Source organism: Varanus komodoensis, unplaced genomic scaffold, assembly GCF_004798865.1.
Source record: "Varanus komodoensis strain SLA01 unplaced genomic scaffold, ASM479886v1 scaffold21, whole genome shotgun sequence".
Lineage (NCBI taxonomy): Eukaryota > Metazoa > Chordata > Lepidosauria > Squamata > Varanidae > Varanus > Varanus komodoensis.
In genome coordinates this window covers 13,932,751-14,221,108 of record NW_025335589.1, presented here as the reverse complement: position 1 = coordinate 14,221,108, position 288,358 = coordinate 13,932,751, and the positions used below count along the sequence as shown (strand labels likewise).

At 40.1% G+C, this 288,358-nt stretch overlaps 1 protein-coding gene and 1 long non-coding RNA gene across 2 annotated transcripts; both read right to left on the bottom strand.

Annotated features, from left to right (window-relative positions):
• Positions 1-69,812: 69,812 nt before the first annotated feature.
• Positions 69,813-192,962, bottom strand: TLL1 (tolloid like 1). Its single transcript, XM_044430797.1, has 21 exons — positions 192,812-192,962; positions 134,322-134,432; positions 127,603-127,683; positions 126,309-126,461; positions 124,432-124,549; positions 112,767-112,945; positions 108,135-108,240; positions 106,663-106,787; positions 100,324-100,439; positions 96,093-96,195; positions 93,670-93,786; positions 92,520-92,665; positions 90,554-90,749; positions 87,566-87,691; positions 85,679-85,839; positions 84,454-84,634; positions 76,577-76,702; positions 76,093-76,220; positions 72,855-73,068; positions 72,039-72,289; positions 69,813-69,947 (listed from the first exon to the last, which is right to left on the bottom strand). The coding sequence occupies exons 1-21, from the start codon at positions 192,960-192,962 to the stop codon at positions 69,813-69,815; spliced, it is 3,024 nt and encodes a 1,007-aa protein (XP_044286732.1).
• A 72,797-nt stretch (positions 192,963-265,759) lies between these two features.
• Positions 265,760-266,366, bottom strand: LOC123023710. The gene is made up of 2 exons (XR_006414776.1): positions 266,200-266,366; positions 265,760-266,030 (listed from the first exon to the last, which is right to left on the bottom strand). It is a non-coding gene; the product is annotated as an uncharacterized LOC123023710 (long non-coding RNA).
• Positions 266,367-288,358: the final 21,992 nt, after the last annotated feature.

Sequence of the window (288,358 nt, the reverse complement as noted above, 5' to 3'; positions counted from 1 at the left end):
CTGGAGTACCTGCTCCTCAGTTGTGGCCACTGCTCCAGTTTTAGTGTCGTCTGCGAATTTGATCAGCAGACTGTTCACCCCTTCTTCCATGTCATTAATGAAAAGATTAAACAGGATCGCCCCCAGGACAGAGCCCTGGGGGACCCCGCTTGTCACTGGCTGCCATCCCAATGATTCCCCACTAATGGTTACCTTCTGCTTTCGGTCAGTAAGTATGTACAGGTATGCGCTGGAGTATTGTGGAGCTCAGTAGTTTTTCACATTCCATTTCAAAGTTCATTCTTTCTTGTGTCTGATCTCACCCTACCTTTCTTTTTTCATGAAAAGGGTTACAATATCTGGAACTGTTTAGCTTAGGAAAAGGTTGAGGAAGGAGAGAAATGACAGAGGTCTGCATGATTCTGTATGGTGTAGAGAAAATGAATATGCAGACAATTTTCCCTTCTCCCAAAGTACTAGAACCAGGAATCATCTGATGAAGCTGAATGTTGGGAGATTCAGGAAAGATAAGGAAGTTGTTTTTTTCACACAGTGCATAACTGAACAATGAAATTAACCTCTGTGAAATGTAGTGATGGCCACCAATTTGGACAGCTTTAAAAGGGGTTTGGACAAATAGAGGAGAAGGCAGTCAATGGCTATTAGTCCTGATGCTGTGTGCTACTCTAGTCTCAGAGGCAAGATGCTTTCCGATACCAGTTACTACGGAATCTAGGCTAGAGGGGGCTGGTGTACTCATATCCTGCTTGTGGGATCCTGTGGGATCTGTTCACCTATTTGTGAATAGAAAGTCAAACTATGGAGCCTGGATCTGAACCACCAGGGCTCTTCTTATGCTCAGGTGCATATTTTGCATAAATCATATTGCAAGTTCCAAAAGGCAAGAATTTCAGAGTGTGGATTGTATTCTATATTCAGTTCCAGGAGGTACAATTGGCTACATTGCAGTCACAAGTAAACAGAGAATGAATATCTTTCCCACCCACAAGTGCCACCAGAGTTGATGCACATCACATTCATAGTACAGCCTCTGATTCTAAGCTGTTTCCCCTTGTTCAGGCTCTTTATCACTTTCAAATGCATGTACTAATGGCAGGCTGCAGCAGGCACCCCACCTTGAAATGTACCTCTGCAGCGGGCCTCCATATGTACAAACCTATGCATGTAGGAAGGGCTCCATTTGAGTGGGAATCCTGGAAAAGCAGGAAACCTGATTAAGTGATCTCCAGCCATCCCACAAATATCTACATGCCTGGTGGCAGAGCTTCACATGATTCAGGTATCCGTTTGTATGCAGAAATGCTTGTCGCAGATATGCCTTTGGATGACCATTTTATTTATTTATTATTTACAAAATCCTTTTTACCACTCCGTAGTCCAATTCGGAGATTTCAGAGTGGTGGACAAAGCAGACAAAAAACTGAAACAATGAAACTAAATAAAACTAAAATCAAAATTAATAAGAACATGGCTGCTTAGCTAAATAAGTCCTCCTAGTATTTTCAGGAAACACCAAAATGATCCTGTGCTTGCTCCTGCTTGACCTCCAGGGGCAGAGAGTTCCACAGAAAGGGGCCACCACAATAAAGGCGCTTCTCTCGTAGGCTCCGACTGGGCCATAGTTCCATGGGGAACCCCAGGAACCTGCCACCCGATGATCTCAGTGACAAGCAGGGGGCACTCTCTCAAGTATCCTGGTCCCAATTTGTTTAGGACTTTATACACTAGTACCAAAACTTAAACCTGCCTTGGTAGTCAATAGGCAACCAGTGCAGTTCTCTCAGTAGAGAAGTTGCATGCTGAAAAGGGGCAGCTTCCATACAAGTTGGTATGGGGGGAGTGTAACTAGCTAGGTAAGTGGGGCCATTCCTGATCACTTGTGCCTTGTATAGAGCAGTGAAAGGGAAGAAACTCCTTATGAAATTGTTACTGGGCTGAATATCCTCTGGTATCTGAGATCATAACAGATCACGTCCAAACTCCCCATGCCACATGTTTCTTCTATGCAAGCAACTCCCACCACCTTATGTTTTTAAAAAAATGGAAAGGGGGAAAGGCTCACATCTCATATATGGCAAGCAGCAGAATATTTGAAAAATAAGTAGGTAATATAGTAACAAAGTTCAGTATCAAAAGCTGAGCTTTCCATAGGCTGCTGTGCCTTTTTCTACTCTCTCTCTCTCTCTCTCTCTCTCTCTCTCTCTCTCTCTCTCTGTGTGTGTGTGTGTGTGTGTGTGTGTGTGTGGCAGAGAGAGAGAGAGAGAGAGAACTTGTTGTTGCATACCTGAAACAAAAATAAACAAACTGGAAAAGATAGAAAAGAGAGAGAGATGTTAGGAATACAACATTAGGAAAGACAAAAGAGATTTTCTTACAGGAGTAAAGATAGAGATATCTTGCTTAGAGAAAAGCAAGAAATGTTAGTGAAGATGGAGAAAGATAAAAAGAAAGCAGTACTAACTTGATATTATTAGGAGTATATCATTACAGATCCAGGCCACAACTGAAGAAAAGGTTGTGCTTACACAATAGCGCAATTCTGTATACATTCATGTCAGAGGTAAGTCCAGCAGAAGTCAGTGCAGCTCCCTCCCAGGTAAGTGGTGTCAGGATCTCAGGGATCCTGCAGACAACAGTTCTGGCAGTCTGACACAGGAGACTCAAAACCAGAAGCTCACTGGAAAAGCTTCGTGGCTACACATTTCAGAAAACATATGGCTGATGAATCTTCGCCTCAGGCAGTAGCATCCTTGCGAGACTGTATCTCTAACAACTGTAGCTTTATCAGTGATCCATAAACACTGGTTTCCCAGTTGTAACTTTTGCAACTCAGAACACAGGATGGGGTAAAATAATTCCTGGGGTCATAAGTCTCAGGCACTCAAAGACCAGGGTTCAAGGGAAGGACCTGAACTATTCTGTTCTCCCACACAGAGATCAGAACCAATTTTGCATAGTACATTGGAATCTCTGTGGGATGTGAATTTAGACTTAACAAATCCAAGAAATCCACACATTGATTAAAGTTTCTATATGCAGGGATCTTGATGCCTAAAGCCCCTAGCTTTGGAATAATTATGTTACATGGGTTCAGGAGAAAAAGGCCAAAATTCAGGATTGACTCTTGTCCAGCAATGCCTAGGAACATGTACTGCAAAATCCACATAAACCAAAGTCCCTGAAGAAGCATGGAAAGCATGGCAGGTCCTTCACACAGTCCAAAGAAGTCAAAAGTCCAAACAGTCGGGCCCAAGAACTGATAGGTCTAACAATAACAATGCAGGCTGAGAAGACTATTCTATTAATATTATTCTATACCACTTTTTGGGATGCAGGTGGCGCAGTGGTTTAAACTGCTGTGCTTGTTGATTGAAAGGTTGCTGGTTCAAATCTGCACAACGGGGTGAGTTCCTGTTGCTCTGTCCCAGCTCCTGCCAACTTTGCAGTTCAAAAGCATGCAAATGCAAGTAGATGAAAAGGTACCACTTTGGTGGGCAGGTAACAGCGTTCCGTGCACTTCGGTGTTTAGTCATGCCGGCCACATGACCACGGAGACTGTCTGCGGACAAATGCTGGCTCCCTCTGCTAGGAAACGGAGATGAGCACTGCCCCCTAGAGTCAGGCATGACTGAACTAAATGTCAAGGGGAAACCTTTACCTTTAACTTTTACCTTTATATCACTTTATAGCTTAAGTTCTTTGAACAGTTTAGAGTTCATAAAATACAATAAATACAGTATAAAATACAGACAATGAAATCACTACAGCATTCTACTCAGAAACTTAAAATAAAAGAACTTCAGTTACTAAGATAGGTTAGTATGACCGGACCTGTTAAGACAGCTGACAAGCATCATCATGTGTGATTTTGAGCTGCTAAATGTCTTGGTGTTGAAAGAATAGTAAAGTGAGACAAGGAAGGCCTCCATAGGGAGCTCATTTCATAACTGAGGGACTGCCACTGAAAAGGCCTTGTCCTTATTGTCATGAACTGAATTGCCTTCAGAGGTCACAGTTGGAGGAAAGCCTCAGATACTTAGCACAGTGCTCAGGTAGCCTACAGCTGAGAAAAGCATTCTGTCAAGTATTTCGATCTCCTTAACAGTGTTTCAAAGGTCGAGCAGCTTCTTTTCAAGCAGGGTGAGGCTACGGTGTCCCTCTCAACCAGTAACTTCCAGGAATTTTAGCCTAGCACAGGATCTCTTTTTCTACCTAAGATGCTTCCATCATACTCTCTGGGGTAAGGCTTCAACCTGAATGACTTCTCAGAGATGCTGCCTGTTCTCATGCCTACGAAGGCCAAAACTACAGCTGTGAAGGCCAAAATTGTAGTTGGGAAGACTGAACAAACTTCACTCACATCTGCCTTGACATTTCGTAGGGTTTTCAAGGCTTCATCCCCTCTCTGATCAAATGCTAACTAAAACGAACAGGCCCTGAGTTCAGGTATAAGACTGAAGTTAAATCCTGTTGATTTCAGCAGGGTTTAAGGCTACATAATTATGAAGTGGATTATGGCCACAAGACATGAGGCATTTTATTATTATTATTATTATTATTATTATTATTATTATTATTATTATTATAGCATTTCTATGCCGCCCCTTGCCGAAACCTCGGGGCGGCTTACAACATGATAAAATACATTGAAATACAATAGTACATAATAAATTACCATTAAATATAAAAATACAAAGAATACATTGATTTACAAAAATAAAATTAAAATTATCAGTATAAAATAAAAATATAGGAGGAGAAAGAGAAGGAAGAAGAAGTTGCCCTGGCCAGATCATATGTTTTAACAATTGAAATGATGTTTAAATAAAAAGGTCTTTACCTGGCGCCGAAAAACCAGTAACGACGGTGCCAGGCGGACCTCATTTATTGTACATGTATCAATGCTCATTCACAGCACTTCTGTAGCACTTTTTAAAAAGGGGAAATGCAGTATTATTTGTGAAAGCAAATGAAATATTATCTCCCAGCGTGTACAATTGCATTATTACACTGTACCACATCACCACCTACTGGTTATGAAGCAGAAAAGCAGGAAAGGAACTTTTTTGTGAAGAACTCAGATCTCAGTTACGTAAGTGAACGAAAAGTAGATACAATGGATTAGCCGCCTTGCGTAGAAAAACTCACACTCTACAAAAAACGTTAATGCAAGATAATCATATCTGCTAATAATTCTTTTCTTTGGGTTTAATTAATATTTATTTCAAAACTGTTTTATTTTTTGCAGTACCTTTATGGAGAGAGCACAGTACAAAATGAACTAAAAACATGCTCCATTCTAAAGCTTGAGGGGTTTGAATTGTGTCTGCTTGTGCAAAAAGAAAAAAAGAAACTGAATAAAATCCACAGAAAGATGCACTCTTGAAGGTAATGTACTTGAAAGGGGTGAGCAGGACAGAAAACAGAACTGTGTCACTTGCCGGGATATCAAAAGTAGCCAAGCCTCACAAATAAATGATTTCAAAAGCACTTCAGACCAACAAAGGGAAAACTAAAGTTCAGGGTGTTAATTGCTAAATGCCTGAAAACAGCTATTCAACCAAAGTTGTACTTTTAAAAAGGGAAAAAATGACAAGGACTACATGTCTCTTTAATAAATCCATTGGCAGCAAGTGAGGGGCAGGGGGCTTGCGACTGATTGTTTTTCTGGGAATAGGAAACTCATCCAGTGAGTTAAGCTGAGATTTCATGTTTGATGGATCCACAATTATTTTCCCTGACAGTTCACTTTTCAAATAGGAAGCTTTAATTAGATGCTTTCCATTTTTATTTACTCATTTTATGTAACAAAGGCAAGTGCATTTTAATTTGTGTCAGTGGAAATATTTAAAAGCAAACAGTAACAAAGCCATGTAGTTTTCCATGTGACACACTAAACCGTGGCAAATCAGCTTTTCCAACTACATGCTTCCAGATGCCCTGGGGTTTGACTGTACCAGCAGCCGGCAGGTCAGGCACTGTCAATCATGGACCTCCAGGCAATGTCAGCTTCCCTTACTGGTGGTTCCATGCTCAGCTATCTATTGGCTGCACCCTGCATGAAAAATCTATCTTGCTTTTCCAGAAAATGGAATTAAAGATCTGAAAAATAGGAACAGAGCAGGACAGAAATGAACAAATTCAGCAATTTTTAGCAAAACCAGACCAAAACAAAGAGAATAATGTTCCTGAGGAAAGCTTTGGTATCCAGTGGGGAGGAAAGTTTTCTTGATTCATTCTGTTTTCATTTCAGTAACCGAGAGGCTGTTCAACTAAACATAATTTTGTGTCTCTGAGAGTCCCTTTCATGTGCCAGGGATCATGTGCAGGATTGGGTGGAGATGGAGTTAGTCTTTGGAACTCACTCTGAGGTGGCTCATCACCCTGGCCCTACACCCATGTATTGAGCATGAGCAGCTGCAAGGAAAAGCTTACATGCACAGGCCATTGCATATTTTGGCTCTGTAGGAATCCAGAACTCAAGGAAGGCCTGAGTGTAGACAGCTATGCGCATAGGCTGAGGGGTAGGATCTCAGGTCCCATCTGGTCTCTCTGGAGTTCCAGTCTGGTATTCTGGGTTCCCCACATGTTTATGCCCTCTTTCCCTGGACTCATATCCTTTTCTCTGACTGTGAATAATTTGATGATTCCCTGGCATTTCTCCTCCAAAGACTTAGCTACTGGCACTAAGACCTTTGAGTATCTTTGGCATGTTGACCTTGCTCCTTCTTCCTTTAGCTGGGTTCCCTTTTGCCTTCATCCCCACACACCATTTGTATGCAGAGATTGTCTCTTAAATTAAATACTCCCTTAAGCTGAAAGATGCCCAGAACTCTGACAATAGGCTTTTCCCTCGAAAACATGTACCCAAAAGGGGACGTCAACCCCCTTCCTTGTAAAATGAAGATATTAAAATGTTCTTTCAAGCTTACAAAGTTAAAGATTGCTAAGTTAGAAAGAAGACTCTGCATTAATGGAAAAAATGACTCTGTCTGAGTTTTGTTAGACTTCTTCATTTTATTTCAACAGCTTGAAATATTCTGTATCTCCTCGTGTTAGTTTACTGTTGAATTGGGCATTATACAATGTTGGTTTTATGCCCTACAGTGAGCAATATTAGAACTTGCTGGTTGTGGAAAGTAAACTGAGATACCAAGGATGCAATTTTACACAAAGTTCTAAGGGAACTTAGGGACTGTTCTCACACGTAGAGTTACCATCTGACCACAAATTACACAACTGCCATAACTGTAGAATTGTGCAGTTTCTACCTTTGCATCGAGAAGGGGTTATGCACATATCTTGGTGTACAGGATTATAGCCTAGGCATCAACTGACAGCCATTATGCTCACATCATGTTTATCAATGAAAACAGAGCTTACATTTGCTAGATATTAGAAAGGGAGGTAGCAAAAAGAGCAGGCGGGTTTCATTGTCAGGAAGGAAGAGTAAGAGATCCTCTCTAATAAATAATTTCTCATAAAGACATGTCAAATTTCGTTAGTTAACAAAAGCACTGGGAACCCCACTGAGCACAGCTTTTCAAGATGACAGAGTAATGATGACATCTGCTTTCACATTATAGGAAGCACAAGCAACACAGAGCAGATTTACATTCTTCTACTGCCTGAGCAATAACTACACAAAAAAGAAAAAGTCCTGTGCTCACTGAGCTGAAAATTAATGTAAATTACCATGCAGATTAGTGGGGAGAATGCAAACGAGTTAGAAACAGTGAGGGATTGCTAGACTCATTTCCGAAGTTAATGTGGCTAGGCCGCAACCCTAAATCAATGCCTTTATTAACAGGTGCAGTATCATAGACTGGCTGGCACCAGGATGTTTTCCAGCTATTACTATTATGTTCTAAACATTATTCCTTGGAACTGGAATTATGTATATGTATATGATGCATATTAGGCCAGTGCCGAAAATTTCTCTCAGATTTTTTCACCCATTCTCATTCAGTTTCATAGAAAAGGCAGGTGACTTCCTTGCAAGTTGTTTAGGGCCTTTTATGTCAGTACTACCATCCTGAACTTGGCCTAATTGACAGGCAGGACAGTTCTTTAAAAAATGAATAGCATGCTTGTGGTAAGCTGCTCCCCTCAGCAACCAAGCTACTAGTCCTGCAGTGGCCTCCACTGATAAGGAGGGCCCTAGTTGCCCTAATCAAGTTTTGAGGTTACCAACCCATAGGTGCAATGGGGTCAGACTTTATCTGTCCAGAAACACCCATACCTGGCATACCAACTGAAGCTAGTAAACATCAGTTACACCCCAAACCAATTCCTCTGTTCCTTCAGAGGCAGTGCAGCCATATTCACAATGGGTAACTACCTAATTGTTTCTCTTGTACTTAACACTGTAAGCTATAATTGCAGTGCAGTGCAATGAGCTTTAAATTTGTGACTTGCTATCTCAGTTTCTAATGGTCAGATGCCACATTAACCATAACGGGAGGTTCGAGAGTGTGCAGTCCTCATATCAGAAAGATGTGGAGAGGGGGACTGTATGCGAAGCTCTCACTTATCTGCAATTTCAGGTTCCACATCTTACCATTAGGGTCATATTGCTGAGCAGCAGCATGATTAGGACAATGCAGCTAGAACACGATGTTGTTCTGCTAAAGCATATATTGCAGCTGATGCACTAAAGCTGAGAGCCTTGAAATCTGTTTTCAATAACAGGGGTAAGCCCTGGAATATGTGAAGTAATCATAAAGAAAATTGCATTTGAACACAGGCAGGATGCTGTCACCCTAAGAGCTGTCAGTTTACCAATCTTCCAATTTCCCCTGCAGCTTCTCCTTTCAGCATTATTACTGAACTTCAAGATTTCAGCTGACCAGCATCCATATGTGGGGCAGTCCAACCAAACGATCTCCTCTTGGACTGAATTATGTGGTTTTGTTATATTAACATCACTCACTTTTCATTTTTAACCCTAATTAAACAAAAACAAAAACCCTCTCTGTGTTGCTTGCCAAAGCTTACAGTCAGCTCATGCAGATGAGCTGGCTGTCTTCAGAAATCAGTAGCCTTGGTTTTCTTGCCACCTCTTTTCCAGCCCTTCATCCTGCCCAGGTGTTGTTGCTCAGTCTTAAGGCTAAAACTTAAGGCTGCAGACTTATATGCACTTTTTTTGGAGTAAGTTCAACCAGTCTCAGTGAGGTTTATTCCCATGTAGACCAACATAAGACAGCTGGTTGGCCCCTGTATGAACAGGATATTTGCTCTGATCAAGCTCTTCTTATTTTCTTCAAGCTGCCCATGTACTGTGCAACTGCTCAAGACTTAGATATAGGATGTCTAATGAGCTGTTTAGCACTTGAGACAGCTTAGCTCAAATCATTAGTCCTCTGTATGAGGAAAGACCTCAGAAGGATCTCAGATTCTCTGACAGGCTGCTTAATGCTGGGCATTACTTTCTATGCCAGAAGAAGTTTGACTGCCCTCACTTCTCCCACTTCATTCAAACCACTCCTTCCTGTTACATTCAGGGGAGATTTTTATAGTTGATCTTCCTTACCTGTCTTCCTGGCACAAATCTTTGTGCTTGCTTGCTGTTTCATTCCATGGAGGTCACTCTCTGTCTTCCAGCCTGTACCTGGCTTTGTAAAATAGACTTTAATTCCTGGAACTCTGTAACTATGAAATGCTAATTATCCCCAGCAGGGATCCCATGTCATTGCACCTAGTTTGTTCTTAGTGGGAAGCCAAGGTACCCAGTGAGGAAGGATCTTCTACCGCATCAGCTGGTTTCCTCCCATGTTGCCAATGATATTTTGTTTCCATGTTGTCACATTGTTCCTATATAGCCAACAGCATTTTCAACATCTCATTCACACTGGTAAAAGGTGTGACCAAGTAGCTTCCTCCTGTAATGTCCCTTCCTTTCTGTATTCAAAAGGTCAGCCATTAATTCCTTGCTTGCAACTCAAGATGAGTTTTTAAATATCAATGATTTTTAAAGTAAAGAACAATTACAATCTGCCAAAAACTATTCATTTCCTGGATGTTCACACATCACTGAAATTATATGAAGCCCTAAAAACGTAACACTATTTGAATGAAATAGCACCACTAAATTCTAGTCTTATTTTATGTAGGCACTTGCCACCATTATTACAGCTATAGTCTTATACAGCATTGCTGCCGGAAAACAATTTCATTTCATAGGTGCTCTTGACATGAACCCAGTGGTGGGTAGAAATGATGACAAAAGGGGCAGGGCCAAAATACCTAAAGGAGAGGCATGATATTAGCTCAAAAGTCTCACTACAAGTAATTTAGCCCTGTTTCAACTTGTAGGATTGGGGGTAAATTGCTTGAATTCAGGGAAAGGAAGAATTCCAAGAGTATGAACTGAGAGCCCCGGGGGTCTGCATTTGGCCCCTGAGACTGAGGTTCTACACTCCTGCTATACAAACTGACCAGAGAGAAATTTCTGTGTAACTTAGTGGGACTTCTTTCTGAATGGCAGGAGTAGATTGCTCTATAAACCTTGTCTAGTCAATTTGCCTCATGTTGTATGGATTCAACGTGAGTTGCAAGTCAGCCCTCTCTATTGAATATCTCAGGGATTTGGAATAAAAATACAAACCTAAAAGTACTTGAGTTTCAGCAACAGCAATTCTGATTGTTTCAAATGCAGAGGAGGTTGGGAGTGGTGCTACTTTTTTCAGTATAAACATTCATAGACATCCTAAGTCTATCAATAGCTATTTCCCATTATAGCAGCATTGGAGCTCCAGATGGAGAAATTGCATGCCGCCAAAACAATCACAGGGGAACAATAATCAATAGATTATCTTCATGCTCTGCTTTTGAGCATCCTCCAAGGTTCCATTTGGCCACTATTTGAAAGAGGCTTTTGGTCTAGATAGATGGCTCTTTTGATCTATCAGGCTTCCTTTTATGTGTTGATGACTGAAAAACATTTTCCCAATTACATAGCTTCACAGAGAAATATAATTGAAAAACATTGCAAAAGCTATGCAGAATAACTCCTATCCTCCACAAATAGAATCTTCTTGGAAACCTATTTAGTTTCTCTTTTTGAACATCGTTATCTCACGTTGTCAAGGCCAGAATTTCCTATCACTCCAGACGTGTAAAACTAACAACTTCAACATCCACAGCCAACATGATCATTGGTCATGATAGCAGCATGGCTGGCTAGTCTCTGGGAAGACTTGTCTAGGAGTTGAGGAGCATTATGTCTGGACTAGTGATACAGGAGAAATTGTTTTCAGTTTAGTTTTGATCAGGATTTAGCCAGTTTGCACCTTCTGGACTGTACAGAGACTCAGATACAATCTTCAGTTGAACTCTGTACATTTCTGAGCTTGCAGAGCAAAGAAATTGTGTTTGCCAACGTGCATCCACTTTAAAAACGCACCCTTTGCTTTTAAACCTGAAGTTTTCTTGTTAGGCATTATACCGGAAGATGTTAACAGACAGGAAATCTATTTGATGTTGCATCTAACTACAGCGGCGAGGATTGCATTTGCTCAATATTGGAAAAGTGAGGAGCTGCCCACCGATGGATTGATTGTAAGAAAGATCTTGGACTGTGCAGAAATGGATAGACTGACTTTATCATTGAAGGAGAAAGAGGATACGGATTTCTATTGAACTTGGGACTCTTTTTATAATTGGCTGGAGAAACGGGACTTGGCGTAAATTTAGCGATGTTTTTCAAACTATGATAAACTAACTGGAATTTGATATTAGAATGTTAAAAAATATGTAGTAGGAGGTTGACCCAGTGAATCCAATGTTAATGTTTGTGATGTTTGATTTTTTTTTTTTAGTGTTAGTTTAAAAATTTTAATAAAATATATATATTAAAAAAACCTTGAAAACAACAGAAATACACACATAACCAGAAAAGAACGTCTAGGTTTCCCTCCTAGAACCAGTGGTCTTGTCTCACAACACGTACCACAGCTTGGCATTCAGTGCGGGAATACCAAGGCATAGATTATCCATTGCTTTTTCCAAAATATGAACAATATGAAAGTAGTAATACTCAAATCAGAAAAAGCATGTGGCATATGAAGTACAAATGACCCCATGAGAGCCGCTTTCACTTCCAATATATGCACTGCATCCTATATGCCCTTTTCCTGCTATGAATTGCACAGAAAAGAAATGTGTATGGGATGGAATTGGGTGAATGTGTGTGGGCTGGGATCATGCATGTTGCCCCTACATCCCATGACTTCCACATAGCCATCAGCATTTTGAGCACACACCGTACGTCCATAAGATGTAAATGAAATATGGGATCCAACAAAAAGAAGAAAAGCCTATCATGAAGACACCCTTTGCACACACACAAACACTCCTTGCATTTATGTAGACAGAGCCAGCAAAGATGTGGGAGGTCAGAAGATACCAACTGTGGGTGCTACTGAAACCATTCACTGAATGTGAACTTTGCCTGTGTAAAGATATATAAAGTTTGAAGTAAGAATGAACCATTTGAAGATGCCATTGTAAATTTTTCCAATATAAGAATTCTCTCCACCATGTAGGAAACAATTGCATGATATCCCTTAAGGGTACTGCAGTTTTGGAAATATACTTCATCAAATATAAAATGTCCACACAGTGAAAGGCAGTACGCTAGCAGACAGAAATTTTCAGTAAGAACAAGTGTGGGGACTTGATCCTTCCTAAAGGTCAGCATGCAATGCACTCTGTATGCCTCGATCCATAACCCAGAAGGGTTCAGTTGCTTGAAATCAAATTATGGACATTATCAGAACAGTGCATTACCTATCTAGGGGTAATGAAGGAAAAAAAAGGAAATGATGCCATGCATTTCAATAGCAATTCATTCAATTGTCTAAGCAATTCAGACAGAACTTCTTGAACTTTCTGCTTTTCATCAAACTCTTCATGCAAAATGAGTCACAAGTTGTATTCTACATTTTGTCTCCCCCCCCCCCCACTTTCTCGTCTCTGTTTAAAGCTCTTTTAGAGCTCCTGGGATTTGACAGATGTGATCAAACTGCATTGTGATAGAATGTCGAGAAACCTAAAGTGACTCTGTATAAATGCCATTTGAGTGCACTGAATATCTGCATGTACAAAGGTCTCTTCATTGACCACAGTGTGCTCTACATGCAGCATATCATTGCTGTCCTTGTAGTTTAGCTCAGGAAGAAGCCCAAATGAGCTGGAAGTTCCAAATGTGCTGCAGAGCTGTCAAGCTCTGTGTACATTTTAGCATTACAAATATCAATGAATTCAGCAAGCATACTAAGTGCCATCTCAATACTCGGGCTATAAGGATCCTGGAATCTGTTCTTTCATATTCTGTCTCTGCTATAATTACATGATTCAGTAGCCTTTATAGTTTGTCTATTTTACAGTAAGGTGCAATCAATGGCCTGGCACAAACACTGAAATAAAGGGTCGCCATTTATTTTCCATATTAGGAACTTCATTCTCGTTGTTCCAGTAAGTGACTATACAAGTGTCAGAATTCAATAGCTTCATGATACTGTAGACAGAATAATGATGAGTTTTTCAAGAAGCGATTCTATGATATTTGCATGTCTATTCACTTGAACTATTGGATGATGAAGGGAAATGTACTCAGAGAAGTCATGTGTAATGAGGAAGTGGGTGGAAAAACAAGTGTGCATAAGAAAATGTATAGTTTATTGGTTAATTCACTGATATTGTAGTTATCCTGGGTTTTACTATGCATTCCTGTCAAGAACAGTGGGTAATATCTTAGGAAGACAATTTATGTCATACATTACCTCAACTCTACCATGACTAATCATGATTAATTTGCCTTTAAGTCAGGGAAATTATCATGGATTATCAATCATAATCTTATCATTTGGCAGATTTGTTCATAATTATGCCACAGACATGATAATCTTCATGGATGACTCACTGATGATCTGTGTAAGTTACACACCTGCCGAGCAATTGTACTTCCCACAGGGGCACAAAAAGGGGACAGATCAGAAAGAATCACACATCTTGCTTCTGCGACTGTGAAGGGCTGAAAGATTCAGGTTCTTATGGAGGTAACATTGATCATTCCCTCACACGTATGTATAGGAGGCTACCTGGCACAACACTGAATGTTGGAGTAGCAGATTTGGTCTAAAATAAATAGAGAGCAGAGAGTCAGCACAGTGGTCAGAATGCCAGGATTGGGCCAATCTGCACATTCTGCTGGAATGATAGTGCCCACCAGTCTTCTCTAACCCAGTGCCCTCCAGATGTTTTGGACTACAACTCCCAGCATTCCTATTAGCCAAATTAGGTGAGGCCCATAGGAGATTCTGTCCTTAACATCAGGAGGATAGGTTGCTCTCCACCCCTTTTGAATGTATAACTGACATTCTTTTTCAATACTTGTCTACATAAGAGCCCCCTTATCAACAGGAACAGGCACAAAGAAAGAGCCCTATTCTTAGCTACACATCTGCAGTCAGAGAGACTGAAAGCACCCATGGACCAAATCCATTTCAGTTTGATTCAGGTACACCTGAAGGGATTTTATCCTCCACACTCTTACACTTGTCAGGCAAGATAAGAGCAACTGATTGTCAGAAAGTGGCTGCCTTGCTCTTTGAGCAAAATAAGAAGGTGATACATTTTAATTGATGGGAAACTCCTCATAAGGGCACAGGCAATCTTTCAGCTCATGCAGCTTTCCTTCAGACAGGAATTCTAAGTGTCAAAAATTTGGCAGACTGCTTTTACAACCTGTAAAACATTTTAAGGGAAAAGAATTATCCAATCCAATCCAGACCCATTGAAATGAACAGGGAGTGCTTTATTGGACCAATTTAAGGAGCTTGGCCGTACTGACACTGCACTCAAGGTTCTGGCATGCAACTCATGTAGTATTTCAACTGAAAGCTGACACAGAAATGATCTGTCAGTTTTAATGATGTAGAACTGGCATATTATGTCCAGACCTATTATGGAAATGATTTCTTACTGAATTATATTCAGATTCATTCATTTCTTTGCTCTGGCAATAGAGCATTTTAGAAACAATCCAGGGCTATATAACTAGTATTCAGCTGTCGTGGCCAGCAGTGATGTAACTTTGGCTGAACGTGTTTAGGACAGAAACAGTAAAATTAGAATCGGTATAACCTTGATGTTTTGGGCTGCATCAAGATTACTTTTCTGCAGTCACTGCCAAGTGAGATTTTCAAAGCTCTGAACATTTGCTTGCTTGCTTTATTTTGCAGAAAAAATCTCCAATAGTGAATATCTATGCCAAGGGTACCTGCCTGTCCAGTTTAGCCCTTGAAAATTTCCCTGATGGCCACACCCACTTACCCTGCCCCCTGTCCTGGTTTTTTCTCTGGTTTCTTCTTCCATTCTAACAGGTCAAAATGCCTCTGCTGAGGCTCAGTTCTGGGCAGTAAAAAAAATTGCTTGTGGTCCGGCCCCTCCCCTTTTGCCTTTCACTCCACCCACACTAGGCCATCACCCCTGAGAACTTCTCAAAATTGAATTCTGCCCTCAGCCTGAAAGAGGATCAATAGAGCTGACCTGGGAGACATGCATGCAACCCTCTCTCCCCTCCAGTCAATGAAGAGATGAGGCAGGAGCAGGATGGTCCTTCTCCACATCCACATGAGCCAAGTGTGCTTGCTGACAATGTTCCTCCATAGCTTGAATTTGGTGTTACTCTGCATGTTTTACGCTAGACCTAAACAGTTGTGGGAGGGGCAAGCCAAAGGATACAATCCTTCTCTTCACGGAATAAGTGGTGGGGAAGGGGGCTCATGTGAATATCTCTAACCTTTCACCTACTTCTACAGGAGTATAGTCCACCTCACCTACGGCTACCTAAGCTGGACAATACAAAGAGCATGTGCTAAGAGTTGGATCTAGCCTGCAGCCATGGCAACTGAAGACCCCTTCTGCTTGAGTCTGCCCATCTAAAGCATGTGACCCAATTTCTGGAGAGCAAAGATTATTGGAGACTGAAGACAGGACATTCTGTGTAGTGATGCCCCAGTTGTAGAACTTGCTTCCATTAGAGGTTAGGTTGGGTCCTTTATAATTATTCTTTGGATGACTACTAAAAACTGTTAAGCTAAACCTTCAATGATTAAATCTCAGCTTTTGCCATATGTAGTTAAGGTGCCTTGTTTCATAGTTTTCTGCCCCTGTTGTTCTTTTTGTTTCTTTTATGATTTTATTGCAATCACCACAAACTTTCGTCAAGTAGAGGAGACATTCAAAGATACATTAAATGCACTAAAATAAAATGAAGTACAATATAAATGTTGTACTTGCGAAAGATGGAAAGAGAGGAAAGCCCTGTGGAGTTTGCAGGTGACAGATGCCAACCATACTGATGTTTTTCTGTCTGCAGTGGTAGCAGCTGCTGCATTCCCAGGCAGCCAGTCCATATCAAAGACAACAGATGGTTATGGGAATAGGGCCAGCAGATGTGCACGGGATGCAGTGGAAAACCAAAAGGGGATACCTAAAGGACTTTGCTGTGACAAAAGGGAGAGTCAAGGCAATAAAAAAAGCAGGTTTGCACCACCTTTTGGGGGTTGGCCACTTATGAATCACCAAACAAGAGGACAAAAGTGGATACCAATGTGCGTACCCTTAGCATATGCTAATTTCTATGTATAGATTCAATTCTAGAAATTATTGTTGGAATTTAAATATAAATGTCATGCATCATCTTTCAAAAGATGGTTGTGAAAGACTACATCCTGTTGACCTGGATGTCTTGTGGGGTTTGCCGTTCAGGTGTGTTGATGGGAAATTTCAAGGTTCAGCTCTTCTTCCTGGTGGCTCTTTATCTTTATGCCAGAATTGAACTGAACAACCCACTAAATAGAGGATGCTTTCAAAATAGATGTCAGTCCTCTGGCAGCACATCAGACAGAGAACTGTCTGCTGTAAGAGATTCCTGGCCATCCTTTCCTCTCTTCCCTGATAAGCTGAGACTTATCCTGCCAAGACTTTCTGTGAGAGAGCAAAGCAAGACAAGGTTGGAAAGTATCTGGGAGTATATGACTGGCCAACTGAAGGCCAATCTGTTTTAAATTGTTTTAATTGTTGGATTTTGTATATTTAAATTGTTTAAACCATTTTGAGGACATTATGCATATAAATGCTATCAATAAATAAATAAATTCCATGAATGAATGATGCCCCAAAGGTCCATCTCTGCATGGAGTCATATTCCACTTCAAGGTTTAGGTTCGTAACTTGAAGTTCCCCTTGATCCATCTTTAATCACTTAAGGCTCAGTTGGCATCAGTATCACAGGCTACCTTCCACCAGAAATTAGCAGTGGGCCAGCTATGCCCCCATCTGGATAAAGTTAGCTTGGTTTTAGTAACCTAAGCTCTGGTATTTTCTAAACCAGGTTATTGCACTGCAATCTACATAGGGCTGCTCTTGAAGACTGTTCAGAAGCTGCAGTTAGTGCAAGATGTGGTAGCCAGAGTAATAACCGAGGCCCATAGAGGACCACTTCTGTCCCATTTGTACTGGCTGCCTGTATACTTCCAAATCCAATTCAAGGTGCTGTTTTTAGCCCATAATGCATTGCAAGGCTTGGGACTGCAACACCTGATGGGGTGCCTCTCCCAACCACAATCTACCCAGTTCCTGCACTCAACAACTGGGGCCTTCATCTGAGTGCCAGCTCCGAGAGAACCTTGGAGAGCAGCAACAACAGGAAGCGGTTCTCCATGGTGGCCTGCCTGGTGACAAGGTTGGCCGGGTTAAGGCAGCCCATAGTACCAAGGACCTCAAAGTTTTACATGGATTTTCAAGGGCTTGAGAGGATTGCCTATCCTGGGTGTTTTTCAGGTCTCTGCTTCATTATTTGCTGTTAAAGACTTTTTAAAATTTTTGTACTTTGGAAAAATTGCATGGTATTCAATGGCATTATTTTTATGAATTGTTGTAAACCAACCAAAGAACGTCAGCTCTGGATGGTACAGAAATGCAATGCATTGCTTCGCAGTTGATAGCAATACCAAGAAACACCATGCACTTCCACCCCACTGCTGGAGTCTTGCTCTGCAGAAGCTGTGTCTTAATCATGATTTGAACCCTGAGGTACCCAGTGGGAGCAGAAAGGAAATCCTGCTTGTGCCAGGTGCTCCCATTCCAGCCAATTCACTCTGCCCACTTCACGCCCTGCACATCGTCATGCATGCTACTCTTAGAGGGCCTCCTAAGCCCAAGGAGTGACTTTGGGGGTAGCACATGGTGTAGAAATAAATGCAAATCCAGATCCAAACCTTGTTAATAAGGCAGCTGCAAAATTTTCCTCATAAACCTGAATATTTGATGGAGCTGAATAAAAAAATCTAAACAAAGGATATTTCTTTAAATAAGAAACATTCATAGAATGACAGAGTACAGAAGTAATTGAAGACAGACATTCAGTGTGACAAACTGATTTTTTTGTTTTTGCTGTTTGCTCCATGTTTTGTGTTTATCACTGTATATAAAAATGTCAGGCTAAAATATGTTTATGAATGGCTTGATCCCATAACCTTTCAAACAAAAGGAATGTAGAAACAAGTTCCAGCATTTGCTTCATTTGTTTATTCTTTGCAGGCACTTTCATATGCCCAAGCATACATTATTTCAGCAGACCAGCCACTGTGAAAATGCACTCTCCATTTTCTTTACAGATGTGCACATTTCTCTGAGGAACTGAACTCAGGGAAAACTAATCCTGAGTGTTTTCAGCAGCAGAAGCTGACAGGCTGTAGAGAGTGCTGACTGGCTGCTCTCACTGCCCCAATTCGCCCTTCCTCCTCGGACATGTTTCCTTTCAGGGGGTTTTTAAAAATAGGCATTTAAATGAACATATAGGCAGAACTGTAAAATTTAAAAATATCACACAATTTACCCAAAGCCCCACTGTATGGAACAAAAAGTTCCTCTTCATTTCATTGGGCATTGCTTAATTTCATGGGGCAACTGTATTGCAAAGGTGGGGAGCTCCTACTGAGGGAAAAACTGCAGTAAGGTGATAGGTGGCTTAGAGCATACACTTAAGTCAGGAAAATTCTACACCTGCATCTCCTGCAATGAATTTTAATTTTAATCATGACAATATAGAATTCTTTTACAAATATTGGTCAGGCATGGAATTATGTGGGCTTTTTTTTAAAAAAGCTCACTGGTTTTATTCTTGATTCTTTTTTTAGAAAGCTAATTCTATTATTATTTATTCTGTGTGCGCTCTCTCTCTCTCTCTCTTTCCATATATGTATTTCAACCTGATTTACAAAAATGCTTAAGGTTCCTCATCTTAATTCCCTAAAGTTTCCCTAAATCAACATGCAATTTTTAAAATGAATTATGTGTGTCCACAGATTTAGCAGTGTACACACATACATAACCCTCCAAAGCAACATAAATCCTGGGGACAGTATCAGCCCCATTAAGGGTCACCCATTCAGCTCATGAGATCCTGCCACAATTTATGAAGCCAGAGTCTTGGAGCAAAGGCTCTGACCTGCTAATGGCTGCTTGTACACTCCCCTAGGATAAGCATCTCCCAGCATCTCCTTCTCTATAAATTAGTAGAGCGGAGCTTCTTTTAAAAAACTCATGCAGACAAAAATGGGTTTTGTTTGTATTTCAGCATCAGTGCTTTGTGCAGCACACTGCCTATTATTGAGTCAACTCTCTGAATTCTAAAATGCGAATATAAATAATAACCTTTCTCCAGACATTTTTCATGGTATTTGGTTCACAAGTATTTAGTCAATAGGAGTGCATAGCAGTGAGGTTCTTCTAAGCGGCTAGCAGACAATTGGGATATTGGACTCAAGTAATAGCCAAAGATAGTTGCTTCAATCAGCCAGGTGCTGTATGCTCCTATTGCTACATTCAGGGTGCACCCTAAAGGCAGCACTACAAGCAGAATAGTAATATATAAGGTTTTCATGTAAAGGAAGGGTGCACGAGAGCCAATCTCTCCACACGCACATACCATGTCCTCGTATGTATTCACACAAAGACTCTTGTTCACTACAGCAAAATTTACAATGAATACAACCAATCAGTCCATGAGAACTTCTGAAAGGCAAAAGGAACATTATGAAGATCACAAGCGATCACCTAGAAGATCAATCTACTAATCAGTGCCAACTCAGCCCAGCCTGCGAAGGCTTCTTCTTGATTGGCAGTGGGAACAATGAGCACTGGCAGACTTTGACCAAGGCACACAAAGGGCAAGTTGCAGAGTGTGTATGCAATCCAGGTCATGCCCATGCCATGCCATGCCAAACACTTTATCCACTGAGCTGATCTGGGTACAGTCATGGAAAGCCCTTCAGCTCAGACATACTGGGAAGGCATTTGGTGGGCTCATGATGTGCCAGTCCCAGACTTCCGCTGAAGAGCTATGTTGCTGGCAGGATGCCTGCTGAGGAAGATCCTTACTTAACGTGCTAGAGCAGCAGGACATTTCATGCTGAGTGGCATTTAGAAACGGTAGTAGCAATGCTCTGATTTGGGATATATCTGGGCAGTTTCCTTGAAGCTACGGGGTCACTGCAGTGCAGCTGGGTAGACAGGAATGGGTAGACAGTGAAGGCATCTCCAGGCCACTGAACCTGACCCACAGTTTCACCATGCACAATAGCTGGTCCATGCTCATATTTTGCCCATCTCCAAAACACCCTGACAGCTTACGCCAATTTAGGGTGGCCAGGTGTTTTTATGTTACACAGGGCAGGCAGTCCTCTGTCAGAAGGGAAATCCAGACCAAGACAGATTGAAAGATAAAGAATATAAGCAAGGAGAGCAACAGAGACCATGAAGCTGCTTCTTGCACTTAGTGCCTAGTCTGCAGACAAGCCACCTGGTCACACCTTTCCTAGGACTGGGGAATACTGTGACCAGGTGACCAAGTGCCTGCCTGCTCAGTCTGATGACCAGGCACTGAAAGAAAGTATTGCATCCCTTTTAAATTTTCAGTGTGTGATTTTTCTCCAACCTTCTGTCCTCAGTTGTCCTCATTACCCTGGTCAATTCAGAATGTTTAGAGTCTAGATAAGAGTCTTGAGCTTATCATGCATAGTTTCTCAGTGGCTTGAATTTACATGTCTTAAGCAGACCTGGAGATGGGTTCAAGCTACTGAACTAAAGTGTCAATACAGGCAATTGGAAATATTGTAATCTCATTGTTACTGTGTGATTGACTGACATTTCTTTATCTGTTCTGTATGTGATGACCTCAGAATCTTATTGTAATCTCTACATTCTGTCATCAATTGCCCTGTACCTGTATGTGACTGGGAGTATATAGAAACTCTCTAGTTGTGTTGAAGCTTTGCAGCAGAGTTCATCTCTGCCTGCCCGGTAATGCAGCCTGCATTATCATGAGTGTACCGCGGGAACCTTGGGGTAAATACAATAAAGCCTCAGATGGTCTGGACGCGTGGTCTTTCCCACGAACCCGAGTTTTATTCCCTCTTCTCAAATTGAGATTCCGGGATTCTGACAGCCACAATGTCTAACTCTCTACTCTGTACATACCATAGTTATGTATTTGCAGAGCTTCATACTCTACTTCTTCTGCATCTGCCTCTGATGTATGAGCATGAATTAGAAACACAGCCCCATAATTGTCCACTCAGAAATGAGTTCCTCCAAGTTCATGGTGCTACTCCAAGGCAAGTGGAAGGTTGGAGCCTAAGTGTGCAATCCTGGCTATGCTGAGACAGAAAAAGGTCGTACAATTCCCAGGATGCCCCAGTCATCATAGCCGGCTGCAGAGATACTAGGACTTCCAGGATCTTTGTGTGTGTGTGTGTGTGTGTGTGTGTGTGTGTGTGTAAACATGCATAGGATTGTGTCTTTAGTCACTCAGGCCAGGATTACACAAATAGGCCTGTTCTCTCTACTCCCTTCTGGACTGATGTCTAAAACAATTATCCACCCTGCTATATCCAGTTCAGCCCCACTAATCTCAAGAATGTCCTTAAACAGGCACAGAATTGGCATCTTAAAATAAGTCCCTTTTTGTTAGAGGGGACCAGTCCAATGAACATTTTTAATATACTTTCTGTGTAAAATAGCTCAGTGCAGAGTGGATGAAAAACAAGAAAACCAAACACTTTAAAAGCAGGCAATATTATTTTCATATGTGAAACAAGAATAGCCAACAAATGCAAATGCACAGTGAAATAAAGATATTCCCCATACTCTGTCTCTTAGTAAAATTGCCCTGCAGAGTTTTGAGCTGAAGAATGAATCACAAATGGCTACAAGATGCATTGTTTATCTTAGGTTATGAGGAAAAAATGGAGACCTTATCTGTTGGTCATGCTGTGTTATTTGATCTCTGTAAGCACTATTCTTAATGAGATGAGGCTCAACTGCTCCATCCAGTCTCCATTTAAAAAATATGCTTTCAAGGAAAAGGGGATCATCTAACACAAAGATTTGCTGGTATAGAAGAGGGCAATTTATTATAGCAAATGATTTCTTGCTTCCCTCCCAGCATCCCATCATTAACATTGATGATTTGTTACTGCTCTCCAAGCATTCAGGCCTCATGGCAAAGTGATGACAACCTTGGGTATACTCTGTGGAGTCACCCTGGGTTTCTTTTTCTGAGCTGAAGTGGTGCAGCTAAAGGCCAAGCATTCCCTCATCTTTCAAATACTTATTGCATGGCCAACTTCCAGGAAGATGCTATTTTCTCTACTAAATACAACCAATAGAGAGAGGGTAGAGGTAAGAAATGTCATCACAATAACTATTTTCAAATGTTGTTGTGCAAAATGTATGTGGGGTGTGGATACTAGACAACTGAGGTTGCAACTGTGAGAAAGGGACCCCCCCAACTTTTATTAATTTATTATGTTGTTAATTTGTTTGTTTGTTTTCTGTGCTGCCCAATAGCCAAAGCTCTGGGCAGCTCACAGCAACATATTTAAAACAGTATAAAATAATTGAAAGATATTAAAACATCATAAAAACACCATATGAAGTTTAATATGCTTTTAATATGTTTCAGTTATATGTTGAATCCTTCGTATAACCAACATTCCTAGGGTAGATTACAAACAGCAGAAAGACTAAAATGCCATGCAAACACTTCAAAGTAAAATAAAATGCCACACAAATAGCTAATAAAAATAAAATACTAAACAAGTAAAGAGCACAGGAATAGATAAAAAAGCCACTACCTCAACTGGGGTGCCCAGAGTAGACTGAAGACACTGATATCCTGTGTTGGAAGAAGTCAATTTTGTGTGATCAGCCACACCTCTCAAAGAATATGACTTCATGGGAGTTACTCAGCTTTGCCCTCTTTGAAATGGATACATGACCTCCCATATATGCAGCGGCCTTTCTTCTGCCCAGTTCCTAATGCTATCAAGCCATCCAAAGCATACTCCTAATAAGCTGTCCAAAGCCCTAAAATGGAAAAATTCCAGCCATGGATTGTTCATTGGTAATTGTTCAAGTTGAGGTCCTACACCCCAGTATATGTCCTGTTGTTTGTTAGTGAATCACAGTTGCAAGATCCCAAACCACATACAGGATCTATGTGTTCAATTCTGGGCTGGAATATAGCACAGGAAAAGAGGCAGTCTGTTCCTCCTGGCAAAGAAGCACCGTTCTGCTTTGCTCTGTACCTGGAGATTGAAGGATGGATGAGATCAGGCAGCAAGTTCTCAAGGAGGGTGAAGGTATTTGAGGCAGGGCATCACAATATGGCCCTGAAGCAATTAAATAACCAATAGAGATCCTTGGTCCATCCTGCCTTCCATTGCAAAAACTGACTGGTAACACCTCTCATTGCTTCCTGCTCATCAACCACTTACAAAACCATAAGTCCTCTTTCTTCTCCCTTAACTACTTAATTTATTGAGAAGGCTTTCATGAAATACTGTGGCAAAAGTTTTTGGGGAGTCTGGATATAAAGACTACTGGATCAGCATATACTTCTCTCAAAGAATTCCGAAAGGATGGTGAAGAAGGAGTTTCCCTTTAAATATTTCAAGGGATTAATTTAAAAAATGAATTCAAGATGGTCCACCATCTCTTGATGGAATAAGAGACCACCAAAACACATACCTCTTTCCTCTTATCATGATATTTATTTATTTGGTTGTTTGGCCTTTTTTGTTTTTGGAAACAAGGAAATGGAAAAAGATAAGTGTCAGTAGCTGGTTGATTGAATTTTTCACATGTTCCTTTCAAACTCTTGAAAAACTCTTTGAAGTTGTTTGAGTGCCATTATGAAGCGTTTACAAAGCCCAACTCTTTTGGAGGGTTGGGCCATCGGGGTCAGCACCATTCTCTTTGCAGATGCCATATTGCTCTTCCTCAGCAATGGAGGCTGCATGGCTCAAAAAGACTTTTTAAAATGTTGGCCTTTGTTGAGTGTGCACCATTTGGTCACTATGTCTGGTAGCAATGTGAACTGAGCTGGCATGGGTGAGGAGGACACAGGGCACACGGATTAACTGCTAGATTGGAAGTGTCAGTTTTTGTGTATCAATGAAGGGAACGATCTGTAAATGTGATGTTTACAGATATGTGAAGAGAAAGAATGAGATATGTTAATGGGGAATTAGCACAGAGAAAGTCCTACAGATAAATCCTCAATATTTGTCCATCTCTGTTGTGGGCCATGTGCCTTGTGCATCTTTTTCATATACTCCCATTCTACATTATTGCTCTGTACATTCATCTTCTGCACATTATCTCTAGGCAAAATATTTATATGCCAGTGGTGTGAATGAAAGTCAATGAATTGATTAAAAAGTAGAAGAAGAATTAGAGCACGCCTTTAATTGTCTCTGGGGGTTAGGCAGCCTGTTTGATGTTTATTTAGCATCATGATCAATAGAATAGAAGTTCTGGGTATTAAGACTATTAAAATAATAAATACTAACAAAGATTGGGAGCTATAAACATAAAGAGTTTAGTTTCACACACTTGTATAATACTCATAAAATCTAATGCAGCTCCTTGTTATTGTTTCCTAATCCAGCAATGAGGGTGAGCCAGAAAGCTCTGCTCAAGTAATACAACAATGTGGTGAGTCTAAGCAGAGTCATAGAGCTGGAAGATTCTGGAAGATCATCTAACCCACATTAGTATTTTGAGGTGGGGCCATCTTGGCTGATGTTAGGGAGTATAGGAATATAGGAATAAAGAAAATGAAAACGTTTTGATAGGGCAGGAACAAGATGCATCCTCAGTCTATTTATTTTCACATACAGGATCTTACAGGGAATTAAGGTGATAATTTTCAAAAGGTGGTTTTTCTTCCTCTGTTGATCCTTCATTAAAGCTACCTCGTGCATTTCTGATAAAGCATTTCATGCAACTGATAAAATATTTTATAGAACTGATCCTCAAAATAAATCTCAGGCAAAACATCAGGGTGCTTACCTCTAACATTTAAAATGGCTTGGGAGCCAAATATCTGATGGAATGCATCTTCCCATACTAACCCACCCATGCATTAAGCATTTTTATTGTCAGAACTGGATACAAATAAAAATTACATGTAATCGCTGAAGTTGTAACATAAAATAATAGAGAAAGAGGAAAAGAGAAAAGTACTCTCACTCTCTCTCATATTGCCATATGCATGAATGTATTTCTGTTTGTTTTTACTTCTTAAAATAAGTTGTTGTTTTTTTAATGTCCAGGAATTTCAAATGTATTGCACTGTTTAGCTGGTAGACCCATTTTGTTTTTGTTTTTTTAACTGGGTCTCAAATTTATAGTTTGCAGTATGGGTGTATATATATCAGTATTTAGAACTCACCCTTCAGCCAAAAAGTTTTGCAAGACCAGTTTGCAAAAATAAATATTATGAAAATCCATGTTCCAATCTTCAGTTGTGTCTTCTACACAAGTTTACTCTCTAGGGGTTCCTTATCCTTCATGTACTGTGTTATTCAACCACAAAGTGATACTGCAGTATTGCTGTACTGTAGCAGAATTGCATTAACACACGAGATTTCATTATGATTTGCTTCACATTTGAAATTTAATAACGGACCTTCCTTGCTCTAAGAAAGCTGCAAAAATTGCTTGAAAACACAGGAGGGGGACAGTGTTGACACTGTCATTAGATGGACTTACAAACTCCCATGAGTGAGGGATCATCAGTAGACAATAAATGTGTTGTATAGAGAAGCCCTAAGTATACATTGATATAATCATTGACAACACAACTCTATACATGCTTAGGCAGAAATGCTCCTCTACTCTGTGAGGGGTCATGCATATCATAGTGCTATATAAATAAAAATAATAATAAGTAGTAATGTCACTGCTTGCAAATGGGCCTTCCTTCCTAGTCAGTGTGCTTGGGATTGGGGTGTGATTCTGTATTGACTGGATTGATTTGTGCCCCATGTTTGTACCAAGAAAATGACTTCTCACAGTGGTTTACAGTCATAGGAACTATACAAAATTTTCAACAAAAATATGATTTAAAATAATAAACCAAATGCATCGAAAGCACAGCAAAAAGAAAAGACAAACCACACAAACAATCCAACAGACCAGTTTATATGCCAAAGGCCTGCTTGAACACACATGCATTTGCCTTTTGGCAGAACGACAACAGAGGAGACAATTTAACGTAGACATGTCATGAGCGGAGCTGCCTGGAGCCGGAGGTCAGATTCGATGACCCGGGAGGCCCCTTCTGACTCGCTCTGTTTCTGTGCTAAGCTCCCTCAGTTAAGGGCTGCTCATTCTGGAAGCTACCATTGCCAAGGCTGTCTCTTGGATCACACAAGCAAGCCTTTGATGGTGACAATAGGGCCTTTTCTGAAGATCTTAGGACCTGGGCAGGCTCACACAGGAGAAGGCAATCTTTCAAGTAGCCTAGTCCTAAGGTTTTATCTGCTACAATCAGCACTCTGCATTGTGTTTGGAAGCAGCCTGGCAGCTAGCAAAACTGCTGTATCAAGGGAGCCATGTGCTCCCTGTCACCAGGCCAAGATTGTGTGGCTGCAGCATTCTGGTCCAGCTGAAGTTTCCGAATACTTTGCTCACCTCTTTGTTTCAGTCATTGGACCTAGAAATCCATCAAGTTTTAATCTAGGTAGTTTGACCCTGGAGCTAAGAGCTAGCCATTAAGAAATGTATGTTAACTCGTTTTTAATGGCTAGACTAAATTACTATGCTAAAATGCATGTCATCATGATGTGTGCATCAGGGAAAGATTTACAGTCATTACTACAGAAAAAGAAACTGAAGCAAAGTTCACCCAAGGAGGTGGATCTTCACAAAATTAGGATGATGGTGTTTATGTAACAATGTGTGCCAAAACCTCCTGGAATTAAAAGCAGCACTGTCCATGACATTCATCCCCAAAAAGGAAAGGAAAGGAAAGGAAAGGAAAGGAAAGGAAAGGAAAGGAAAGGAACCTTGTCCCACCAGCAAGATTCAGAATTCAACTCCCTCCCAACAATCTATGCCAGGTTTTCTGGCAGCCCAATTTAGATCCTAGAACATTGTTGTTGTTTCACTATGGGTTTCAAAAATCAAATCAACACCAAAATCTAAATGAAAAACAAAGAAATATAATTGTTACAGTTTTCTTTCACAATGTTTGAATAAATCTGTTGAGTGAATACAGAAATACTATGTGCTCCTATATTTTTATGCATAGCAAAATGTACTACTGTTCTTAGGGATACTTATGCATAGACTTCAACAAATGTGGTCCAGATATCCATGTATTTATAAACTCATAGTGTACACCTAAAGACTACCCATTCAAAAATTAAAAGCATCTTTCAGTCCACAACAAACTGTGTTATCAAAAATGGCTGTGTCCTTCCAGTGTTGGTATATCAGTCCTTTAGCTGTCAAATGGCTATGGAGGTTGTGTTTATGTTGACCTGGCATTAAATTCCAAGAGATGGGTAGGTAGTTAAGAAGAAGATACAAGTCTGTAAACATTAAAGAACTTTCTGTCACAATGTTCTTTCTGCCACATTTTTGCTCTTGATTTGTGAATTTGTTGACAGCTGCTCAAAATAATGTTTGGAAAGGCAGTGCAGCTTGCTATTTCTGATGGAAGCCAGCTGGGACCCTTCCAGTACTATCACAGACAAGCACAGGGCAGTACAAAAGTTGACACTTGGGGTGCCAGGCCTGTGCTGGAAACACAACCAGACTAAACTGAGAAATGGAGCAAAAAATATTCTTTAGTCCCAACTACTTCTCAAACTCAGAAGGGGCAGATGCCCAGAGGAGGGAGCAAATGAACAAGTCTTTGGTGCACTTTTTAGTCTTGCTTTCTATTAATTTATTTTTATACTGTTCAATGCCAAAGTTCTCTAGTTGGTCCACAAAACATTACTGTCTTAAAACTGAATATTAAACATAATATAAAACCCACTCACAGAATAATTTAAGACATGCAAAAATAAACATCACAGGACTAGTTAAAATCTTCTCATAGGCTGTCAAATATTTATTTGCAGAGGAAAGTATTAACTTGGTCACAAAGGATGTTAATGTTTGTGCCGAGTAGAACTCAGTGGGAAGACTGTTCTGCAATTGGGTGCTAAAACTGAGAAGCTCCTTCCCCTTATTGCCAGCCTCCAAACTCCCCCCAGAGAGGGCACATGGGAGAGAGCATCAAATACTGTTGGTGTCTTTTTGCAGGCATTTTGGGTGTATTTCTGGGGTGCATTCTCTGTTCCTGTGGGAAAAGCTGCCCCAGGGGAATCATAGTCTGCTGTCTCCAAGTGAAACTGAATTGGAGCATGTGCCCAAGATCCCAGCTGGATCAGAGATAGTGGGAAGCAACCTGTGCAGGCATCATTTGTGTGCATGGCTTTGTCTTAACAGAGTGTGCTCCAGCAATTGGCAAAGATGGGGAGTGGATCTGAGTGTATCCACAATAACTTTCTGTGCCTATAACCAGTCTCTGCTAACATTTAAACCCCAGTCTTAATATTAAGGTCTGATGTGACATTTTGCTTGGACTGCCAAAACTGCATTAACAGCTGCTGGGGCATTCTAAGCACAATTAAAAATAGAAAATTTTAGAATTCCCCACTGGAGTAAATAATATACTCCTCTGAGGGTGTGTACTGTGTGCAGAGAGAGAATGGATATTATTTTATAATTATGCAAATCTTATTAACTTGATGACCAAACGGAACTCTGATGATCACTCAACATAGGTTTCTCTAATTAGATAACAGCTCATTTATGCATGCATGTATGCATTTATTTATCTGTCTGTAGGCTCATTTCTTTTGCACACAGAATGAAAGTTTCTCAAGAGCTTTGCTTCATTCATTTTAGTTTAGGGAATGTATTTTTCTGCAGAAGAAAATCATGTTTATTTTACACTGCAGCAATGACAGAATGCAGAAACCTGGGTGAAGGAACGTATTCAAAGCTATATTTCAGTTACCATCAATATTAAATAAGGTGTTATGTGCAGCTGTTTCTTTCAACTTTAATTTATCTTGTTTGGGTGGGAAAAGATATGCCAGAGTTTGTAACCCCAAAATGCCACCTTTGATTATTCTCTGGTTAGGTACTTTACATCACCAATATCCAACTTCGTGTCAGCACATTTTTTATGCAGTTTGAAAAGACAAAGCCTTCTTTCCTTTGTATTCACTATTTGCCTTTTCCTGTCACACCTTCCACCCACACCCTTGGAATCCGTGGACACTTTGGGTAAGACATGAACATGGGAAGATTAATTTTGTTTTACACAGTATGATTGAGGAATTAAAACATCAATGGGGAGTTGAAAGCACACGGCTCACCAAACCATCAATTTGAGCCCAAGCATTTGATCGAGTTGTGGTGCCAAAAGATTATTCATGATATTTGTGGTGTTTTATTTGCTCTGATTGACAGCCATGACTTTTGCACATGAATTGGTGCTTGGTTGCTCAGAGATAAGAGAACAATTACTTTGACATTCTCATTAATTTGTCCTATTCTCAAATGTTGCTTTGTTTAAAGAAATTCTTGTGTATGGTAATTTCTGTGTCACACAGTATGTCAAATTTAAGCGCCTTATTCTTTTCAAATGAATGTTTGCAAAAGCATTTTTCAAGAAATGAAACCCTTTATTTAATACCCTTAGATCTGCTTGACTACTGGGAGGTACTCATCATGATAGTTACGCTTCAGAGGTTTTCAGAGTATGTAACCTTAAATAAGAAAAGGGGGGAAAAGGCAACCATTTACTGCCATGAACATCAGGTAGGCCGTTTCAAGTCTGAGAGAAGGATGGCTTCCAGGGGATTCTCCAAATGGAAGTCAGCAAACAGTAAAAGAGATACTGTGGACAAGGGGTCTGTGGAAGTCAAGAGTGCCTCTTCGCATACCTGCAACAAAGGCGCATGTAGCAGCTCAATTATTTCAGCAATGCATTCTTGACTGCGGTGACCCTTATATAGGATGGCCAGATACTCCATCTGGACAATGAAATCATGGGATAATTAATTAATTAATTTCACCATGAAATTAATTTCAATAATGTATTGATTAAGAATGCATTAATGAGATTAATGAGATTATTGAAGTAATCTCATTAATATCATCATTCTCAATTTTGCACATTCGAAGTTAATTATTCACGCTTACCAGTGGTTGAGAAGAGCTTTGGAAAAAGCGCAAGAGCTCATAATGACCACTTCCATAGCCACCTCGCCAAAGATGGTCCATTGCCACATCCCCAAGGAGAGCTTAAGTACCTCCAAACTACTTTGCATTACAATCAACAATATATTGTTAGGAATATCCAGCCCCTTTCCCAATTTGTCCCTGCTACTGTGAGGGTTGCACTAAGCTCAGAGGGAACAGGGAATTCTGGGAGGGTGGCAGATGACTTATTTATTTTATTTATTTAAAACATTTATATGCCGTCCTTTATGACTTCAGGAAGCCAAGCAGCTAATATGCTGGTATTGCATTCCTTGGCCCCGACTCTACTTCACAACTGTACAATTTCACCTAAGTTGCTCTGAATAATCATGATCACATCACTAGTTTTCTACCTCTTGGTTCAGACACTTCTCCAAATTCAGTCAGAGGTATGGCTCCAATGACAGCTGCTGGCATCATATTGCACCCCAGAATGGTCATCTGCCTCATTCCATCACCATGAGTGGAAAACAGATCTCATATCGCAAGGCAGCAGTGTTGCACAGAGCCGGTGTGGTGTGGTGGTTAGAGTGCAGGACTGAGGCTCAGGAGATCTGGGTTCTAGACTGTACTCAGCCATGGAGCTCACTGGGGGGCTAATGTCAGTCACAATCCCTCCGCCCAACCTCCCTCACAGGGTTCTGGTTGTGGGGATAAGATTGAGAGCAAGAGGAAGATTGTGTAAACTGCCTTGAGTTCCTTGAAGGGAAAAAGGAGGGATATAAATATACATATATGCATAAGTGAAAGGAAGTGCATGCATGTGGTGGCGGGATAGAAAGAGGATAGGAATGAAGGGATGTGATAGGAGCAGGCACAGCTGTCTGGCAACTCTCTTGTCATCTCCCACTCCATTGGGTGATGACCTTGTAAGAACAATGCCCAGGTCAAAGATGCTCAGGGACAAATTCAATGCTGCCTAGACCTGGGAAGCAAATCTAGGAGGCCCAACTTTTGTTCCCCCATCCTAATATAGGAAACTGCCACATACCAGGACATATGCTTTGTCTATCTCACCCACTTTCCCCTGCTCTGACCACCACTGGCTCTCTACTATCCCTGGTGGACATCTTTCCCACTCCCAGAGATCTGATCCTTTTAAGTACATTGGACGGAGGAAAGACTGTACTTCAATCCCTGGTTCCAGGGACTGAACCATAGATCTTCTGCCTAGAGAATCATCCTCTACTGGAAAGGCTTCCAGAGGACTATACTCTATTTTAAGGTATCCTCTGTTTGAAGTGTTGCCTTGTCTATTTCCAATTTAATGGCACAGAACAAAAAGAAGTGTTACCCATCAGCTGGTAGTAACTGGGCAGCAGAAGGAACAGGTAGACTGGGCTCAGTCTGCTGAGATGATGATGAATTACATTTATATCCTTCTTCTTTCTACTTGCAAGGAAATCAAAATGGATTACAATGTCCTCTCCTCTCCACTTTATCCTTATAATAATGACCTTGTGAGGTAGATGATGCTGAGAGTCAGTGACTGGTCCAAAGTCACCAAATGAGCTTCATGACTGAGTAGGGACGAGAACCTAAATCTCCTAACCCCAAGTCTAACCCTCGACCCGCTGCAATACACTGGGTTTCTGTATCACTGTGTTCCTGTTTAAATTAAAATATTTCTAAATCTGCGTCTGCATGTATACATTAGCAAATGCAAATGTGATGCAAATTGGTGTCTTTTTGGTGAGGCATCTGCTGTTTCTCTTTGTTTGCTTTTGGAGATTCAGAAACGGCTGCCTTATCTCCTGCAGGCAAAGCATCTGCTCTATTACTGAACTATGGTCCTTCTCCTACATGTTATGAGCAGGTCCCTCCCGCCTTTTTTCTCTAGGTGTCTCAGATGAGACTTTTGAAGCACAGTCCTTTTATTAAAATGTAACAGGTAACAAAACAGTGTAAATCAAGGTAGCAATCTTTTTAAGATGGGGAGAAGCATCTGCCCATGTGAAGAGTTGAATCCAAACTGAAACTTCTCCTCCTTCCCTCCCTTCCAGAAAAGCTTCTGACTCTGTCTCTGTGTGGCTCACATGGCTGGTGGGCAAGGAGACAGGAGTGTTGGATACTCCTTAACTGATCTACTTGCTCTGCCTGTCATGTCTTTACAAGATTGAGGAGCTATCCCTCAATCTCCCGCTCACCCTGTCCTTTCCCTGTTTTACACTGTCTGCTTGAGAATCTTTACTAGGTCACCTTGAAACTGCCAGGTCATCTGTGGGGACACTTCTGCCTCTGTACCTGCTCCCCAGAATCGGATGGATCTATCTGAGCAGACGGTAACAGGTGAGAGCTGGGCCCCCTCTCTACACTGCAGCTCCTGGTAAGCAGATTTCCAAACTCACTGGGTTACAATGTGGAACACCATGGTAGTGTGATTTACAGCAAGTATCAGCATATCTTAATTTGTTTTCTTTTGTTTTATTAGCAGGGGTCAATGGGTGAATTATCTCATCAGGTTTTGGTGAAGATGCCAGAGGGAGAGTGGTCAAAGTCAGAGGAAGGACCCGGGTGTGTTTTACCATTGTTTTAAACACTGACAGCTATGCGAAACAGCTTGCTCTTGGAAGCAAAAATTAATTTATTCCTCCCTTATAAACAGCGATACTTCACCGTTACTCCCTCTCCCTCCATCCCTTCAAGCTGTTGGGAAATTAAGCAGCAAGCACTGTCTGGACACTAGCTACTGCTGCAGTGTTCATGCATTTAATTAAAACGCCCTTAATTGGTTTACTCTGAAATTGTGTCCCTTGCCTTAATTAAGTACAATCTGATGGAAGCCTAGCTTGGAGGGATTCATTATATGGCCTCTGCTGCTTTCTGCAATATCCACTTAGACCCACCACATTGTTCTTCTGACAGCTGATGGAATGATTTACCGGAAAGATAGGGATGCAATGCAATATATATGCCTATCTATCCAGGATTTGGCTATCTATCTATCAGTCACTGTAACATATGGACAGTGGCATGTTATCACCTTGATGTATAGACATTCTCAGCACTAGCTTTGGCCAAATTCATATGTTGCTGCTGATGCTGCTACCTAGAAACCAGTGCTCAGGGAGGGAGCCATAGTGAGCACCTGGGACACAGGCTTGCTCTCCATTTCAGCCTCCGCCTCATCAAGGCTGCCAGGACTGTGATGGGGAGTAATCCCATTACCCAGGAAATCCATTTGGTTTCCTCCTGCTGAAATTGCATCAGCGCTGCCTTGCATTGCCTTAATTACATGGACATTATTTATGGTGGCAATGATACTGTAATATGTGTCTATATCAATATTAGTGTCATTACCATAAACTCCCAGGCCAGAACAGGCTCTTTGGGCAATGGGCCATGCTGGAGAAACTTGAATTTAGGAAGAAAGACCTAGTATCCTGGTCTAGCCTGTGTGAGAGAAGAATGAATGCTGGAATGCTTGTGGCCAAGTGGTCAGGCATTTCCCCCTTAAGGAGATCAGGCAAAACAACCCTGCAAGGAGGACAACCCATTGTCCTGAGACTCCTGGAAAGTGCCTGACCTATAGTACCTTGCCAACTCAGACAAGGAACTGACCTCTTGCTCAGAGAAACAATCAAGAAGCCATCAAGCCCCATTGCAACAATTAGCATAAGCTTGAGAAGCTTATCTTTTCCCATAGGCCACATGTTAAGAGAGAAATTGTATAAATATCAGGGCCTTTGGAAGGACTCGCTCTCTTCCCTCTAGCCCTGTAAGAGTGCTGGACACACAAGCTGTACTGCTGCTGGACAGGTAATGTCTCCTGCTCCCACCTTTCTGTTAGTGTCTCTCTATGTTAGGAAGGAAGCTCTTTCTCTCTTTAGAAATATAGAGTAAGATCAGAATGTACTGGGAATATATGTACTGGGACTAATGTACTGGGACGAAATCTTGTGCCTGGTCTTTATTTTACTGATGAATAAACTATCCTTTTCCTTTCCAAGTGCTGTGTATGTTTGTGTGAATGCAAAACCAGGGCTTGATCTCTCTGGCTGCATGGGTTAAAAAAGATCCCAAACCTTTCAGGGTAATCTGGAGGGCAAGTGCCTCCTTTTGAGATGCATTGCTCCCAAGATTACCTGGTATAACAATTCTGTGGCAATAAGTTATCCATCAGGATTGTCCATGTGTATGAACTTGTGTGTGTGTGTTTATTCTATTAGTAGCATGTAGATATACAAGGCACCTAACCAATGAACAATGCTTTCATTAGCTACAGCATTGTTCACTGTGCAACAGGAAAAAGCCCTTCTAATTAGCTGCTGATTGAAGATAAGGGGTTCTCCCTGCCAGGTAAGGGCTAAAGCCAAGGGAAGAGGCTGGGGAGACAGACAGGGAACTTCTCCAGGCTTTGTATGGCTCGTGGGATAGAAGTGTCCCCTGCTGACATAAAAGTATGAAAGGAGCATACAAGCATGCATACAACTGAACATTCGAATTACTGTCATCATTGTTAATCATTTTATTTCTATACCACCTCATAGACAAAGTTCTGATTTACAGCAAAACTCCAGATGACCCAATCAGCCGTTTCATGTATAAGTTAAACAGAATGGAGGATAGGACTGACCCCTGAGGAACCCAGTATTGAAGAATCCACAGGACCAAGCAATATCCCCCAAGTGCCACACAGAAGTAGAATGATTACAATGCAATACCTCCAACCACTAACTCAGGCAGTTGCCCCAGAAGGATTTCATGGTCAGTGGTATTGAAAGCCACTGAGAGATTTAGGAGTATCAATGGGGTCACACTCTCCTATCCCTCTTCTGATACAGGTCATCATAAAGAGCAACCAAAGCTGTTTCTCTGCTAAAAACTCACCCCAAACCCCAACTGAAATACATCCTGACAAGAACCTTGCCAGGAAAGGGAACATTTGCCACTAGCTTAAAGTGGTTAGGATCTTCCAGGGGCAAGGAGGGATTTTTCAGGAGTGGTCTCACTGCTGCCTATTTCAGCTAGCATGGGTCCACTCCCTCTTGCAAGGAGGAGCTAATCACCTCCCTGGCTTAGATGAATATTCCCTTTCTGATAGTGTTTATAAGCCAAGAGGCACAAGGATCCAGTACAGACCTGGTTGCACAAATCTGTCCAAGCACTTTATCAGTTGAAACTTAGCCAATAAAACTAGACAAGGCTATGCTTTGGGAACCTAACCAGATTTAATTGTTATATTACTGGAGTCTAAGTCCTGGCAATTTTGTCTTGGAATTGCCTAGCAAGTAAGTTACAGTAGGCCTCAGGTGGATCTACATTGTACTTAGGGTGAGCATATCATACTTAGGGTGAGCATATCGTAGTATATTGTACTTACGGTGAGCAAGTGACCCTAAAAGTGGCCTTTTTATTTAAGCGTCATTTTAATTGTTAACAATATTTGCTTATTTATCTGGCCAGGGAAACTTCTTTTATATTGTTATTTATTTTATATTGTGAATTTTATATTGTTATTTTTGTATTTTATTGTATTTTATTTTGTGTTGTGAGCCGCCCCGAGGCTTCAGCAAGGGGCGGCATAGAAATGTTTTAATAAATAAATAAATAAATAAAAGCTAGAGAATAGAGGCAGTGAGTTGTTGTTTCTTTGCCACTCAGTCCCTTTAAATATACCTGACTATAGGTACATACCAGACAATAGGCTCAATTGCATCAACTAGTTTTCTTCATTTGCACACAAGCCATCTTTTTTCTCATTACATCACTCACAACTACACGGTATACCATGGAGACATATGGATTCCACTACAAAAAGGGTATCCTGGAGTGATCATCTTCATTGCCTAGGTTATCGCTGTGTTCCAGAGATCACCCAGGGTTTTGACAGGGCCGCCAGTCATATCATCAGGAAAACCACATAGAACCATCTGGATTCATGGGCTCTGGAGATGAACCAGCTTAAAAGGCCCCCCTCACTTGCAGGGAAAAGCTGCCATGAATCAGTTGTGAGTGAAGTCTTCCAGTGCAATGCTACTTGCCCTCCCCATGTGCTCATTACAGACTTTTCAGTAATACTGCTTTATAAGAACTTTCATAGATTGGCACATAACTTATTCATGAACCCGCTCACTAAGCCATAAATGTTAACCCAGTTAATCTATAAGTGTTAACCAGCACAATAACCCATACTGGGTTGAGTGCAAGCTGACATTGAACTATGGGGTTGTTGTTGAAACATGGGTTATTATGTTGTCAGAACCCAGACAAGATAACAAGCCATAGTGAACAAACCACAGATAATAACCTCACAACAGACCATTACTTTTTCCTTGCAGAACTGGAAATAGGTTTTACAAGCAAATGTTTCCACTGACAAAATGAGGAGTCAGAGTCATATCATTCACTTAGAACAACCTGTTTGTTCATTTAAATTTGTTAACAAGATTAGACTGACAGCAAAGCAAATTGATGACTGTAAATTGTAATGAGGCTTTGCAGGCCAGTGCTCAGAGCTGTCCACCAGCAGAAGCCTAAATGAAGGGAAGAAAGCCATCTCTAGGATACCATCTGGTGAGCAGAAGCTGAGATGAAGTATGGGTCAGTGCTTTTGTTATGGATCAAATCCAGACTATCCATCTGTCTGGAGCCTTCTGCAAGCACTGCATGACCAGGCAGGGCAGAGATGAAGAAGATGCTGAACAGGTCACATATACAGGCACTTTGGCAATGAGAGCAGGTTCTTCTGAAAGCACTAGCATTTCTGTCTCACATCCAGAAGTTATCTGAAATTATGAGGAGGAGCACCGATACAGTTTGTCAGATAAGGTCTTCTGGTAAATCAGAAGGCAGCTGCCTGAAGTGAAGGGCTGATCTGGTTGAGACAAGCTATATTGCTACAGATCTACCTTCATCAAGCAAAGCTGAGAGACCAACTTTCATGCCCACTTTCAGGATATTCCAATCCGTTTTCCTTTCCTCCTGGTTATCCGACCCATCTCCATCAGATGCTCAGCCACTGTAGCCACTGAACCTGATCAGGTAGTCTTCACTGGGCTGTTCATTTGCCTTTTTCCCCTGAAGCCAGTTGATACCTTTCTTCTTCTCATTTTGTCTACATATAATTTTATAACTTGGTACCTGAAATTCCTGTTAATACAGGAACTCCTCCAACTCCTCGAATTATGAACAACCCACACTGCCATAAAGCTTATTAATTAAAAAATACTGCAAGAAATCATTATCATGATGGGGAGAGAGGAAGTAGAAAGGGAGGGAGGCCTCCAAAGCACACCTCCCTGTCCCACCCATCCAGAGAGGGAAATCTCTCTGGTTATTTCCCTGCTGCCAAAAAGAGGCACTGATGAGTTGTGGTCCAGGAGGCGGGGAATAGTCACAGTTTTTCCACTTTCACAGGCTTCCTGGGCCACTAACTCCCATGAACGTGGAGGGTCAACTATACATGACCCAACTCACATATGAATTCAACTTAAAGATGCATTTCCATTTTCTCAGGAACGGAACTCATTTGTCACCTGAGGACTGCCTGTTTATATTATTAACATCCTGTAAGGCAGAGAATGACTGAAATGTGCTGTACCTGTAGTGGAGAAAGAGGCAAGACCCAATCAATGCACACAAGGACAGGTATTTGACTGTTTGATGAAAGCAGCTACCATGGATGACAAAGAAGCGGTATACTCTGTTGTGTTGACATGCCACTAACACAGGGCAAAGATGAAATCTGCCAAGACTTTATTCTTTGTCTCTGAACAGAAAGTTTCTGCTTGGGAAACTCTGTCTCCCTGTCATTTCTTTAACTGCAAATAAAACAGAAATATTTTCTTATTCTGGTTAAACATTTCTACTACAAGATGACATGTCCTTAGCAGCACGTACTAGGCGTTCTTGATTTGCCAGAAAGATGGCTGCATTCTCAAGCAGAAAGAATAATTTCTTCCAGACTTTAAAGCATCAGCCCTTCAAAGAAAAAGATGAAGAAGAAGGAAAAAAGAAAGAAAGAAATGCGGGTTGCTTAGCTGCATGAAGCTGGAAGAATTTTTGAGAAGGCCTATATTTTCTTCTTTCATGTTTGTCCATCTCTGTTATACTGCAAACCTGCTGGGCAGGAAAAATGTTCTATCGTGTATTTAGCAAGCAGCTGGTGCTACAAAAATGTTAAATACTCGTATTTAAAAGAACAAATTCCATGTCATTTTGACCACAACTTAAGCATTTTTTTTTCTTAAATTGTGCTTGCATCAAACTCAGCTAGCCAGCTCTAAGGATGTGGCAGAAATTTGTTTGGTTCACATTTCAATATGAACTGGCACAATGCACATTTCCTGAAGTAATATGTGAACCAGATTGCAATTATCTTCCAATTTTCACAGTTCTTTGAATCTTGCAATGCAGTTCTCATTTCAAAAAGCCCATACCAAACCATTTACATTGTGAAAAATACCATACAAAAATGCATCTGTTAAAGGAAATAGCTTGCAACATTCACATATACAGTAAAGGGAAATTGCAAACATGTACAAATATTTGTGAGTACATAAATGCATATGGAAATGCATTCACAAACAGATGAGGAAACTAGATGGAGTGAAGTTGTGCTAGCAAAAGCACATCACAGAAAGCCAGACCAGCCAAATTTGTTCATCCTTTGTCAGCAGTCACACCTCCTACAGAAGGCATTGTAGGAATTTGGGTAAAATGTGCCCATTCCTCTGAATGGGAAGAAGAGCATTCACCTGAGCAGAGAAAAACAACATTTCAGCATTTTACCCTGTGCTGTGGCTGGTCAAACAAAGCTTGTACCATCTCCCAGACTCAGAACAATTAGCTTTACTACAAAATTAGAATTCTGATGAACTAGGTTGCAATTCTTATCATCATAAATTGTGTTTAGTGAGCTTTCATTTCCTCTGAAAAAAGGCTGAATAGGTATGTGTTCATTGTAGAACCCCTTTTCTCTCTCGGATAAGAAGGTGAGAAAGCCTAAGGTCAAACTGAGCATCTAGTCTTTGACTCTCTAAATGTACTGCATTTGTCAGGGGGGGTCTCCACTAGCAGTGCCAACAGGCACTTTTGAATTTCTGTAACTAGCAGAGACAACACCCCGTGTTAGCACTTGGCATAAAGGAATAAGCTAATAAAAAACAAATCCACAGATCTTGTGAAAATATGCCAGAACATAGCAACAGAAGTGCCATTTTAATATGTTTTTAGAGAAAACCTTGATAGGAGGAGGAAGGGGAACTATTACCATAAAGGGCATTGCTACGCAAAGGACACCTCCAGAGACTAGCAGCTAAAAAGAAAAGGGTATTGCACTGAAAAGCATAAAATTTTTTGATTGTATACTGATTTTATGTCACCAATGGAAGGACTCTAAGATGTTTCCATGGGCTTTTCAAATTAAAACAGTTTTCTTTGGGCCTTTTAGACAGGGCCCCCTCCTGTTCTGTAGGAAAGGACAGATTTTCCTCCCTTTCCTTTGCATGTTTTTTGATGATCCGGCATTATGACTGATCAGAAAATATCCACCTCAATTGGGGGCACACAGATGTGTTCCGGCCCTGACCCCAGCCTCCTCACAGAACACCAAGAGGCCTCAGGCCTGCTGTTTCTGGTAAAGCAGGACTCTTGATCCCATGGGGCCCCTATCTGCAGTCAAGTGAACACAATTAGAAGCTCTCTTTAGACCTGCTTGCTCAACCCAGGAAAGTGGGGACCAAGAAGCCTGGGATGGTGATGTTGGATGAGGGGGCAGCTCTTATGGCCCCATGCCCCAGCACAGGTCCATTTCAGGCTTCCACTCCATTTGCACCCTCTTCCAAATAAGGAAAACAGAAAAACTGCACTAAACAAGCCCACACACAGGGAGAATCAAAGCTCACAAGCCGTTATGCTTGCTGATATTTCCTGTTCAGGCATGATTCAGGAACAGGGCTGCTGACACATTTGCATTAAGAGCTATTTCCATATTCCACAACCAAATTCTGCATTAAACATGGGACACTGCAACCAAATGCCAGAGAATGACCCAACATCAAGCAGAGCATGATATGTGCCATCTGTTATTAAAGCCAACCATTTGATGCCACTCTTACTGAACCCAATCTCTAAACACCGAGGTTGCTCTTCTGGCTGTTATGATTATCACCCAGCAATAGATGAACCCAAGTAGCTTTTAATGGATTAAAGTGCTTGTATGGAAAATAAAGTAAAATAAACTTTAAAATGAAATAGTGTTACAATTTGCACAGACTTCAACAAAGGTAGCACAGATATTTGTTCCTAAATTAAGCCTAAAAACACCAATTCAACAATTGAAAGCTTCATCAAGGCTTGAATCTACTGCCTTATCTAAGCTTGCTGTTTGTACTTACAGTTTTGTAATATTAGCTGTCCAAATGGTACAGAAAAAAATCTTTTTACATTGGCCTTGCTTGACATTCCAAGAGGTGAGTGAACAGCTAGGAAGAAATATATGTTTTCAGTTTTATTTTGATTTTTGAAATGCACAAAAAAGTCCTCACAGAGTAATTGCATTATTAAAAAGTACTTACATTAACACTTGCAGACGTTTAAAAAATTCTGAGGGAGAGAGCTTGCTGTGGAACCTCCCCCACCCACTACATAAATTATTTTCTACCCTAAAGTGCATGATCATGTTTTTCTCTAACCTCAATGTAAGCAATAAGTCTTCCTCCACCAGACATATTGTTCTTTTTACTCACTCTGGCTGCCCTTTTCTGTACCTTCTCCTTCTCCAGTTCTTCCATAAAACTCCTCAACTCGGGTAACTGTGTAGCCTGCACATGGCTGTTTACCTATGGATGCTGTTTTACTAATAATTTCTTCCATTCTGGTCATCCTTTTTCCTTCCCCAGCTTGTGAGATGATATGAAGGTCTCTAGTGTGCCAACATCTATTAGTAACAGAAGCTACTGAGCGAAAACTGTTCTTAGAAATGTGGTTACCATTCCCTTCCTGCATAAATAACATATCTTCAGACATATCTGCTCCTTGTGGAAAGACGCTCCTATGTAGTTTGCAGAGCAACCAAACTTTGTGGGACATTTCTTCTGTATCTAAGAATAGGAGAATAAGTACAGGAATTCTGGGAATTAAAGAACTCTTTGCTGGCTACACAGTGCTTCGAACTGCACTCTGGGACACTCATTTTACAGAATACATTGAACAATGCTCTGTCATTTTGTTGAATTCCTTCAGTTGATTTCATCTTTGCTTGCAACATTAAACAAAATTACAAAAAACACAAAATAATTCTATCCTTTGCTTTGGCTTTCTCCACCAATTTACCTAGCAAGCTGAAGTTAATTTAACATCTCTCCAGCTCCTCAGGGATATATTTAGTTATAGATACATATAAATCAGCTGTCTGATATTTTCTGTCATCTGATATGACATATAGTCTCAGCAAGATAGAGGATAATTTATGCTAGTATTTTCTATGGAAAAACACATGAAACTGACAAATCAAAATCGTCACATGTTGAATAAATGCACAGAAGGTACTAAAGAGCTCCATAGTATAGCCCAGTAGCCTTCACTATTTTTCAAGTGGGAGGCACTTCGACAAATAAATAACTACATTTTATCTAACTACATTGGAGAAAACAAATGAATTTATCAATTACATTTAAAAATGTGACAGCCACCTTAGTGTGAGAATTGCAAAACCCCTTTCTACAATTAATACAGAATAATCGCATGAAAAACGTTCTGCACATGTGCTCTCAGATCGACTGAGACAAATTTCACCTCCCTCCCTGCAAGAAAGGGGAGAATTTTGAGTGCAAATGCCCCTCCCCATCCTTCAATACATACATATCATTGTATGTATGTATGTATACATACATACCTCCCTATACCTTTCCTCCCTATTGAGCAGACACCTTCTCTCCCTCTCCCAGTCTCCCATACAAGGGAATCGATCAGAAGTGGCAATCCTAAATACACTTACTAGGGAGTAAGAGTCATTGAGCTCCTGATACTTGTTTTGGACTATCCATTCATAGGATTGTGCTGTAATAGTTCAATGGAAGAGGCGGGCTGGGAAGATGTTGAGGCTGGGTCCCACACCACGCAAGCGTCTTTTTTGCTGTTTACCAAGTTCCTTTGGATCATCATCTTTTTCCATTATTTTCAATGCAAATTCAATTACATAAAAACATTAAAAGATTACAGTTTTCTAATATCATCATTGATTGTAGAGGTATTATAGTGACAACAGCTTTAAAGTAAAATGTTCATCATTCCAACCCATTCTCTCCATCCCGCTTTTTAATGTAGCATGATTTCCCTTATTTCTCTCCCTGCCCACCCACCTACATCCACCCCTCTCTTTGCATGTCTGCAAGTCTCTTTGCCTGCCTCCTGATTCTGGCTACCTGAACCCTGGCTGGCTTCACTGCTTCGCTGCATTTTTCTCTCTTTCAACAACAAAAAAATCCCTTTACACATTTTCAGAGGGAGAGAAAGAGAGACAGAGAAACCACAGTAGTCTGCAATAAGGCGGACAGTAGAAAAGGTTTGATACAGAACCACAACAAAACCTGTAGAAATTGATTGTCATGGTGTACAAAAGAAAAGCAGCACTCTCCTTTCAAAAACATAAATGGCAAAGAGCTGAAGGGAGACATTAATAATGCTTTCTAGTCTGATTTGACTGTGAGTTCTTTGAACAGAAACGGAACCCTAAGCCACACTGAACTAGCTCTCAATTTTCTCTTTCTTCCTGCCCAGACTGGTGAGTTGCTAGAAGCAGCCCTTGCTGTCTTGCAGCATGCCAGTCCCTGGATGCAAAGGAGCGGGTGCAATGACCACCCCTTTCCCAGGCATGCATGGGGAATGGAAAGGGCCACCCACATAGCCCTTTGCCCTACGGCAGCTTTCTCTCTGGGCAGGGCAGCCTGCAGCAGACGGGGCAGCTTAGTAGGTGGCAGGCAGGAGGAGGTGGCTGAAATACAGGCATTGGCAGCAAAGGGTTGGCAGCAGCGTTGCCTCAAGCTCGATGTTGCTGGGATAGGGAGGCAGCATCATTTGGGCCAGCTGGTCAGGGAGAGGGAAAGCAAAGGAAGGGGTCACACTCAGACTGTTTGGAAGGCACCCAAGGCAACGTGCCTTGCAGTGAAGACCCTGGCATAGCCCCAGCCAGTGCTGTCACTCCAGGTGGTGCAGGTGGAGGAGTTCCCCACACAAACATGGTGGGCTCTAATCTGCCCGGGCGGGGGGGGGGGTCCCAATTGGCCAAGGTTGCTCCTTGAGTGAGGACACTCCCTGCTTGTGCGCCTGTCCACAAATGGAGAGGGAAGCAGAGCAGAGTAGTGGTACGTGGCCGGCCTGGCTGGGGCTAGCCCGCATGGCCCCACAGCCTGCCCTACGTGTTCATGCTGTGGGGGACGTGAGGCATGTGTGCCCACCTAGTGAATGTTGCCATCTCAGAATTTGTACTGACTCTGAGCCATCTGGGGACAGGCTACAAATATGAATGAAGGAATGAATCAAGAGGCAGTTTTTAGATTACTTGCATTTCTAAGGTGAGCAGCATCCGGTCCTGACGATTTGCCAGCTCCAAAGTCGTGCAGCTGCCTTGTTTGTCACCTCTACTCGGTAGACTTCTTTTGATGTATTACCCCAGGGGGAAATGGTTCAGGTGTTGATCACTCCCTCCCCGCCTCCCTCTCCAACCTTCTTTGCAAAAAGATGGATAAGGGGGAAATCATTTCTCTCTGCAATTACCCTGTTTTCATTCAGTGTCCTTTTGCTGTCTTGCGTCCTAGGATGAACTACAGTTTCTGTGTCTGGCTTTCTGGTTCATTTAGGACTTCTTTTTCTTTACTGTTTCCCTTTATATTTGTAGCAATTTCCCCTTTAGATTCTTTCTTGACTTGGCTTGTTGGAGATTTACATGACACACACTTATGTGGGTGGTAAGAGAGGGTGGGAGAATTGATCTTTCTCTTGAAATATTTACTGCCAGATGCCACTCACTCTTTCCATATTGATTTCACTTTACATGATGAATTATGAACAGGTTGAGAACAGGCATGAGAACGGTGAGCCGTTGCCCTCCTCAGTCTTGCCTGTATTTACTCCATTAAAATCTATGGGACATGTATCATAAGATATGGGTGTCTTCTGGGTCCAAAACTGAGGGACAGATTGCAATTCGACAGCTAGTAAGCATGAAGTATATTAAGCAGCATGTGTTATTTTGCATCTAGAATGGCTGACACGTTTTTACTGCCTGGGAAACCTACTGACATTTACATTAAAAATGTAGTTAGGGATAGATTTTGCTCAAACAAAAAATGGGAGGACTGCATTTCAATTGATGAATAAATCCCAAAACCGTTCTGTGAAGAATACAGGTGTATACTTAATAAATTGATAGATAATTTATGCTATGTCTGTGCTGCCACAAGGCTGGGTTGGACTTTTAAGTTAAGTAAACTACAGAGTCAAGGACCAAAGAAACATGGATCTCTGATTACTGAAGATTTATTTATTTATATATTTATATATTTAATAAAAGCTTTTCTATCCTGTCCCCTACAGAACATCTTGGGATAGCTTACAATTATTTGTTCATTCTTCTCCTTGAACTGGGTTTATGGCATCCTGACACTAGTCATGGAATGAAAACCATATTACCATCTATTAAAACAGTAGTACAAATGTACAAAGAGTAATGAACCTCAGAAGCTCAGAACAGGCAAAACAGCACTGGCTGGACTAGAGTAAAAACTGCTGCAGGTTATATGTGTGCTATCTGATTTATTTGCAAAGATGTGGAACCCTTTAACAGGGGTTAGAATGGGCCTTTGTGTGTTTTAATCTGTCTTGAATATATGTAGTGATGGATCTTTATTTGACTGTAGATTACCTAATCTTTACATGTTATCTATATACCTGAGGGATCACTGATCTTGATGCCATATAAGTGTATAGATTCTGGGTTGTTCCATGGAATGCTCTTTTCTTTAAGCAAAAGAATACCATTGTTGGTTAGTCATCTCCAGACGATGCCTACAGAGCCAATGTTCTTGAAATCCCAACTCAAAGGAAGTTGTGATTGAAGAGCACCAACTTTCATTTTCGTTATATTGTGCATTTTGTATGTTGTAAAGTTAAAATATAAAATGATAGAGATGGAAGATATGGAGATTTTAAGAGCAAACACTACTTCACATAGCGCATAGCTAAAAAGACTGCTGTTGTAAATGATGGAGAAGAAGGCAATCACATAAAAAAACGAGTGCCTCAGCCTCTTTCTAGGCTTGCTTCAGAAACTGATGGTTCCCCTTGTGCAAGCTGTCCCTTTCGTTAGATCTAGAGAAGGTGTGGCAGGAGCAGCGCAGGGTGCTGTCCGACTGGCATGGTAAGGGTGTCATATGATGTCGTTGTTTCATGAAAGGTTGTCACCTCATCTTAACTACACGATCAACATAATGTAATTCTCCATGCCTTTCGCCCTTTCAAATAATTGTGATTATTTCATTTTGGTGTGATGTTTTAATAAATAAAACTAGGAGGGATTTATATCACAAAAGTGTATTGTGTTTTCAGGAGATACAATGTAACTTTCTAGGTTTGGGGAGGAGCTACATAAGGAAATACAAGGGTGTTAACAACTTATTTCATCTGTCTGTGGGTGGGGGAAGAAATTTTCTCAATGTATCTTTTGTATCCCTATGCTTCCTGAATTTAAAAAATAGTACCGATTCAAGAAGAAATTGCCAGGAAAAACGGTACCAATGCAAGTGTTTGAGTGAAGCAACATAGCCAATTGTGTCAGAATTTCATGAAAGCAACTTTCAATAAAGTTAAATAATAGAGACAGACAGTTATAAAAACATAGTAAATAACAAACGTGGGGAATTATCAGCACAAGAGTGCATATAAAAATAGATTGCACCATTTTCAAGCCAGCTCTCTAGCTTTTATGAATTTAAGATATTCCTATAAGGGATTTATTAGCCATGTAGGCCATTCTATTCTGATAGCAGAAAGAGAATGATCTATACATTGGAAAATAGTTCATTAAACCTAGTGACATATTTACCTCTTCAATGCAGGAATATATTTTGCTTTCCATGCTGAACTATATAATACGAAGTATTCAGCTATGCCATTGCCATATATTTGTCTTTATTTGTTGGGGCACAATACTATGCATATGTGGATGGAGAAAGATCCTCCATCTTCCAGCATGCCCCAACCAGGCATGCTTGAAGTTATAGGTCTTTTTTCTGTCTAAACATGCACAGGATTGCACCCTTAGTTACTTTTTCCTGCTCTTCTTCCATGGAGCTAAGACCATCTTATGAATGTAGGTAGCATCCTGTCCAGGCATTACAGCCCTGGAACCACCTCAAGTGTCTTCAGCCAATCATCTGGACATGCATTCATTAGCTGGCAAAATGCTTGTGTTAAGCAAGGACTCCTGAAGAAAGGGGGAAGAGGGAGATGGATCCACCTTGAGGTTAAGAAATAAGAAAAAAAAAAAAGCATTCCCATCAGGGCCTATCTGATCTAGCATGCTGTTCACACAGTGGACAACCAGCTGCTCATGGGATCCCACAAATGGGATATGTGTACAGCAGAACCATTGAGTGCCCTTCTGGTGTGCTATGCTTTGGGAGAAGAGCTTTGCTATGGAGAAAGAAGAAGAGCTGGATGGAATGGACAGATAATGTGTGGAGAGAGAGAGAGAGAGAGAGAGAGAGAGTTGGAGCTGAGAGTGGAGACACCAAATGCTGAACAGTTATCCTCTAGTTCTTCTATTATATAATATTCATGAAGTCTATTTATATTGATTTTGTTTCTACTTAACAGCCTGGTCCTTTGGGCTCTTGTAAGCTGAAAAAGCACAAGTAAGCATTACATTCAAGTTTGCCCCATTTTCCACTGACTGACCCCCATCCTTGGTGCCGACTAAAATGTTCCAGAAGTGGTAGCATAAGGAAGTAGGAACAACCAAGAATTGTGGCCTATTGTCTGGGATGATCCTGCCCCTGTCACTGCCTTTCAAATTTCCTTGTCAGCAACACCTGAGGAAATTGGAACTAGCTAAGGTTATGTGTGCTCCTGAAATGGATCTGGGCTGCAAGAGGAGGCTTGAAATCTAAACAAATTGTCATTTGGTGTAAATATGGATACCTAGACCAGAAAGAGCAAGGCTTGCTCTCGGCCCATACCATGTGCATTAGGTATAGCCAGTCTCTGAACATTAAGTATGGAAGACTCCTTTGACCATCAAGTGGTATCACAGACATGGGACAGCCTCCTTAAATCTCATTGGCCTGCACTGGACAATAGATAAGTTGACTTTCTCTAATACTAAGAAGTTGGTCGTTCATGTGCCACATATTTTAGCCAAATGGATGAACATCACTTTAGCATTATGTCAAGGAGAATGCATGCTTCTAGATAAATATTCTTGGTTGGTTGGTTAAAATTCCTGCCCTCTTGTTTCTCATGAGGTATTCACTCAGGCACTGGATAAATCAGAGATGTACTTGTGCTATTTTGCTAGATTTTCAGTAGCTGTATTAATTACTTCAGTGGTATTTTCAGCATATTCGTTTATGCTTTCACAAACTACAGAGTTTGACCAAATGTTTCTAGAACTTTCCACTGACAAGTTTGTTCACTGCTGCATAGGTTTCTATGCACTATTATATTCTGAATTTCCTAATAAATAGCTTTTCAAATGCTCACAGCTTCAAGGGAAAGAAAAGCAACTACAGATGGATCTACTTAGTGTAGCACTTTGTTTTTTCATTCAAGCCCAATAGATGTTGCAAAGAAAGAAAAGTCCTCATATGAAACACTCTGCAAAATATGTTGATGTGACTGATTTCTCAATATGCAAAACTTTTAGTAACATGGCCTTGAGTTACTTCTATATTTATTTTTTTTAAAGAACAAGACTGACATCTAGTGTGGAAAAGCCACTTAGCAATGGCTGATTCCTTGCTTGTGAAACCATGTAATTTCCTTTCTTTGGAATTCTGTGATAAAGATTAGCTATAATGTGACATTGTTATAGATCCAAAAGAAATACCATAATTTTAGAAATGGTGGCTGCAATCATGCATGCAGTTCTGGGCAGCATAATAGTATCCAGCTAGGGAAAGTCTCTGTTCCATGAATAGCAGCACAAAATGAAAAATCAGCAAGTGAAGAGAACGCTTTTCTGGTCTTTGGGGGACATTTGGTGCAAAATTGGGGGGGCATTTTGAACCCGTTGCTTTTCATGTGTTGTATTATGAGCTCTATCAAGGGCTGGGAGGTAAAAATGCATGTTTCAGCAAAACAGAATGCTATGTTTACCTTTGAAGTGAAGGTTCAGATCGTGTGCTGTCCACTACAACTGTGGGGAAGGGGGAGGTCAAATGAATCTTCATCCACACATGAGCAAACAGCTTTATTAAAAGAGCTTCATGGATTGGCACTGGCTGAACCATAGGGTTGCCATGCCTATGTCTCCTCTTTCACAGAGGACAGTCCTCTCTTCTGAAATCATCCTCTATCTGTAAGCAATAATAGTTCAGATTAAAGATAAAGAGTCATCAAAAAAAGAGTCTCAGAACTGGACAGCAGACTGAGCAAGGTGCACGGTCACCCAGCACACTCTTCCACATGCTGGTGAGATACAATTGAATGTCTGTTATCGCTATGTGCACTTTAGAATCAAGATGGGAAATCTGTAAAGCGGGTGATCTAAAGATCAGAAGTGCACCTACTGAAATGGCTTTGAACTTGAGTGTTGTCCTAAAATCGAACCTGCTGCAGCCTCTTCTCCATGGCTCATGCTAGCAAGCATTAGCAAGAGAATGAGTGGTTTTAAAGTGATTTGCCACAACACTTTGCCCGTTTTTGTTTATACATTCTCCTCATAACAAGGATGCATGGCAACAGCTAACTTTCTGGATATTGGAGCTTATTTAACCTTTTATTTTTTTTAAATCCAGCTTTCAGTCATCTTCCAGTTCGATTTCTGTTCCGCTGGTACCTACGGCCTTGTGGCCTTGTGATAACTGAATTCTTTGAGGAATTGTATCTTCAGGTTCCATTCAAATTGCATGTCCAGGTTCAGTGTGCACAAACGGGATAGACCTTCCCCCTAGATCACAACACATGTGACAGCCTAAGTGATGTACTATTCTAAGTGATGTACTAGCAGCCTCAGTCTAATTGTATAATTAAGTTAGCCTTACTCCACCAAGACAGAAGCTCTTACCAATCAGGGTTTGTGTCTGCATGGAGGGATCCCTGAGCACACATCTGTGCATGTCTGGCTAATTAATGGCTAATGATGATTGTGCACAAGAGGTTGACCAGGAAGGCTATTTATGAATTGCCCCCAAAGAGGAAAAACATCACCCCAAAGAGGTCAAAGGGGGACAGTTGTTTGCACAGAATTTCTATATGCTCACTGAGTTGTCAAGACACAAATCAAGGTGCAATAAGTATAATTTAAATAAGAATTACAGCAAATCTCACCACAGTGCAGAAGACTCACCAGGTGACCTGCACACCTCCTGTCCAGTCTGCTGTCCAGACTGTCAGTTAGCAAACATTTTTGTAGGTCATTACCTTTTAGTGGATTTTAACTAGACAGGCCTTCAAATAGAGAACACCTGCAAACTGAGGATGATTCTCTGGAAGCAATTCAAATAGAGAACTCACCTCTGTAAAATAGGCCACCTGACCACCTTGTTTCATTCATTCAAGGGAGCTTGAAGCTTTATAATATTTGCTTTGCAAACAAGTACCATTGAATAACAAAACTAATTAGAAGAATTTACAATGTCCTTTAAAAATTACTTTACATGAACTTAATGCTGCTAATATTACCAACTACTTTTAGCCAAAGAGAGAGGTAGTACCTTTCACTGTTAAGTAGTGGAGCAAAGTTTAAAAGCTATACCTTCTTCTCATTTTCTGGCTGCGTATTTTGCTGCATACTATGTGGTTAAAGAGACTATAAGGGCTGCACATAATAAATAAAGATTCTTCTGAGGAAAGACAGAACCTTATTGGTGGGCCCACCCAAGTTACTTCCGTTCTGTCTCCCTTTCTTGGTTCTTTTTCTTTGCTTAAAAAGCACAAGGGCTCCTGAAATAGGTCCATCCATTCCTGTGTCACAAATATGAGGGGTCTTCAAAAAGTTTCCACACTTTTATATTTTATATTTTATAAATATATTTTATATATTTTTGGCTGATGGCATTAAAAAGTTGGTACAGCTCTGGGAAAAATGCATCGCAAAGGAAGGTGACTATGTAGACAAATGATGCGATTTGTTTTTGAAATTCTTAATAAATAGAGTTTTAAAAAGTGCGGGCACTTTTTGAAGACCCCTTGTACATTCTGGAGGCTTGTTATGGTCACAGCTGGACAATAGTGTTTTGTTCATACACATCATTGGTGATGGAAACAGCCTGACAAACACAGTTTTGTTCCAATTAGCATTTGGGTTTTGTTTTATGTAAAACATACCAGATATACAGAGTATTCAGAAAAAATATGAAAAGAACCTCCATTATTTGCACAATCAGCTATTGACGGTTAATTACGGAAAGCTGTGGCACAGACTCTGCCACATCCTGTGATCTGTCTGGGAACTGGTGGGCAGTAATGTTGATACCGTGGGGCTTCCTAGAGTCTGCCTGCATTGCCATTTGCCTGGGCATGCTACTGTGGATGTGATCCACCTTGGATCATGCACAAACGGTGCTTATATGACCAGCACTTTAATTCCGATTAATTTTTTACGAACACATTTCTATGCAAGAGCTCAGCTTAAGGGGCATAGAATCATTCTGTTAAATGTTCTGCTGGTGAATCAACAACTAGTTTATAGGTAGTGGGACTTAAAGTCATTTCATTAAAATGTTCACTTTTTCTACTGCAAAAAGCCTTAGTATTGCTGGAGCCTCAATATTATTACAGCACTTCACACTTTGCTTATTAGTAGCTGGAATACAAAGTGCTTACTGTGTTATATATCACTTTGGTTGGGTTCAGATTTAGGCCCATGCAACTGAGCTGATGGAAGCCACTGCTTTCCTTTCAGGTTCCTCTACCAAAAAAGTATAGAGAGTCAGGGGACACTGCTGGATAGGGTAGGTGATGGTGCAGGAGATCAAGGGAGGAATTCAGGTCGAGGTCCACTCACAGAAGTTACCTCTGCCAAATTGGGTGCCCATTTTCCCCTCAGCCATCCACAGCAGACCCTACCCACTTCAGCGGGATCCCTCAACCCTCTGTGGCGCATGTGTAGGAGACAGTAGCCCTGTACTCTTTCAGTGAAGTAGAACGTAACATTTCCTATTCATTGCGTATTAGGTCAGTGATGGTTTTGATGATATGAAACTTGGGAGGAATGTGAGCAATATGTCCAACTCCCTTCTGACATGTGAGGAGACACCCTCAGTTCAAATATCTTCTGTCACATGTGCTTTCCTGCAACATTTACCTGTGTTGACCTTCCTTTGTTGGTGCAATCAATTGTTTTGCAGACTTGGGATTGTGACTGACGCTTACCAAGAGTTTTCTTTTTTAAGTGCAGATGGGACTCATCTGAAGAAACAACACCAAAAACAGGCTATGCTTAATTGTCTGTAAGAAGGATAAGAAGCAGAGAAACAGTGCACGTGGAGCAAACTTTGAAGTCACATATACATTCATATCCTACTTTAAGAGAGCAAAAGAGGCTTCTTGAGTCTCCTGAGGGCCTGCCATGTATAACTGTTTATTGCCTGAATAGCTCAGAGCTTTAACTATATGCCCAGAACCATTCTGCAAAGCAGAAGATTGGCCTGAACATGGTGGCAGTCAAAAATAATAAAGGCACAGGACTTATGTGTACTGGCTTTTACCCATGGGGCCTGTCAACATCCAACACAGCTCCAAAAGGATACTGTAGGGTAGGAAAAAGTACAAAAAGGAGCAGCTCCCCTTGAAGTAATGTTTACAATGTCTGGGACTGTTTACTTTACAAAAGAGGCAAGAAAGGTGACATATCCTAGAGATGTACAACAGTATGTGTGGTTTGGAGAAAGTGGATAGAGGTTATTCAGGGTTATTCAATGAAGCTGGTTGGTAGAAGACAAATAACAGTATTTCTTCACACAGTCTATAGTTAAACAATGGAATCCATTATCACAAGATGTATGAATGGCTACCAATATGGATAGCTCTAAAAGGAGATTGGACAAACCAAGAAGGATCTACCAGTATAAATGGATCTATAAATGGATCTACCAGTATCAGAAGCAGTATGCTCATGTACACCAGTTACTGTGGAGCAAGAGGGGGAGGGTGCTATTACACCTGGATCCTACTTGTGGGATTCCCAAAGACATTTTGGTAGTCCACTGTGTGAACAAAATGCTGGAACAGATGGACCTTTTTAATGGTTCTTCTTATTTTCTAAACCCAGTATAAAGAAAGGGCACAGCTTCTGTCCCCCTTACATCTGTAATGTGCTTGGCTCAATACAAAGTAAGCAAAAGTAAACCTTGTTGTGGTTAGTCGCGAAGTCATGTCCGACATCGCGACCCCATGGACAACATTCCTCCAGGCCTTCCTGTCCTCCACCATCCCCCGGAGTCCACTCAAGCTCACACTGACTGCTTCAGTGACTCCATCTAGCCACCTCATTCTCTGCAGTCCCATTCTTCTTTTGCCATCTATTGTTCCCAGCATTAGGCTCTTCTGCAGTGAGTCCTTCCTTCTCAAAATTGTCAAATAGTTGGCTGTCAAATAGTTTATCGCCAAACTCTTCCAGGGCCTTTTGATCACAGTCTCTCAAGGGAAAGGGTCCCTGGAAGTGGCTTCTATTGAATGCAAGACATTCCAAATAACCCTATAGGAATGTTAGATGGCTATATTGCAGAGGATGATGTTTTGAATCTTTACAAACTGTATTTCAGTTCCCAACACATTGGGCTTAACTGCTGTCCTTTGGAGTGAAGAATCTCTAATTTTTAGAAGAGAACCTAAAGAATTTACTCAAAACATCTCAAGAACCAAATATAAGAAAACATTAGACCTCCTAGAAATTTGGTTTTCTTGACTTTCAAGAGTCTCATCCTTCTTGAAGAAAATATTATCCAACTATAGCGATTGTAAGATGTATTTATTTCCCCTGTAAAGCACATCCACACACAAGATCCACAAGTTAATAATATTGATCAATACTTTTCCACAATCCTACATGTTGAAGGGAGAATTTAAATAGCTGTAATCCAATATTTTGTACTGACTACCTGTAATTTTAGGGTGCATTGAATTCTTCTGGTTGTTTTTACTGCTGCCAATCTACCAGAGTAATGGAAACCACTAGAAGCACAGATTGCTCTCCCCAGCTCCTGTAGCAAATGCTGAGTGTAGGTTACTGTTGAACTATGGGAATGTGGTTATCGGTTGTCTGAACTATGCTCAGAAGCCATGGCTTGTTAACCACTTACGATTCATGAAGAGAACCCACTGTTCATTGTTGGGTTGTTGTTCTGGTATCTTATTTTGGCAAGATTTAGACAACACAATGATTCACATTTCAGCAACAATGTTGGCTCGGTGACAACCCACATTCATGGGCATGTCGATTCTCATATTATCTAACTCCAGTTAAAGATAAGATTTATTTGAGAGAAATTGAGAGCAACCCCAATTCTAAACTGAAAAAAATATATAATATACATCCTAGGTTCATTCAGTTTTTGATTTGGGTAAAAAAGGGCTTCCCATTAGTTATAAGTCACAGGACTGGAAAAGTACCATAGATTAGAAGAGCTTTGCTCTAATGGAGCAGCACAAAGCTACCCTGTATACCAGAAAATTAAGCCCCTCATTTCTGAATTTCCCATTTTTAAAAGAGTAAATCACAGTGTGCTTATGAGTACAAGGGGGTCCTTGGAGAGGCAGCTCTGTTAATAAGAGGAAATGACATTCTTTTTGCAAATACATTATAAAAGAGTCTTATTCAAATACAAAGAGGGATATTCATATATTTAACTGCTTGCTTTTTAGCACAGCAAGACCAGTGATTTGCATTTGTACATATTTGGTCAGTGGCCTGATTCACCCACCCCTATTAAATATAGTGGAATTAATTATTCATATAGATTTTGTTTTTAAACATTTACCATACTCCAAGACTTTGAAGAAGAAGTTTTATTTTTATATAAGTTATAAATACAAAATAGTGCAGATTAAAAAGCAAATGCAATTTTAACTCCAAACAAGAAAAATAATCCAGAACTTCTGAATCAAAAAGTCTGTATCATTTCCAGAAAAAGGAAGCTGGGATAATCCAGAGATAGGGCTGCTTAATTCCTGTTCCAATCACTGAAATATTGACTTTTCCTATCATTGTATTTCATTGATCTCTATGGAATTTAGGCATGCTTAACTTTCTCCAGACTGTTCTTTGTTTTTGAAACATCTCTGGAACAGAGGGGCTTTTCAGTTATAGACCAGCAACCAAGAAGTCCTTTGCATGGGGCAGTTCATATGCTCAGAAATCTTCCACACAGAGCGGCCTTGTGAATGCAGCCATGAGGAAAAAATAATGTATGACCTGTCTGGCATGAACCTATGGAAAACTGTCTCTTCTCAGGGATGATTCATTTGATTGGAGCAGATGAAAAATATGTCATCACACTCATGTAACCCATTGTGCTGCTCAGGCTGCTTCATGGTGGCTCCCACATTACTTCTTCGAGACAGCTGGAAGTATTCACAAATAAAATAATAATAAGCACCATAATGGCTCTTTACAGTCCATGGAACTCTATTTCAGAACTCATTAAAATGAGGTTTAAAGAATACATAAAACATTGATTGCTTCACATACCCCTGGAAAATCTCTTTTGCCCCATCCTCAGAAGAACTATGACATAGGAAGCTCAGCCATGTTCCAGATTTTACAGGGATTACAAAGCTTTGGGGCTTCCTTCCCTGAAGCACTGTAGGAAAAAAACACAAATATTTCAATTTTGCTAAAGTAAGCGCATGGTTGGCTTCCTGGATAATTTGCTTTGCTCCATTTATTTTCAGATTATGTCAGGAAGGTCTATGCTGAGATGAAAAATGCAATCACACTATTACACTTCTAACACATTTCCAAAATGCACTCTCTTTGCTTGACCATTGCTTTTTTTGAACATACCATGCCTTTTTACACAGATTCCCAGCAGCAAATTTAGTAGAGGCTTTTCATAGGGTGTGATGGTAACAATTTAAGAGGTTTTTGTGCTAAGTTTACATTAGACCAAAATGGTTGGCTTCCTGGAAGCCAGGTGCAACCCATCAATTGTCCTCAATAGGAAGCCAAGGTGGGAGCCAAAGGATATAAGGGGAAGCTGGAGCATGTAAGTCTGAAACTTGCTCGAGAAATTGATCCAGTGCAAGGGAGTTAATCCACTGTAGTTGAGAAGTGCACAACTTTCAAACACATACTTACATTTTTAATAAATAAAAAGTAATCTTCAAGTGTAAGGCAGGCTATACATTTAGATAAAGAAATATTTTATCTGTTTCACTTACCTCCTAAATATGAGGCCTCTCTTACTCCCATTATTAAAACTTATCTAAGCAGAGCTCCTCAGTTTGTAACGATGGGAAAAGGCATCACTCCTGAGTTTGATTCATTTTATGCTAACACATCTGTGTGCCTCACAGCATGCTATTAAAACCAAAACAAAACATAGGGCATCACCCTATGACTTTCCAACATTGTCTGAGAGATTATAGGATTATTTTGAGTCCCAGATCTGAGATTGTATGACCACAGAGCTGGAACATGAAAGACAGATCACCACCCCACTCCAACCCCCTTAAAGGGACAGTAGAATTGCACCCGCACACACACACGCACACACACACACACGGTTGACTTACTGGTGCCTTTATCATCCACATGTGTGAAGCAGACATGAGCATTGGTATGCATTGATTATTAGGGATACTGAATAGCCACATTCCCAAGAAAGTAACCTCAAATTCTTATGCATCTCAGATTTAATAAAACTAATTCACTCTGCATATACTGCTTGTTTTTTGTTTCCTTTTTCATCTGTATACAATTCTTGAGACAACTGACCACAGTGTTTAATACCTTAATCTCACTGGGTTTTTTTCAGATGCTCTGAAAGCATGTGAAAGGCACAAGTCATGGAGTCCTTTAGCAAACATAAATATTAAGCTAATCAGGCCACTGGGAACTCATCCAATGCTGCCTTTTCATCAGGCTAAATGAGTAAAACAGTCATGGAGTAAGCCACCATGGAGTAAGTCTGGTCATGGATCTGTAACTTAGTTCTGCAGTAACATCAGGGTAGTCACTTATGCATCAACAAAAATAGACATGCATCATCAAAAAGGACAGAAAATACAGATTTTCCTAAAATAGGCATATTATTTCCTTTATTATATCCATTTATTGCTCAATACAAAGTTTTCTGGATGGCTTACAAAGATGAAACCCCTAAAATGCAATATGATAACATAAAAACACTAGCATATGAAAATATGCAAACAATGTTAAATAGTCAACAATAAGAATCTCGGGACCTATTTAAAAGCCTTATTATTTTTAATTAAATGTCTGGGAGGATAGGAAGATATTAACATGGGACTAACTATGTTGGTGCTGATGGACCTAACTGGACAGAGTTTTCCATAATCAGAGGACAACAACTGAGAAACCTCTCCCTTTTTACTATCTACTAATGTCTCGGGCTAGATGGAGACACTGAAGCAGTTAGTGTGAGCTTAAGTGGACTCCGGGGGATGGTGGAGGGCAGGAAGGCCTGGAGGAGTGTTGTCCATGGGGTTATGATGGGTTGGATGCAACTTCATGACTAGCAACAACAATCTCTCTTGGAGGAGATACGTAGAGGAGGGCCTCAATTTATGATCATAGCATATAGGTAGGTCAATAGTGGTTGTGGTGCTCCATCCTGACACACATTTTAATTCCTATTTTGAACTAATATTCATATTATTATGAAGACCATGTTCTCCCTTTTGGGTTTATCTGGGTCTTTCCCTATCTGTACTCCAGGATCTTCAGGGAAGCAATCCTTAACATCTCATCTCCTTCACAAGCACACTTGGTGGGAACATGGGAGAGGGCCTTCTTGGTGGCTGCCCCAAAGCTCTGGAATTTCCTTTGCAGAGAGGTCAGATTGGTGCCCTCCATGTTAAGCTTTCAGAGGGAGACAAGAACTGTTCTGCTCTGGCAGGCCTTCAGAAATAGTCTGCATTTGTGAGGTTGTGTTGGATGAACTCTGTTATTTATGCTGTTTTAATGTTGGTATGCTATATAATTTTAATATTCTAGTTGCTTTAATTATATTTTAAAATTTTCTATACCTCCATTAATGTTTTAACTGTATAAGTGTTTAATGTTGTAAGCTGCCTTATGGTTCACTTACTGGGAGTGGTGGAACATAAATAAATAATAGATTTATTTGTAATGTCTGTAATGTCGGGTGCATTGCCAGCCTGGGATTGCTAGTATTTAAATTATTCAGAAATCATCTAGCTTCTGGGATGAGCTGTGAGATAGCTAAATGGGTGGATGAGTCCGTATTTAGATGGTGCAATCAAAAGCAGTCTATGAAGAAATCTGGAAGAAATCAATCCATCAGCTGGGGATTGTGTGGCCTTTATGATGAAGGCCAAGTCAGCAGCAGAAGGGCCTGCATGAAAGGCCAGAGCCTGATCTCCTGGCCTAGGATTTCCTTCCTGTGGAGGACGTCTATGCACATGCATCCATACACACCTACACACCTGTCTAACCATCACGAAACACATAGCTGAATGACGTATGGGTGCAACAGCTGGCATGTCACTAGCTTGTATAGCACACTGTGCTTTTCATGTGGGAGAACAAAGAGGATTTGAAAAAGTGGGAGGATTAAGGTAGCAGCCAAACCAAAACTGTATGAGGAGCTGGAGAGGCTTCCAAGGTTGTCAGCTAGCCTATGTAAAGTATTCTGTACTCAGATATCGGGATTCAGTTATCAGAATTGCATTTTTTCAGTTCTCTGAAACATATGGCTTGGTGACTTGATTGAGTGATCTCCAGTGTCAGATCTGAACTTTTCTGATGGTAGACCTGCTCTCAGTCTTTGGCACAGTGAAGAAAGCAAAATGGGTGAGGCAACTATGCCAGTGGACATGCCCTGAGATGAGTCAGTGTAGCCACAACCCTTGGCATCTTCTGGCCTACAGCTGGCTCTGTAGGTTTGCCCCTACAGTTTGTCCCCTCTCCATGCACCTTAAACTGGCATTCTATCACTGAAAGGAAGACTTGCTGGAAAACAAACATCTTTAATGGAAAGTGTGAGGCAACCAAACATCATGGGGCAGGAGTGCCGCATGCTGGGTGTTGCAACAGAAAAGCCTTTCTAATGCCTCCTACCCAAGCTATCATACCCTGGAAGGCAAAAGGATGCACAAATGGGTTTCACAAGGTTGGTTGTTTGGTTCATTGGTTCATTAATTTATTTTATATAGCTTTTATATACCATCCAACTACTACAGTCTTGAGACTCTAGGTTACCACAGACGAGAATGGCCAGTTGCATATATATATGGGGAACAGAGTTGAAAGTATTCATTCCCTGGCTGTGTTTAAACCTGAAAGAAGGCATGGCAGATCAAATTGCTTAATCACATTTTCCTTGACTATTGCAATGAAAAACAAATGAGACCACTAACAACTTTATCAGTCCTGTCTAGAGAGACTGTGACCCTTGTTTAGGCTCCAATCTGCAACCCATTTGGAGAAAAGTTTTCTCAATTCCATCTTGATGTTCATCCGAACTCAAGATTATAGCAGACTGAGAGCGTTGTTTCACTCCTTTCATATGGAAATGTGTATTTTTTGTGCATGTTTTTCCAGATTTACACATCAACTGAGCACATCTTTGAAATGAATCCATTCTGTTCTTGTTGCTTAAAGCATATTTTGCTTATTTATCAAAAGTACACATTTTAACATGTATTTTCCAAATGTATGCATGGTATTGAACACAGTTCTCTTTTTTGTCTGCAAATCATACTGCAAGCTTGGAAGTTTATAGATTTTGTACACAGATTGTGTCAGGTCTGTTTTCAATCTGGAAAGCAGGAACTGTGTAAATCAAGATCAAAAATGAACTGAAACAAATTTTCCTGTATTCCTATTTGGATTTAAGATTATTGCCTGCTGAACTGAGGGAAAGAGACTCTGTGGAGAGGCTCTGGCCACTTCATTGCAGTGGCAGTTTGGCAACCTTTCCCTCCCATAGCATCAGTCTAACTTGGAAGCTACCTTCTGAAAATAGTCAATCCCTGTCAAGATAGGGGCATAGTTGGCCCACCAGCTTCAGGAGGTAGAAGGCATTTTGTGAGGCCACAGGAGCCTCGGGTGACGTAGATCACTCCAGAAAAATTCCTAAGCTAAGAACCTTCTTCTTTGGGAGAAGGACAACTCCATCCAGAGCAGGATCAAGACTTTTCATCCAGTCAGAAGAACCACCCACTAACAGTATCTGTATTGTCTGGAGTGCGTTTATTTATTAGTGCTCATGTGGTCCATTGCCACAGCCAGCTGGGGACTGAGCTCCAAAAGGCAAGCCACTATGTGGAATCCAAAGAGAGATGGCACTAGATGGCAGAACTTCCCTTTGAGCAGGCCAGGTTCCTGGTCAAGATAAATTTTTAATTAATATGGTGTCTTAAAGAATAAAATAAATGGAGGGCTGAAGTGTCTGATGGACTCAGGAGAGAGCTCCCCTGGCAGATTGGTACCCATGAGCACGATTGCTAGATAGATAGATAGATAGATAGATAGATAGATAGATAGAGGACCTGGGAATGAGCTCATTCCTGAACCAAAACATCACTGCTATCTCATCCATGTGAGAATTACAGCAAATTGATTTAAATGGAAGTACTTCCTAGTTGGACTGCAGGTGGCGCAGTGGTTTAAACCGCTGTGCTGCTGGGCTGGAAGATCGAAAGGTCACAGGTTCGAATTTGCACAATGGGGTGAGTTCCTGTTGTTCTGTCCCAGCTCCTGCCAACCTTGTAGTTCGAAAGCATGCGAGTAGATAAAAAGGTACCACTTCGGTGGGCAGGTAACAGCTTTCCGTGCACTTCGGTGTTTAGTCATGCCGGCCACATGACCACAGAAACTGTCTGAGGACAAACGCTGGCTCCCTCGGCTAGGAAAGATGAGTACTGCCCCTTAGAGTCAGGCATGACTGGACTTAACGTCAAGGGGAAACCTTTACCTTTACCTTTTTTTTACTTCCTAGTAGGGATACAATGCACTGAACTCAAAGCAGAACATCATGCAAGTATTTTAGGGAAATATTTTCCAGAAACATGGAGAGTAATAATTCAGGCAATGACTAGTGTGAAAAGAATGGCTAGAGCTGCACATTTGATGCAAGGAAAGTAATAACTTAGGAATGAATCTGACATTCAGAAGTTTTAGGTTTTGGCAGCACATCATATTTAGGCTGCTCTGTAGCTGAAGCACTCTCAGTTAATTACAGATCTACTATAGGATTACATAGATACATGTTGTGGCTTACTAAAAGCTTTCCAAGCACACAGGGAAAGAACCAAGCCCTTCAGTGTTAACAGCAGCCAATCTCAACAGGGAAAGGTCAGGAGTGTTTCAAAAGCTGAGTGAATCAGATGATGCAGTGATATAGAAACATACTGTCTTCTCTTTCCAGGCATATTATGGTTGGTCAGTATGTGAATAGAATGCTGAACTGCATGGGCCTTATTCTGATTCAGCATGGTGTAAGAATGACCCTGATATATCAAAGCCTATTCTGCTATGTCTGATGGGCCACAAATCTGCTTTACCAGATGTAGCGTCATTGGAAAAATGTAACTAGCAGAAGATTCCTAATTAGCATGCAAATGAACAAGTAGATACCTAAAGCAGCTTTCCCCAACCTTGTGCCTTCCAGACATATTTGAACTGAAACATCCAGAATTCCCAGTCAATGGCCCTGCAGGATGAGAATTCTGGGAGCTGCGATACAAACGCTTCAGAAGGCCACCAGGATGGTGACCTAAAGGATGTTACCATATGATGGTCTTCATATTCATCTATTTTCATACAACCTGTGTGATAATTATTCTAGTTACTTTTTCCACATCTTGCCTACAATACATTTCCTGTGAGCAAGGCCCATTCAACTCAGTAGCTTTGTATGAGATGGCACTACTGGAGGCCACTACTGTTTAGCCCCAGCAGGAGATGCCAGGAATTTTCTGATGATCCACATATGAACGTTTTCCTGACCTCACCAAAGGATATTGTTTTAATCTTGTGTGAATAGACCCCAACCTCACATCCTTGAATATTCTTGCTACAACTTCCACTGTCTAAAGTTAGCAAGATCAATGGTCAGGTATGGTGGGAATTGTAGTTCATCAATATCTACATACCCCAGGTTGAGAAAGATTTCTTTGAATTGCAGGTGTGCTATTTATGTATTTATTTCAGTGCCAGGAAAACCAGATGTGTTCATTTTTATAGATTTGGTCTTTGTGCCTCTCTGAAATCAGATCGTAAATATTGCAGGGCCAGCTGTGCCCTTCGGCAAAGTGGGGTATCTATCTTGGGTGGCATATACATACTTTGGGTTAACAAGTGGGAATGAGATCATGAAAGACAAAGTTCAAGGTGTCCACTGTGATAATTCCAAGTTAAATGAGCATGCTATCCCATTTCCAGTGTTGAAGTTATCAGTTTGGTTAGTTTCTGCATGTGGAGTGGGGAGAGTGGCTACTCTCTTGTCTTTTATCTCAGGCAGCAAGATGTTTTGGGACAGCTCCATATAACTGTGGTACCACCAAACCCTTTACTTTAACTGTGCTGCCTCCAGAGAATGATACAACCTTCTATGTTGGTACCCATCCAGTGAGGGCACTTCTTACATGGCAGCAGCTTCCATGGGACCATTCCAATCATATGATACACATGCAATTCACGTTTCTGGTCCAGAAGCAAGCAGTGTTGATCATGTGGTAGAACCACATTCTGACTTGTTGCAAAAAAACCAATAAAACCTTGGTGTTTAGCCATTCTGGAAGGATCAGAGGTTAAGGCTAGAATTAGTTCCCCAGTGTTCACAGTCTGCCAAACAGCTACTTAGTGAGAGCTTAGGTTTAGAAAAGCACTCTGGCTCTATCCCTAACTGCTCCCCATGCAGGTCATCAGATCCTAGTTAGGAATGATAACTTTGTGGAGCAAGTTCACTTTGCTTTAAAATAGAAAAGCTTTCAAATTAAGTTCCCACTTTATATCATTAGCTGTATCATTGTGAAAGTGGTAAATGCTTGCTGGATATTGACTTCTGCCTTTATGACACTAACCCCAAAAACTCAGGGAGAGAAAACCCACCTAGAAAGCTTCAGCTATTGGGTAATAAAGAAAATAATAATAATAATAATAATAATAATAATAATAATAATAATAATAATAATACTGCATAGCAATTTGGTCTTTGAGTCAGGCCATTATACCATTTTGTTGTATGATCTTAGATCCTGAAGATCCATCTCTTTCTTCTGACAGTAAGGACGGAAATGAATGTCAGGGAAATTTTCTTTTTTCATTTGGAACATAGAATAACAGGCAGATAAAGGATTGTGAAATTATTTAATTCAGGAAGATGTAAGGTAATATCTATTAGGTGAGTTGAATTCTGACACCTGTGTAACTAAACAATCACTTGAACCAAAGAGTTTTTATTAAAATTGATTAAATCCACAATCTCTAAGCATATTTATACAGAAATCAGTCAGTTCCAAAAGAGATAATTTCAATGTCATTGTGGTTTGCATTTCACTCTGCTCCAATGTCAGCTGGACTGTATCAGTGTAAATAAATCTGTTTTAAGCAGGGGTATTGCTAGGTTTGTGGCCCATATCCATAGAATACAAAGTTATATAAACTCTTCATATGATTATTTATATTTATATATTCACCAATAACCATTAGGATTTATTCGAACTTCACAAGAGGGAAAACCAGCCAATTCACTTATCATCCAGATAATTTCAAATAAAATAAATAAAACAGTTCATTGGCATCTTGGTTTGCAAACCAAGGGATTATTTTTTTCATCTCAACAGTCAAGAAGCAGAGAAAAGATTGGGATGTGATTTCTCCTTCACTACCATACTGTTGGATCAAATCGAGTAGGGCTTTGGATAGTTTCTTTGAAGACAGGATTTCTGAAGAGCTACATACGGGTTGACATATAAGACCTTTTATCACAGAATCAGTGGTCTGCCTCTTTATAAGGACACACCAGCAACCAAAATACATACCCATTCCTTTTGTTCTTGACACTGTTTCACTATGCACTGAAAAAGTCAAGTCTATCCACATCTTCTGCGTTCCCCTTACTCCCTTTTGATCCTTGATAAAACTCCTCCAGCAAACTAAGGTTTTCACTTTTAAAGGATATTCCCAACAGGAAATAGTTAATCATACACCCCAAAGAGGGTTCAATCTCAGAGTTCATCTCACAGCTCATAACCAGCTACTTCCTGTTCAGTTGCAGTTTTCTTGCTCAGAGGACATCACAGGCTCTTTTCCTAAGAACTCTTTTCTCAAGAGCTAGGTTGTTGAGTTCATACAAACTCTGTGAAGAACCTACACAACCCTTGTGCTGCATTTCAACAGATGTACTCTGGGATCACAGCAAACCCCCGAGGAAGACTTTGTCTGCAAGCATATATTTTCAGATAGACAATAATAGTGCATCACCACTTTTCACATTTTACTTTTTCTCTCGCGTAACTTTTGGAAATGCTACCTGAACTGTTCAAGGCAAGATGGTATCTATATTCCGACCTCCATCTTCCACCGAAGCATGTCTATCTGTCCCCCAACCACATCACCTGTTTCCTAATTAAGTACCCAAACCTGGTGTCACTTGCCCTCTGCTCCACACTCTCCCTTGCACTCTCTCTCCTTAACCAGTTGCTAGTTCCATTTGAAATCTGTGTGGAAATAGTAACTAAATTTTGAAATAGCTATATATTCAGTTACTTTAGTCCTTGGCTGATGTTCTTTACCTTTCCCCGCTTGTCCAGTTCCTGATGTAGTGCACCATGGGAAATAAAACATTCTGTAGAAAAATGTGGATTAAGAATTTGGAAGAAATCTATATTCATATCACAGAAAATGTTGTTCTAAGTACAACAGAAGCAGCAAAGCCAAACAGATGGACCATAGTCTTCTTCAACTGAGCTATTAAAAAAAGTTTAAATCTTTTTCCCTCCAGCAAGCATTACTCTTTGAAGGATTAAATACAGCTGCAGAAAAGAGGTCATAATACTCAATAGTATATCTAATGGGAAAACAGAGTAGGTTACATGTGGAATTTTACTTCAGCAAAGGTGCAAAACAAGACATAAACTAGTATGGTTGGAGATGTAGCTCAGGGGACTTTGTAGACAAGGTCTTTTCTGGTGAGTATAAAATATTTGTGATAACTACAGTTATCCTTATACCAGAAAACCATCCTTTCCTTTCTTTTGTAAATAAAGAAAAAGGGACCAAACAGTAAGAGTTACACTTCTATGTATGAAAGTTATGAGTGTTCAAAATCAATTCTATACAATGAATGATGGTGTGGTCAATATTCCGTATTTCAATTTTCTTATCAGTATTTTAGAACGCCCCATGTTGCAAACAAATTACTGAGGGGTAAACCATAGCCAAAAGAAACATTACTTTTCATTCAAAAGTGTCACCACCATGTTTGACTGCAACCTTCTAATACATAGGTTCCTTCATGCAAGAACTCACAAAGAAACTTTATAAATGTAATAGAGCAATTTATGGAGGACACACGTATCTGTGACTATTACATGATGCACCCTCTTTAAGACACAGTGTATTTTTAAGCACGAGATCCTGGAGACCTCTCAAGAAAGCGTGAGCCTTCTTATTTGAATAAATAATCAGGGTAGAGAAAGCACTTGTAAGATAGTAGCAAAAGAAGTAAGCATAGAATAACAAAAAGCTGGATAAGGGCTAAGTATTCCTATTTGCCCCTGAGCAATGCAGAGCTTTGCATAGCTGCACTCCCACTACATTGACCACACCTGCCACTATTCTGTTGCAGTAGCACAGAATAGGCTGTAATATTGCATCAAAGGTTAGCATTATGAGAACAAGCCACCACAAGTCTCAGGCTTGCACATGGCACCCCTGTATGGCCACAAGGATACAGGTTTGCTTCTGTGTTTAGATTAACTGCAGATAGTTGTGATGACTGAACTGGAACAAAACTGATTAATCTAAATGATGGTTTGTTCCAATAAGTCAATTTCAAAACATAGTTCAGAAAACTGGCTTGCATCCGCAAAATGCAGTAATGCTTAACCATATTTTAGGATTTGGATGATGTGCTGAACAGTATTTAATCTAAAATAGATATGGAAATTTCCAATCCTTCTCAACCACACCAGATGATGGAAAAGGGAGCACATGGGACTAAGGCTTTCTGCAGCTTGTTCTCATAAAGCTAAACTGTACTTCAGTGTTGTATCAAAATGCAGTTTTCCTGCTGGCTAAACCTTTAATTAGCATAAGCATTTTATTAACACCTACATACAAAAAGGAAAACATGGGGAAATGAAGGTAGCATAAGTAGCTAAGAAGCAACTTATTTTCAGAAAATTTTCAGTTGTCCCACAAATATAACAGAATTAGATACTTTTGGGTAACACAGTTTAAAGGAATTTTATTCACTTTATGTAATAATGCATTGGTAACATTTCTCAACAGGGTTTTCAATCCTCTTAAGAACAACACACACACACACACACACACACACACACACACACACACACACACATATACACTTCATTGTCCTCTGATAGGAACACCCAGAACACCCGCAAGAGAAATCCACTTCTGTGGCATTCCTAAAGACACACTGTGCAATAAACGAACAGCGTTCATGATAAATATGTACTGCTGCGAGATCCATAATATTATTGCTCAAGTGTGCTTAATTCTGGCAATTCAGTTGAACCAACAGTAAGGAGCCTTGGTTCTCCATATCCAAACATTACCACGGGATCAAACATAATTCGAATTGAAATTATGCTTTCCCAAATGTTTGTGCTGTTTGATTGCAAAGTGAAAGTTTCCATTTTGGGGCAATGTGAAAGGCTCCGTGAAATACCAACACCGTCCATCGGTGCTTCATAGATTTTTCATACATTTTTGCTCCTGCTCAGACAGCCATTCACTGCAGTCACATTCTGCTGCAACTTCAGCACTTTTTTTTGAAGGAGAGCCTCCCCCCACCAAAACAAGGATCCCTTAGTGAACATGGTAACACCAAGGCAGTACATAGCCATCAATAATTTCCACTGATATGAAATATAATTTCCCATCTCTGCGAATCATAGAACTTTTTCTGTTTGAACATATACAGGATTGTGTCTTTGCTATGCAACTTGGACTGAAAGTAAAACATACTGTATTTTGGGACCGGTTGTGCTGCCTGCATTTTTCAAGCAGGGTACCGTATTTTTTGCTCTATAAGATGCACTTTTCTCCCCTCAAAAGTAAGGGGAAATGTCTGTGTGTCTTATAGAGCGAATATGTGTGTGCAGTAAGTCTGTCAGATGTGCAGCCCATGGGGAAGTGATGGGGAATGTGCCTGTGATTATGTGCCCATTTGATTCAGAGTATTTTTTTCCTTGTTTTCCTCCTCTAAAAACTAGGTGCATCTTATGGTCAGGCGTGTCTTATAGAGCGAAAAATACAGTAATTCAAATAGTAGCAAAGTGCTATTTCTGTCAAGTGAGTAAATTAAGCATGTAACATGCAAACTGCACATGGCTCTGACATGGCACTGTCTCCACAAAAGAAGATTTGCACTAGTCTACATAGCAGAACAGAGCTAGTTATGCGGCACAAATTCCTCCATCTTTCTTAAGATTCAAAAGGGCCAGTATATAGGTGAACTGCATGCCTGGCACCTCCCTCATCACAGAATAAGGTGTGGCTTGGCCTCTTCTCCTTCAAACTTCAAAGGCTGCTATACTTTTATTGACACAAGAGAAAATAACAAACCATATTCATCATCATGGTATAAGCAAGGGCTGTCAGCTTCCTCCTAAATCACAGTGGACAAGCTGTGGCCCTCCAGACACTTTGGCTTACAATTTCCATCATCTGTCAGTATTGGCTGTGCTGATGAGAGCTGATGGGAGATGTAAGTCAAAACATCTGGAGAACCACAAAGAGATAGATGGGTCATAAATATAAACAATGAGACCTATACATGCTTAGTTTTATTTTATTATCTTTTTTAAAAAAATATTAATGCCAGTGTATCACCATGGTAAGGAAACACAAACTAAGCGTGAATAGCAACCAATGTCAAATGATATTAAAATATTTATTTTGAATGAAACATAACATTTCATTAACTCTTGAAACTTTATTGAAGTCTTGCTTATGAACGCTTTAAAGAAAGTTGCTACAGTCAATCCAGATTCTGGTAGAACTTGGCACATGAAGTACAATTTACCTGGCCATCCGTACTTCTCACTCACTTAAAACACTCATTCATACATACTTACATGATGCATATACATTGGGACTAAAGTCATGTATGGCCTAAAGCACATACAATATTTTGTTCTAAAAGTAGCATATTTCTACATCGGTAGCAAGTCCTCTGTATTTACAACTATGATCTTGCTCTGCAGATTGGGATTTGCTTGAGTATCACTTTTGTGAACACGCATTTAAAAGGATTAAGTTGTCAAGTTCTTTATCAAATCAGAAATATATCTACAGGAAGATCTGTATGATCATGTGCAAGTATTCTAAGGCAATAGTAGTAGTTGTTTCACAGGGCTTGTGCTGCCATTGTAATTATCTTTTTCACATGCTTAGAAAGCCTGTTCTTCTTAAGATGCAGCCAGGCATAGTGAGACATTCATGAACTTCAGGTCATTGGCTCAAAGGTCTAACACATCTTGGGTTATGGGGATTTGTTCATGGAATAGCACCATAGAAATGATCTTTGCCATCACAAAAAGTCTTATTTCTAGAAAGTAATTTCCCCCTTTTTCAGTTGCTTTGAAAATCTGGTTTTTGGAAACCACTTTTTATTTTTGATTGGTTTAAAGTAAAAAACAATAAGCTCATTCACAAATGTTTCCAAGGAAATGTGGATTAGCAGTTCATTACTACTGAAATGTAATCCTTAACTGGCATTTCAAATAATTTTTGTCCAGGTTTACATCTGTCGTCATGGGATAAAGGTCTGCAGCAGTCTTGTACAAGACCCATCCTCATATTGTCTAAAATGCAAGAGGTCTGCAGATACAAAGTCCTTCAGCAATAATAAACTCAGTATTTTCAGCCAGTGACAGTTCAATTTCTAGATGTACTTATAATTATGAATGTAAAAAGCTTTTGACATTCTAATGTTTTCCTATAATCAAAGATCTAATGATTTTGCAGACATAGTTTTCCAGGTTTTATGACATTAATATGTTGAAGAGAGAGATGAATTATGAGTATACAGCAATCTCAGAAGATCTTCCTTCCCTCTTTCTTGACGTGTCTTTGTATGCATTGCATCCTGGATACATCATCAGAGCAATTAGAATACGAAGGATATACCGACATCATTTGGAGACCATGACCTGCAGAAGGTGGGCAACTTTCCTCTCCCGAACACCGGTCGCTCGTCAAAAGGAAGAACAGTCTTCAGGGTCACTTCTCCTGAATGTAACTGGTTGAGTATGCAGTCAACTATGACACTTGTCAAGCTGTGAACAAAGCTTTTATAGTCTCCCTGGAAGCATGCAATGCCCCTTTGCTAGCTTTGCAGGACACCCACACATGGAGACCATACGTCATCACCATAATGTCTGTTCCTCTAGAACAGGAGTATATTTAACAGTGAGATGTTTCAGATTTCCTTCAGCTTGAACTCAAAAAATGTTTGTTAACTAATAAAGTCAGTAAAAGAAAAAACACCCAATTCTCTATCCATTGCAGTTGTTCTCTCTCTGTCTCATTTTGTGGCCTAAGGGAATTTGTGTTATTTCTTGGTGTGACCATTATCTTGATATTTTATACTTTTATATCGTATATGGAATCCCTTTTTATTGATCGTGTCATCTGTGTGAAAATGAAGTAAAATAGAGTCTCCTGCTGAATAAATTTCTTCTGGTGGCTGCAGGGAGAAGAAGAAGAAGGGAAGAAAGATTATGAAGTCTACTCTGGAAACAATAATTCATCAAGCTGTAGCAATTAACATGGTTGTCTTATTAGAGGATTTCTTATTTTATTCTCAATAAAAGAACCCACAACTGTTAATGCTATCACTGTCAACAGTTAACAAAATACTGCTTTTGGGAATGTTGGATTTTAAAGCTCAAAAGAATCATTAAACCATATTCTGCAAATCTCTTTTCATTCAACGCATTTTAATTCAGCTGTCTGCCCATAATGGGACTCTTTCTTTCCTTTTATATCATGACCCTTCCTCAAAGGTTAACAGTTCTGATCTTTTAAGCACCCTATTCAATGTAATTTTTGCATGGCCTTAATGAATCTCATCACTTGCTTCATTCCTGCATCTGTGCACTTGCTCCTCCAGACCCTAAGACTGAATGATGTGGCTCCTATTCTTCCGATATATAGCTAAAGTCCAGCTGCCTACCACTGTATTGTGCTACCCACATGACCTAGGGCATGGGCAAACTCCTCTCTCAGTGCCATCCACAGAATATATCCTTTGCTCATTTCAGTTCTTCTCTGGCACACGCTTTCCACTTGAAATAAAAGAACTCTCATCAGGAGTCCAAGTGTCTGCTAGAATGGAAAATTCATGTACTTAACTTTTTTGAAAGCATTATACTCAATCTTTTAAAGAAAAAATCCATAGTCCTTTTCAATTAAGTTTAGAATAAAAGATGTTAATTTAAAATGGATCTAATATGCCATGAACTACATCATTATAGAAGATGGAGATACCATATTTTCCCTTCAGGTTTCAGATTGCAACACTGACATAATGTTCAGCTGTTAAGGCACAATCCTGTGGCTTCCCAGGATAGCCAGGGTAGGGCTGTGAAGATCAGGATGGAACCTGGCACTGTTGTGCTCACCAAATTTCTTTCCTGCACTTGGCCCTTGCCAGGAAATATGCTGAACTGATCCCATATCCCTAAACACTTAGGAACACTATGGCTTCTTCATGCAAAGTATGCCAAGTATGCAATTCTTTGCACAAAGTACGCGAAGTCAGCAAGTCACATGTGCAGAAGCAGAACTTAGCTTGCACAGCTATGTTGGCTGCAAGTGTACAAGCTGGCCTTGCAGACTCTCGTGGACTTGCTTCCTGCTGGGTGTCCACACAAATGAGGTGGACTACGGGCAGAGAGAAAGGGGACTGGAGTCCAGGGAACCAAGGCAAGGAAATCACAGACTCCCACCCCTAAACCAGATTCCTCACACATTGCTAGTCTGGGGTGGGGAGCAAACAGAGCCCCAGCCCCAAGTACCAGTAACTTCAGGGCTGAAATTCTGAATGCAGAGTCCCCATCTCACACACCTCCCAGCCAGCATGAAAGGAACTGTGCCAGCGGCCCCTCTGAGGTCAAAAATTGGCCCTAAGAGAGGGCTAAACTGAGTGCTGGTGAGGAGGCCAGAAGGCTGGGGCAGATGGTTTATGCCCTCTCCAAATGGCACCCAAGCCTCCTTCCTTCCCACTCCACCGTACTTCATCTAGATGTCCAAAAATAACAGTCTAGATGGCACGCATGGCAGGAGTTGTGGGTCTACTATGCCTTGCACCCTGAGTGTACTTGAGACTCTACGTTTGAAGGCCTACATGCATCCAGGCCTACATTCAGGTTATTTGAGATACTGCTCCTTCACTTACTATTCGACCTTTGCACACTTTCAAGAAACAAAACAGTGCTGTCAAAGCTGGAGATGATCTAATTTATTCAGTTTTAACAAAGCACTAGAGTATGAAGACCAGAACACTGGCTACAGCCCAATGAAACCTCTGTACGGAGCACAAAAAGTGGAACTTGCATTTTCTTTTCCTAAATAGCAATAATTTCAGATTACTGAAGCCTGCTTTTTAAACTCCCCTGAGTTCAAAGTACAGTTTGTGGTAAAATATTATGTGTGGTGGAGTGTAATTTGCTAGAGAAAGGCAACCTAATCCCTGGTTGTACATGGACATCTCCATTACAGCCCCTGTGTTTCTCTGGAGTGCTTTAATAAATGCATTAACAAAAAGATTACATACTCCTGATCCACAAAACCGACCAAGCCTCAGTGCTGCTGTATCATGGCCATCAAAGACTTCTAGGTAGTCATAACCACAGTCTGCTTCTTCTTCCACCTCAAAGGTCTGAAAACTTAATTCGATCCGATAGCCACGATCTGATACTATTAGCCATTCACAGTCTGCTTGAACTGGATAGTTGTTGTCACCAAACTGAGCATGAGAGTAGAGATCTCTTGCCTTGCTTTCAGCTTTCAGACGACCGCCACACTCTGTGCAACATGAGAAAGGAAAACAAATACGTTTATTTCAGAGTATCTTTACACGGAATCGGATTTAATTTCCTACCATTATTGTCTCACAGTAGGAAGACTATCAGAAAGACCACTAGAGGTCAGTATAAACCAAGAAATTGACATAACTAGAAAGGCAAAACATTTGTGCAGGGATGAGGGTGACAGATAGACCAAAATATTTGACTGTGGCACTTTTTAAAAGAATTCTGATAGTTATCAGGATGCCTGGAGGATTTCATGTGCACCAGTAACAAGAGCTCATATCAGTCTCTATTTAAAAACATGTTGACTTCTTCAAGGCAGTCAATACTTCCAGATATTATTATTATTATTATTATTATTATTATTATTATTATTATTATTATTAGAACATTTCTAGAATATTGCTTAATGACAAATAATAAAAGGCACTGCAAATCACTGAATGAGGAATATATTCCTAAAATTTGTTCACATTTCTACTTTATGTAAATGCAGTCCAAATTAAAATTTGACTTGCAAAAGTTTTAAATATTTCTCATTTTTCAAATTATTCTCATACCTGTAGAGTGTGTAGCTTGGAAGCCTTTTCTCTGTACTGAAGCATCAGAGACAAACCGAAGGAACATTTTATTTCCAGTAGCAATAAGTGGATCTGGTATTTTATTTCCACATAAACGTCCAAGAATTGGTGACTTTTCAGTTTCTCCATCAAACACCTCTAAATGGTCGTAAGCACATTCCTGATGTTGTTCAATTTCAAACTCATTAAACACCTGAAAAGTTAATAAATTATGAACTCAAAAGTATAGGTAAATTCTGATTATGGACTATGATTGCTTGCTGCTGTGAAACACTTTAAACTTTGAAAAGTGGCATATTTTGGAAGTCAAATAACAAAAACAGAGAGTAAAGACAGTCCACTAAGCAGTGCTTCTATGCACTTGCTGTACATGCAGGCACCTTTTACAGCAAGGAGACCTGTGCAGTTTTCCTGTGCAAGTTCATTTGCCATGGCCCTAAACGGAGTGCTGAGCAGATTGCTCTCTCAATAGCTTTCAGAGTTGGCACAGTTGTTTTCACACTGAAGGGATTAGGGCATTTATGCCCAATAACTATCCATGGCAAAAGCAAGCTTATCCAAAAAAATACAAATGTTCCATTGAATTCACTCTTCTTGTTCAAGGGAGAATCTCACATTTTCCAGAAGATTTGAAATACAAGAGCAAGGGAATTAAAATAAGCAATGAATGGTAGTGATCTGAAACAACTACGAATGGTATTGTGGATTTATTTATTCATTTTCCATCAATGTTATAAAAAGGACATTATTTTTAAAAATAATTCCATGCCTATTCCAACTATGACAGATGCCTGGTTTGTAGAAACTTCAAAAACTTTGCTTCGGGTTTTTCCTTCCTTTTCTGTACTACATAACAAGTTATAAGGCATGAAGTATTTTCTAGGAAAGCAAGCTGAAAGAAGTAAAAGGCAATATTTAAAGGGAACGAAACCAAACAAGAGGCAAATGCAGAGCATGCAGAGTTGCGTCTGGGACAATAAAGCGGCTCTAATCTACTGAATCCCTAAAGGAAGCCAGCCAAAGCACAATGTGATGCCACTTAATATTAACAGCTGTCCTTGAGGAACTTCGTGTAGCTTAAGAGTTCATGTTTTGGCACTGGAGTAAGAATAGGCCAGATAATAGTAAGGCACTGCAAACTGAAACCCTGATGTACTTGGGGTTTTTTTTAAAGGAAAATCAGGCATTCTTAATAATACAAGGAAACTGCAGATGCACTATAAACAGCTGTGTAACTGTTCCAGTTGTTACTCATAAATTTTGTTCGTATGACTAAGCATTGTATTATTTGGTTTCTAGATTATCTCTTGGATACATAAAAACCTATATGTTTAATCACAAAGTCGTGTCCGACCCATCATGACCCCATGGACAACATTCCCCCAGGCTCTCTTGTCCTATACAAACTGGTTCAAACAGAACTAAAATCCATTCAAATTGGAAATTTCATTGGGTTGCATCCAGAATTGGTCATACTTGAGCAGATGCACTGAAATCAGTGGTGCTGAATTCGCTTTGATTTCAGTGGGTCAACTATATGTATGACTAAATCTGGATTCAGTCCATAGCATTTTTTCTAAGAGCTGTTTTTAACCTTACAGTGCAATCCTATGCATGCCAACACAGAAATCCAATTCAATTCAATGGCATTTATTCTGTGGAAAGCGTGTATTACATTGCAGCCTTATTGCACAATGTATTCCCATCTGTTCAGAAGTTGTTCTGTCAAGTTTGATGGGATTTTCTCCCAGATAATTATGTATAGGAGTGCAGCCTTAGTGTTTGAAATTTGGTAATTCCACACACACCCTACCTGACAATTATTCTTATTCTTAATACATTGCATTTTTCCTCTTCTGAGCAACCCAAAGGAGTTTACATAGTTCTCCACTCCATTACTATCCTCATAAAAAACCCTGTGAGGTTGGTCAAGCTGAAAGTCTGACTGGCCTAAAGTTTCATGATTGAGTGGAGACTAGAACCTGAACACATTTCCAATCCAGCCTTCTAACCACCATACCATACTGGCTCTCAGTTGCACTGCTCTAAGTTAGGTCTAGTTTTGTGAACAGTCATAAGATGCTGATACAATATTGTCTAAATTGCCTATATATTCAGTTTATAAGCTGAATACCTGGGAAAAACACTGGTTTAAAACATTTCATAAGATACAGATTTTATGCAAATAGCTCATTATCTGGATACCTTTCATGCAATTAAAAGGAGTAGTTAAAAGAAATCTATGTGCATTGGGATGTCACACTGTTAGAAGTTTTATTAGGATTCTGCCACAGCTGCATACACTGCCAAAGAAGGCAGAATTTTAAATTGAAAAATGGCTTGTCTCCTCAAGCAGACCAAGAAACTGGAACTGGAAAGAAGTATTTAAATACACACCCACGGCTCTCCCATATGAGCACATGTGGAATCAATTCAAACTGGTGGAGCATTCTTCTTGTTCCCCAGAAACTTTTGTCCCAGTGAAAACGGCTCAGTTCCCAGAGTCCTCATGACAGAATGAAGGTGCTTTTTTGTCACCATTGTTGCTACTGATACAAGGCCAGGTAAGTGTGATAGGCCGTGGGCAGGCTATACTCACAGGCAAAGTTTACAGGTTCATGAGGTAGCTGGGAGCAGGTGGATGGGCACCTCTGTATTCCAAATAAATCAGGAGAACAGCAAAGTCCAAGGTAACTTGGAAACAAACTATTTTCTGCTGAAAAAATAGCTTTGGTTGCAGCAACCAAAGCTAAATTGAGTGGGACAGGTTTCAATCATCACTCTATATTAACTAGTGAAAAACAATACTTTCCAGCAGCATTAGAAAGCTAATCAATAAAAATCACAAATAAATTAAAAACAAGGATTATATACCACTAATATTTCTAACATCAGTATAGATCTTTTGTTCAATAATAATAATAGGACAATATTAGATTAGATAATATTGTGCCCTCAATCACATTCTGTAAATTTAAAGCCAGGGCAAATAAACCCCTCTGAAAAATTCCTGGCCATAACACCTTTAAAAAACCTTTTTTGAAAACATTCTTTAAGAAAGTATATGCTACCTGGCATTAAGCAACGTCTGTGCCTTTTTAGTAGAAATTATAATGACTAAATGATATTCTCAGCATCGCTGCATCTATTTTACCATCTGCTACTTGTCACAAACTGCAATGCACCTTATTTTGCTAATACCATTGAAGTTACTTACTATTTTAACTCTGTGGCCAGGCGTGGCACTTATTTCCCATGTGCATTCCTTTCTACTTGGGTACTTGTCAGGCCAGTTAGGACTTGTGATAATTCCATTTGGACTATGAATCTTCTGTTCACACTCCGCTGCACCAATAATGGATAGATAGCATCAGTGAGTCTGGATGAAAATGTGTATCATGTAGCCAGAAAAGCAAGCTATTTATTACTTCCTGGAAAGGGTACAATTTGGTAGACAGTAATCTGGAGTTAAACTCCCATTGAGTCTTCATTATTATCCTCACCATTTTGAGAAAACTCATTTCAGAGGCCAATTTATCATCATAATGATGGTTTGTGTTCAATATTACTTTTATGCTACTGTCTGCTACAGATCACATAAAACTTTTCCATAATGTATCTTTTAAAAGATGCAAATGTGAAAAGACTTAGTCAGGCAAATAATTCTAAGTGAACTGCTTTATCATTCTGTTCCTTTTTACCTTCCTTGCAGTCATGTTTGTTTTCATGAAGCACAAATCCATTGCGACACTGACATACATAGCTTCCAACAGTGTTAATGCATTCATGCTGGCAGCCACCATTGTCCTTCGAACATTCGTCCTTATCTGCAATAAATTCGTATTTCTTGTGAAAAACTACTCCCAGCTTTCAGAAAGAAGTATAAAATGTTTAGTTATCTTTATGTCCAGAAAAAGGGGGAAACTAAGCAATTGCTTTATCCTTCTCAGACTTTTGCAGGGGGAAAGCAGGATAAATTTCAGAGGACTGAGAGACTACTAGGAAGGCGGTGTCCATCATATTTGCTCACAATATTTCAGGTTGTAGCATAATTCTAAGTGAGGAATTGAGGGAGAACATGGTGCCTTTCTAGTTCCATGACAATTAGAATTTCTTTCACACACCAAAAATCTAATTTTGTCCCAGCATTTCATCCTCTCTTCTCCACTTTTCAAAGAAAAAAAAACTCTCTGAAAAAGTTTTGGGTTATTAATCTTACAATCTTTTTCTTTATTTCAAGAATGGCTCAATAGAGTGTAAGCATTATCTACACCAAACCTGCACAATTTTAGGAGTTTAAACCAGGTGCTTAACAATCCCTCCTCCTGTTTCACAGTCACAAACAGGAAACAAAAGCATTATTTAATAATCCTCAGGAGGGCTGCATTTAACTTCATGGGACACAAGTTGTGCAGAGGTCTGATTTAGTTTTAGTGGGATACACAAAAAGATATACAGGGCTTTACACTAGTGGAACACTTTGGCAACAATGCCCCAAATAAACAATTTAGCCAAAAAGGTTTCAAGCTTAGCAAATGTTGGTATTATTTAACATCAAGCATGTTTATGTATTAGTGCCCCCTCTCTTCAAGACACTGACAGATGTGCCTTGATTTTAATGAAACTGGACATAGAATAACACTTTAAAAATGCAAATATATTATTCAAGTTGGAAAAACTTCAACGTAGCAGGCACTGTCCTGGTTGCTGAGTAGCAATCCTCTAAAAGAGCTTTTAGTGTGTTAGACAGAAAGCAGGATGGGGGTAGTTGTAATGTGAGCTGAACTAAACAGCATCAAAATTCATTTTCAAGGAGAAAAGCCAAACTAGATTAGCAAGGAGTCATTCCAGCAAGAGGCATCAGCTGCCCCCATTCAGCTGTTATTATTTTAGGTGGGGTTGAGCTATTAAATCAAAACTGGCAAGACTGATTCCTGAAACACATTCAAAATGACACACAATTCTAGATGTCATTTCTACAAACTAAAATAATGAGAGCTGTTGATGGTTATAACAGAGTTTGGAAAGATGCAGATTTAGGTGGCAAAGCTCACATCATGTTGACACCCTCTTCTTTAGGATGTATTAATGTAAGTTATTTCTAAACAAGACTGCATGCAGTTATTTCCTGTGATGGTTGATACTTCCAGAATCACTGCATATGCACAAGATATTCTTTTCCATTAGTTTTGCGCAACTCTCCTTACTTGCACTGCCTTCTTTTCCCATCTTTAACTGAAACATTTGAAGAGTAAACCACCAAGAAACAAAATAGCTGCATGATTGTACAATCCAAAATTCTGCACAATGAAATGTAGGTTTATGAGGACCTTTATACATCAGCTTTTAGAAGAAACTCTCACTTATTTTGCTGCTTGTTTTGTTTTAGAATTTGCAAACATGATTATTCAAACTGAAAAGGTTTATCACCCCCTATTGAAAGTCCCATCTATAAATTGGATGACTACACGAACTCATGTTCATATACTTCTCATGAGTTCTATATGAAATTTCTGCCAATCATAGATTTTTCCAGCAAGTGTATTGCTAACTTGGGAGATCCCTGAAAATGCTAACCAATCTAAATGCTTAATTGCAATTTAAGTATAAATTAATTATAGTATTCATATTTGTGATTATATTGTGGTTCATGAAAGCCAGTAACCAAAGAGTCCCCTGTGTATGTTGAAGGGGAAAAGTCTGAAAAGCTCTGATGCATGCAAAGCAGTATTATATTCAGGCTTTTGGAGTCCAGCCAAACAAATGACCATTAATTGGTGGAATGATTCCAACTGAGACTATTAAAGTTCATCCTAAATTCAAGGGCTATAATATAGGTCTACCTGTTGTCAGAAGGTTTACTTCTTATCTATTTAGAAAAAAGCCTATTCTCCTGCAACTCTAGAAAAACTACAGGAAAGGCAAGTGAGAGAAAACAGACCAGGGAATTGTGAAGTGTATTTCCTCTTCTCAGAGTAAACAGAAATTGCTTAATGAATAGGTCAAATCTATAGAATAAGCCCCAAATCACCCATTTCAAGTAATGTATGCTTGGAGCAAGAGCTCTGATACTTTACAAAGCAGCAAGGCCCTCTTCTGTTCCACCCAAATACCTGAAACACAAAAGTCTTATGTGTTTTATTAAGAGCTACTCAGCTGTTTTACTTAAAGGACAGTTGCTTTATTAAAACAAGTCTCTAACACTAGTCTGTTGTTGATATTAAATGATCATCGGACAGGAAGTGAAACTACAGGACGATACAATTGATTGGCACTGTTAATACTGCAGTAAAAGTCTTATCTAGATTTTACATGAACCAGTGTAGACTCTCCATCATGTGCATTCCAGATTGAAAATCTCAGAAGAAAAAAAATTAGTGATTAGTTAGAGAAACAAATGTTTTGCGGACTAAATGCAAACCATTTGTTGTGCTCAGAGATGGAAAACAATCTCCCAGTTTGAATGGATCTTTAGGTACTTTTTTCTGTCAATACTGTCAATGGAAAGATCCATTCTCAACAATATGTTAGATTTTAATCATTCACAAGACATATGGTCATACCTCTGAGACCCTCAGAGGCCAGTCTGTGAATTATACGTACTTGGCCTGAACGGGTAACCTGTATCAAGTCCTTGCATGATTCAAAAACAAAAATTTTCTCCTTGCAGGCAGCTCTCTTGTCTGTGGGGAAAAATGTAGCAGGATGGCACCAAAAATGAGTGACTGAATGATTGTTTCAACATCAATCTTCTCAAGGGTAGAATAATTATAACTTTTCATCTGCTTAGTGTAACATGATCATCATTATGATTTCCCAATCCCACCTCCTCTGATCAGTATTAGCAAAATCTATATCCTTATATATCCTTATTAAAGAAATACCAATATACAATCACATGGGATAATAAAATGGATTCATTTTCACTATGGAACAAAACCAGGGGCCAATTTCAGTGATCATACAAAGAAAGCTTTCTGGAACATTCAAATGAACAGTTAAACTATGTATCACAGCTTGCAATTATATATTTAATTATTAATATAATTAATTTAAAAAAGTTAAAGCCTCTTACACTTACTGTATTCATAAATATTCGAATCCTCCCCCTCCTCCAGAAGAGCTACACTTATGTTCTGAACCCATTGCAAAGCACTGCATACTAATATTTCTTGATATGAATGCAATTGGCCATAGCGATTTGGTTCCTCAATAAATGCTCCTGACTGAAACTCAGACAGTATCTGGATTTGGAAACTATTGTTCAGTAGCAAATTATGCATGATGCAGAAAATCGTCTGTCATCATCTTCTATGAGTTATTTTCTAGTCAAAAACTATTGGAGGGCTGGATTGGGGCCATACTGCTTGGTTTTATGCTTCCACCCTGAACCATCTGCCTTATATAAATACTTACCAAGGAACTATTTTCTCTGCAGGGGAAAAATAAAGGGTAACTGTCTGTTTTTTGCACAATGGACAAACAGTAGCTCCAGGTAGTGGGGATGGGTCAGATCATATGGAGAAAGGCTGGTACCACTTCCCCAGCACAGAGGTCCTCATCCATTGCTTGGATATTTTTGCAAACAATATGGGCAGGCTATCTTATTGATTACCTTTGCACTGCTATTAATGAAATAATGTTTTAACATTATGTGCTTTACCAGTCACAAGATTTTTGATGCATTTCTTTTTGAACACCATTAGCATACACAATGCAAAGATAGTTGTTTGAGAAAGAAGTCGCCATTAGTGGTCTGCAAAATATCCTGGGCTGGAGTCAGTTTCAGACAGGCTTAGAATCAATCAATCAATCAATCAATCAATGCAACTTTAATTACTCATGAGTGCTGTGGGGCAGCAGCCGAACTGCAGAAGGTGAAAGACACTTTGTCCCAGTATTTTGTGCAATGGTGTATTTCTACTTTAAGAAGCACAGCCTAGCACCCTGTGCAAAGACAAGCTTTGAGAGTTTGCATTTCCAGACTGGAATGGGTGTAGAGGCCAAAGCAATCAGTCTTGTCATTAGGTCATTACCATCTGGTCATGTACCCAGGATAAAAATACAGCCGTGTGACTTAATGTGGCCACACCAAAACTGAGTGCCTGATGATTAAATTAAGGCACACTGATTAAGGAACTATGCATAAATACATCCCAGGCACTTGTTGCATCATTTGGGCAGAAATCCCCATTAATGGACATGAAACTCCAGGAAGATAGTGCCTTGATCAGATTTAGCACTAAGAATAAGGAAAGGAAACTCACACTACTGGGATTACAGTCCATGATAAATATCCCCCTCCCCACAATTCTCTGGTATGCCTGAGTTGAGTCGAAAGTATTTGTTTCTTCTGCGTCCTTCGTGTAAACACTGAAAAAGCATCATACATTTCCGGTTCACGGCAAGTTCTGTTGGCTCCAGGTCTCCTAAATGTTTAGTACCATTCACTTCCAGTGCATGATAAGCCTAGTGTCTGGTTGTCCATTGTCTCTTGCTCCCTTGCTGAACTCACTCAGGTACAGAGCCTTTGCGAACCCTTTCTCCTACACAACCTCAGTCTGGCTGAAGCTTTAAGAAGGCAACTATTTTCTAGGCTCCTTTAATTATTGATTCATTTCATTTCTACACCATCCCACAGCCAAAGCCCTCTTTTTCTCAGCAATCACAATACTTCCCCAGCATCCCAGCTCTGTCTTCAGGAAAGATCCAATGGATTCTCTGGAAAGGTAACTTTCAGATCCTTTCCTATCTTCTGGAGAGCCTTTGCTTTCAAATGATAACATCTATGTTCTATTTTTTTTTCTATTGAGTTATTTATGTTTAACTAGAATAAGAATTGTTTTACTAGCTTTAGACCTGTTTGTGTTTGTGTGTGTGTTCAGCATAGCTCTCACCACTCTTTCCACTCCTCTGTGTCATTGTGACCTAGTAAACAGGCTAATTCTTATGGATATGCCTCACACAAAACCCAGTGTCCTTTGTCATTCTTGCTTTCTCTTGTTGTCTTGCTCTCTTATTCCCTCATTCTTAAGGAACCCTAGAACCCAGATTTGCCTAGCCATGACCTCTACAGTTTCTTCAGAACCATGGTCCAGTGTGATGCAACCTGGACACACCATGTGTACCTACAGCCAAAAACTATGTGCACTGCATTTTTTTAAAATTTTGTAAATGTTTCATTGCATCGGAACTGAACTGCACATAAGTCATCAGGCAAAAATCTGCTAAGACACAGAGCTGTTGAGATTCAAAGATCTGTTATATGTGTATTTAAGAATACCGTATACCTGCACATGTGTTTGGGACCATGTATCCTATTGATTTATGGTTCTAACTCTCTGCCTTCTACGAATTGGTTTTATGAGTTAACATGTGCTTCTAATGTGCTTCAGTTGTAAGCAAAAACTGGTATCCATCTATACTTAGAATATAATCCAAAAGATGCCAGTATTTTAGACTAGTATCCTGTATATGCCATCTGTATTTACTATAGCTTGCTTTGGGCCTTAAAGGTCTTGCACATTAAAAATAATCAACAGTAGAATTCAGTGGGGATATTTGTGGCTCTGTTCATATTTTAGTGAAATTATTCAGCTTCTCCATTCAGCAATGAAGCCTACAATACATTCTTCCAACAGTGTTTAGTGTACATGATTGATATCTACACAAATAAGCATCAGTTATACAAAATTCTAACTACAAAGCACTAAAATGTTTTTTCAATTCTACCATCCTCAATAATTTCCAACTCTTAAATTACTCTGCCTAAGAGTGAAAGATTTTTTTCAAGTCTTCATATATAAAATTATCTAGTTATGTAGCTCAGAATGTACAAACCTTTAACCTTCTTTTCTTTATATATTTCAGCTTTGGCCAAAAAAATTAGCTACTTTATTGAATTTCTAAAGTAATGATATAGTGTGTGCACTGAATCATCAGGTTGTTGAAAAAACATCACTTACGTTTATAGTATGTAACATTTAATAAAATACAGAAATATTTATTATATTTAATTAAATGTTATATTCTTAAGGGGCACAATCCATTAGTATGTTCTTGGTCTCAGATACCATTAAAATAAAGGGGAGCTACTTTAGAGCATTGCAGAGACTTCCACAATGAAACCTTCGAGCAAATTGTGAACATTATGGTATTATGAGCCGCCCCGAGGCTTCGGCGAATGGGGCGGCATAGAAATTTTCTAAATAAATAAATAAATTATACAAACACTACAGTGAAACAGCATCTACTAAACAATCATTTTATGCAGGAATATTTTTAAATGTGGAAGTAAAGACTTCCTGGGAAACATTACAAAAATTCTACTGCCCATCAATACAAGATGCATCTTTAATAAATATATAGGCCAAATAAGAAGTCCTGACACTCTAATTATCCTCACATTCAGTAAAGTTAAGCAATTTTAATTTGCATCGATTTCCCTGTGAGAGATTTAAGCACACACTTATTTTTTTCCACTTAAATCAATGAGGCTTAAAATGGGTTCGCTCTTAATCATGACAATAATTATGAACAAGCTGATCCAGAAGCTAATTAAAGTGGGTGCTTGAATTTCATTCAGTGGCACTAGAATATCATTTAGAAATCTAATCAATTCAGTGTACTTGTATTAAAGATAGTTCGATTCTGTTGTTTTAAAACTGAATGGAAGTGTCTTCAGCTCTCACTGTTTATGTGTACCAGTAAGAGGAGGCATTAAGATCTTTTGGTAGGGGGAAAACTTACATACATTCTAATCCATAGCCTGGATCAGAGGTATAATCAAGATTATCATTCTAATTTTGAACATTTTTGCTTGCCTTTCTGTCCCCCATTAGATCTTAGCATAGTTCACAATCTTTAAGGAAATGGGCACATGGTATCACATGTCAGAGCTACATTATTGTCTTCATAAATGACAACTTGATCAAAATATTTAGGAATGTTACCCCAGCAACAAAGCCAGGTTTGCCATGGAATTAAGTAAAATGAAGCAGTAGAAGTAAGGGAGGTGATATTACAGTTCATTCTATTACATGTTTATATTAAACATCTGCTAGCTTGGGTGATTGATTAGTGCCCTTATGGAGGCATTCTCTAGATAGGGAAGCATTAGAAAACCAAAATAAAAAATAAAAAATTATGAAACATATATACAAAACGAGCAAACAAAATGCCAAAGTGAAATAAATGGTGTTTTATGTTTTTTATTTTAACTGTTCTCTCTATGAATTTTGTAAACTAGGTAAATAAGATGAAATATAAATATTTTAAATAAATAAATATCAAACTCACAGCACAAACTCTTCCTTCATTCAAATAAAACTAATTTTGCCAAGAAGAAAAATAACACACTCAGAATCTAAAGGTGTGTATCTTTCTTGTCATGATTACTTTTACTATTTTAATTTAAAAAGTAATATCAACTTGCTTATTTGATTAGAAAAACAAATTGGAGCACATTATAGGGAAGGACATTAATCACCTCCAAGGAGTAATAGAAAGGCTTTCTTTGGATAACAGACACTCCAAACAACAATCATACAAAATACACCCAAAATATTTGTTTTAATACCTGAGAAGAAGTGAGCCTTGAAACCCTTTTTTGAAACTGTGTTATCTGATCTGAACTCGATTCGCATATTGTTGTACTGAGATGTAATAACTTCAGGCACTTCTGTACCACAAAATTTGCCATGCAGTTTGGAATCAGAAGAAAGGCCACTACGGATTTCTACATAATCATATTTGCACACCTGAGTAAGTAAAGATCCAGAGAACCAGTATTAGTCATAACTGAAAGAATGAGCCATAAACTCACTGTTTAAATACTATACTTATAATACTATACTTATAATATGTTACATTATGCCCCTTTACTCCCTCAATTGTTTTTCAACATTTTAAAGAAAAATCTCTCTATTAGTCATGAAACCATAACTCTTTTATTGCTCTCAAAGCAAAAATTGGATAGTTTTGTTGTAGATGATTGTACTAAATAAGAACTAGATTGTGAACGTTTTTCCCCTGGGGGAAGACATTCGTGGGAAGAAGAAGCCAGGGTGTACACTATCTTGCAGAAGCTGTCTTGGATGTTAGCCTGTTTAAGTTAGCAAATATAGATATCAAATATTATTTAATATTAACTTTAATTGGTCACTATCCCAGAGTACTAGCCCAACATAGCTATTTAAGAGGGCTCATATTCTGGTATGAAATTCTTTGAAATAATTCGTAGCTAACACAAAGAACTTATATCTATAATTTCTAATTGGCTGCCTGGGTGTTTCCTGATGCTGAGTTTAATCTACAAAGCCATGAGTAGTTTGTGATTTGGTACTGATATTACAGCCTTTCTCCCTACATTGATATTCTTTAGGTCTCCTCTTTGCCAACTTTTTTAAAAATGTGGTACTTTTGGTTTTTGATTTCTACAATATAATTCAGTTCCCTTCGTCTAATGTAATTTAATGTCTCAACTCTTTAAGTGTTTGACATCTGTCCAGTTTGAGGTTTCAGACATTTGATTTGTTTAATGTCTTTTAAAAAGCAGCTGAAACACAACAGAAGGCAGTCACTTTAAATATTCTTTCTACACAAAGTAAGAAAAAGAGAGCGAGCATTTTTGCTTGTATTTTCAAGTAATCCAGGAACCGCCCCAGGTAATGAAAATAAGAATTGCCTTGGCCAAGTTTCCCTCCATAAAAGACTGCATTATTTGTAAGACATATTTTCTTCTGAAACTTTGAAAATTCTACTGATGTATGATCAGGCATCACTGTTCATCTTCAATAACTTACTTCATTTCCTTCCAGTTCAAAAAACTCAAACTTCACGGATATTCTATACTGGGTAGGTGCAACCACCTGCCACACACAGTTTTTATTGGGAGGATACTCTTTGGGCCATCCTGGTGTTGTTATAGTTCCATTCAACTTTGTCAGAAGTCCTCCACAAGCAGCTGAAATGAAATGAAAGTAAAGAGTATTACTTATATATAAACTCATAAAGCCACATTTTGTTGTATTTTCAGGATTAGATCTCATAATAAATCAAATTTAGATCTCATAATAAATCACATTTACAAACAGATTGCTTAAATTATAGTAAGAACCAGACAGACTAATCTGGGAATGTCCAAAATTCAAGGCTAGTCGATAGTCTGCATCCTAGCTTGTGTATTTTGCATTTGGTGAGATGAGAAAGACTTGGATTTTCACACACATTCCCTCTCTGGCCAACATATTGTGGGAAATTTGAGGATGAATTTATATGATCCCTCTTCCCATGCCCCTCAACACTTTTTGCAATAGACAGATTTTGTAGCAAGGTATACTTGCATAACCACATGCAAATATAATGGGTGGAATTGAAAGCTAGTGTGCCACTCATTAAGTTAATTTTGACATAGCTGATGCCTCTACTGATGAAAAAAGGTATCAGTTTTCACTGCTACTGCCTTTCCTCCTTGCACTACCTTCCACATTGCTCTGGAGGGTCCCACCAACCCACTGGAACAGATTCTTGGGGGCTGTGGGGAGAATCAACAAAAATCCTTCCTTTTCTTCTGTCAGCAGGATTGTCACCTAGATGGCGTCACACAAAATGTTCTGTGGGTGCTGAAGATGTTGCCCCCAAGCTGCACCATATGTAGAGGCTAAAGGCTGAGGTTCTGCCAGAATTGATGCAAAGCTTTTCTGAACTGAGCTGCTCTCCCCCTGAAGCAGCAGGTGCACAGTTCAGGGGCTTCTTAATCCACCACTGTCACTAGAGATCCAGTGTTGGATCTGAGTCTCTAGACTATCTTTGGCTGATCTGTCAGTTGCACCCTTTCCTAAAATGGAATTGCCTTGCCACAGTGGTTCAAGCTCCAGTCATTCATGTTCTAGGATTACTGAAGCCGGGTTCCTGAAGGTATCTAACAAAGAACCTCACCGCCCTTGAAAATGCTTTGGAAGATTTAACGACTGCAAAATTCAACAGCTAATTCTTAAGGAATTACATTGGTTCCCTTTTGCTAACAAGCCCAAATCAAAATGCTGGTTACTGTCTTTAAAGGTCTACTCATACAAGAAGGGTTTGTACATAGGAGAGATTTTTAAGGACAGTTTAGTCCTTCAAGGTCCATGTTTAGGTTTTTGCATCTCCGTAAGGGAGAGAAAGGGAGGAACATTTTGGTACTAGCCTGCTCTTATTCTCTTCTGAGCAAAAATTTAGCTTGTGGAGCTGTGAAAGCAACAAATCTTTCTCTCTTTTTGACAAGCATCAAGCTTTGCAGTTCTTGAACTTTCATTTAATGCATAAATGTGAAGTGTAGAGGCTCAGCAAGTGGCTTTCATACTCTAAATACATGCTTTCATATTTTAAAATGCTTTCAGCTGAACAACAAGGCTGATTTCAATTCACCAAGAATCAAGCATATTGAGCTAGCAAATGACTAGCAGGCCAGCATGGACAACTATTCCAGACTGTCATGAAGCAACGGCTCATAACTACTGCAGGATCACTATAGGACACATATCTGTTAGGTAGTTTAAGAAATTCACATGCCTACAATCAGACTTGCCATGATCGTGCTATGTTGGGTTGAGGCAAGAGCAATTTTGGTTAAAAGGATGTTCCTCAATGGAACCTGTATAACCGAATCAAGCAATAGAACTATATAATCTCTAGAAGACCAAAAATACCTTCACAAGTCTTCTTATCAGGCCCAAGCTCGAACCCTGGATCACAAGCACACTGATAGCTGCCGAGTGTATTCACACATCTCTGTTCACATCCACCATTGTCAGGTTTGGCACATTCATCTTCCTCTGTGGTGAAATGGAAGAACAGAAATACATTGCAATAAAACCAGTGCAATGAGAGGCAGTGTGGTGTAGTGGTTAAGAGCATGGGACTGGGACTCAGAGGATCTGGGATCTAGTCCCCGCTCAGCCATGGAGCCAACTGGGTGACTTTGGGCCAGTCACAGACTCTCAGCCCAACCTACCTCACAGGGTTGTTGTTGTGGGGATAAGATGGAGGAAGAGAATGATGTAAGCTGCCTTGAGCCCTTTGTAGGAAAAAGGCAGGATATAAATTGAAAAATAAATAAAAACCCATCCCCTTCTCCATGTCCTAACAGTAGAAAAAGCACATTTGTTAATTCATATTACAAGTCAAATATGTTGGGGATCTAACAAATGAGAAAAAAAGTGTTCGTTCTTTTTTAAAAAGCTACTTAAAGTTCTGGCCCTAAAAACTAAGTTACGATCCTTCTTTACTCAATACTTTTGTGTGGAGGGAACTCCATGGGGAAAATAACTTACAGCTTCTTAGGTAGGCACTCAGTGTACCAAGGGGTTGTGGAAGGTAGGAGAGGCAGTGTGGTGTAGTGCTTAAGAGCATGGGACTGGGACTCAGGTGATCTGGATTCTAGTCCCTGCTCAGCCATGAAGTCAACTGGGCCAGCCACAGACTCTCAGCCCAACCTACCTCACAGAGTTGTTGTGGGGATAAGACTGAGAGCAGCAGGAGAATGACATAAGCCACACTGCATTCATAGGAAAAAAGCAGGATACAAATCTAATAAATAAATCTCTGTGTGCCTTCCATAACCCCAACTAGCTTCCCAACTCTGCTTCCTGATACCGCCCTGCATTCTTTGGTCAGACAAAGAGGGCAAACTGTATCCCCTCTGCTGGGAAGCATGTATACAGCAACCTGGTGTCCTCCAGGACTCTTGTATTTCAATTCCCATCATCCCAGACACTAAATCTAATAGTCAGAAATTCTAAGTTCAACTAATAGTTGTAGTCCAAAGCAACTGAAGTGAACCAGACTAGAGAAGGCTGCGTGCAACTTGTTATGGTGTCCGTTTGTATTTGTGCACCAAGGACAGGAAGAAGCAGGAGGCAGTACATTATTATGTTCTTTAGCATTTTAGCTGCACTCAGGTGCGCTATGCAACTGTCACAGCTATGGACAGATAGGTTGCCAAAATGCAATAATTTATGCTATAGAAGTGCAAAGGCTATATAAAATCCTGAGAGAAAGACTGAAGATTGAGCAAGGTCATAAAGGCTGCTTTATCTCCAACATAATTATTTTGTACATTGCCCTAAGTATATGCTAAAAATCCAGACTAATGGATACTTAAATCCTATATTTTTATTCTATAAATATTAAAGGAAACAACATGTGTCAGAGGAACAAAGACGTGGGTGGGGAATCAGACTATGGTATTATCTCCACAAGGGCTATGATATACTTTGAAGTAATTCAGTTATACCTTATTCTAGGGCAATCTAGTCCTACTCAGCAAGAGAGCTCTGAATCATCCACTTAACATCTGTGGTGGGATTATATACCTGTCACATGGTAATACTGTGGTAATAGCCAATATGAATTACAGCTGCCCTTGAATAGCTTGAGAATGGGTTTTCTTTCTTTTATCAGCTTTTACTGGTTGGGCTGGGAGAAGTAGATCAAACTGTGACAGGTTAAATAACAAAGTTTAAAAGCTCCTTAACTGATTCATCATATAAAAGATTGTATCCTTCTTATACCACCATTGTTTAATAAAGTTTTTTCATCAATATATGTACAAAGAGGGAAGAAAACAAAGGCAGAAGGTTGTTCTTTGTAGCTAAAACAAAATTGTTATTCTAGCTAGCTACAATTGCATGAAGACGGTGTAAAAATTATTTATTGCCATTTCTACACTGACAGATGCTTACTTGATCCAGCAGGAGCTTCTGTCACCATAATGGAGAGAGAGATTCCTCCCTCCTCCTGCAGGCTCTTGTCCTGCCCAAGGACCCTTCAGAACAACATGGGAGGTGCCCTGAATATCTACAGAGGAATCAGCAACAATCTCATTTCTCCTCATGCAACTGACAGAAGCATCTTCTGGATCAAATGACCTTCCATTAGTGGAAGGAAATCAACTGGATACACCTCTATAGTTACAGCATTTTAAGTCTGTATTGAAAAGGGGAAGAAGAAGGAAAAGGAGGGAGGAAAAAAGGATTTTCCATCAGGGCTGGTGAAATGGCCCTGCTCTGCCTCTCATCTCCTGCTAGTGGACTGTCCACCTGAAGCAGGTCATGATGTCCCCTTGACCTGCTCTTTCCTCCCTCACTACTTCTCAAAGTACCCGAAACTTGCTTACATTGAAGTGCCACAGATATCATTGACCTTGAAAACATTTTCTTTACCAGTTTCATTGCTCAGGGTTAAGGGAGATGCTGCATTCAAATAACTGCAAGATCTTCTAATTCGAGTGATCCCGACACAGAGTGAAGAGATGGAAGGAAGTATGGAAAGGAAGCCCACAAGCCTATGGACCACTCCTGATCTCACTGCTATGGAGGAGATGGTGTTTGTGCAGGGGAGGGGAAGGAGGCTGGAAAATACTCTGGAGTTGGCAAAGGCAAGATAAACTCATAGCACTCAGAATATCAGTGGTAAAAAGACTGCTGACATATCAAGCAAGCAAAGGATTGTGAGGTAGGAATTTTTCTACAGAATTCCCTGGGATATGTGCCAGGGAGTGGGTGGGAGGAGCGAGTCTGAAACAAGCTATGACAGATCTCAGAAAGACTGATCATCTGTTGATCGCAGAGCATCTAACATCATGTGCTGCATGGCACTCTTCTGTGCAACTGTCCATTACTTTCCAAAATTGTTACCTTTGAAAAAGTTAGCAGCAAACCCTGCTTTGTTGACTGTTCCATCAGAAACAAACTTCATCCACAGGGTATTAGAGGTAGATCTTATGTCTTCAGGTTTATCATAACCACAAAAATGGCCAATCAAAGGACTATTTTCACTGGTTCCATCTCGGACTTCTAAATAATCATAGGCACAGTTGTCATGTCTCTCAATCTGCAAGTACAAAACATTTCACTGAGCTTCTAGCAAGCATCTTTTCTAGTAGTAAATTTAACATATAAAAGTAGCTGTGTGGTAGACTGATTATATTACTGTGTTTTAATATGTAAATGTTTGCAATTTAAGTATATAATTTATCCTTCAACTAGAAGAAACGTCAGCTTGTGATACATAGCTTTCCAGTGCCAAAGCAGACACCATTTTGCACTGGAAAGTGTTCAACAAATGAAGGAAGATGCTAGCAAAGACAGAAGAAGGAGAAGAAAATGATGCTTGGAATTTCAGGGAATATATTGATTAAAGAATATGTATACATGCAGGCATTTCTTAATTTGCTGGTAGTATGGTTGTCCCCTGCTGCTTCAAGTCGTCCTGCAGTTTTAGCAGTGATCCGAGATAATACCAGACAATCGACAATAAGGACATGCAGAGATCATAGTATAATTCTTTGATTTAAGACTGTTTACAAGACATTGAACATATGAGACTGCAATACTGATCTAGGCCCCTGGACAATCTGAACTGATCCATTAAACTCAGGCAAGGGAACATGTGACCTTCTAGATGCTCTGGGATGAGAACTCCCATCATCCTTGGCCACTGGTCATGCCAACTGATGTTGATAGGAGTTTCAGCCCAGCAACCTCTGGAGGCCTCAGGTGCCTCACCTCTACTTAGACTGGAAATCTTGGGAGCTGAGTGAATGCCTGCAAAGCATGCTTTCCTCCATCTCAGTGAGAAAGTCACAGTTCTGGCCTCGATTTTCATACAAGATGACTATTATGAAGCTGGCTTGCCCTGTACTAATCTCTTGTCTATTCTTTATGATGCAATCCTACATATGTCTAGTTAGAACTACGTCCCACTGAGCTCACTGGGAGATTTATTCCCATGAGACATGCACACATGCGTATAAACTCCCATTGTTTCTAACAGCAGCTATCTGGATAACAGATCCAACATAGAATAGAAACATGAAAAATGTGCCAAATCAAAATTTTTAAACAAAATGCAAATATCATGCACCAACTGTGATGAATATTAATGACTGGCTTTATGAAAATCCACTTGAATATGATAAGTGTGTGTGTGTGTGTGTGTGTGTGTGTGTGTGTGTGAGAGAGAGAGAGAGAGAGAGAGAGAGAGAGAGAGAGAGAGAGAGAGAGATTCTTCCAACCACAGAGGTATCCATACCACTCTCTAAAAAATATTTTTCCAACTCAAAATGTATGTGATTCACAGTAGACAAAAACTAGAGTTATAGGCTCATTAAATGGTACAGTAGCAAATTCCACTCAGAGGTACACTGGAGAAGTGTCAAAGATCCAGTGCAACTACAAAATTTGTACCAATTTGGCTACAAGCAAGCCACTGAGAAGCCTTGATATCTTTGAATAATAGCAACAAGAAATAGTGGGGGTGGAGATGGGATTTAAAGAACAAACAGATTGAGTAAAGAAATAATAGCCCTATTATTTAATAGAGTCCTAAAGCAGCCTTGTGGAACAGGATTAGTCATTTGTCAAAAGAAACTATTGTCAGTTTTTTAAAAATTCCAATTCAAGTAGCACAGATAACATTAAACCCCTTTAATCTTTCTGAAATTTATGCAATGGGAAAGTCCCAGTGAAAAGAAATATTAACTATAGAGACTAAATTACATAGAGAATGCTTTGTTTCTTCATTGGCTTAATGAGGATTCCCTTAAATGTCACTGTCATTTAACCACAAGATGGTTCGCTCAAATCAGTTAAAAGGCTTTACCTCGAATGCCTGAAAGGTTAATCCAACATTGTAGTTCTCTGACACTGTTATTTTCCACACACATTCCTTCATTGGTCTGTAGTCATCAGGATAATTAGGAGACTGGATCTGGCCTTCATTTTTGTGTATTTCACCTCCACAGATCGCTGAAGGATACATAAGAATGTACTTAAGCACACTCTCAATATTTATGTTTTCACTGTTTTTAAAACTAGTGAACACTTACTCAGGAGAAAGTTGAACAGTCTACAAATGGCAAGTTATCAAATGTATTTTGGAGTCCATGAACTCCATCTATACCAACAGTACTTACAGTTAAAAAGATTTCACAGTATAAACTGCAATCAAGTAAACTGCAATTGAATAAGTGTAAACCACAGGCTGGATTGCAGCCACGGGACACGACCCAACAGCTTCAATAGCTGGACCAAGACCTACTAATGCAGGGGCTTCCCTTTGTCTTCTATGAGAGGGAAATGCTTGGCATGCACAATGGGAAATATCTGTGCTTTGCATGGAACATTCCCTTCTCAAAGGAAAGGAAGCCCTTAGCATGCAGAACTTGGTAAGCTGCCATAGTTTGTATGTTTATCAAAAATGTCATTTCATTATTACTGTTCAGAAAAAGCCCAGCTTTCTGAGACACAGGAATACATAGACAGAGTTGTACAAGGAAAAAACCCCACATTATCTTACTAGGCGAGAGGTAACTGATGACTCTTAAGGATCAGAATTTGAGAGTTCTCTCTAACCTCCTATAACTAAATACAATCATTGAGGTACATGTGGGAATACACAAACAAGAACTAATACAGCACAGTCTAGCAAATGTTCAACATTATTCATTTTATTTAGTGAGCAAACTAAGGACATGCTTAAATCTCTGCTGTTTCTTTTCTCCTGGAGATGGAATAGCAGCTGCAGAGAGGCACTTCGAGTAGAAAAATGGTGATAGGTAAATGGTTCAGCAGGACACCCCTTTCCACTACCATTTCCTTCTTCTGAAAGCAGTTGCAGGAAGATATGAGCAACTATGTAACATATTAAGTTTGGGTCATTGTTAAGCATTCACTCAATCCCATGATATTTTTAAGTTCGTACAGTTCCAAAGTACTGAAGTTGAGTTCAGTCGATATTCCAAGTGACTCACCTTCATAAATGGCTGCAAATCCTTTTCCTACCCAATTACTGCTGCTGCGGAACTCTATCCACATTCTGCTGTCACTAGATGTTAGGACATCTGGGAGTTTGTCTCCACAGAACCTGCCTAGAAACCCCAGAAAATGCACATTAGTCTCTCACAAGACCAAACCCTGCAATTTCATATGAGTGGCCTTAGGGAAAGCGATGCCTGTCTTTTAAGAGATGAAGGCAAGGCCATCTTTGAACAAGAGTCACACCCCAGTCATGTCTAAAGTAAAATGGGAGTCCATGATGCCGGTTTAACCCTGCCTGTTGACCCTTCTGTGCAACCTTTCCCCAGATGGTCTCCCAACTGCTTTGAATATCAGGACCCAGAGATCATGGCTATGATGAACAGTTTGGCAACCAATCTCCCTCTTGCACTTTAAATTGCATCCCATCCCCTCCTTTACATTTGACTGGGGTATACCCACACTCAAAGACTCAGGTTAGAATGGATTAAGCACAGTTTGTCTTCCTGGATTTAAGCTTAGCTTTGATACACATATGAGATTAATATGTGAGTAAAGTTCACATATATTTCAGACATGAACAAAAAGCTACCATTTTCTTGCAACGTGTCCCATGTGAAGCCACATTCAGAAAAGTAACTAGAGAAAGGTCATCAACACATGTTCACATTTTGTTTTGAGAATGCAATTGGCGTTTGTTTCAATAACATATTTCTATAGAAGGAGTAATCTCACCACTGCAAGGGTACTATGTCAGAAAGTTCTAAATCAAATAAAAAAGCTGTCCCAACTTAGCTGCCTTTTTCTTCTTGTTTTAATATTTTTTATACATTTCCTCCTCTAGCTTTCACTTTTTAACTTACCTATTTTGCCTAGTATAACAGCTGGGGGCTAAACAGCACACTAATTACATGCAGTTTTCAGAGGATCCTAAATTTTATTGTTTACCTTCAAGTAAGTGTAACAGACTTTGATACGATCAGCACAAAAACATGTGGGTAGGGAAGAGTTAGATATTTCTATCCAGCCACTTCCTCCATCTCAAAATTTGCTCTCCTGCACAAGCTAACAAGCAGGAGAAAACATCCGGTGGTGCATGTACTTTCTCCATTTCAAATACAGACCAAGGAGAAAAAGCAGGGGGTTGGGGGGGGAGAGGTTCAGATATGGAACAAAATGTAGCCTCTTTCATGTGGGAAGAAAATTTGGTGGTAATCGGAGAATAGATCTGGATACAGTACTACTAGCTCTTCCTTCCAGCTGGACACAACACTGCCCCCTTGCCATATGCTACAGAGTGTACAGGAAAGAAGTGCTATTATAAGCATCTGCATTAGATATAAGATGGAACCACAATCACCTTTCAGAATCACCTTTTCCATTTGAGCAATCCCGGGAAAGGTGCTGAAGCCCTAAGGATTGGTAGCTAGAGATGTTCCATGAATTCTTATATTTTTGATCATTTTTCCCCCCTTAAGCCCTGAGGAACATATCACCACTTTGCAAAATATTCTTCAAATTTCTCCACCATTATCTGTGTTGGCCACCCTCCCCTACCCCACATTGGCCATGCCCTAAGACAACTCAACTGTCACCTGCAGTGGCAGTACAAAAATCAAAATCCTTTAAGAAGAAAAGAGACTCTGCTACATCCACTGATGATGCCAGGAAGAAATTCAGGTAAATGATCCCAGCAATTTTTCTGCCCACAAATCAGGTGGAGAATTTCAAGAGGCCATTTGCACATTTATTTAGGACCATTTCACCTGTTACAAAAATACTATATGAACTGTATGTTCACTGGGCCTACCCAAGATGTACCCTGTAATGTACATAAGAGATACATACCTTCCTTCTACTTTTGCTCACTGCCACAAGCACATGACAGATTGCTGGAGTCTCATGGCTCCCCATGGAATATATTCATCCTGAAAAAAGGTATGTATCTCACACAGGGAAGAAATTTATTTCTCCCATAGGGTACTCTGCAGATACCCTATTTCAAGAGGGATGGTTGCATTATGGCATTGCAGCAAAATCAACAAAGAGGCTTGTGACAGTAGCAAAGGTATTATGTCATGCACTTTCATGGACTATACGGTTCACTTCATTAGATGCATGAGGTGCTATCAAGAGTTTCAGGCATATACTGTATAGTACAGAAGGGGAACTGCAGATGAGGAGGTCAGATGGAAAATAAATGCAGAGAATACCGATCATGGCAATCGTATTATTAATGGTGGCCATTCACAAAACAGTGGATGCTGATATCAGAAACATCTGCCACTAAGTAAGGAAGTTAACCATTGTAATATGAAACCATATCCTATCACATAGACTCTCAAAGGATATGCCTGACTAAAAAGTTAACTTCAGATCATCTTCATGTGGTCATTCTTCATTATCAATGTGTTCATACCAAGCAGAGGCGATTTTCTCCAGTAGCCATCTCTTACTTCGATATAGTCATACCAGCAGAGACTGCTTTTATAGAGGTCCATCGTAGTGAAGTTTAAAACAATCTGGAGTGCACAGGGAATAAGTATACCTTACCATTAATTTGCTTTGCAGTCTACACTAGAATAAAAATAACCATACCTGTATGCAACTGTAAAACAGACAGGCCAGACTTTGAGAAATCTTATCAGAACATTGTGCATGTGTGTGTGCATGCAAGAGATCCCATCCTTCACTGTCCCTAAATGACACAGCTGCAGAGGTGGGAACTATTAATATGTTGACTAAGACTTCTCAGCAGTAATTAGAATCTGGAACTTTCATCTAGTTAGTCATGATGAACGTAACAGACTGCATCCATTCATAACACCTATTTTTAGAGAGTGACAACAGAAATATTTAAACAGAACTTGGCCCAAGTGCGCTTCAGTTTACCTCAAAATTTATATGCAAAAGACTTATATGGCACATGTTTACTATATCCTAATAGGCATACTGGACCATTTCAAGAGACAGATATTGCAGAGACTAATTACTGACCTTCTTTCTCCATAGAAAAAATAGCTTGCATGAGCGTCTCCAGTAAAAATTTCCTTCAATCAACACAGATGGCAATCTTATGTCTTGTGAGGTACAGTAAGCTTTAGTTGGGTGTTACTGGACAACCTACACCAGGACTTGTACTGGGTGTGGGGAATGAGGCTTTTTTAGTCCTCTTGCATCTCTCATCAACTAGGTATCCTTCTGGACTGCCTGGTGGGGCTGGACCCTGGGGGTGCTATTTAACAGTGACCTTGCTCCAGTACGCAATCACTTCTACTCATGCAGAGAATGGAGTTATAGGAAGACTAAGAATGATATAAATCACCTACTAATTATAGGTGCAAACATCATTTATCTAAAACCCACAAGCTTTTATTTATATTTTGAACAGGTATGATTAAGACAAAACAGAAATAAAGCAATATTATAGATCAAGGAAATAATCAAGGAAATCTAAGGAGATAAATTTCTTTCAACTTGCCTGTCTTAATATCTGCAGAGGAGCACCTTCATTACATTATGTAACAAGGAAGAGAGACTTCTCTGCTGCAGCAACTAAATTATGAGATACATTCTGCTCAGAAATATGTTTGAAACAGATATTGCACAGGACCATGTTAAAACTATTCTGTTCTCCTGCACATTTTTAACTTAGTTTGCTTGTCTACTTTGATATTCGTATTTTATTGGTTTATTGTTGTTTGTATATTTGACTATTTATAATAATGTTATTCCTAAAGATGGAGGATAGTTTTTAAAATTCTATAAGCAAGCAAGCAAGCAAGCATAGAATGGTGGCAAATGTTTCAGGCAAAATTTCAGAATTTGTATTCTATATAGGTTGGAAGGTGAATGATTTTGGTAAATTATTGATCATTAAGAAATGCTAATATGCAAGCGAACACATAGAGAAAAGCATTGTCACAACAAATCACTGTAATGTTATGGTCTTTTTTAAAACATAAAGGTACCTAAACACAGATATTTTCAATCAGCCTGGACTTCCTTCTTTTGTCCCAATTCCTTCCTGTTTGCTAGCATAAATGATACTTTGGAGCATCAAGCTAGGTTTTTAGTTTTACCTCTTATTTTGAGGGGAGTTTGCCCATTAATAAATGATAGTTATTTATTTATTTTATTTGACAGAACCTTAGAATAATGGAAATCTGCCAGCATTTCTCCTGAATACTTAAAAAAAAAAAACATCATTAAGCATCATTGTTTCCTCTAACATCAAACTCAGGCAGCTGAGTGCAGATCATTCTGGAAGTGAAATAGAGTTTCCAATAATTCTGTAACTGCACCCTCATTTTCCTATGCAAGGTACCCCAACTGCTGCCCCTTCCCAACCATGTGAGCCCCTACAGAATTGTTTCAGAGGGGCTTGCTGAAAATACAGTAGAGGGAACCAGGACCACTCCTCATCGAGTTTTTTCTTCCTTTAAAGCATTCCTGACTGCCTACCTGGGCAGCAGGAAAACAACTAGACCCAGAACTTAAGGAGTGACAAAGTGACAAATGCATCCATCCACCTGGAATGTAAATGACAGGCTTACATTTTCATTAAGTAGTGTGTGAGTGTACATCATATGCACATTTTGCAAACACTTTGATTTTATTTTGGACTTTGCCAATAATGAAAAGAAGTTGACATGCACTCAGAAGTTGATATGCACTCAAAGTATGAATAGCCCTAAACTGAGTTCCATAAATTTTAAGCAAGTACATAATTTTTTATTTGACAGTTTCCTAAATGCTGTACTATACATTGACTTCAGCACTTGTTTTACTTGCCATTGTTTATTGAACTAGATGAAACACAGTGCATGCATGTAGGAGATTCGCAACTAAATCTTCCAGCCTTATAATATCATGTTCATTTTCAAGAATATAACCCAAATTGATTGAAAGATCTAAAGAGCTGAGATAGCAAAAGTATCTTTACAAATTATTTTGACAGTATATTCTTGAAAGCACTCAAATAGATCACTTCTTTCAGCCTATGCCTTGCAAAACATGATCTGGCCCTCATGAGTAACACAGATCTTTAGTACTTCCCCTGGCTAATTCATGCCTTTGCAGTATAGAAGCAAGCTAGATTTGCAGCTTTGCAGACCTGCTTCTTGACCTCTACAATAACCCAAATGCTGGTTGCAAGGCCAGACAGTTTAGGTACCAGTGGCCACTGGTTCCAGTGGGCATGTGTAATTTTCCTCCCATAATCATGGTGACTGATACAATTTGTTCATGGAATATTTTGTTTATACTGGAACCTGAATATTTAAGAAAATAAATAGGCTGCAATTTGTGCAGTTAAGCTGAAGAAAATGTGATTCAAGCACTCCTGCAGTGTGCAGGATTTCCTGCTACTTGAAAAATCCAACAGAGAAGTTAGCATGCTCAAAGACCATTGAAATCAATGGACAGAAGCACCTTTTTTTTACTAAAAAACTGATACACTTGGAAAATGTAGAAATTCTGAGTCATACTTATTTTTACTGTAAACAGGAGATATGTACTGATAACTTGTTTAATCAAATTATGTGGCCAGCTTCAGTCTCTGAAGGTAGAATTGGTTATTTTCAAAACTCAATTGCCAGTATTTCTGAATCTGCTTTAGTAAAATTTACTCTTAAATCTTATCACAAAAGCATAACTGTCTATATTACTATAGTAATATTCTTTCATCCTAACTACAAACCATTTTGTCTTTCTGAGAAAATTGAAGGCAGGCAAAGTGTGTTGGTTACATTTCCTTCCATTGTGATATGGAAAGGGGAACAACAAGCAGCATGGCTAATCGGAACAATGAACAGGTCCCATTTAAATAGGAGATGCAGTAACTCTGCACTAGATTTCACATTATACTAAAATTCTTCAGTACCAGTGCACTTTTTCATAGCTATAGTAACACAGGACCAGAGCATTATACTAGTTGTGGTATGAAATAAACATTTATTTATTTCAGCTTCCGTTGTGCAATTCAGCAGACATGAAAGAACAGGAGGCAAGAGAGATCAACAGTGCAAGAGGACAGGATGGCTGCAAGTCTCCAGAGGTAAACAATCAATGAACATTTGTCAGCACAATTGAGAAATTAATGGTTATGTTAGCAAATTCACTAATAGCAATGCTGCCTCATGAAGAATAATGAATCACACATTTTCACTGTAGTACAGGAAAGCCCACAGTACATTCTGGAAAAAAGCAATTCAATGCAATACGTATTTGGGATTATTTTCTACAGCAATTACTCTATAACAATTGAGAAATTTAACAGTAAATGCATTTTTATATAAAAATGACATTTTTTTTAAGTTGGCAACACAGTCATCCATTTTTATGGGTTGTTCAATGTGAAACCTCAGAAGACTTACATCATGGACCCATTTTCACATATGGCAAATGGATCTGGTATACAAACAGGAGATAAAGCCAAACAGATGACTGCACAGATCCAAGGCTTTAGCCCATTAACCCACTCTTAAAGCCTTTCAAACATGCACTAAGGTGGAGGTTTAAATCAAAGTGAAATGTGATTGTTTTATTAAAATTGCACAAAATCAGGAGAAACATGAATGACCAACAAAATAATGTTTTATTTTTCTGAGGGAGCAAAAGACTGACACTTGGAAATTAGTGCAAAATACCTTCTCTCCAGGAGTAACTGAAATTCTCCAAATGCAGTGTGTGTATGAAGGGTAGCCATTTGGAAATCCTGGAGATGAAAAGTTGCCTGTAGACTCTTGCAGTGTTTCACCACATGCTGAAAGACATGGGAGGGTTGCCTGATGAGCTACAAAGTGAGGGTGTTTCTTCTTTACTACAATGCATTAGCCACAGAGAGAGAATTAATAGAGGCAAATGATGAGTTTTTATGCAAAGAACTACAGTAGGATCCCTGTATCTTCAGGGGGGAGGTTCTAACCCCCCACCCCCCGCTGATACGTGAAATCTTGGATAGTAGTGAATAGCATATACTGTGCAGTCAACCCTCCACATTCATGGGGGTTAGGGGTGAAGGACCCCTGCAACATGGAAAAACTGTGTATATCTCAAGGGACTCTGTTTGGGGACGACATGCACTTTGTCTTGATACTAACCAGCCTCACTCACATGTTCTGTCTCTCGCTGGGCACGAAGACTCTAGAAATATTCATGGTTTTTCCTAGAGATATTTGTGGTTTTTCCACTTTTGTGGGGGCCCTGCACTAAGCACCACGAATATGGAGGATCAACCTCGGTTAAATGAAACCACATTAACTGCGACAGCAGATGCAGAGGACCTACTGTAACTTTTAAAAGGTTGGCATGTACAATTTGTTGTGGCAAAAATAATCCCATATACTTTTGCCTTATTCAAAATCAAAGTAACAAATTACAACTGCCCTTAAAATGTCATTGCTGACAATCAGACAGAAAAGTTCCATGTTAATCTCATTTTTCTTACACATAGATAATATGCAGAAAAACAAGAAGCAAAATACCCATTTTCCCCTGCCCACTGAGTTTCAGTTCTATTACCTTTTTTCTCTCCTCCATGAAGATTGTTTTCCCCTTCATTCTCTCGCCAATGGTACTAATTGGATAAAAATTAATTATGCCAGCTCTAGGGCTAAACAGTTTTTTTTCACTACTTCATTGATTAGCTCCTGGAGATAGCTTAAACACTTAGTATAACTATCTGGCTTTGTAAACTAGACTTTTGATGCTTAGAACAGTACTAATTGTACATACTGATTTTACATAACATTTTAGTTCTACTGTAGATGTATCTGGGGGATTGCTAAAAATTAACACAATGTTGTTTTATGTCTTTATGTTTTAGAAAGTAAAAAGAAATGCTTTTTTCCACTTTTTCTTTTATGCAGTTAGCAGCTGCATGGTGTGGATCTTAGTTTCTGTACATACAGCGGTTGGTAACTGATTCTTTTGGGGAACAATCCTACGATTCCTAGGGAGCATCACATCATACTATAGGATATTTTGGATTCCCAGCTGGAGATCAGAGCTCTGATTACCTTCGTCTCACAGCTGAGATGGAAATAACTGTGCCAGCTGACTGTCCAAGGTAAGGAATACATGCTCATGTGGAGGGGGAAGTGTTTTTGTGGTCTTGGAGGGGAGAGACAGAAGAGAGGTCCAGATATGAAATGTCCTAAAATCTCTCCAGCAAATTTCCCTTCATCTCCAAAATGCTTTTGCTAGCTGGGCAAAAAGTCCATCTAGGGAAAATGCAGACCACAAGGATGGGGAGGCAAATATTACCTCCACTGTTCTTCTCGGCCCAGACAGGATGTTTGCATGCCTCTGAGTCCAGGGGTTTCTGAACAGCAAGGACAGAACCAATAGTTTTGCACTCTTATTAATCAACATATATTTCACTACTTAGGTATGGCATGGTATCTCACATATATCTAAGTTTGTGAATGATGCTTCTGTGTAGGAATTCTAGTATCATGTTCATTTTGTTTTATTAAGGAGCATAAAGGTTGTTTTTCTTTGTAGTTTTCTTACGGAAAGGAAAATTATACTGGTGAGAAAGTGTTTGTGAAACTGGCATTGGTACAAGTTTTGGAGTTGGGAATTAGTATTGTGATGTACTGATGGCCACCCACTGACGAATTGGTGGGCAGTTTGAGCAGCCAAACAGTTGTTTTGATTCTGACTGAGGTATCAGCATTTACAGTTTAAATATATATAATCTGTGGAGAAACAAGTACAGTCTTAGCCTAAAACGTTTCCTTTTCCATGTCCCCATCAAGTATATATCACATGATTATCTAATCAAAGATTAGTTATGTATTGAATAATTTATTCAGAACTAGACAGCTTCAGAGTAAACACCACTGCTAATTATCAGCAGTTTATTTTTAACACTGCAATCATCAGTAACTCCACTAAACTGCAGAGATTGGTATCATGGCTTTCTCCAGTGCTGACTACTGTGGAATTAAAGCTGTGCTGAAGATTGGCTTAAAGTTTAAAGGACTTTTCAAGGAAAATGTATGCTGCAAATATGAAACAAACAAAACAAAAAACATAATACAACTATAGAAGAAGAACCAATAATGTTTATACATTTTGGAATATGAATTTGCTTAGGCTGAAATGCTCAGCTGCAATGAAAACTGAATATTATATTACTCCAAATGCAGACTGCAGGCCTACACTCTGCCAAAAGCTGTTCATACAGGTCACAAGAAATAGCCTAAGTGCCATTCACTTGGTAGCAGATGGCACACACATTATGCTGGTGGAAAGCTATCCCACTGTTGTTGTACCACCACCAATGTTTACCAGCACTAAGGGTCAAATCAAATGGGACAGAGTTACATTAGAGCAGCTTTTGAGCCACAGAATCCAAAACCATGTGTTCCCCCAACACTCAAAACAAGACCTTCAACTGCACCAGCCCAGGAAATAGAATAGTTAATTTCTGCTCACCAATGTTGATGGAACAGGAAAAGAGGGAAGTGGGGGGAAGAGTTCCCCAAACTATTGCCCTGGTCACAGCAAGTTGGTAGGACTTTGGATGTCATGGTTGTTCCACCACAGAACCTTCCCAACATGCAACAGAAGTGTTCTGCCCCAAGTTCTGTACTCAATGTACTTTTGAATTTAAGCTGATTATTAGCATATATAACTTAACAGACGTGCCTAAAGGGAGACTGGCAGGCAAGCCCAGTGCGGCTTCTTTGTTTTGGGAGGAAAAGAAGCTGTTCAGCCCCAGAGCTTGCCTGACCAAGCACTTGGAAGCTTCCCAAGCCAAGCAAACAATAATATATGCAAATACTTTTATTACAGGCTCTGTCAGCTGTTCCCTGTCTGTGTTTTCGTGGTCTCTTTAGCTTCTAAGTGAGACCAACATGGGGAAAAAAAGTTCTCCCAGATACTGAATGCTGAGTACAAATGCTGATTTTGCTTTCCAGAAATTTCTCCAAAATACTCATAATGTCCAAAAGGAAAAGAGTAGAATTTGCCCATTGCTTACACTTCCTCTGTTTCTATAGTAATGATTTCCTGAAGTGTTTGGTTTTTTTAATTAATGGGCTTTTGGGTAGTTCTTTCTAAAGTATGGATTGTTCATAACTTGGATGTTCATAAACTGGGAACTGCCTGTATTTCTTATGTTCACTAAAGACTGGCTATGATCCCACTACATTAACTGGTACCATATGCCAACAAATGCCCCACTGGTTTTAATGAGATTAGTTCAAACAGATTTACCCATTACCATCAAGATACTCTGCAAAAATAGGCAGTACTACAATTACACCATTTTAGTTCCATAATCCTTTCATCTTGATGGTCTTTATTTTTCATTTTATCATATTTGTGCTGCTTCAGTTTTACCCATTTTCTACAGAGATAGTATACCTGAATAGAAAAAGTGTATAAACCATATGCAGGTTTTTGCATTTGGCAATTACATGTGTTGACCTTTTTGCATGTCACAAAGGTGTAATTGGCCGCAGGACTCCAGTGTCTGAATTCTATATACAGATGCAGCAAACCAGACCATCACAATATTTTTGTACTCACTTTTCCCACGCTGCACAGAAAATAGCAAATATATCATATTTGAACTAAGCAAATTCTTCTTGTTCTGCACTTTGTCATGGAAAATGTTCTATAAATGTTTAATTTAAGAAAACTCAAAACAGTATAAACAATGAAGATACTTGTGGCACCTTAAAGACAAGCAAATTCATTCTGGCAAAAGCTCTCATGGACTTTCAAACTTTCTACCAGATGTATGGATCATAATGGAGAGTTTCAGGTTGCTCAGTACATGTAGTACAAATTTATGCAAGAATAAATTTGCTCATCTTTAAGTTGCAACAAGACTCTGTTGCTTGCACTGCAGCAGGCTAACAAGGCTACTTTCTGGAAATTGTCAAAATATTATAAAATTTTATGCCCTGATGAACAGCTCTGTCAACTTTGGTCTTGTTGAATTCTCATCTTTTTGAGGTCAACCTCATTCTGTTCTGTTTCTACAGAAGCTTGTGATTCTATTTTAATAACCATAAATACATGTTTGCTTTTTTGACATCCATTTTCATAATGTAGACACTAATGTATGCAGGTTTTGTGCATTATTTTATATGTATATGTTTTTCTAAGTTCTTTAAATTGCTGAAATGCTGTTTTGTGCACATTTCTCAAATATACAAACTTTGTGCATATTTTCCTAATGTGTATTTTTGTGCTCATTTTCTTTGCGATATGCTACGTTGGAAAGCCTACAGATTTCAGAATGCAACTGTATCTTGGCTTGCCATATGGCTCAGGATGTGCAGATTGTATAAATCTATAAAATAAGCTTTGACAGAATTACTCAGCCATCCCTTATATGCCTAGCTCAGACATAACAGAAAACCATGGTTTTCATGCTTCTCAAATGAACCTGCAAAGTTTCAGTTGCATGTTCTTTTCCCCTCCTTTGCATGCCAGAGGAAAATCAGTTCTTAAACAAGTCATGGTTCCCCATGACGGCCTAATTCCTTCAGCCCAAACTGTATGCAGGAAAGGATTATTAGAGCAGTATTTTTGTCCTATTGTAATAATTTGTTAATAGACTTTTTATCAACTCACTTAACTGAATAAGCTGAATCAGTTTAATGACACCATTTCCTTAAACTGCCTAAAAGCACTGCCACCTTCTGGAACACAAATTATGGCTAGCTAAGGCAACTTATAAAACACAAGCTACTTATAAAAGAAGTGCAATGAACCATTTGTAATATAAATTTGATGTTACCCTTCACAAATTTCAAGTTCTGCTTTTGACTGGGCAATAATTTGGCATTTGCAGTTTAAAAAAGCACAGTTCACTGCAGTGGTTCAGTGGTTCATAATGTAGTTAGCTACATTCCAGGGAAAGAAAATAATGAGGATTTCTGTCCATGATTCTACTGCCAACAATTGCAATGTACATATTCTTTGTGAATAGATCTATAAAATGGCTTACTATTAACAAACTTTATATGCTAGAGCCCATTAATAGTAACTTTCATTGCTTATAAATAAATGAAAATGCCGTAAAAAACTAATTACTGCCTCCAATATATATATATACACCATAAGAACAAGCACACCTCAGTATCAATTATAACATAGTTTTTATTTCCTATAACAACTGAGTAGGTTCTTTCAGCATGATTTGTGTCTTTGGCAATCCCACATCACACTTAGGTTCTGTGCACTGTTTATAACAACAACCATAGATAATTAGGCAAAGATATAAATGACTGATGTATGTGTGTGTGTGTGGGGGGGCAATTTTACCTTCCTTCCCTAACTGGTGCCCTTTCAAGACCTGATAGGTGTAAGAAGTTCCAGCAGCATCACATAAGAGATACTTTCTGTTGTAGAGGTAAGGGCTATGAACAGCACGTGGAAGTCTAGGTGAATGGCAACCACTCATTTACTTAAGGAAGGCAGGAGAAAGTAAGATCCTGCAGAAGTTTCATGGAACCAGGGAACAGTTCATCTACAAGAGCCTGGCACTGACTAAAGAAGCAAAATTTCAAACCAAGGGACCAAGGTTCAAAACCCTCTGCAGTAGATATCCTGATCAGATATACTTCCTGAATACAGAGTTTCATTATTTTTAAACAAACCAGTATCCAGGGCAACTATTTTGCAGGGTAGCTGGATTCCACTGCAAATATGTTAAACAAAGCCATCACCTATCTAAACATTGCTCTGGCTTAAAAGTAATGATAGAATGAGTCATGATTTCCCCAACTCCAACTGCTATATGAGACAGTATATTCAGACTCATACCTAAATTAGGCATTCATATCTAAATGCCTATTGTTCCAGAGGTATCACACTTAGGAATGTTTATGACCTCCCATTTAAACTGTGTGCCACTGGCCTGAAGGGAAATAGTTAAGAAAGTGGTTTATTCAGAAATATCAGTTACTAGTTATGCAAACAAACTTGCGTCACGGTGTGTTTATTTTATGATGTGGTACCTGGACATCTATACAGCTTTCTTGCTTGTGCAATATCTCCCTTGCTTAATCGTGTGCGCTGACCTATGGCTGGTCGGATCCCATTATCATCTCGGGAAGGAAGTATGGTATCCAGAAACATGCCCCTAAATAAATAAAGAAACCAAGAAAACCCAATCAATTTTCATATCAAACTATCCTTGAATATACGAAATAAAACTTTTATTTATGTATATTACAATCCATTTGGCCAAGCTGAGATCTGAAACAAAAAGCAGCCAGTGTAACTGAAAACTTCACATACCCGTGGGTGGCTTGTTTGAATAGTCTGCTCAATTATTGTGGTATGGTTGTCAATAGCAAACTGTTCTGCTCAGGTCTCCATATCTTAGCAAATGGCCAACAACTCAGTGCAAACTGATATTATGCAGATCATTTTAATGACACTTGCTTATCAAGAACAAGATAACCCATAGGAGAACTACCTATTTTACTATCATTAATTAGTCCATGAAAATCAAGTTCAAAATGCTTCTTTTCCTTTTGAGGAACTACAGTATGTTTTTGTGACCAATCATTTCCTCAACTGTTTAATGGCTGCGAGACAGATTTATGCTTAGTGATGGTATTTTAATCAGCAACTAGCATATCTTATTCTAAGCAGTTATTTGTCTGCTTATCTTAGAACTCTTATTTGTATCATTTGTTTAACAAACAGAGGCAGTGTCCTGAACTGTGGTGGATTTCTCATTGACACATATTAATACCATATAAACAAAGCAAAAACTCAACATGTAAAGAACATTCAAGGAAGGCAGAAGGAGGAGGAAGCTTATCACTATACATTCAATATATCAAATGATCATATACTAAAGACCTGCATATATCAACAAATCCAGATCTTTCACTGTAATTAAAAAATGATCATATTGGTGTCATTTGCAATTGAGAAGCTGCCTTCATAAGTTACAGATTTTCCAATATAAAATGTCTGGAAACATCCTGCATTGTTTTTGTTATTGGCCAACTGCTTTATAATAGCCTGGAATAACATTTTATTAAGAAGGGTTTCTGACAGACCTCTACTGCTAGCATTCTAAGAAGCTTTTAATTGAACTTTGCTCCTGCCATAGTCAAAATATGGCTAACTCCTTTGAAGAAAATGATCTGGCAACCTTAGCACAGGAAGTTCCCAGGTTACTCACTGAGTCATAGCAGGAGAATTTTGAATACTATAGAAAAACATTTTGAGAAAACAAGGAACAAAATTGATCATGGTTTAAGCATGATCAATTGTAAGTGAGACTATGTCTGAAATAACCAGATGAGTCTACAGGGGACAATCTGACAGTTACTGGCTCTTCATTGAGAAACCACAATATTATAAAGCTCTTTTGTCAATTTCTTGCATCCAAACTTTATCTATAGAATATTCACATTGACGAACTGAAGAATAGAATTAAAAGTCAAAAGGTATAACCTGAGACTCCAACCTTGAGAAGGTGTTCCTGGCATAGTGCATAATGCTGTCAAAATCATATGGCTCTCCCAGAGAATTCACTTCTCCAGGCTCCATCTTCAAAAAGTTGTACTCCTGACCTGTAATTCATAAGTAAGATCTCATGAAAGTGTGTCCTAAACAACAAGAGACAGAGAGAAGGAAAAGGAAAAAAGAAAGCAGATATCCCAGACTCTACTTGTGCATTGGCTAAATATTATCTAATACCTTAATCTGAAGAAGATATAATTAACTGGTCTGCTGACATTCCCTACCTCCTCACCACCTTGTCAAAGTCTATGGCATGAAATTCCAGCACTATGTGGGGCCTAAACCTAAGCTCCAGAGGATAGGGCTAACTCCTGTGGCTAGGGCCAGGGGAAGAGAGTCTGGGTCAACAGGACTGCATCCTATGCTCAACTTACTCTGTGCAGCAGGGTAGGAATAGACTCATTTTCTTTGGCTGCAGTAAAGTAATACACACTGGATGGATGGATGGACAGAAGGAAATAGAGAGATAAAACTGTTATGGTACATTTGGCAGAAAATACTTTAGTGGTTTTGGAGGGCTTAGTGCTATGTCCCTCAGCAACAAACTGTATGTTTATAGTTTGCCTGTTTGTACTCTGACAACCTCTCCTCCACCATCCTTTCTTTGGTTATTGAAATTCAGTACTGACCAAGTCAAGAATTTCTACACAGTATTTGTTTTTTAATGTAAACATTTCTAAATATGCAGCCTTTCCTTATGAATGGAATTATTGTTGTAACCATCATATGAACTTCCATCTTAACATGCAAAAAGTTATATTGAATAAGGAGGATGCAACATGGAGGAAACTAGTCTGCTAATATACTGTTTTCTGTAATTCCCTGAGACATTTGTTTTATATACTTGCTTAATGGCTTGCTAGATTCTCTACTGCTGTGGAAACAAAAATAAGAATTTTTGTGATGCTACTAAGAACTTACTTTGTAACTCTTTATTACACTCACATTATTATAATTTATTGAACATTATACTGATTGTCAAAAAGCTTCATCATCTGAAATCAGTGTGTGTGAACTCAATTTCTGTAATAGCATATGCATGTTTCTCCCTTCAGCCACCCTTTTTCACACTGCATCTCTACAGTCATGAATTCACCTAGTTTCATTTCCCATTTTCTTCTACAAATGTGGCATTGGGTACCATTTGAATGGTATCTTTCTGGGATGTTTCATTAGCGTGGAACATGGAGAGGATGCTTTGCCATGGCTCTGGTCCCAATTGGCCAAATGTTCCCAAAGGGCAGTGCTGGAGGATTGTTGCTGGCCCTTTGGCCATTGCCCTATTAAGTTCCTTAGGGCTCTATTTTTCTCCCCTTTCACTATTTGCCACCTACATGAAGCTACTGGGAGAGGTCATTCAGGGGGGTTGGGTCTGTTTTCCTCACTATGCTGATAATACTCAGCTCTCTCTTTTTCCAATGATGCCAAGGAGACTATAGAAATCCTCCTAAACCATTCCCTGTGCTTGAATGCGGACTGACAACTTGAGGCTCATTCCCGACAAATCTTAATGGTCAACTTTAATGGGTTTATGTAGGAAATACAACCTGTTTTGGATGGTGCTGCACTCGATCAAAGATGTCCCTGCATGCTCCAGTCACAGTTGTGGCCAGAAATGCTTTCACTGACCTTCGGCTGATGCCCCTTTCTGGAGAATATTGATCTAGCAATATTTATGTATCCTTAGTCACTTCCTGTTTAAACTATTGCAGTGTGCTCTATGTGTGGCTTCACTTGGAAGGTGTTCAGAAACTGAAGCTCGTGCAAAATACAGCAGCAAGATCGCTTTTTGTTATGTGCTTTATAGTCCATACTACACTGGCCCTACTGCACTGGCTTCCAAACTATTTACAGGCTTAATTAAAAGTGCTAGTTCTTGCCTATTCAACTCTAAATGGTTTGGGACCAGAATATCCGAAAGACCATGTCCTCCCATGTGAACATGTTCATACCTTATGGTCCTCATCTGAGACCCTTTTCTGTGCTCCACCACCAAAAGAGGTAAGTCTGTAAGAAAGTGAATCAGGGCTTTCCCTGGGGTAGCACCCCAATTATGGAATTCCCTAAGTGAGATTAGTTCCTTCACTTTTTAGTTCCAAGAGGTTGTAAACATATCCCTGTTCTACTTAGTGATTTGGATTTTAAGGAAAGACAATTTTAGGAAATTTTAGTGGTCTGCTTTTCATCTTTGTTGAGCTTCAAAATGTTTTCATATTTGTTATATATACTATGTTGAGGGCCTTATGATTAAAAGACAATCTATAAATATTTATACACCTAAACAGAATAATATATCTATAGTAGGTTCTTTATACCCTGGGCTTTTCCTACAGGCTAACTCCAGAGGATCTCATGACCCTAGAGCAGATTGCGGGGTGGAGGCAGAACCAGGGCTGCAGAGAAAGAAGGAAATGGATGATAACAGCCTCTTGCCCTGTTTCATTCTGGGATTCCTTTCCAGAATAAAAGCTCTTCAGTTCCTTCTTATTGCATCTTATGAATTTTAAAAGATTTGGAGAATAAAAAAGACAGAAAGCCCTTCTGTTTGCAGGATTCAAAATCTATATGAAAGCCAATATCTTATGGAGCTTAAGATTCTAGTTTTCAGTAACCCAAGTGGGTAGAGCAAGTCACTGTCTCCATCTCTAGAGCTATGTCCCTTCTACGGGTCCACAACTCCAAACAAATGTGAGCCACCAAGCAGTAGCTTCAAACTGAGGAAATGCCATGCAATATCCACTGGTTTTAATAACTTATCACTGCATTAACATAAAATAGTTTGCATATTGCAAATGCCTCATGAAAGTTCAGTCTAAATAAAGATTTCATGCACAGATGGGCATGATAAAGGACCAAACTGGCAGGGACCTAACAGAGGCAGAAGAGATTAAGAAGAGGTGGCAAGATTACACAGAAGAACTATACAAGTAAGAGCTTAACGTCCCTGATAACCACGATGGGGTAGTCACTGACCTCGAGCCAGACATCCTGGAATGTGAAGTCAAATGGGCCTTAGGAAGTCCGAGCAGCAACAAAGCTAGTGGAGGTGACAGTATTCCAGCTGAGCTATTCAAAATCTTAAAAGATGATGTAGTACAAGTGCTACACTCAATATGCCAGCAAACTTGGAAAACTCAACAGTGGCCACAGGATTGGAAAAGGTCAGTTTACATTCCGATCCCAAAGAAGGGCAATGCCAAAGAATGTTCAAACTACCACACCATTGCACTCATTTCACACGCTAGCAAAGTTATGCTCAAAATCCTACAAGCTAGGCTCCAGCAGCATGTGGACCGCGAACTACCAGAAGTACAGGCAGAATTTCGAAGAGGGAGAGGAACTAGAGATCAAATTGCCAACATACGCTGAATCATGGAGAAAGCTAGGGAGTTCCAGAAAAACATCTACTTCTGCTTCATTGACTACGCTAAAGCCTTTGATTGTGTGGATCACAACAAATTGTGGCAAGTTCTTAAAGAGATGGGAATACCAGACCTTCTTATTTGTCTCTTGAGAAACCTATATGCAGGTCAAGAAGCAACAGTGAGAATTGGACACGGAATCACTGATTGGCTCAAAATTGAGAAAGGAGTTCGGCAAGGCTGCATACTGTCGCCCTGCCTATTTTTTATTTATTTATTTATTTAGGGCACAACATAAATAAACTTCAATAGAATAATATAAATTAACAATATAAATTAACTTATATGCAGAGCACATCATGAGAAAGGCGGGGCTGGATGAATCACCAGTTGGAATTAAGACTGCTGGGAGATATATCAACAACCTCAGATATGCAGATGATACCACTCTCATGGCAGAAAGTGCAGAGGAACTAAATTGATGCAGGTGAAGGAGGAGAGTGCAGAAGTTGGCTTGAAACTCAACATTAAGAAAACTAAGATCATGGCATCCGGTCCTCTCACTTCCTGGCAAATAGATGCGGAACGAATGGAGGTAGTGACAGATTTCATTTTCCTGGGCTCCAAGATCACCGCAGATGGGGACTGCAGCCAACAAATTAAAACTATGGTTTTCCCAGTTGCAATGTATGGCTGTGAAAGCTGGACCATAAGGAAGGCTGAGTGCCAAAGGATTGAGGCCTTTGAATTGTGGTGCTGGAGAAGACTCCTGCGAGTCCCTTGGACCACAAGGCAATCAAACCAGTCAGGAGATCAACCCTGACTGCTCTTTAGAAGGCCAGATGCTGAAGATGAAACTCAAATACTTTGGCCACCTAATGAGAAGGAAGGACTCCCTGAAGAAGAGCCTAATGCTGGGAACAATTCAGGACAAAAGAAGGAGGGGACGGCAGAGAATGAGGTGGCTAGATGGAGTCACTGAAGCAGTTGGCGTGAGCTTAAGTGGACTCCGGGGGATGGTGGAGGGCAGGAGGGCCTGGAGGAGTGTTGTTCATGGGGTCGCGATGGGTCAGACACGACTTCGCGACTAACAACAACATATTTTGCTCTTTCCAAGCAATCCCATAAAACTACTGTATAAGGACCAAGGAAGTCACAAGGAAATAACAGAGCAAGGTTTTAAAACATAAACCACAGCACTAGGATGGTCTCACCTGGCTGGATGTTCTCTCTAATGATGGTTACATGATCGTCTCTGTCTGGTCTTGTGTGTTCATGCCAAAATCCTATCACATGTCCCAGCTCATGGACAACAATTCCAAATTTATCACAGTTCTTGCCGATAGAAATTGCCTGAGGACCATTGCCCCTCCGGCCAACGTAAGAGCAGCATCTGTAATTTAGGACAAGAACATATAAAACCTTTTATGAAAATCAGTCACAATCAAAACGGTGCTGAGACAGGTTATTCGAGTGTTCTGAAAATTTTAGTTGCCCTGCAACCTCCCAGGACAGATTAAAAATTGCATTAAAAAAAAGTAACGAACACTGAATTGGAAACATCTAATATATTTTATTAGAGGACTGCTTGTGTTTGATTATATATGTGTATGTGTATATTTAAGCAGGACTTGTTATTACAGCAGGTATCCATAAAAATCATGAGGTCCCTGAGGAGTTCCATGCCAAGATGAAGCATGATTGAGTTACTAAAAAAGAAGACTGAAGAGGGACAGCATTTTTAAGAAAAGCAATGCAAAAGCATGGAATTCAATTCTACCTCCCACTTGTCCACCCCCAATTTTGTATAAATTTGCTTTCAGTTTCAGATTCATTTCTGTGTGTTTAAAACTTTTGAAGTTGAAAGCCTTGACATATTATGTTTTTAAGGAGAACCACTGTGGAATATTTTACATTGCCCAAATGTATCATCATAGCATTTATTGCTATCATCATCATATTACCTTCCTCTAACTAAATGCCAGAAATGCACAGGTACTCTGTCAGTCTAGCCTACCTCACATATTTGTTGTGAAGATAAAATGGAGCTATGTAAGCAGCCATGGGATTCTCACAAAGGGAAAAGCCAGTGTGGTGTAGTGGTTAAGAGCATGGGACTGGGACTCAGACGATCTGGGTTCTAGTCCCCGCTCAGCCATGGAGCCAACTGGGTGACTTTGGGCCAGTCACAGACTCTCAGCCCAATCTATCTCACAGGGTTGTTGTTGTGGGGATAAGATGGAGGAGGAGAATGATGTAAGCTGCCTTGAGCCCTTTGCAGGAAAAAGGTAGGATATAAATCAAAAAATAAAATAAAATAAAAAAGAATTCAGGATGTAAATGCAATGCCAGCAGCAGCATCCTGAACTCCTCTCCATCACAGGACAATTGCAATCAGAAAAACGTCTCAACTTAAATAGAAGAACAAAAGGTGCAATTCTATGCATGTTTACACAGAAGAAAGACTACAGCTCCCAGTATGCCTAAATAGTATGTGTGACCCATGCCCTCAGCTGCCTAGGGCATGCTAGGAGTTACAGACAGTTTTTCCCTGCCTAAGCCTGCATGGGATTGCACTCTTAGCTAATTGAAAAGATCTTCTCACGGAATTATAGTTAGAATCACACCTTAAATTGAGCAAATTAAATACATTTAATATCTGTTTACTTAATTTATTATGCAAGCAGAATCCTTAAGGTATAAATGGAATATTTTTAGTACAGGGCCCCTTAGGTCTTCATAAAAACCTGATATATATAAAAACCTAATTCATTTAAGATAATGGACCATTGAAAAAGAGTTCTCTGTATAAAGCAGGTTTTATGCTACTTTATATGAAATATAAATCCCCTGAAGAGAGTTAAACATATGAGCAGCTTCTGACCTATTTAAGCAGTCCACTGCTTAAATGTAGGTCATGTTAGAGTAAATAATCACCATCATCATCAGCATCATCATCTAGGCAGATGAAATGTAAATTTGCATGTTAAGAACCATATCTTAGGGAAATTATATTTGAAAAACTGAAGTTAATCATTCTAAGTCTGTACTACATATAATCTCTTATGCCCATCTGTTCTATCCTAGTATTTGCACCTGCTCCATCACATGTCTTACTTTTCTCTGTAGACCACAAGTAAATACCTGTGTAAACCTCCCATGGCACTGCAAATCACACTTTGTATAAAGCTACTTGAAGGGGCACTAGAGGATGTTACTTACTCAGAATAGTATACTAATTGCTCTAGCTTTCCTATCCTGGTACAAACAATTTAGCAAAAATTACAGGCAAGTTTTGCAGAGTAACTAACCCTCCAGTTCTGTTCAGTATCTAATAAACTTTTGCACTTTCAAAATCACTTCCAGATGCAACCTCCAAAAGCACTAAGTTAGCCATTAATAGTTTTTATTTAATTTAATTTGGTTAGGATATACATAAATACTTTGCCACCTGTTCTGACCCATTCTTTTAATAAAATCAGGTTTCCAACAATTAATACATATGAAATAATACAATCTTGAATATTAAAACAACAGAATATCACAATTTTCTGGTTTTCTAAAATCAAGGCCAGATCATGTTTAACACCCACAGAAGATTAAAAGCTTGTGTAAACAAATGCATCTCTGGAAGGCAAATATGACCAATGGTAAACCCCAGGAGAGGAGCTCCAGAGAACTGAAACCAGCCCTTATAAAGTCTGTGCTCCTTGCTTCTACTAGTATTACATCACAAGGAGTTGGCACCTAGGGCAGGACTTCTAAGGATGATCTTAATGGGTGGGAAGACTCAGATGAGGAGAGCGGTTCCCTAAGACATGTTGGACCATCCATTGAAAGTTTTAATGGTTAAGCCAAGCTGGGCCAGTCTCTTAACATATGTTCCCTGCAATGGAAGCAAGTGCAATTAATTCAGAATAAATATATGTACCTCATTTCTCAATCCACTTAAAAGATGGACTATATTGATGGAGCTTCTGAATTTGATTAAAGTACACTTTATATAAACATTAATATGTGAATGAAGCAGTTTCCTGCAGCACCCCAAAACATAAATAGCAATTCCCCCAACCAGGGAAGCATGGAGATTAGAGTGCAGGACTGGGAGATCTGGAGATCTGGGTTCTAGTTCCCACTCAGCCATGAAGCTCACTGGGTGATTTTGGGCCAATCACTCATTCTCAATATAATCTACTCCATAGGTGGTTGTTGTGAGGATGTAGTCAGGATAAAATATATAAGAGAACCTTGGGTTCCTTGCAAATGGAAAAAAGGCAGGGTATAAATGCATGCAATACAATGTAATATAATGCAAAAGCATATATGGAGTTACAATACAGTAGAAAACTATAGACATAGCATACTTTTAATATAAATCATTAATTCATGGCAATTTCTTGTTTCACAAGTTGTGTGTGTTTATACACACACACACACACACACACACAACTTGTGAAACAAGAAATTGCCATGAATTACTGATTTATATTAAAAGTATATGTGTGTGTGTGTGTGTGTGTGTGTGTGTGTATAAAATTTCCTGATAGCTGAAACTGGGGAGTTCACAACAATTAATACCCTAAAGCACAACAAATACACTATAAAAGTTAAAACTACAGTTATAAGAAAAAGGCACAGTGAAATTTAGCAGCAATGCAAAGATTTAAAATCAGTAGAGGATTTGAAATAACAGAAACAGAAAGACTAAAAATCCTGGGAAAATAGGAAAGTCTTCACCTGGCACTGGAAAGAGTACAATGTAGTTCCCAAGCCTCTATAGGAAGTTCATTCCACAACTGGGATGCCACAACAGAAAATGCCATCTTCCGGTGGCAATCAACATATTCATAATAATTCCATATTTAAAGTGACTTCTTGGAATGTCAAGGGACTGTAGAATCCAATAAGCAGAAGAAAGTGCTTTCTAAATTAAAGGCATATGGAATGGATGTGGCTTTTTTATTTTTACACGATACACATCAGCTGACAAGAGACTATGTGGGAGAGATCTGTGCAAGAGATACTTCCACCATGTTTAAAGGGAGGAAATCTTAATCCATAAAGGAGTTTTGTTTTCAGTTCAACAAACCATTATTTATCCCGACGGTCAGTTTTTGTTTCTGGTTGGAAAACTCAATGAGAAAGTAATGGCTTTGATCTGCGGACCTAATGATGACTCTCCAGCCATGTTTCATGACTGTTTTTGCAAACTGTTCGACATTGCATATGGTTATGTAATTGTGTGTCGGTGGGAATTTTGTTGAGATATTGGATCCTCTCCTGGACAGGAACATACCAGTTCCTAAGAGGCAAGTAATGGTGAAATTTGAAATGCAGGTCTCCATGGCAGAATTTGGCTAGATTGACCCATGAAGAATATCACCTATGTATGGAGAGACTATACATTTTTATCTTCTGCCAGCCATAATTGCTGTTCTTTTTTCTTTTGGTTTCCACATCCTTGTAGCATCAGATCAGAGATTGTAAGATTTAAACACTGGTAATATCAGACCATGTCCCAGAATGTTTGGATCTGTTACCTGCAAATAGCTCAGGGCCTGCTGGGCTTTGATGCCTTAATGTTTAAAAGATAAGTCTTTTAAAAAATTAGATTCTTGCTGAGCTACAAGAATATTTTGAAATCAATGGTGGTACATTCAGCTCATGCCCTGATGAATGGAAAGCTAGTAAAGCTGTCATTCAGGGCTGAATTATTACTTATGTTTCTCATAAAAACAAATTTAAAAAGGAATAACAAATTATTCTAAGTGATAGGTTGAAAACTCCTACAAGTAGTTTGCTATTTCTCCAAATACACAACCTCTTTATCAAGAGTTGCAGCATGGTAAAATACAAGTTGCATTTTTTCACAAGAGGTAGAATTTGCACTAGTTTAAGGTAAACATGTTGGGAAAATGGGCAATAGCCCAGTATAGCATTGACAAAACACCTTTGAAAACAAAACAGTGAAACACTATCCTGATAATTAAAGAAGGTAGTAGCAGGATACGTACTCATCCTAGAGATATATAAATGTTCCAGTTTTAGAACTTTATTTAGAACTGTATAGTAGTTTCTGTGAAATATCAAAGCAGAATGTTGATTCCCCCACCATTGTGCTTAAATTTCTCTGTCTAGATATGTCATAAGGACAGTTTTTAATGGTGCCTCTGTAGAAGATGAACTTGTGAAAGTAATCACTAAAATGAAAACAGGAAATGCACCAGGTCTACATGGATTTGCAATTAAGTGATGATAACACATTTTTTCAGCTTTCTATTTCCCAAACTTTATCATTGCTACAGCTCTGTCAGGGTCTCTTTCATCATGTAATTATACTTACATTGTAGTAATTCCCAAACTAGACACAGATAGTACCTTCTATGCTAATTATAGACCTATTTAATTGAGTAATGCTGATATTAAATAATAACTGCAAGTTTGGCTCTCAGACCATGAAAACTTATTGCAATGTTGGTCAAACTGGATCAGATGAGATTCATTAAAAATAGGCAGGAAGCAGATAGTCTTAGAGTGGTTGCGAACCTGATTGCATTAAATCTAGTAGCCATTATTTCTCAAGATGAGGAGAAAGCCTTTGATAAAATTCATTGGAAATGTATCTTTTGATTTTCTTCCAGAGTTTTGATTTTTCTCCAAAATTTCAGAAATGAATTAACCAGAGTTAGGATCCAATAGAGACTTCCCTGAATTTTTTTGTTTGGTTGGTTGGGTTTTTTCCCCTCTAGAAAGGCACCATACAGGAATGTCTTCTTTCCCTGTTCATATTCAATTTAGAACCCCTGGTATATGCTATCTAAGTTTTAACATTCATTGATATGTACATAACACATCAGATTGCTAACGTGTTCTTTACACTGATAATCTTCTATTGTTAATTTCATAACTTCATACATCTATTCCAGGTTTGAGGCAGCCTATTAATGATTTAGACGTTTATCTGGTCATTCTATAGGCTGGTCAGCCAGAAGTCATGTCTGTTGGAGATAATACACTCTTACTGTGCATTATCTAATTGGCAATTTAGACTTTCAACTTTGAGTTTATATCTGGGAATACTTGCCCCAAAAGACATGATTAAGTTAAATTTGAGTAAATTGATTAATGAGATCACAGGAGACATTGACAGATGGTATCTATAAAGTCTACTGGTTAGGGTAAATGCAGTTAAAAAGAAGGTAATACCTCAAATTGTTTTACGTGGTATTCCTTTATTATATCCTAGTAAGCATTTCCAGAAGCTTTCTGTTACATTTCATAATTGAAAATGATGCAACTTTTGATCAACAAGGTTAGATTTGGACTCCCTGACATTTCCTTATATCATCAGGCCTGTTTGTTGACTTTCACTAAATTTTGGTCTTGTCCACTTAGATTCGATTCATCTGTCAGTTTCAGAACCTGCATTTCTGGATCCTTTCCCCAAGAAATTGCATTAGGTTCTCATCATACCAAAATATGAGAGAATAGATAATATGCCCTCTCCAACTGTGGTAGCTGAAGGGCTGTGGGCAATTGCAGTCTGACATATTTTCATATGCAAAATTTACTTTTAAGAAGAATTACAAATTTTAAAATTGGCTAGGAATTGTTTGTTTGGCACTTAAATGGACAGGATGATTTTAACTTTGGATCAGCTTATCAGTCCTTATGTTAATATTTGCCATTTTCCACTTTGTATACTAAATATAAATTGCTAGTTGTAGCTGCATGTCATTTATTAAACTCCAGATCTGGTCCTGCTGTTTTTAAAGTTTCAGAGCTGCCAGTGTTATTAAAAATATTGATTGAGGCTGAACAGTTACATCAGACTACAATGCATGTATATAAATATCCATTATTGGTAAATAAATATAATAGCCATGCTCTCAACCAAGAATGAAATAATTAACAGAAGCAGTCATCTTGTTCAGTCAATGGAATACTGCATTATTATATATTTTTGCAAGAGGACTTGGAACCTCAGCTATGCTTAATTCAGCAAAATATATGTCTTTGATAAGGGCTTAATTAAATTGGTCAATTGTTGGCAATGTATTGTTGCTAATGCTACTCTTCTTCATATGGTTTGGTAATGCGCAATGGTAGTTTCCTTTTTGAAGAAGTAATAATTCAGATAAATCTTAAGATGGAAAGTTCTTTGTAATTTAAAGATGTACAAGTTCTTTTGACTTATCTACCCACCTCTTGTAATTTTAACACAAGGTCAACATGAATGGATTTTCTGTGGCATTTTTAAAGCTACAAGACTAATGTTACAGTGCTGGAAGAATAAATGGCTATCTGCAGTAACATACAGAGTGGAATATTTAACAAACCCTTCAATTTTTTGAATGGGTGATCTTTAGGCATAATCTACAAATGGATAAACATATGGATATTTGGTGAACTCGCTGCATAAGAATAGTAGCATGCTATATACTAACATATAGGGATATATGACATACAAGCAACTGGTACTATGGATCTTTTCACATTTTATTAAAATTGGAATATTTTAGTTTTATTTTTGTTTTCTAATGGCCCAGTTTGGTTGTTTTTGTACTGCACAATAAATAAATAGGGTCATCTTCTTCGTAACCACCAAGCTCACTTTTTTTAGCAGGTGCTCCCAGAAAAGGACCAATGAGAATGATCTTACAGTAGGTATATATAGGAAGAAACAATCCTTTAAATAACTCAGACCCAAGTCATTCATGGCTTTGAATATTAATATAGGCATTTTGAATCCAGTATAGACATCAAATGACAGCCAGTGCAGATTGTGAAGTACAGGCTTGTTAAGAGTACACCTGTCCCATTTCTGTCAGCAATCTCACAACCCTAATTTGGACAATCTGGATTTTTTGACTATTTTCTACAGCAGTCCCATGTAACACATTGCAGTAATCTAGACATGAGTTATCACATCACAGATAACTGCAGCTAGGCTATCTCTGTCCAGATAAAGATGAGGTTCGTCTATCAACCAAAGCTGATAAAAGGTGCTCCATGCTACGAACCTGATCCTTTAGAAGTGCAACTCCCTTTATAACAGGTTGAATATCATTCACCTGGGTAGGTGAACTACCCACTAGCAGGACCTTCCTCTTGTCTGGATTGAGTTTCAGTGTACTGGCTCTCATCCATATCATTACTGTGCCCAAGTACTGATTCAGAGCACCCACTTTCTCACCTGGATTTGATGAAAAGAAAAGATAGAGCTGGGTTTCATCCATACATTAATGACATCTCAGTCTACATCTCTAGATCACCACTGGAGATGTTGAACCACCCACAGCTAATCCCCCAGCACCAAGCAAGAGCAGGCCACTGCAATGAAGTGCCTCAACTCCCAACCCAGACAGCCTATTCGAATGGATACCATGGTTCATAGTATTAAAAGCCACTAAAAAGTCCTAGAGAATCAACAAGGTCACAATCCCCAGCCCCTCTCCTGGCAAAGATAATCCAACAGTGAGATCAAGGCAGTTTCTTTTTCAAAGCCAGGTCTGAAGTCCAACTGAAGTTGATCTAAATAATCTGTTTCATTCAGGAATGCCTCAAGCACCTTGCCCAGGAAAATAATGTTGACTGCTGGCCTATATTTGTTATCATTATCTGGATCCAGGTTAGGCTTTTTTTAGAAATGCCCTAATTACTGTTTCCTTTAAGAAGGCTGGCACCACTCTGTCTTTCAAGGAGCAATTTATGACCTCCTGAACCTAGCCAGACATTCTCTCCTTATTAGATGTAATCAGCCATGGAGAGCCAAGCAAACCAGTGATCTACCAGATTTGGCAAGCACCTTATTCACAGTCTCAGCTCAACAATGGAAAATAATCAAATAATAATATATTTAAAAAAAAAACACCAGACCATATGTTTCACTGGGCTACTCTACTAATGGAAGTACCTTAATTGTGGTGTCTAATTTATGATGATCCAATCAACTTGCTTCAACAGAAATGTCTCACAGCATGCTACCAAGGGTTCCCCATTTCTTTCTCTGGCCCAGATTGTAGCAGCTCATGAACCACTTGGAAGAGCTCCACTGGGTGACATTGGGAAGATGCAATGGTGATGGAAAAGAACTCTCTCTTTACTGTCCTCACTGCCACAGAAGAGGCTTGATAATTACCTCTAAGCTGTGTTTGGTAAGATTTGGCACAAGTTTCCTTCCCTTTCTTTCTTGCTTCATTGTCCTCAGCTCAAGTGTGTACCAAGGAGCTGTCTAGATTCTTCTCAGATGGAGAAGGTGCTAATTCACCCCCCAGAATTACCTGGGCTCAACAGGAGCAGCAGTCATACCAGCAGGGAAACCCTCTGGAATCACTAAAAACCATTAGCCTCTGTTGGTAGACAATTTTAATAAGTTCCCCATGCTTGGAGAGGGGAAAGGACACTGAGCATCCAAATCTCAGTAGAAGTGGTTTAACCATGACAATGGGATAGATGTGAATTCCCCTCCTTCAAAAGAAAGCAGTAACTGCTGACAACCAGATCTGTTATTTTCAGTTATAGCATAGACTATGGCAAGGTCATTAGGACTCATTGCTTTGAATGGCTTGCCAAATATGAAATGAATTTATCTGTTTAAGTGCACTGAAACTACTAAAGCAATACCATTGAGTTATAGGATTAAAAATACCAAAAAAATAAAAGTGATTGACCAAAAGAATGCCATTGTCTGTATCATTATTGTGAACACTTATTCTAGGTGTACTTGGCCCTAGGCCCAGCAATCTCTCAACAGTAGGATTGCTTGGCCTGCTTCACAAACTGTGCCAAAGGCTGACTTTCAAGATCTTGATCTCTTTAATCTTTATTGCACCAGACAGCAGTTAAGGGAACTAACTATTTATGAATCTCTAATTCTGTTTAATCTTTCTGGCTGATCAATAATGGCAAGTAAAGTGCAATAAATGACAGTCTGAAAGAAAATGAGGTGATCTGCTCATGATATTAAACATGCTATGTGGACTGATAATGATTCTTCATGCTTTTGAGAATTAAATCAGAAAGATGGACTTTAAGCTCATTAGACTTTGAAATCAGAACCAGGTCAAGCGCTTATTATCTCAGCTGAACAATAAAAGATGGGATGGCCCAGCCATACAATCCTGTACATGTCAAACCTGAAGTAGGCCTCTCTGATGGGACTTACTCCAGATAAGTGAACATAAAATTGCTCCCTAAAGCAACTTATAAAACAAAAACAGTAACTTAACAGTCTGTGTACTGTATACCACTCAGTCAGAAAATTATGATTTCAAAAAACAATCTCCACCTTTATTTGTAAGGGCTAATAATTCAGAATAGAAAAGTAATCCAATGAATCTATCATAGAGTTCATGATTTCATTAATGACAGCTTGCCTTCCATTCAAAGCTAGGAAGAAAATGTTATTGTACAGCAGGTATAACATTTACTATTGATATTGTGAAAACACTTCTTTGCTATTTACCTTATATTCTGAAATCCAGAAATAAATTTTACATTCCTTATAACGAAAAACTATTTTAGGATTATCTATAAAGTATTTTGTCTCTGCAGTCAAAGGTGATGAGTAATTACACTGAGTAATCATTATGGATTACTTGTCATTGCAAATTCAAGAATTCTTACTTGCCTTTGAGGTGGCTCAAAGACCACACCACACCTTGCATTCTGTTGAGAAGGGGCCTGGATATTAAGAACTCTATTTCCATGTGCCCAAGGGCTTTCTCAAACAGCTAGTTCCTTGTTTTGCAAGGCAAATGTCTTGAAACTATGGGGAGTAGAACAGCAATTGTGACAGGGCACAGGTGTTCCCATGCAAAGCAGAAGGAGCCAAAAACCTCACCAGGCATGTATAGAAGGCTGGGTTTCAGGATCTTCAGTTCATGGCCAGAAGCACTACAACTAACACACGCGTGTTGTGCTGCACACTGCAGGTGCCATGTCATGAACTAGCCTTGCCTCAGATGCACACCACAGTGCAAGATGGCATCATATGTTAATCTGAGGTGTCACATGCAATACAATAACAGACAAAAGAATTCATGGAGCTGATTTTGTCAAGTTTTAAAGATTCATTACAAAAGTGCATAATAGAGCAAAATATATACCAAGAAGGAGCTTGCGAGTTTCACTTTCAAACAAATTTGCATCCCAGCTTATGTATCAGTGCAACAGTGACAAATGAGCTTTAGCCACACTAACTGATAATCACAATGATATATCTTTGATAGGTGAAAGACAGGTGAGGGGATTACATGTAGCTATTATTACTATTCAGAGATTCATGTTGTACAAAGCTCCACATAAGTGTCTTCTTTCCTTTCAAGTGGTGAGGTTGCTTTTTATGTACAATGGCATGCATGTGCAGCTGTGTTCCCAGTGATAGGGAACAGTAGTGAATGGTAAAGTCCTTGTATTTATGAAAGCCTTTAATATGCTTCAGAGCTTTCACACACTTAGGAAATCAGTAATGAGCCTTAAATTTACAGTATATTTTTAGTGGATCCTGGGCAATTCAATCTAAAACAAGAGCTTTGGAATTTAACACATACATGTGAACACACATACTTTTTTGGATGGGTTTTGCCTTCTTCCAGAAGTATGTGGGCAATTTCACCCTTTCAGCTGGCAGTGGCACACAGCAATTCAGAGAGTGTGTGAAGTCCTGTGAGCCTTGCAGCCAGAACCTAGAGTTGATGGCACTTGGATCCTTCTAATGCTGTACTTCTGCACATACTGCAGCAATGGGACACTATAATTGTTACTCATTTGACACTGTCATAATATTAAATTTCAACGTTTTACAAGCACTGCTCCTTGGATCTCCAGGGCAACATTCTCAGTAACTAATGACCAATAACTTTTGCACCAACTTACCCACAAGGCCTGTATGTAAACACAATGTAACTTTCTTCATCACTTCGCTCAATGAATGTAACGCAGGTATATTTTTCCCAGTGCCGCATTGCCTGCTTGAACATTGCTCGCTGGCTGCCTAGAATCAACGTTTGCAATGAAATACACAAGTGATTTTTAAAAGTATGCTATTTCAGCAGTCACTTTAACAGTGTTAAAGTTCATTTGATTCTTTTGACATACATGAAACTAAGAATGTTTCAAATGCTACCAAAGACTGAATGCAGTTTTGGCAAAAGGGAAAAGAAGGAATGAATCAGCTTGGCAAACAGCATCAATCTTACAAAGCAAGGATCACATCTTCAAAATATACCCCCTACACATACACACACATATAAACCATGTAAGGTGAAAGTATTCATTACTTATGTTCAGAAAGAATTGTATGAGCCAGCAGATCTACACTTCACACAATCTGTGATCCACCAAGCTAAACATACAGCTCTTGAGCCATACCTCAAAGCCCTCAAATTTTTGTTAACACTATTCTCTTTTACAACCAAGGCAAGTAGGAGAATAATATTACTGCACCTTTAATGTACTAACATACCTGGATTAGTTTGGTTTAGGGAATGAAAATTAATACAGGCATTCTGTGTGTTGAGGATACATGCAAGTTTTGTTTTTAAATTGCTATATTCACACCTCAGTATTGGTCCATTAGGCACCACTGATCCAAGAACAGTCTGCCATTATGTCAATTTCACTGTGTATGTCACAGATGAAAGCATATGCTGCAGCAAGTGCCAGACTCGTATGAAAATGAGGGCAATCTGATACATACTCACAGCAATGGATTAAGTGATGGGCAGCAAATACAAACATAGGCATGTTGCTTTTGAATGCAAAGATGTTACTGATTCATTAGCCCTGTCCCTCAAGGAAGACTGTGTGCGTGCCTGAGTGTTCACATTTTTCACACTGCTGCACAAAGGCATATGCATTCGAAAAACAGAAATCAACAGAGTGTAACTTCAGAGAATGAAGATTCACACAACCATTTCGTGTTGAATTATATGAAAAATAGCTAATGTGATGTAAGTGCTAGTTCTTGCAAAATATATTCATAAGTGCAGCCGCACCCAGAGGAATGTATATCTGGAAGCAACCTTCGTGTGCAAATCTTTTAATGAATAAGGATTCTGGCATTATTTCATGTTATACCTTATTATTTTCCCTTTAAAATAGATTGCACTGCTCTCTTAACTTGATTAAAATAAATGGCTTTCTTTTGGTCAATATTGTCCAATGCAGTAATGTCAGCAGAAAGAGAACATCCTGGTGAAACTAAGATGAAATTCCAAATTATTCATTTAGGTTACAGGTTATATGTAGTCTACTTGCTCTGAATCCTAAAACATTGTGGTAAAGGTAAATCTGGACTAGTCTGCTAATAAGCACTTCTCCTTAACAGTATTTGATTCACTGCTTTTCATGTTCTGTTTAGCTTTCAGCAGAGGAAGTATCTGTCCAGAAAATTATTTTTAAAATCTACAATAGACATTAAGACATATAAAGATAGTTGTACTAGAATACGCAAAAATTTTAAGGTTTGGTACTGGACAGTGTACTATGTGTAGCTGACATTTCATGAAATAGAAGAAAACAAGAAAAACAGGGTGAAATCCTATGCTTGTTTAGAAAGAAAAGGGGCTCCGAATCATTGCATGCTACAGCCAGCTTTGTATGCCTTTTTTCCTGTCCACATATGCATAGGATTGTGCCTATGATCCATTTCCAGACTTCTAAATCTGATTCATTAAATATATTTTCCCCAACTAATTCAAAAAGTCAATTCCATCATGGATCTGAAAAAACATACCCTTTGTCTCTCTTACCAGTGAAATTTCCTCCTATAACATAAGGAATGACCCCTCCTGGCCATATTCTTTCAGTGCGTGATGTAGCTGCTCGGGGAAACCTTTTTCTCTCATAGCTCCCTGAAAATGTTAGGGCTGCTTTCCCCTTAGTTATATTAGCTTGTTCAAAACCTGCAATGACATTTACAGTCTCAAATGGAACAAAATATGTAACATTTCACTAATAGTAACATTTTTTTCAAACATATAAACATGTTTCAAATCCAGCACTGCAATATCATGAATGAATGCAATTTCAAGTAACACACGAAATGTAATTTCTACACCTGCAAGGCTATAATACAACCATACCAAACTCAAGTACTTCTTGCCCTGTCTTCCTATTGACCTGTACTTGAAAAAGCTCCCTGTACAGGCATACAAGCTAGATTTAACACCTGGCCTAGTGGAACAGACTATCTCCTTGCAAGGCATTCAGCCTGATTTCTGATCCAATGAGATTCTATTTAAGGGTGATAATTCTTAGGATATGGTTGTATTTATGGATCTTAATTTACATTGAAAACAAAAATTGCTTATACACAAGAGAAGATAAGTTAAACTATGGTCATAACTCTACAGTTCCACAGTCAAATTCCATTTTGAAACTTTGGGTGCCTTGTCTCCATTGAAAAGTGGTATCAGAAGGAGGCAATTTGCAAGAAAAACACAGCAAGCATGAACAGAGTTACCTAACTTTTTTACCACATATACCCATTTTCCTTTGTAATTCCTTCTCCCCAATTCCCCCACTATCTGGGATTCTTTGTATTATTATTTGAATAACTGCGTATAGCATTCAAGTGATCATCTCACTAAAAAACATTATTTCCTGATTAATTACTAACAAGTGATATCGTGATAGCCACCCTAGTGGAAATTTTACTTTATTACCCACATTTAGCATTCAGAACTTAAATATAAAATGAAAACTGTCAAACTGTACTTTGGGAAAGATCTCTTTACTTTTAATACTTTGTCCATTATTCTTATAAATTGGGTGTAAAGGTTCTGCAGTGCCATACACAGAATGAGTTCCCTAAACCAAGACAGCTTCTCCATTGACCTTAACAGGAAGATCTGATCTGCACACATCTCTTTGCACTTGGTGCTTTTGTCTCTCAACTGAACTGAATTAAGCTAGAGTGTTCAAGAGATCTTTGGGTAAGCTGAAATGTGCACACACTTGGATTAGGATGCAGACAAGTTTCCAAAGACTTTTATTACCGGAACTGGAAAATTAGGATATCTGCCCACTTAAACAGTGCAATACCTGAACCAAATCTTCTTATCCTGTCTATAAGTTGATAGAGGGTATCACTTTTTTTTGAAATGCCTCGCTCTCCAAAGCCACCTTTTAAAAGAAGAAAATTAAGTAAGAAGCTTTATACATACATTTAGCAAACATATTTACTGTGAAAAGAGGTGGGGAGGAGAATTTTCTGAATGTCAGGACTTGCTGAAAAAATGTTTCTTTAACAGAGCGTAAGATTCTTTCAATAATTAACATTCACATCTTTTATGCATTGAGAATGAAATGAAAACATATTAGTTGCTGTAAGGGTTTTCTGCATGCATTCCATATGCATTCCATGCTGCTGGCCAGCATAACTTTGGTATCCCAACAATTTACAGCAACTACATCATCTAATTACTATTTGAAGGGTGCTCCTCCTCCTTATGACAAACTTAGTAGCCCTTCTTTTAGATAAATACAATCCTACTAGTTGAAATAAAAGTATCCAAAAATGTCAAACAAATTAATAAAACATTGGGAGAAAAATGCAAGATAATGTATTTATCTGTGATGTGTTTGGAACTATTAATGTATGAGTGGGTTTCAATAACAATAAGTTTTGTAGGAATGCTAGCTTATCAGATGCTTGAACAACTCTAGTATTAATAGTTCAAGGGCTAATGGGCAGATGAGTCTCAAAGCTAACAATAAGGGCTCTTATTGTTCTAGTATTCTTTTATTTAATGGATCTTTTATTCTAGTGTTCACTATGCCAGTTACAGGTAAAAAGCAGATGATATTCAAGTAAAATTTGTTATTCTATTTCTTTTGACATGGCATTGTTTCTGCAGTTGATTTCACGTAAGCATAACTGAAGTACCAACTTCTTTGGATAATAACAATGCTATTTAAAGAGCCCTTAATGACTTCACAAGACACTATAGAAATATTTGTTTTAAAAACCCAGTATTAAACCACTGTTCAAAGACTGTTATAGAAGGACTGGACAAGTCTATAAAAAGCCTTATTGCTTCTCCCAGTACAAAAGTACAGACCACTGAGTTCAGCACTATTTAACCCCAAGTAGGCATGCATCAGATTGCTGTCTTGAGAGGTATAATGAAAAACAGGTTAGCCATTTCAGAAATCGCCCAGATTCTTTGGACATATAGTCTTCATCTCAGCTTCCTAAATGACAGTGTTCAAAGGCTTATTATCAAGTGTGCAAGGCCATATAAGGCAAACATGTTGCATGATTGCTCTGTAATCTGCCTAATTATTTGCATTACACTATCACATAGTCACAGAAACCCTTGAGAAAAATTTTTCAAATTTTTGCTACGATTTTAAGAGAATGAGGCAATACTTTAAGACATTCCTTCCCTATGAGCTGTTTTGTGAGCATCAGTCGGTGCTACAGCACACAAACATTTATTGCCCATTGATGAAATCATGCTTCAGTGTATGTTTTAATTTCTGAAGTGCACACACAGTGAAAGAAACTGAAACATTAAATGGAGATGATGGGCAGTTGTATTCTCGCAAGGTCTCCCATGGGAAAGTTGCATATTTTTAAAATGAACTACATAAAGTTTCATAGTGCTTTTGTTATATCTTACTGTGAATCTCTTAACCACAATACAATAAGAAGTTCCATTATAACTTGCAGTGCTTACTGAGTAGCTCCAGTTCATTTCAATGGAACTTGATCAAGAGAACTTCCTGACTGTGCTTCTTAAGAATGCAATATTTAATTATAATATTATATATTATATATTGTAATTTACTGTATATTATAATGTATATATTGTGTGTGTGTGCGTGCGCATGCATGCGTAATGTCTATGCATAAATAAGCCATTCAGATGGATCCAATGAGATGGTGTTCTATTCACAGAAAGTGCTACTGCTTGACTTTAGGAGATTTCCCTTCCCTCCATGCCACTGCTCAACCTATTCAACAGATTTCCCTGGCTCTCTGTTTGCGATTTTCAGGGGCCAGAGCAACAATTGTGAGTAACTGGAAGCAATGAATTCTGTTCCTGCAAACCCTGTGGTGCCCACCTAAATCTTGAACTGACCTAATCACTTTAATGGAGTTTATTCTCAGATGTGATTCCAGCTGATAGCATGTTAGAGTAATGTACAAATAAGATGCTTGATTCTGCTTACATCCACAATGCTTTTTTATTTTAAGAATTAAAATGACTAATACTTTGATCCTTAATAACTCCGCAATATCTCTGTCTGCAGCAGTATTGTAATATCACTACAGAAACTAGCATTTCCTGAAATACCATCTTCCCTAAAGATTTTTTTTTTTTCAGAATGTGACCATGCATGTTCCCCATGCAAGACATAAAGAGAATTAAGCTGAAAGATGTTGCGTATTGTAAAAGATGACAGGATAATTATAACATAGATTTTCAGATGTCTGTGAATCAAAAGCAAAAATGCAAGCTAAACAAATCAATCACTTATACTCAAGTTTCAAGAGAGGTTATTTGCCTTGCTGTATGTATCTGTCAGCAAAATTAGACTCTGAAACAGTTCAAAGCTAATTAAAATTATTTGTTGTTGAGTGGGTGGGAGAAATAACTGAGTCTATCAACATTTAAATCCAGATCTTAAAAAAGATCAAAGATGCTACTACATAAAACAGACAGTGATTTTAAGAAAAGATAAGCAAAAAATAAAGTATTAAAATAGTCACTGCATTACTTTTTAATTAACAAAGAAGGCAGATTCGAAACAAACATAGTACAATGGCTGTCATTCGACATCAGAAATATGGGCAGGGAAAGGTCTATTTGGAAAAAGATTTGTGAGAGGTGGGGGAAAGGTCTGTGAGAGGCAGGGTTGCCATCTGTGGAATTGCTTAGTGCAGCTGTGCTCAGTAGTGAGCTGATGTACAAATACTATGAATACTTCATTCGCAAACTTTGAAAGTGTTGTTAGAGGCAAAAAGCAGGTCAGATCATGCAATCATGATCAGCTGGCCACCCTAGTGGATGGAGAGAGCTATGTAATGCATTTTCTCCAGCAGCCCCTCCCAGATGATGACTGCTGCTGAAGTTGCCCTGGCTCAGATCCGAATATTGTTGCCATGGTCTATTCATCAATTATAATTTCAGGTCTATTCATCAGTTATGATCTTAGGCTGGGTAGAAAACCAAGGGGACTAACAAAGCACTACGATCTCATTTAGTTATAGCAATGGTGACGCACAGCAATAATTGTTCTTCCTATACCTCCCCACCAAGAACACACTTATATGGTGCATTTGGATTTAAACAAACTAACAAACTAAAGCTGTTGGTGATGCTTTGTAAAGGAGAGAAGTAAAAGGTAAAAGGACTGTAAGTATTTTCTTTAAATTAAACTCCACCTTTAATAATTTTCCTACTCTATTTCATGTATTCCATTTTTATACCACCCAATAAGTGAAGCTTATTAGGGTGTTTACAAGATGTGTTTGCAGAAATTGCAGCACAATCTTATGGCTGCTAGACTCTGTCTAGCTTGCCACAGGATACTTTGGAGTACCATTTCTGCTCCGAGATCAAGATTAGAACTGGGACTCGTACTACAGAACACCTTCCCTTCCTTGCTGGCTGTGCAGAAATTACTGTGCTGGCTGTGGTCCCAAGGTCAGGAGACCGACCTTGGCAAGATGCAGCTCTGGGTGAATATTCCAGGGAAAGGGGAGGAGCTGCCAGGATACAGTATATCCTAGCAGCACCTCTGCTTGTCCTCCTCACAAGAAGGTACAAGAGACTTAGATGGTTAGAATCGGCCATCTAAATTATTTGCAGAGCAAGAGAAACATAGAGGTGACCTTCAAGTTTGCTCTCCAAGTTTGGAGGGTTATAGGCACCCACACTGGATCATGCTGTTTGTTATACTGGTTTTTCTGTAATACACTGGGGATTTAATTATTCAAGTCCTGAGAAATTTCTCTTTGGACATTATCACTTCTTCTCTTGAAAATTTATGTTTGCATCATTTAACCGATGGAACTAATCAATTATGAATTGTACAAAAAATGACTTTAGTCCAAAAAACCAAAAGTGTGTTACACTGTATTGTTGCTAGCTACAAAAAGGAACTGTCGCTCAAAATGTTCCCTTTGGAAGCAAGGTAGTTCGTTCAGCAGAGATAAGCAATGGATGCATTTGGGTTGGAACTAAGACTTCCTGTCCATGTTTTACAGGCTGCTGACTCAGGCATGATGTAAAGGAAAATGCTTGCAACAAATGAAATGAGCAACCTGCCATCACTATCATAATGTTTTGGATTTCTATGAATTTGCATTGGTTTAAATGTGGCAGGGAGAGGGATTTTTTTAAGGGTGGTGACAGTGTTTTACCCCGGAATACTCTTGAACAATGCTCTGGGACATACTGGGGTGCGGGTTGGGCTGGGGAACAGCAGCTGCTAACTGGAAGCTGCTGAAAGACTCTCTGCTGCTGACAAAAAGGCAATGACGAAGACAGGCAGGCAGACATAGAGAAAGGCTTTCAACAACCATCCACCCCTTGTCAGCACTTTTTGTCAAGCTCCAGTTTGTCAGACACCTGATTAATTGACGGGAGATCAGAGGAGATGGAGGAGATGGGGAGAGGAACCAGTCCTAGAACGAGTACCAAAAGAGTACCCCACCAGAGAGCCGGAGGAGCCAGCAAAGTTGTAATCTGCACAGTTCAAAAAGGTATCCCTACCTTACTTCTCTGGCTCTGAAGACTCTTGGCCTTCATGCCATCTCCAAAAGCAGCAGGAGGCTCCCTTGCTCTGCTGGAGAAATCCTTTGAAAAATAGGGTGCTGTCCCTTTAAGCAACACCCATTCCTTAGAGGTGGAAAAGTAAGGGGTATCAAACCTGAAACAGAACCACAGCGTGGTTTCAAATCCTGTTTGGAAACAACTTGGCTTGGGTGCTTTCTTAGCCGGCCTTAATATACCATGCACCATACCACAGTGAGCTGTCCGTGGTGCTGTGGTCCTGCTCTCCTGAAAAGCTTCCCCAATCTTCTCCTACAAGTCTCAGTCTAGAAGCAGACACAACCCCAAAATGCATCTCCTAGTTTTAGTCCAACTTTTTTATTATTACATTTTGCTTTTCCAACCAAATCAGAGAAATTTGGCCACAGCTTTAGTTACAATTACAGTAAAAAGAATGGAACCTCAACAAGAATAATTTTCCTTTGATGTTTCTATTTAAGATTTGCACTGTAATTAGCCAAGATGATATGTGGTGTTTCCTTCACAGTAGATTTCCTTCCCCTAACACAGCTTTGCACATTGGGATTTTTTTTAGCCCAGGTAAATGCTAAAATGAAAATCATGTTAATGGAAGATATCAGGGACAAGTAACCTTTGTTGGTCTATAATATCTTGGACTAAAGACAAGCACTACATGTTACCAGGGTTCATATGACATCTCAAATAAATCTAGTAGATGCCCAATGAAATAGATACTTATGCATCAGTTACTGAGTAGAGCTGCAAAGTGTTATTAGGATGATTCATACAAGGATGCTGCAGAAGCGTAGGAAGAATATGATGAGAACATCCCCATTCCCACCAATACTGACATTACAACTTCTGTTCCACCAGCCAAGACTGATGACAAATACAAACAAAGCCAGGGGATACATCCTCTCTCCCTGATCTTCAAGGATGGGTTTGGCTTCAAACAGAATTGATTTGTTTCGTGCACACCCCGTATACCTTCTTGGCAGCACAAGATAAAGCACAGTGAGGACATGAATTTCATCCAAGCTGTTCCCCATGGAATTCTACAGAGATCTGGGGTGGAGATGAGATCAGAACATCTCTGTAAAAGTCATTAATAAGGTTGTCCTATAGTTTCCTCATTTCTCCGCTGCACTTTTCAGGCATACTAATGTAAGTCGGCTATTTACACAACTGCTACCATATGTTAGCAAACAATTCCCAGCCTTGCATTTTCATGAAAAGCCTAGCAAGTTTCAGTTGTATTTCCCCTGGTTCTTTTATGCATAAGTCTAGATGACAAAGTCATTTTTTATCCCCTCCATGTTTTCTAAGGGTACCCAGATGGAAATGTCTTGCTGCGTACATTCAATCATTCTTTAACTGCAGCAATTCCCATATTGGTTCCTGGAAAATGATATCATTGTGCTTACAGAAATCACCATGAAATTATCTACATAAATGGATTCCTAAACTCCTAGGGAGACCTAGATGGGCCCAGAGTTAACCATATGAACCACCCATGGTGAGGTAAAGGCTTGCAATTTATATCATTGGTTTATGTGATGAAGAGTTGATTGAAGCCCATTACCCCATTAACCCTGTTCAGCTGCTTAGCCTGAACACATAGGGTACAAAGTGCATAGAGGACGGAGAGCATGTACTCCCAAACTCTGGCATGTAATGAGAAGGTGACCTCCCAAACTGTTGCCAACCTTCTAGCTTTTAACTAGGTTTAATACTATAATTCTAGTTGCGTTGACTGTATTTGAGCAACAGAAAGGTGGCACATAAATAGCTTAAATGAATTCATAAATATTTTAGTTCATTTCAATACAGTTATTCACCAGTATGGAATTTTGGTCTGCAAGAAAACAAATTATTTCAATCAATGAAAATTACTCATACTCTCTGTATAACAGTGCAATCATATACTCAAATTAGACAGAATAAGTTCAATGGGATTTACTTCTGAGTAAGTGAATATAGGATTATAGCAAAAATGAATCCAAATCAGCTTACCTGTATTATGTCCATCTCTCTCCTTTGAATGCTGTGTAAGATCAATTGTCCTGTCAATCTGAAAGATTTTTAAGTCTTCATCATCTAAGGCAATATCTCCCCAAAAGACAGCTTGAAATACAAAAAGAGAACTTAATTTAAATATATTAGAAGTAGCACCACACAAATATTTGCTTAAAGTCTATAGCTGTAGTCCAACACAGAATGAAAGGTGCTTCATCGTATGAAAATCAATGGCTGGATATGGCTGAATTCTGGTTTGGATGCTCATATGAGTTCAACAAGAAATGATACCCACAGTTACTGAAAAGCTTTTAAAGCATTAAATATAAATTATATATCCTTCAAGATATGGTATTATTGCAGTTCTTTAAGAATATCAATACTAATTATTATTAGTCTGGATCCAACAGTGCCATTCTGGTACCATAGGTGACATTGTGCTGGAGGAAATGGCATCCACAACTATGTACAAGAAGGAACTGAAGTTATGCTTGTGCAAGCACCCCTCTAATAGATCTTGGCTTTGCTTGTACAAGCTCTGCTAGCACATCTTGCTTCCACTTTATAATATAGTGCATTCCTGTAATGCAATATGCCCCACTTACACAATGCACTCTGATTGCACAAGCTCTATTTGTCTGTCTCATTGCCATTTGTGCAAGCTCTGCTCATGCACCTCATTGCTTCTTGCACAAGATCTCCTTGAACATCTGATTAGTACTGGTGCAACCAACAGTTTTCGCAGAGTTGCACAAGTCTGATTTGATTTAGTGGACTGACATCGTTGGACACTGCCCTTTATGTTCAGACTGCTTTTTAAAAAACATTAAGTGCATTTGGCATTTTTAGGTTTAGAAATTCATGCTATAAATCATTGCTTAGAAGGAACCTTTTTAAATGATCCAACTCATTCACTACAGAAAGGAAAATATGAAAATGTAATTCATAATCTCAATGCAGTTTATCAGTGTTTATTATTTTTCAATTTTTCTGCTTGTTAAAACAAATATACATAGATCAGCAATTATGCGTATGCATATATACAGCCACTAGGAATCTCTTGTCCTCTCTTTGAGATCAACACTGAAGTATTTTGTTCTTATACTGTGTAGGTTTAAATATGTTAAAGTCCAAAAGATATTCTCACCAGAGATGTAATCTTTTTGACATATTTTACATGTGATATTATTTCAACATAGAGCAGTTTTGTCTTGTTAACCCATACCAATCTGTCAGTAAAGAGATGTTTACTCAATGGATATCACTAAGAGCTGCACTCCAACCACACTTACTTAGAAGTAAGTCCCATCAAACATAGTGGGAATTAGTCTGAATAAACATGCACAGAATTGCACAGTAATTACAGTTTAGACATGGTGCTATCTCCACACACGAATGGAGTGCAAAAGAAGTGGCTTGGAGTAAGTATATAAAAAGTAGAAATGAGAGAGCCCTGTTAGTTTCAGACAGATAATATAATTTGATTCCTAGACCAGAAGGTCCTCAGCTGAGGAGACAGCAAAGATTTCCCCCTTTTTCATGAAGAAGCGGCAACAGCAATGAAGAGATGCCACATTTTGCTTGAGCAGAGTCATGACACATTGTGGCAATCTAAAGAGGCCAGCAGGTTTAAACTGTCAGCCCACATCAATATATAAGGAGGAAGCCTCAGCCAGAAATAATCCAGGAGCCTTAAGTGATAACTTTCCATAATATTTGGAACATAAATGAAGCCAAAGGATATTATCCACATTTTCTGAAGAGGCCAAACTAAGTAACACATCCTGTGGCTGTACAAATACGAATCTTCTGGTAATTCCCCAAACACCCAAGTACTTTTTACCCTATATTCTTTTTCACTCCCATGTTCTGTGCTCCTTTGACATTGGAGAACATTCTTTTTCATCAGAAGTTAAAAAGACAGTAGAAAAGATTTATTAGGCAGCAGATCTCTTCTCCCAAAACATCCCCCCATCACAGTTACAAACCTAGAGCACAATGTTAAGCATTCTCTGGAATTTACTCCCTAGTAAATGTGCTTAGGGTTGCATCAGTTGCTCACACAGCACAACAAGTTACAAAAGGGTCTGTGGTAGATTTTAAAAGACATTGGAAAATTGCATGGGGTTATATACTTGAATAGGATTGTACAGTGATACGCTGTTTTGGAAAAAGCTCACAACCTTGCACTGAGTTTTATAGGCAAGGAAGCCCTGGACTTAGTGCAGGAAAGCCCTTTTGGACGCTCCTGAGGGAATCCAGGTGATGACACTTAGGAGATACAATTAGGGAGAGTGTGTACCCAGGATTTTGATGAGGCAGAGGAAGAAGGACTGAAGTCAAGGAATTTAAACTGTGCATGGCATTGAGCCAAAGACTACAACAGGCAAAATAAGGGCTATCAACATAAACATAGTAACAAAACTTGCTACAATTAAATTGGCTGAGACACATGACAAGGGTAGTATTTTAGCTGATTGCTTCAATCTGAAAGTGCATGCTGTTAAAACAGATTTTACATTGAAATGTTTTGTATGTTGAATTGCTTCTCTTCTTTAGAATAAACTGCTTCTTTTTAAAGAAACCCAGTTGTTGGCCATCATGCATTTGCTAAAGGAGTAACAGACAGTGCTTTATTTAACACAATGGGCAATTTTATAAGGATAATTTTAACACTGAAACATATGAAGAAGTAGCTGGTCGGAGAAAACTCAGAAATTTCCTGCCTGGATCCACTACCTGACAAAATGGTCAAGTGTGGTCATCCACTTTGCCACATACCTACAATCCACAGCCAACCCAGTGATACAGGTTTTAGTGCCACTCTGCTCTTGCAAACACCCCATGTTTTTAATTGTCACCACAGATGTTGTCTCAAGCATGACACTAGCGGTTGCAGTCAGAAGACAGTGCTAGGGACCAAAAAGATCATGAGTTTAGGCTTGCGAGACCACACACACACACACACACACACACACAGAGAGAGAGAGAGAGAGAGAGAGAGAGAGAGAGAGAGAGAGAGAGAGAGAGAGCGCACGCGTGAGTGAGCACGCACAAGTGCAAGCACACAACTTTATATGTGGTAATTTACATACCCTCTAAAGTCTGTGTGAGCCTTTAAAAGACCTTGTCTCTTAAGGCCACCCCTATTTGTAGGGATAAAAGGAGGGTGAGAAGGAGAGAGAAGGGTATTTGATTGCAGAAAATAGAAAAGCCTCAAGGTGGAGGCAGAAGTTAAAAGCCAGTTAATCTAGGCGGACCAGTTGCAACAGAGATCATCTGGTCCCATGTAGCTTTACTATAGCAAGTGCCCTTGGACGGCAGGGCAGGAGGGCCTCCCAGACATTCAGGGCTCCAAAGCAAAGATTCGTGGCTCCAGCCCTAGTAGGCCATCCCCTGACAACACCCCTGATCATGAGTTTCCCTTCCTGGCAACTTCCTATGAATATCCATGGAACAGACAATGACTTTCTGCTTTAATTTGCTCACATGTTCAGAGCACCATAAACAAGCAATTCCCTATCACCCTCAAAAAGACATTTTATAATTTACCTTCCCCATCTACATTGATAAATCCTTTAAAATCATGTACTTTTCCATTCAAAACCTCATACATGTAAACATGTAGAAAAAAACAAGAGAAACACACATGAAAGTATAACTCTATGTGATTTGTCTTTTTTATTATAGCAGCAGTAGCAGTATTGCAAATTGAGAATAAACAAAGCAAGGGAATTAGTGAATGGGAATTCCAAGGTTTAGTTTACCTAAAATGCTGCTGTTCAACAATCTTGCCTATTAACCTATTTTTAAAAACTGGCTTTACTGGGTTCCTTTTGTTGTGAGGATTAGATTTCTCTGCGTTTCTGGATAATTATGTTCAATGTTGTCTAGGAATGTCTACAACATGTGTACACCATTCCTTACTTCACAGTAGAAGGCAACAAACAACACAGAAGAACAAATCAAGGAAAATATATCTCAAGCCCCATTTATTTTCTTGAAATGAACTACAGTTCAGCATCTCAGTTTGATTGACATATTGCACCAAGTATAAAAATGTGATACTCTGCAATAGCTAAAACAGAGAGAGGGCAACATGCCAGATAATATGGACCAGGAGGTGAAACAATTATACTGTAATTTTCCCACTATTTTTATTTGTAGTATGCTTTAAATTATGAGATTAAACACATGCCCAGTCTTGTCAGCTCCCCTTGGAGAATGAATTGCTTGTGTGTGTGGTTTTTAATTCTTTAGGAAAACTACAATAACTACGCTGCAGGGGTACTGAGATGTAAAGAAACTAATTCGTTTTCCTCTAAAACATTTTTACAAAATGATTTGCCTTTAAGCTTCCACAAATCTAATTTTCTTATAGAAACACAACATTCCAACTTTGTGGTAGTGCCACATGCATGTGTTGAAAGTTCTAGTTATTTCATTAGATATATTTCACCTTCATACATTTCATAGTTCAAATTTTACTGAAAGCAAACATATTTTATGACTTGACTCTTTATCTCCACCATGATATCATTACAAACAGAGAAAGAGAAAGAAAGAAGCAGTGATATGTAATAGTCTCTTCCAACAAGTATACTGCAAAAGTTCACAATATGTTTTCTATCAATCCCCTGGCTAATGATTGACAATTCACTCACTCACCCTATTGCTGGAGCAAGATAAGTTGGACAGCAAGGGCCTTCTCATTGCAAAGTACACTGACAATATTTAAGCTATTTTCCTTATGAACTATAGAATGAGAAATACGTGATTGCATTTTAATTAGCAAAGTAGTTCTTTATTCTCTCATGCAGACATTCAAATTCCCTACAAGACTACCAATTTAAAGACTCCTGCAGGGGGGAAATGTTCATTGTTAGCATGGGAGTGGTTATCTTTGCTTACCACACTATGATGCTATTTTTGAAGGTGTGTCTGGAGTACCTCAACAGTGGAAGCAGCAGTTCCCAAAATGACAATGAAAAGTGCTGTTGCCTAAACAAAATGGCATCTCAGTGAGAAAATTGAGAGATGTGTCCATAAACAGAGCCTTCTTCCTGGCAGGTTTCTGTGTCAAGATACATTTCTATGTTCAAGATGCATAGTTGGTGGTGCTTTCAATACACTACGTGATTTGTGAAAATTCATATGGAAGCATCACGATTCCCCTCTTAAGAAATTAATCTATTCTCGACCTGGAAAAAAACAACCATGCCGTTCTAAAATATGGTGGTAGCCAATAGTCATGTAAATATCTACCAAGGTCAGTTCCACAAGTGAGGTTTAAATATATTGTGGTTTGTTTGTTTTTTAAGTACCATTATACTTGGTCTGCTGAACATACTAACCAAGATTTCCAGCCCCATGGTTATATTTGAAAAGGTCGCAATAGCAATACCATAAGATAAAAAGTTTTTAAAATTGTATATTTCAATTATTGATAGAATGTGCACTTACAAATACAATGTGCTGAAAGGTATGTAGAAATTTGATTGAGATCATTCTGAAATATTTCCAGTATTAGGATTAACATAACTCAGATTATATTCTCAAAAGAAACCTCCTCTTCAGTGTGAGTATATTAATGGTGAGTAGCCTATGAATAGGTCTTATAAATCAGCAGGTATAAATGGCTTCAGCCCATTGTCAATTAAAGCTATAGACTAGAATTGCAAAAAATCTGGTTCAGCACCGGTTCAGCACCATCCATGCCTGGAGGGGAGGGGAGGGGAGGTTGCTTTGGTTTACGGAGCCTCCATCTCCCTCACGGGACATCCAGCCCCTTCGAGACCAGGGCTGGAGTGCCTCTACTTGGTGTTGGGCGACCAAGACAGATTGGGGATTCTGTTGGCGTACCGTGCACCCTTCTGCCCAACAGACTCCCTGCCTGAGCTGACGGAGATCATCTCGGACCTGGTGTTGAGGAACCCTAGGATGTTGGTCCTGGGGGACTTCAATCTCCATGCCGAGACTGGTCTGACCAGGGCGGCTCAGGACTTCATGGTCTCCATGACGGCGATAGGGCTGTCTCAACATGTCACAGGCCCGACCCATGAATGTGGACACACTCTGGACCTGGTTTTCTCGACGGGGCAGGAAGAGGGTGATCTGAAGGTAAGGAATTTGTGTCTGACACCCCTGTCATGGTCAGATCACTTCCTCGTGAAGTTTGTGCTTGAGAGCGGCCTCTCCCTCTGTAAGGGTGCGGACCCGATTGTGTGGGTCCGCCCCCGGAACCGGGTGGATCCGGACTGATTCCTGAAGGCCCTGGGGGAGTTTCCGGCTGACAAGACTGGTGCTCCTGTCGAGGGTCTGGTCGAACTATGGAATGGGGAGATGACTAGGGCTGTTGACACGATCACTCCTAAGCGTCCTCTCCCACCAGGCAGAGCCCACTCCTCCCCTTGGTATACATCTGAATTGCGGGCGATGAAACAGGCCGGGAGATGGCTAGAGCGTAGGTGGAGGAGATCACGGGATGAATCTGACCGAACACACTTAAGAGCCCATTATTGGGCCGATGCTGTGGCAGTGAGGGTGGCGAAAAAGAAATTCTTCTCCGTTTCCATTGCCTCCTTAAAATGCCGTCCGGCGGAGCTTTTTCGGGTGGTACAAGGGCTGGTCCGTCCTGGCCCTAAGAAAGATCTGGTTCCACCCTCGAAGACCCGCTGTGACGACTTTGCCAAGCATTTCAGGGAGAAAATCACTCAGATTCGTCACGAGCTAGACTCTACTAGTGATTCAGAGGCTTCTGGGGAGATACCAATGTCGCCGTCTGGTCCAAAATTAATGGATGAATTTCAGTTATTGCGGCCTGATGATGTGGACAAGGTGCTTGGTCAAGTATGTCCCACCACTTGCCTATTGGACCCTTGCCCATCTTGGTTAATAAACAACGCCAAGCACGGGATTGGGACCTGGATCTTGGAAGTGGTTAATGCTTCTCTGAGGGAGGGTCGGGTACCTGCCCCTTTAAAGGAGGTGGTAGTCCGACCGGTCCTGAAGAAAGCGTCACTGGATCCAGAAATGGCCACCAATTACAGACCGGTGGCCAACATCCCATTTCTGGGCAAGGTGTTGGAGCAGGTGGTGGCAGGACAACTCCAAGCACTCTTGGATGAAACTGATTATCTGGACCCATTTCAGTCCGGCTTCAGACCAGGGTACGGTATTGAATCTGCCTTGATCGCCCTGTACGATGACCTGTGCAGGGAGAAGAACAGGGGGAGTGTGTCCCTGTTGGTCCTCCTGGACCTCTCAGTGGCTTTCGATACTATCGACCATGGTATCCTTCTAGATAGGCTAGCGGGATTGGGGGTCGGAGGCACTGCTTTGCAGTGGTTCCACTCCTATCTCAATGGCTGATTCCAGAAGGTGGTGCTGGGGGACTATGGCTCTGCGCCATGGCAGCTATGCCATGGAGTACCGCAGGGATCCATTTTGTCCCCTTTGCTGTTTAACATCTACATGAAACCGCTGGGAGAGGTCATCAGGAGGTGTGGGCTGCGGAATCATCAGTACACTGATGATACCCAGCTCTACCTCTCATTCTCCACCAATCCAGGTGAGGCAGTGGCTGTGCTAAACCAGTGCCTGGTCGGGGTAATGGGCTGGATGAGGGCCAATAAACTGAAGCTCAATCCAGACAAGACGGAGGTCCTGCTGGTTGGCGGATCGGGCTTCGGGGAAGGTGAATTGAACCTAGTCCTGAATGGGGTTGCACTCCCTCTTAGGGACAAGGTCCGCAGCTTGGGAGTGCTCCCCGACCCAGAGCTTTCACTGGAAGCTCAGGTGACAGCGGTGGCGAGGAGCACTTTCTTTCAGCTTTGGCTGATCCATCAGCTGCGCCCTTACCTGGAGAACAACTGCCTGGTGACAGTGACACACGCGTTGGTGACTTCCTGACTTGACTTCTGTAACGCACTCTATGTGGGGCTACCCTTGAAGACGGTCTGGATACTTCAATTGGTTCAAAATAGAGCTGCCAGGCTGCTGACGGGGACTGGGCGTTATGTTCACATGACTCCAGTTCTCCGTCAGCTTCACTGGCTTCCCATAGAAGTCCGGGCCCAATTCAAGGTGTTGGTGATGACCTATAAAGCCCTTAACAGCTTGGATCCTGGTTACCTGAAGGAGCGCTTACGTCCATATATGCCCGCCCGCCCCTTGAGATCAGTGGGAGAGGCCCTTCTCCGGGAACCCTCCGTGAAGGATATTAAGAGGGTAAGTACTCGGAGGAGGGCTTTCTCTGCAGTGATGCCCAATCTATGGAATGCACTCCCCAGAGAAGTCCGCCTGGCACCGTCGTTATTTGTTTTTCGGCGCCAGGTGAAGACCTTTTTATTCAAACATTATTTTAATTGTTAATATTATTTATTTATTGTATTCTTTGACCAGGGTGACTTAATTTATATTGTTTTATAGGATGTTATTTATTTATGTTTGTGAGCCGCCCCGAAGCTTCGGCGAATGGGGCGGCATAGAAGTTCCCTAAATAAATAAAATGAATGAATGAATGAATGAATGATGTTATGGACATTACAGTGTCTATACTTCCCAATAGCCAAAGCTCTCTGGGTTCACAAGAAGTAAAACTATAAAATAAAACCAGATAAAATAGACTAAACACATTTAAAACCACGGTGTAAAATAAAAATAACCAAGCAGAACCTAACAGCAGTGCAAAGAACTAAAATATAGTAACAGATTTAAAACAAAAACTAAAAAGCTACAGTGCCTGGAAAAGGCATTAAAAGGTAACCACCTGGTTCTAACAGGTCCACAAAGTGGCTGCCAAGTAAGTTCCTCTGGGAAGCTATAGCCAAGGGACTACAACAGAAAAGCAATAGCCACCCAGCTCAGTTCCTTTGGTGGAGGCTCCTGGAGAAGGCCCACCAAAGAAAACCTTGTTGTCCTGGTGGTGTACAGGTGAACTAACTTGGGTGCAAGATACTTGGGACTTTTAATGTTAACATCAGCACTTTGAACTGGGCCTGGAAATGAACTAGCACCCGGTGAAGATGGAAAGGTACTGATAAAATATGATCATGCAGGCCAGCCCCCCACTACCAATTTTGGTGCCCTATTTTGGACCACCTGAAGCTTCAAGACTGTATTCAAAGGCAGCCGCATGAATAACACATTGCAGTAGTTTAGGCAAGAAGTTATCACCACATAGATAACTGTAGCTAGCTGTCTAGGTAATATCAGCCTTAGGGGTGAGGTGCTCCATGCTATAAATCCTTTGTGGGATTTCAACCCCTCTCAGAATACACTGAATATCACTCATTTGGGCAGGTGAACCACCCACTAACACTACATTTTAAAAGAGATAACTAAGAGCAAATAGCTAGACTTGCTTCAGTTGTGACATGATGCATGCATGGAAGACATTATTTGTCAGTAGGGTAGACTGCTGTGAATCACTAAAAAGATGAACTACATCACCAAAAAAGAAGACAAGAGTGACCATAGGTTTCCACAGAATTCTCTTATTCAAGTGCATGTGTAGAGAACTACAATGCATCTCACCATAATGGAGAAATCCATGACCAGCTGACCCGAATGCTTGTTCAGTCGGCTGGTGCTAAGTGTTGATGAGCAGCTTCAAAGCTCCTGCCCTCCTTTTTTTATTAATCTTTAAACCAGACTTGAGTTGGACAGGACTGACTTCTCTAAAGGGGTATACTTGGCTACCCTGTCTGTAAGGAGACTAGTTCCTCCAATACTGAGCCTAGTCTATCAGCTGTGACGAGAGAGACACAATGGTGCCGCAATGTATAGCAGCGGAACAGTAAAAGAGGGTGTTATTTTTCACATAAGCCTTCAAGTCATATTTGGTTCAATTGCTTTGTGGAATGAGAAGACTCAACGGCCATTTAAATTTCTTTTATACAAACAGTTTAAGAACCATGGAAGAATGAGAGATGTGAACAAAGCATATCTGGAAACCTGTATCTACAAGGCATATTAACAACTATTATGTCTGTGTAGACCTTTCTGGAAAATAAGTATTTCTGCAGAAATGTATGATACCATGCAATACAGATAACATGTTGCTATCAAGAGAAACCAGATAAGAGGAATACCACAGCCAAGTATCAGTGGCTAGCTAATGGAAGAATTGCTTCCTAGGCTCTTTTACCAGAAAACCAATCTAAATTAATAGCGCTGGCTGATCAGCTCTGAATTAATCTCCCCACCCTGAATGTTCTATATATTACAAGTTTCATGTGCCAAAACATTGTGAACAACAAAAGAATTCATTAAATGAAGCTAGGAGACTGATCTTGTGCTAGTATGTAATAGCCTTTTTAAAAAACTAAGAGTGGTACTGTGATATAAAATCTCACTTGCGCCATGGCCTTAATGGCTCATCTTCGGCAAGTATCTCACTCCATACACATGTGGAATATAAGAATAATAGCAACAGACTACTGTACAAGGCTGTTGGAAAGATAACCAATATAATTTTGTGAAGTATCCTGAATGCTTGAAAAGTATTGCATAAAATTAAGTATTTTTGCATTCTAACAACCATTTGCAAGCTCAGAAATGTTATACTGAAATGTTATGGATTCTGTTGTAGTTTCTTATATTAATATCTGCATGAAAATAACAAATGAAATTAAAAGAGACAATAAATATGACCCAAGTAACATTCACAATCTAATATGACCATAAGTAAAACATTCTGGAATTCAAGTTTCTAAAACTCTGAAGTGAACTTTTTTATAAATATGGCTGGTGGGCCATAAACATTTTCTTATCAGGCAGAAGGCAGCTTGATGCGGTAAAGTTAATTTCTGATCAGTTCTCACTGGTAAAATAAGGATACCTATGCAAACTGCAAGCAACTGCAAGTGGTATCTGGGTTTTATACCCAGGTATGAAGAAATATCCCATTGAAACCAGCTGGAAATACTTTCCCACTCAGCACAGAAGCATTATTCATGCCACTATGCAATATGTACACCCTTCTTTACACTGGAGCATTCCCCCTTTTCAAAAGAAAACTGAGTCCAGCATGGCTTCATTTTCCTTGCTGTTATTTGCTGCATTACCCCAGGAAAGCAGGGGAAGACTGGATTAGAAGGAAGAACTGTGTGGACAACAGAAGACAATACAATCCAACTCCCTCAGCATTATCTCTTATTTGCCCCCCACTTCCAGGTCTTGTCAACAATGGGAAGACAAGTATGGTTTTCTCAAATTTAAGAAATGTACCCTACAAAAGAAATAAGGATGAACCAGCAAAATTTCACTTGCCAAAATAATTCCTTGCTTAGGAAGAACAATTGAGAATCAGGTATTGGGATCAGAACAACAGAGTTCTCAGTGTTCCCTTCCTGCATAACCTTATTACCTAACCTCTTTCATTCTCGGAAGAGGAAGACATGCTCTTTCCTGCACTCATTTTCTGGCCAACAAGAAGACAGGCTGAGAAGACACCAACTTCTCCCTCGCTGACCCCACCAAAGCTGTACATTGGCCTTGCTCAAAAGGCTATGATGAATAAGAGGAGCATAGGAAATAAGCCATTACAAATTGCTGACAAGAGGAGGAATAGATCATTTGTAGCAATTGGAAGCAAGCTAAAGAAAGTAGTCTCCATATGTGTACTGTTCAGCTACCTGACCAAACCCCAACTTAACAGCATATGGGCTTCTTAAATTGAAATACTGTACTCACTTACCTGGAGGTAAGTCCAAATGAACTCAGTAGGACCTACATAGACAGATCCAGGGTTGTATTGTTAATCACCATAATTAATTGTGACCTGGCAACCATGCTGGATGACCTTTGTGAAAATTCACCAATTTAAAATTGCAGTTTCCAGAAGGAAACAGTAAAAATTTCTTGCATTGATTTAATCACAAGCTATGAGCAAAAGAATGAACCAAAAGCAAGCAGAAAAATGTGTTTAACTTGTCCCATACAGAAAACAGCTGTAGAACTAGGAAAAAGAAATAGTTCCAAACATAATGTCCATGCAAGTTGTAGTGGAATGATCCCATCACTAGAAGCCAACTTGTGATGGTGATCCCATGGCTACTGTTCCAATAATTGTGATCCTCACTACCAGTAATTGATTTGTGAAGAACACACATTCTTCTTTAAGGCAAGTAACTTTCCATAAGAAAGGTGTGGCCAACCTTTTTTTCTTTCCTATCACGACAGACGTAAAGCTAGAAACACATATACATGATTTTTATGGCCAGTAATAAGTACCAATAAGCATTTACAAAATAAAACAGCAGACAAATAAAAACACTTAAACATAGATGAAACCATCCATATAATTTTAGGCACAGCTAAAAAGCCTGTGATAGGTAAATGAAAAGCAAATGAAAGCATCACAATGCCAGGTGAGTCTCTTGGGAAAGTGATCAAAAGGCGATGCATCATGATAGACAAAGCTCTCTCCTGGGTCACCACCTACCTAATTTCAAATGGTTTCTGCAGTTCAAATCTGCAGAACTTTTCTGTTGAAGACTGTACAGTTCAATCAAGCTTGTAGGTAAACAAATCCCCAAGTGAGAGGAGCTGGACACTATCATTTGGCTAAGCTAGATGTTTGTTACATGGGAAATGCATATAACCTATACATTTTCACTTGTGAGACGAACAGCAACCAATGTGTCCAGAGGGGCAATCATTTTCACTGGAAAAAGATCAGTCTTTCGGAGCTGTAATTGTCATCCAATTTGTCCACACAGCTGCAACTGATTTTTTGAACCCAGAGAAGATCCTAATCACAAATCTCCTGCATCATTAGTCTGGCCCTTAGCACTTCCATATTTTTATATGAATGACTTAGTTTGGCTAAATATATGAGTTACCATAAATTTTTTGGCCAGGTCCCAAGGAATTAGCAACTAGTTCTGGATTTGTTTTTGAGAAATATCAACCCATGCTCAATAGCTAGCTGGTTTTTCATTTTGTTCTGTTTTTTTAAATGAGGGAAGTTCAAAAGCCACTTGTAATATAACATAGGGGACCACTGATTAAAAAGTAAACATTTTACCAGGTGCACACAAGTCTAAAATGTTCTATTATGCTGTTTACCCTGGAAAAACTAATTATCATACTGTACATCTGCAACACCCACGGAATTACATTATTGTTTATTGTAGAATATAAATAAACAGCCTATTGATTTTTCTCTCCCTTGTTATTAATTCCATCACAGAAGCACAGAAATATTTTTTTTTCCTGTTAATTACATCATTTTCCATTTTGTGAATTGACATTTGTCTCCTATGTGTGTGGGTTCCTAAAACAAAACACATATTAACAGGGCATAGCCTTTATTACAATCATTTTATGATTTTTCCTTTCATATAGCTTACAAGTATAAATACCAGGCAGGTTCAGACATGAAATTTGAAACACTGTGAATAATAACATCTAACTCACAAGCTGGTTTGCTTATTTTTTTCCAAATCCTTTCCCAGCTTCTCAGGTAGTCCAAATTATAATGCAATATAATTGAACATAATTAACACGTATAACCACAAAAAGTTTTTGGACAGAATGGCCAGCTGTTCAAAATGCCAACAAACTGGAAAACTTAAGCATTCTACAGATAAATCTACAATAAATTGATGAATTTTACTCACAAATGATACACAATTTTGAAATGATAGATTACTGGAGAAAGGCCATTTGTAAGAAAATTCTGTGATACCCAGGTCTGAGGGTAAAATTAAGCATTCCTTTTCTCCCTTATAATTTCCCTTAATTTCATACAGGGATACTCCCCACTACTCTCCTAAAAAGTGTGGATGGTCCAAATTTGGATCTGGACTGTCATCCTCTGAGAGAGGAGAATTTAAACTTCTCTGCACATAATTTTCAACTTGAAATTCTGTGTGTGGACACACACCCCTCAGGAGAGGTTAAAAGGGAGGGGATGTCTCCATTGTCTCTAATGACATCCTGCAAGCACAGAAGAGCAGGAGAAACAATCACACATTATGCCTGATTTAGTTATGGATATGGAGCTCAGTTATGGATAAAGGAACACTTAGTCTGGTTCACAGTGTTGGAGCATTCATATAGTTTTCTTCAAATTAATATTTTCTTTCCAAGTAAGCGTTTCAGAGAAAAATATGAACAGAACACATGTTTTGAGAAAGACTTGATTTTGGTGTGATTTTGTATGACTGGCGAGGCTCTGTGAAGATCTGTACTATTGTCCAGTTCTGGCTAATGCTGCATTTTCTCATCTTTTGGGAGTTCATTTTATTTGACTTACTAATATTATTTATTTGGAAAAATACAGTGAAGTGTTTTAAAGGAATAGTGTGCACTTGTGTGCCTAGACAGCACTACCTTATTACATGAGTTAAAATGCAACCTGATGAAGAATGCATATGCATTGTTTCAAAGTGTTTGCTGAAGGCATTTAGCTGATAGCAGTGCTTCAGTCACCTTATCATGAGTAAACAGTATGTGTGTTAATTCAGGAAGAGAGAAACCTAATTTACAGGAAGATGGTTCAGTTAATGCTAAAACTTCTAGCTAAATGCTGAAAGGAAGTCAATTCTTTCTTGACAGCTTAATGATAACAAGAATTTAACTTATCGGTGCTAATCAGGCAATGTTATACTTAGAGATAAATAATTAGCATTTCTGAGACAACTCAATCTATAGTTTAAGGAAAGATTGAAAGTCTTTCCAAACTGTTGGCTACTGCTTACTTCTCTGGCAAAATTAAGACTGTGCTGCCTAAAGAACTGTGTACTATAGAATGTATTAAATGAAATGTATTAACTGTATGTACTAAATAACCAATTGTTAACAGGGTACCAGTGCTTTGAGAGGGGTTAGATTGAGGTGGACATGTTCACTGGAAGTTGGTGGCCATTTTCAACAGCCCCAGGCAATACGTCCTCTCTGCGTTGGCCACACTCCTACCAAAACTTTACCCAATCCTGCTAGATTCTCAGTACTTTTCAGTAGTGTAAAATAATTTTTAAAATGCCTGTACGTGAAAGTGCCAAATAAAAAATACAGAGTGACCAAATGAATTATCTGCGTTATCTTGCAAGATAAAGCCAAGTGATTAATACACACTCATATATATAATGGAACAAATACGAACAAAAACTGTTGGTTACTATATAGGAAGGATAAGAAAATTTAAGAAATTAATAATAAGAACAGTGGCAGAAAACGGTAAGAGTGGGAGGAGGAGCTATGGGAAGAGAAAACATAGGAAACTTCATAGAGCAAAGGATGCAAATAGGCAAATAAGAGGAAAGGAGGAAAGGTATGTATTGAGCATAATCTGCCTTATCCAGAAATGCATGTATTAAATTCTTCATCTTTGTCTCCATTTGCAGCAGCTCATTTATATACTGTGTCACATTACAATGATCATTTGTGTATCAGCGAAAATGAAGAAACACATCACCCAAAAAAGGACAAAAAGAGGGCACACATTTGATTTCAATGATACTGCCTTTAGTAGTGCCTTCCTTTGCCTGTACTGTTTTTATAAAAAATACTTTCCTTACTGCAAGCTTTCAATAATGTTAATCAGCCTCATAGTCAAACCTTTTTCATTCTCCTACATCTACTAATAAGGAAATGTGATTTTTAATAAATGGCTATCTCCAAAGTAAAACCATTTTAAGCAAGATCTGGCATGCAAGGAATTTGTTTGAAAAGGAAAACATTATCTAATTTTCATCTAGCTTATTTAATACAATGTATAATCTGTTCACCTGTCTTTCTGCAGTATTCTCTTCTAATTTGCTCTGTCAAAAGAATTTTTCCCATAAAGTTAATAGAGCTTTACAATAATGGCATCTAAGGTATTTCTACATAAGAGCAGAATATTTTTAGGGTCATCTAGTATTATCATACTCAATTACAATAATTTAGAGCATACAGCAATGCTCACCTATAGCGTTAATGAATCACTGCACAATATATAACTTCTAAAAGTCACCATTTGCCTCAATAGGGGAAAATGCAGGTAGAGAAATTCTTGCAGCCACATCATAGAAAAAATACAGCCCTGAATACTTCTTTCTTGTCAAAAGTTGGAGAAAGTGAGTTTTGAGCCTTGGTTTTGTACTTCATTAAACTTTGAAAATGAAAGTAAGCTGTGATGAAAAAAGTGTGAGCAAGCTTAAGTCTGTTTACAAAAAAGCATGTTCCACTGAACTGAATAAATTATCAAATGTGCAACCTTAGGAATTCAATTCTGGAAATCACACCCTGAGAAAGGAGTGGGAACCTCCTTGGCCCTCCAGATGTTATTGAACTCCAGCTCCCATCAGACCCAGCCAGTCTGGCCAATGTGTGGGGATGAGAGCTGTGATCCAAGAACATCTGGAGGGCTAAAGGTTCCCCACCCCTGGCCTAACAGAATGGAAAGGAATTAGAACAGATGAAGTAACTGAATGCACTTTGCCCCCAAAGAGAGATAGACAGACAGACAATATGCCAGATAATCTATTGTTTTTTAAGAAAATCAAAATGAAAGATGATTAGCCTCCACTCACTAGTGGTAGAACTAGAAACAGCTATAATATAGAACTGGTTTAACTTCACCAAGGATTTCCTTGTTATTAGAATATGCTGGCAATATTAAACATAAGCTGCTTGGAGGATCTGGGGAATCTCCTTTGTTGAAGATGTTCAAGGATTGTCAGCCAAGCATTTGTTGAGATGCCTTTGCTGTACAATTTCCCTAATTAAGGTACGGCAGTGCTGTATTTGGCTTCTTTCCAACACCATATTTTTATGACGCTCAAATATTGCTGACCCCAACAGTTAACTGTTGCAATTTAATTTTGCAGCTTTTGTTCTTAAAGTTTATCCACACCCATTTTTAATTAAAGCACACATATCTAAACAAACTGCCCCTTATATGTTTCATGGATATAACGTCAAAGTATTGTTTGCTGAAAACCATTCACTCATTACTCCAAGTGCGCAAGAGGAGCAAAAAATGCAAGCATATCTCTTATTCTCAATCCTCCAAGTTGGTATGTCACATTTGCTAGTACAATTCTCCCACTTCCATATGTATTCATATTATTGCATGGATCGTTTGTTTATATGTTTTTATTTATTTATTTATTAAAACATTTCTATGCCGCCCCTTGCCGAAGCCTCGGGGCGGCTCACAACACAAAATAAAATACAAAAATAACAATATAAAATTAACAATATAAAATAAATAACAATATAAAAGAAGTCGCCCTTCTTATACAACACACATGACATACCACTTTTTCCTTTTGCAAATTTCACGCCTTTTAAAATTTATTAAATTTAAAACAAGTTTAAACAACACACTAAATGCAAAAGTACATGCAATGTAATAATAAAACTAGTTTTCTATCCATAGACATTTTAAAACCTGCTTCTCTTTTTGCTCTTTTAGCAGTCCAATTCACACCACGCCTACATGACACAAATGCCTTCAGAGCTAGACATTCTTTAGAAATACATGATGCCAATTTTTCTCAGATCTTTTCTTATTCATGAATTTTGCCTGGAATTGAACACCAGGGCTGAGGCAGGGAAGATGTGATGGGTAAAACAGATCAAACTGTGATTTAATGTGGTTTCTGTAACATTTATTATTATATGGATGTCATATAATAAGTGTTTTCTACAAGAAATGGTTAGGAGTGAGCTTTAGATTCAAGTGCTGTCCAGACTACCCCAACTAAAATGGGGAAGTTTGGAGAGATTTAGATGATGGATCTGTTTGAATAAAAAAGGTGTTCTTCCTAAGTGGACCAAATCTAGATCGGAACATTCCTGAAGATCTGGGATTTAGAAGCACTCAAACATACAGTGTGTCTTCGAAACTAATATACTTCTCCCCAAGCTCTCCATACAAGGCAAGGAGGTAAGGGTATATTTTGTGACTAGCAGCTGTAACTTCTAATCAAAATAAATATTTTCATCAGCCTCTCCAATCCCTGAGCTTTAGGAAAAGGATGTTGAAGTAACATATTCTATTCTAACAAGATAGACAATTGCAGCATTATTTATTCAAACAAATTTAAATATACCTCTTTGGTGATCTGCCTTAAACTATGATCCAAGCAAATGTATTGAATCTCTGGTATGTTTATAAAGCTGAAAGAGGGTTCTTTTTTTAAGTATATAAGCATACATTACTTTACACCTTCTTTTATTCATTGCATCTGAAATCTGGAAGTGCAAATTATCCTGAGACATGGCAATAAAATGAAGTGCAATTATCCTGAGACATAGCAATAAAAATAAAAAGAATGCTGCAATAATATGGTACACTATGTTGATACTAATTTAATTTTGTGATACTATTATATTCATTTTCAGGGAAAGCTGAGTAACTGCAAATTCAATAAAAACAACAACATCTGGAGACAAGCTACGTACAATACTATACTTTTTTTTATACAAGTTCAGCTGCAAATATCAGACTTAGTCATCAGAGTATTAAATATAAAAAGTTGACAAAACATATAAACAAATCACAGTGCCTTTGTTAATATACGAAGTCCTAAATAGCTTGAGGCCAGGATATCTGAAGGAACGCCTGTCTCTGTACACCCCTACCAGATCCTTAAATCTTTTATGGACACCCACACCAAATGGCAAGGAAAAGGGCTTTTTCTGTTCTTGTGCCTCATCTTTGGAATGCTCTTCCTAAGGACATGCAGTTGGCATCCTCACTACTCAGTTTTCATCGCCAGGTAAAGATTTTTTTTGCACTTGTTTTTAGTATGGTTTTATTATTATTTGCACTGCTTGCTTTTATCATTTTGTGCATTTGTCCTTCTGCTTCCACCTGGTATTACTGGATTTTATGACTTACTACTTTTTAATTTTGTTATGATTTCATAACTGTTATGATATTATTCTCTGTGTCACTGATTGTTGTTTTTGTGAGCTACCCAGAAAGCCCTTGAGCTTTGGGGAGGCATGCAAATGGAACAAATAAGGCTTAAGAAGGGCTGCTAAGAAACAATGATTCAGCCAAACATGTTCTGAACTTGACCCAGGAGAAATAGTTTTGTAAAATTCCCCCCACACACCTTCTAATTACACATACATAAGTTTGTATGTTACCTTCTGGTTATCACTCCTGCCCCAAAGGAAAGCATTTTTATCTAGAATGGTTTACTCACTCCTCCTTTTTCTTTGGAGAAGTATTTAATAATATGCCTCTCAACTGAAATAAAATGCTAGATCCATTCTGTAACGGTATTTTATGGTGACTACCTTTTCCCCAAAATGCTCCTTCGGCATGATAATGGGATGTCTAGGAACAAAGTACCTCTGGTTAACTTCTCCCTGCAAGAATAGTGACTTCCCCTGGAATATCAATGAAGCAAAACAACACATTTTGAGGTGAATAAGATGGTTGTACACTTGTAATTTGCCAAAACAATGTCCTAACCATGAGCTAAAAGTCTGTGGTTCTCTGGTGTACACATGAAGCTTTGGCCAAGCAGGTGATCCATTCAGCACAATGATCAAGAATATTCCATCCACACAATTCCATTGCACCTGCAGAGTTTTTCCTGGTATGGAAGTTGGTGGCCCAGTCATGTGAAGTTGTGGCAGAATATTGGAGTCTACAGAGATATACAGAGTTTGCAAATTGTAGAGTCTACATCATCTGCAAGTTATTAAATTGGAGCACCTTTGCCTATTTCCCTTTTTACAGAGCACCACCCATTGTATAGCTATTCTGCAAGATTAGGATCAGAAAAATTCCAATTCCTCCTTCTCCAGATAGTAAACCAAACTTATACAAACCCTACGAAATTCAAAATGACCATCATTTAAAAACATGATTTTTAATGCTGGAAACAAGGAAGCTGGATGTCTCCTATGTTTGTTTCCTTGTTTGTTTCCATTTTAGAATAACATTTAATGGTTTTTTAAATGAAGCACCATTTGAAAACATCAACATTCAGGCTGTATATGATTTCTCTCATAATTTATTTTTTTTGTAAGTACTTCAGTTTAAAGAACTGTAACTAGGAAGCATGAATGAAGGGCTGTGTGAGTTGTGTGTGTGTGTAGTAAAAGCAAGAGAGAGGGACACTTCCAGCTAAGTGACAGGATGCAGGCTACCAGGAAGAGATAACTAATGCAATAGTGAGAGCTTATAATATGTAAGCAAGTTTGGCAGGACTCAATTCAGTACCGCAGTCGGGAAATTAGATAACAAAAGGTTGGCAACATGTATTTTGCTCTTGAAGAGAAGAGATGATATCAGATAAGTGAACAGCCAAATACTCACATCATGCATTTCCTAACAATAACATAAACAGGAATACCTAGCAGCGATTTTTAAAAATTAATATTTTTATTGGAAGAAAAAGTTACTTTGAACATTTGTACATTAAAAAGAATCTGTTGGCATAAACTTATGAGTATCTCCCTTACAGAAACCACAGGCACAGTTAATGAGTGGATAAATTCAACATAATTCCTTAAGCAATGCTTGAGTATTCACATTCTATGGCTACCCTCTTATTCACCATAACATTCCTACATCGGTCCAATTACAAAGCTGTGAGTAAAAGAGAACTACTTTTTACCAAGGGACTGGGCAGCTGTTCATGGTTGTTTCTAACCTGGGCAACAGTCCCACCACTTGGGAGGGCCACAATAAGGCAGTGAGTCATACTAAATCCCCCCTCTTTGCTTGTCCCTGAAAGGGAAATAAATGTTCCCTGAATTCCTGAGGTAGCTAAATGCCACGTTAGATTATTGCCTCACCCAAGGAATGGCTATCTCCATCTCCATGATAGCTCTTTTCTGGCAGATGAAGGTCCTTCAGGCGTCTCTCCTCTCCCTAAAAGTAGAAGGGTGTCTGGCAACCACAAGTGGCATGACTACTACTGCTTCCCCTCAATGGAGGGATGCTGGATGGCTTCCCCTTTGTTCCTGAAAGAAACCTTATTCAAAGCGTAGATCAAAGAGTCAGGCTAATCATCATGCCACATTACAAGGTTATGTTTGGAATCATTCACCTTCACCCTTACTTTGCCTGGTGCCGCTGGTTAGCCAGATCATTTATCTCCCCCCCCCCCCGCTTTTTTTGTGTCCCATGGTCATACGGCTTTTTACATCCCAAGGGGAATATCTTCCTAGTCACAAGGGAGGAAAATAGTTTTCAGTAGTGGACTTCCATTTTTTTGATGATTTGGAAGACATTTTGTACACTCCTGGTGCTCATTTAAGTACCAGTTCATTTCAGTGTCTGTTATGTAATGTCTGTTATGACCCATAATGCCCTGGTCTTTCCTTGCTGTATTTGTTCATTGGTGATCTTGGCCAATTTGCTGTAAGAACATAAGAAGAGCTATGCTGGATGAGGCCAAGGTTCCATCTAGCCCAGCATTCTGGACCAGCAACCCACAGGATCCTGCAAGCTGGACATGAGTGTAATAGCACTCCCACCATCACCAAGTTCCCCAGCAACTGGTATACACAGGCGTACTGTCTCTGCTACTGGAGGTAAGATATAGCTATCAAGACTAGAAGCCACTGAAAGCCATGGAAGTTTCTGTGTTCACTGCAGATATTCCATCTTGACTGAATTTACGATTCCACATAACTGTTTATACCTGGACAATTATGAACATGTCACATTCAAACTATATTTCCTAATAATCTGCATAAAGTCAACATGATTTTAGAATAAATTGCAATAAGATTTTAAACTGAAATGTTGAAAAATGGAAGTAAAATTCACTATGTATTAGAAACATAATGCACAAAAGGCCTGAGCAACATTGTTTGCTGGGAACAATATGAGTTAACATATAGCAAGGGGACGGCATACCAAAACTTTAAATAAATAAGTTAACTGTTAATGTTAGCTCTGACACTCAAGAAATGTAAAAACGAATTGATTTTGTTGTTATGTCCATTAGTAGGATGACTTTGTAACTGTGCATATTATATGTTATTTTTATGTCCTAGGTAATAATTATACTCGGGATATAATAAAGAAACAAAGTTTTTTATTTCTTCATCTTTTTCATTTCTATTAAGAAATGTGCTCTTGAATACTATTAACTACGCATCTCAGACTACAGCCCCACTCTTCTCACCTGCTTTCTTTATTGAATAATGAATCCCACACCAAGTTCAAAAGCTGGCACTGAAACATTCTTGCTTTTTTACAAAGTCTGACAATCTCTCCCTTAAAGTGATTCTTCAATATGTATAAAAGACTGTACATTACTATAAATGGTCAAAAGACATTAATGTAACAGAATTTGAAGTAACAATTAGGATTAGGATGGCAAAATTCCTTCCATTCAATCAGCACATGGGCTGGCTTTAGCCATCCTTTCTGGCTTTGTAGTTCAACCTTATATTTAGTTTCTTTAAAGACTAATTGATTTAAATACTTGACTAACAGCCCAATCCTTTCTCTGCCAGCACATAACCACTCCATACTACAGGGATTCATTAGACAGATGGGATAAGTTGAAAAGGGACAACTGCTCTGTGACACTGCAGTAGGACTGCCAACTCTTGGGGGGGAAATGTCAATACCTGGATGGGGCCATAGTGAGACTGTCAGAGCTGGCTGGGAGCAAGTGGGTGAATGGATGAACATCAGAACCAGCCAGCTAGCAAAATAACCTCTTTTCCTTTGCTGTCTGTGTTTGACAAACAGAGATTCTAGGAGGTGGAGGCAACTGTTTTAAATATTGCGAGAATATTTAAAGTGGTCCCTTCTGAACAATTTGCCTCCACACAAAATGAATTGGTGCATATGTGTATAATTTTAAATAAAAAGATCAAGTAAAAAAAGTTGAAGGGGGGAGAACAAAAACAGCTTCCTCCTTTAAAGAATGAACTCTATTTGGCAGCCAGCTCAAGCTGGCACTCCAACAATTACAGTGCCATCCTATATATGCCTATCCAGTTACCTCAATGAGAGTGACCAAAAAAAATTTTTTTTTAAAGTGGGGGCTGTAGCTTTAAAGCATCTGGAGGCTGCCTATTTAGTGTGACCTGCACCTAGGAATGCCTAGGAAATCACATGGAGAAAAGGAATTATGTTATGGCATTCTCCAGAACTCTGAGCATGTATTCCATTGGGATCTCTCTGTGCAAGAAAGGTGCAATTTCTACAGAAGTAAGAACTGCAACAGAAGGAAAAATGTCAGTGGGAACAATCTTATCACGCCTAAATAGTGTCTCAGAGACTACTGGTTAATGTTGATTCCTAGCTCTGAGATGTGGCAGAACTTTGACCTGGGGGAGAGGGGATCAGAGATCCAGCACCCCAACAGCCAGTGTGGAAAGAACCACACTCACTGAGGTTGGGAAAGCAATCTTGGGAGAAGAGAGGGAAGGAGACAGGAAAGGCCAGATAGGAGCTGTCTGGAGCCTCTGCCAGCTTCCTTCCCTTCCCTCTTTCTTACCAAAAGCCCATCTGGCAAAAAATGGCAGATATGAAGACGAGGAGGCAAAGATCACCTTTTCTGTTCCTTCTGCCCTGCACAGGATGATCATAAGCCCTTGAGTTCAGGGGTTTATGATAATCAAGGATACAACCCACAAATCCACATAGTGTGCAAATCTAGCAGTGAAGTAGCAATGAAGCTTTACAACTAGTACATGCCCTCAAAGAGATCTCTCATGTATCTATTTTCAGTGCATAGGTTGTTGCTTTTTCAGAACACAAAGCAGAAAGTATAGTTTCCAAGGCTAACATATACCTACTTTCAAGGGCCAGTTCATGTATTATGAGGAACTGAGATAGTAAAATTTTATATGGGCTTACACTGAATAAAAGCATAGCTAATGCACTTACATATAATTTACTAAACAAAAACAAAAAGACTAGCTGTAAAACAATATGCCCCAATTAGCATTTTTAAAGGAGCTGAAATACCTACTCCTATTACTTCTTTTATTTCAAAGTGTTGCCTGTAACTCATCCTCAGAGTTAGCAATTTAGCATGTGATAAAGAAAAACACTAATGAAGCCTTAGTTCTGTCCTACAAAGAAAGGAACATCCACTTAAGTGCTACCCTGCAAAATAAAAAAGTTTAACATTATTAAGTGTCCCATCCCACCCTCTCTCTTCAAACCCACACTAACATTATTGTGAAAAAATGGCATTTAATAGAGTTGTGAACCATGGAAAAAATAAGTAAAAAGAAACTACAAAAAATAATCCAATATGTAGCATGTCTTAATTTGAGCCAACGGTCACTCTGAAAATTACCCTTCATGCTAGGTCTCAATCCTAGAGAAAAAAAAAAGTAATGTAAAAAAAGTAATGTAAAGTAATGCTACAAAGCAGTGTTTTTCCCTCAGGGTACTGTTTGAAGCATTCCTATCAGCCCTCTTCAAACAAGCAGGGAGAGGAGCCCTGATGTGTGAAGAGGGCCACCCTGCCATAAATTGGCAACATGATCTTTGATTCATGTAGCATACCTGTTCATATTGGTTTTTTCTGCATTTTCATTCCACCATTCCGCCAAAGAGTACCATGTGTCATCAACCCCTATCAGTAGGAAGGGTAGGCTAAGAGGTGGTGACTGGCCCAGAGTTATCCAGGGGACATCATGGCTGAATAGGAATTTGAACCCCAGTCTCCTCAGTACTACCTCCCACCCACCACCTACTCACTCTAATCCTTATACCGCTGTAATTTTTATTTTATGGTGACACATAACCAATACCATCAGCCAAAAGAAGCCATTTTATCTCCCATTCATTTCAGTTGGACAGCTTCAAGCATATTCTTAGCCTTCTATTAAGCAATGCTATGGAGTAGTAAACTCCAATGGAGCTTACTATTATACAAGTGCACACAGAACTGCCTAAAAGGGCCAAATTGTACCAGGAGTCTGTCCATAATATTTTGATGCTACCAGCAGCCCTAAATAATAGCAATACAAACATACATCTGGGATGAGGGGTAAGGGCAGTAGACTGATATAGACTCAAGAATCTCTCATTTTGGAAACTAAATGTTAGGCAGAGTGCTGTTGGAAAAAAATGCTAATTTATTGAACCCAGTAACACATTCACAGTGTGATCCTCAAAAGTAAGTCACGTTGTTTTCAATGGTTCTTACTGCCAGATGCACGCATACAAAACTACAGGCTCCAACTACAAACTAAACACATTTACTAAGCTCCATAAAACACTGTCAAACTTACTTCTCGCTAAATATACACAGGATTGTGTTATAAGACCCTGAAGGGCTCTTCTGGTATCCTGCAAATTATGGAGCCAACAAGGAAGGGAATTAAACCAAACAAGATGCATACTGACTGCAGGCACTCAAGCCAAACAAAAAGCAGAACACCAGCTATAAGGCCCACTAAAGTGGAACCAAAGCATACAGGAATTCGGAAAAGTGGGCTTTGTGCTTCATCAAGAGGCAATAACAAACACATTTCCAAGCAATGCTGTTGCAGAACTGATGATAATTAGGTGCATTTCCCAAGTGATGGCTGTAGACCCTTGTAAGTGGTTTATTATCCCTTTGATATGTGTGATTAAGTCCTATTAACATCAAGAGAGACTTAGGCACATACATTAAGGATAAAACAGCCCTGTAAAGATAACTGTCAATAGGGCTTCTGTTGCCAAGACAATTAGCAGACAAGTGCTTCAAACAGAGGACACAGCTGTGAGAGAGAAAAGAGTTGAGAAACATGCCATACACATTTGTCAGAGAAACCTGACAAGAGCCAAGCTCACCATCTCATTGGGACTTAATCTCACATATCAAAGGGAGGCCACAAGAGAGGATGTGTCCTACAGCTCAGTGTATATAGTTAGCCGAAACTGTCAAAATGAACTGGAGGAAGAGGAGGAAAAGCTTTTTCCTATAACTCCAAGCACATTAGGGGCACAATAGGTCCATAAACAGGGCGGCAGAGCTGTCTTGGCACTGGAAAAAATAAACCAAGAATCCGCAAGGATGGAAAATGAGTTTTGTGATAAACTCTCTGTTTCCTCAAGGTAATTATTAGACTTGTAAATACAATGAATGGCTTTCTATACAGATTATCTGTTTATAATACTAATTCATCTGGTTATAGTCTAAAGAAATCTGAGTGCTACCAGCTGGAAATTTCTAATAAAGGTTTTTGTACAAACTGTTCAAAAGTAATAACCATCACAGATAGGGCAGAAGAGACATGTGAGTGAACACATGTGAAAGTGACATGTACCAGAAATAGAGTAATCTATTCTTTGATATACAGAAAAGCAGAAATATGAGACTACTGGTGTATGGAATTTGTTAAATCCATTCCATCTCTGTTTGTGGACTCTCAGGTGCCTTTCACACTCGTTGATGGAATCCTCCCTAAATGTGCAGTTTACACACATCTTCAGTAATTAAAAATAAATAAATAAGAGTAAAATTGTAGAAAGTAAAGCAAAAAGAAAAAGCCTAGTCCACAAACTCATGGAATATGAGTCAGGAAATGCGGATCTGCTATAGAATCCACAGATCGGATTAATCCATTACAGATTTCTCCAGCATCCCTAAATGAGATTATCTTTGGAAAAAGTTTATTCTGTCTCAATAAACTTCCAGAGGGGGTTTTTATCAACAACCATGTGGATAAGGGTGATCTGTAGGCACTGTTTACTTGGACTTCCAGAAGGCATTTGGCAAAGTCCCTCACCAATGGCTCCTGATCAAACCTAGTCATGGGATAAAAGAAGAGGCTCTCTTAATCAATAACTGATTAAAGAACAGAAAGCCAAGAATAGGAATAAATGAACAGTTCTCAAAATAGAAAGATGCAAGAGTGGAGTCCCAAGAATGTCACCCGTGTACCTTAATTCATTCATAGGAGTGAACAGTGAGGTACATGCCAAATGATTTAGCATATTTAAAACAAAAACAAACTGCAAATAGTTCTCCGTGGTTCTCTCCAAAATGGGAGACTGGGCAATAAAATAGCAAATGTGGTCCAATGTAAGCATGTGTAAAGCAATGCATGTTGGGTCAAAACATTCCAACTTCATGTGCATGCTGATCGGGTCTCAGCTGGCAGTATCTGACCAGGAAAGGGTTGCAATGGATAGCACCATCAAAATCTTGACCAGGTGTGCAGCTTCTGTGAATAAGGCAGTTTTCATGTTGCGAATCATAAGAAAAAGATTCAAAAATGAAACTGCCAGAATCTGGCAGATTATGCAATTTAATACAATTTCTAAGTAATCATACTTGGAAAACCATGTACACTACTGATTGCCACCACTCAAAAAGGATACTGTAGAGCTAGAAGAGCTGCAGAAAAAGAGCAAATAAATGGTTGGAACTACTCTTGTGTGTTGAAAGGTTGCAAATGTCTGGGGCTTTTTATCTCAGAAAAAGGAAAGTATGCAGCGATATGACAGAGGTGTATAAAAGTACATATGTTATAGAGAGAAGTGGATTAGGCAAATTTGGCATTTTTTGTCATAATACCAGAACCCAGGGCCCTTCCAATGAAACTAAATGGTGGGAGGTACAGGGCACTTAAAAGAAAGCACATCTTTTTTTAAACTATGGAATTTGTTACCATAAGATATGTGAATACCTACTAACATATCAAGTTTTCAAAGGGGATTAAGAGGATAAAGCTATCAATGGCTAGCAGTAATAATGGCTATGTGCTGCTTTCAAAACCAGTTGCTGGAGAACCATAGAGGGAAGAGGGCTTTTGACCTCATGTCCTTTCAGGTCTCCTATAAGCATTTTGTTGGCCACTGTGGGGGCTGACAGCTGAGATAAATAGCCCTGTGGTCTGACCCAGTAAGGGTGTTCTTGTGTGCATTTTGAATACTATTATTCAAATAGAACTTTTTAGTAGGTTTTTTGTTTAAAATGCATGCACATAGAACACATACTTATTTATACATGAAATGAAATAAAGTTCTCAGCTGAAACTATGGTTAGGGAAGTAGATGATATGCTATGAAAAAGTAAAATTCATATCATGCCAGATAGGTTCTCAAGCACTGGAAGAAACTTTCCGAAATTTTAATAGTTGACTCCTTGCACTGAAAAGCTAAGACAGTAGCTATCCCTGTTGACTGGCAATCTGGGAACTGTTTCTGGGAAGTTCCACTGGACAACAAATACATTCTCATTATACCCTTAAAACAAGAAAACTAATCACAAGGACTTTTAGAATGGGCTATTTCAGCTGTCATGTATGGAAATGTTCGGAGTGGTTATTGCCAAGACAGGGTAGCATAGGTCAGCCATTTTGTTTAGATCTTCTCTTCTCTTTTTAACAGAGGCTGAATGAGCTTGGATTGGCTTATGGTCTCACCTAGTCAGTGCAGGATGTTCTGCTCGGACATAAGAATGTTTTCATGGGAGGTGAGTCTCAACACTGTGCTGGTATACTTTTACTGGTTTAACTGTAATAATTAATCTTCTGTCTCCAGGCATGTGTGTGCACACTTTCTAAATTACAGATTTCTTCAAAACTGGAAACATTTTAAAAACAGTTTCTTATATTGCCAGGGCTGGCTCTATTATTAGCCAGTGAAGAAGTCACTTCAGGCCACAGATTTTAGGTATTATGACAGGGCATCAAACTGCTCCTTATTTACTGTGATATTATTATAGTTTTACTGCTTCATGTGTAAGAATTATGTGCTGGGTGTGAAAACCATGCATCTTGACTTGGATAGATGAAGGTTGCCAATTATTGTTCTCCCTCAGGTACCAAAATTCTTGGGCCAGCCCTGTATGTCTTCATATGTAGAAAATCTCCAAATAAACCTGTTCATGCATTAAGTTGTAAACAGTGAAAAAAATCATATGAGGGAAGGTCTCTTTGGCACAGTCCACCAGAAATAAATATGCTTGTTCAAGTAATGTGCCTTTATTTCAAATTAATCTGCTGTACTAATAAAAAGGGTTAACTTTGCCTATCTTGTACTGGGGAGAATGGCCAAATGGTATTACCAAATGCTTTATTTTCATTTCTAAATAGTTTCACTCAGGAAATAAAACTAGTAACTATAACACACACAAGTGCACACATGTGGACTGAATTACTCATTTTACCTTAAGGCCCTTCTAATGTAATACAGAAAGTTTTCTGGCCAAGTGTGTAATTCTGCTTTGTGATATTATAATGGCGTTACAATGCAATCCTATGACCTCCAAACATTGTCTGGAGAAACACATGGCAAGTCACAATTCCAGCTCTCACCCCAGAAGGACTTTACAAGGTTATAGCTCGGACTCTGCCCTTGGAGGGTCTACTTTCACAGCCTGTGGAGTTCTTTTTGGGCCAGCTGGTCTCTGAAGACAGAAAACTGCCTTTGGATTTCCCATGGGAAAGGAACTTGCCAGGGTACAGGAAGGGAAGGAGCAAAGGGCCACCATCCTTCAAGGAATCCTGGTTGTGCTTCAGCCTTTTTTCTTCATGAGAAGGGGAAAAGCACTTAGATGGCTGAAATAAGTCATCTAAATGTTTTGGAGATTGGGAAGAAAGTGGAGGCCTCTGCTTTCCATCCACCTTATATTTGATTCCTCTAATACTCTGAATTCAGAGGGTTAGGGGTAGTAGATTAGATGACACTTTAATTTTATGCCATTTTTAAAGTGGACTACAATCTAACTCTTAACTAATGCAAAATCCATGAAACTGCAGTCACTGTCTTTTATCCTTTCCTGTAAATCAAATTACCTTTTCAGGAATGTTCATTTATCCTTCTGATTTCCTCCTGAAATACAGGTTCCTTTTAGTTTAGGGCATAATGATCTTGGAGGGACTGTGGGTGGCGCAGTGTTTTAAACTGCTGAGCTGCTGGTCTGGTTGATCGAAAGGTCGACAGTTCGAATCCACAGATGGGGTTTGCTCCCGTGCTTTGTCCCAGAGCCTGACAACCTTGCAGTTCGAAAGCATATAAATGCAAGTAGATAAACAGGTACCACTTCGGTGGGAAGGTAACAGTGTTCTGTGCACCTCTGTGTTTAGTCATGCTGGCCACATGACCACTGAAACTTTCTGCAGACAAATGCTGCCTCCCTTGACTAGGAAACGGAGATGAGCACTGCCCCCTAGAGTCAGATATGACTGGACTTTAATGTCATGGGGAAACCTTTACCTTTACCCTTATAGTGATCTTGAATTTCTTGGGGTTTTGGATACTGATCTGGTTCACATGATCAAAACAAACCATGTTGGCTTGTTGTGAGTTGCAGCATGTGACACCATGTTTTCCAAACATGGTTGTCTGACAGTTGCCTAACCTTCTGACAAGCCATACCACCCAGATTTGACAGCACAATAAGCCACAGTCAGGTGTACCTTATGCAAATTTGACCCAGTATGTATTTCAGTTCACAATAACCCACCATTGTTTTGATCATGAAAACTTGTTCTCTGTTTTCTCTGAAGATTTCCTATCTTCTATTTCTGAAAGTTATATACTCTAAAAATGTTTCCTTGCTTACTGTGTATTTGGTTATAACTCCTCTTTCAGGTATTCCTACTGCAAGCAAATCTGGCACAGGATTATCACTAGGCTTGGGTGGTTCATTTTCTGCAGTTATCCTAGTCCCTGACCCTGAATAAAATAAACAAACAAATACATATTTTGGAAGAATTCTACAACAGAATATTCACACAGAATGATTTAATTTCATTAAACATATTTTCCATGATCCACATTGTTCTGCAGTTGAAGACTCATTTGTGAGCTCATGTAATCATGTGATGTATAAATAAGGAAAATAATTAAAACCAATCATGAACTAAGGACAAAAGTGCAGATAATAAGGGAGATAACAAGGCCAAGACATATTCCAACCAGACATCAGTTGCAACATCCCTTGTGTGGGAATTCTACCCACTCATATTTTCAAGGACAGTAAACCAAAACAGTGGAATGTGCTACTCCTCAAAAACTGCTAACACCAAGCATGCATTAGATACAATTCAAAACAATATTGACTTCCAAGTAATCCTAATAGTGCTGCTGGTATTTTCAGTAGTGGTGATAGCACTGCACAAATCGCATTCACCATTAAGGCCATTGTTTAACATAGACATTTGCTTTACTTGGTGTCGAACTAAGTAATGTTATTCAGTTCATCATAAAACTTCATAATTGTATTTAAGGGAAATTCAACTATCTTGACTATGAAATGTTGCAGGAGCACTTAGGAGGTGGACAGCATTATGGCACCTGGGCTACATTTACATGAAAGTAGATCCCATGATCTATTAGAGTTCAGCAAGGTTTACTTCTAAGTAAATATGCTTAGGATTGTGCTTGATGGCCACGAGTCAGTACTGCAGCTTTCAAACTGGTTTTCGCTCTGAATCAGAAATCATTGTCACTGAATGTGTTATTTTGCTTTATGTTCAGGAAATGGAGTAAATTTGTTTGATAAGCAAGATGCAAACTGTATGTTTTCTCTGCTTAGCATCATAGAATAGTAGAGTTGGAAGGGACCATGAAGGCCATTGAGTCCAACTCCCTGCTATTGCAGGACACCAAGTTACACCATCCCACTCAGATGGCAGTCCAGTTTCTTTTTGAATGTCTAGTGTGGGAGAGCCCACCACCTCTCTAGGCTGCTGGTTCCACTGTAGTATTGCTCTGACAGTGAATTTCAAGATCTTAAAGCCATCTTGAAATTCAGCTCTGTGGAATAATCTACCTGGAAAAGCCTTGAACATATCTGGACTGTTAGTATACCTATACGGAGCCCCACTACTGAAAACTCTGCCCTGTTTCTGAAAGTCCTGCTCCTATCCCATATTCCCCTTCTTTATGTGTTCTCTGTCTGCGATGACCATTGCATCTGCAGTGTATTCAGGGGCTCTTTCCACCATGGCTACAACATTACTGTAAACCCCAGAGAATGTTTTGTTCCTGGGCAATATATAGCTACTGTGAAGGAAGGGAGGGAGGGAAGGTTGGTTGGTTGGTTGGTTGGCTGGCTGGCTGGTTGGTTGGCTGGTTTAAAGGTTTGAAGAAATGGAGGTAATGGATCAGGATTTCAGTGTCATGCTGGCTAGCTTATTTGACAATGTTGGCCCAGTGCTTGTGGCCCATGTGGAAAAAAAGGTGGATTCCATGCTAGGAATAATTAGGAAAGGGATATAAAATAAAATGACTAGTATAGCAATGCCCTTATAATTTAAGGACAAACAAAATGCTCAGAGTGCTGAACCACCTTCCCTTTGAGAAAAGGCTAGTGCAGTATTTGGGGCTTTTTTGTTTAAACAAAAAGACAACTGAAGGGGAAGACAACAGAGGTTTAGAAAATTATCCATGAATAAGACCTATCTGGTTGGCCATGGGAGAGGGGAACAGGATGCTGGGCTAGATGGTCCCTTGATGTGATATTTGTATTGTCTTAGTCACACGCAGAAACAACAGCAACAGGGATGACAGAAGGAGCACTCTCACCAGAACACCTTTGAGTGAAGGGAAAGAGGCAACACAGAGAGATTAGGATCTGGCAGAGAGTGTATCTAGAGGGCTTTCAGAGGAGAAGGAATTCGATACTGTTGTGTTCCCCATGATACTATCTGTAGTCTAACAGGGTTTGCAATTCTAGACCTAGGCTTTTCTGGAAATTACCCAAACACAATGCAAAATGAAGCTGAAGGGAATGCATGCATCGCTACTTCCCCAATGACTAGATTGCCTTGAAATTAGGAACTGACCACATGGGGAGTTTTTGTAACAGCATGAGCTATTGGGAGCATCCAAGCATGCCACGGAGCTCTCCATTTGACAAGGAACATTCATTCCTGTTATGCATATAAGGCATGGGGCAAAACAGAGATATCGGCCATTTTTCACAAGCCTGTTAGGTCTATTCTAATTTGGTGGGAATGAACAGAATTCTTGCTATTTGTGTTAGAAGCATGCAAAGAAAATTGCAGGCTCTTTAATAAGTAAATTGGGGGGGGGGTTGTCTAGACACACACAGGACAGAAACAAATCTTCACAAAATCCAAAATTCAAATGCAAGGTGTTCAAATACAAGCCCTTTCCTCACAAAGGGATAGCTTTGTGCAGCCATCGTTCAAATACTTTATTATACAGTCTTTCTCCAGATGCATTGCTCTTTTCTCACACATTAAGCAAGACCAGTTGTTAAAATAACTTCTCAGCTATGCCTTTAAAGCATGGGTTGGGGGGGAACATAATTCATTAAGTATGGGCTCATGGAAAGGTACCTTCCAGCCCCTGCACAGAGGCCATGCAGCTGTATTTTCCATCTCTGTTTTGGGCAAGGAGTTAACTAAGTCCTTGCAACATTCTATATACTTCTCATATGATTTTCACCTTGAAGAGCTTTTACTCCATTTTGGTATGTTAAAGTTCACTAGCATATTTCTGTTTCTTCTTGATGATGGTGATGATTTTATGAAACATACTTGTGTTTTTCAAGTGAGACAGACATGCTTGCATTTTTCAAGAACATTACTTTCAAATGGCTTCTTGTTTTATCTATCAGCACTTTTACATCTTTTTTTTAATTTCTTAGTAACATTCTTTTGTGCATCCTTTTTTGACATTTTACAGAAAGTAAATGTGATAACCTCCTTTCTCCCTCTTTTTGTGCTCCCAAAGTGCTATTCAGAAGGGGCAAACCATCGGTATTGTCAACCAGCTTGTTAATGGTGACTCATCTTTATACAGATCTAAGTGCTCTGCCATCCACAGAAGTCTCTTAAGATTTTGGTGTATATTAGCATAGGTTGAAATGTCCTTCAAAAACATAGGAAATTATCTGTCCAAGGCATAAATAGGAAACTTTAATTAGAGTAAAAAGGGGCTTTACATTCTTCTTCCGCTTCCCATATCCAGAGTCTGGATGCTGATTAATTAGTTTGACAGCAGAGAATGCCACCAACAGCCATCAAATGACCAAGAATGTATCTGAAGGGTGACATCACCCTGTCTGTGTCATTAAGTATGAATGTTGGCTGCTAAATAGCGTGAGAAATGCATTCTGGTAACCTCCAATCGACTCCACTGCAGGAAGCCCAAGCACGTTACTCAAGACTGGGTTTTGCTGGGTTTTGATTTAAATGTGATCCAGTATCTCAGCAGATCAGAAACTAATGCTTCAAAATTCAAACAGGACCCCCTTTCCATTCAAATTATATGTGTTTATTTAGAGAACCACACATTATCGGCCTATTGTGTCTTCAACGCTATTTTTATTTTCTTCAGAAATTGCCAAGTGAGACTCAACCATCCAGTCATACTTTTGGGCCCACTTTGTTGCTTAAGTCTTTCAGTACAAGACCATAAATCAAGTCCTTCTGCAATCAACAAGCTCTGTCTGTCTGTCTTCTTCCTCCCAACTCATGGGTTTCCAACCTGCAAGCCTCTCTCTAGTACCAATACACAGTGGTCAGGTTTGCACATCATGAGAAGCCATGGTGATTGCTTACCCACATTGGTCTGTCATATCATCTGGATTTAGTCATGGCATTTCTGTGTGGCACCTTTAAATTTACCAAACCATAAAAATAATCCCTGGAGCTCCTCTGGTTGTCTGGACCCAAGATCTCCAATTTACAAATTGCTGTTAAGGAAACATCATTCAGTCCTGTGGAAAGAGCAGTCACAGAAGTGGCCTCTCAGCCCTACCCTTCTCTACTACCCTCAGCACCCTAGTGGTGCACACATAACCCACTTTATTACTACTGGCCGAGCAATGCACCTGTCTGCTTGTTTACTTTCAAAAACAGGAGGAAGGTGAGTAAAAGCAAAGAGGAAGAAGGAAGGTTGTTGAGGTCCATCAAGAGCAAAAGAGTAAGGAAGATTTTACTCACAGGGCCTGCTGGGCTGCATGGCAAGTGCAGGAGGTAGAGGAATGAGCACAGAAACCACATTGCCATGGGAACCAAACCATTGTCTGACCAGGTTTGTCTCCTGTGACATGTGAACCGAGCTACTAACGCCCTGAAAATTCAACATGTTCCAATTTTTCTCAAAAGGAAATGTAATGATAGCAAATGATGGTTAAAGCTTAGCATCTTCTCTTTCTGCAGTTTCATTTTTATTTCTTCAGGATTTCAGAAAACCTGCAGTTTTGCGTAGAATGAAACAAGCTTATTCACACATTAGCATGTTTCTTCATTTGGTGTGTATATTTACAAGCATGTACCAGTTTCTTACCGAAAGAAGTAGCAGAATCTGAAATGAATAAAAAGATTCAAGTGTGGCACATATCTATAGTATGCAGGAACTCTACCTACCTAACACTAGAGATTGCCTTGCACAAATATTACATAGCTACAAGAAATCACTTAAAAACTATGGATCTGATAGCAATTCAGCTGGGGAGATAAAATCCAGCAAATCTACCCAGTGCTAGTGCCAACATACTCTGATGAGAGTTGAGTCAATGTGTGGGCTTCCATCTTTAAAGCAGACTGTGATTTAAATATTGCTTTAAAGACAGAGAAATGTGTGCAAGATATATCCACGCAAATCTGTACACTTTGTGCAAACATGGCTGCAATTTGTGCAACCTGGGGTTGTACTTTGTGCAAATTGCCGCTGCATTTTATGCACATTTCCCTGCCTAAATAAATTTCCCAGCTTTACTGACTGGGACATGCTGGGAGGTTTTTTATAGTTTCTAAACCATTAAAATATTGTACCCCTAGTTGCTCAGATAGTTTAATAAATTAAATTAAGAGCATGCACTTGTCACAACTCACATCATTAGTTTCTGTAGGTAGAACTTCAAATGTTGTATTTTATGGTTTGGTAAGAAAAGCCTATAGAACTTTTACTATCAAGCAATATAGAAATGTAATAACTATATAAATAGAATATACAAATAAACTGTAACTCATGAAAGCACATACTAATTCATTAAAATATCTCAACAACTAAAACAGTCTATAAGTATTACGCTCAACATGAATTTGCAAATGTAGTGCTAACATAGTTTTACTGTTACACATAATACATAGTGTCAAATCTTGCCTTTTGTCAGTCTAAAAATGAGAATAGTTCATTAGAGTTATCCCCCAGAATTACAAATTATTTCACATGAAAAATTAGGGAAGGAAGCTTCTGGAAAAATCTTGGAAAATCCCTAGCTTCTATTTATTTGTAAATTTATGAGTCGTGGTCCAAGTACAGCCTCCAAGGTAACTCACAGGTAAAGCTTGTAATAATTTAAAAAGCATTTAACCGTTTAAAAACTTGAATACTGTGTATTTCCCCAGACTACCTCCACACACAAATATACACATTCACATGAGTACCCAAGTTGTGTAGCTCTTGATGCCATTTTTAGATATTTGGATATTACCAATTCCCTTCTTCCCTGTCTATCCACACTGTATATTGTGAAGTTCTATCCTAGCAGTATTACAAGTCTTATGGCTTGTAAAGTTTCCCCCAGATTCACCACTCACGACATTTTTTATATTCTAAGATCCATCTGCTGACCTCAGAACCATAAGCAGCTCTTTTTCATTCACCACTTCCTGATTCTGTAGAGTTCTTTGCCACTGCTTTTACACCCACTGTCTCTCACACACTCATCAAGTCTTCCATGCACCCTTCATGACATTCAGTTCCTAGATACCAAACAGGCCTGAAAGGGAATAGTCATTTTTCTAACTGGTAAAGCAGCAAATCTGTCCATTTCAAAGAGGTTCTTCAACAAACATGCAACATTCTTATAAAACGAAAGCCGTGATCCTATATGCCATGGGTGGATAGCAGGCCGACCACATGTGGTTCCCCTGGTGTCTTCTGCACCCACTGTTTCCATCACCAGCATGCTGGTGACGAAGCAAAGCTCCCTTTTAAAAGAAAATCTGTAGTTTATAGTCAAATGTTGATACTTTAGAAGTGGTAGCAGCAGAAAGGAACTCTTTTAAAGTTGCATATCCACCAAAAATTAGTAACATTCATTTTCCTTTGTAAGGGTGCTTTTTCCTCTGCTATCACACTGCATTGGGTACAGGTATGACCTCTACTGGGGTCCTGGGAGGGCAATATAATTCCTCTGGAACTTTCCTGCCACTCCTTTACATCCTCAGCTGAGAGTTAAGGATGTGGGGAAAATCCACAATAGATTTCTATGGACCTTAACTGAAGATTCTGCAGCAGACCAGCCTTTTCCAAGTCATGAGGACATGCAGTCTCTTTTACTTCTGGAGGGATTTCCTCTAATTCGAACCTGCACTGGTGTATGTTAGCACTAATGAAAACTTTCACAAGTGGACCAAAATTCTCATACATTGCTAGAAGAAATGCAATTTCATCAATGAGTGGATAAGGAAATGAAAGAAACCTGACAATATCGACAGAATGGATTTAAAGAAATCTGTACACCCCTAACTGAAAGGACGTTCTATTGACCTCAACAGGACATACTTCTGAGTAGACCTAGATCTAGCCCTGCAAAAATATATTTATTTCCATTTTATAGATACCTAAAACTGTGGTATATTAAACAATTTCATGGCTTCAGATTCAGTTCCTATTTCCAGCTTCAAGCCAGAAGCAGCATTTCCTCATAGAAATAGGTTAATTTTCTTTGCTAAGCTTTCTCAATGGAAATAACTGTAAATATACAACTTCTGAGCAGCAACTTGAAATCCTGGGCTAAAATTATTCCCAAAAGCAGATGGTGCTTTACATAAAATCACCAGATAAGATGTGAGGTAATGAAACTACAGAAACACAAGAAGAGATGTTCTCTTCTAAATATTTGGGGAAATTCTAAGCATTTTTTTTCTACTCAGTTGGCATCCGTCTTTCCATCTGGGTGGTTATTCAGAGGAAAATACCCATGGAATTGGCTACCACAACAACTAAAAAATGCAAATAATCAAATACAAAGCTGTAGAAGGAGGATATGGAAGGCTGAACCAGATTTACTGAAGTAAAAGAGATGGGATGGATGACTGGAATGGACAATGCAAGCCAAAGTTTTTCACGTTGCAACTAAGAATAGCAGAGATCAAGGCCAGAAGAAAGCTTTACTTCCACTAAGGAAACACTACCCTGAACAGTGTTGCATTTAAGCAGATATGAGGAAACAATGCGTTTAAGTGCATATTAAATTGCATTTGTTGAAGTTTCCTTCCAACATCACAGATAGATGCAGAAACAGATCAGAATAAAATTATGGATGCAAATATGTGAAAGTAACATGAACTAGAAACAGACAAGATTTGCTCCTCTCTAATAGTGTGTGTGTGCATGAAGGTGGCTCATTTTTCCCACACAATGTCACCTATATCTAACTATATGATAGATAGAGAGAGAGAGAGAGATCTGCTTGTTTAGTATATCTATCCACTTGTTTTCATAACCATGTAGAGCAGAAGTGATGTAACCTCAGGTGTGGGGCCAAAGCCAGACAACCAAAGAGTCCAATTCAACCCTCCCATCCCCTTTCCCTTAACTACAATCAATTGGTGACTTCCTGGCTTGTTTCCAGCTTTTTCCATTGTAAAATGTTTGAATATCTTTGAGGAGGTTTAATTCTGGCAGTAAGAGCTCGGAGATACAATATACAGATTTGCTTTTTTAATTTGACCCCACCACTTTTGTCTTTAGCCCCATTTGCCTTGTCTTCAGCCTCACTCATGGCAGGATTGTGGCACCTGAGAGCTTCTCCGAAATTGAATCTGGGCTCAAGGCAAAATAAAGTTTCCTGCTCCTAAGGCAGATAGTGAGCACAACCTCAGTGACAGCTAAACACCAGCTTAAAATACAGAAATGTTGTATCCTTACTCATCCTAAGCATTTCCTAAAAGACGCAGGACTTACCACTTAAAATCTATTTGTTACTTACTGTCATGAATGCTAATAGAGAATTCAAGGTTGACACTTCACTAAGAGGAAGTGTGAAACTATAACTATAACTATATAGTTTTATATATATATATATACACACACACACACACACACACACACACACACATATAGTGTGTGTGTAATATTCCTATCAATTTAATGATTGTCATTCCCATGTTCCAGAAAAAATGCACACCCCATCAACTCTGCAAGAATAAATACATACTCCTATATTTGCACGCTATAAGAATGGTACGCAAATACAGAATTAGGCCTTTAAAAAAAAAACCTTCAAAACCATTGTCCAATCCTTTTGTAGCACTACTATTATTGAACATTTTAAAGAGAATTATATTATTTGTTTACAACATTTATATACCACTGTGGTCCACATCTAAACATTTTTCAGAGGGTTGAAACCATTGGGGGGGGGGGGGAACAGATAAAAGAATAAAACAGTATGATAAAAACAGAATATCAATAAAATCAAGGAGTGTTCCTGAATGGTGTTTTCAGGCAGAGCAGAAAACAATGCAGCATTACCTGCCTGACCACCAGATGCAGGCAGCTCCGCAGACATGGAGCCGCGACACTGAAGGCTCTTCTCCAGGTGGCCTCAGATCAGGTACCTGATAACCTCAGGTAACTGGGCAAGTGAGTAGAGGAGATTGTGCTCTCCCAAGCATCTCAGAAATGTACCTAATTTGACAGATGTTCAATATTCACACTTGACAGAGCAGCCACATATTCTGGATGTGGTGGATCTTCTATAAATAGATCTACTCAAGTGTAATACTATCAGCCCTATATCAAACACACAAAGTCATGCCCACTTTAATCAGTAAACCCTGTTTATTCCTTGAGGCATGTTCACATCACAGATTATGCTAAGGACTTCAGGAAAAAAGGGGACAGAGCATCCTTGTCTGATGTTGCCAAACCCAATTATGCCATGATGATAATAAAAGTGCTAACCTTGAAAAATCTCCATGCATTCTTGTACACAGACAGCACATTAAAATTGTGTATAAATAATCACAAGAAGCATACCATGATGTTCCTTTTAAACTATCTCCTCTTCTGTTCTAGTATAAATTAAGTTCCTACTACTATAAACATATTTTGTACATGTGTTGAGAAAATAGAAAATATAATTTACTACATACCACCTTGTGTTCAAAGCAGATCCTCAATAACCAGTAAACTAGTCCCAAAACAGTCTACTTTTATATTACAAATATGTTTAAACATATTTTATACAGCAATGAAAATGTTGGCAAACACATCTGTATTGTTTTATTAAGAACTTATTGCAGAATCAAATACTCATTTTTCATTTATACAAACCCTGCATGATGAGCACACTCATGAAAATGCACTTCATTTGTCACTGATTTGTTTATTAACTGTCCTGCTATTTCTGTGTGCTGTAGCTAAAAGCCTCAGCAGCCTCTCCATAAAACTCCATAAAGGGATAGTTTTATCCCTTCCCCAAAATAAGCTTCTCGTGGGATTTGAACAAAACAACAGAATGAAGACATTGGTCCATACAATCAACACAATGACATGTCTAAACCACAGTATGTGCTTTCCCTTGTTGGGTTGTATGAGGGTTGTTTAATCCTCCACCAAACCATCTTGCCAAGTTTTGAACAACAGGACAAATCACAGCCAGGTAGTGTTTATACAAATTGTTTCCTGCATGTGCTGCAGCTTAAATAAGCCACCAAGAGTCTTTTAAGCAGTGGTGATCATGCAAACTGGAGTGCTTGTAATAAAATAAATAAAATAGGTGTCTTTTCAACACCATGAATGAAAGACACATTTAAAAAATCAACAAATACTGAAACTCTTTACATCGAAGAACTCACATAGAAAGAACCCCACCCCCGTGAATGCATGCAAGAGCCATGTAAGCATGCAGTGCTTACATATGTGCACAAGAATCCACATTCTCTCTTTGGACATGTCCATACAGTGAAGGTCTTTAGCCCAGTAGTGGGAAGTCAGACCACATTGTAAAGCCCTATATCTGCTGATATCAGCTACAAATCAGGGCCAAGGTCAGCTGCAAAACAAATTGAAGCTGAATTAACACCCTCCATGTGAAAGGTGCAAGAGGAATATAAATAGAAGGATTGTCCAACTGGTTCAGATCTCCTCGATGCATGTGTTGTTCCAGTTCACCTGACTTTCCAAAGTGCCCTGAAGGTCAAATGGAGTGCTTGATTTTGCCTGAGGCCCCCTGCATCTTAAGCTGGGGAATGCTGTTGGCCTTTTCCCAACTAAGCATGAGCAGGAGCGCAGCCTAAATAACTCTAGGCCTTTTAACCTTTGGGATGAGTTTTGAAGATAAATCCTCTTAGCCTTGCATCCAGCTGATTCACTGTTAACATCGACACTGATGCATATAAAAAACTCTATCTGTTCCCAATTAACATCTCATTCTCCCAAGTCTGGATAAGATTAAATAAAGAATTTCCCTGCTCCAAAATTCTAATTCATTTTTACAGCAAATAAAATTTCTTTATTAGATATTTTTATAGTTATCATGGCTACACTCAACCTTCCAGCATCAATGAAGTATTCCAAACATAGTATGTAAATAAATTCATGCAACTTGCACAGAAAGGTCTTCATTTCAAATGGATTTTACACATTTTATAAAATAACCAAGAATGAACAGTGAAATCTTAAAAACATTTCTGATGTCCCCAACACAGCGCCCATGGTCCAATTTCCTATCCCTCCAGATATGTATTTTCTTATTTAAAATGTTTAACTTAGAGGAAGGTATGCTGAAAATTTATGCGTCAGCAATAGCACCACTGTTATTTCCCAGAATATATTTGAGCCCACAAGGGTCTCAGGAATAGTCTTAAAAAATTAGAGAGGGGCTGCAACCCAGTGCTTCATATGTAAGGAACATTATGAGAGCTGGACAAGTTGGTGGGGAGTGGAAAGTTTTGCCTGTGTGGTATGTGTTATGCCTTTGGGAGATGGGGTATTAGCATGTTTGTATTTCTCTAGTTTTTCTTAGGATTGTGTGCCTGCATGAGTTTGTGTGGGTTGGTTTGTGATTTGTCTGATGTCAAAGTGGGTTATGTTTTGCCTGAGTTCTGTAAGTCTTGGGATAGCTATTAGGTGTAGCTGGCTTTATTGACTCTGTGTGTATGCTCAGACTTGACCTCTACCTTGCACTCGGGTTGCTGGAAAAAATACTTTTCTTGTAGCCTCATTGGTTTGCTTTCTAGGAAACAGGTATTTTGTGGTCACACTGGAATGGACAGCTATTTTGTGAATGGGCAAACTTCACTTCCCATGGCAGCCACCTTGTAAGGATGTCCACGGGATTCTAAAGTTCCAAATATGCCCACCGGACCACAAAGACTGGGAATCTCTGAAATAATACAATACTACAAAGTTTGAAAAACAGTAATACACACATAGGCATTATAGAATAAAGTTCAAACAGACAATACCATCCAGCAGCTACATCATTTCCATTTTTACTCTAGAGTAGGTGCAGTGGACCCAGTACAGATTGAAAACCTAGTTGTGAGGTTAGGATGGCTTTTAAGAACTGGATCAAGCTCCCTACATGTACTGGAAGGTAAGAAATGGAAAAACGGATGCTCAATATGTGGCAGAATTTAAAAGTATACATTCCTTGCAAGTGAAGTTTCCATTTCCTTTGTACCTTTTGTCTAAAGGTACAATAAAGTGTAATGAGAGAAAAGATAAGAACACCTCCAACTTAGCAATGGTTTGGGATAGGTCACCTAGACTAAGAATGTGACTCTCCATGTATGTGTCAATACACCTTTAGAAAGAAGGCAAGTAGAAAAAGACACAAACAATTAAGAGGATTCAATAGATGAAATGTCTCATTGTGACCGAACTAGAAATTTAAAAGAAAGCCATGTTCCTTGGGGTACTCAGATTTTCTCCAAACTCCTGCTGTTCTTCCAAAATTGCTAACACCCACACACCTTCTGGAGACCAAGAGCTCTTTATTTCAGGAAGGATGATTCACTGCTGAAGTCCAGTTTAGAGCCCTGATGAGGCAAGTTGGACCCAATATCTTCAAGAGTTGGTCTCCTCTGGTTATCTGCATCACAAACAGACATGCTGATCACTCCATGATGTCCTCTACATAGAGCATGGTCTTTGCCATCCCTCCTGGAGCTTCTACTTGCAGTTCACTGCTTGTTATAACCTCTTCCAACCACTCTCATTGCATGCAGTAATGCTTAATAAACTGATCACAATAACTGTTTCTACAACCTCTCATATTTTATCAGAAGAGACTGCTGAACACAACATCTCAAGATGAACTCTGAGGTCTCTAGAAGTTAACTACCTGCTTTGCTACTTCAATTAGACATACATAACTGAATACACACACACAAAGAGAGAGAGAGAGAGAGAGAGAGCGAGCGAGCTTGCAATTTGCAATGGGAACTTCAGTCTTCTTATCTAAGCTAGTAACATAACATGCTGCTATGACAACCCATAAGCCTTTAATGACGGAATCTGAACAGTCAAGTTTATTTCTACCCACTGGTTTATTTCCTATTGGTTAGGAAATCCCATCTGGCTTGACAGTTCAGACCTGTATGATAGAGTAATAGCCTTAAAGGGAGACTAGGGATGGGTTCCCATGGGAAGGCAGTGGCATGGATGCCACCCAAAACTTGGTCTCCATGCAACTGCTGCGATGTCAGAGTGCATTTCATTCCTATATGGCTTGGCCAGACTTTACGATAAGCAGTTGTGGGTCTGGCAAGGGTATTACTATATCATCCTTCATTTGCATTCACAGACTGAATGCTTTCCTTATGAAATAGTAAGGCTCTTTACATATCCATGTATGTGGCTTCAGGTGTATCAGGTGTAACGTAACACATGGGGAAGAGGAAATGTGAGTGCCTTGTGCTTCCTAGGCCCTCAGGTCTCTCTAGCATCCAAAGCTGTACAATGCCATCCCTTACTATAGTTTCACTGCAGGGCCTACATTAAGATCTTGACATCAAAGAGAGAGATGCAAACTTTGGCCACTACAAGTAAGAAAAGAGACTAAAAAGCAGGAGTCACTATCACTTTCTGTAAGGAAATCATTTCAACAAGAAATGAACTACCAAGTAAGTTGTCTGATTGGGCAGCAATACATTTACCGCTACTAAAATCCTGAACATCAATGCCAGTGTGAAAGTGTTATGAGATACTGCCACATGATTAGTGGATGTGGCATCATATAGAGAAGTTGCATAGCACAAAAGCAGGAGCAAGGAACTAGCAATGGAGGGTCAGAGGTGATTATTGAGCAGGCAATCCAAAGGGGGCAGAAGAATCCAAAGCTGAAGGAACCACCACTTTCAAGGCAGAGTGACTGCATGGTGAGTCCTCCCAAAGACCATAGAATTGTGGCCCTCCGTGGCATTCCAAAAGCATTTTAACCATCACAGAATGAGCCAAGCCAGCACAAATAAAGCCCTATTCACATGTTACTCATGTGTCTTATTATTTTGAAGCAGGAACAGGGCCTGACACTGTGCCTCTGATATCCCTGCACTAAGCAAGGACGTTGGCACACAAGTTCAGCATTAGAGCAGTGGAGGGTTCCTCACTGTTGAGGAAAGGGTTTCCTCCTGAAACAGAAATCCCAGTCATGAAAAGTACCTACACACAAGCAGCTGCTTGCACATTAAGATCCCTTTGAGAAGAACCACACTCAATGTATGGATGAAATGTAGATACTGAGATGGTATATCGGGGTACAGGTAGAGGCACAGTCCCACTCCTGCTTCAATACATGAAGGCAACACATGAATAGGGCTTAGAGCCATACAATATTTGGTGATACCCTTTCTTGTAAAGGCAGTAAATGACAGCACAGCAGTCGAATATCCCACTCTGTTCCTTCACACCTATACATCAAATAAAAGTGTAGGGCTGAGAGTCATACATCTTTAATCTTTATCAAAAAGTTTGCTAGCATAAGCCTTTAAGCTGTATTCATAAATCATAAAGCACAATTTAAACTACTTAATTAACAATAATTATATCTGTTGCTGTAATCTGCTAAGGCACAAATAGTATTAAGAACCTTACAAAGTTAGAGTTCTGTTCATATTACTGCCTCACTCCTTTTACTTTCATTAGTGCATGAAAAAGTTCATTGATCTTTTAATCAAGTCATTCTTATTAATACTTTCCTCAATGTATTACTTTTAGACTATTCCTTTTGTGTACTTATGAAGTATAAAAAGATGAAGGCTATCATAACCAATTTGCAATTGTAGTTTCCACTAACTACATTATCATTTAAAAATACCAAGCAATGATACAGAAATACATGCCTTTAATAATTCAGACACACTTGCAGTAATTTCTGACTTCTTTGGAATCAAGTCTGCCACTCCTACAAGAAAATAAATTAAATCCACACCTGTCCCAAATCATATAGGTAAGTTCCCATGATTATTTTTAATGACCACATCAATCAGTTTTTGAAGAACAAGGGTGTATATGAACCAGATACGCAAGTTTTAATCTGGGGGCAGTCTCCACCCAATGCAATCATATGCAGATGTATAAATTTGCACAGAGAAACCCAGATTGTGTAAGAGCGTAAGCAACTTTTTGATCTCAGTGTAATTCTTGACAAACTATTACCAAAGAGTTGACTATCTGTTCAAGGCATGTAACACACAGTATACTCACTAATCTTTTCCTTGTGTATTTCACAGCATGGAAAAAAATGGGGCAAAATCACTTTAAATATCATGGCAACTCTCTGGATCTTATGCAAAGTGAAGTTTCAGGTAACAAACCGGTCCAATGAGATGGTTGACAAGGTTCCTTTAGTAAGCATCTCAATGAAGAGGGCTTCTGTGTGCATGGTGGATGGGTTATGAGGAGGTTTCTCAGTCAGCTTGTTCTGGACAATCAAGTAAGAAGAGTGTAACTAATCTTCCAACATTTCCTATACTTCATCTAAAGATACTACACTACAGAGCTCCATGATTCCAGGGGCAGTATAAGCACCATAGGCGGCATCAAACTTGCTTATTTTTTTCATGTTGCAACCTTGTCCAAGTTCTACAGAACTAATGGGACTTAATTTTTGAGAAGACATCTACTGTTAATGAATGTCAGCATGTTGAGCTCTATACTAGAGCCTCCTCAAACTTGGTGCCCTATAGCCCTAACCAACATGGCCAATAGTTGATACTGGATTAGGGAAGGCTGCTGTATGATATAGTGGACTTTTTCTATAGCAGGGATGAGAAATGTATAGCCTTCCAGATGTTATTGAACTACAGCTCCCATCATCCCTTACCATTGGCTGTGATCGCTAAGAATTACAGGAGTTGTCATCCAACAGTATCTGGAAAGCCACATGTTTCCAACCCCTGGTCTATAATACATTATCCAATATTCTTTTTACTGATAGTATACCCATGTAGCTTATGGCTGTCTCTGGGAAAAATTGACCAGGGTATAATATTTGATTACTCAACAAGACCAAGACAAATACTTCTATACCGTTCCTCAGCTTAATGAAAAGGGACCAAAGAGCAACATTTTTATTTTTTTTTTTAAATGATAGGAAGCGGGGGTGAAATTACATTCTTGGTATGCAGGTTAAAATGACAGAACATGCCATGTCTTTATATAAATGCAGAAAAGCAATTTTGCCAGATGGTGAAATTGGGCAATTCATCTCAGATGTTCATCACCATCATGTTCTCACACCCACTGAGTTGTTCTAAAACTATCTTTCATAAAACCAAATAAAATTGGCTTGTGGAAGTAACATGCTGAAATAAACACTGATGTTATGCAAGAGGCATCTGAAATCCTGCTCATCATTTACTGGAGTACGTCATGTTGACCACTGCAAAGAGTGGACCACCTGTCATTATAGTACAGAATGTCAGAATGTAGATATAGATCTCTGCTGCAAGATGCTATATGGAAAAATATGAATGTTCCTATAGTGGGTCCATAACGGAAGAGAGAGAAAACAATTCTGCTCAATTATTTGAACCTACATGATAAATTACTAATTTAGTTGAACTGGAAAGTGCAACATGTGTGAGGTGCCTCCAGTTTATAATCAGTTCTGGCTATCTACTGGCTGAATGGTACAGCTTTGTGAGTTGCTGTGCATGGTATATTTATTTAATATATAATAGATTTACACACTGCTGGCCTTGTTTTATAATATTTCTGAGCAAACAACCTGTTTCTCTGCATTGACACAATAAATATGAAGGGAACTGATGGGCCATCTTACCTTTTCTAAATTCTAGATCAGGCTTGGAAAACCAAGCTATTTTCCACATTTTAAATGCCAAATTTGAAAACCCTGTTATGATCCTGACGATCTCTGGCCATAATTCAGTGGCAGAAAGCATGTTATGCAAGCAAGATTCATATCTTGCCTCCTCTAGATTGGGCTCGGACAGACTTGAATGAAAACCTAAAAAGCTGCTGATAGTCAGTGAAGACAATAATGAGCTAGATGGATCAATGGTGTGAGCCAATATAAGGCAGATTTTAATGAACCGGAGGCTGGTGACTCCTATGTCCACGGGGCTCCTCAGCTTTTGCAGCTTTCATTTGAGCTTTGCAGGAGCTATCCATGGTGCTAAATTCCAACCTCACAATAGGTTGACTGCTGTGGAGAGCCATGGTCCTGTGTTCCAGACAGGGCTGCTCACCTACCCTTCCCAAACACCTACAAATTTCTCATACACCTTTGAACTCCTGCTATCCCATCCTTTCCCAAAATGTACTCAGAGCATCTGATGGCAGAGCACTGGTGGCAATGAGGTAGTTCTCTCTCATCAGCCCTAGAATGTTGCAATGACACTGTCCCATTTAACAGGGAGCCTGGGGAATGCCATTCTCCCAGATGCCTAAGTTAAAGTGCAGTCAAGAACTACATTTCCCAGGGATCCCTGCTCTTGCATTCTGGATTTGCATTCTTCTAGACCCCAGAAAGGCTTTTCATAGAGGTCTCCAGAGAGACCTTGCCCCACAGTGGCAGCCGTATGTAGCATGTTTACTTTGTGAAGATTCCTTCCTGAGTAAAAAATTTTTTCAAAACTTTTAAATATCTCACTCTGCTTTCTAAACATAACCATTATTAATAACACATCAAATTGTTCATTGAAAGAATTCAGAGATTAACAGATCATACCTTCTCTGACCAATGACGTAGACAGTGTTAATTGCAATTTACCTAGGGGTGGCACCACTTTGAAGTCTAGTTTGGAAAGTGAGGGGAGGGAGTTAAGCTCACGAATTAATGAACATAAAAGAGCAAAGAAAGCCATGCTGATCCATGGGGCACAGGAATCCCCAGTATCCATGGTGAGGTAATACTGAGGAACATAGCAAGTTGCCTTATATGACACCCACTGGTTCATCAAGTCCTGAATTGTCGCCATGTGCTGGCAGCTGCTCTCCAGAATTTCATGCAGCAATTTTTGCTTCCCTGCATGGAGAAGCTGAGGGTACTGCTGAGTAACCAGCTAGTGAACATACGAGGAAAACCAGTTTTATATTCCCCATCTGCTTTTCTCAGTTTTATTTTTAAAAGTTTAAAATGTGTTTTTTCTTGTATTACACACACACACACACACACGTACTGGCCAGGAAAAGGTCCAGAAACCTGTGTGAGTGTACATGGCACTAGTCTATAGGAGTACAATAGCCGGCCAGCCACTGCTTGCCATTGTTCTCTGGAATTCCCCGCAGTAACTGAAACAGGTAGGCAGCAGTAAAGAGGAGCCCAGCTGGCTACTTTTTCTCACAGCTGCTGCTATTAAGAGGAGGATGCTTGCCTAAGACCATCTTTCACAGTCATAGTCAGCCCAGCACTGCTTGAGACAACTCAGCCCACCAGCAAGACCAAGTGCAGCACCTGTCTTCCCCCCCTTGACCTAGCATGTGCCTGGGATGCAGAGGAGCAGCTTCTGTGGAAGAGGAATACTACCACACTTAACCCAGCCAAGCCAGCTGGGAACAAAGAGAAGGCAGAGGCAAGTAGATACGAATGTGTTTTGCTTTGTCCAGGCAAAGCGTGTGTGTAATGAGGAGCCAAAGTGAAGACTAGTTTCTGTTGAGAGCCAGGGTTCCTCCTTCGTGCATTCAAAAGCCACAGACCTTTTCCCTTGCAAATCATTCCTTATTGACCAAAAAGCACAAAGAATGGATCTCTGAGCCTCCATAGAGAGGTTTGTTGGACCTGATCTAGTATTCACCTCCGGGAACTCTCCTTATGAGCATGCCTGGGACCCAGCCCTTAGGGAGGGGCCTTGTGAAAGCAGGCACACCTCACCTCAGTGTGCAGATCTTCTAATGATTTTACATCTGCCCTGAGAAACCTGTGGGCTATAGGGGAACGTAGAAATGTAATAAATGATAAATAAATGGGTTGCCCTCCTCTGCTGGCATTGCATCATGGGAGCAAGAGCCATGCTTGCTGAGTCTGAGAAACTGCCCTGCTCCAAGTCCCCTCCTGCCAATTATGCATTTTGGTTAATCCCAGAGACTGCCCTTCCACCTGGGAAGCCTGGCCTTGAGATAAGCATTTCTGCTTCCCTCCCCTCAGTGTCTTGGCATGGCCCACATTCCCACCCCACCCCCAGTTCTGCTTCACATTCTGATTCTGATTCCTCTGAAGTCCAGCCAGCAGTCCTTGAGAACAAGTGTCCAAAGCAGCCTTCTTTCCCATTCCCAGGAGTCATAAATGACTGTGAACATGTAGTGTAACTTTTTAAAATTGAAAAGACCAGCTACAGGGAAGCAGGGGTTCGACTAGCTAGGAACTGGGCCAACGTAGGAGAGGATATCAAATTAAACTTTTTCCCCCACAACACATTCTGCAGTTCAAACAATCATGGTGAATGGCTATTTCCATGCAAGGGCAGCTTCCATTGGGCTTCGTGGGCTCACACATGCTGCTGCTGCTGCTGCTATATTTCATTTATTTCATATACCGCCTTTTGTCTTCTTGCAAGGAACCCAAGGCAGCTTACCTAGGTCCATTTTATTCTCACAGCAACAACCCTGTGAGGTAGGTTGGGCTGAGAGTGAGTGACTAGCCCAGAGTCACCTTGATAGCTGAGTGGGGACTAAAATTCATATCTCCTTGGTCCCCAGTCCAGCACTCTAACTGCGCTGCATACTGGCTCAACACAGAGCTGCTCTCTCAGAGTATGTCCGTCACTGGATATTTACTGCTTTAAATCAAGTCAGATGACCAGTAACTTAAATCTGGCCTAGAACAAACCTACAACTGATACAGAACCAGAACCAGGCTCTTACTTGCCCACAGCCTCCAGAAGGCTGGCTGGAGCATTCTGTACTAACTACAGATTCTGACCTGACCCCTAGGGCAACCTTATATAGACTGTAGAGTTATATGAGAATTTTCTTTCCATTCACAAATCACTCATATATGCTGCTTACAACCCCAAATGTAAACACATCTCTCTGAAAATATTCACCAGTTCCCAATTTTGCAATCACTTTTGCAAGCTATGCACAAGAAAGCATTCACACATTAAAAAGACACAATTTAAGAGGTGAGGGGTGGTTAATGGAAAAGGCACTTTTATTAATGCACACTTCAAAACCAGATCACATTTTCACATTTTAGTCAACAGAGCAGGTACACACTTTTGATTTTCCATTTGAAATGCAGCTTTGACATTCAAAATGTGTACTTTTTACACTTAACCAAACCTAAAAGAGAGGTCGCAAATGAGAGCTGGAGAGAGCCTAGCCAAGCTTTTAAGTGAAATTCAGAGAATTTCAGCAAGCTCAAGCATCCCTTGTTCTCCTGTTCCTTGTCAAGTACAGGGCAAATAATCCTTGATGTTACATAAACATAAATATCTCTGAGAATGCCTTGATTATCTAGGAGGGAAATAGCACATCAGATGAAACTGATAAAAGTCCTTCTAACCACCACCGCTGCTTGCCTATCCAGTAACAACACAGCATCCTGCAACAAAACTAAGCTGCTTACCTGTTTTGACAGTGTAACATTCACGCCAACAACAGGTAACCCCCCCATTCCTAGTCTCTAGGCAAAGATTGTTCACCAGGGCAACTAATATGCTTTCTGTTCTTTATCCAGGCCAGAAGCCAAACTGAAATAGGTCAAGGAATTAATACTTCTCACATCATGGCTTTCAGAATTCTATGTGGAGTTCACAGAATGAGTCCATGAGGCTCATTGATCCCATTAGATGTCACATCATTCAGGAATATTCAAATATATAGCATATATATTTAAATTAAAGTAAATATCCCAGTTCGTGAGAGCCCAGCATGTTCTAGGACTCCTATGTGTGCCTTTGTTGCTGAAACAAATTCAAACCCAGAACCACTGCTGCCAGCCATTTCCGCAATTATTTTAACACAAAGTATCATAAATAAGAGCATTTCCATAGTTAATTGCTTCAGAGAGCAGCTCAATACAGTACACTGCAGGCCTACAAAATAACACCCTTTTTAAAAAGTAACGCAATTCTTGCCAATAAAAGCAATTCGGGATCAATTATCTATTCATTTATTGGGCCTCCTGTCAAGTAAATACCATCTTAGCAATGTTAAGGATGCAGAGCAGGTGGCTAATTACCAAGAGTGTCTCCCCTTAGGCATCATCTTTCACATGCCTCAATAAAACAAGAGCCCAGCAGCTATTTTAGAGCAAAATTGATCTCTGTCTCTTTGAATATTGACCAGCTCTGCTTTTAAACATTGAAAGGAAAAACCACAGACTTACATTTTTACATCGCAGGAGCTGGCACATAATGTTGTCTCTGTGCCTTGTGAGTTTGTTACAACCACTCACCGATTGGCCTTGGAAAGTTCATCTCAGACTCAGTTCACTGTGTGTAAAATGGGAGTATCTGAGATCCTCTTCAGAATTTATTTTGTGAGGATACATGAGACAAAGCAGATAAAACGGCATCTTATTTTTCTGCCTCTCAATAGTGAACACATACTCTTATTCTTCATTTGTGTCACAGGAGCCCAAACATCATGCATTAAACCCAAGAACAGGAGTTTCAGGAGTTTCAGAAGAATGCATTTGTGCACCCCTGCCTTAGGTTATATTCGACATTTTTGGTTTTGTGCCCTTGCCATATCCCAAGGTCAGAGGACCCAGGGGTCACAAACATGAACATATGCCATATCCACACATCCCCTGCTGAGCAACCCTCCAGCAGGCTCATGGGGGATGAAGCTTTACCCTTCCCCTACACCCCAGATATCCCACGGCACATTTTCTACAACCAGGCAGAGGCTGCAAGCTTTTCCTAGCTGGCACTTGCACCAGCTAGTTACCCTTATTTCCCATCAGTGATCAGAGATGGAGCTGCAGGGAGGGAGGTCTTCTGTGCTAGCACTAACAAGGGAACATCTCCCCTTCTCTCTGATCAGAGCAGGGTTTCCCCTGTCAGCACCAGCTGGAGAAAATCCAGTCTTATCTCTGATCTCTTCCCTTTCTGGGAAGTTGGGTAGAGTCCCCATAGCCCTGTATCCTGCCCTCGGGGGAGCCAAGAACCACACACAGCCCATAAGCCACAGCTCATGCACCGCAGCCATGAGATAAGCTGAAGCTGACACCTGCCATGAACTCAAGGTTAGAGACCAACTTACTATAAAACAAGGGTTGGGTTAAAATGTGGCAAAAGTCCGCTTTCACAACAACTGCCACACAAGCATAACAGTTAATCAAATTAAAGAGTTCAAGCAAAGCAGGCTTTCCTGCCCGCCACCCACCCATATCGGCTTCAGACTGCAGCCTCATCCTGCCTATGATTGCTTCTGCCTGCAGCAAAGCCATCTTTGCTTGGCTTTACCCAAAGTTGTGAAATTTCACTTTTTTGTCATCTCAGCTCTGCTCTGAGATATTTTCAAAGTTGGAGAACCCTTGAGCTTAAATAACAGCACAAGCAAACTCGCTCTCCACGCCAATCAGATGCTGCAGCATAAAGAGGAGCAAAGTAACCAGAGGCGAGTATAGGACAGACTGCAGGGCAGTCATCAAGGAGCAGAACAGGTAAGCAACTGCCTCCGGGGGCAGGCAAGCGTTAAGAAGCTGGACAGCAAAGCCCCAGCAAAAGGCAGACAACAGAGTGAAAGCAATGGCAAGGAAATTTGCAACAGCCTAAGAAGATGGATTGAACAGATGGGAGGGGGAGAGGGAACAAAGCACAAATGTAGACAGTGTGACTAACTTTCCTCACAGAGGATGAAAGATTTTATACAGCGTAAAAGAAAGCTAAAAATACCAAATTAACTTTCCTTGCCTGTCTTTTCCATATGATAGTTGCTATAGTTGCAACAGAAATAAGGGTGCAGGGAGTCATCAATGGATAGGTAGGTCTGCCACTCCCTGGTTACTTTCCCAGCTCTGTAACTCTTGTGTCTCAGCAGTGTACCTGGTGGAGAGGCATCAGTCTGGCCTGCCGGGACTCCGGGACTGTTGTAGAACAGCAACTTCCTTTGGTTTTGCTTACCCTATTCAGGTCCAGAAAATCTGAAAATGGAGCACTTTACCTGGCTCCCTGACACAGCGCCTGCCTCACCATAACACTGAGTGCTCTCCTGCAAAGGAGGCCAAGGAAAAGGTAGAACAAGTTGTTGAGTTCTAGGAACTCCAAACCAGCCTCTAAGGACACAGTCCTATGCATATTTAGACAGAGGAAAGCCTTACAAGTTCCAGGTGTCTGGAGCAGTTGCAAGCCTTTTCTTTTCTGTCTAAACATGTATAGCACTACATCCTAAATGACTAAAGGTTGAAGCCAGGAACGTAAAACTGAAATGGAATAAGCTGCTTCCCCATCCTCAGAATGAAAGTTAGATTTCCAGAGGAAACCAGGAACATATCCACAGATGCAGAATGCAAGCTGTATTTATTCATGTATATATTTTTGCACACTTCTCATCCCTCCAAGGTTAAGTGTTTATCTGCTCCACCAGAAGCATCTATGAATGACTAAGCTCTATGCAAGGACATAGCTCAAAGTTGTTAATATCATAAATACTGGATGTTTGCTTATATAAATACAAACCATTTGTGCTCCATGAAATATTAAAACAAATCTTTTTCCAGACATTCTCAACAACTTAGTATTTTTTAAATGTCACAACTGATACAATTTCACTTTTGTCCTTCCTATTTACACTTACTCTTGAAAAATGCATGCCTATTAGAAAACCTGACTTGTGCTTGAGCCAAACTTAGTGATTTCACTGAACATTGACAATTTAAGAGATTGTTTAAAAACTAGAACAAGCTAAGTGCGCCAATGTAATGCTAGGAATGCTGTCCTAGACATGTTTACTCAGATTTAACCCCACTATGCTGAATGAGACTTGCCCCCAGGATGAGTGTATAGCACTCTTCCCTAAACTGGTACCCTTGTGAAAGGTTGGACTACATATCCCATTGTTCCCAAAAATGATTTGCTAGTCAAGAAAGCTGGACTTGCACTCCAACACATCTGGAGGGCATACATTTGAAGGAGACTGGTGTATAAGACCGCAGATATTCTGCAATTGTATATACGCTTACCCTGAATAAATCTTACAGAATTCAATGAGACTTATTTCTAAGTAGACATGGCTAGGATTGCATGGTTGGGCTGCAAGCCAAAGCATATTTATTTGGAAATAAGCCCTGCCAGTAAAAATCAGTGAAACCCAGACTACAAAAATACAACTACAGGGCCACCTTCTTGGGAATGAGTCACACAAATTCAGTGGTGCTTACTTCTGAGTAAATGTGCATCGTGTTGGACGAATCAGAACCTTGAAAAAAGTGTGCTGAGAATGGCTGTACAGCTTGGCACACGTTGAGGAGCTTCAAACAGAAGCAGATTCATTTGGTTTCTGCTCTTGCACATTCCTCCACTGCAGGCAAAGAATGTTTAGCGAATTATACCAAGGTGATACATACTTTTAGGATTAGAAAAGGAATCATATGATACGGAGTGCAGTTGGCATTGTCAATAGATACTCCTAATTATTATGACTAAGAGCAACAGAACAACATATACTGAGGCCAGTCCTCAAACCACTTACTCTGGAGTACGCCCATCGTTGCTCAGACCTCAAACCACTTAATCCCATTCTTTGTTAAAGAATAAATCAGTGAAGGATTGTGGCCAAAATGAACACTAACTTTGGCTGAACTAATCTCATGGAACAAATATAACTGATGCAAATGGAGCAACCGCAAAACTCAAGCACTTGTTTTACACTCCAACAGCAGCACATGTGCCTATGATGTTTACAGTGCCCTTTCAAAATGAATTTTGCACACATATAATACACAAACAAACTACAAAGGTATGTCATTTTGATTTCAACGAAACCATGACCCCATTCCTGGTGCCAGAAAAGCCACTGAGCGGGATTGAATGGATCCAGTATTAAATCACTCAAACCACTTAAAGAACCTATAAATCTAAAACACATGTCATGCAATCAGCAGATGTTTCACTGGAGTCTGGAAAAAGAGAGATCTTCCATTTGCAGAGGAACTTGACATATTAACTCATCTCCAATGAAAACGTAGAGGTTACCTAAGAGCATTGCCGATAGTAAGTAGGTGGACATATTCACTTGATAACAGCTGTTGATCAAATACACTTCATAAAACCCAATAACTGAATCATATGCAGCATATTTCACAGAAGAGAAGCAAACTATGTTAAGAGTTATTTGCTATCAACTCAGTCTCACCTTGTGCACAACTATTGCTATATAACATTCTGAAAATACTAATCTAGAAAACTTTCCGAAAGGCCCATAGATTAATCTGTTAGATGTAATTCCCTGCAGAGCCTTCCCCAAGTGGGTTCCCTCCAGATGTGTTAGACTACAACTCCCAGTATGCTCCAGCTGGGGAATGCTGGAAGCTATAGTTCAGTGCATGCATAGCATGCCAGGTTAAGGAACACTGCACTACAGAGATTCTTGCTTTCAAGACAAGATAGTTGGCCAGATTCAGGGCTTTCACTATAAAAAATGCAAGCAATTTGTGTGGGAGGTACAAAGCAGGCTGCTTCCCCATGCACACTCTGGCAGCCAAGTGTTTGAGTATTTGTTTTCTGGCCCACATGAGAAATTCTCAGAAGCTCGGCTGGAGGAGGAGGCTGTGGAAGCATCAGTACCTCCCACAGCAAGCATGTTTGCCCCATAGTAGAAACCCTGGATCTGGCCCATTTTCTTATGCTATAGAAACAAGATCCTCTATACTGAATTAATCTTCCCTCTCCATTGTGGCATTGTCCCATGAGTCACTTCTGTGTCACTTGCAATTCATCGAATGAGGGTGCTGAATACTAACATTATTTAATTGGGGAGGGGGCAGGAATACTGTTTGCTGCTGCTCTGTCCATCCCAGTGCTTAGGTGACAAAGGCTGTCTTGCCAGTCAAGATGCCCTTAGAAAATGCTAAATACTTGCTTCTAAGAACCTAAGAGTTGTGCTGGATCAGGTCAAAGGCCAATCAAATCCAGCACTCTATTCCCATGATCACCATCATGACAAGAACCCACTCATAACCCTTTCTGGCAGGAACTGGGAATGAACTCCATGATAAAATCAACTGTCTTTCCTTGCTTAGATTGCCCGGTATTCCCTTCAAAACCTGCCATCTGATGACTGTTCAGTGAATTATCAGATTGCAATGCTCTGCATTCTTCTTGGCAGTAAAACCAACTGAACTCACTTCTATGTAAACCAGCATAAGAAAGAGCTAGGGCGAAAGGTCTTTTCTTGCAGCAAATCCTGAGGCAACTCTTTCAATAGCACATGTGGAAACTTATGTGGAAAACAGAACGATTTAATGAAATAACACCCAGCAACTTGGCAGTGATGTTCAACAAGGCACCGGATTCCTGCTCACTGCTGCTCCTGGACCCTCAATGTCCACCTGTGTTTTGCATTCCAGTATAACATCTTCCACATGCATGCCTCTCAGGGTTTTCATTGTGGCAGAATTACACTGTACCTGAATTGGCACCTTGGACTCTGGTCACTGCATGGGAAAGACAATCTGTTTTGCACATGGAGAGGATAAAAACCTATAAAAGGCCCAGGATGCCAAAAGGAAATCACTTTATGGGATGAAATTCCACCTCAGGGCAAAAGAAGGGCTTGGCTAGAGGGCAACTTCTCCACAAAACTGTATGGCAAAGAAAGAAGCTGTGCATGACTGCGCCATAAGGAAAGACCCTGGCCTATGTTGATGTGGAAGGAACCAGCCCTGCGCTTCTGATGGAGGCAGCCCTGTGCTTCACACTCACCTGGTTAAGTCACTGACTCTGCAGTAAGGTTTACTTTCTACTTTCCAATAAAAGGGCAGCAGGGCCCAGTGAATAAAGCTAAGGGCAAGGCCTGGAACAACTTGCAGAGTGCACAACTATCTTTTGTTCATGGACAAGGGTCAAACTAGCTTTGTAAAGCTGCAAGTACCACTTGGGACAAAAGATTTCTTGGGTGCACATGAAAACACTCTTGGGGTACAGCTCTTGCAGGATGCCTGTTTGAGAGGAAGAGTCTTACCACTCCCAGCATTCCCCAGCCAACTGGGGAATGGTAGGTGTTGCAGGACTCCCCCCTCCCCAAATATGCATAAGATTGAGTCCTAAAAGCCCTGATCCTAGGGAAACATGCACAGGATCCAGCTGCGTGCTGCGGAACTTGCATGATTGACTGACCTGAATCCCCCAGATCAAGTGAGTGATCTTTTCCTTTCTACACAATCATTGGTTGAACATGAGCACCAAGAGCATCCTAGGCAGTTTAGCCTTAGTTAGAGTCCACATTCACTAAATGCTAGCCTCAGCACTCCAAGCAACCCATTTCCAGTACTGGTTCCAATGTTCCATCTTGATAAGCAAGATATAATAATAAAGAAAAAGAGCACCTTTAAGCATGTGCAGAGAGCACCCCACCCTAAACTGCTGCATAGTGATGTAACAAAGAGGGGTCCAAAGCAGCAGGAGCAATGTCCAAGCAGCCTTGACCTCCTCTCCTTTGAGAATATAAAATCCTTCAATGGGGAGGCTGAAGAAACCTGTATATAGCACTGTAGAGAGAAGAACCGGGGAGGGGGCAGAAATCATATGGCCCGAAAGAAAGATGGGATCCCAATGGGATTCCAGGAGTCATCACAGGCCACGAGAAACTGGCTCCAGATTTCTCCCTTTAGCAGTTCCTATCCTCTTCTTCAGCTGCCTGGAAAGCATATTGCCTTCCACAAGCACAGCTGTAAAGTGCAAAGGGAAAAGTGTGAGAGGGAGGGAGTGTGAGAGGGAGGGAAGGAACGGGGTTGGGAGAAAGGCTTGCAGATCCTGAGAAAACAACAGGTTCTTCGAAATCTGCCCCCAGTGGCTCTCGTGTAAGTACCAAAGTCTCCGAGGAGTCCAACTGCGCAAGCCCCCGCTCCGCTCCCAAGCAGGAGTGGGAAACGCAGGTGAGCTTCCCACGCTCATCAGCCCCCCTCCGCCAATAACACACACGGAGAGGGGGGGGGGGAGAAAGAGCAAAGAACCTGAGAAAAGACCGGGCGGGGGTGGCTTGCTAGCAGGAGGCTAAACTCGACCTGGAAAGCACTTACCGGCTTTGCAAGGATCCTTATAATCTATCGCTTCAGCCTTATCCTCTTCATTGAAGTCGTAAGTGTAGTCATAATCGAGGCCGGAGCAGCGGGGCAGCTCGCCCCAGAGGGCCAGCCCAGCCAGCCACAATGCCATCCTCCAGCAAAGCATTTTCAATCTCTTCTCTCAGCGAAGAGACGGCAGAGGGAGACTCGAGGCGCCGGGTGTCAGGAGGATCGGAGCGGCGCCGCGCGTGTGTGCGTGCGGGTGTGTGTACGCGCGCGCGCGCGCGTGTGTGTAGGGGGCTGTTGGGGCTGGCGTAGGGTGTCCCCCCCTCACTCCCGAAGAAAGCCGAACTCGGGGAGGCTCAGGGCTGTCCCCACGCTGCAATTTTGGAACGAGGAATGTCGGGTGGCGAATTTCCCGTCGGCACTTCAAGGCTCCTCTCGGGGTGTGCGATCCCGATCGGGTGCTTCCCCACTCACGGATGAAGCCTATGGGGGGCGGAGAAGGGGGGAAGGGGTCTGCTCTGCGCTGCTCTGCTCTGCTCGGGCCGGGAGCGAAGTTGCGAAGCAGCGAGGCGTCCGCCCGCGCGCTCAAAGCGTCTTGCTCCCCTCCTCGCCTCTGTCAAAGGCCAAGCAAACTTTCCTGGGTTCCTGCCGCCGCCGCCGCCGCTCCTGCTGTTGCAAATTCTCCCGCCACAGCCGCCGCCGCCGCGGCAGCAGCACCACCAAAGGGCTGCCGGGGGGTGTTCTGACCAGGGCTCGGCCACAGCGCCAAGTCGTCGGAAGGAGAATCCTTTTGGCCGATCGCCTCTCGCCCAGCCTCCCGCCGATCCCGATCCCGTTGCTGCTCCCGCGCCTGCTCCTGGGCGACGGAGTCGGGCTGCACATCAGCAAACTGCCAAGAGGAGAGAAGAAGTGAAGAAGAGGAGAGCAGGCAGAACTGGAGAGGCGCGCGAGTCCGTTCCCGGCGCGGGAGCCCTGCGGGGACGGCGAAGCGGTTGCACTGGAGGGAGCACTGGAAAGTGCAAGGGCTTTTCTCCCCCCCCCCCCCCAGCAGCCCCTTTTGTTGTTGTTGTTGTTGGGTCTCTGGGCTTCCCTGCCCCCGCCCGTCCTCTTCCTCCCCTCCTTTAATTTACGAAAACGTCCAGCACCGTCCTCGTCAGCATCCTGCTTACTTATTCATACAATCAGGGTCAAGATCCGGGCTGCTTCTGATCTGCTCCCTTGATAGCCTTAGGAAAACACGCGCGGCTGCCCGGTGTGCCTCGCTCGCCATAGAGCTGCTGCTGCCGTCTGTGGAAATAAGCGAGGCATAGTAGGAGTGTGTGGCAAGGCAGGCGGTGGACGGGGATCAGGGCTGGGGCATGACTGCTCCGCAGAACCCCCCAAGGGCCGGCCGGATCCTGAGACAGCAAGAAGAAAAGCTCGCTCGGCGACCGCACTGACAATAACGGTGATGAGAAATAATTGTCGCGCCTCTCCCCCTCTCTCCGGGAGTGCTTCTGTCTTTCACTCTCCGCTGCCAGCGTGCAAGGAGCGAGAAAGGGAAGGAAAGTTGTTTTGTTTTCCTCTGTTTTTGTTCTTTTTAGGTGTCCGACAGTTTGTTTAAGTACAGCGATACAAGAAGATCATTGCTCTACAAAGTTTAGTCGAGGAAAGCAATCTCTGCTGCACGTTTACAGAGAGCAAGGGGGGATTGGTGGAAAGGCAAATGCAAATTAATCCCCAAACTGAATATAATAATAATCAAGCAGTTGTGCATCAGCAGACAGTAGCAATCGTTTTGCAGGCAGCTCGACTCTGGCTTTCCAGCGGATGCAAAAGGTTAACAAGGTTTTCAGAAGCAATGTTTCCGCCGCAGCTCCAGCTCCTTCCCTCCCTGGCTTGGAAATGTGTGTTGCTGTAAGTTCAGTCATCACTCGCAAAACGAAGTCAATGTGAGAGCTTGATTGGTTTCCCAAGCCAGCCTCAACAAATCAGGGAGTTTAAAGTCTCAGTTCAGTGTTTCAGCCTGGAAAGAGAAAAAGAACGAGCTCAGCAGGAGAGGAAAGCAAAGCACATGCCAATCCAAGGAAATCAACAACAACAACAACAACAACAACAACAACAGCGTGTGTGTGTGTGTGTGTGTGTGTGTGGCATCTTCCCACCCTCTTGGAGTTTTAGTGAGGGAGGGGGATTCCTAATGTGCCCTTTGGCATAATGTCAACCTATCAAAAAAGGTGAGTTTTTCCTGTAAGAAATTCTCCACCTCTTTTTCCAAGCTTTCATGGAAAGAGAAAAAAGGTGAGGAGTACATTAAGAGGGAAATTCTGCCACTTGCTCATATCTTGTGGTGGTGTCACATTTAACATGGAATTTGAAAGGACTGTGAAACTGTTGGCACTTTATAATACAGTAGGACTCAAAGGCTCCTGCAATTTAATAGCTTCTCAGAAATCTTTCCTTAATGGGAGATGGAAGAGGAGATAAGTCTCCTCTCCCCGTAAGTGGGCATGCTGGCCGGATGCTTACTGCTCCCTCGCAAAAAAAAACTATAAAAAGCAAAGCTAAACTGTTCCAAGTTATAGCCATAACAAACAATACAGAGAGGCTAGACTGATCATTAGAAATGTCCGGTGTTCCTGACAAGGTATCAAGGGCAAAGAAATGTGGCAGCTTCAGACAGCTGCTCAGATCCAGACTTGAGGTGAATTCTGTTGTCACCAAGCATTGTGCTTCCTTCCAGAGGTTAAAAAGAATTTGCGAGCTTCTTATTGTCACCTCTACAATAAAACTGCTTCATCATCATATCTGCAGTCAAAATTGCTGCTGACTACAAGGCCCTGGAAGGATGGTGCATTCTTGGGGAAGAGGATACCCAGACACAATAGGAGGCTGGCAGATGTAACAAGTAAAACACAAATCTGGAATGACTGAAAGCCAGAATTTTGTTTGCGTAATTGATTGTAAAATATTTATCTATACTTTAGCTATATTGTTTCTTAAAGACAGTGTAGAAGACATTAACAGGCCTGCCACTGTGTATCCTTTCCTATCAGAGAGCTCTTCTTACTCCCTGCTGAGCCAATTGTGCCAGTAGAAAGTCTCTTTACCTCCTTGATATAAATAAAATCACAGTAATGTTGCCCTGGTGGAAACTGCTTCTGGAGATTAAAGGCAACATCAGATAAGAATGATCTTTTATTAAGGTCTTCTATGTTCGGGTGCTTCAATTTATCCATGTGCAGCCTAAGAAAGGTTGTTTCCACTTTATTTTTAGAAGCCCTAAAGACCTATGCTTAGCTTTAACTTTGATGTTGAAAAAAACCCCTTCCTATTTTATTTACAATTTAGATTTCCTGAAAACATGTGAGGGCTTTCTAATCCTTTGCACAAATACCAACAGATTTACCAAGACTGTACAAATATCAGGAAACCCCACTAATATCATCCATGTTATCCAAGAGCTGCTAGGGTATACTGCAACCTTTAACTTCCATACAAAGAGAAAAGTCATATCAGATATGGAGCATATTCCAAGCCTTATTTCTCCTGAAGTTTGTGAAAACAAGGCAGTCATTTTTCCCTTAGGAGGTCTCACTTCTTGCTTAATAATCACAGTCATCACCATCCCACAATAATTGCCAATAAAATCCAGAGTTTTCATACTTCTTTCTAAGCAGAAGCATGCCTACCTTGGTAATTGAACTTGATCTTCAGTTGCTATGGATCCCATATGTCAAACAGATCTTGTCCTGGATCTATAAATTATAGTTTAACAGAATCCGATAGGCAAAGAGGGAATTAAGCTATTCCCAGATGTATCATAGCACAGAAAGCCTACAGTATTCAGTCACAAGAATGCCGATCTCCCTAGCGAGTTCATTATTAAACTGTATCCTTCCAGCAGGAGATTAACTATCCCAGCAAGTTACGCTCTGACGTCACCTCTCAGCCTCCAGACGGCAATCTGCCCCTGACCTCAACTTTGCTAGTGGAAGCAGGACAACATTGGTTGGCAGCGGATGAGGACAGCTGGCCTTGAAGAACCCTGACAAAGATCAGAGAGAGACTCAGACATGCTCAAGATATAGAAACAGGTCACCAGTGCCTGCCCACAATGGAATCCTGGGACCAACCTATCCAAACACAGCAAGAAGCATTTGCTATAAAATAAGGGCAATAATACAATCCTATAGTTGCTCAGAAATATCTGTATATTCAATTTTGATTTCCTAATACAAGAAGAACAATTCACACAATTCTATGATTCAGTTTCACATTTTGGCAGGAAGTTCAATTTACAATCACTTTAAATTGGCAAGGGTGTTTCTGTGAGTTATTTGTTAAAGCACACACAAATATCTGCTACCATCCTCATAACCCTGATAATCCATCTGTCAACATAGACAAAGTCTGTCCTATAGCTATATCCAAGTAATTGTCTGGAAGGACACCACCCTCCCCACTCAAAAACAAAAAGACAAGAAGAAACTCGTGCTCACTCTGTTTCTGTGTTCATATGTTTTTCCTGCTGCTGAATATGTCAGAAATGATTGAAGTTAAGACAGACAAAATAAATAGTATCCAGCATACATCAAATATTCATTTTATTTTCCCACCACTGAAAAAGTCAGTATCTTTGTAACTTTGGGCTTTTGAGGGGGCATCACACAGAGGCGGTTGTTTTTGCCTGCTCACTGGCAGCAAAATTGAAAAGGGGTAGTGGGGACATAGCCCATGTTTTCCTCCATAAGAACACTAATACAAAACAGAGAAATCTTTCATAATACTGCCTCTTTGGGACTCTAATAAAGACATGCCTGACTTCTCCAACCTAATGACTAATCTCTGACCTATCTCACTTTGTGTGGCAGTTACCTTTCACCTGACAATGCTGAACTTAGCTACAGATATTTTAAGAATTCTAAAATGCATGCTTAATTGGAGGAAGGAAGAGTTGGATAGTCTCTGATACACATCCAGTCCTTTCTATCCTGTTTGAAGCAGCTAATTTTCACTTGATTTGGCCCAGAAAATACTGGCAGTAACTTGAGCAGTTCACACCTCATTTGTCCCAATTAGCTCCCCACACTGTTTTGTCTGAAGGTGGTAGTATTAGTCTTCCTGGGATATCCCTTTTGTTCCAGTGGACGAACTTTTACAATGTCGCTTCCTGCCATTGTCCTGTTCTACTTTCTCCATGATATGAGCTTCCCTGCCCTCCCCTGGCTTTAAATAAATAAATCTGATTTTGGACATATTAGCTGAACTCATTGCATTGACTAAACTCTTCCTTTTTATTTCTGATCTTGAAAAACAAAAAAACACCTGCCTTTCTTGGTAGTGCTTGCAAAGGAACACATAGTGCTGCCCTAGGATTTCTACTCAGATGCCCTATTGAGTCAATGGGACCTACTCCTAGGTAAGTGTGTAGAATTGCAAGTTAAATAATATTATTTTGGCTACCTCTAAGCTTTATCCAAGCAACAGTCTCTCCAGGGAAAATAAACCCCTTGTATGAAGGCATACACTGAAACATACTACTGAATATTTAGTAAACCTGCACTGGTTCCCCTGCCCCTCCTAATCCCACCCTACTAATTTGTTAGCACTGCAGATGACGTTAACAAGGGCAAACATTATCAGCACAATCCTTATACTAGTAGGAGTTATGTCAGTGTGTAGGTCTCCAACAGTACATTCTTGCCGTTATTGGTACAATTTCCTCAAGCCCCACAGGCTTTTCCTTCCTGCTGGACTGAAGCATCAGAAGATGTAGATGCGCCCGTAGGTATTTGGAAGCAGGGCACCAGCTATTCCTCCCGGCCCCATGAAAAGTTTATACTTGCAGAAACAATAAAAGTAAAATATGGCTCCCATATGCAGATACACTCACACAGTCTTCTAATATACGTTAAAAATAATGCTAGAACTAGAGAAGATCATCACTAAAAAGTATGATTAAAAAGATGCAATGATTTTTGCCTAGTATAAACATCTAAATTAAAAACGGTTGGTTTCTGGTGTTGGTCAGCATCTCTGGCTCTCATCAGGGAATAAATCAAATGTCCACAGCTGTGAATAGCTATTTAAAACCAGGGCCAGGAAATTTTAATTGGGAAGGCTCATTCAAAGTTAAAGAGGTCACATCATGTTGTTAATTATACATTCACATTACTTCCTTCCAAGATCCTGCCATCTTTCAGTTAATAAACAGTGTACATAAATCCCTGATCTTTTTTTTTTTGAGAGAGAGATAATTTCATTTTTTCTATCTCAGAAAGGAGATCCTGATAGTCAGATTTAAAAACAACAACCCCCAAGTTTAAATATTATGTATTATTTTATTTTTATTTATTTTATTAAAACGTTTTTATGCCGCCCCATTCGCCGAAGCCTCGGGGCAGCTTACATCACTAAGTAACAATATTTGCTAAATGGATTAAAAGAATTTAACAAAGATGATCACTTTGAGGCTCAATGGTTTAATCATACTCAAGTCAATTTTTGCATTTGCTTGCTCTTTGAAGATTCAATTGAACCCACAGGAACTTTAGTAGAATTATAGAATTTCTTACAGAAGGGAGTATAAGCTATGTTCTCCCAAACAGTTGGTTAGGGGTTCAGGGAATTTTTGCATGTGCAGGTACTTCTGTACCACAGAGCAGAATTTGCCTGTTTTTCATTTCATTTCTCAACATAGATCTCTATTTAGGTAGAAGGAGTGCATGAAGTTCATCAAAGACAGAAGTCTTACTATTCCCAGCATTCCCTGTACAACTTTTTTTTTGACTACATATGCATATGTTTGTGACCTAAATGAAAGAGGTTACCTTCTGAGGAAGCAGCCTCAGACTCTCCACTGAAAATGTAGGGCCTGGTGGATTTCTGGTCTAGAACTACTTATCTATATATAAGTAAAAAATAGGAGTAATCTTTAATTTCAATGGATAAAGACTCTCACAACCACTTTTAGCTGGAAATAGACAGACAAAATATTGAATTCTTTCTGACTTCCTCAGATATTTCTGTCATGAAGCAATAAAGCGTTCCAAGGTGATCATTATTAAGATGCACAGTTGCCTGATAAATTATCATCACTGACAACTTAATCTGAAATCTCTATGACAGCCACATCTGCCAGTAGTCAGCATCACGTTGGTGCAGAGCACTGACCATAGGTCTGCTACTGTACTCAGGGATACACCAAGTGAGAATATACTCATGTGTTTAAGGAATGATGGGCTATATAATCTTTGCATATTATGTGATATTCCGAAGCATTACTTGGAGATTTTTTTATTCTCTCTGCAGTACATGAAAGAGTATTGGTTGTCAGAAATTAGGTATGTTAAACTCAGCATCTTCTTATATTAGTAACTGGTAACAGATGCCTCAGGAGTAGTCTGGCACCACTATTATGGGTATGTTCATCCTTGCTTTAGCAACCTAGCAGCCATAGGTCCTAACAAATCCTGACTGACAGGTGGTAAGAATGCAGTGAGCATCTCTTTTAAGTGATGATAGAACTTCTTGACTCTCTAGTTGTTTGTAGTAGCCAGTGATTGACTTGTAACACAGTGATTCGTGCCAATGAGCTCCGTAATTACACAAGTGTGTGCTGCCATGTGCAGGAACAAGTCTGGTTGAAAACAAAGAGGTCTATTCACATGTCAACAGGCCTTTGCTTAACAAACAAAAATGCAGTGTCCACTGTGGTAGCAAAGTGAGAGGAGCAGCTTCAGTAAAGGACCATGTGGTCTGGGGTCATTTGCAAGTGGCATCATCATGAAATACGTGTCTTAAACACAGGAATATTGTGTACAAAATGGACCTAGTCCTCTGTGTACCTGGTCCACACCACGGGCCCTTATTCCTGGATGGCTGTCAGCTTTCCAGAGGGCCCTAGAAAATATACTTCATACAACTAAAGCAAACTTGCCTCACCTAGCAGATCAAATGCATTATTTCATCAAAGAAAAAATGACAATGGGGTTTGTGGGTGGCAATAGCCCTTGGTAATAGGACTCTGTGATTAAATCCATCCCACTTATCATGGCAGTGGGTGGAATTGATTTAGAGCAAACAGACTGTAGCATCACTATACTAGGACACATTCTTCAAACCTTATTTATGTTGAACAGGAGTGACAGGATGGATTTCCTGAGGGTGCTTCTATTAATAAATGTGATACAAAGTTGAGGTGGGGCTGTCAAAATTTGATCTCTGGGGAATGAAAGAGATTCAGGACTCTTGTAGAACTCAAGATTATACTGAATAACTGTAACATGTTTGGAAATAATTGGTGTGAAACATACACTGGCTTAATAAAAGAATGCTACATACAGTGTCATGAAAGGTTTGCACCTTTGTGCTTGGCTTGTGAGATTCCCAGAGGCATCTGAATGCACGCTTTAAAATATATGGTGGACTTGCAGAAAAATCTTTGATCTGACCCAGCAAGACCATTCTGGGCTTTGTCATTATGCAAAGACAAGTTACAGCTATACTTCTTTTGCCATTGCAGACGTTTCATTTGGAAACGTGTACCAAATTGCACAAGTCTAGGGCCCAGACTGATTATTCTGTGAGCACTTGTCTATACCATTAAAGAATGCTTTTATTTACCTATGTATTCATCAATGCCCTTTGAACTGCATTAAACCAGAGAATATATTCTATACAGAGAGCATTATCATTTTTATCACTATCTTTATGTTTTAGCTTCTACATCATGTCCAATCCATCCAACTCTGTCAAGTCATGCATCCATGGATACTGCTTATTCCACAGTGAAAAGCAGGAGTTCCTCTTACCTTTTGCCAGACAGAAATGGAAGGGACATCACATCAAAACCAAAGGAAGATTTAAATCTAATGTGAAAGCCCAAATCCTAAGTAGTTGGCAGGAGCTAAATACATCGTGATGAGAATGTCAAAAATAATTCTACTCTTAAGTGTCAGGAGGTGCTAAGTATGCTGATTTGAACTGCTGTGAGTCACTGCTGTGAGCACATGAAAGTGTGATACGTTTTTTCCCAACTATCACTTAGGATGCATTTATTTAAGCACCATGGAGGACTCAGAGGATAATTTGACAGAACCATAGGAAGGAACTGTAAAAATATTTCTGCCAATCCAGCTTTAGTTTAACAGCACTCTTGGGGACCAGATATCAGGCTCATATTTTGCCTAGGAATGTGCTGCCTTTTTCATTGGTCTGCATACCCCGCTTCCTAAAATCCCCTGCTTCTGAGTCCATACCTTCCCAGCTCTCCTTTTTTCATCATCCCCAGTGCCAGGTTTTCCAAGCCCAAGATGACAGTTTTACTGAGTCCTCAGGAAGGAGAGAAAGCACATAGTGACGTGCCGGAAGTAGTTCTGCACACTCCAGTTGCTGGGTTACAGCAATAGTTAACCCTCTAGTGAAGTGGCAAGTTGTCAGGAAAATGAGGTGCGGGATAGATGGGAAAGCAGGAATGAGAAGCCTGGGCCATACATGGAAGCTAGTGGAAGTGTAAAACATGGAAGCGGTGGCCTGGATTGCATTATTCTGCAGGGAGTGCCATGTTTGTAGTGCTTTCCTATGTTGCTTGTTGAATTCCTTGCCAATAAAAATGGCACGGCAGCTAAAGAGTCAGACTAAAATTTCCCTCCACACTGGGGAACCTTTTAAAAAATGTGACTGCTGTAGTCTGAAGTGGCATGTCGCAATCTACAGCTTATGTATTTGACCCAGCCAAGCTCAGTAAGGGAGAAACACAAGAGACAACAGGGTAGGATTTGATGAGGATAGACTGGCCAATGGAAGGTTTACTTAATGAAACTGAATAACACTCCTGGGTGGGATGGAGTTCTTTAACATATATTTTGAAAATTGTACCCCATCTATTTTATAGACTCTTTCGGTAAGCAGCAGTGTGATTTTCTCACTTCCCCTTTGAACTTTAATGTAATTAAGTATTTTGTATTTCTGTTCAGTTTGATTCCATTGCAGGCAAGGTATAGATTTATTAATTATCTCCTGTACACTTTCTTTTTCAGAACAGCAGCCTACATTCTCAGGTTTGGCTTTCTGAGACAAGGATCAGGTAATGATTTGCTGTCTCCTTCCATCATACAGTGAGCTTTTCAGCCAGCATAACATAGAGCCCTTGCAAAATCAGAGAGATAAACATAGAGATCCACGGTGCAATGGATTTGTGCAATGCATGTTTCCTGATTCTCCTTTGTTGTTTACTAGAAACCGTGGGCCTAGATCCATCAACAAAAGCATTCAAAAGACATAGACTGGGCAATCCTACCTGAAAAGGTGGGATTGTGACATAACCAAAGTTCTGCTGGTGCTTGTCAGTGTGAAGGTCGGAAAAGCATTATTCTCATTTCCTTCAAGCAATGGAATGGATATTGTTCAATGGTATACCTTTTCCCTTATGCTAAAGCCATGCTATTGAGGATATGGATAAACCAGATCACACTCCAAATCCACTCCCCTTTTCACATCTTCCTGCATTGAGAATACAAGGGCTATGGAAGTTTCCACAGGGGCTAGGAGCTGGGATCCAAAGGTAGAATCTCCCCTTCTGAGAGCAGACCTCTCTAGCTCTCTCTTTGACTCTGGAATTGGAGATCCAGAATATCCTATGGTTTCTGGGACACTCTCCCAGAACCCATTGACTTTAGCCTTAGTTTGAAAGAATACTGTTTTGTATACTGGCTATCAAAGGAACACCTGTCTTGCTATGAACCTGTCTGAACATTATGAGAGCTATTTAATGCAGACCCTCCCTCACCTACAGCGGTCTGTTTCTTGCACATGTGTGAAAGGGCTTTCTCTTCTGTTACTCCCAAATGATAGAAAGGATTCCCCCAAAAGCTGCAATTCTACCCACACACACACCTTCCTCTTGGCTGTTAGAAAAAGTGTAAAGATGCACCTTTTCAAATGCATTCACATAATCATTTTAGACATTTTAGTGTAAGTAGCTATTTTATACCTTAATTCGTTGTCTCATATGTACAGGCAAACAGTCCACAATCCTTTGTCTAGAAACTTATCAGTGGTTGTATTTTGGTCTCCATATCTAATATTTTCAGTTGCTGTCTATACTTACATATAGACCTGATTATTTTCATGTTTTTTGGAGTATACTTGATAAATCTTTCTGAAAAAAATATGTAAGGTGAGATTTTATTCCCAAATGACTTTTAGTTAATTCATGAAAAATGGAAGAGCTCTTTGAAAACCAAAAGCTAGTTCATTAACTTTTTTTTTTTTTTTGATGTGCAAACACAGAAAAATAGTGATATGTGACTCTCTCTTCAATTATATATCTATGAAGGACAACAACAACAACAATCTACTCTTTGTCTCTCATTTTATGTCAGGCATTCATTAAATATGAGCCGATATTTCATTGAATGCTTCACATTATGCACTGTGTGGTGTTTACCTTTAATGAAAAGGTGGTTCCACTAAAACAAATTTGAATGAATGGGCCTAATATTCCTGAGAGTCGAGAGCTACTTTTAGTGTGCCAATATTTTTATAAAAGCTGCTTTGCACTGATTGGATTTGGTGGTCAAGCTCTTGCTGGCTGATGGATTATTTGACATCCTGCGACCCCTAGTGAGCAACAGAAACTGCTGGCACAGCTGCAGCACCTTTTCTGTATAGATTCTGCTCTTCTTGGACTTTCAGGTGGGCTAGAGCAAGGAGGCATCCAGTGAAATGCTTGCCATGCTTTATTTTCAGATAAAAACTTGGAATTGGATTTCACTTTTCCTGAGTTGCCATGTCACTGGTATGCATTTTCTAATGTTGTCCAATAGTTTTATTTCACTGCTGCAACCATAGGGACAAATGGTGTAAGAAAAATGCTGGCTTAAGGTGACGTGTGGAAAAAAAGATACTCCTCATATGGCACAGTGGTCTCAAGAAGAAAGAGCCATACTATGCAATTCTAGGACTGCACCCTTCACATGTGCATAAAAATAATCTGTCACCATAAAAAGAGGTGAATGATCATTTCAGTAGTCAAGAAAGAAGAATAAAATCACCAGAAAGTGAAAGAACAGCAAAGGAACACAGCTAAAAATAATCCCTCTTCTTACAAGCAATGTCAAAAGATGCTACCCTGTCCCTGATTATTCTTACAGATTTGTTTATGTTTAGGAATGCAGTAGTCTGACTGGAATCAACAGGACTGAATTCATCACTATTTTATTTAGGATCCTGGCTTTGGAAAACAAGTTACAAACCAGGATTTTCTCACTAAAAAAAACATGTTACAAATAGTTCCAGGCAGCTGAGACGGTGCATGGCTATTGGAGAACATTTGTAATAATCAAGTGATGTTGAATGTCCAGTCCATGTTGCAGTGCTGAGGCCATCAGGAGGAGGAGGAGAAGCAGTCAGGCACCCTGTGCTGTGCTTGGATCCAGTTCTGGCGGAGAGTCTACGAACAACAACTTGCACTGCTGAGGATTTCGGATGATAAAGCAGCCCTTCCACTATAAATCCAATCCAGGACCTGTTGAAATTTGTAACTAAGAATCCAGTGCTTCTTGCTTTTTTCGTTTTGTGTCATGGTTTTTGAATTGTAAGCCTGTGGGCAGAGTCTGACTTACTTTGAGTAAAAGGTGAAATAAAAATGCTAGCAATAAATTAACTAACTAATCAATGACATTTAAAGCACAAGCCCATGGATATCTGCTCAGAAGTAAGTTCCACTAAATTAGTTCCACTAAGATATTCAAGATTGCAAGATCTATATTTAGGATTGCTGCTTAAGCAAACTTGTAAAACCTTAAAAATTGGTCAAACTTCTGTAGGGTGCTTGCATGGGAGATTTCAAACTAGGGTTTTCAATGGCCAGACTATGGTACATGATCTCATGTACCACTGGGGCTATGATCCTGCCACATGTATTGCACGTGGCTTTCTGCTTCCCAAGGGTGCCATCTATGCTGGTTTACAAGTGTTACCACTTCATTTGAACACTCATTCAACTGACTTCAAAGGTCTGTTCCATGAAATTCTGTAAAGGCAAGTTCTGAGGAGGAGCAAAATGTATATTGCTTAAGTTCTTATATCCATAGATATACACACAAATACAAAGATAGGGATTTTATCAGATAGATACCAACATACTGTACACTTCTAAACAACAGCAATTGAACCCAGAACTTTAACATGCAAAGTAGAATCACATAATAATAACTGGCAAATAATATAAAAATTTTAAAAATCAGAGCATAACTGTAATCCAACCACCGAGGCTAAAGGGAGGATGGAGTTAATGGGAAAGCAAAACATAAGCAACATAAAACAAAGGGCCAAGAAAGAAACTGGCCTTCAGTCCAGATCTAAATAATCTCAGAAGCAGCAAGTATTAATTTGGTAAGACAAAATGACCAGCAATGGAGCTTGACAGCCTCCCTGGGTTTGCTACACGGTTGAATCACAGAAGCAAAAACCCTGTTCCTTATGGACACCAACCATATTTCAGATGCTGGGATAATTCTGAGCAGTTCTGACATGGTACTTAAAAGAACTAAAATGTACTGTGTAATGTATGGATATTAAAAGATAAGACATCCCTGCCCATAGATTTATAATCTAAGCTATAACTCAAAAGGAACAGGGATTAAAGGAGGGAGCAAGCCTTGGAAGAGCTGCTCCTTCACTGGCCAATGGATGGGGCCCAGGTAGCATCTCCTTGGCCATGATATTGTTTTGGGAGGTAGGAGGTGCAGATTCCCAATGGCCTTGGACTCCTGACCAGTGGCAGAGGCCAACGTCTTTGGTTCTGCAGGTCCAGGGCAAGTGGCAACTGGAGTTGCATGTTCATGGCAAGGAGGGGGGAAGCGAGCTCCCTGAAAGTGCACTTTCACCAGCCAAATAATGGGGTCAAGTTTGTTTCCCCATCCCCACCTACTTTCCATGTTGTTATTCCTGCAAAGCACAGCTGATCTGCCTAGAAAGTCCTATAGGACAATACGTGTGGAATACAAGTTTAATAAGTAAATAAAACTTCCCAAGGAACCTTGATCTCGGGCAGTGACAGAGGCTGCAGTGTGCTTTTCTTCAGTTCTGCAATTCCAAGGTAATGAAGCCCTTGAAAAACATGCTGGTGAAGAACAGCATCCAGGTTCCAAGGCAGCAAGCTATTTATGGTTCTAAAGGCAAAACCCTGGAAACAAAAGAAAGGTAGCTTGAATTGCAATGAGTGGATATGTTGTAGCCACCCTATTTCAGATGCTCTCCTGGTAACAGACACCAGGTGAAGTTTCTGCACTTTTTCAGGGCAGTCCCATATAAAGAATATTACAATAATCCCATCTGGAAGTCATTAAAGCATGAATTGCCTGTGGCCAGTCAGTCACCTCCAGGAAAAGGCAAAGCAGTCATACTGGCTGGAAGTGGTGAAAAGCACTCATGGTCACTGTGGCAACTAGAGCAACTAACAGCTGTACTGGATCAAGGGGTACACCCAAGCTGCAGTCCTAGGCCTTCAGGGGAATGCAAGAACACCCAAAATGGGCTGCTTTTTCAGCCGTACATCAGCTGTCTTCCAGCTCAATGCATTCATAGTTCCTTCAGCCATAGTTCCTTCCAGTGCCAACTTAGAATTATAGACATGGCACAGAGTAGCAATACTTATACTACCTTCAAGGATCTGGTCTTCAGGAATTCTCAGACCTAAGCTTCAGAAGAGGCACTGCAGGCTTTTAAAATACGGGGGTGAAATTGCATGAAAACCAGGAAACTACCAAAGAAACAGTGGTTGGGTAAAAGAAGGAGTGGCCAGAGGAAAGGAGTGTGGCCATCTAGGAGGCCCTGGTGACACCAGACCTGAGGTTCTATACTCCTTATCAGGCCTTTGAGTGTTTTTTTTTTTTCCTTCAAAATCTTTCTGGACATCTGGTTCCCTTTCCTCAATCTGCTCCCTTTGAAACTTGACCTCCTGGTTACCTTGCTTCACATTACCTCTTCTTAGTCCTTTGGGCCTTTGATTGCTGCTTTTGTGAGCCTGCCTATCCTCATCTGCACTTCTCTCTCTGGTCCAGTCAGTCTGAGAGCTGGCTCACCTCTCCCAGCCTCATCCAGGAAATACAACACTGACTGTTTTGTGGCCCTACCCCTTGAAAACCTGACAGTTTGCATTATGGAGCTATGGAAAGTTTGCAGACTGCTGTTTAGCTTATCCAGCAAGCCTACAATTATCTCCTTCCACCTGTTAAAGCCTCTTTTGGCTTTTCTCTCCCTGTTATTTCTAAGCTGCATAGACGGTGATTTTCAGAGAAAAGCCTGCTATTTTGCTCCTAACAAGCTGGTAACTACCTATTTCCTGTTGTATAAACTTTTCTTGGAAAGATCTTTATCAAAAGGATATTTATATGACCTGTTGCTGTTTAATTAAAAAGAGGCTTACACTATGGCTTTGAGAGTCATAACTTCTGATGGTGCATGAAATGTCTGTGGTAGCATCAAGCAGGATTTGTAATGGACAACATTTGAACAAACCAGCTGGAGGAAAAATAGTTTGATGGGTCATGCCCATGACCTGTCCAGAACCAAAGGATTTCAATAATACAACACCAGACATTCCCCTCATGAAGTCAAAGGGAAAGACCATTGAGCACATCTGATGGAAACAGGCTGAATGACACCAGTAATATACCATTCTACGTATGTTTTCTCTGGCAAGAAGATATTCACGGAATAGGGAACATAGGAAAGGGGGTGGGGGGAAGCCCCATTGCTGCATTGAAGTAGCCACTTTCACATATCAGCATATGAACACTTCATTTTCTGAATCAATGCAAATAGGACCAAGGCAGAACTCATTAAGCCAATAACTGTGTTTGGTATTTGTCAATGGAAGTCATTTCTGATGGTAGTTGCTACAACCAGTGTCATTGGTAGGGCTCTGCAGTCTTGATAATATTTAAGCAGTCAGCAGCTGGCACTGCACAATGTAAATAAGATATACCCTCCTCCATTTTATAGTTCAGTATATTGTATAAAATCTGTAGGTGTCAGCATCGCTTTACTCCACTAAACTAAATTAAAAATTTCCTCCAATCAAAAATATGGGTGTCATATTTATTGTTAGAATCTAATTATGTACTGGCAGATCATCATGTATGTCTATGTATTCCATAATAGCAGCTGTAGTTAAAACCACAGACTAAGCACACAATAATTAAATTTTCCTTTCATTTTATTGTTACACAAAAGATGTCATACCAGCAAGCACAAATAAGCATTGTACAATAATTCAACAACAGTTCTAGATTTGAACCATCTGAAATTCTCCATATTTGTTGAGGGTTTTTTTCCCTATTGTCTTTGTTTTACTTCCAGACTACTTGCGATTGTAGTGACCAAAAACTGAAACAAAATTATCAAACTCTCTTTGAATCCACCTATACCAGCAGACAATATATTGGGCATGAATCTGGAAGTATGTCTCATTTGAACAAATTCTAGCCTAATCCAACAAATGTCATTATGAAAATACAAAGGAGCAAGGACATATTATAATAACCTATCTTGAATCTTTGGGATGCAGTGAGAAAGATATCAAAATAAATAAAAGCAGTGCTAATTAGAAGAATCTATTTTTAAGATTCTAAAATTAACTGTAAATAAATTTAAATAGCTGAGTTGCAAACAGCAACAAAAACAAGTGGAACAAAGCCAGACTCCTAGGCAGGCATGTGAATCATCAATCTCCACTTTTATTTGCATGAAATTTATCATTTTATTCTCTAACTGTGAAGCTATGGAGAATCCACTCATTCTTGCTCTAAACCAGTATAGTCAAGTGGGCTCTATTTTAATGCACAGTTGGCTTTGACATAACCGTAAATCTAAGTACATGGATACTTCCAAGAATATCATAAAAGATATTGGTTTTGGAAATTTGGAAATGAATATGCTGGTTTTGTGTGTGTGCAATTGGGGGCTGGTGGACAGCCTTCCCTCTCTCATTGTCGTATTTATAAGATGCTGAGAACTGTATATTTTTGGGGTTTGGCTGTCTCAAAAGAATTAGTAAGTGTTAATGATATAAACAATTCATTTCTTACTCTGGGGTTCAGTGCATTGTGACTGCTGGCTTCAGATGACATGATCATCCATATTCAAGGGTTGATTGTAGATTGTCATTGAACACCATGGATTGTCATTGAAATATAGGGTTATTTATTTTTTTTATTTATTAAAACATTTTTATGCCGCCCCATTCGCCGAAGCCTCGGGGCGGCTTACAACAAAAAAATAAAATAACATTTTAAAATACATACAATAAAATACAAATATATAATATAAAACATACACTATAAAACAAGCCGCCCTGGCCAAATAAAATTCAATAATATTAACATTTAAAATACTGCTTAAATAAAAAGGTCTTCGCCTGGTTATCATGTCATCCGAACCCATCTGACTATAACCATAACCCATCGCTATAACCATAGCAAACAATCCACAGTTCATAACTCAACAACAAACCATGGGTTTTTTTCATGGGTTGTTCATGCTTTAAAGGCCATTCCTTGTTAATGCAGTTGGATTCAGATCACATGATAATTTACATGTCAATAAAAGCCCATGGTTCAAAGACAACCCCCTTCTCATGTTGTCTGAACCCAGCCTGTATATATGTCTGTCTGCATCATCATCATCATCATCATCATCATCATCATCATTGTGATCGGACAAATTGGGCAAATAGCAGCTTTGGGGGAGATGATTTTTAGCAAGAAATAAATGCGGGGGAAAGTTTGAACATTCTTTCCTCCAAGCTGATGTTTAAAATTGGATTTGGTACACTAGTAGCTCCTTTAAAAATAATACATGACCAGTTCTTGGTACAGGATTCAAAGTATGATTGAAGTCCTATTTAATTTGATCCTGATTTGACCCCTTTGAGATCTAACTGAAAACTGCAAGAGATCTAACTGCAAGAGTAGACACAGCCAAAAACATATCCGTGAGAAATTTGAGGGGGTCTGCCTAACACCTTGGGTATTATCTGTAGCTCTGCCTTTAAACATGAAAGAAGATAGAGTGGGACAACAAAATTACTAGTGATAATAATGTTCCAATCAGTAAAAAGTTAATTTCCATATTATCAAGTCTCAATGATTAAGCCTTGAGTCTTGTTCTAGGCTCAAAGGCTCCTAGAGAAGTGCATCAAATTCAGATGAATTCTGAGCTTGAATTGGGCTACTTTGAAGATATTCTGTGAGATTCTCTTCCAGTGATCCAAACCAAAAAAGAGGACCACCCCAAAGCCTTGTACATGATTTGGTGCTTTGTGTACCTGCAGAACGGGAGACAATTTAAAATAAGATGCTATTTTGCTTTCATGTTTCCATTAATAAAAAAACCAAAGGTGAGTAGCAATGGTGTTGGGGAAAGGATGGACAGGTCTATCTATGAATCACAGGGAATGATTTTCTGGAAACTTTCCAGTCATTGTGCTTGTGGGGAGGGATCTGAGTCCTTTGCTTAAGGCTGTTTGCTCTCTGCTCCTTTTGCTATTTCCATCTCACCTGATGAAAGTAATGTGCTAGAGAGCATTGTGTGAGAGGAACTGTCTGTTGCTGGTTTGTGTACTTGTGCCTTCCTGATTCTCACCCTTTCATTTCAACTAGTCTTTCTTATTCCAGCTCCCCAGTCCTTTTCCTAAACCCTTCCTTTATTTTTCCATCACACCTGGTCACCCCAATCCTCTTCTAGAAGTTTAACTTCCAGTTGCTGCTGTTTGGTAGTCTATTTATATTATCAGTATGAACTATTTATACAGGTATCAGTCTCTTAGCCAGCCTAAACGCATTTGGGAGGTGGGGCAATTCATCTGATCTGAGACCTTAGAAAGTCAAAATTATTATTTTTTAATTATTTGTTTGATAAAATAAAGAGAGGAAGGTGGACAGGCCCCTCCCCATAGGGCACCATAGCTGTAGGCCCAGGAAGTGTCACTTTTCTTCGTCCTCCTCCTCCCTTCCCCAGTTTTGAATAAATGCTTTTCCTCCCACCCCCAAAGTCACCCCTAACAGAAATGTTCCCCACTGCACCAATACTTCTGTAGTTTGCAAGATTTCTTATCAAGCACAATTTTACAATGTTTGCAGTTTTACTAGTAACTGCCCACCAAACAATACGTGAGTTTAGGGTTTCTTTTTTTTAATTACTTCCAAACGCTGCATTTCTCCACCTGCGATGTGACAGGCTTTGTCATCACAAAAGGGACAGATTCTGGCCAGTGCTAGCTAATTCTGTAGAAACAAAGGTATTGCAGGCACTTGACTTTAAAACAAACAAGCATGGCACAGAAGTCCTTTTTCCTGTTTCTAATAATGTGTGAGACCTGATCTCTTCAATTTGGTCTATGGTAGCTGCCATTTTATTTACTTACTTACTTACTTACTTTGTGATTTATATCCTGCCTTTTTCCTACAAAGGGCTCAAGGCAGCTTACATCATCTCTCCTCCTCCATCTTATCCCCACAACAACAACCCTGTGAGGTAGGTTGGGCTGAGAGTCTGACTGGCCCAAAGTTACCCAGTTGGCTCCATGCCTGAGTGGGGACTAGAACCCAGATCCTCTGAGTCCCAGTCCCATGCTCTTAACCACTACACCACACTGGCTCTTTCATTGTTATGTCAAAATGTAAAAACATTCAAGCCAATTTGGGATTTCCCATGGTGAGCCATGGGAGACATGAAGCTTTCAATCTCACTGAGCTTGGACCTGAGTTGCTAGGCAGCTGCCAAATAAAATCAAGTCAAAACAGGCTTTTGTCTGAAGTGCTGTATTGGGGTCTGAACCAAAACTTGGAGTCAGCATATATCCTGGGCACCACCTAGAATATTTATAGTGTCATTGCCCTTTAGGACAAGGGAGATAGCTGGATATTAAACTATTAATACATTTTAAAATGATGTGCCTTTTTTTTGTGGGGGAGATCTTTTGGAAACCACAGTAACCCCTTTCCAAAAAGTTAGCCAAAATTTTTGAAACCTAAATCCTCTCCACACCTCAAGAGTAAAAAGGAATTGACAAAGTAACGAAAACAGTCAAGAAAGAGAGTGCAGCTTCAGGTTTAATGACATTGCTCCTCTTTGGAAGAGTTCAGCATCTTGGATTGTCAGTCCATCTGGGTTGGCTGGAACTGTGGTTCATTCATGTGGCAGAAATGTGTGCTGGCTGACATTTTCCAAACTGCTGCATGCTAGAAAAGGAGGCTTGTGAGGCTACTTTATCTTCCTGTAGTAGTACACCGTGTGAGCCACAGAAGCTGTGGAAACAAAGTATAAAATTCATAAAATGAGCAAGCAAAACACGATACATTGAGAAAGGCATGGATCAAACCCAAGAATGGCATTTATCACTCAAACACCAATTTGTGTCATGCTCTGTTACTCATTCAAAATCCATGAGCTTGTTTTTTACCCTTTCTTTTCCGTGCCAATCTTCCTCTCCTCTGAGCTCTAGAACCCCCTCTTTGTCGTTTCCGTCTTCTGCGATTGGAGTTCCTGCAGCCACATCGCGTCATTTTCCTGGGGGGCTGGTGGTATCAACAACTTAGCAGAGGAGCATGCCTTTTATGAAGCCAGTGCAATCTTTCTTCTGGGATTGTATTTGAGATTGTGAGACTGTGCTACTTGCTGTACTTTTACTTAAAGTGTTTCACTACTATGAGCTCATGCAATCGGTATGGCAACCTTTGTGACTTAGAACTGATCATTCATGGGATAATCAAGTTATCTTACCCCAACAGCTCATGCCCTTTTTAGGCCTGGTCATGAGAGATTTGCCCTTGACCCTGAAATGTTTTTATGGAAAAGACTGGCAAGTGTGTATGGAAATTAACAGAAATAGAAATGGAATATGCACCCTTTTAAATATATTTTAATGTATATTTTAAAGAACACCTTGATGCAGGAACCATCATGAATAAAAACAAGTGATGTCCAAAGCCCACTTTGTTCTGTTTTATTTAATACATTTATGGGACACATTCCAGTTAAAGAAGCTCTCTGAGTGGCATAAAATAATAATATGTTGCTTCTCTTCGGCAGCAACAAGTAGAATGGCTGGCCATTGAACAGCGTTGCACTTGTTCTCCTGGCTTCCCTGCACGACGGCCACATTTGGGCTACTGAGTATAAGCTGTCTGAGGGAATAAGAGTAGGACAGCTGCTGCCAAGCTTGACCTTTTCATTGATCAGCCCAACACATCCAGACCTGCCACTGAAATCGATAAAGAAGGGAAGCAACTTTATCAAGGCTCATCCTGAGAGGATTCCAACTATGATCCAATCAGCTCCCTGCTCCAATCAGCTACTCGCGACATCCATGTGATAGCAGACTGTTGTATGCACTGGCCTGGTCCATTCTTGAATTTGATCTTGTGTGGAAGGGCTGGAAATGCATGCCTCCAGGCAGGGTTGCTCTCTAACAGTGCCAGGACCTGTGTAAATAAATAATAAAGCATACAATCCTTGTTTCAAGATGGAAGCTCTACATGTGAAAGCTCACCCCTGCTGAGACTGCAAATAACTTTGTCATAACATTTTTGGAAAGCCATCTTTTGCACAGCAAAATTGTTTTGAAAACTTTTTGTTGAAGCACTGAGCAATAAAAATAAGGATGGTTTGGATTCTAATTAGTACGTGATTTTATTCATCACTATTTATTAGCAAATTAATATTTTCATAGCACCACTTGGAATTGTAGTGCTGTGGTGGGCTGGCAGGCAGGATGCTCTGTAAATTCCTTGTGCATCATGTATCCTGTTCTGGCTTTCTGATTCCTGACTGGCTGTTGGAACATGAAGATGGAAGAGACAAGTCCTTCAGCAAAAACAGTAGTGTCCATCTCAGCCCACCAGGTGGGGAGTGGCTGCCAGTCTATTGCAATTTCCTGTTCTCTTTTAGTCGCTCTGCAGAGATGAGACTGGAGCCTCATACCAGTGTACCAGCTGTGTGGATTTCCAGAAGAAGAGAAAATTGTGAGGGTGGAAGGCGGGCTTGGATTTGGATTGCAAGGTGATTCCTCCCTTGCAATGAGGGTAGGAAAACTAAACTAAAATGTTCCTCTCAGAAATGTTCCTCTCTTTTCAAGGCCAAGGAAGGGGCAGAAGTAATCAAAAAAGTAATCAAAAATTAAACTGATTCCTATATCATGGTCTTCAGCTCTCATCTTAGTTCAACCTTAGTTAACCGGGCCATTTTCCTGTGCACAATGGTATTGGATGAGTCTCTGGAAGCATCACGGACTCCGGGGCTCCTCTACATTTGGCTTTTAACCTGTTTTAACCTACCACTTAACCAAAGCTTCTGCTTCCAGTTCTTTGTAGGATTAAGATAGTCTCCTTTACATGGTTCTCCACCTTTCTGGGGGTTTCTTTTCTGCTTCTTTACATATTCCATTACTTATTTATTATTATTATTTATTTATTTAAAACATTTCTATGCTGCCCCCATCGCAACAAAGCCTCGGGTCGGCTCACAAAAAAATACAAAAAAACATACATAAACAGTAACAAGAGATGGGGGCACCTGTGGAAAGTCTTGCCTGAAGGCCTTTCGAAGCTCAGGCAGTGGTGGTGCTACAGTTACAGTTAGAACTACAAGAATACACAACTATTTCATGTGTTTTATAGCATGCTAGCCTTTTAGTAACTCATTATCCTTGTTCAAAAATGAACAGAAATCCTCAGAAAGCATAAGAGAGCCCTGGAGGATGTGCACAATATATAAAGCTCCCACAAACTACTATAGGTGAGGAATCATAACAGCAAAATAAATGCCTCACATAGGAAAGCCCTAAATGTCTTGGGGCACCACTATCAAAAGGATCCCTGCAAAGAAAAAGAAACTATTAACATGCCCCAGATGTTTAATATAACAAGAATTGAATTTTGTGAGATACATAGTGGTTTCTATGTACAGCAATTCATTTTAATATGTCAACCAAAAAAGCCCAGTAAATGACTTCCAAGGGGAGAAAAAAAAATTATTTCAGAAAGCCATCATTTAGAAAAAGTAGAAATGCTTTGTTTTTTAAACTGTACAGATAACAGTAGGCCTTGATGACAAATGTTATCATTAAATTCTCTTCAGCTATGTAACATTCTTTCAGAGCAACCCCATGTGCATAGCAGAAGCTGTGTCAAAAGAACTGCCACTACCTAAAACCTTCCGACTCATGCTGGCCAAGGAAGAGGTTGGGAGCAGGTGTTTGGATTTTGCTTGTTTATTTTTGTATTTCCTATTGTACCACTACGAAAGGAAAATCAGAATGCCAGCATCCAGGTCAACATAGTTTTGCTCCTTTGCTTGGGGATGGGGTGGGGTGGGGCATGGAGAAACAAAGGGGCTTGTATCCTGTGGGTCTGAGGGTTCCCTTAGTCCATCCCTGCCCCTCCTGAAGTGGGGCTGCCTTTAAGACTGATTCAGAAGCTGGAGCTAGCACAGAATGTAACCGCTCTGTTCTTGTCAAAGGCCGACTCTTCAGCGTGCAACCCCTTTGCAAAGAGAACTGCACTGGCTACCGATTTGCTACTGGCCAGGTTTAAGGTTTCAATAGTAGTGCATAAGGCCTCAAACTCTTGAAGACCAGGATACCTGAGAAGGTGCCTTCTCCCTTATCAACCTGCAAGGTCACTGAGGTCATGAGAGAGCATGCTGCTGGTGGTCCTACATGGACCTCTTGGAGTCCACCCAGTGAAGAGTCTGTGGCATGGCTGCTCCATTTTTCTGGAACTCTCCACCTCTGGAGGCTGGGCAGACACCAATGCTGTGCTGCTTTCAGCGGTCCTCAGAAGACTTCCTTGATAGGAAGTCAATAAGAAACAAATAATGCTCTTCTTTTGTTTGTTCTTTTTTTCTTGCTCACTTTCCTTCCTTTCTAGTGTTTATGGCTCCAGAATCTGTTTAAATGTGGAGTGGTATATATAAAAGTTGTAAATAAAATAAGTAAATGTTAAAGTCTGTTGGAGACCAAATAATAGGCTGTAGGGCTCCAGCCTTCCTTATTATATGTCTTAGCTGCTTCATGTGTGGATTACTATAATTCATTCAAGAGCTACTTTTACACAATATTCAGGAAGCTTAACCGATTCTCCAGAATGCCAGACATTAGGAACATGTGAGCGGGGCTGGATCAACACATTTTGCTGCCTCTGACAGCACAGGAAAATGTGGGCCTCCCTCCCAAAATCAAAGTGGCTCTTGAGAGAGAAAATCCCACAGACCCCCCTCCCCATCTCTGACAGTGGAAATAGTAATAAATCACATTATTAACTATTAGCTGTACTTTCATGGCATCCAAAACCAGCTGCCTGAGGTAGCTACTTCACCCAGCTTTCCCTGCATGAGGTTCCTCTGCAGAACCAACTTCACTGGCTTCTGATTTGTTTCTGAGCCCAATTTCAGAGAGCTGGTTATAACCTTTGAAGCTGTATGTGCTTTAGGACCAGGATAGCTGAAGCACTGCATTCTCTGATATGAGCCTGCCCGATCATTAATGTAATTAAGGATCATTAATGTAATTAATTCTGCACCCTTCCTACATGTCCTTTCTCCCAGGCTTTATGAACCTGGGAATTTAACTGCTGTGGGCACCACTACAAAATGCCTATTCAATGGATGCATTCATTGCCTGTCATGGATCTTAAGGCATGTCTTATTCAGAAAAAACATGTTTTTAGCTGTGATTTTCTTGGTGTTTGATTTCAAAACTATTCTCTGGAAAAAAAGATGGCATTTTGACTTGTACAAGTCCATTTAAACTTATTTTTAAATAAAGGTTTTTTGTTCTCAGCTGCATGGCTCTGTATTCTAACTTCTGTTTTACCATTGTTGTTGTTGTTGTTGTACTTGTTGTATCATTTTGTTGGTTTGAGATGTTGTTAGTGATCATGGACATTTTCAGGAAAGTGGGATTAAAATTGTTTCAGCCAGCTAAATATAGGCATAATTGCCCTGGCAACCACATGGAGGTCCTACTAACTTTATTACATCATAGAGGAGTTAGATGTGATCCCCCTTTGTCACTGCGTTCCCATGGCTTATAAATAGGGAGGTCCTGCTACCCTTAAACCACAGGCTCCCACAAGCAAGTGATGCTCCCGCTGCTAAGAGCTTGAACAAGAAAATACCATCACATGGCCAGATTCAGACGCAGCCGAAGCCGGAGCCTGACCCGCCGCAGGAGACGAAAGCATAGCCATGCAAGTGGATCTGGAAGGAGGCGGAGAAGGAGGCGCCATGGCAGACGAAAAGGTAAAAATATAATCTGGGCATTTAGAGCAGCTTGACAGTATGCCTGTTTTCCCAATGTTCAGTGAGGTTTACTCCAACTGAACAGAATGTGACTTAATTTTTTGAGTAAATAGGATTGTAATTCACTGCATATTTTATAACTATATATCGCAGTAGAACTTGGTTGTATTAAACTAGTGGCTTAATTTGTTCTCTCCAGGTCATAAATCTCGTGGTCACAGGAGAAGGAGAAGAAGAAGACACCACTAAACTCTTCCATCCCGGTGTTGTCCTGTGCTCAAAACTCATCAGACAGAAGCTTTTGCCTAACAAAGAAATGAAACCAATCAACTTTTCATGGGAACACTCAGGAGAGATTCAAGGAGCCTGCAACAATGTGAACAATGTCACCTGTCAATAAAATGCTGAAATTTCATTTGTCAATATTCCTTAGTTGGGGATAGTTGGTTAAAAGAGCTTGGTGGGTGAATATCTGGGCTCTCATGAGCAGCCATTGGGATGATGCATAGCCACTAGCAGTTTGAGTGGCCAAATGGCCCCTGAGGGAAAAGCAGTAGATCACAACTAACTGGCCAGACATTTAATTTCCACTTGTCCTCAAGGCAAGGCAGGTTCTTAAAATGTAGGAGCCTCCAGTCTGAAGTGTGCATTCAGCCAAGCCTGATCTGACACATTGCATTATTGTGTGAACAATAATATAAATCTCTTTATTGAACTGGCTATATGTAAATTACTGGTAAAACAGCTGATTTCATCCGGCTACAAATAAACAGGAAGTAGTTACTGATCTGAGCTGAAGCAGCAAGAATTGGCTTAGCCAGTAATTGATCATGTGAATAACACTGAGAACTTTGGTTATTGGCAGAATAAACCTGTATTGAATGCACATTGATAAAGATCTCTGACTATTGACTAAACAAGATCTGAAATATATTGTACATAAGTAAACTAATACTGCATTTTGGGAGGACCCAGAAAGTACACAGGAAAAATTACTGTGACAACTGCAGTGTTTCAGATGTGTTAGACTGCAGTACCCATCTAGTGCAACACATCTGGAGGAGCACCAGATGCATAGAATGCACCATTCAAAACACCTGTTGAAATGTTATTTGTGTTATTTTGATCATGGTTAGCTTTCTGTGAGTCACTGCTGGATTGTGTGCACTGTTTAGAAGGGCAGCAATTGTATGGCTTCCCAACATTGTCCATGGGGGCACATGAGTATTTGGACTCTAAATGCAGAGCCCTGACACCACCCTAAGCAAGCATGGCAGGAACCATCACAACAGCCACTCCAAGGTGAGAAATAGGCTCCAGAGAGGCTTCAAGGGCCATGCTGGAGGGCAAAGGGGGGAGCACCCTGCCCCAGCATCCTTCCCTTCCCTTCAGCAGCACCTCATCTAGATGGCCAGAAACTGCCAGAAATGCAGGATATGAAGAGAGGGGTGGTGGAAATCACTGCAGCCGTTGGATGCAGATACATATTGAGGGTATCATACAATACAAAACATGGTAGGTGAGTAAAGAAACAGGAAAACAAAAGAGATAATAAAAAGTTATTAATATAAAAGAAATCAAGAGTAGGGCTTGCTTCTTCATAATAATCACAAGGCACAATTATTCTAAGGACTGGGTGAGAACTGTTACATAATTTATTATTTGCATCATCTTAACACCAAAGGTAGTTTCAGAAGCAACTTTCTGTTATCCTGTTTCACTGGAAGAAGAGAAGAAATTAAAATTTCTAGGAAATGTGTCCTGGAAAATAATGTAGAGTTCGTGACCACACTAGGAGTCACCTGTGTGGCCTCCATATCCTGTGCAATCCTCTGGGCACAGACAAAATGCCTCACATGTTTAGACTGCAAAGGTCAGAGGCAAGAGAAGAGCATGCCTGATCCGTATTGGCACCCTTGGGATATGGCAGCATTACTAGAAGCTGAGCAGAATAGCTAACTGAAAAGCCCAGGCAACTGACCTTTTCCACTGAGAAGCCTTCATGATATTACCATATCTTTGTGCGCTTTGCAGATTGTATCTATTCTCCTTTGAAATTAATGCCTGACTGCAGCACACTGGCAAATTAAGCACAGCTATTGTCAGACTTATTCTTCCTTGCTCACAACTTCTTGTTGCTACTTCCTGCCCCATTTGCTCTGTTGAGCAGGAATGTAAGGGTACTCTTTGCAGGAAAAGCTTGCATGTTCCCAAATTTGTTTCCATTTGAGAAACCTGGACTTTATCTTTTTTTAAATGCATTTCCACACTTTAGAGTGTGCATTTGGGTGCACACTTATAAATCACTTTCTAGAAGGAAAAGCTGTTGGAAAAATGTTAGTCCTATGGTGGCATAATTGCCAGTTCAAAGTGCTGATACATTATTATAAATCCTAGCTTGTTTTGATACGTCAGAGCGTGCCTCTTTCCATTTGATCCTCCAAGTTTCCTCAGCCTACAGGGGAGATGCTACACGGGCCCTGAGAAATAGAGAACTGAAGACTCCAGTAACATGGAGCTGAGTCTTCTTTCTTGTGCTTTGGCAAACACTTTGGCAAACACTTTCATTAGTTTTATATCCCAGCTTGCTGCTCTGCCCATTTTTGGACCACTGATCAAAATGTGGATTTTTAGGGAAATGCTTGATGTTGGCTGAAGGTGATTGGATCTTGACTTTTTCCTCCTGTGTGTGCTTTTTAGAATATTCCTATAGCTGTGTTCTCGATATAGTTGTGGAGGTTCAAATACTTTAAAAACATTCTTCTGCTTTACCTTGTTTTTTGTATTGCTGAACTGTACTTGGGGTCTTGTGTGGGAGGCAGAAAACGCAATATAGAAATGCTAAAGATGCAATCCTATATATGGCTGGCTGGGAAATGTTGAGATGTCTAGGTCTTTTTTTCTGACTAAACATCCATAAAATTGTGTCCTGGGTTATGGCCACACATTTCAACCAAGTACAAGAAAAACAAATATTTTTAGGAGAGGAACAAATTTGATACTCATCTTGCATAGTCTTGGACTTAATGATGTCATAATGTGTCTTTGTGATGTCACTGATGACATAAGTATACACTGTTACCTAGTTATTCACAAAACATTCCAGTTCTCATTGGTGCAGCAGGCTGGTGTAAGGTAAGCACTGTCAAATGTCAGCTCGCTTATAAAATATAACATCTTTAAAATCTACCAAAAACCAAACTAGAGAAGTGACTGAGAAATCAGATCTCTAGAATATTGATTATGTTCATTATTTCAAAGCTTCCCACTACATATATTCCTTCCTGGGGTGAATAATAACTTGCGGGGTGATTTTTTGTAAAGAAAATGGTACACTGCGAAATGATTCATCAACACATGCTCCTTTCCCACAGTGCCATCCCTGATCTGAACCCCTTGTGGAGGAGGATGAAAGAAATGGAATATCTAGTCATATCTCCCAGTGCCTTTTCAAGTGTCTAGATTTCTGTGTTTCTATAAGGCCTTAACCTTAGCCTCAGAACAACAGCAGACATTAGCCAGGGAAATACCAAATTAGAGGGCATTCTTAAAAAAACAGAGCTTAAAATAAGAGTTCTAGATAGCACCATTTGTATCTTACCCAGCCATGTCAGCTATTCAGTTATAGGTATGATACAAAGAGAAAAGGCCTGTTGTAGTTTGTTTGTTTGTTTGTTTGCATTGATCAGAACAATATCAACCATCATAAGAGGGGATGACTGAAGAAATTCCGAGCTCTACCTGCAGCTGAAAACCTGACAAAGGCAGTATGTCAAGACATATGCGCCAGTGCAGCAGGAGCCGAAGAACACATCGCAGTAGGAGAATAAAACGCAGGAAGAGAGCTCTTAGAAGATTCCGGAAGCAGCAGAAAAGAGGTATTTTTTGAAAAGAAGAAAAATCAATAACTGGTTACTTCTGAAAGGCTTCTTCAGAAATACTGACTAAATCATTCTGAGCTAAAACTCAAGAGGCACTGTTAAGGGAGACGGTGACACCTCTTCCCCCTCTGTTTCAGTTTACATGTGGTTACTTCTAAGCAGTACCTCTAATTTGTTGGCTTATTTTTAATGTACAGTTCTCAAAACTGTATGTAATGAAAAAGAGAAATGTTTGGATCCAGACAAGGTAGGTGAAAGCCTACCCCAGTAAAATCAATGGGACAATTTCGTCATAAAGTTTCATGGAATTCAAGGGGAATTAAGTTCAGCTAATAATTTCAACTCGATCCACCCTAATAATGTCTTTGTTTTTTTAGAAATGCAACAATGGCACATTATCTGAAAAGATTTCACTTTTCCTACAACTTAGCCTTGCATCTATCAAAGAGGAAGCCTTGCACATTGCCATGAACCTTGGGCCCCCTTGAGCAACTGAAATCTCTTGCCCTTCCCCACCGCCACCATATGTAGCTATTCAACCCTGAAGCAGCATCTCTATTAAAAAAAAAAAAACCAAAACAAAATAAAAAAATATAATGCTATAGCAAGATTTTTTTCTGGTATTTTAGATGGTTGAGAATGAATAACTACAGAAGAATCTTAAGGAAAATCGAAAAGTGGGCTTTATCTAGATCTGGACATGATGTGAAAAATGCAGGGGGTTTTATAAGAATGTGGGTCCTTCATAGATATCATTATAAGCTCATTGAAGGATTGAGAGGTCAATTCAGCCCACACCATGTTTTTTGCTAAGACTTTTGCTAAGTCACATGTCGACCGATCCAAGCCACACCATTCTAAAAAGCTGGCAATTCTATTAGTGATGAAACAATTATGAGGAAAAATGAACGTTGTCTGAGGTTTGGTTTCTTTCCTTCAGCGGCATTTATTTCCTTTTCTCCCTCTTTTTACAGTCAGACGCCAATCCCATTACCGGAAGAGCTCTGTTTCAGCCTAGCCTATCAGTACCCACATCTGTCGAGAGGCACACCCATCAAACCATGTTGGGAAACCAAGAGCATGGTAGGCGCCTGAGGCACCAGGCTGCTGCAACCATTCCTGCCAAGCAATAAAGCATTTGAGTAACCCTCAGTCTTCTTTTGGTCTTCTAAATGCAGCTGTGCTAAACCCAGTCTGACCACGAGCTGAGACTTGTCAATAGAGTATCAAGAAGATGCTTGGGTGATCCAGGGCGGTGGTCCCAAGTCCCTTCTAAACTAAGAACTTCCCTTGATAAAGAGGCACATGTTGAGACACCTCAGGAACATTCTATTGGAACAGCTGTCCCTTTTTTGTCTCGTCACCCACAGGATCTCGCTTGCTCGCTGTGAGTCATTGTTTGTGGAGAGCAGCAGCCCACACAAGCACTCAGCACTTGAACTCCTGTTCCTGGGGGTGGGTCACACATGGGCAACTTTGCTGCATTTTCAGATGGGGATCGGGGCTTGAGGTCAATGCTGCCTCTGGTTTGGATTCAGAAAAGTAATGCGCTCTAGCACTCAGAAAACTGGAAATGTTAAACCAGTAGAACAAGTTGGATAAGAGGCTAGGATGAGGGAGAAGCAGGGTCATTCCACCAGCCCTGCTGGAAGACTTACTACCCTACTCCATCTCTACTATCCCTTTGTGCTTGTGTGTTTAGCCTTCTGAGACACAAGTCAGCCGGCAGGGACAGTCTTGTTTTACTGTTTCTATGCACACTGCACTAAGAGCCCTGTTTTTGTTTTGTTTTCTGAAGATTAAAAAAATACTATAAATACAGGATGCAACCCTAAACACATTTGTTGGACAGCAAATCCCATTGCCCTCAGTGGAATTTCCTTCTGAATAAATATGTTTAGGATTGCATTTCACAACAGTATCAAACCACAGGAACTTGCAGATTTAGGATTGCTCCTAATCTCATGCAGTCATGCAATGCATTCCTGAGCATGTTTACTAAACCCTGAATTGCATTGGACTTGCTCCCTAGTGAATATTTAGGATTTTGACCTAAAAGTATTTTAACGGTAGCCCTGTCAGTTGAATAAATAGCCAGAGCAGTAATTTATTTCAAGGGTTATTGTTAATAGTGTCTTACACCCCACCCCCTTTCTTCTTCTTGCAAGGAACTCAAGGTATCTTACAAGGTTCTTATCCCCTCCATTTTATCTTCACAGCAACACCCTGTGAGGTAGGTTAGACTGAGGGTCTATGAGTGGCACCAAGGCATCACGTTAGCTTCATGGTCAAGCAAGTACTAGAACCTGGATCTCCCAAGTCCCAGTCCATCACTCTCACCATTGTGGCACACTGGTATAGCATAAAAGGAATCCTAAATTGCTTAATCTTGGCTCTAATTTCAAGCATATCTCATATCTGAGAAGATGACTTTATTTTCTATTACACAAATCCTCTGGATGCTCCAGTTACAGATTCTGTAAGTGTATGACATCATAACCCATTGGGAATACATATGGGGAAGACTACAAAGTATTTAAGCACAATCACATTTGCAATAGTAACATGTTTGCAATTGCTTTGACTGGCTATTCAAGAAATTGAACAGGTACTGACAGTTTGCTGTAATTATCTCTGAGGAACCATATGCGTATGCCTAAGGTCACTTTCTCCAACACTGGCCCTGCTAAGCTCTTAGACACAGCCACTCATGCATGCCAACGCCAAAGGCTGCTGTCAAAGGGCAGGTGTGTTCCCTGTCACAGCCTTCAGCTTTGACAATGCTCACTACCAGTTTGGCCCAACAGGAAATCAGAGGTGCTGGGCTTTGTCCAGGTACCTCCTTGGTCTGGTAGTTTCTGTGGTCAAGCTAATAGAAATGACATAGTATCACAAGTGCTCCTACATCCATGGATTGGAGAGGCATAGGAAATTTTGCTTTATTGGTCAGTGGACTCTGCTCTGATGGAAGCTATGGAAGAAATGGACTTCCCAGCAGGGCCAACTGCAAACAGCTGTGGCCTAAATCATTAACTACAGGTAATAAATAATAAAGAGTGGAAATGCTTCCTTGCTTGGATATATATAAGCACTATGAGCCAATGAAACAGTGCTGGCTCCAGGTTTTGGAGGGCCTTTGGGCAAGACATGTTCAATGGTACCCCTTCCCTTGGTGATGTTGGGAATAGGCAAGACATTTACTCTTGGTGCGCTCTCCAAGGCATGAGTGGCACCAACTCATCAGATGAGGATTGTAAAGATGGTGTGATAACATGGAAATTAAGGGGACAGAGGAAGGTGAGACTGTCTCAAGGCCACCATCCCCAGATTCTCAGACAGGAAGGACTTGGAAGAGAACAGGGAAGGGGCAAAGGAGAGGTGGAAGATGAGCCCATGTCCTGCCTGGTCCCTGACTGCATGATGTGGTGTTGGGATAGCTACTCATTTAGAGGGCCTGTCTAGATCTTGAAAGCTGGCCCTTCTAAAGAGGGACCACTCAGACTGGTGGAGCCCAGCATTCCTGAAAAGGAGGGTTTTCAGAAGTAGTTTCTAGACTGGGGTCAACTAACTAGTCTCTGTTCATGCACAGAGACTAGTCTTTCTGTTGCTGTGGCTTGCTAGCTGTCCTGGGAGAATAAAAAGCTATTTCACAAAGAGATTGTCTGTGCTTTTGAATGCTAGAAATGAAGAAGGGGAAACCGAGCTCCTGGCAGGCATCTCATTGTGGCTACTGCTTGCTTGACAGCCAGTGAACAAGTAGGTAGCCTCATCTGCTCCTCTTTGCCACTTCCCTTATCAGGACCAGATCAAGAGGTACATGAACAAGAAAGTCCCAGCGGAAGAGCAGCTCCGGGTTTCTTCTTATTGTGTCTCTGTTGGGGTGTGGGTCCTCAGCAGGTGCACAACCAGGCCTTGCCTTGATATCAAACTGACCATGAAGAGGCACTCGATGCCTTTATCATGTCGATAATTCCCACTTTTACCCTTGATCAAGCAAGCTGGGGAAAAGGTGGCATGAATACATTAGGTGACTTGAAGAGAACTGAACTTTACTAAATACAACTGTTAGGGTGATTTTCATATGTTATCGCTGATCTTCATATGAAGGGTCATTTTCATATAGCTGATCTTTGTCTTATTATTAATTGGCTGACTTGGAGCCATCGAAATACAATTCAGGGAAATATTCTTTTATGAAAACAACAAAATAAGAGGCTACTGAAATTAGGTTTTTCCACCAATACATGGCTATTACTATATATGGTCATAGTTCAGCACACAAAGGGCTCCTGTGATAGTAGTGTGTGACACTGGTGCAAATATTATAAAAGGAGGAGATCAGCTACAATCACTTCAGAAACCTACAGAACATCAGGATAAGGTAGCTTGGTTGTCCAAGCCAAGCAATGATGACTCTGCTCCTGGAATCCTGAACTATCAAGGAAGATGTCCAAGCATGTATCTTGCAAAGACCCAGAGCGCAGGGTTCCTCCGAGCAGGAGGAACAAACGGTGCAGGGTCTTCTATGATGCGCCACTCAAGAAGAAGAAAGGTAAATGTAACATAGTGGTGGACCTCCTATACTTGGCGAATAAATTGGATGGAAGCTAAGTCACAGTGAAAAAGAATAAAGGGGTTCTGCTAGACTTTTGAAAGAACAATGCTTCAATAGCTAATATTGTTTTTGATGTGTTTGCTTTGGGCAGGGTATGTACGTGTTTGCGCCACATACTACTACTGGAAAGGAGGAAAGAAGTAATTTCCAGGGATTAGTTGCCCCAGACCGGAAATGCCACTTTTCACACCAGTAAATTACCACCAGGCATCTTCCATGATAAGAAAACCCCTCAGAAGTGTCATCAATGAGCTGAGGGAAGGTTCAGGAGCTGCATTTCCAGGAGCAATGCTAGGCCTCTCTGTCTGTCAATAAACTCATAAAAATGCATTGTTTCTGGCATCACCTTAAATTTCTTTTTCCGGATCTCTGTTGCATCATTGTGTGTTTCTGTTTTTTTTAATTCATTAACATGTTAGTGAAATTGTCATGAAAGGGAAAACAGAGGAATTCAGTGGAGCACAGAATGTAAGCAAAAAGGCTATATGAACAGAAATTCACATTTATCATATGAATTATGTTAGAACACAAATATGCATTTTCCCCTAGAAGCATATGTAATGATTTCCTAACCTTTAATATGAGAGTACAATCAAGAGACCTGAGCACTTTGCTGGAAATCTTACATACAGCTGATTTTGGGGTAATATGCAGATTCCTGATAGGTTCATTTTATGCACATCTGCATCATCAGCATGGATGTGAAAGACAGAAATGAGAAATTCTGTGCATGAGTGCAGCTCCTTAGAAAAATGGCTAAGTAAGCTGTAGGGCCAAACATTTCACCAAGCAGATTCCCAGAGGTGTCCAACAGAAGGATCAAGCTTTTTAAAATGCCTTTGCAATTCAACTCCAATATGCCTCATTCTGTAAGATGCCTCCAAAATCCATCACTAGTACCACTACTCCTCAGTTGCTAGCTTTTGGACTGGTTCCCATCTCTGTCCCTTTACCACATACCACTTAAGTCATTTCAACATTCATTTTCCAAAAGGATCACTGTGGCCAACCTGGAAAGTCTTTTTTTTTCATAACTCCTGTCTTCAGGATGCTCCTTCTCATATTACCCACTTCAGTTGAAAAAACTGGAAAAAGGCAGATTCCACACTCTTAATCTTTCTTGTCACTTGCTCTGCTAATGTAAATGGGAGGAGGGTGAAGTTGGTGCTGTGACAGCCATTGGTAAGACAACCTCTTTGACCAGCTTTGGGCCTTCCTTCTTAGTTGTAACAGTGGTGGACAGAAGGTAGGTCTTCAATAGCGGAGGACTTCAGTTCCCCAAAGCACCTGTCTGCAAGGCCAATGATCAGGAATGCTGCAAGGGAAGGGGCAAACATCTGAAGAACTGCGTCTGCCCTCTCCTGCTTTAGATGGTTATGTATAGGCATTTTAGTACATGTTGGATTTGGACTGGGGCTCAGTTCTCAAATATTGCATGATGTAATTTTGGGAAATGAACTATTCTTTATCCCCACTTCCCCTTCAGTCAAACGCATATTAATTTGCTGAGTTTTGAAGATAAGGAAACAAATGCATGGCAAAGAACACAGAACTGATACGTACTCTAGGGCAGTGGTTCCCAAACTGTGTTCCATGGAAATTCCCTGAAAAATCTCAAAAATCAAATTTAAAATGGATTTTAAAATGAAACGACACAAGGCCAATTTCTTGATTGTCAGATGGTGGCCAAGCAGCAAACAAATGCATCACATCATTTGGTTCCTAGAACTCTATTGTGCAGCATTGGGAATAATCAAAAGAATTCATTTGGGATATTGCCAAATAATCGCTTTATTCATTTGATATATTTAAAATGTTTTCTCTTTATTTCCAAACATACTACATTATACAAAGCACTCAGGCAATAGGTGCGGATGAAAGAAGGAAGAATGGGTTCCAGTGCTTAGTAAAAATCAGGGATAGAGGTAGAGTTCCATGGGGGAAATAAATGTCTTCAGAAAGGTTTCATGACTGAAAAAGTTCAGGAACTGCTACTCTAGGAAACAAATGTAATAGCATCTCTAGGTACAGTATCTAAGAAATGGGAAATATAAATATCACTCCCAAGTTCTGCCTTCTGTAGAAACACCTTAAAATAATTGAAGGGAAAATAATTTGGATCTGTCTTTGGAAAAGAGTTTTAAATTCTTATATTCAAGGAATTCCTGACAATATGAAAATTGACCAGGAAGGTTAAGAATGTTATATAAGGCAACAGAGTTCAAACTCAAAGTAGGGTTCATGAAAGGCATAAATCTGTATGTATAAATGTGATATTTGACTATGTAATATTTATTATTACATTGAATTTAATATTACATAGTAGTATTGTGAAATGTAATATTTGACTATTATGCAGTGAAATATAGGGGCAAGTGCACCTAACTCTGGCTACGTACTGCTGAAATCCACAGCAATCATATGGACAGGATACCTGTTATTCCAACTAGCTTCAAGGAGACAAAGTTCCCCTAATGTTCTGTGTTGTTCGCTTAATGTTTCCCAGTGTGATCATTGTAACAATGGCCAGTGTATAACTGAAATGAAGTACTTCCTCCTGTGTTCTCCCATAACTGTGTTCTGTCGTTATTGGCACCTGTTTCAATCAGCACAAAATTTCAGTAATAAGCCAGTAATGGCTCCAGCCAATGGGTGTAACAATTATGTGGTACACACAGAAAAGTTCAACGGTGAGGACATGGCATTCTGTCAGAGTTTCCATTGCACAGAATTTCTTAGGGGGTTTAAATATTGGTCTTAAAATATTTGGAACTGAGACCTTCTAACATAAGATGCTTGGGGGTATTTGAAATTGGATAAAACTTGTGACATAATGGCTTGCCTTTAATCTTGATTTTCCATTATGCATACTGTGTACGCATTAGGTTGAAGTGTAATTTGAAGCTCCTTTAAGCACTTTTCATGATGTATTTCACCGTTGACAAATTATTTATTTTGTAAAGCCAAAAGAAAGTTTTGTTTAGAAATTTTGCTGATCCCTTTTACCGTGTTTTTGTTTTAAATGATGTTGCAGCCAACTACACTGTGGAAATACTTTTCATAAGGATGTCTCAGTGCAGAAGTACATCGATAGTAGTTGCAAAAATGCACCATGCAATAGTTATTGTTATAATGATCAGAACTTGGGATGTTTGAAAAATAAGGCAATCAAAATTGATATCATATTGGAAGTAGATTTCAGAAAGCAGTACTTGATATGTGTCCATTGATCTCCATCTAGCCAATTTTTGTCTGCCTTGTCTTCACTTTTCAAAGACAATTCTTTTTCCCCACGGTATTATATTCCATGACAAATATAGGCTGAGATCCAAAGTGCCCAAGAGTTGATATACACCCTTTAAATGTTTGTGCTGATACCTAGTGAAAGACAAGCTTCTCCCCGTTTCATGAATCTCAACAAGCAATAGTTTTGAAACCTTACCAAGTTTCATGAAACAAAGAAAAGTAGTCCTTTTCCCCTGACTACAGAAGCTAAGATTGGTGAAGAGTACAAATGTGTGATAACCCACAAACAGTTTTGCTGTCCTACTTGCATGCTGCAAAAAAGGGTGCGATCTCAGCAATTTTAGGGAGAGAGGCTGCATTCAGAACACGGAGGTGTGGAAACTCACCACTTCCATTCAGAGCTCCTTGCAGTGTCCAGGAACTGAGAGAGATACTTTTTCTCTCCTTCTAAGGCCCTAGCAGGATTGTTGCAGCTACTGGAAAACAAGAGGCAGCCATCAGGCAATGGGTTTCGCTTCCTGGTGTTGGTATATTATGGTTTATCATTTGCTGCTGACTCCTCGCTTGTCACTTGGCCCTGTTGCCTTCCCTGGCATAATACCAAAGCCCCTGGTTCCCACCTCCTGGCTGCCCTGTGACAATTGCCTGTGTCTCAGTCCCAGCACTGTTGGAATATCAAGTTTCCCCCTGTTGTTTCATTTCTTCTTCTTTATAGTGCATCAGTGAGGTTCTGATGCACAAAAATCAGGGAAAGAACTAGAAAAAAAAACCTCTATGGAAAATCTCAGCCAGAAATTACTGTATTATTAGTATCCAAGAAAAGTGTGTAAGGGAAAACGCACATACTGGAAAAATGTTATGGATCTTATGAAATATCTTTACTGTGTAAGAGATCACCATTTTTAGGCACAAACCAATCATAAGGTCATAAAATACTTAGAGACACAAACCATAAAGAAAGTTTGCAGTTCATACGATTTTAGAATTATGATCAAAGACAGTGCAAAGTTTCTAAAAGCAAATGCTTACAGTGGAAAAGAATGATACACTTTTCGAAGGATTTATTAAACAAACCAAATCTAAATTAAGTCAGACGGTTGAGTGGAATTCGTATTAACTGTTTGACACTAGAATAAGCAGGGCTTCCCTATTGTTACACAGAGTGAGATGCTGCCATTTTAGGGGAAAGTGGCATGAAAGACAAACAAATTGTAGCTATTTAATGATTGTTTATTTGCTACAAGGGAGTAGAGGAGTGGTTGTGGGATTGTCTTCCTCCCAGAGCTTTAATGGGGGGTGGGGGAAATCTCTGTTTCGCTCAAGAACATTTTTCATATCCTTTTATACCATTTTATATTGGTTTCTCTGCCTGATGGATCTGAACTCTCTGTCCATGGCTTCCAGACAGACATCTTGCTTGAAACAATATATTTTGTCAGATGCCTTTGGCATTTTATGCCACCCTAACCATTTATGCCACGTTCGAAGTGTATATCTCAAATGTTTTTTGGGTTTTTTGGGGGGGGGGGGGTTGCTTATCAGGGGATGTAGCTGATAACTATAATCAAGTATCTATTATTCATAAAAGTAAACAGAAAAACTTGTACTAAATCAATGTGTGTAATAACAGGTAGCCTTTCTGTTAAGCTATTGGTCTATTTCAGCTTGAAATTAGCTATTACTTTCAAATCCTTAAAAATCTGTGGGAAATGATATTATCAATCCTTTACTTTTCCTTTTACTGCATAATTCATATTATATCCTATGGAGTAGTGGAGTATTTAACTTTCCCCGCAGAAAAGCCCCGCAGTACAGAAATGCAGTTTGAGGCTAAGTGTGTTTAACCTGAGCAAATATCGCTGTATTGAGTGGGGCTTATTTCCAGGTAAGCATGCATGAACCGGCAAGCATACAACCCAAATTGTTCTTTGTCCACCCTGATGTAGGTCCCACTAAGTCCAGGGAGACTTGCTCTCAAGTCTATGCACCTAGTTTTGCTACTACGGAGGAAAAACCACCGACTTAGTAGAGGATTGGCTAGGTATATACACCCAGAGGTGCAGATGTGGATGCTATGGTGCCTAGCCAGCCTTCTGTGTTTCAAAATGTCAGAGCAGACTCGTATTTCTTTCTCTGACCTCACATGTCAGAGAGCGATTTTCACCCATAAAAGGATTGAGGCAGGAGAGAAGTGTTTTATCATCCCTCCATACTTGACGCATGGCTGTTGACTTGCTCATGACAATGACTGCCTTCCCCATTGTGTGGCTTCAATACCATTAAGCACAACACCAGCAGCTTCATTCTGAAGCAAGTGCACTCAGTCAAGCATCATACAGGGAGTTTGACTGCATCATCATGCAGTCAGCAAGATGGGGCTAGATGATGATGTCACAAAGCCAAACCAGGTGAGGGCTCTGCTTACCACAGAAGTACCAACATGAAATTACATTTTACATCCTATGTATAAATAATGTTCCAGTGTCTGAATCTCTATTTGCCATGAATCTAGAACATGCAGCACGAAAGAAACAGCAATTCAGAACATATATCCACGAGAGCATTATAGTAAAACCATTGCATCATCTTTTTCATGAGGTTTTCTTTCAAATTGGGGTGTTGGTTTTGGTTTTAACTTTTATAAATTGCTTTCTGAATTATTAATTGAAGACACTTAGTTTGTTCTTTGCATCTGCACAGCCTTGGTGATTCAGAAAGGGGCTTTCCTCTAATACAAGGTCAGTAGATATCTAAGGTTTAAACAGGCAAGATTATTCATTTATACAGGAAGTTATGCAATAAACCTGTTAATATTTTATAAAAGCTGTGGGAAAGACAATTTCACTAAAGCTTTGGAGCAAGAGCAGATACTTTGATTACATCAGTTTCCCAGCTTACCAAACTCACAGCAAATTCAGAATATACATGCTTCTCCTACCCCAATATTTGGAAATTTGGATTTGTGTAGAAAATGGACATCTGTACAAGGGTGCCAAGAAACTAAATAACTGAACATGATTTGTCTGCCACCATTTCTTCTGTTCAGCAAGCTGCATTGTTATTAAGTGCAGGGCTAAGGGGCAAGACGAGGCTAAATCCAAGATTGGATAGGTGTGTCTTTGTGCCCCTCTCCCAAGTTCTCCTTACTCCATTAGCAGGGACAGAGATGCCCTGCAGGGAGACAAAACTGAACTGCCAGACTGGCTTGGAAAAGCTGGTTGGTGCTGCTCTTTACATGGCTGGTAAAGCTGAGGCTGCAGGTGTGAGTTTTTCCACCTGCTGTATCCCACACCTAGGACCTTATAAGGAGCTGTTACTTGGGAGGTGTTGGCACAGGGGAGACAGTGTACCTGGAAACCATTGGAGGGAGCTTTTCTACCTCCCTGCCTGTTCTCCCCACCTCTTTGGAGGCCTTATACCCAAGCAACTGTCTTGAGGACAGGTGTCATTTGGGTGGCTGCCTATGAGGCAGCAGGTTATTCCTGTCCCCCCCCCCCTTCCCCATTTTTAATGCAGGGGAAGGATGTGTTTGTGCTGTAAGCTTTTCCTTTTGAAAATGGCAGCAAGATTACTGAGCTATTGTTGCCTTACATTTTTGTAAGTTGTATTCTTCATATTTCTGTTAACTTTGGAGAGCCCATGGGGCAGGAAGGTCTAGAAATAAATCACATCCTAACAAGGCTGCAGAGAAGCAGGAATATTTGAGCTTTATTATCAAATCCGATTCTTTCCCTTTCTGTAGGCATGACAGGCAAGAAACTGCCCAGAAACCAGCCTCCACTATGGCAGCAGAAGGTGAAGCATCCTCAGTGGTGGCAGCAACAATGGCTGGGAAGAGAGGGGAGCAGAAGCTTCAGACTGGTCTCCATCTTCTCTCCAAAGCTGGAGTCCCAAACCTGGAACTAATTGAACAACTAAGTCACATGAAATAATGGCAGAGGAAGATCCAAGAGCAAAGTCCAGCAGCCTTTGATAAGACAAATGACTGCTGAAGAGTAATGGAGGAGCCTCTCCCTTCCTAGGAGGCTATTTTCTGGGGGGATACTGGGGTCCTTCTCTTCTAGCATTAATTCTGTTGCCTTTGTTTTTCTTGTTTATATCAGGTCATTTCATGGGTCAGGGCATTGGCTATGTGAACTGGGATCCTCAACCTGCTTCTCCCTTTGTATTTAACTAACTGGACTGGCTGCCCCATGCCCTAGGAATAAAGTTGTCCTTTAAAAATACCATTGCACTAACTTTGCTCCAGCTATTCTTTTCAAGCCTGTCATAAATAGTACGAAGGATGCCACTGAGGCTTCATCCCACAGTCTGATCTGTCCTGTCTAGAAACTCACTGTTTCTGTGTGCAAATTCAAGAATATTATTAAAGTGAGGGGTAAGCAATGAGGTGAGCAAGACTGACACCAAATGACTTGTGCTGATGAGATTCCAAATGGATTGCAAAGAGCTCCAAAAGCATCTCTTCAAACTGGGTAAGCGGGCAACAAAAAGGCAAATATGGATCAAGTTACATTGGGAGAAAGAAGCCTAACTTCTTAGGTAAACGATGGGGTTTGAGATAGTACTGAGTGATCCGATCTTGAGTTCCAGAGAAGACCTCAAAGAAAACATCAACCCTTTGCATGGGAGCCGTGAAAAGGGTAAATGCTGTCTTAGAGATCATAAATAAATAAAACTGCCATCATCATAAGGCTTTCCTTCTTAAAAAAAGTGCTTCTCTTGGAAAACTGTTTACAGTTCTGGCCACTGTACCTGAAGAAGAATACTACAGGGCTGAAGAACATATACAAAGGGGCAATTCAAAAGAGCAGGGGGCTGGAGCTACTCTGCAAAATGTTAGCTGGGAACTTTTTTGGCCCTTTAATAGAAGCTTGTAGGGACAGTTGGTAGAATGTGGTGGGAAGAAAAAGAAAACAAAACATAACCCCAGAACAGAACAGGAGTGCTGCCACCACTTGCCACGGCAGCAAAAACTGTTTGCAAGAAAGAGAATGGCAGAAGGAGGCCCCCGCTAGACGGCATTCCATGTAAACCCACCAACATCCCAGCTTCCAAATGAACTGAGAGTGCCTTTGTAGCCAGAGAATGAGGATGGGAAGACACAAGGTCAGCCAAGGAAGTCAACTGACAGGTGATTCAAGAAACAGGAACCTAAGTCCAGCATTCTTATTAAAGTTTTGGCCAACTAGCTGCTTGTGGGAAGATCACAAGTAAGCCAGGAGTACTAAGGCATCCTCCTTGCTCATCATATTCCTTGCAGCCAGCATGCAAAGGCATATTGCCCCTAATACTACAGAGACTGTGCAGCCATCAAGTCTAGCAGGCAGAAATTTGTCCAGTTCCCTTTACTGGTGGCTGTAACTATCTCCTGTGCTACTGAATTCCATAGTAAATCTATGCACTGCAGAAATAAGGACTTCCTTTTAAAAGTACTGAATCAAAAGACAGGGCAAAAGGAAATCCCTTTTCATGCAACACACAGCTAACTAAAGTTGCTTCAACAGGGACATTCCTCTTAGATATGTCTATGAAAGGCTACAAGTCTTAGTTGGTATAGGTTACCTCCAGGTTTGGAAAATGCATGTCTCTGGATTATGAGCGGCCGTGGAGAAAAAATAGTGGGAAGGAGCTGTTGCTCTCATGACCTGCCTATGGGTTCCTCATAAGCACGTGGTTGGCCATTGTGGAAAGCAGGATGTTGGAGAACTAGATGAGGTTCTCGTCTGATCCAACAGGACTCCTACATTCTTGTTGTTTAAAACAAGATTTGATTAAAAGACACAGTGTTAGATTTAGATTTAGTCATACACAGAGTAGACTCATGGAAATCAATGGGACTGCTCTAAGCATGACAAGGCTGTATCATCTTTTCACTTTGATATTTCTTATTGCCATTGTTTGGTATGCTGGCTGTGGTATGATGGGAATTGTAGTCTTTTTTCAGTCTGCTCATACACAGGATGAATAAAATTATATATTTGTGTGAGATTATAAAAAGTAATGTGATGACTGGCCCATATTTGGATATATATTACTATTTACTTAAATAGATTTACTTGCGTTTCTACTCCTCTGCACTACTGAAATTGGGTATATGAATCATTGACTGTAATGCCTACAGCATTTTTTCCCTTTTTCATAGTAAAATTAATTTCCTAAAAAATATGCTTTGGCTTTGATCTGGAAAACTTAGGAACCAAAATAAAAAATCCCACCCACTTCTGTTTCCATTAGTGAATTCATATGAATTCTAGATCTTGCAGTGGTAGCTGAATGTATGCTACTGCTTCCAGATCACTGCTTAAATGCAACCTTAATGTAATTTATATCAGACAAAGGTCTATAAAGTTTTTATTACAATTATCCTTTGAAATTATTTTATTTATTTATTTATTTATTTATTTATTTATTTATTTATTTAAAAAATTATATGCCGTCCTTTATAACAATGTCTCAGGGCAGCTTACAACACTTACATCACTTACTGTTTTTTTTAATATAGATTCTGGTTTTATGATCTAGGCTGATACTTTGCAAATAGGTACAGGATGTTAGCTGCTTCTCAAGTCCACGAGAAAATTATTTCAATATTAAACTTTTCTTTTATCCTATCCAGAGCCACTGTTTTGCCTGACAGCTGCTGGTCTAGCACAATTCCCCCTTCCAGTTAATACTTTTTTCTCTGACTGTGTTAGTTGCTCAAGTGGTTCTATCCACCCAGTAAGCACATAAAGAATGGCTTATGTGATGACATCACTGAGAACGAGCAGCCAATTGAGAGCCATTTTTCCTAGATTTGCCATCTAGGCTATCCCAACCAATCAGAAATTATGCACTGACCTGGATGATGTCATTATGCTTTGGTACCTCAGGATGGATAGATTCTGTTGAATACATTCAACCTGTGTTCTGCAGATTGTCAAGTTTCTTTCATTCCATTACCATTTCACTGCAAGGATGCAATCAAATATTTGTAGCTGGAATTTCATTCTACTTGCATTAATTTGCATTAACACAAATTCATATTAGTTTTTTTTAAACTGTACTTCATGGGGTAATGTGTCATGGTAATATCATCCACATTAAGGCATAATTTCTGACCTACCTGGGAAACTCCACCAAAAGTAAAGGAAACAAAACAAAACAAAAAAAAGGCAAGTATATTTTACAAGTATACAGAATCCACATGACTTGGGAAAAAATGATCTGCTGCAGACTCTATAGGCTGGATTTATCAAAATCTGCACTTGTAAATACTGTTATAGATTTCTCTGTCATCCACTGTGGTACTGACCTGATTTGGTTGATTATATAACTGTTGATACACACACTTATCACAAAGTCAGTGAAATAGCAACAGAAATGAACAAATGAATGGTTTCTCAGGAAGCATAAAGTATAATAAAAAATGAAGGATTTTTCAGCACCAAAGAAAATGTTTCGTAGAAACATTATGTAGCTAAAAGTAGAGCCTAATTTTTACTATGGAGGGAACAAATATGTTATTATTCCAGGAGATAACATATTTTTCTTGCCTCTTGTGTACCACTCTGGTTTAATCTTGAGAAAATTGTGGCCCAAGCTTTGCTTTGCTTTGACCAAGCATGCATCTTTGTTATTCAAGAATATGTCAGCCATATCTTTCTTCAGAATCTGTAGCTCACTTATTTATATGAAATGATATTCTATCTGAATATTTAAATAATGTTTCTGCTATCTGTCAGGTTTAAACAATGGTTAAAATACATTGCTTGGCAGCTATAACTATAACACATGTAAATATAGCTGACATGTGCAGGAATCAGATAAATGCAAGCAAGCTCAGGTTTCCAACCAGGTTGGTCTGACCTTCGATATGGAAAGTGCAGCACACCAGGCAATGGCTGTTCTGGGTGAAAGGCTTAAATTTTTAAAAAGGAAAAGAAAAAAAAAGGAAAAGGGAAGCCTAGAAAATTCTGGTTTTGCACTTTACAGCACATCTTCAGAAGTGCTGGAAATAGTAGATTAATTCTAGCAGACATAAGGTTCTCGATGTACCATACTTTTCTTCACAGGGCCACTCAGAACTAAGCCCAGTTGAATGCAGTGGGGCAATACCCCCCAGGGCCAGCTCTACCATTAGGCAGTATGAGGCGGCCTTCTCAGGTAACAGATGGTGGTGGTGGGTGTCCGTGAGGTGTTGCATAACAGAAATATTTGACCTTGCAACCCACCCTCTCCTCTCTAAATTGTAGAGCCATTGCCAGTATGAGAATAAGGTTTGACTACTAGTCCAATCAGCTGCTGCACATAGAATGGTGAGGGGCCTCTTGTCCTTATGTCAGGCTCCAGAATGTCTTAGACCAGCCCTGCTGAATAGGACTGTCATTAGTTGAACTAGATTTCCACTGAAATAGGAACTTAAAGTATTTGCATGTGCATCGTGCCTGAGATGCTGGGGACCAAACATGGAACTTTTGCATGCAAAGCACATGCCCTGCCACTCATTTACTTCCCATCTCTGTATGGTCTATTGTTTTAACACAGGCGGGTTACCAGGGAATGTGCTACGTCTCCCTCTTGGATACTTATTTTGAACTTAAATTCAACAAGATTCAGTGATTTGGCTGTTGTGGTTGTGCTTGAAATCTTGACTGTGTATGGACAAGGCTTGTAGAGCACAGACAACAGAAAACTGAAAATGGGAACTACAGTAGACCTAACTTATGATACATGCAGGCGTCATCTGGTTATCCTCCATTCTACAGATTCTCTCAGCTACTCTGCTTTGAATTAACACTGATTTCCATCTAGCACATTTACTTTCAATAGTTTAGGATAGCAAATCTATACTGTGTATGCAAATAGATAGTATTTTCTTTCTTAGGCTACTATCCATAGTACCACAATGATGCTATAAGTATCATGACCTAAGTACCATTTTTTCATAAATATATACATATATACATTTTATTTAATATAATTTTTATATCTTACATAAATATTTTCTCTCTCTTTACCCTATTTTTTAAATTCCCAAATTACTCTTCTTTCCAACTGTTTATTTTCTTGAATTGTGGGGTTCCCCGCATCGCTATATTCCTCACACCATCATAAATAAATTAACGAAATAAACACTTCAGCATCATTTAATAATTTTGATGATTTTTCAGACATTTCTCCTATATTGCTTGCTGCCTCAGATTGTGTTCTAGAGCTCAGTGTTTTTATCTTGTTTACTTGATCATTTTTATTCTTTTCTTCCTCTGAGGCACTTGTAAAAACACATTAAATCAGAAAAGCCTCCCCTATGGTAAAAATCTTCTTTGGATTTTTTGTTTAAATAAGGAGTTTATGTTAGGTCACATTAATAATTGTCAGACCAACATGTTTCCATTCTGACTGAAGGAGGATCTAGGAATTTTTTTTTTTTTCATGATAAAAGAGGCCGAAGCATGAGGACAATAGTCAGAAAGCAAAGGGAAGTGCCCTAATCCAAAACTTTGCCTGTAGGAAGAAGATGTTTCTTCCTCTTTCTTTTGAAATCGACTAGTTCTTTGGAATTTGCATTGGAAGATAACCAAATTTTATACCTTTTGCAAGCAGTTGGCTTGCTTTCATTTAATGCTGATAGTAACATAATTATTATTATATTTTGCTCCTGGATCTTGAACAGTGTTTCTAATTCTTAATGTATTTCCACCTCTGTTGTCTGTTTATCCATATTGTACTGTGGCTTTTTTAAAAAATTGATTTGTGTTAATGTATGTTTACATGCATAGTATTGGAACCAGAGAATTCTGCACACAGTTGGCTCTTGCTCACAGAAGGCTAAGGAGGTGATTTTTGCTGCTTCCTTTCTCCATGGAGCCCCCTAAAATCTACTCCAGAAAACTGGAGAACTCCCCAGAATAGCATGGGAAGGTTGCAGAAAATACCAGGAAAAGAGACAGACATAGCCACCTTTCTCCTCCTTTCATGGAGTGAGTTCCCCTGCTGGATTGCAGCTCCTCCCATGAATGGAAGTACTCTTCATTTGAAAAATGGCTGTGCTGGACGGAAACAGTTTTTAATTCACCTTGTAGCTGATAGGGAAAAATGACTTGACAGGACCTGGAAGTTGAGCATATGATTTCATCATTAATAGTTCAATCCTCTCAGAAGTGTGTTCTGTGGAATGCAGTGGAGCTTATGGTCAGTTATTAGGTATAAGGTTGCCACCTTTACGAAGCGACCTTCCATTTTCTAGCATTAGTTGCCAGTTATGTTGCCAGAGTCCTTAAATGTCTGCTATGAGCTAATACACAACACTCAGCCCTATTAGGGTGACATTTTGACCTGTTCCCTACAAATTATTCATGTCAAATAAGAGTCAATGTACATTCAGTCATTATACAACAGACCAGGCACTCAAAGCTTAACTGCTGTGGAAATAAATGTGCAAAGGTTCTTTAATGTTAAATCTTTACCCTCATTGAATATCTGATTGGCTCTTGCGAAATGAAATGTGAACTACAGATGCCTTGCAATTTCATGGCATATTTGTTTGCCACTGCTAATAGTCATGTTCATAACATTAATATTATGCATACTGAAACATTGCTGTGAATTACCTGCCCAGACCACCCAACTAAGCAGCCTTTGTTGTGGAGTTTCTTCTCTATTTGGGCCAATTTATTCTAATGTTTCTCCCAGATATTTTATGAAGCCACCTCTTCTCATTTTCCTGGAAATGTCTGTTTTAGAAGGAGGGAAATAATTAAATTTCCCAGTAATAATTGGATTTCCCTGCCATGACTTGTGCAGGGAACCACAATTCCAGGAGGCATGGCAAAAAAATGCATGCATGTGGTGCCATCAATACATGTGTACCAATATTACAAGCTGGGAAAGAAGTCTTGGAAAATGAATTAGTTTTTCTTTTTTTTCAGAGATTGTGAGAAAAATTGTAACTACAAAGCCAATTCTGTGTGAAGTTGAGTTCCATAGAGCAGTTCACTCATCATTGCTAGTTTCCTATTTCACCTTGTACTTGCTGGCATCATGCGTTCAAGAAGCACCACTAAATGTTTGAAGCTTCTGAGCCTGAAATTCAAGATGTTTTCATTTTCTCCCCATGTAGTAAAGTTCAAGCCATATTTAATGTCCTTGGTATAAGAATTTTAAAATGCCCAAAGTGAACTCATGTGAAAAGTAGATTTCTTGTCCATAATATTTTTTTAAATTAGAATGAACTTCTCTGTTGTATAACTGCAATTCTAATGGAATATATGGAAACCACACTCTTTGAACTTTATGCCCTTTCCCTTCATTGCAAACTGTGCAATCTGACAACTGTTACTTGGTGGTGCTTTGAACACTTTTCTTATTCTCAGACCTTAGGGATGCATTTTGTCAAACCCATCCCATCTGTGTTTCATAAATTGTCAGGCATCTTTTGTTTTCTCATCTACTCATGATAGAATGGATTTTAATTTTAATTTTGTTAGGGATACACAAGGATTGCACTCCACTTGCACCAGTGCACTTTAATGCTATCATGCATTAGCACAAGTGCAGCTGTATACAACCCCTCCCCCAAAAGATTAAAAAAGCCTGAAATTTCACATGGCTCAGGTAAAGCAGGACCAATGCAGATCAAATTAATCAAAATATGAACTCATTTTTATCCATTGGGAAACTATTGCTGCACATTTAATAATGAAACAGACTCTGGGCTGAACAGATAGGATACAATTGAAACTAAGTTATATGTTTCTCTTTCAGCTAAAGGAAAGCTTTGGCTATTGAATGGTGTAGAAATAGGAAGGGAGGGAGGGAGATGACCACCATGCATGTGAGAAATGCAATTTGCACTCCCAGGAAGCTTTCACTTAACTATGAACAAATATTTAAAGGCCTGTAAAATCTCCTTTGAAGGACTAAAGCAGCAATCGCAAACCCACTAAGTTACCTCTGAGTAAACCCCATTGAATGCAATGGAACATGAATAAACATACATAAGATCATTGTAAAACCATCCCTAAATCCCCCACAGCTTCTTGTAGATACTGTCTTTCAGTTCTTGAGGTGACTGGAGTTAGAACTGAAACTAATCAATGTGATATTCTTGCCTTTGTCTATAATACACAAGGTAATCATATTGCTGCACAAGAGAAAAACAACTATTTTCAAGTCAACAATAAGCATTTTCTTTTACTCTGTCATGTCAAAAGTTTTCTTAATATAAGAAACTATATACCCAAAGAAAGTTTGGTATGAAAATGTTGCCTTCTGTTTATTAATTTACCTTTCGAAAAGAAAAAAAATCACTTTCCTAGTCCAAATCCTTTTACAGAAGTATACTTGAAAGGAAAAGTAAGGTATTAACTATACAACGTGGTTGTCAAGGCATGTGAAGTGCCCTTACATGTTAAATGTCTCCTTCAGTGGCCTCCAACTAGAAACATAAGCTCTTTAAAACCTTGGAATTATAATGTTTAGCACATTAGGAAAACATAGCCAGAGGGAATATTCGTGATCAGGCTTTCATCTTCTTCCTCCACTTTCCTAATACGTATTTCAGTTACGTTTTGAAATCTACTTTTTGCTGCTAATTTTGACAGCTAACAGATCTCCATTGCACTGCCTTGCTTTCTCTCCCAAGTCATTGCAGAAGCAGATTTTTCTTCTTCCATTTCAGAACCTGCAAAACTTAGCAAAACCCTTTAGTCATGATTCTACTTAAATGATGGCTTGCAAATGCACAGTTCTTTCAAATGAACATGTGTTCCCAGCTGCAAGTACCTCTGGCAAGGTAATTTTCCACCCATTCCTTGATGGACCAGATTCATGATGTAAATTTGGCAGGATACTAATGCAATAAGAGAGAGGCAGCCGTGTCCCACTGCCCTGTGACACCCCCCATGTAGGTTCATGGCTTGGTTCTGTTAGGGTTATGTATGAAAAGGAAACTCAACATTCCATGAGGAAAAGAATCCGATATTTTAGGGCAGCAGGAGCACTGAATATTTAGCACTCAAAAGGAGCACCACAGCTGAACAACAATCAATATATTGAAACAACCTTGGCATGATGATTTGAAATGGAATTTTCAAATGACAATAAGGCTGTTTAAAGTACTTACACCTCCACTGTATTTCCTCATTCCTCATTCCTCCACCTCATTCCTTCATTATTTGGCTCACCAGATTATCTGAGGGTGACTCTAATATTGATATAAAGCCAGGTGGAACAGCCAATGATGCCTGTTTGAAATTAATAGACTCAAATCCTGTTTTTCCTGGATGATTACATGAAAAAGTGTTTTTCATGGTACTTTTTATTATGTACTAACTAGAAGGCATGTTTTTCCTGCCAGTGTGTTAAAGTGTGAAAAATAGAAAATATTAAAGCTCTTCAGCATATTAACACTCACCAGAATAATGCTAATGGAACAGGAGAGGGGGAAATCATGGTAGAGGAACCATCAGATCCAAAGTCCTGCAAGGCTTGCACATTTTTACCCATTTTTTCTCTTGTCCATTATTCATCTTTCTTCTTTTCAGTCCTTTTGCTTCTGGGGAAAGGGAAATAAACCAGGAGCTCCAAGGCTGGCAATTCTCTCCCATTCCAAGGCCATGACCAGGGAAGGAGGGGCTTCGGCTCTGGTGGATCCAAGGAACCCACACTGATCTGCTGTTGACATGCCCCTGGTATGCCATCTTTTGGCTCTTGCCACCTCTAGAGCATCAACTCCAGGATAGCAGTGACAGTGGATGTTCTTGCTACTGTACCAAGAAGGCATCTAGGGCAGTGGTGGCGAACCTATGGGATGTGTGCCACAGTGGGCACACAGAGCCCTCTCTGTCGGCAAACAAGCCAAGTCACCCCAGTATCACCCCAGCAGCCGAGCATTGGATAGGATAACAGCGCACATAGGGGCCATGCACATGCTCCAAAATGAGTAGCGGTGCCAGGCCATGACATCACAAGCCACAACTCATTAGCTACAACTTTTCTGTGCTTTCGTATGGCCAGTCAGTGTGCTGCCAAGGAGAGAGAGAGAGAGAGAGAGAGAGAGAGAGAGAGAGAGAGAGAGAGAGATGCTTGGACTGGCTGTGAGTTTTTTTCTAAACTAAAACCTTAGTTTTCAGGTTTTGTTGCAGTGTTGGCACTTTGCAATAAATAAGTGGCTTTTGGCTTGCAGTTTGGGCATTCAGTCTCTAAAATGTTCGCTATCACTGATCTAGGGGAAAGCTCCCTCTCACTATATATGCAGCTAGCATGTAATCCTGAATGATCTTTAGGAGAGGTATACTGGTCCTTTGTCATGCTCCTGCTGGAAGGCTCTACAGAGGAAAAGCTTTGAAACAGGAGGCGGCTGGACCAGGAATCAGCCACCAGCAGCAAAAACTAGGATCTTCCAGTCAGCCATGGTAACTACCTTAAGGGCATCACCTGTGTGGAGCAAGGACTCTGGCAGAGGCAGAGGAACCCCCAAACCTTGGGAGAGACACCTCCTGCAAAGGGAGGAACACAGAATAAATGGTAGCCTGAGCTCCTGTCCTCTTTGTGGGAAAGGTCTACTGGCATATAAGGGACTTTCTCACCTCGAGGAACATTTCTGCTGCTGTCACTGACAACTCACAGCTGATGCTATGGTGTGGCTCTGATACCCACCACATAAAAACAACAGTGTAAGGCTGAGAGAGTTGCTGAAAACAAGGTTGGCTAGATCTTCCAAAACTCAGTTTCCCTTACTTCTGGACTGCTGCCTTGACTGATCCCCAGAGTTGTACTTTTGGACTGAACAGTGTCTGTCCTTCCATCAGTTCTGTGTCCGCTGTGTTCCTTTGGAAGTTGTTAACCTGTGTCCTGGGGACCTACATAAGATCCCCTTCTGTTCATCGGGGTGCAGTGCTGTGGTGTTCATGCAAAATGTGTTTACCAGGGTTGGGGCACATGCCAATCAGTATAGGGCAGTCTCTTTTGGGATCATGTGTCACACACAATTGCAATTGTGGGAGAAGTAGGAGTAAAGGGAAAGATGCTGTGTCCAGGGGAACTGCCCCTTAAGTTTCATTTGTCTTTGGGGTTTTTAGTTCCACTAAGTTATGGTACATTCCCTCACCATCCACCAGCCCACCAACACCCCTCATCTTCCCTCCAAACAGTTCCTCAAGTTTGGAGGGAAGTGAGGGGTTTTAGTGGGCTACTTAAACATATTACACATTTAAATATATACCTTGGGAAAATGCTTCATATAAAAAGTCATGATATAAATCATTGAAACAAATACAGAAAAAGCATGAGGAGGTCAATTGGAGATGTGCATCATGGGGCATGCCTATGACTCAGGCATTGCAGTGCTAGTACAAGTTTCTAGAGTAGATCCCACCACTCTCTTGAGAACTTTCCTTTCTCCTGAGCCTTATTTGTGCACATTGAGCCCTTGAACCTGCAACTGCTCAGCTCAGACTCTGGAAATAGGATCATCTTACCTATGCAGTTCTCTGCTATTTATGCACATGTTTTTGTATGTGTAACATGTCATTTCATTGCCAGCTTCTGTGAAAACCATTTTCATTGGTAGACATGGCAGAAAAATGAGACAAGTCCAAAGAAATAACAATAATAAGCCCCAAAATAATTGGCAAGAACTCAAGTTGAGAGCCAGTGTAGGGTAGTTGTTAAGGACTAAGCCTGGAGAGGCCGGGGTTCTAACCCCTGCTGAGTCAGAGTACACAATAACTGGATTCTGATCACCTTACAGGATTGTTCTGAGAAAAAAAAAAATAGGGATCGAGGTTGAGAAAAGCACTATATACCATCTTGAGTTCCTTGAAGGAAAGGCATTATATGGATAAAAAATAAACTAGGTCAAAAGAAAATGGCCCGTGCAGCTACTCAAAAACAATAAAGTCAGTGCTTCCTATTGGTAATAATTATTGACAATTGCAGACAGAGAAGGATACAAAATTACTACCACCACAACCACCACCACCCAAATTCTCATTGTATCGATGGATATCCAACAATTATACAGCATGCATTGCTGGGTATCACCATCAGCTTTACATGCTTTCCCCAAATGCATTCCTGAATCAGCATAACAAATACATCACAAAATACGTGACGTAGGAAAACATTTTTTCTCCCCGGCCTGCTGCACTGTGTGTTAGTCTTCACAGGCTTTTCTGACAGAGCCTAACTGGAGTCCGTCATGTGCTGCATAGACTTTGGCCTGAATAGTCGAAAAGCTGGCTGAAGCTGCTCATCAGCTCACATCACATGTTATCAGCGAAACCTTTTCTGCTGTGTTTGTTTCCTTTCATTGTGTCCTCAAGCTGACCATTTCCTGCCAATGTCCTTTGAGCAGCAAATATCCAGAGAAGATCAGGGTCAGTCCACATGCTCTTAATTTTCACTTATGGGTTGAAAATATAAATAATAATAGCTTTTAAAATAACGTTAATCATATTATTGATGATAAGAGGGAAGGGAAATAAGCATGACAACAGCATGCTTTCTCTTTCTGTGAATGATTTTCTACAATGGCTGGAAGAACTTGGCTCTACTCCCATTAGCAGCAGCTACTGAAATAATGTTTAACAATATCTGACTCCACTTTAATGTTCTGAATGGAATAGGCATGTTCAAAGACACACCATTACAGTGCACATTGGTGTGGAGGCCAAGTACATTCAATGGTTTTCTTTAATATCTGAAGATATGCCAACACATTTTAATTTTTAATGGAAATAAGTCCCTCTGAGAATTCTTGCCAAACTGTCTGTGGGAGTACAGAATATTTTCCAAACTGATGCTGTTCATAATTTATGGTACTATTTTCTTCACGTATAATTCTTTTCTTCTTTTGCTTAAAAGATACAGCTTATAGAGCCTCATGGAGTCAAAATGCTTTAAAGTACCCATAAAAGTCAGAATGTGAACATTTCAGCCTGTTATCAGATCAATCAGTAAACTGAAAAGTCATCATAATTTCCAGTTTTAATATCTCTCGATTGTCTGTCAGCAACTTAGGTGGCCTGATAAGACATGCAAATAGGACTGTGGCCATTCATTGCTTAATGTTATAGGAATTTGGGCCTGTTTTATTTTAAAAGAAGGATAGATAATGGTGCTAAAAGAACCATATGTCTCAGCAGTAGTCCTATCTGGCAACAAAAGACTGTTATCAGGAACAGCATCAATAACTGGTTTGAGAAAGGAGACAACTTGAATCTACTCCCACCCACCTTCACTGAAATCTTCCCCCCAGCCAGCTCTGAATAGACCTTTTGCCTTATTACTGGCCATCTAGCTAGTAATGTTGAATACATCCAGGGGATGGATTCTCGGCGGATTCTCTTTAACATCTGGGATTGTGCAAATAGTGAATTTTCATGCAGCTAGGGATAGATACACTGAGTTCTGTTTCCAAACATGTATAGCCTCAGCTGGATGGGAGTGAACAGGTATAGCTGGGTACATATTTGTCCAACAGACTTCCTACTTACTCCTCAGCTGGTCTGACTTTTAAAAGAAACAGTCTCAGCTTTAAACGTCAGCATAATTTTATAGAAATCTATGTTTGTCCAGCCCTCCCCTATTAGATGTATATACTAAATGACTGAGCAGGGACAATCTATTTCATAAATTATTTCTTGGCAATTGTATTTAATGATGACAAGATCAGATTATTCACCTCCTTTTGTTAAGTTTGTACAATATTGAGCTTGCTTTTTTAAAAAGGGTTGTAAAAATAAGGTTATGTTAGTAAGTGACATAACCTTAGATGTTTAGGTTGCTCATGTGATGGGTATCACTAAACAGCTGCTGGAAAGAAAGTTTCATTATTATGTGAGTGCAATAGTTGCCAATGGAGCCAATAATGTTACAGTTATCCACTACAACTTCGTTGTTGAAACTGGTCTCTTGTGTGCAGGTTGAGGTGAGACAATTCTAGAAAAAATAAAAAGGAGCTCTGAGGAACTCCAGTGTTGCTGGTAACTTTTCCTATATTTCCCTTTGTTTTTAAATTGCATGATTAGTAAACATTAAAATAGAAGGAGAATTGGAGATGTCCTCAGAGGCTATCTAGACCAACCCCTCATTCAGTGCAGGAAGTCCACCAACCCATCTAGTGCCATTATCAGATTGCTCTTGCTGTCAAGAAGTTCAACTGAAATCTACCCTCCCCAACTTAACCCCATCTGGAACAGAAGATCACAGTCTTTGCTAAATCCAGTAGGTCAGGCCTTTAGCTATTTGAAGAACACCATCATCCCCCTGTACACATACTCACACACATACAAGCACAGCCCTGACCTCACCTTCTCTTCTTCAGCCATGTCCTTCAACCTTTTCTCACAGAACTAGTCTTCTCTATTGCTGACCATCTTTGTTGCCTTCTTCTTTCTACAATCAGTCTACATCCTTTTTATTGTGCAGCACCCTGGACTGCACAAAGTCAAACAACAGATAAAGGATACAATTTACAGAAAGATCTGAATAAGAGGTTTAACCTAGACAACAAAACAGAGCATTCTCCAGGTGCACTGTGACCTTTGAAGGATAGTTTCAGCAATCTAGAACAGAATGGCAACCAGCCTACTTGTAAAGGGTGAGTAGGGAAGCCCTGCTCTTTGGATGCAGTATGAGTGCCCAACATTTTGCTGTTAAGAACTAGTATAGATGGACATGCCAACAGTGGCAGCGTTTGGCGCAATTGCCCATCCCTGCTTTTCTTCCTTGAAGAAACCCTGTACGGAGGTTCTCAAGGATTGTGTCTGTAGAGCATACAACCACACTTCTGGTTTCACTCTACCAAGAAATGGCAGGGTGAACACGGATAGATATTGATCCATGGAATGCCATTGATACTTCGCCAAAGTTCTGTAAGTCATTTGGCAATTGTTGGGGTTGTACATGGTATTTGGCATCTCACAGAGATCCAACATGCAAAATGGGCAAAGTTAATCACTCACCACCTTGTATGGATAATTGTACAGAATCTCTGCACACTTCCATTTTAGTGACCTAAAATTTTCTGGCATTTTCTGACAAATATTTTTATACGATGCACATCTGTGTAATGCTTTTACAATCTGTAGACACAATGTTTTATGACTACCAGTGATCCCTACTGCATAACTACTCTCTCTGATGGATAACTACTTCATTTTTTAAAATAACATGCTACAGCCATATCTTCCAACTTCTTCATAGACCTTAGCTATTTCTTCACAAAGACCTTGACCAAACCAGCATAATATCTGCCTCACCCCTTGCTCATGGCTCTACCATTAACTCTTTTCTTTTGCCTGGCCAACTTAGCTATGGAAAGGAATCAGTAAAATTATGGTTAGATTTGTATCCATTATTCTTACACACACACACACACACACACACACACAGAGAGAGAGAGAGAGAGAGAGAGAGAGAGAGAGAGAGAGAGAGAGATTTAGAAACAAGTGAACAGATCTGACTCAAACCATCTCTGGAGTCAGTGACCTAGCTCCCCCAAGGTAGTAAACCTTCGTCTCTCTCAACTGAACTGCAGAATTTCAGACTGCAGGGGAATTCAGTTTCATATAATGAAATATTCCTGCATACAAAAATGACCTAAAGACAGAAATAAATGGCATTCTACTCCACGGTTCGACTCCATACTCCTCCTCAATATGTTGCTCATTCTGCCTCTCAGTTTCTGTGCCTCTCATGTAGCAACTCACTTATCATATTTTGGATCCACAATCCAAAGTGGTACAGCGCAGAAGGCAATCTGCCACCTCATTAAGAACTAACTATGCCAATGTGAACGCTAGCAAAGATAAACCTTTAAAATGATTAGAAGGGATATGAGATATCCCAACCTGCCAAATATTTCCTTGAAGAATAGGTATGCGGAGGGAAGGAGTGTACCAGTTGCTCTACAGCAGCAGCTGATTTCCAGCGATGTTTATTCAGAGGTGCTCTTAGGCAGATAGGGCAATAGACTCCTCCTAGGCCCTGCACTCTCGCTGTCTCCACGTGCAATGCTGAGCTGACAAGTGATGGCCAAATGGAGCCATTAATAAGCTCCTTTGTATGTTTTGCAGATACTCCCCAAGCTGACTGCTCAGCTTGGCCAGCCCACCCACAGACATGCCGTTCGCTTCCCTGCTGGCGATTTGCCAGGCAGCTAACAATCAGCTGGCCCAGCACACTGCTTCCTAGTGTCAGCCTCCGTAGCTTCTCTTCACCCCACACATATACACCCCCAACCTATAGAAAGCACCAGTTTAATATGGCTCCTCAGGACATTCATGCTATTTCCACCTGCTTTTCTGCCTATCAGTTGAAAGGTGCCGATAATGTGGAAAGTCATGCGATGTCATGCTTGCACCTGAACCCACAAGTCTCACCTCTGCCCTTGTTCAGCACGTGGGGCATCTGCAGCTTCAGCTAATGTAACGCAAGTTCCTTTACTACCGAAATTTCAGGAATGGTGTGTGGGGGAGGAATTGGTCTTCTAGGAGAGAGATTATTGACATTTTGAATAGAGATTTTGTTTGTCACTAAGCTGAAAGGAAACTCCCTGTACTAATAAAACTGTAGCTTCCATATAGACTGTGTTACCAACCAGACTTTGCTTGCATTTATTCTGTTTGGAATCGAGCAGGAAATCCTTTCAAGCTGTATTTGGTATTAAATTGATACTTCTAAACCGATCTGTGCATTGGGCTCTGTAATAATTATAAACAAGGTTAAAAACTCTTTGAAGATAGGATGGCTTCAATTAGAATTAGAAACCTCAAATTTACTGTCAGTTTTCTGCCAATGTTCTTTGCGCACGTTCTGAGGAACATGTTTTACATGCTTTGGGTCTTGTGTTTTCACCATGGGTTGACCACATCCATCATGTTTGAAGGTCATCCTTGGATTTGTAGGCATGCTTGCAATTGTCCTTCATAGTTTGCAGAGGGTTGTAGTCAACTGAAGACAGGAAAATATCCTTTGCTGCTATATGGGAAATACTACCCAGAACTACCCAAATAGTTATTAACATTTACTTTCATTATTAAATGGCATGCTTTCATTGTACCAGGAATTATATGTAAGATTGTCTTCCAGCCATTGCATCTAAACCAACACTGCTGTGATATAGCTGTATATTTCAGCAGCATGACAAGAGCTGTAGAAACAAATTCTATCTAGCAATATAATAGAATTCCTGGGGTAAGCCTGGAAATTCTGGCACCAGCCATCAATCATAATGGTACAAACAGATGATATTCCTACATTATTCATGGCCAGAAGGGACCAATCAATACCCAGTGGTGGCCAAATGACCCTGAATCATTCCTCTGTGTATGCACTCCTTCCACATGCAACACACATTGGTAGCCAGCAAAAGACCGTCACACCTCTTCCTAAAGTCATCATATGGTACAATAAGTAAAAGGCCTGCACGGAAAACCGGGAGGTGTCTAGGAGAGGAAAACATGAGTCCTGTTCTAGTAACAGCAAATCCACTTAATAGATTCTCTCATACTTCACCCAACTCGTTTATACGTGTTGTGCCTGTGAGGACAACTAGGAGTAGGGGGCACCTGTATGAGGAGAGTGGAAGTTACAACAGAGAGCAGGAAGTCCTGAAAACTGCCCAGTAGCTCCAAGAAAGTGCAATCAGTGGCAGGATAAAGTGGAGGGGAGATGTCAGGTCTCAGGAACGGTTGGGCTTCTGACAGACTCCAGGACCAGAGGGGGCAGGCTTTCAGTATCATGTGAGCCAGAAGCAACTCCATGGTCCAAGAGAGGCAAGGGGCTGCATACCTTCCAGAGCAACAGCTGCAGCCTTTTCACTCATGCCACCTCTTTTGAAGGCTTAACGTTTCACCACTGTGAGGGGCAGAATTGGCCCCTGAGTTAACACCGGATTCTGTTTGGCTTCCTCTCCTTCTTCACCATGACCCCAACATCCTCCTGGTACTGGTACAGACCTGCCCTCAAAGGTTTCGCTGAATTGGCATATTTCTTTTCCTGCTGGCATAGCATTCTGCCCCACAAGCACAAAGGGGTTCAGGAGCAAACCTATCCCACCCAGGGCACGTAACTCAAAGCTAGGATCACTTTGTTAGCTTTCCATTGGCAACTGTCAAAACAAAAAATTTGTCGTGAAAGCTTAAAAAAATAAAAGGGCTTTTTTTAACCTTCCTTGCTCTTTCTTATTGCTGAGAGTTGGGCTTTTCTCTCTCTCTCTCTTTCTGAAATGGCTTTATCATTGTGGAACATAAACAGAGGTTAGGTATCTCATCTGGATTAGCTTTACAGCTTTTCTTTTTAACCCCCAAACTTGGTGACCTGCTAAAATACAATATCGGCAGAGTTTTCTTTGGCCTGTCTGTCTCTCTTGACTTGACACTAGCAAGATCAAGCCATGGAAGACAGTCAGCACAAGGGATATCCTTTGAAAAACAGGACACAGTTTTCTACTTTTTATTGTTAAGCTTTTTTTAAGGTTTCTTCTCTCCCTCCACTTTCCATATTCTGCAGCAGAAACCACTGCATAGCACACAAGATTGGTACTGTGAGAGAGCCATGATTCATTCATAATGCATTTGATTGATAAATTATATTTCAATGGTACAAAAAGTATTATGTGGTTTTTCTCTCCCTTAAAAATAGCCAAGAGCTTCTGATGAGCACCAAATGCTTTCAGTCCAAACTGTGTCATGAACATGTATAAATACAATGTAACTGGATAATTTTAGAATACAAACAAGGCCTGCCCTTAGACATGATAATAGCAGCTCCTTTAAAATCTATAAATCCCCAGCTTTATTCTCTATTTACATATGTCTGTGAGTAGCCAATCCTGAATTGTTTTTTGCCTGTGGCATGGAAACTTCTCGATGGACGGGTAGAGCTGGCTGCAGGCACCTGAGCGCCCTTGACAGAACGCATGCCGTGCCCCACCTCCTTGCAAGTCTGCCTTCTCACTAGGACTGTCATCAGCTGCTCTTGCTCCTCATTCTGCTCATCCCTGGCGCTGCCTGCTTGCTTGACAGGCAGAGAGCCACTGAGCAACTGTGTGGAGCCATCAGCTGCCCCTTCTTCTCACCATCACTGTTTGTAGCATGGCCACTTGGGAATCACCGAAGAGGGAGGACGAATTTCATGGAGTAAAACCTGCATTTGAATAACTGCCCATTTTAGAATAATTCTAATTTAATATAGCTGAAATAGAAATACAGTGCATCTCACCAGAGTGCAGAAGAGTGGGACCAGATGACTGTAGCCCTTGGTTAATTGCTACCAGGCTTGCTCCTTCAGCCTTGCCAGCTGGGGACAGAACATTCCTCACTGGCCATGTTCCCCTTCAGTTCATCATTCAGTCAGCATTTCTCCACAGGGGTCTGTTCTAAGGCAAGGGAAAGAGGACACAGGGAAGTTGCCATTCTTGCTGCTGTGCTTCAGAGAAACCAGCTGCAAAAGAATAAATGTCTACAACGAGCATGCACAGAAACACATTTCCACAGTGGCTTTCTCTGCTCAGTTCTTTTTCTGAGGACCAAACTAAACTGTAGGAAAGAGCTGACTTACAGTTTGGGCAGTGAATGGGAGAGGAATTGATGGGATGAGCATCTGATCTCTTTTCCTCTTTCTTGCACTTTTCAAGTTAAAAGACCATTCCATTTTAATAAAACATACTGTAATAAACCCTCTGTGTATATGCCTGCTAACATACATGTAATGATTCATACTTAGACAAATGGCATTATCATGACCCTTGTAACATAATTTAAGCAGCTTTAGATGTGCATATTTTAGTCTCCTTTGCATCCTGGCCTCTTCCTACAAATGAATCCAGCTTCCTTACCACCACCACCACCTGTCTTACTTATCTCTCCCCTTCAACTTCCTTTATTGTTGTTCTGCTATTATATGCATGCTCAATTTAACGAGAGAATCTGCAAAGCTGTGTGAAGGGCTTCACATGTTCAGCTGGCATGCTGAAGTCTGCTTTGAAAGCCTTGGAGGGCTCTGTTCCAATTGCACTGCTCTCCATCCATGAAGTTGCTGTGTTATCAACAGCACTTTGTCCAAGCTCCCTTCTACTACAAGTCAGTGAGGTTGCAGTAGTGGCATAATTCAGGCGATGCTAAAGAGCAGAGCAACACAGTTTATTATGCAAGATACTAGCAGAATAAAGCATCCACTGTTGCTTTATTCTGCCAGCATCTTGCATGATAAACCAGTTGTATTATAAGTCTGAGCACGTATAAGCAACAACTTGAGTTGCTTCTTCCAAATTTGCCATACTCTTTCCAAAAAGTGAAAAGTCCAAATGTGACCCATCACTGCTTGTCTTTTGGCACAGTCTGCTCTTCATCAACAGTGTTTTTCTATTGGAATTGCTACTTCCTCTACAGTTAATGTTCCGGTCAACCCAAAAAAGAACCTTCAAACCTGGTGCCCTCCAGCTGTTTTGAATGAGCAATGGCTATGCTGGCTGGGGATCATAGGAGCTACAGTGCATGCAACACATCTGGAGGGCTCCAGGTTGGGGGAGTCCGATCAAGAGGTAAGGATTGCATTGTAGTGATGGTGGTGGCTGGTGGATGAGGACCTATCAGCAAGTGACAGCAGAAATCATGTAAAGAGACATGGAAAGAAGGGAGGCAACCATCTTGAAAATGTGTTTTTAAGAGTTTCAGAGATTTATCTCCTAGAGGTAAATCAGCCTCTTATGTTTCTTTATGGTTTCTTACTCTGCTGCTTCTATTTAATGAAGAGAATCTGTCTATTCATATGTGTGCAACTTTTACACCTTTCTACCTATAATTCAGTTCCATTTCTATTTCTGCATACATCTACATTTATAAAGCCCTCTCAAAATACACATATTTTAATACATTTTATATTACCCTGAAGGTTATATAGTCTCTCAAATATTATTTAATCGTGCGTATCTCCTCAAAGGTCTTATTCAAATGCCTAGCTTTATTCATTTAAATGGCTAATGGCTAAACATTGCAGTGTTCAGAGGAGTGAAAAATCTGATCCAAACGTTAATCCAACAAGTCATTTTCTATGTGAATTTACAAAGATTGGATTGCTGAAGCATACCTAGCAGTTATAAGCATCTGGAATGTTTCAGTGCAAGCATATTCTTACCTTTGTGTCTTCAGAGCAATGAAATGTAGGTGTCTGCCAAGAGGATGTGAACAGGATGGGGGAAGAAGGATTGCGGGGGCAGGTCCCACTCCAAACACATGGATTGTCCATATGTCGTGCACATCCTCCATCTCTGGATGCACAAATTCCGCATGTGCACAGAGGCTACCACTATTCCACTTCTCTTCCAAGCACACATTTTCTCCTGTTGGCCACCACTGTTGTGGAGCTATTGACCTACTGCTGTTGTAAAATCTTCCTGTCTCACTTGACAAGAAGGAAGGGTGTTTCCAGATAGATCGTTGATCATGCCTTCATCCTACCTCATTCATGGAATTTTGTAGGGGTCTAGATAACATTGACTGGATTCACACATCCCAACAAGCATTTTTCAAAAACCACTGTGGGCTAGTTGTGTGGTCCAGACCGAGTCATGCTTTATCCATCATGGTGTGTTGTCCAGACTTGTTTCAGGTCCAGAAACCACGACAAGGAACATTTCATTTCTGTTTTCCACAATTGTTTATTATGATATCCAGACCAAGAAGCTCAATTTTTCCAATCATGGTACAGAAACAGCAAAGAATCCAGTGGAAAGAGTGGCAATCCTCTAATTGCAGTATCTTTTAGCTGGGCGGCAACCAGTGTCAGTTGGTTAACATAGTAACATTGCAGTGTTCTTAGATCCATACAAAAGGAATGTTCACAATTGCCCTTAGAGACCACAGCAGACTGGAAGCCATAGGAAATGTTTGCAGGAAAAGTATAGGAAAACCCATGGCTAGCATTCCTCCCTATTATTTAAATTGTCACATTTGCCTATACTGCATTGTATTATTTATCCCCTACATTCATTCCCATTTGAAGGGCCTGCTTTAGCTAAGTTATGCAATGGTTTGAAATAAAGTCAAAGTATTGTCTTCTAGTATATCAAAACATCTGGGAGGGCTTCAAGCTTTATGTCCCCTGTCTACTGGTTATGCCAGATAGGGCTGATGGGAGTTATATGCCAAAACATCTGGAGTGTCACATGTTGCCCACTCCTCCTCTCAAACAGTTATTCTACAGGAAGACAAAATATAGATTTCTCTTCAGTCAAGTATTAAGATGTAGGGGGACAGTAGTTCTCAGACGTTTGAAGAGACAGCTCTGATACCACTCCTAGAGAAACCTTACCAGGATTAAACCTCAGAATTTCAATTGGAGCTTACCCACTGGGTGACTGATATGGAGGAAGGGGTCCAACAACCCACGTTGAACCTGATTGTCCTTTTAGGCACACCAGGGTGATTTGCACAACAACCAATCCACTGTGGCTTACTGTGACTTGTGAACATGTGTATTCCTCAGTAAATTTCCCTAGTTTTTCAGATTTAATTGGAGTTTTTCAGCTTATTTAAAAACTATTATACTGGAAAGACAAGATATGAAATCTGTAAAAAATTCTCCGTGTTTACTGAAAGGTTTTACTCCATTCTGCATTGCTGTTATTTATTTTGTTTCTATATCATCCCATAGCCAACACTCTCTGGATGTTTTAGTCTGTTTCACCCTGCTGTTGACCAAAAAGAGTGGACTAGAAAGACTAGTTTATGACAGTGCTACCAACAGGCCTGCAATCGAAAAGATGTAACATACAAGAAATAATGGATTAGGAGGGTGGGAGGAAGAAAATATCAAGTAATAGTTGAAGTAATAGTTCCAAAACTGACATTTCTTTAGACAATAGATAGAAACAGTTCAAGTAGCCTGATGGAATGGCTGCAGCCCCGTGAAACTTGAGGCAAGGCAAAAGGCAGCTAGTCTCTCAGAAGAGATGGGATAGCTGTTTTGCTCTCCCTCTGCTCTGCGGTATTTTGGAATGGCTACTGCTAGGTGACAGTTCAAACAAACAAGAGGAAAGAGGGCCTACTCCCAGAATGTTTTCAGCTGTAATATGCCTCCAGAGGGAAAAGACATACTTTTCTCTCCAGCAAGTGCCATTATTGATTAATGTGATTGTCCTAATGGAAAATAGATGCTGTCTGTTATGAAAATTTGTTAAGAATCTCTGATGATAAGTAACTGAAATCTACCATTCCAGCATCCCTCCCCAGTGGCCTTGGTTCTCTAGAAATTCTTTGAGGTGCTAAGAGAACATCAGTTCATCTTGAAGCAATACTATGCTATCAAAATTTTCAGCAATAATTTAATCAATGCCACATATTGCCCAGCTTTCCTTTGATCAACCTTCCCAAACCTCACATTATTCCCCAGTCAGCATGGCCTTTGCCTGCCTTAGATTGATCTAGCCCCAAACCAATGTCCAGCAAACAAGCAGAATGAGTTGCTTCTTCCCTTGGTGTTTTTGCAGATGACTTCCCAATCCAGCAACAATCTTGTTAAAGCCACTCAAAAACTGCTGCTAGTATGTCCTCAATTTTTTAATGGTAAAACTGATTGCTGCTTCAAAGCCCAATTCTATTATTGCTCAACCCTCACATAACTAATGTGGGCATTAATCAAATTTGGCTAAATTCTCAAGTGATTTGGACTGCTTTGGGAAGATTCAGAGGTTTGAATTAAAACTGGACTCCTATAAAAGATGCTGTATCTGAATCTGAACCCTCCTGAAGCTTTATAATGTGGAAGAGCATAGATACAGACATTGTGTCTGATATATTTATCCCCAAGGTCTCTTCATATAAAGAAAATGCCCCATGTCAGGGATGTGGGGAGTTAGAGGAAGGGATATAGTTTTATGACTAACAGTTCTGACTTCTAATCACACTTAATGGTTTTTCCAGAGTGTCCCAGCCACAGTATTTTGAAGAAGGGGGGGGGGGTGTTGAAATAATATTTCATTGGACTGATTGGTTCTCTTTGTTAGCTCTCTCTCCCAGAAGCTAGAACATCAAAAGAGATTTTATGCAGTGTGGGAACTGGGAGGGTGTAGCATTGGGTGCTTGCTCAGAAAATGCTGGATTTTCAAGTCCTTCTGCTTCTGTAACTGTATGCATCCTTCATCCATCTGTGTCATATTGCACATTTTATGACTTTGGTTCCAAAGCAGCCTATGCTACTGCCTTTCTGTAAGTTTGTAGGCTTCTTGTCTATGGCGAATGCCACTTTTAAACAATTCCCCACCTGATAATAAGTTATTGTGGAAGAAAAACAAATAACTTCCTTCATAGCACCCATTCTTCTGAAAAAAATATGGTTCTTAGCTATAACCACCTGAGTGTTGTGTGCTATTTTTGCAACAACTTGCCCGCAAAGAACATAAGACCCTAAATTCTCCTTTTATGATTGAAAAGCCAGCCATTCATAATCTCAAATTATTTTCAAACTTCTTTGTCCTTTAATCAAATAATTTCTTCCGCTGTGCTGAATGACAAATAATACTGGAATGACATGGTTTTATGGACAGGTGGCCTTGCTGATATTCATGTTCTATGATTCAAGTGAAGTCATCCTAGAATATTAATGGGAGGAATTGGCTTCATTTCATATTTATTTAGCAAAAATTCTAGAGAGATCCTATCAAAAGTGCATGACAAAGCTGGTTAGTCCTGCCTTCTCTACTGCCTCCACACCCAAGGGATCTGTGACCTGGAATAGACAGATGCTGCCATTGGTAATTCAATACAACTAACAATGTGATTCTAAAGATGCCCATTCAAAGTAATGCACACTTTGTTTAGTCGAGACAATTTCCAAGTAATTGTGTGAAGTAAAACTTCACCTCTCCTCTTTCTGCCATGGTGTTGCCTTTCTCTTCCACCTCCATGACTTCCCCTAAATTGCCTTCTGTGATGACAGAAGTCCAAGCTCCTGACTGATCTAACTTGTGCCATATGGCAGCTGCCACACTTCCTGTTCTGAGTTCTTAGCAGTTGGAACAGCACCTGTCTTTCATGGATCTTTCAGAGCTCGTGACTAAGTATGGCATCTCTGTCCTTTTTGAAAACTAGGGACCGAGCTGTTTTAGGTCAGCTCACTTATGATAAAGTACAATGGACAGACCATTTGATGAAGATGCTCTGCGCATGATTGCCCATTTAAGGGAGATTGAAGTCACAATATTGTTGCCTTAAATCATCATCAGATCTCACAAAGATCCCTGTGACAATCCCAAATATCCATTAAGGTCTGAAATACTCATTTTTCTTTGAGGGACACTGATGGTGCTAAAGACTATTTCAACATATGTTCAGTCTCAGTTCTTTACTGGGGGGACCCAAATGATTTAACAACCCTTTAGGGCTAGTACTGATATTTAAGGCCCTAAGTGGGCTCCCTAGACCCCCGTGAACCCGGCTGAGGTTTAAGACCATCTTAAAGGCCCTACTTGCAGTCCTACAAGAACCAATAAGAGGCCTTCTCAGTGGTGGTCTGTACCCTGTGGTATTCCCTTCCAAGGAACACACAGCTGGCTGCTTCTGAGTCTTCAAATCTTGTATAGCAGAGCCTGTGTGACCATCCCCAGTTTTCACCATATTGCAGGATGGAATAAAAGATTAAAGCTTTCATTGATTCCAGTGACTGTTCTTGAGGTTTTTAAAACACCTTGATAAAGCTTTATTGTATTTCCTTTCACTAGACACCTGAACTGTGTTCTATTTCATTCCAAATACAGATCTTTATTGCTCCCCCTACTAGCTCAGTTCTACCAGATGTTTTGGACTGCAGCTGCTAGCATTCCAGGCCATTGGCCATGTTGCTTTGAACTCATGGGAACAGAAGTCCAAAAGATCTGTAGGTCACCTAAATTAGAGGAAGCTGCAGAAACACACATCAAAACCCTGTTTTGACTTGTGAGTAACTAAATGTTCATTTTCCTTCATAGATCTGAATCATACTGGCAGTCATATTAAATTTATTTTGTTGAACTTTATTATGCTTTATTATATTTAGTCTAAATATAAGGTGGTTTGTATTTTACACCATAAGCCACCTTGGCTTGGAAAGACTGTGGTCTTGCTATTTAAATAATGCTTTAAAAGTAATGATTCCAAGATATTTCATAAAACTAATCATAAACTCTTATACTTTTCAATATTTAGTCAAGATCTGACAAAATATTTTAAAAGGGCAAGGGTTTAGTGTTTTTTAAATGGGATCCAGATACTATGGCATCTGGCTTTCCACATAAAGAATCCAAAGCAGTGTACATGTCTACTTAGCAGTTCAGTCCCACTGAATGAAATAGATCTGAGTCCCAGTACAAGACTAAAGCCATACACATGCTAAGTTGACATGCATAGAGTACCTTTACACATTCTGCTCTCCACCAGTTCCTACCCCAATGCTATACAAATAAAACAAGACACAAAATAAAATGTCAATTAAAAATTTTAATTGACAGGTGGTATTGTTTCAATTGTTTCAGCCTCCTTCAATCTAGGGAAAGTCATCCTGATGGTGCTCTTCGGAAGGTTTTGTGTCATTTTTCTGTTTGGCAGAAGCTCTAGAGAGGCTAAAAGACTGGAAATGCAGGGTTTATAGACCAAGAAGATGGGAGTTTAGTCTTTCTTGCCTCTCCCTCTTCTTCTTCTCCTGCGTCCATGTCTACGACCTGAGTGGGACAGAAAATAAAACAGCTTGTCACTTCTTATGCCTAAGCATCTTATGCCTATCATGGAGTAGCTATGAGTTTTGCTTTATAAATCTTACCTCTTCTTCTTCTGCCATGGCGCCGTCCTCTCCTCTTTCCACCTTTACCTCCATGTCGTCTTCTCCGACGGCGACGACTGAGGCTCCGGCTCCGGCTGCGTCTGAATCTTGCCATTTAGGATGTTTCCTTGGTCTTGTGAGCTCTTTGCAGCTGGAGCACCACCTGCTTGATGGGAATTTCAGAGCTTGAGGACCCCACAGCTCTGGTCCTTTTTATAACCGGATTTGAAGACCAACAATGGCAAATGATGCCACCCTTGATTGTGATGTAATACAATGCACTGGCTTTGCTTATATCTAGACAGTGGTTATTATGCCCATATATGGCAATTCAAGCTAGCAATCCAGTTTCATCTAATTATAATAAATCTGAACACAGCTCATTTGTTAAATACATTTTAAAAATATAATTCCATGTACATGTCTTATATAATTACATTTAAAATGTGTATTTGAATTAACTTTATTAGCTTTATTACTTTCATCTTTGTTAATTTAAAAAAAAAAACCTGGAAAGTATAGAAATAAACTCCTTTCCCTTTTTTCTAAACATTTTTCTAAATGTTTTCCATGAATAATCAGATGTGCCTAAGGGTTATTAAATGTCGCTCAATTATTTTATGTTGAATTATTTAATGTAGTCAATACATACAGCTATTGCGATCATTTATAAAGCATATGAATGAATTACAATGCTCAATTCAGTGTTGAAATGAGAAAAAATGGACTGAAATAGCTAAAGGGGCAATTTCACCCCTGTATCCCAGGGGTGGCCAGGTTTGCTCAACAGAAGAGCCGCATACAGTAAATGTCAGATGTTTGAGAGACACAAGCAGGCACCCGCGGGTGGTAGCGGCAAGCAGCACTTGGGCACCCATGGGTGGTGGTGGGCAGCAAGCAAGCCTCAAATTAAACATGGCATCGCTTACGGGGGTGGTGGGAAATGATTACTTCCAAGATTTACATTTGGGACTCTTTTTACTAGTGTCATTGGTTTTACTTGGATTGACAGGCTGTTTGTATATGGATTATTATAGTAAAGATGGTTGATTAAATTAAATTTGCTCATATAATTTAAAAAAATCCACAGGTAAATGAAATGATATTTTGTTCCACCAGCGCAGCTGTATTATCCAGAATTCAGTCTCTTTTCATGATTGAAAAGCCTGATTGGCCCAAAATGCTAGTTCATGTTCATTTGGGCCTTATGATAAAAACAACGCAAAACATGGAATAAGCTTACACCTTCATATGTCCCATATTTTAAGGAAACTGGTAATCACAGGATCTAGTGATGTGATCTTAGGCCTGTTTTCTCCATCGTGCCACATCAATGTACCCAATGAAACAGGACCTTTTTCTGCTTATTCAAACTATTTCGTTTAACTTTGGTGGTGACATGCTATGTTCTTGTCCCTGATCGACAGTTAAATACTCTGGTTAGGCACGGCTAGCATTCCTTGTTTCATTGGCTTGTGTAAAACTGGTATCAAAATTCATGGGGCATTGCAGTCTGAATTCAATTTGATGTATCTTTGCTATTTACATAGCTCAGATTTGGCAATGAAAGTAAAGAGGGTGTTATCTTTTCCTGGGTAGTGGTGGAGGAGGCAGCCTAGAAAGAGCATCCTACAACTGTAAAAGGTTGTGTTGGTCCAGTCTCTTTGAAATTGTTAACTTTAATGTATTTAATGTAACCTGGAAATGTGAGCACATTTGAGCCCCTAGCTCTCTTCTCCTCTGTGGGATCTAGCACCAAACATTTGTTTGGTAAAATCAAGCACCTTTCCTGTTATCCTGTTACCCTGAATATGAACCTTCAGATGTTAGTTGACTGGTATGTCAATGCTTTTACCCAAATGTTGCATACATACAGAGATGACTAGAATGATAGGTTTAGGACTGGTCACACATTTCACCTTCTGTTGCTTCAGTAACACAGCTGGGTTTTGAATACAGCAGATTTTAAGAACATCCATGATGGAAAGAGTGATAAAACAAAAATAAAACAAAGCTACATAAAAGTTACCTTCCAGACTAAGTCTGTAGGGTGTTACAAGTGCTTATGGATATAGATACTGAAATATAGCAGGGATGCATTATCAAAGATGGGGAATGTGTGGACCTTCAGATGTGGTTGAATTGGAACTCCACATTATCTTAGGGAGTATCTTACTCCATATACTCAGTTGCCTAGAATCATCAACTGAGTCGCTCCTACAAGTCCCTCTCCCCAAGGAGGTTAAGGAGAAAGCTGCAAGGCGGGGGGAGGTGGCTTTTCTGTGGTTGCACCGCAGTGTCCTTTTGAGATTTGCCAGGCACCTGCTGTGTTGAATTTCAGACATCTAAGAAATACCTTCCTTTTTCAGTGCACCTATGGTACTACCTCGACCTATCAGACCAGTTGCGCTGGTTGTAATATATTAATGTATGCTTTATTTATATTTATTTATACTTACCTATGTATACTGTGATTTTATCTTGATATTTTAACTGTATTATTTTATCTGTTATTTTATTGTAATGGCCATCCAGACAGTGTGATGCTAATGGGTGGCTCTCAAACAGATTCAATGAACAAATTCCTAGAAGCCTTTACCAATGGCTATTCCGACTAGAGCTGATGAAAAGTGTACTCCACTAACATCTGGAGGGCAACATGTTTCCCCATTCTGTTTTTTGGGAAATAGAAAACCTCCTGAACATTGTTCTGCTTAGATGCATACAATTCTCCCACTCAAGCCTCCCAGCTCCTATAACAGCATGAAAGAGTCAAAGATGAAATGTCAGCATTTACTGATAGGTGGCAAGGTTCAGATTGTTTCATGCTCCCTGATTCTTGGAAATTCTTCAAGATTTCAATGGAAGGGGTGGTTTTGTTCCACTTTTTCTTGGTAGTATGCTTTGGAGAGATGAATGACTTGAAATCAAGGGCATGAGGCAACACCAAGATGGAAGAGTTTAATGATGCCTCCTCCTCCTTCCTCTCCTACGCCCATGGGATTTATGTCCTGGAAAAGAAAACACCAGCATTGGTTATTTCACTTGGAGCTGCAGTATAGCATTAACATGGTTATGCTGCCCTAAATTGCATCTGGTGATGATTTTCACCTTTCCTTCTGCCACGGCGTCTTCTTCCCCGCCTCCTTCCAGATCCACTTGCTTGGCTCTGCTTTTGCCGCCTGCGACGGTGACGGGTCAGGCTCTGGCTCCTGCTGCGTCTGAATCTGGCCATTTCTCTGATGGTGCTCTTGCCCTTGTGAGCTCTTCGCAGCTGGAGTACCACCTGTCTTTGATGTGCCTGTCAGAGCCTTTGATTTGGTGGGCATCATTGTGGTCTGCCAGTTGATAGGCAAGCAGCAGCACCCAACAAAGGGCAATGATGTCACAATTACTTTATGATGAAATGCAGTGAGCAGCCTTCATCATCTGTTCATATTTCACAGGGCAATGCCACACTGTGGCCCCTCCAACACTGAAGGACTGAACTCATTTCAAAAATGGGTACCCTACTTCTCAGTATAAGAATGCATTTTCCAAACATAATAGCCAAAACTAAATGAATATCCATAATATGTGCATACACACACACGCATGTACATACTTATGTAAATAGAGACTATATAGCACAATATAGCCAAGTAGCAAAAATCAGCAACAATAACCATAGCAACATTTAAAATGAAAATAGCAAATAATAAAATCAAACTACCTGATGGTGATGTGCAACTGAGTATTTTTCAAGTAGGGTGCCAAACATCCATTTCAGTTGGTTCTAGATAGCCCTGCTGATTCCTCACAGATTACTGAACTATCTTCTAGACCAGAGGTGAACTGAAAGTTGATCTCCAGGTGTTTTGGACTTTCAAAACTTTCTTAACCATTGACCATGCAGGCAAGGGCTTCTGGGAACTGAAGTCCCAGGCAGTTGGAAATTTAACTCACCCCTTTTCTAGACTAAGAAACAAAATCCAAATTTGGTCAAAGGAATTGTCTTACCAATGGTTTCCGCAACCAATAGGACTCAGCACCAGCTTCCCACCGCTACTTAAATTAGCAGTGCAGGTGACAAGAAAGATTAGGAGTATGGAATCTGCCCTTTTACAACTTTTACAACCTAAGGAGATTTTATGGATGATAAGAGTCCTGAAGACAGGCATGAAAAAAGATACTTGGACAATACAGGCTTCCAGACTAGCTTTTTGGCAAATAAGATTTTGGTGGTCAAGCAGTGATTTGCAGGAAAGGGAGTTAGCTGCACAGAAAGAGCAACTGGGCCAGCAGTGGCAATGCTCATGGATTGTGACAGGAAATGTACAGAAGCAAGTCACATTGGAACTGAATGGCGAGAAGTGTTTCAAAAAGTGCTGGTCCTTCTGTTGGACTCCTCTGGGCAAGATTGGCCCAATAGCCTAACAGGTGGAAAACAAGATGGCACCTCCTTTCATCCCATATCCAAAAGTCACCTGGACTGGCACAGAAATCTGTCTTCAATGCCAACAACAGGCTAGCATCTGCCAGGACAAGCAGAAGCAGTGGAATGACTCAGGGGATGCAAGCAGAAAGGACCACATGATTTCCTCCAACACTTTGCTACCTTTAAGCAGCAACCACCCCAGGCAGTAGCTTCGTTTTCTCTAATGGCAGAACCAGCCCTGCTGCTGGGCACCTGGTTTGGTGAAATATTTGACCTTACGACTTGTGTCTGATGCCACTGTTCTAAGGAGTAGAAAAGGGCATCAATTCAATCCCACTTCTGCCCCCAAATTTGCATTTATGATGCACATTTGTTTTAAAGGAGGCAGCTCAGTATCTTGCTTAATGTCTACCAAAAGTCATTTTCTGTGATATTTGTAGCAAAAGTGCTTAGGTCTTCAGACAATACTCTTTGTGCAGTAAGTGAGGGAATAATTGTATATGCTGTACCATTTTTGGTCCTATTATAAATCATATGAGACATGTGAAACTGTGTTCAGATGGCCTTTTTGGCTTACATGCCATGCTCAATTTGATTCCTCCACTTTTCATTTTATAATTTTATGGAATCACATTACCTTATTACGAGATCGGTTAAACCAAAATGAAGCAATGACGCAAGAAAGATTAAGAGAATGAAATAACTCGGGTGACACTGAACACAAATGCTTTTTCATAAGTTTACTGACAGACAGGCAGGCAGGCAGGCAGGCAGGCAGGGCCAGCATTGCTCGTGCAATAGGAGAGCTCTTGAAACTTGCAGTCTTCCCTCAGCCCATTGATGACTTATCTGATGGGTTGCCATGGTGTGCAAGATTCCTGCTGGCATGTGATTCACTGGCACCAAAGATGGAATTTCCAAGCAGTGGGAAGGTAATCATTGGAAATTATTTTCTTCCTCTCCAGTAGTAGTATGTGGCACAGACACGTACATACCCTGTCCAAAAGAAACAAAGCCAAAAATGAAATATTAAAGCATGGCTCTTTCAAACGTATGGCACAAGCTTTATTCAGTTCCACATGGCATTGGATTTTGTTCAAACTACTTGCCAAGCCTAGAATGTTCACACAATCAAATACATGTTTACATAAAACCAAAAAATTACCTTTCCTCTTTTTTATTGGCATCTCGGCGCCCGACTTGCACCTTCTATTCTTCCGACCGCCAGTGCTGAACCTACGAGTGATCCCTCTGCTAGAATATGTACTGTCCCTGCGCCTTGTCATCTTCCTTGGTGTTTTAGGATTTCAAGGGCCAACTCATTATCCTTTGCCCCTCCTCAGCGCAGCTGTCTGCTCAGATGTTCTGTGAGTTTCTGAAGCAATTGTACCTGATCTCCTCCTTTTATCACATCTGTAACAGTCCTACACCCTATTACAGGGGTCCTTTGTGTGCTGAAACATGACCATATATAGTAATTGGCAGATAGTGATGGACAATAGATATATCTGTAGGCAGTAAGGTTTTGTTGCTTTGGTGTTCAAACAGTGACTCTTAGATGATTAGATGTGACTCAGGGATGTGACTGTCATGAAGGGCATCTTGATGTGAGGCATTGACTGTGCACATGACAACCCTCAGTTGTCATTCTTTCAGCGACTGAGAACTGAAACTCATACAAGTATTCATTTGGTCAGATGGGACCTGTGAGTAGCACCTGACTTGATTGGAAAACTGATACCTAACACAAACAGTTGTGGGGTGTTTTCATGATGTCACCTTCCTCCAAGACCTCTTTCCCTTGCTTTCCAGCTATTTTTGCTGCTTTTCTTTAAAGAGTGGGGATAATGGGATATTAAATTGCAAGCCAGAGCAAAAGGCTCCAGTCTTGCCACAAATCCACTATACTACAGCTCTACTGTAGTGCCTTCTTTGGCTTGGTTAACAGAACATATAGACAGGCAAAGAAATGCAAACCTTGAAGGGGAAAAATCCATGTTAAAAAAGTACAGACACACTTTACTCCTGCAAAGAAAAGAGAAGAACACACCTCAGTAAAGCAGCAAGTTAAACCCCTCATGTAGAGAAGCCCAAAATGTCCCGATTTCTTTGTGATATTCAGTCTCATTCATGAAGCTTTTCTTTCACCTTCCTTGACCTAATTTCAGTGTGTACATTGACTTGGACTTTCAGATGAAAACACAGAAAGATAATATGAGATACATATGGAAGTTTCAGCAGGGCAGAAGCTATTTTTTCCTCCGTATCTTCTATCTGTTAGTCCTAAGGTAATTATTTCAATGAATGACAAAGGCTATGTGATGACTCTGTTCTGGGGTTGGGAACCATTGGATTTCCTGGGCTTGGCTCCCTGGACTGGGATCCGCTTTGTCACAGCCTTAAGTCCAATTTCCTGGTGAGTGCTCCCAGCCACCTAGGAAGGCCTCGGCAGTTATGGGCAGCCTATAAATACACGTATAATGAAATTAATTAATTAATTAATTAATTTGCAGGGCACTTGCAGGAATTGAGCCCTGTGCAAAGCGTCCCTCTTCCATGCCACATGCAGGAGCTGTCCATGCTACTTCACCTGATACAGAAGTGGGGTGCTTTTTGGGCAGCAGTCACATGGGCCTCCATTCTTGAGAGCCCCTTCATGTGTTTCTTACCCATGCATAGAGCAATTGTCTGGGCTTGGATGGACCAAAGACCTACTCAATATGTGGCAGCTTTCTGTGTTCATTAGCTGATTGCCAATCCCAACACTTGGGTGTGCAGGGAGGAAGACTATCAGTATGTGTAACAACTGGTCCTTGAGTCACAAAACAGTTCCTTGTTTAGTACTGACATTTCTTCCTTTCAGATAAGTCACCATTCTTTGAATAGATGGCAAGTCTCGCCCAGGCTGTACTTCTGAAAGAAGGGTTGTTGTTTCACTGGCAGCTTAAAAGAGTGACTGGGTGCTTCCAAAATGCTGGCATCTAGAATGGCCCAAAGCAGGAGAGGACTTGCAGGCTGGCTGGCTGACCCTCAGAAGAAGAAAGGCACCACGCTGGTCAATGACCAAAGAAAGGGTTGGTTGGTTGGTTGGTTGGTTGGTTGGTTGGTTGGTTGATTCAAAGGCACTGCTGCTACCTGCATAAGACTGCCTTCCTTGGTTCTGAAGAGTGGTGGAAAAGAGGCTCCTCTCTTCCCCAGAATTCTTCCCCAGAAGTGGCCTCCCATCACTGTGTTCCCTCAGGGTGACAACAGTGACACAGATAAGGCAGTTAGAGATTACAGTCCCGGTTCTAAGCATACTGCGCATTCCCTTTGCCCTGGCTGAAGACATTCTGCCAATCCCTGCAAACTGTGGACTATGTTGCTACAGAGTCCTGGAATGCTCGTGAAAGGGTCCTTTCATGAACAGGTTGGCCATGTTCACAAAATGCAAGCAATCCATTTTAATTTTATCCTGTTCCACTTTTCTATAACACTACTAACCAATGAAAAGAAATATACAATATATCTGTTAATACTACAACATTGCAAAGAAGCCTCATAGAGAATATCACAACATTGTGATTAAAAATACTGATTTGAAGCTACAGTAAAAAAAAATAAATAGGAAGGGAGGGAGCCTAGGGAACTGCCAGTGATAATTGTGGTGCCACCGCCCAGAAATCTCTGTCCTGTTCCTCTGTATCTGGTCTCCTCTGTGGACGAATAGAAAGCAGGGCTCCCAAGGCTGATCTCAGAGTTCAGGCAAGGGCACAGGGCAACAGTTTTTGAGGTTACCTGAGGAGTAATTGGGCCTGCAAAGGCCAATAATAGCACTTTGAATCAAGTCTAGAAACAAGGAGCTGATGTTTGTGTGTAAGACAATATTTGTACTAATTGAAGTTTCTATTTTTTTTCCTTTTTTTTAAGGCAGCCACATGTAGAGACTATTGCAGTGTGGAAGTTAACTAGGACATGGATAATTGAAGCCAGGTCTGTCATCTCCTGAAAAGGCCACTATTGCTCAACCACGAAGCTAGCAAAAGGCACAAATATTTCCAGGAAAAACAACCAATGGTGCTTTCATCTTATCTGGATTAAGTATCAGGTTATACATGCATGCATTCATTCATGTATCCATTCAGTCACTCACATACACACACCCCTGTTTCTGAACTGTGTGGCCTTGCCTCAATCCAGATGGAGCTTTAGCTTCAAGTATTGAGTCTGACTCAGAAACCATGAGATGCCAAAGGCTTGTGAGACGTTTTCCTAGACCACCCATTCCCTAGTGAACCAGAAGGACATGAAGTACTGCCCTGCCCTCTTTTGTTGATGAAGGAACGAAGGAGCCGCCCCCATACCCCATCCTGATGGGTCTCCTCACCTGGCAAGTGACTAGGAGCATCCCTCAAGGTTGAATCTTCTAGCTGTGGGGGAGAGGCCACATCAGTCTTCTCTGCCTCATGCCCACCCCCACCCCCCAATTCACTAGGGTGAGGGAGGCCTGACAGAACTGAACACTCAAGTCTCCGCTCCCCCACACCTGGCTCTGAATTTATAGTTTCTGCCTCTCATATCCCTCTGGACTGATGCAAGATCCCTCACGAACTGACTCTGCCTCCTTTACTGCTTCTGTGGCACCAGAAGATGGAACTGAGAAGTAGAGCTGCTTGTCACCTGTATACTGGTGACATTTAAGTTCAAACATCCAAATGACCTCTCCCAATAGTTTCATGCAGTTATTTTTAGATGTACAAAGGAAAAGATAAGGCAGCTTCTCCAGCCTCCACCTCCAAACATCAGAAGGAAGTTCACTCACCAAAAACAATTGATGGAGGGGGTGGGGGGATAAAATGGTATCTGGAGCCAAAAGGAGTGCCACATGGGCTGCCAAAAAAATTCTGACCCTATGGATACTCTGTAGCAGCTTTGAGTACCTTGTTTTTTCCTTTTTGTTTCCTTCTTTTCAGTCCTCGCAGAGATGAAAATGGTCCACAGACCTCCTGAATCTTCTGCCTTTAGGTTAAGAAAAAGTTATTTCATGCCTAAAAGTATCAGAACATAAGAAAAGCCATGCTGGATCAGATCAAAGGTTCATTGAGCACAGCTCTATACACATGGTGGCAAACCAGCTTCCCACAAGCAGGATGGGTGCAAGACCTTCTCCTGCACTAGCAACTGGTGTAAAGAAGGAATGGTCTTCCTAGAAAGAAAGAAGTAGATACAAAATAAAACTGTGGAGTATAGAAGCCTAAGAAGGCAGTGAAGCCAAAGATGATGTGTGTGCTGAAATTAATATATTGATTTGAATTTAGCAGATAAATATTTGTTGCAGGCCTTTAGTAAAAGATCCAGTTGGACAATGCCCTGTTGGGTTGGGTTTGTTTGCTTTTCTTTTTCTCTGACATCCGAATACAATACAGCATTAATTAAATTACATTATTTTCCTATTTAAGTAATATTATATGTTGAAGGATTATGGCACACACATCAAACATTCTCTGGTATTTCTTCAGATATATATACAGAAGAAAGTAATATTATTGAGTATTAGATGGGATAACCTAATAGTTTAGGAAAGCTTCTGATTTTTTGTGGGGGCTGAATCTCATCTTTCCTTCTTAATCTGAGTCAATAATATTAATCAGAAACAGATCCATAAATATTTGCTGTGTAACACAGAAACACATGTGAAGTTCCTTGGAAAGCTCCATTCAGCAATCCAATGTTTATTTTATTCAGTTTGCTGCTGGTGCTCTGGGATATATGCCAGAGTTACCAATGTTGTTGAATAAATTACCTTCTCCAGAATATCTTAATTCTTATTAGTACATGTTCATTATAAAAATAGGACTCACCTTCTCCTCTGAAGACCCACCCTTCTTCCATAATGCAGTTCTGGCTTAGAGCCAACATTGAATAACTGTGTGATAATAAAACTAGTAAACAAAAGCATATAAACCTATTTCATATTGTGGATACCATAATTAACCTCATGCCATATATTTGCATCTAAAGCGAGGTGGACCAATTTGACTGTTTTGAAAAAGCCCTGTCTTCTTAATCAGGAACCACTGTCAAGTTTTGTCCTTGTTAGAGAGAGGTTGGAAGCTTATATTAGCAATGTGTGAAGTATCCAATTTTGGGGTGGAAATCTGTCAGATTTCCTCAGTGTGGCTCCCCTGCCTCTGCCCCACTTTCTCTCTGCCCTAAGCTGACCTTGTGCGGAGCGTCTGAGTGGGCACCCAACAGAAAGCAAATTCATGAGGCCAACATGCGCACATGCCACCAGTGCACCCGCTGTGCTAGCGCAGTTCTGCTTCTGCATATGTGACTGGCAGGCATTGCATTCTTTGTGTATTTTGCATACTTTGTGCAAAGAAGCTGCTAGCATTTCTGAGCATGCACAGACATGATCACAGCTCAGCTCTATTCCTTGGCAGGGCAAAGCGAGGGAAACCACAACTGCAAGACAGCTGGATTCCAGCCTCTTCTTCACATTCCAGTAGGACTGAGCAGAAATGTTTTACCTAAAATACCTATTTCTACCAAGCTTGTAAGTTGTTTCTGCTGATTAGACTCCTATTCTTCTCAATGGGGAGGGCCGAAAGAGGGTCTTTTCTGCATCTACTGGGATTCCTATGTCAACACAATTTCTAAAGGTGCAAGAGCCGTCTCCCCTCTTGCAACTGATTGCCATGCTCCCTTGTGTGATCTGGTGGGACAGAAAAAGTCAGAATGTTTCAGACAATATCTTATGTGAAGTTATTCTTGGACTGCTGGCTACAATGAAATAACTCCTCACCCATCCTTATCTTTCACATTTTAACTTCCCAAAATGTAATCACATTACAGTGTTTTTCCCTTTCTCTGCTTAACTTTTAAAGCTCCAAATTAACCCTCTGGAATCCAAGCTAAACTTCTCCAACACACACACACACGTACATTTGTTATCCTCAGCAAAGCAACAGGAACCTGCATTGTGTGAGAGAGATCACATATATTTTCTCAGTACAACAAACCTGCTTCTGCTCAACTCTGGCAAAAGAAAGGCAAACCTTTCTGTGTGCGTGGAATATACTGGGACCATGATGATCTTACAGAGGCCCACACAGAAGGTGGAAGCAGAATACTCTGCTCTCAGGAGCAGCTTAGCATCACTAGGCACACCTGTTATGGTATACAGACATTTTGCTGTGTATGGCATAGCTTCCGGGAGTGGATACAAGCCAGAGCAAGAAGATAAAATGGGCTGGCTCACAGGCAAAGTGTACGGAGAAGCTTATCATTCAGTTTCACCCACCATGAATGTAAACATTTACATTTGCCTCAAGCCTTTAGCACAGGGAGTGCACAATGTCAGGCCTGGGGGTCAAACCTGGCCCTCTGGGTTTCCCCAGAAGGTGGCACCTCTTTTCCTTGCCTCACCCTTTTCCTCTGACCTCCAGACCTTTGGGCATTTGTGAACGTTTCTCCACCTCCACCACCCATGCTGAAAGGCTGAAGGGTCTAGGTCCAGGCGCTGGCAGTGAGAGCTTATGGTAAAAAGTGTGGTTATTTTTGCCCCACCCCATTTTGGCTGTATCCCACCTACCCCACCTGAGAGCTTACCTGAAATACAATTTGGCTCTTGGGCTGAAAGAAGTTCAATACACCTGCTTTGGGTGGACTTGCAGTAACACTGACACTAGTGATACTTGTAAAAGAAAATGTAGATTACACATTTGTAAAATGTACAATTTGTAAAAAGAAAGGTGTGGCATTGAGACTAGTGAACTTCAATGAATTCCCTTCCCTGTTTAAGGCACCTATGAGGTGGCTGGGTGGGCACACATCCTGCCAGCCACTCATTTGGCAAGCATATGAAATGACCCTCTTCACATGAGGAGGAGGACCTTCCCATGAGAGGAGATCCTGAACTGATCCAAATCCTGCCTCCCTGAGCTGAAGAAGTTTTATGCATGCTAGGCCCCAGCTTGGGCTCTTGCCCGCCCCATCCCAGCTGGTAGCAGGCACATCAGGAGGCATGTTGTGGAGCAGGGAACGGGCTGTCCTGTACCTTTCTCAGCTCATGCTCCTCCTCATGTGAGAGGTGCTTGTTTGAAACCCTCTTCCCAGCCCCCTCATTGCAGACCGAGCTCTTTCAGATGCTGCATGCAGGAAGCACATTTTTATGCAGAGGGCAGGAACAGAATGGCTTTCATCTCACATCCCCGAACCCAGATTATTCCTCCCCACTGGCATCACACCATCCCATGACATAGGGACTGAATGTTGCCTTTGAATTAGCAACTGTGGGGCTGCCTTTATGGTCTGAACTTACTGCATTGATACCAACTTCATCATTAGAAAAAACAGCTGTTCCAAAATACACTGTTCAGAGTACACCCTGCTCTGGTCATAAACAGCTGATTTCTATTTTCTCATCCAAGGTAATCTGAAGGTTACTTTCTTTTTCCTTTGAGAACATGGGATCTCCGGTGCTCTCATGGCCTATCTCTGAGATCATTATCCAATTACCTCTCATCACCCACCAACAGTTCACACCCTGAAATTAGATTTAGTGCTTCAAATGCTCTCTTCCAGCACAGGTCAAACAAGCCAGGTCAGAGTGACACATTACTGGTCATTCAAGCACAGATGTTTAAACGAGACAAGTTCAGAGCTCAGTCTGCCAGTCCAGCAGAATTTAGGCAAGCTAAAGAGTCCAACCTCTGTAGCAACAAGGGATCTACATAAAGGATTAGGCACTGAGAAATTATTGTCAGAAATGCCTGGTTGCTTTAAAGTTTGTTCATGAAGGATCTTGCCAATAAAGCCCCTAACTGAATAGTCCGCTCATCACAAGGATCCAACCTGGCAGTCACTCTCTTCTCAGTCTGGCTGTCCATAGGCAAATTCAGAAGAAAATGCTCCCAAGAACATTTCACCTCATGCTACATTGTCTCCATTGCCCTACATTGCTGCCCCCTTGATTCCCACAACACAGACATGGAGTTCTGTGGCCTTGCCAATTTTGGGAACACTGGGCAGTATCCAGTGCTGCTCATAGACCAGCTGGACTCTCTGCTAGTGCAGTGGGAAACTAGTAGTTCCTGGAGCAAACTGTATCAGTGAAAATGCTTATTTGTGGTCAGATTAGTGGAATTTCCAGAAGGAAACTTTCTCTGACCACAGACTATGTGGATGAAGCTGTGCTGATCATCCCCTGCAATGTATAATATGCTCAGTGCATTGTTTTTGCAGTACAGCATCATTCAGGTCACAGGCTCAAGACCGAAGGATAAGAGAAAAGCCAGTTCTGCTCTATGCACCTTGCTGCAACCCCCCCGCCAGCCCACCCCACCCCCTGCCAGCTCAGGTGCCTTTGCTGCCTTGCAATCACATGGCAGTTGCTGTTGTAAAATCCTCTGCCTCCAAGAAAGGCAGTGATCATCCTCAGTAAACCAAGGCTGAATAAGTAAATAAATACAGTATATCAGCTTTTCCCAGCCTGGTACTCTCCAGATGGTTTGGATCACAACTCCCAGCATTCCTGACTATTAGTCAGGCTGACTGGGGCTGATGGAGGTCAGGAATTCCCAGCTTTCAGTTTGCTTTAGGGGGAGCACAAGTCCTTCCAGAAACGTTTGAACATCATTCAGCCTGGCAGACACAGCACTTGCTATCAGTGCCGCTCTTGTTGGATTAGCTCTGTCCATTTTATGCTCTTTGTGAACTTCCAGAGACATCTTGTTTGTTGGAAAAAGAGCACAGGGCAGAAGAGGCAATGCATTGGTGAGCAAGTTGCCTGTTTAATCTAATTGTATGTTATTTAGTGCACCCTTCACTATATTTACCTCTCCTTTTGCAACACTTTCAGCAAGTGGCACTGTGCAAGACCTTTCATAAAGCTTTGTAGTGCATCAAAACTCTAACTATAATTTCATGCAATCTCAACCACTGTTCAATCACAGAACATGCCTCAACTTTTCCATAACCAATTTTTTACTCGGAAAAAACAAACATTAACTTCTGACCTTTATAATTACTCAGCTTTTTAAAAATGACTGCAGAAGGGAATTCTAAGCAAATATTTACTTTTTAATCCCCAGGTGATGATGCTTCATGGCTTTTCTTGCAAGACTTAGTTGCATGTGACTCACTATCCCAATTTCTGAGAAAACCTCTGAGCAAAACCTTCAGCTTTATATTTTCTTTCCTACTGAAAATTAGGGAAAATGTCACAGAAGGAAATGACTAAAGATAAATAACTTTGGCTCTTGGGGTAGCCCCTGAAATATTTCCAGACCTATATCCATGCTGACTCAGCTCTCCCATGGCATTATCAGCTTGAAATGTTAATTCGCCATAGAGGATATTGTAGCAGCTTCCACTGCAACTCTAAATTTTCACACCCAGAGGGAATGTGGTGGGGAATCTCTTGAAGCAGTAGCCCAAAGAGAACACTTTATGTCCTGAACAACATGGACTGGTTCAAAGCATCTTATCTATCTGATCTTGAGTCTTAAAAGCTATTTCATGCAAAGGCAGTAAACCTCAGCTGTCCTACAGAGAAGCTTTGGCCATGCTGGTCCTCTGACATCTCTATTGGGCACTATGGCTGCCATTGGCATCACCCTGTGCCCTTGGCTCTAGAATCCCATTCAGGTGCAGCAGTCATGGCCTGAAAAGCTTCCAGGATGATCATGGATGCTCTGAACTAGCCCAGAGACAGGAGCCACAAAATAAATGCTTTTCCTCCTTGATTAGGCTGCATGGAGTTTTTCCCTGTATGCCCCCCACTTCCCAACACAGGTTAAGGTCTGCCTGATTGCTGTGTACCACTAAGCCAATCAATCCGTGAAAGCTCCTTCAGAATTTCTTGTTTAACTGACAGGGAAAATAGTCTAATCCTGAAGCATCTCAGACTCCCAGGCAGGTCAAGAAGGTCAGGCATTACCTGAACAACCTTGAAGACACCTTTTATTTTTAATATTGTGGTAAACAGCTCTGTGTAGCTAGCCAGATTTCAACTGAGTAACAGACAATGATGCTCCCTGAGCTTTATACTGATTTGGAAAGAACCAAACTATTGCCATTGCATTTTTAACCCTTCTGGGTACTGCATCTGAGCCATCAGCTATTTTATATGCTTTCTTTCAGTCACTGTGGCTGGCTTCACTCAACATCCCAAATCCTTTGGGAAGGTTAGCCATGCACTGTGGTTAACCTTCCTCTATGGCTGACAGGCAATCAGGCTGAGCAAGAGTCATGTGTCTCCACCCTTCTTTTCCCGTCTTCTTCTGCATATCCCCATGAGCACTGCTGGAACACCAAGATGTTTCCCGAGTGGTGGCAAACCATTTAGCACTAGCCACAGCTTGTCTTTTGTTGTTGTTGTTCTTGTTAAGAGCCTCTGTATTATCCACATTTGGGAAACTGAGGGCAGCCCAGGGACACATGAGCACTGTAAATAAGAAATGGCGATTTGTAGACCACTGCTAAGTATAAGGCTTTGGGAAGGTATTCCAACTGGTTATTTCAGTTGTCCGTTCTAGCATTTTTCAGCTCTGTGTTATTCAGGCTAAGACTGACTTACCAGTCTTCCAAATGTGGCTGAGCCATAACCAAAATTCTCCCAATTCTACTTTCTATCCATTTCCTAACAACTCCTAGCATGATCTTCACTCTTTCACTACTACCACATCCAGATTGGGTTTACATGACATGCTAAAACACGGTGTTGCCTAAACCCATCCCCCCAGCCTTGAGGGGCAAGGGGTGTCTTTATGGCTACAAGGCTACCAAAAGAAGCCAAATTTTACAATGACATGAGACTACCCACAGCCTGCTTGAACTTGAAAGGCCAAAACCTTTTTATTTTCCCAGCATTTTAAAAATTAGAATTAGTTTTTAATGTTGATTGTATATATTACTGTGATGCTGTGTCTTATTTATATATGTTATCACTGCCCTGAGACACTGTAAAGAGTGGGATATCATTTTTTAAAAAATAAATAAATAACTCCTACTAAGCAACCATATTGCTCTGACCATAAGGTATTTACAGTAAAGGAGGATCGTCTGCTTTTATGGTGAAGGCAAGACAACAAAAGATATGCAATAATAGAGGATAGGTGTAGTCTCTTTTCTTCCTCCTTCCCAAAAAGAGTCCTTTTCCCATTTCTTTCACTATCAAAGGATGAGACTTCAAGAATGGTGCTGGTACAATTTCCTTGACCTTCCTGTACTAAGACTGGGGGTGCTCACCTGCCAGGCTCTTAGTGGATGAAACCATTTCCTTCCTTTGTCAAGCTGTACCTTCGATCACTTCTTAGCTTCTTCTTTCACCTTCCGGTGCACAGATGAGACCCATCCTTCTTCATTCCTCAATTCAGCTCTTCTTTCATTACCTCCCTACTGTAACAATTCTTGTAGGTGAGGACATTGCCCCCACCTCCCAGTACCCTCACCCTCACCATCCCTGCTGAGCTGCAGGTTTGGGGGGTTGTGTGTACAGACTAAGCTTTGTGTGGCTCTGCAGGGAGGTGGAAATAACAGAAGATAATTCTGGAAGGAAACCATTGTGTGTTCAGCTAGCAGAATTAGAGGAAACAAATCACTGTTTACACAGAAAGAGATTAACTGCTGACAACTTCGGGAGACATTACAAATTAACTGTATACACATATATTATGGTTAAGTATAGTCCCTGTTCAAAGAATCAGGGCACGTTGCTCTAATATCCCAAAAAATGTCTACAGGAGAGGGGGAAGGGCAAAAGAAACAAGTTGCAATGTAGTACTGGGACTCAAGAGAGAAAATTATTTGCAGTTGAATAGCCACAGCTCCCTGGAAGATATTCTGTTGTATATTTTTGCTCAAATAAGCATTCACATCTATCTATAATGTTATGACATGGCCAATAGGTTATACTAAACTTGCCATAAGTATCCTCTGAAACAGTGGCCTGTGTACACATTCTCTTGTGAATGTCACCCCCATGACAAGATGCAACACCTGTAACATTGAGAGTTTTAGTGCTTTTTTTATGCGTGGCTGTTTGTTGCTGTATCTACTTTTGGTTTTGTTGCAGACTTGAGATCCCATCTCTGCATAAAAAAAATTTCCTTTCCTACTTTTCCACTTCATAACCTCTACATAATAGTCTGCTGTAGTGGAAAGGCTGGCATACACACATAGGAAACTACATTGCCTTTCGCTTTTAGAAGAATTGAAAGATGTGTTAAAAACTGAAACAAAATTGGAGGATCACAACATGCTCTAAAGAAACTATAAACAACCATGGGTAAGAGACTCTCAAGTCTTTTGATAAAAAGCAAGCAGATTCTCATAAGACGATACAGAAGCTGGAAGATATTTTGAGATTTTGGACAGAAAATTGAGGTACTGAAGTGCCCAATAAATGCCTCATGTAGAAAAGCTTGCAGTCACCAGAAACTTCAGGGGCAAGAACTGAGCTTCTATATATAATTATAAGCAGTTGTAATCTCCATCACATTAAGGATAGGATCACTCACTTGCTGCTCCTCTGAAAAGTATTATATCAGGAAGGTAACTTTTGGTAGCATTCCTACAACGAGTGCATTGTGTTTGCTTGATTTCAGATTTCTCTCTCTCTCTCTCTCTCTCTCTCTCCCTCTCCCTCTCTCTCTCTCTCTCTCTGTGTGTGTGTGTGTGTGTGTGTGTGTGTGTGCGCATGTGAGCTCTAAATTGAATCATTTATACAAATCGTAGGAATGGTATATTTTCTAAATAGTACGGTTGCTTTCTCTAAACCAAAAAGGTAAGTAGCCTTAGCTATTACTCCAAACTGGTTGATAAAAACTACCGTTTTTCTGAGGGACTATATTGTTATTGCAGCCAGATAATTTATTTGACCACATCTTGCTTTAAGTCTACACCTTTCTTGCATAAAACAAAGTTTTATCTGATGGGTTGTCTAGATAAGCAGAGGCCCTGAGGACATAATCTCAGAACTCTATAGCACTCTTGCTACTGCACTTGCTAAAATAACATTAGTTTTATGATTTGATACAGAAGTCAGTGTTCAAACATCTACTATGTACTTTAGCCTTCTGACAACTAATAGTTATCCAATGAACTTGATGGTAACAAAACGTTAGTAAATGTTTAAAAAGGAAAGGAAAGGAAAAAGGCAACTTGTCCACAAAAGATATTAGTATAACAGAGGTTACTTATTTCCAATTTGCTGGTATTCATTTGCTGTAATAGCTTGCAATAGCTCCAGCTTTTTGTTTAGGTTAATGAAAACCAATCCCAAATAAAGACCTATGGTAAAATTTTGAGCGTTTAGATGTGGTTTGGAGCTTTTAGATTTGGTGTTGAAAGTTGATCCTACCCCATCAGTTGATGATCTCTCCCAGTCTTTCCCAGGGACAAACAACCTTGTCCTTCATTTACAGGCTCAGCTTTCATTTTGATCTCATAGGTCCATTACAGGGGAACTGCCATGGAAACTGTGATAGGCCCTGGAAAGCAGGAGGCTGATCTTTAAGGGTGAGATGAAGGACAGATTCTTTCTGTGTGTGAGAGGAAAATGCCATAAGAACCATACTGAATCAGACCAAGGGTCTACTTAAATTAGTCCAGTTTTCTATTCACACAGTGGCTAACCAGCTGCTTGTGAGAAGCCCGCAAGAGGGACATGAGAGTGATAGCACTCTCCCACTCATTAGCCTCAGCAACAGGTATTCAGAGGCATGGTACCTCTGATCAGGGAGGCCATGTTTAACCACCATGACTAGTAGTAATTGATAGTCATTTCCTCCATGAATTTCTCTAATTCCCTTTTAAAGCCTTCCAACTTGCTGGCCATAATCACACCTTGTGATGATTAATAGGCGCCCCACCTATGGAATGCACTCCCCAGAGAGGTCCGCCTGGCACCGTCGTTATTTGTTTTTTGGCACCAGGCTAAGACCTTTTTATTTAAAACTTATTTTAAGTGTTAATTTATTGTGTAGGATTTTAAAAGTTTTTAAGCCAAGATGCACCGGGTTTTAATATTTTTATTGTATAATTTTGTTTTTGTATAATTTTGTATAACTTTGTTTTTGTTGTAAGCCACTCCGAGGCTTTGTTGCAATGGGGGTGACATAAAAATGTTTTAAATAAATAAATAAATAAATTTCAATGTTTCGGTATGTGCTGAGTGAAGAAGTACTTCCTTTTATCTGTCCTGAATCACAAATCATTTCACTTTGTGGAATCAGCCTTGGTTTTGGTAATATGAGAAACAAAGCAAGACAACCCCTATCCACTTCTTTCTGGTCACTTTCAGAATGTATGTGCATGCATTCCAAGGACTGTCCATCTCCATATCTATATTCTTCAATGGAAAGTCTCTTGCCGGTTGTTTCCACCATTTGAGGAATGCCTTGAAGTACTTTCTTAGTGGTGGCACACTATTGTGGAAGGGTCTCTCCATAGAAATTCTCTGGCTTTTACATCTTCATCTTTTTTGGCACCAGGCAAAAGGCTTTCTATTTTCCCAATCTTTGTCAATACAGTTTTTTTTCTTGCTGTTTTTGTGGTTTGTGGCATATTTTATGTATGTATGTATATCTAGAAAGAGAGAGGGGGTTATTTGTTTTATAAACTGCTCTAACAGTATAATTGAATGTTGGTATTAAAATAAATAAATATACTCATGAATGCTATATCACTTCTATCTTAAGAACCATTGTGGTTGCTTAATATATTATTGCTCTTATACATTGTATTTCCAGTCTCGTTCAACACACATTTTCTTGGGCTATGTTACCATAATGATTTCAGACAGAAGAGTTGTTGTTTCTTAAAATTCCATAATGAATGAGATGATGCTTCACATTTTAAAATATATATAACTGGCTGAAATCTTGTACCCATTTATCTGGGAGAAGCCCCCTTTTAACTTAGTGGGACATACTTCAGAGTAGACGTGTATAGGCTTTCAGTGTAAGATGAGCACTTTCTTTTCTTCTTTAAACTTTTTTAAGGACCTTTCTTAGAGAATTGTAGGAGGCAGAAAACACACTTCTGGAATTTTTTTCCCGGTAGTTAAAAAGATTCCTCCATTATCCCTTTTTCATCCTGTAATGTATTATTAAGTACTAGGAGATATTGCTGATGGCCTGTCTTGCATTAATAGCATTATTGGAAAAGGTTGTACTGTTTTCTCCAGGATAATTTATTCCATATTGGGCCAACTGGAAAGCTTTTCAAAATCTGTCAGCATCATTCACTTGTGCCTTTTGAGGCACAATCAAGGGCATTGGATGCATATTGATCTGGTGTTATTCTAAGAATGGATGAAGAGTCAGAAATGCATGTGAAAAAATAATTCGAAGATACGCCTTTATTGTGCCAACAAGCAGAAATTTGGTGTTGAAGTCCACACCACATAATTTGCACTTTTTCATGGTTTCTCCACAGAAATTTCCAGCAAGGAGAGGGAGGGAAGAAAATGATTTTGCCACAGCCCAGTGAAATCCTTTCAGTGGTCATTCAGCATACTGGAGATGCTCTGAACTTTTCAAGTGCACTTAAATATCAATGAGGAACATTTCTCCTTTCTTGTGAAAATTGGTTGGTTATACTTCAGTTTGCCAAAGTACAATCCAAGGATAAAAGGGGGCATTGTGGGGAAGATGGGAGGGGTCTGAGGACATCTACATACAGGTTATCCTGATAGTACTTCAGCCTCCTACCCACCTCAGTGGAAACCATCTACTCTTCCCTCTGATGACCCATCCAATGTTGGCCATCCAGCTTCTAGCTGGAGCTGGCCAGAGCAGGAGATCTGTAGAGGCAAATATTCTTCACTCCCCCCACTCTGCACTGGATGTTTGTAAGTCTCCAAACACAGGACATTATGGGCTTTGAAGGTGTAATTGATAGGACTGCACCCTTATTTATTCATTCATTCAAAGCATTGTTATTGTGCTGCTTAGTCAAAAATCTTCCCAGTACAGCTTACCAGAGTCAAAGAGACTGGCCCTGCCATCAGGTACCCAATATAAAAAGACAAAAGGCACAAGAAAAGGGATTTGATGGGGAAAGGATGGGGGAAAAGCAGGATGGTCAGGGTTGAGAAGAGAAGAATGGATCATTAGAATCCAGGTTCTCACCGCAACTATTATCCTCCTGGGCTGAGCTTCCCACCACCCACAGCCTGCTCTTCATGCTTTTCTTCTCTTGAGCTGTTTCTTCTCTTGTGTTTTAAATCTTAGTCTGTTTCTTCTCTCTTTCCCTCATGACAAAATGTTTTCTCAGTTGCACTTACAGTGGAAACTGAAGGAAGGAGAAGCCACCACTAGAAGCTAGATGGTAGTAACTCACCAAGTTATGTCTTCTTCTCTTAACTCCTTGGAACAAGTTAAGACCCACAGAGTTTAATGGGGTTAATTGCTAGGCAGATGGCTACAGTACTGCAGACTATTTAAAAGAAAAAGAAAAAAGTAGCTTTTCTCACGTTCAATGTGAGAAGAGATCATCATTATAATCATCATCATTATCACCACCACCACATGAACTGAGATATCTCTAACCAAAGAGATACAAACAGTAGTTGCTAGCAACCTGTATTCCCATCCTATACCTACCACACCTTAACCCAGATATAGGGAATATATGGCCTTCCAGATGTTGTTGGACTGCACCTCTTGCTATCCTGTACCATTGGTTAGACAGGCTAGGGCTGATGGGAGTCAAACAACATCTGGAGGCCCAGACATGCCCCCCACTGCCTTAATCCACCCATATTTACCTACATCAACATCTCCATCTGCTTCATGTATCTGATGAATCATTTCAGTAATTTCAACAAGGTATCTGAAAAGGAAATGCATTGCCAGAATAGAACAATAAATTTGAGGGATTTATGAGTACCTTAAAAAAGCTGTAGCATAACCTTGACAATTGGTGTTTTTCTTGTCAATTCTTCCTACTCAGCTCTCACGTAAGACAGCTCCTTAAGACTGCAGTGCCAGGCAAAAACATACTTTATTCACTCATTTCAATACACTTCAGCTCAGGTACCAACAATGCTGCAAGCTCTTACCAATTTTTGTAGTGTAGATGTGGAAATTAAATAAAGGATGAGCTTGAACATTAAAGTCACACTCTCAATACAATATTTTTGTGTAGCTTGGAGAACATGCCCCAAACTAATGCCACTGTGACTCATAGCTTTCTAAAGGATAATGTGCCATATTGAAACAGCCCAGGGGTGAAATCTACAGAAGCTGACGTGGAACTATAGCTCGGGTATCACTACTCAGCATATGTAGACAATTTGCAACTAATCCTTTATGCAAGTCTGAAATGCAAAACATCATCCATCAAATCCAGGTAAACATTTTGACTTCCAAATAGCCTTTGAATTGCTAATTTAAAATCAAAAGCAAGTTTTATGAGTGCCTTGAAGATTGCCAATGCATCTGCAGACTTTTGCAAAGGTAAGAACTGTGTATGCAGATACAAGTTTGTGAACAATTAGCACTCAGAGTGCATTGCTCTTCACTAGTTATTCACATGGTTTCTGTTAAAAATTATGGTAGAAGAAATTATGGTACAAAATAAACTGTGCTAAGCATTACAAAAGGGGCATTTCTGAATTTATGGTTGATGGCATTATGCCTGGAACCATTAAAGACTGCTATCCTTGAACCTCAAAATGTGCGGGGTCAACTTTATTACATATATTTTACTGAAAATGTGATGGCATTTGTTTATCTATAATGCGTCAAAGTGCCTTTATGTTTTTGGCTATTTTTCTGAACTGGAATGTGCAAGTAAGGTCACTCTGACGCATGCATGCTGTCACATGGACTGTGTCCTGACTGGCTACAGATCAAACATTCATTGCCTTGGACAACTTAATTGTGCAACATGTTTTGCAATATTCTGTGGCGCTCAACATTAATAACAAATAAACTGACATTGTCTCCTGCGAAAATCTAAAATTCTGATGACTCTTTGCTTTTATATTGTTCTCTTGGCAAGAACGTGTACTCCAAGTAATTCATTCATTTAAAACTGTCCATTAAAATTAGACTATATAGCTGAAGGCTTAGCTTTTTACTGAAAAATAAAAAGAATAAGTGGGGATCCAGAAAAATATTATTCTTGTCTGCCTTAAAAGCTCCTCTTCTCTGCGATGGAGTGAAAAAGCCTGTTCCACCTGCCTCACCCAAACAAGAGGAAGCTTTGGAGGTGTAGGTCAAATTGGCTGATAGCTGGTCTGATAAGCATCTTCCAAGGCTTCACCCTCTTGCCTGAGAAGGGAGAACACATGAGAAGTTCAGGCCAGCTCTGAGACAACCCAATCTGTACTGACTTCTAAAAGCTTGCTCTCCATCTCACTTGATTTTAAAAATCCTGAAGTGGTTCATATATCATAAAACAACAAAAGCACAACAGTTAGAGAAGCTAATGGTTAGGGAAAGCTGGGGTAAAGACATATGTTTTTACTAAATCTCAAAAGTACATTATTGCCAATACCTGATGTATCACAGAAGGTATATTGTTCCAAAGAAAGAGGTTGTATTGTTAAACCGTCCTGAGACTTAGATAATGGGATGGTCTAGAAAATAAATAAATAAATAAATACCACCATGGAAAGCAGTATTGGAAGGTGCAATTCTGAAGGATGTGTCATGGACAACAAGGCTTGAAGGTTGTAGGGTCTGACAGGTAAATAAAAAGGAGATGATCTTTCAAGTAACTGGTCCTAAGTTGCTTGGGACTGTAACCCAAGTAGTAAACTGCCAGCCAGTGCAGCTCTTTCAGCATAGGTATTATTTGTGCCTGGCAAGGCACTCCATCACCAGCCATGCTGCAACATCTGAAGTAGCTACATCTTCTGAACCAGCCTCAAGGGCAGTACCACAGTGATAGCATCAGAGTGTTCTGGTCCTGAGTTAGCAATACATGGATCCCATGTGAGCACACTCAGAAGTCCACACACACACACACACACACACACACACACACACACACTGCTTCTCTTCCTGCTTCTTTCTTCTGGCACACACATCAAGTGTAATGGCTTTTGGGAGCTATCACATAAGGCCTGGTTCCCATCGGCCTGGTGTAGTCAGCCATGTGATATACTCATGCATTGGGAGGGACGTTACCTCCTTTGGGTGTGGGGTTACCCTAGATTTGTGGTACTTCTGCAAGCCCCTAGGGGCTTGGCTGAATTTGATCTTACCTCTTTCGCATGTAAATGTTGTCATTTTTGCTACATAATCTTCCATGCTCAAGAAATAAAAAGAATAATGCAACTACACCTGAGCATAAAATAAAGATAGTTTAAACATCTAGGAAATTGGGCAGAAAAACCAAGCTGACTGAATATGAGTGGCTGAGCTAAGAAACCTGAATTACCTCTTAAGAATATGGAGTTCTTTTACAGGCCATAGAGCGAGTGGACCATTCTGGACTTCCGAGACAGCCTTCCTAGAAATAGCTTGACCAAAGTGAAGGATAGGATAGAGGGAAGAAAATGGCTCTTCACATGAGTTGAAGAAGCAAAGTTTCTTTGGTGTTTGCTCTAGCTGGGGGTACACTGTGCAAGTGGGAAGGCTCCAGAAGTCCCCGGCATGATCTGCCCATCTCCTGCCAGGTATCTCTGTGGGCAGCACAGTGCTGCATCTCCAAGCTGCTGCACATACTTAAAAGAGAAGTAACATAGCACATTTGGAAGCAGCCCAGGGTGGAGGGACGAAAAAGCTGTCCTAGTGCCTTGGAGTAGTCCTTTTGTCGCCAGCTTCCTATGGGCACAGGGTGTAGGACAGCATTGTTGCATTTGAACTGAAAGTCTAGAAATAATGATACAGAACAGTATCATTCAGTAGGAATGATATGAAGGATCAAGGTAGCAGTAGGATATGAAGGATCAAGAATGAGACGAAATGAAAGAAACAACGATACTGACAATCTGCAAAATGATTGCTTGGCATGACTATAGAACTGCCACGCTTTCAGTCTTTTATGTATAGAAAATGGATGATGAAAAGGAAAAGCGGAGCATTGTGACTGCGGGAAATGTGTGTGGCTTTTTTAATTAAACATCTGGAAATGATTTTTAATACAGCCATGCCAAGTTTGAAATTTCCTGATTTGTTTTAATCAGAAAACGACACCTCTGGAGAATACAGACATGTCAAAAATGCTTAGCTCCTTGAGTCAAGCAATGTAGCTGTGTCAGAGAGGGAAAGGTCGATCTCATTACCAGCATGCTGCAGAAAAGGTCGAAGAGGTCCAGCCGAGAGTGACAGATTCAGGTATAGGGAACCATCCATAGCCCATTGAAGTCAATAATAAACTCCTGTTTATTTTTAATAGACCACAAACTATTTCTTCTCCCATGTATCTGTTAGCAGCACCATTTTCTTACTATGATCTGTGGGTTTTGCTGTTTGCAACATATTGGCACAATGCAATCTGTCAAGTTTAAATTAGCTGCTGACCTCAGTAATATCAATTCCTTAGTTTGTATTGATGATGCTAAACACTGTATCATTTGATTACATTTTAGAACCAGCAATGCTGCTTCCAGCTGCTCAGTTACAAATCTAACAGTGCAAACTGTGCACATCTGCTCAGAAATCCTATTGTGCTTAATGGAGCTTATCCCCACTAAGTGTGCCTATAACTGTACCATAGGAAATCTTTTCAATAACAAAGGTACAGCTTCTAATGCAGCTGAGGTTTGACCCCTTTTACTTTATTTCTTGGAGGCTTAAATATAGTACAGAGATAAAACAATATAAAGGATTTTTCATTGATTTTTTTGTTTGTTTTAATCTGTGGAGTTTACTGTGTAAATTGTTGTCAGGCTTATAACTGATGTGATTAAACATTTAACTGAAATAAAAAAGAGAGAAATTCTCATGTCATATGAGGTCAAGAACATGAATTCTTTTGAATGGCTTTTCTGGTAGGATTGCCAGTTGCTATGGTGATTATATTAGTAATCTCTGTATAATTGTTTAACTATTTCAAAAACTGGGAGTTACACATCAGCATTGAGAATGCAGTCAGACAGCAGAGGCAGCTGGCAGTGGTGACCAAAGATGACTGAAGGAATCAGAGGGAATATGAAAAAGGGAAGAGGAAAAGGTAGTACATAGCACAAAACAATTGCAAGCAAGAAAGACAGATGGTGTACAGTGAATAGGAAAGATTACAAATAAAAGGGGATGCATCAATGCTCATTTACAAAGGTACCTACAAGGGAAGTACGAAAAGGCACAATCAGAAAAGCAATAATCCATCTGAAAGAAACATACTGAAAAATGGCCAAATCAAAAATATAATTATAATACTAATTTGGGGTGTGGGGAAACCAAACAAGAGAAACAGAAATTATGACATACTAACTTTGGCTGTCAAAATGGAAAAAAATTCCTCTACTTGAAGCCAAACTTCACATTCTTCAAATTATGCGTGGCAGAGAAATGCATAATAGGATGAATTACCTCAGTATAAGTGCACATGGCTCTGATTTGGATTTGGACCATAGTGTTCCTGTGTGTGTGTGTGTGTGTGTGCGCGCGCACACGTGCGTTCATATTGAGCTTTCTCCCTCCCAAATGTTATTCTAAAATTCTACATCCCCCACCTCCTGCAGAAGGGAAGAGGGGTTTAAAAAAGAATCTCCATTGGGATCAGTGCAGAAATCTTTTTCTTTTTTTAAGCCACCTGTGTACTTACAGAAGGGTGGATTTCAGATTGAAAAGTGATGGAGCAGATTAATACTCCCTCCCAGAACACCATGGACCCATCCAAACCAGGACTGCTCATTGCTTATCCCAAGCTCTGTAATGCGTGGTTTAATGAATGTGTACTTCGGCCACAGGTCAGACCCTGAGTCTACTGCTCATCATGGTCTAATCTATAATGACGAGCAGTAGCTCTGCAGGGTTTCTGAAAGGAGATGCCAGGGACTGAGCATGCGGCCTTTTACATTCGAAGCATGAGCATCGGCTGAGTTACAGCCCTTTGCCAAATTTAGTATAGACAGATACTATTATATTTTTTTCCCAGAGAACAAGACCAAATAGCCTACTTTATTTCTTCTTGACAATGCCGATCTCTTCATCTCTATTGTTATTGTGACAAAGAGAGTTAAACAGCTGAAAACAGAGATACTCTCAAAAAATGATGCTTTACTGACTTTGTATAGTTTGAATTTGTTTGTTTGTTTGTTTGATTGATTGATTTCTATCTTCCCCCTTTGGCCAAAATGGCTCTCTCTGAATTCAGCATAACCATTTCCAAAATGTATTTAACTCTACTTTATGGGAACTACTCTTTTTATGTGG

Bases quoted from the DNA above. Each gene is read 5' to 3' on its own strand.
- TLL1 (XM_044430797.1), bottom strand. From the start codon at position 192,962: ATGCTTTGCTGGAGGATGGCATTGTGGCTGGCTGGGCTGGCCCTCTGG. The intron at 134,433-192,811 runs GTAAGTGCTTTC...TTGTATTTCAAG, and splicing joins TAAGGATCCTTGCAAAGCCG to CTGTCTTTTGGGGAGATATT. The intron at 76,703-84,453 runs GTATTAAAACAA...AATTTATTGCAG, and splicing joins CAAGGCTCACTTCTTCTCAG to ATAAGGACGAATGTTCGAAG.